The sequence below is a fragment of the Xenopus laevis genome, chromosome 3L (genome assembly GCF_017654675.1).
Source record: "Xenopus laevis strain J_2021 chromosome 3L, Xenopus_laevis_v10.1, whole genome shotgun sequence".
NCBI lineage: Eukaryota > Metazoa > Chordata > Amphibia > Anura > Pipidae > Xenopus > Xenopus laevis.
Window position 1 is genome coordinate 104,245,608 of NC_054375.1, and position 238,105 is coordinate 104,483,712.

Sequence of the window (238,105 nt, forward strand, 5' to 3'; positions counted from 1 at the left end):
CACATTTGGGGGAATGTAATAAAAGTCGCAAAGAGCAAAACAATTTGCACAAATAATAAGAATACAAATTTGTATTTCGCAGTGTAATACTCTTCCTTAAACTGTTATTGCATTGCGAATTTTAATTGCGCATTGCCCACTTTTAAGAAGTGCTTGAAGGTGTGGTAATCTTTTGGAGCGAACATAACTTTTTCAGTGAGAAGTTTTTATTACATTTACGGGTGCACTGGCACAAACTATAAAATTCGTGAACCTTCTTCCCCTGTCGGAAGTGGTCGCTAAACAGTTTCCGGGTTCGCAAAGGCTATATTAAATTTGCACAAAGGCAAATTTGTTCGCACAAAGGCATAACTTTTCGCATTGCAAATATTTGTTCCGTTACCAACTTTTATTACATTCCCCCAATAGTCCCTTTATTAAAACCTTAAAACAAAATTGGGGTATGGGATCCCCAGCTAAATATTAGGTAACAAGAGACGAAATTACCAAACACATTTTTGGTTGATAATTGTTGGCATAAATATATCCATATGTTCTACAGTTAAACTCATTTATCACTACAGAGTATTCAATCAAATATTCATGTGGGTCTCCTTGGGTTGGGCAGGTCTGCACGTTTGATAAGTGTTTATTGTTCAGAAATTATAAGTAACAGGGAAAATCAAGTTTGGCATGTAAGCCTTTTACAATAGATCCATTGCTAATGGTGACTTGTTTTAGGTCAGGACTGTCCAACTGGCGGCCCGTGGGCCGCCCCCCCCCCCTCATGTGGCCCTCCACATCAAAATCTGCCTGCTGTGTCTGATTACCATATGTAAGATTTAAAAAGTATCACTACAGAGATTAACTGGCCCCTGCATTGCCTAAACCTCAAATTCAGACTAATCCCCTGTATTGTTCACACCTGTGATCCCCCTGTATTGTTCACACTTGTGACACCTCTATTGTTCACACCCCTAAAGCCCTGTACTGTTCACACCTGAGAGCCAGACTGAAACTGCCAACATTGTTCACCTGTTCACACTTTATACAAAATGCTAATAAGCACCAGCACTGTGTCACTGTATGTAGTACATATTAGACTGGTCCTGATTCCTGTCTCCTGCTCTGTTCTGCCTTCTATATGCTCCTGTGTGTGTCATACTTTGGTATTTGTTCTGGGGGTTTGTTAGCATTTGAAATTATTGTTAGTGGCCCCTAAGGTGTTTAATCATATGCTGGGGTACTGTATTATACACAGGGGAGGAGGAGACATATGGATTTATGGGTATGTCTTAATATGACTTAGCTTTTTTCACATATGAGTGACATCCTTGCCAGGGCAGACACAAGGTAGTTTGGCACCCTAGGCAAGAGCTTTAATCAGTGCCCCCCTTTCCTGCATTACCATTTCCCTCCTTACCATGATAAAATAAAATAAAGAGAAATAAAGAGAGCAAGAAAGTGTACAACACTTTTTCATTTATATTACTGCCCCCTGTACCTGTGCAAGCAAGCTCAGCAGCCATCCATCATACAGCCCTCCTGCAACCATCATATTGCCCCAATCTTTACCTGTGTCAGCAGCAGACAAAAATAAATCTGATCACATCATAAAGTTATTTGACCCCAGACAATTTATGTATTTGATTTAATCTGGTTTATTCTGCACCATGAGATGAACTTAATCAGTGATTAAGTAACTCATGGTCTGAGTCATATTATTCCTTTATAAGAAAACATTTTCGGCTATGTATGGATTGGTTGGAGTCAAGTATTTAGAGGTTTGCTTACTGGCATGGCTCTGCTCCAACATTCAAAAGGAGGAGGAAGCCTGGCAGACAATGGATATGTGTGATGTGAGGATAGATCGGTGGTGCTGGGTATCCAGGGATGTTGAGTCAGGGCTCTTCATGGGCTGTAGTACCAAGCAACAGAGAACAAGAGTAAGTTTAGTTTATTTCCTGTATTTTGTAAAAATATATTAAGAAATGTGATGCGAAGAGGAAAAGATCTTCCTTCCTTATTCTTAGAAAAAAGAATTACTGTTAGATTAGTTCTGGTTACACCCTGTACTGAAGAAGGTGGTTAATATCACAAATGAGGCAGTGTCAATTGCTATTTATAATATGCCATTTTTTCTTCTCTTTTTCCTGTGTAAAATATTTTCACACACACAGTGCTAAATATGCTCTAAAAGTGTAGAATTACCAGTAAAGAAAATACGTAAATTCTGCTGTAAAAGTTAACAGGTGAGGGTTTTTGCTGTTTATGGTAAAGTGATGCTAAAATAAAAGGTTTATACCTTTCCTCCTGACAGAACTGCCCTGCTTTTGTCCTTATCTGGGTCTTCTTGTCCTTCAGTTCACATACAATGAATATTACATTCTCAAGTAACATGTTTAAACAAACCAGTACAGAACTAAATATGGTCTGTTATGTCAGCTAGTCTGCTACTACATTACTAACTTTGATTTTTCAGTTTGGTCCATATATCAATGCACTTGCTAATCTGTTACAGCTCTTGGTCAAATGTATTAGCTATATATATATATATATTTCCCCCCATTGAATTCTTGATAACTCTTTTAGATTTAATGCTATCATACTACTTCACGTTTGCAGATGAGTACTTCCTGCAAGTGTCCGGGACCGCGATGGGGTCTAATGTTGCCCCAGCTTTTGCTAACATCTTCATCGAGCAGTAAGAGAAGGAGTTCTTAATACCATTGGGGCGGGGAACATTGTCCTGTACAAACGGTACATTGATGACTTACTGTTAGTGTGGACGGGGACAGAGAATGAGCTTTTAGAGTTCTATAAGACGTTGAATGTACTAGACTCCCCCATTAGGTTGACACTGACATATGATGAACAGAAGATCGATTACTTGGATATCACTATTTTTAAGACAGGGAAGAGACTAGGAACTACCTTATATAGAAAGCCAACTGATAATAATAGCTTGATCCAAGCTCCGTCACACCATCCCCCTCACATGTCCCGAGGGGTTTTGTACTCACAGTTCCTGAGAGTAATTCGCAACAACTCGGATAGGTCGACGGCGGAACTAAAGCTCTCTACCCTAAACCAAAAGATTATCAATACTGACCTCAACTTACCTTTCGCTAAAAAGGAGAGACCTATGATGGCTTACAGGAGGGGAAGAAACCTTGGTGATATATTAGTAGTGAAGGATATAACAAATGCCCCAAAGAGGGGGGCCACCTGGTTGGATATTCCTTTGAAAAATGGCTGTTTTAATTGTACTGGCTTACCTGTAGTGGGATGCTACAGAGTTCTTTCTTCACACACCCGAGGACAGGTAAAAAATGTCAGATTCGACACAAGGTCACGTGTATGTCTGACCATGTTGTTCATATGGCATGGTGCCCCTGTGGACTTTACTATGTGGGCAAAGTTGCCACGACATATAGAGAAAGAATGAACAATCACAGGAGTGCCATTAGGACTGCCCTGTCCTCCGGCAAAGCAGACCAACCGGTTGTGAGGCATTGGTTACAAGCTAAGCATACCTTACCTCAATTTCGTAATGATGATGATGATCGATCATGTGCCCCCTCCCAGAAGAGGGGGCAATAGGGAACTTATTCAAATATGTAGGGGGTCGGGTTGGATTTACAAACTTGATACCCTTGCTCCGAAAGGGCTTAATGAGACACTTCCCATGTCTCCCTTTTACTAGGATGACTGCTATAAATGGAGGGTTTGGCCTGGAACTTTAGGGGGACATGAGCCTGTGTGTGTGGGGGGGGGTTCCTCAATACCTACCATCCTAGAATGAACACTTGTGGGGATATGTGTACTCTAAGTAATAGACTGATGTGTCCCACGTGTACCACGGAAGTGCGGAGCCTCTGTGTTGATCCTTGATAGAAACACAGATATGTATCTAGATATGATTTACTATATCAGGTGTTGATGTGTGTTTGTTTTTAATTTATTCTTGTTCACTTTGCTCTCTACGGACGTATACCCCAGGAGAGAATATGGAGTTAATGTAGTCATAGGATCCCCAGGCATAATGGCTTGTCAATACTATCCGATTAGAGCAATGAAGGACATCATGGTCGAACGTGCAGCTACCAGGATGAGACACCTAGAGGAGCATATCGCCATGGCGTTAAGTGACAAGTGGCCGTAGGAGAGAGTGACAGACTCCAGGTAGATGGTGGTATTGGGCTGAGACTCAGTGCATGCCTACTGCATGGAGAAAGTCTCCTCCTATAGCCAAGGGGAAATACCAGATGAATGGCTGGCGTGACAGGCGTATAGCTTGTGCTCACGCTCAGCCTTACACTGGGACTTGAATGTGTAGCGTCGCTGTTGCCATGGTGAAGTGGGTGGAGCTCCCCAGATGATGCGCACGGGTAGATGATTAGCACGGAAGGGAGTGAAAGGAGTCGGAAGGCTAGATCTATGATCCGTGATAGTTTCATACTGCTCTGCCAGTGCCGACATGGGGCGACATGGTGTTATTGAAACTCTGAAACTCGCTCTCGCAGTGGGGGTAAGTGAATGGGCAGTTCCATTACATGGCCAGTACTATGAGCTGTGTACATGATAAGCACTGTTTTATTGTCACGGGCACTAGAACAAACACTATAACACCTTTTTATGGTTGTTAGCACCATGAAGTCGTGCACTGTAAATAACACATTGTGATGTATCATGATTTATGCACAGATTTGTCTAATGCACGTATGGTATGTACAGCAATTGCACTTAGCTGCATGACACATGTTGATGACGTCATCCAATTGAGTTTTGGCGCCATTTTTACACTTTAAACTTGCTCACTGTGTGTGTGTGTGAATTCACTCTCCTGAAGATGGCCTCAGTTGGAGCGCCGAAACGAGAGAGAGAGAGAGAGAGAGAGATCCAAGATCCTCACACACACCTTCAAACATCCTCTTTTCAGGGATCCAATCACCTGTGTTCTCAGCTCCGGTGTCAACCCCAAACTAATCGTTGGAGTTTACACCTCCAAGAGATCATCGTATGGAATTCAATGCTACGGCTCATTAGCCCATGTGTAGCTTGCAAAAGATATAGATATACATATATATATATATATATATATATATATATATATATATATATCAAAAATCTTCTGACCAGCACTCCCTTTAAAAACGTTGGATATTACAGAATGACAATAAAATTATTAAGCTTTTAAAGGGAGTGCTGGTCAGAAGTTTTTGGATATATAAATAATTACCGTGCACCCCGCCATTGATAACAGCTTTGGAGTGTGGATACTCATTGGAAAACATATATACATATATATATATATATATATATATATATATATATATATATATATATATATATATAAATAGAAATATATAGAGTCAATGGAGGAGTCGGCACTCTTGTCAAACGGTTCAACCTTGCCTGGGTGCAGTGTCCAAAATTTTTGAAATATTCTTCCCACAAAGAAGGTCCGCACTCTCAGGATTTAAATTGAAATCAAAATGTTTTATTAACTAAATGACTAACGTTTCGGCCTCTCCGAGGGAAACTGCTGCCACCATTCAGCCCACCCTCCAGAGTGCCTCCTCCCCACCCTTAAGGTGGCCATACACGGATAGATCCGCTCGTTTGGCGATGTCGCCAAACGAGCGGATCTCCCTCCGATATGCCCACCTTGAGGTGGGCAATATCGGGCTGATCCGATCGTGGGCCCTAGGGCCCAACGATCGGATCCTAGCGTTCGCCAAACGGGCGGTCGGATCGCGGGACCGCATCAACGAACAGATGCGGCCGCGATCCGACGGGATTTTTAATCCCATCCGATCGAGATCTGCCCGACTTTCGGCCAGATCTCGATCGGGGAAGCCCGTCGGGGGCCCCCATACACGGGCCAATAAGCTGCCGACACGGTCTGTCGGCAGCTTTTATCGGCCCGTGTATGGCCACCTTTAGAACGCTCGATAGAGCAAACGCCTGACGTACGTTTCGCCTGTATAGGCTTTCTCAAAGGAGGCACTCTGGAGGGTGGGCTGAATGGTGGCAGCAGTTTCCCTCTAATAACGGAGGTAGCATTGGACAGACCGGTGATGTTCTTACCAGCACTCTCACAGACTTAATTTTGGGCTTTGCCCGTTTCCAATTTTTGGTGTTGCATTGGCACTAGCGATAGGGAATAGGCCACACTTACTTAGGTGCCTCTGAGAGGACAAAACACCAGTTACTATATGTCTGTATAATACTGCAAGGTACAGTACACTGGGTCTGTCCTCCGTTTGTATGCACTACCTTTGGTTATTTAACCTATTGTGTTCATGTCCAAACTTTTGGTGTTGCTTTAACACAAGACATAGGGAATAGGCCATACCTACTTAGGTGCCTTTGAGAGGACAAAGTGTCAGTTTACTCTCCTTGCACACCATTTTGGAATTAACACTTGTGCAATACTTCAAGGCCCAGCATACAAGGTGTTGGTTTGTCCGTTGTTTTTCCCACAATGGGGGCTACCTAATTTCTTTTACTATAGACACCCTCCTGCTCCCCATCCCCAACTCATACTACTATCAGAGGGCATATAGGCTGATGTAATGATCTAGATGGGACCAGTATTTTCATTACTCAGATATACTGCAATCCTTATAACTGTGAAACCAGATTGGGATACATCATAATTTTAAGTGTTTTTATATTTCATTAAATCCCTCTTTTGATTTTAAATGAACTATTAAATGTTATGTTTATTCAGTGATTCCTTCTTCTACAGACTAGTGGAATGTGAACTGTTGCTTACTTTATTAGCACCCCTTACACTATTGCACTTTATTAACTCTTTATTGTTTATCACAAGATATAATAATGACAACACATCAAAGTGTGGACACAATGCATTTATTTTGAATGAATTTATTTGCACTCATCAAAAACATCCTTTAACCCTTTAACCGCCAAGCACGTACGGCGTACGTGCTGGCGGTTCAGGGCTCAGGCTGCCAAGAACGTACCTCGTACGTTCTATTGCAGCTGAGCCCTTCTCTCTGCATCGGCGGCTTTTGCCGCCTCTGCAGAGAGTCAGGAGGGTAGACAGCCCCCTGGGCAACGTGGCTGGGGGGCTGTCAAGTCGGATCTGCGACGCGATTGTCGCAGATCCGACTTCAAAGTAGCAGAAGCGCAATGTAAGCGCTGCTGCTGCTGGCTTACCTCCTCCTCGTCGCACCACCCGCCCACTCACTTCCTGCTGCGCAGTAACTCTGCAGACACGCTGCCAGGAGTCCTCCTTCGGTTCCAGCGATCCTCCTGCTACAAAAATGGTAAGTGCACGTTTTTTTACACACTTACCTGCACTTACACATACCTACAGTACATTTATACACTTACATAAACATTTTAGTAAAAATTTGTATTTTTTATTTTTTTATTTTAGCACACTTGGTCGATTTTGTACACTTATTTACACTTAATTACATGTATTTGCACACTCAGACAACTTTTATTAGTGCACAAATATGTATACACAAAAACTCACAAACAGGTGTTTTTTTTTTTTTTTACTTATTCATTGTACTGTTTGTTTTGCCTAAAAGCATGTTATTTTGACAGCGTGACTATTGGATAATCGATTTCGGCCACTAATTACGCTGTCGGATCAATTATTTTGTTATTTCATTGATTTACGCTATTTTTGTGGTTTTATTGCAATTTTATCCATGCATTATTGTTCCTTATGTATCTTTAGTATAGTTTTGCTGTTTGGTGCTTTGGTATAGAAAGATTTATTTTACTTAGTTTGATTCGCCAGAATATATGCTTTCCAAAAATATATGGGTTTTTGGGGGTCTTTTTACAGTTTTGGGGTCTTATGGCACATAACGCACAGTTGGGGCTCTCTTTTCTGCTGCTTAGTTGGCTAGCGTGAAAATTCATAGGCATGTTTTTCATTTGGGGTCCGTACACGCCACATACTTTGGTAAATCTATGCATATTGGGCATCAAACTATTTAGTAGACCTCTGACGTCCATATTTAGGGTGATTTTTCTTATTACGTAAAACATTGTGTGCGATAAATGCGGCAAACTGCAACAATTTTAGGCGATTTTCAGAAATGTAAAAACCTCTGCGTTTAGAAAAGCTTTGCAGTTTGGTGTAGAAAGACGTCTTTATCTTTTTTGGATTCGTCAGAATGTGTACTTTCCAAAAATATATGGTTTTGGGGGGGTCTTTGCTGTAAGGAGGGTCTTGAGGCACATAATATGAAGTCAAGGGTCTATGTTCATAGAAGGCGAATCGGCAGCGGAGAAAAATCATATGCACTATTTTCATTTGGGGTCCGCACATGCCAGCTGCCTTGGTATATCAATGCATATTGGGCATCAAACGGTTCAGTTGACCCTTGGCATCAGTATTTATGGTGTTTTAGAATTGTATGTAAGAAATTGGGTGAGATAAATACGGCCAATTGCAATATTTTTAGGCAATTTTAAAAAATGTAAAAACGGTTGCTTTTATCGCCAAATTTAGGAAAGGCTTGCGGCTTGGTACTTTGGAGTACAAAGACATGCATACCCAATTTAGATTCGTGGGAATGTGTACTTTCCGAAAATATATGGTTTTCTGGGGTGAACTTACTTTTTTCTACATTTGCCCCCCTCAAAACAATGTAAATGTGTTGATTTTGCAGTACCTGAAATCACAGACCATATGGGGGTCTTCGTTTTGGGGCCCCTATACGCCACGTGCTTGGGTACACCTATACATATTGGGCATCAAACTGTTCAGAGGACCCCAGGCTTTCATATTTGGGGTGATTTGTCTTGATACCTAAAAGTATGTGGGTAATACGATGCTGCAGGCTAGAAATTTTGAAGTCATTTTTGGAAATGTCCCCAAAATCACCAAATTTAGGAATGGTTTGCGGCTTGGTACTTTGTAGTAGAAAGACATGCATACCTAATTTAGAATCGTGGGAATGTGTACTTTCCGAAAATATATGGTTTTTTGGGGTGAACTTACTTTTTTCTACCTTTGCCCCCCCAAAACGATGTAAATGTGTTGATTTTGCAGTACCTGAAATGACAGAACATACAAGGGGGGGTCTTCATTTTAGGGCCCCTATATGCCACGTGCTTGGGTACACCTATACATATTGGGCATCAAACTGTTCAGAGGACCCTAGGCTTTCATATTTGGGGTGATTTCTCTTGATACCTAAAAGTATGTGGCTAATACGATGCTGCAGGGTAGATATTTTGAGGTGATTTTTGGAAATGTCACCAAAATCACCAAATTTAGGAATGGTTTGCGGCTTGGTACTTTGGTGTAGAAAGACATGCATACCCAATTTGGATTCGTGGGAATGTGTTCTTTCCGAAAATATATGGTTTTCTGGGGTGAACTTACTGTTTTCTACTTTTGCCCCCCCCCCAAAATGATGTAAATGTGTTGATTTTGCAGTACCTGAAATGACAGAATATATGGGGGTCTTCCTTTTGGGGCCCCTGTATGCCACGTGCTTGGGTACACCTATACATATTGGGCATCAAACTGTTCAGAGGACCCTAGGCTTTCATATTTGGGGTGATTTCTCTTGATACCTAAAAGTATGTGGCTAATACGATGCTGCAGGGTAGATATTTTGAGGTGATTTTTGGAAATGTCACCAAAATCACCAAATTTAGGAATGATTTGCGGCTTGGTACTTTGGCGTAGAAAGACATGCATACCCAATTTGGATTCGTTGGAATTTGTACTTTCCGAAAATATATGGTTTTCTGGGGTGAACTTACTGTTTTCTACTTTTGCCCCCCCAAAACGATGTAAATGTGTTGATTTTGCAGTACCTGAAATGACAGACTATATGGGGGTCTTCCTTTTGGGGCCCCTGTATGCCACGTGCTTGGGTACACCTATACATATTGGGCATCAAACTGTTCAGAGGACCCTAGGCTTTCATATTTGGGGTGATTTCTCTTGATACCTAAAAGTATGTGGCTAATACGATGCTGCAGGGTAGATATTTTGAGGTGATTTTTGGAAATGTCACCAAAATCACCAAATTTAGGAATGATTTGCGGCTTGGTACTTTGGCGTAGAAAGACATGCATACCCAATTTGGATTCGTGGGAATGTGTACTTTCCGAAAATATATGGTTTTCTGGGGTGAACTTACTGTTTTCTACTTTTGCCCCCCCCAAAACAATGTAAATGTGTTGATTTTGCAGTACCTGAAATGACAGACTATATGGGGGTCTTCCTTTTAGGGCCCCTGTATGCCCCGTGCTTGGGTACACCTATACATATTGGGCATCAAACTGTTCAGAGGACCCTAGGCTTTCATATTTGGGGTGATTTCTCTTGATACCTAAAAGTATGTGGGTAATACGATGCTGCAGGGTAGATATTTTGAGGTGATTTTTGGAAATGTCACCAAAATCACCAAATTTAGGAATGATTTGCGGCTTGGTACTTTGGCGTAGAAAGACATGCATACCCAATTTGGATTCGTGGGAATGTGTACTTTCCGAAAATATATGGTTTTCTGGGGTGAACTTACTGTTTTCTACTTTTGCCCCCCCCAAAACAATGTAAATGTGTTGATTTTGCAGTACCTGAAATGACAGACTATATGGGGGTCTTCCTTTTAGGGCCCCTGTATGCCCCGTGCTTGGGTACACCTATACATATTGGGCATCAAACTGTTCAGAGGACCCTAGGCTTTCATATTTGGGGTGATTTCTCTTGATACCTAAAAGTATGTGGGTAATACGATGCTGCAGGGTAGATATTTTGAGGTGATTTTTGGAAATGTCACCAAAATCACCAAATTTAGGAATGGTTTGCGGCTTGGTACTTTGGTGTAGAAAGACATCCATACCCAATTTGGATTCGTGGGAATGTGTACTTTCCGAAAATATATGGTTTTCTGGGGTGAACTTACTGTTTTCTACTTTTGCCCCCCCCCCCCAAAACGATGTAAATGTGTTGATTTTGCAGTACCTGAAATGACAGACCATATGGGGGTCTTCCTTTTGGGGCCCCTGTATGCCACGTGCTTGGGTACACCTATACATATTGGGCATCAAACTGTTCAGAGGACCCTAGGCTTTCATATTTGGGGTGATTTCTCTTGATACCTAAAAGTATGTGGCTAATACGATGCTGCAGGGTAGACATTTTTAAGTGATCTTTGGAAATGTCACCAAAATCACCAGATTTAGGAATGATTTGCGGCTTGGTACTTTGGAGTACAAAGACATACATACCCAATTTAGATTCGTGGCAATGTGTACTTTCCGAAAATATATGGTTTTCTGGGGTGAACTTACTTTTTTCTATATTTGCCCCCCTCAAAATGATGTAAATGTGTTGATTTTGCAGTACCGGAAATGACAGACCATAGGGGGGTCTTCCTTTTGGGGCCCCTATATGCCCCGTGCTTGGGTACACCTATATATATTGGGCATCAAACTGTTCAGAGGACCCTAGGCTTTCATATTTGGGGTGATTTCTCTTGATACCTAAAAGTATGTGGGAAATACGATGCTGCAGGGTAGACATTTTTAAGTGATTTTTGGAAATGTCACCAAAGTCACCAAATTTAGGAATGATTTGCGGCTTGGTACTTTGGAGTACAAAGACATGCATACCCAATTTGGATTCGTGGCAATGTGTACTTTCCGAAAATATATGGTTTTCTGGGGTGAACTTACTTTTTTCTACATTTGCCGCCCCCCAAAACTATGTAAATGTGTTGATTTTGCAGTATCTGAAATGACAGAACAAACGGGGGGTCTTCCTTTTGGGGCCCCCTATGCCACGTGCTTGGGTACACCTATTCATATTGGGCATCAAACTGTTCAGTGGACCCAGGATTTTATATTTGGGGTGTTTTACATTGATACCTAATGATGTGTGGGAGATATGTTGCTGTAGAGTGGAAGCTTTGAGGTCATTTTTCAAAAAATTCACCAATTTCTATAAAACATTATAACTTTAGGAAACAATTGCAACTTGGTAGTTTGGAGTACAAAGATATTTCTACCCATTTTTGATTCACCAGAATCTGTTCTTTCTAGTAATGGGTAGTTTTCTAGGGTAAACCTACTGTTAGCGGAATGTTTGGCCTTGAAATCAAAAGTATACCGTTTGGGGAGCGTTGCTTTGGAAATTTGGTTGTGTACTGCTTGTAGATTTTGAGCTATACAAGTGAGAAATCTCCATAAAACTATATATATTTGGTATTGTCGCGTTCAGGAGACATAGACCTTTCTAAATCGGCTGTGTTCTCGTACATAAAATGAATGATGTTTCTGATATATGTGATTGTTCTTCGTGAAACATGATTTTTTTCATTTTATTTGACACTTAGAATCCAATATTTTTTTTACAGAAGTAGAATTACACCAAAATTCTTGCATATTGTGAAAGTTCAGGTTGTCCTGAAAAAAACAATATATTGTTTTCCTGGGTTAACTAAAAGATCACCCCAGGAAAGGCCCTTAAAGTGAAAGAGTGCAAAATGTCTAAAAACTGCTTGGCAGTAGATGTTCGCATCTAGGACAAAACGGCTGGCAGGGAAAGGGTTAAAGCAATAATTATTCCTTTCATGGTTTCCAAGTTATACACACAATATAATTATATTATTACTAAGGCTGTGCAACCTTGTTAGCTCTTCTTTCTTTTTGGTACAAATTCATGTTCATTTTTAAGAGCTCTCTGCACGTCTAATATTAAAGGACTTCTAAACAGTGGTGATGGGTGGTTAGAAGGTGCGGAAAAACCAAGAAAACCAATTTGTAATTGTTCTTAGATCTACCAGGCAGCTGTTATCTTGTGTTAGGGAGCTGCTATCTGGTTACCTTCCCATTGTTCTTTTGTTTGGCTGTTGGGGGGGGGGAAGAGAGGGGTGATATCACTCCAACTTGCAGTACAGCAGTAAAGAGTGATTGAAGTTTATCAGAGCACAAGTCACATGACTTGGGGCAGCTGGGAAATTGACAATATGTCTAGCCCCATGTCAGATTTCAAAATTGAATATAAAAAAATCAGTTTGCTCATTTGAGAAATGGATTTCAGTGCAGAATTCTGCTGGAGCAGCATTATTAACTGATTCATTTTGTATTTTCCCATGACAGTATCCCTTTAAGTAATGTATTTTGTGCTGTAATCATATATATATTGCAGTTAGTGTAGCATGTAATCCATAAAAATTAGCAGTGGAGAACGCCGTTACAGTGGGGTAGATGTAGCTTCCGGTCGCTGAAACTGAGTGCCGGTCTGGTGCGGCATTAGGCAACACATCTCCTGAGGTACAGGTGAAGGGGTGGCAACCAGGAAAAAATCTTCCAGAGTGGAACCAAATATAGAGTAAAAGGTCGTCTTTATTAATCCATATTAAAACAATGTGTACAAGTGTACAATGTGTACAATGTGTGCAGGGAAGGACGTGTCACTTCATCAGAAGCTTAAGCGTCTCCCTTCAAAGAGCACATTTATAACCACCACCAAAAACTTTTTTTTTCTACACTTAAAAGACAAGGGACACTCCTTTGAAGACAGCAAGGTCCAAATCTTGGATAAAGAAGACCGCTGGTTTGAACGAGGCGTGAAAGAGGCGATCCATGTCAAGGTGGAGAGACCATCTCTGAACAGAGGTGGGGGCCTTCGACACCACCTGTCTGCTACATACAATGCTGTTCTAACATCTGTACCCCGGCGGATTCAGAACACTTCACACATCCATTCATGCAACTCTCACAAGTAACACCTGTATCTAGGAGTTGCATGACACATTGGATAATCCTATCACAACTACACAGAATCTACACCTCTGTGAATTTCTTCAGATGTCACCTCTTTGAAGAGTTACAATGTGCCATTGTGATTGGATTAGTGGAAGAGTTTATATGCCGAGAACTTCCCACACCAGTCAGTTGAACTGAAGAAGCTGCTCGGATGAGTAGTGAAACGTCTTCATTGATTACTCAGCAAGTCCAGTTGTTTTTAGATTGACCTATACTAGATATACCATGACCTGGATGAATGAAAATCTTCATAGTCACACCACCAAGGGAAAAATGCCTGATATGATACAATGTATACCAATATTGTAATTGCAATTGGTTTAAGTGACAATTTATGAATGTAACAAACAAGTTGAAATATTGTTTGTATCAATTTAAATGTCAATTCAAGGAAGGCAAGTACTGGCAAATAGGATCTATAATGAAAAAGAACACTTACTATTATAGTAAGAAAAAAATTATTCAATGAATATTAAATATTAATTATTGAATACATGTGGAATACTAAAAACAGTGTATTAAATATTATTGATTATTAAATATTAAAGACCTGATTGATCAATAGATAAACAGATCTTAAAACGTCTGGGGCTGTGAAACATGGTTGTGGGGGCAATATATCTTTGAGGTTAGGATCCTGTTCCAGGATTTTCCAATATTTTAGAACAGTTTTACGAACAAAATGGCACGAGAGTCTTCACGACTAGTGAAGGTCTTCACGACTAGTCCCCACGGCTCTATCATAAGCCCTCTTGATATCCCAGTAAACCGATCCCATAATAACATGGCTTCATGATTAAAGGAGTCCCATGAGGTACAGATCCTGCGGGAAAAAAATGAAAATATAGGCAAAATGCCAGTTTCCTGCGTCTCTGCAGGATCTGTACCTCATGGGACTCCTTTAACCTTTTGAAAGTTAAGAGCACCCATAAAAATAAAAATGTTAATAGAAATAGCCAGAGAAAACAGTCACTGTTTTTAGTATTCCACATGTATTCAATAATTAATATTTAATATTCCTTGAATCATTTTTTTCTTACTATAATAGTAAGTGTTCTTTTTCATTATAGATTATATTTGCCAGTACTTGCCTTCCTTGAATTGACATTTAAATTGATACAAACAATATTTCAACTTGTTTGTTACATTCATAAATTGTCACTTAAACCATTTGCAATTACAATATTGGGATACATTGTATCATATCAGGCAGTGCGCTGCGGCAAAATTTTGACCACGCCCATTTTGCCCACTCCCTTTGGACTCCACCCACTTTCCCATGTGCTTTAACTAAATTTTCAGGAAGATCAAACCATAGCAGTGGGGGCAAAATTTGCTTAAAGTCTGGCACTGCAGGCAGGGGATATTAACATCACATGTACAATTTTAACTGTGAGCTGTGAATGCTGCACTACAAGCACGTTATGGGGAGAAGGGGGAAAAAGATTCTGGCACCTAAAGTACATTAAATGCAGAGACTGTGAGGTACTCCAAAGACATAAAAAAGAGCAGAAGGTACTGATCTCCCAATAATATATAGAAAAGGCACCACAAGCACTGTAAAGAACATTATATAGTAAGAAATACATAGATAGCAATGGACAATGGCACCACAAGCAGTACGATATAGAGAATACTGGCAGGCCGAGCACAATATAGAATAAAACAAAGTGGGTATAAGTACAAGAATGCATTATATAGTAAGAATCAGTGAGCACAGTCACTCCAAGCCTATAAGTTCTAGCACCTCTCAATGCACTGCCTCACTCTATTGCTCTGCCAAAGGTATGAGGAGCTGTAGGCCTGGAGCCCTGTTTTACCTGTATTAGGGAAAGCTAGGGATGTAGCGAACCGCCGAGTATGTGTTCGCGAACGCCGTTCGCGAACACCGGCAAAAAATGCGAACAGTTCGCGAACTTCGAACATCCGAAAATCGTTCGATTCGAACGATCGAAGGATTTTAATCGTTCGATCGAACGATTTTCGTTCGAATCGAACGATCGAAGCCATTCGATCGAATGATTTCATTCAATCCAATGGCTTCGATCGTTCGATTCGAATGGTCGAATGGTCGAACGATTTTGACGCAAACGCCTATTGGCGAACGTCGCGCGACGTTCGCGAACTTGCGGCGGGCGCGAACAGTCGAAGTTCGCGCGAACTAGTTCGCAGCAGAACAGTTCGCTACATCCCTAGGGAAAGCCGTGCAGTGACTGCATTAGTAATGTGAAAAATTCAAATATTTCTCACTACATGATCCCTTTTCTGCTAGTTAGATAGCAGTCATATTATTATGGGGCAGTTGTATAAATTCTCCAATCCCACTGCAATAGTATAATAGTAATTTAGGTTGAAAAAACACACGTCTAGCCTTTTGTCTTAAATTGAACTTCTATCTGATACAAAGGAAGAGAACAACCCCTTCTAAAGCTTCTCCAACTTGCTTCAAAATATTTTTTTCTGACTCCAAGATTGGACCATTTTCTGTATTAACTTTGTACTATAATCTTTAACCCTGTTTTTTTCTGTAACCCCCCCCCCCCCCAGAAAGTAGGATGGATGGCACAGGAGAAATCCCATGTATAAATACCCCAGACTAATAGCCGAATGGCACAGAGGGAATTCCATGTATAAATACCCCAGACTAATAGCCGAATGGCACAGAGGGAATTCCATGTATAAATACCCCAGACTAATAGCCGAATGGCACAGAGGGAATTCCATGTATAAATACCCCCAGACTAATAGGCGAAAGGCACAGAGGGAATCCCATGTATAAATACCCCAGACTAATAGCCGAATGGCACAGAGGGAATTCCATGTATAAATACCCCCAGACTAATAGGCGAAAGGCACAGAGGGAATCCCATGTATAAATACCCCCAGACTAATAGCCGAAAGGCACAGAGGGAATCCCATGTATAAATACCCCCAGACTAATAGCCGAAAGGCACAGAGGGAATCCCATGTATAAATACCCCCAGACTAATAGCCGAAAGGCACAGAGGGAATCCCATGTATAAATACCCCCAGACTAATACCTGAAAGCCACAGAGGGAATTCCATGTATAAATACCCCCAGACTAAAAGCTGAATGGCACAGAGGGAATTCCATGTATAAATACCCCCAGACTAATAGCCGAAAGGCACAGAGGACATTTCATGTATAAATACCCCCAGACTAATAGTCGAAAGGCACAGAGGGAATCCCATGTATAAATACCCCCAGACTAAAGGCCGAAAGGCACAGAGGGAATCCCATGTATAAATACCCCCAGACTAATAGCCTAAAGGCACAGAGGACATTTCATGTATAAACACCCCTACAAGACTAATAACTTTTGGCACCCCACCATTTATATTATTGAATTCCAATGATTATATAAATATGTAGAATACCCCCCAGAACACAAATGCTACCCACTGAAAAGTTATTTTTGTGTACTACAGCCTCAGCACATTTATACAAATACACATACATTACATTTTCAGAGGTAGTGGCAGATGACAACAAGGAAAGTGTTAAGGCTGGAATTCTTACCAGTCTTCTCCTTCCTGAGGGGGGGGGGAGAGAATATGTAAAGTAGACAGTCATAAATTACTGCAAAGCCCAGAATGAAAATTCTTCCCAACACTGCCTGTTTGTGGGCGGGAAGTTTGAATGAGTGAATTGGTAATACCAGCTGCAGCTCTTTAGCTCTTCTTCCTGCTGCAGTTCTGTCTACTTGCTTTTTCCAGAGTCACCATCAGGCTCATCTTCTCATTCTCCTCTTTACTCAGCTTTTTGATAAGCTCGTCTTTGCTCAGCTCCTCATCCGAAATAGTGCTGATGTACTTACTAGGCACAAGGGGGCAAATTCACTAAGATTCGTAGTTGTGCCAGGCGCAACTTCGCCGCGCTTCGTCGCACTTCGCCACACTTCGCCAGGCGTCGTTTCGCCAGCGCTCCGCAAATTCACTAAAATCCGAAGTTGGGCACAGGGGTAGCGTAAGATTGCGAAGTTGCGCTAGCGTTGATTCTCTAAGTGAAGCGAAGTTACGCTAGCGAAGGTTAATTTGCATACGGCGCCAAATTCAAATTTCAATGGAGGAATACGTATCAGCACTACAAATGCCTAGAAAACCTTCAAAACATCAAATAAAAATTTTTTTGCCCTACACATGTGCCCACTGTATAGGTAAGTTGCCATGAAATGTAGGGGGAAGGAGGGGAGCCCCAAAAAAACTTTTCGATCTTTTTCAGCCTATCACCCATAATGTAGAAAACACGCCAGCGTTTTTTGGGACTTAGAAAAAATGTTGACTTTTTTTGAAGCAATCCCTATCTACTCTATTGCGCTTCGCCTGGTCTAAGGTGGCGAAGGAAGTCTAGCGTAAAAGGTAGCGTTCAGTACACTGCGCACGTTAGTGAATTTGCGTAGTTACGTCCGCAGCAAAAATTCGCCAGGCGTAAGAGTGCGAAGTAACACTAGCGAATCTACGCCAGCGTTCGTTAGTGAATTTGCGCAGTAACGAAAATGCCAAACGCTAGCGAAGTAGCACTAGCGTTCGGCGCTTCAGCGCTTTGTGAATTTGCCTCAATGTGTGTGTCTCTTGCAGTCCCGAGTGCTCTTATCAGGTTGCAGGCTCCAGCCGCATCCACTTGCTCTGTAAGGGGGAGACATGCAGGGATTACTGTATCACATTTAACCCTCTCCCCCTTATCTCTTTCTTCTTCCAGTGGGGAAGCTCCTGCTCTGTCACTTCCAGCAGCCCATAGCCTGGACGAGCAGGAGGAAACATAATCCTGCTGTTCACTCATATTGTCACAAGCAGCTTCTTCCTTCTGGGGGGGACTGTGTCTTGACAAGACGCACCACCAGACTGTGCATACATGGGGCAAAAGCAGTGAAGAAAGGAATTCGGTTACCAGTTACATACGGGGAAAATTTTTGTTTCGGACTGTGCCAAGGGGGGGCTCCAAGGGGGGGTGGGATTACTTAGGGAGTGATCCTTAGTTTAGAAGTTACTGACCCATTGTGTTCCGTACCTACACTGATGACTACATAGGATTAATGTACATACAGATCCTATTACACTAACAGTGCCCGATAAGCAATTGCCTGCTAAGGTCCCTCCCCTTCCCATGCGAAATGTTCACTTCCGTGGCAAAGTGATACAAATCAACTCGAGCCGTAGGCAGCTGCCAGGGGAAGCCTTTCATGGGGGGAGGTAGAAGCTGGAGTACCTCTCTGCACTTGTACCCCCACCCCCTCAGTCTGACAGTCTCAGTCTGCAGCAGCACAGTTGGACAATTAAAAAAAAAAAAACGAAATTGACCAAAAAAAAAAAAAAATACAAAAAAATTTGCCTGCAGCTTACAAAAACGAGTGTGGCAATTCTCGGGGGGCTACAGCCTCCCTAGACCCCCCCGGTTCTGATGCCTATGCTTTGAAGGGAGGTGCTTAAGCTTCTGATGAAGTGATGCATCAAGCTATTCTCCCTGCCCGCTTGTACACATTGTTTTAATATGGATTAATAAAGAGGAACTTTTACTCTATATTTGGTTCCACTCTGGAAGATTTTTTCCGGGTTGCCACCCCTTCACCTGTACCTCATGAGATGTGAATCCTTAAAAATTACAATGTAAAAAAATGCCAAAGGCTCAGAAAAATACAAGTATTATAAAAAATGCTACAATATGCAAAAAACTATGTTAAAGTATATAAAGACAAAGGTACTTTACATACATGCATCTATACAACACCCTAGTGCATTTTCATAGCAACCATCCTAGACACCTATTAAATTCCCTCCCCAAATCACAGATGTTGCGAGTGGTGAGAATAGATAGTAATTTGGATAAAAGAAAGGAGGATCTGGCCACTATGCAACAAAATTTTATAGAAAGGGGGTACCCCGAGAGATTACTGATAGATACCAAAAACTGGGTGCTCTCTCTTGATTGTAGAGAAGTCATGGGCGAACAATTAAGGGCAAGGTAAAAACGGAAATGCAGCCGACGAGAGTGACCTGTCTTATGTCAGCCAATACGATGCAGACAGTATGTCTGTTAAAAAGAGTGTAATGAAACATTGGCCCATAATAACTTCAGACGAAACAATTGCCAAAAAAGTACCAGAGAAGCCTAGGTTTAGTTACAAAAGGGGCAGGAATCTAAAGGAACTTCTAAGCCCCTCAGACCCAGACCCAGCATTTTCTAGCAGAATGGCCAGGAGTTTACAAATGTCAGGGATGTATAATGTGTGGGACTTTAATATTGGGCACACATTTCACACATCCACATAGCGACAAAAGATACTGTAACACCCGCCACTGGTTTTGAGCGCCGGCGCATAAGCGCAGGAACCCGTCAACTTGGGCGGCGGCGTCGAGGCGCCCGCGCACGTCAAATCGGACGCCTGCGCAGGAATGGATGTTCGCATACTTAGGAGCAATGACCTCTAATTTGGGCGCCTGGCTTCCTATTGGTCCCTGATGTGTCTGTCTTCCTCAGCCTGCTCCTGATTGGCTCCTGTTCCCTTAAATACCTATTGGTCCCTGATGTGTCTGTCTTCCTCAGCCTGCTCCTGATTGGTTCCTGTTCCCTTAAATACCTTCCTCTTCCTCTTCACATTGCCCAAGCTGGCTTCAGTTCCTACTGTTCCTGCTAAAGCCCTGGTTGTTCAAGTTTCCTGGTTTTGACCCTCTGCCTGTTTTCCTGACCTCCGAACCTTCGCTGCCTGAATCCGACCTCTGCCTGCATTTAACTACACCTTAGCCTGACCCCTTGGTACTTCGCTTCTTTGAAACCCGTCTTCTGGAAACGACCTTTGCCTGCACTTGACTACGCCTTGCCTGATCCCTTGTTACTTCGCTCCTGGTAACTCGCTTGGTTTTCTACCACCTCCGCAGCAGAAAGCCCGGGGCGTCGGTGAATACCGGAGCCGTAGAGAGGTTCCTGTTACCATCAGTTCTCCTGGATCAGCTACCTTCCTCCGGGATCCGAGGTAAACAGATTGTTATAGATGCACCTCGATGGTGGTGTATAGAATCAAGTGCCCCTGTGGACTTGTATACTGTGGGAAGACCATCAAGGAACGCATAGCAATGCATAGGTCCAGTATAAGAGCAGCCCTAGATCCTGAAAGGGCAGAAAAAGGTAAACATAAAAAACAGGACATCTCCCAACAACTAGTGGCCAAACACTGGGCAGAGACCAAGCACAGCCCTGCGGCATTTAGGTGTATGCCTATAGAGCAGATCCCTAATAGGGAGACTTTGTTTTTTGCATATTTTATGCATTTTTTATATTACTTGTATTTTTTAGAGCCTTTGGCATTTTTTCACATTGTAATTTTTATAGATTACATGCTACACTAACTGTACTATATATATATATATATATATATATATATGATTACAGCACAAAATACATTACTTAAACATAGTGTGGCACCAGTGACACCTAGAGGTAAATTTAGAGTATGACACCCATTCATGCAATCATTGCATAGAGGATTGCACTAATTGTATTAATTGATTGTTTTTGACGTCATCTTGGCGCCTTTTTTTGTATGTATTTATACACCGCCTTCATCACTTGCACTTTATCCTTGATAAAGGCCCCAATGTGGGCCGAAACGTTGGACACTGGATTGCTGGTCTATTGTGACGGATACATATTATTATTGACCATAGCACCCACACCGAATCGTGGAAGGAAGAGTGCAGGTACTTAAACAATAGACTATAGGCCGAGGTCAGGGCAAGTGACATGCAGCATGCAGAAAGTGGTCAACAATTAGTTCAAGGTCTGGACAGGTAAAGGTATAGTGAATGAGTAGGCTAAAGTCTGGGAAGGAAACACAAATTCACATAGTCAAAAAGTAGGACGAGGTCTGGACAGGGTGCAAGAAGAATAGTCAACAGACATATTGAGGTTGGGCAGGTGGCAAGGTGCATGGTCAGAACCCTCAGTAACACTAGACTGTAATTAAGCAGCAACATATACTGCAGCACCGTACAATAAATAGGAGTGTACAATGAACATAGATTAATAAATGGTAATTGTTTCTAGACTTGTGTCAATAAGGCTGATGCTGCAGTATTCATGTATCAATTCACACCTGCAGAAAAATGCACATAACAATGCATAGACAAACACAATTCTATACTTTGCAAAATTGCACAGCCCTTGATAGATGGATGAGTGGAGTAATGACACACACTTAAAGTACATGAGTGTAGCATATCCAACAATGGGGAAAGACCAAGAACAGAGCAAAATTCTAACATTAACATTAAACTAACATTAATGGCACAATCTTAAGGAGGCCAACTGGTGAGGTGAATAGTAGTATGACAGCTAAAAAATGTTATGTTGTTTTTGGCTGACCAAAAGTCATGCTGCCCCCCCAGCACCACCATTATTAAGAATGCTAAAGAGTCAGGCATACATGTAGACAAGCAACCATGTTTGCCTTAACAGCAATAAAAGCACATTCAAATCAATTAAATGTAATCAACAAAATAATTATACAGATAAAAAGTGATTTACTTATTGATTTATCTTTTGTTTTCGATTAACCACAGAATATGCAGCACATAAATCAGCTCCTGTGGGAGTAATGTCCACCTCGGAATAGTCTGCTTCTGGTGCCCATTTGGGCTTAGTCACCACTGAATAGGCAGTCTGGATTCTCCTCCATGTCTTTTCTATCACATATTGCATAAGGTGTACCTATGGCAAAGCAATTTAAGAAAATATAAACATTTGTGAGGATTCCTACATGGGCAGGTATCTAGCTAGGCTAGGTAGCTTGCAGTGGAAGAAATACATATGGAGAAACGCATGTATCTTAAATGACAATGGAGGGGTTTGTTTGTTCAGAGATCCTTATATCCCTTTAAACAAATTACCCTATTAATGGGGGGAGAGGCGCAAGTGAGTTCAGTAAAAAGCAATCCAATATTCTATTAGTGCTTTAAAATAGCAGATCATCAGGAAAATATGGATTTTTTTAACCAAAAGGAAAGATAGTCCAATTTATTGTGTTCATTTTAGTTTTGTATATAGTGAATAATGTACTCCCTGATGTAAAATATGAGTATATTTATTATAAATCAGGCCAAGGCTAAATGCTGAGGGCTTTTGTACAAGTCATGGAACTCTAAGGTGATGTCACGGCCGGCACCCGATACCAGAACAAATGCCAAGCACCCTGGTCTCAGCTCGGCTTCACCAGTAGTGTGACCACCGTTGGGCTTGGGGAGGAGCCCTCAGCTTACTTGGGTGCCACCTGGACTTAACGAGGGGTGCAAGGCAAGATGTTCTGGCTGGCGAAGGGGCACGGCTGTTTAGGAGTCTTTAGGCCGAAGGTCATGGTACAAAAGGTCAAGGCAAGTGGATGGTCAGACAGGCTGGATCGAGGCAGGCTTATATCAGAATCGTCAGGAAGGCAAAGGGTCAAAACCGGGTAGTCAATCAGAAGCGTTTAGGCAGATTTGGAGACAAATAACAGGCATAGGTCAAACCAGAACGTCAAACAGCAGAATCAAGGTCGGTTTCAGGCAAAAGGTCGGGTTCCAGAGATCAGAGTAGTCAAACAGCCAGGCAGAGGTCAATCACAGGAATCAAAACATACAAGAAGCTTTTCAGCACAAGGTACAAGGCACCAGGAAGCAAATCCTATCACGGGCACTGTGTACAACCTGAAATCCCTTTAAATACATTTTTGAATCTCGCGCCACTGCGCGCTGACGTCATCACGTCAGCGCACATGCGCACAAAATCCAGGAAGAGGTGCGCGCACCCTAGAGCAACGCACTGAAGAACCGAAAGACGCGGCGGGCGTCCCTGCAGTCCCCCCACTATACCACCAGGGTAAGATTCCCTTACAGGTGACTTTCAAACATCTTTAAATTTTCAACAGGGGGGTACATTTGTTATTATAATATACAAGTGTCGGTGAGCCTTGTGACAAAAATGTTATCACTATGCACCTACTGATGCCACTAAGTACAGTTATGGGACTTCTTATCCAGAATGCTTGGCACCTGGGGTTTTCCAGATAAAGGAACTTTCTGTCATTTCCTTAAATCTACTAAAAAATCATGTTAACATAAATTAAACTCAATATGATTATTTTGACTCCAAAAAGGATTTATTATATTTTAGGATTAAATATAAGGTACTGTTTTATTATTACAGAGATAAGGGATAATTTTTAAAAGTTGTATTATTTGATTAAAATGCTGTGTATGGGAAATGGCCATCAGAGTGTTCTGATAACAGATCCCATACCTGTAAGGATGTATACTGTCCCTTTAAAGCTCCTACCATAAAATAAGACAACAATCTAATCTTCACTGATATTAATATTTTGTTTCCTCTTACAAATAAATAATGTGCATATATAAATGTTACAAATACAACTTAATAATGTAGTAGTATATAAGGTTTATTAATATGATGAGCTAATCAAAAATATTGCTTACTTACATTCATAATCCACAGTATCTGGATTTCTGATTCTGAAAAATCAGAGAAGAAGAAGAATTCTAAAGTTTTTTATAGTTTCTGAATTATTTGCCTTTTTCGTCTTACTCTTTCGTCTGGCTTTCATATGGGGTCCCTGACCCCCATCTAGTGAACAAATGCTCTGTAAGACTACACATGTATGGTTATTGCTACTTTTTATTACACATATTCCTATTCAGGCCTCTCCTATTCATATTCCTGTCTTTTATTCAAATCAAGGCATGGTTTCTAGGGTAATTTAAACCTCTGTTTACCGAGCATGTGGGCAGCAGTTTGGGGATGTATTAGTAGTTGGTTATGTCTGTGTCCATATAGGTTGCTGTGTACTTACATATGTGACTTACAAAGTCTATATCCCTTTACAGGAAGCACACCCAAATTGCACGTTATTTGTCACATGGAAACACAGTTTTAAAATAAACAGGAACTAAACTTTCTTTTTGTTTTTATTATAATACTATATAACTGTGTAATACTTTCTAGAGGTTGTGAAGGCAAATCAAAAATTTGGCATAATAAAAGAAAATGTAATTTCAAGAAACCTTCCGATTTAAATGAATTAAAACAATTTTATTTGGAAATTTAATTGATATTGAAAGTAGCAATGTCTTTTTGTTTGTATTCTCTGCTGCTCTTGACTACTAGTTCTGACACCTAAAACTGTATGTTGCTTGCTCATTATTGATTTGAAAATTCCCCCAAAGAAGAGCACTGAGCAGGGGCGGATTAATGAGCAGGCTACCCTAGGCTATAGCCAAGGGGCCCATCTAGCTTTTTCAAATACTAATTTTATTTTCTTTAAAAAAAATCTATGCTGTGCTTGGCCTGGGTCTAAGGTGCATTGGGTTTAGTGTGTGCCAGTGATGTCATATTCATAAACATGGTATTATCAGTAAGCAATTTAAAGTAATGTTATACCTTTGTTGTTTCATCTTGTTTTCTAGAAAGGATGAATGATGGGACACATTAGAAAATGCATTCAGCCATTTAAATATAAAAAAAATGTTTCATTAGAAACTTACTTCTAGACTTTTTAATGTACAAAAACAGCAGTATAAGTGCACTCATAATAATAATTCCTCCTGCCATTCCAACACGTATGAATATATTCTGACCTGTACAACAAAAGAAATGATTTTGTTAATGTTTCCATGATACAGGACAATCCATAAATGAATACTTATAACTATTGGCTAGCAATAGTGAGTTATTAATGGAATGCAAGAACTGAAGTTTAAAAATCTTTATTATTAAGACTCAATATTAATGGAGAGACAAAATAGAAACTACAAAAAAAGTTCCATGTTTTTACCCACAATACATCTTCCTTTCCAAAGTCATTGAGCCTACCTCTGACAGATGTAGCTCCTGCACAACAGCTAAATAGTTGTATGTCTGGGACATGGGTGTGTCCTTGTGCACTTTTTACTTGAACGTCAATAATAGCATGAAATAAAATGTTAGGCACACCCAAGTGATTGGATTTGCTTACCCCAGGCTGGTGCTCCTGTTGCATGAAAACTACACCGGCCCAGTTACTTCTGTAAAGCAGAGTGTTGTGTTGGGTGCCCATGTGCAGTAGCGTGAAAAGTCAGACTTTAATCAAAAAGCTGGCAATTACGTGGTACTGTGCATGCATCGGCCCATGGGCACTGAAAAATGAAGAAGGAAGATCGCTCTTTGGTGCTCATACAAAAGTCACTGGGCCAGTGCAGTTTTAAGCTTAAAGCATTGGCCTCGGGTAAATCACTGGGGGCTGCCTAACATTTGGCAACTCCATTGGCTCTGACCACTAGAAATCATTTTCTGAAAATAACTGTATTAGATAGTGAATGTGTGCAATATTGATACTGACATTTGTATACATTTATATACATTTATATATATTTGTACAATTAGGCATAGATTTTTCATGGGAATTATACCTGCTTTTGAAACATTTTAATTAATTGCACTGTACAGGTTTTTCTGTGTTGTCTTATCTCACCCATCCTATTTTGAATATAAAAAGGGGCCCGATAATACCAGTGGCAAGTTCTATAGCTCATCTGCCATCTGCCATTTACACCCACAGTGCTAACACTCTAAAGGAGTAATGCAATAAATGGCCTGAAGCTGTGTTAAGGGTTTATGCCCCCTTTAACAGGATATATATATTATTGAATTAACATAGCTCACCAGATCTAGCAGTTGTCTCCTCAGTGCTGCGCATTTGATTTCTGTGTGAAGTTGTATACGTTGTATTATGGGATTTGGGCACTGTAGAACGTCTTCCAGCATCTTCAAGGAAAATAATGGAGCTTAGTTGAACTCTTCCTGACTACTCTGCAGTATCCCATGGGGTGCATATAACTTTTGTTTGTCTGTCCATTGATGATTATGAATATTATCAGCTACACTGTTAATTTAACTGGCATCATATACAGTGATTTCATTAAAATTAAACCTCACCCAAATAATTTTTAAAAGCCTCTAGTTACCTTTACAATATGTTAAAGGGGAACAATAGCTTTCAAACCAAAAAAAAAACACATTTGAAATACTGGTAAGGGAGGAGGGACAAAAACAATGTTACATATTGTAACAACTTGTCCGCAGCTTATAAACAGCATGTAGGAACTACAGATAACCCCATGAACCTCCATTTTTCCCAATGTTGCAGCAATCAGTTCTTCTTGAGTCAAGCCTCCAATTTTGTCACAATGTTTTGTAAATATAATACCTGAAAAAACATTATCAAAGACTAGGGTTGCCACCTGGCCGGCAATTATGGTCGATCGCAATGTTATTAATAGGGAAAAAAGATAAATATATAGGAAGGCTGGTATTTTTTTCCAGAAAAGGTGGCAACCCTATCAAAGTCGAATGCTTGGAGATTTAGGAATTGGAACCATGACTGTAGCTGCTTCACAATTTATATATACTGTATATATGTATTCAGGAAGATTGGAGGAGGGAATAGCAAGACACAGGCTGGCACTGGTCTTAAAAGCAATTACATTTACAAATTAATTTAATAGAATTGAAAATGTATAATTCATGTATTGTCAGTAGCAATAGGCAATATTTAAATGTGCTCAAGAAGATCCAAAAGCCAATCAATAATTGTGTACTGGAACTTTTTATGAAAGCTTCCTTAGCAGGAAGAAAGTATATATGTATATAATGTATAATAAAGTGACATAGTACCGCACTCAATGGAAATACGTGTAAAGAAAAAAGATTTATTGAAAAAATCTATCTTGATTTTTTCACAAGTATTTCCATTAAGTTCATCCTTGAAAAAGGCCCAAGAGGGACCGAAACATTGGAGCACTGTGATGTGTGAAAAATAAAATCACTTGATTTACTAAGGGAAGTGCTGGCCTGGGAATGCTTTATTCCAAATTGCGAGTATATGATTGATGTTTGGCCAGGCACCCCTGCGATTGCTTTGTTGGAGTGCGGATACTGAAGATATAATATATATATTCTCCTGTGTACAGAGAAGTAACTGTCTGTAGAGCTGCATACACAAGGCTTGCAACAAGTAACATTGCTTCATGGCAACTACAAATAAAAACAGTAAATGACAATGCTACAAGCCATATTTGTGACTTTATTACAAAATATTAAGGATATAAGGAAATTCAACAAAATAACTTACTGTCTGTTGGATCTTGTACTTCAAGAGATATGTTGCTTCCTAATTTCCACTCCAGTTTACCATTGTCCCAAATAAAATATAAGCATAAGTAGGTGCCACTATCAGATGATTTGGCTTTTCTGATTTCTAAATGTTGTTTCTGAATTGCATCATTAGGGTTGGTTAAAGTAAAAAAAATAATCCTATTTTGCCCCTCACCAACAACAGAATGGCAATAAACATTTTTATTAAAATCAGTAAAGTAGTTATCCACTGAGAATAAACAGTGATTGCCACGATTTGGATAGACAGCTACCCAAAATGAAATGAATACTAAATTGTTCCTGTTAAACTGACAGGAAAGATTAACATTGTTACTTATATTGATAATTTGTGATTTCTGGTTGTTGTGTGTTTCTTGGTCTGCAAAATAAATAAAAATAATGATATATTAACAGAGAGAGAAATATACAGTGAATCAATGTTTTGGCTGTTATAATGATGGGGAGAGGACCCTCTAAGAACTGATTTTGTCTGATCTCTAGGGCTAACCACAGAATGATTAAATGATAGTAATGGGATAATGGGACTGTTTATCACTGCAGATTTGGGCATTAAAGATATTGTTGTGCAGCATCTTGGGCCAGATTCAGTTCAACGAGAATAATTTATACTTATATCATAATTCTATCCCTTGTTTAGCCATAGAATACTTTTGGTTAATTCATGGGCTATACCATGACATGTTGTTTTTGATTATTTTAATTGTGGTGTTTATACAAATGGCCTGTAGATGTCACTGTGCATAAAAGTGAAAGTTACTGTTATGTAATGGCTGTCTGACAAAACATAACAAATGGCAACAAGGATGTCTCTTCTACCTCTGAAGCAGCCTGCACCTTTTCTTCCAAACCCTGGTGAGCCTACCATACCTTTTACTGCTTGGATCTGTATGTTTGTAAATTACATTATTGCTGCTGACCAAGGGGAGATTTCTGCTTCTAGAAATACTTATTGACTGCCAGGGAGCAGACGGACATATGAATATATTCTATACATTACCATTACCTAATGATACTTATGAAACTTCTCTTACTGCTATAAAGAACTTTTTCGTGCCAATGTGGACAGCGTAATGGCGAATCCACAGAACAATTTGTAGCAGCATTGAGAGAGCTGGTTGTTACCTGTGAGTTTGGAAATCTAACAGATGAAATGCTAAGAGACCAAATAGTGGAAAAAACAAACTCACCTCGCATTAGAGAGAGATTGCTCCTAGAGCAGGATTTAACCCTTGCAAAGGCTATTACAGTTGCTAGCCAAATTGAAACAGCAGTGGCAGATGCTAAAACTCTCAGTCAGGGAACTGCTGGGAATGTACAGATTGTGAATTCAACACTGTGGCCTAATAATGCACAGTCACAGGCAAAATACAGTGCTAAGGAAAGGGATTCACCTACACTGCAAAACCGGGCAGCAAATACAAATAGAAAATACTGCTTTCGCTGTGGTTCAACACAACACACTGCAAATCATGTTACATGTCCTGCAAAAGCTAAACGACACAACATACTGCAAATCGTGTTACATGTCCTGCAAAAGCTAAACGGTGCAGCAACTGCACAAAAGTAGGACATTTTGCTAAGATCTGCCGTAGTTCTGCTAAAGATGTTCATGAAGTCACTACTACAAATGTTACAGTATTAAGTGTGGATAAAGCTGGTACATTTATTCCAGACAAGTTTATATACACTGTCAGTGTCAGTACTGCTTCTGCTGACAAGGGACACTCCATTAACCTGATGTTTGATACAGGTTCAGATGTTTCTATACTACCAAAGGATATTTTCTTGAAATACTTTGCAAAAGATCCGCTTGTTGCACCTGCCATGAAACTGGTCAGTTACTTAAAGGATCCAATCCCTGTGCTTGGTTGCTTGCCAGTGACTGTACAATTTGAATCAAATACTGTAAAATGTGACTTTTACATTGTGAATAAGGGTACTGCTATACTTGGAAGGGATCTCTTTGCTGCATTAAACCTACAATTAGTTGATGGTCTCATTACTACAGCACCAGTGCCTGCTACACAGCCAGTGTCTAAAATTTCACCACAAAGTAACACTTCACTGGGTTGTGCAAAGAACGTTGTACACAAAGTTAAGTTGAGACCAGATGTAAAACCAGTACCATTTCCTGATTCAACATGGGAAAAACTTGCTATTGATATTGTCGGTCCTTTTACAGATGCTCTTATAGACTGTAGATTTGCTATAACCTTGATGGACTATTACAGTCAATGGCCTGAAATTGCATTTGTTTCTCATATAACATCAACTACAGTGATAACATTTCTGTCTACAGTCGTCAGCAGAGAAGGTAATCCAAAGGAGTTAATATCAGACAACGGACCACAGTGTGTCTCATCCGAGTTTGAATCCTTTCTGAGACAGAGGAATATTGTGCATAGGAAATCTTCAGTGTATTACCCACAAGCAAATGGAGAAATCGAGCGATTCAACAGAAGTCTGAAAGAAGCACTACAGACAGCAAATCTTACTGGGAAATCTTGGAAAGTATTTACAACAGAGTTCCTACATAACTGCAGAGCAATACGCCATGCAATAACCCAATCATCTCCTGCTGAGTTATTACATGTCAGACAGATGCGCACTAAGTTATATGTTGCAGACGTCAAATTTCCACAAAATAGTGTGCCTACAAAATCATCTACTGCTGACATTGTGAAACATCAACAAGCCAAATGCAAGGCTTATACTGACAGAAAACGTGGTGCAAGAGAAGTGCACTTTCAGCCTGGATCTTTAGTCAGAATTAAGAAACCAGGAATACTGAATAGTTATGCTTTCCTACTATAGGGGGAATATGTGGTGTTTATACAAATGGCCTGTAGATGTCACTGTGCTCAGACTTATACTGTGCATACTTCCTGACAGCGTGAACGTGAAACTTACTGTTATGTAATGGCTGCCTGACTCTGCTAATAAAGCACAGTTATACTCTCCTCATCCTCGGCTACCCAAAACATAACATTAATCTAACTCTCTGTTTATCTAAATAGAGGAAAATTACGTACCTGAAACTGATGAAATGATAAAAGTACTGCGGGAATTGCTGGTTGTATTGTTATTACTTTGTAAACTAGAAAAAGTGTCTTTCATGTCTTCTTTTCTGCATTCAAATATTCCCCCATGTTTAGGAACCGTGAGACTGCAACCTTCACAGCTTATTTTTTCCTTATTGTAGTTGTACCAGCAAACAGACATATTTTGGTCATTACATAGATCACATTTTATGGTGAGGTTCTCTTTCTCATATTTATGAAAGTAATGGCATCCTGCAAGAGATCATTTAATGTATTACAGACTTTAAAAAGACACAAAGAAAAAAGAAACCTTTGTATTTACTGTGTAATTGTTTTATGAAGGAGCGCATGCATATTTCTTTGGGTCTGTCTGAATACTCAATACTGATGTAGGGACCCATAGATATAATGGCCCCTATGACTTCATTCCCTTACCAGTGCATCATTTACTTGTTGGTTTAACCCCATGTAGCCATTTGTACTTATTTACATACCAGTTCATTGGCCCTCAGGTTGATGACCATATCCTGCATCAATGTAACAAAGTGCTTTTAGGGGAGGGTCCTTCCTTTTTGGCCTGCAGTTGATATGGTTGGATGTCCATTGAACCTGGAGTCAACAAGGCCCCAGAAGTGTAAAGGGACAACCCCTTTAGAGAACCTGTAAATGAGGTCAGCTAGTGTGCAGGGTAGCCACTGTTCTAGCACTCTCTATGAGGAGTGAGTCAGTGAGCATTAGCAAGCAAGAGCTGCTTCAAGCTCCACCAAGGAGGATAGAAGGGAGTAGCTCTCCCCCAAGCTCTGCTTGCATGTAGTGAAGGGACAGCAGTACTGACTAGGGAGACGGGTTATTGTTCTATGCCTGTTTTACTTCTATTGCAAGGGTCCAGACCACAACCTGTAAGGTGTATACTTTTAACTCCCCCTGCTATTCCTACTGTGGTGCCAACTGTACTGTATCTGCGACGTCTGTGATTGTACATGGGATTTATTTAAACTACCTCATGTTCTGTGAGTATTGCAAGCCCTGTGGTGCTTTATACTGAATAAAGCCTGTTTTGTTGTTGTTTGCAAAGAAGCTGTACAGAAGGTATCCCAAACCCAGAACTAACTCCGGTCACGACCCACTGTTCTGCCTATAGCAGCTACTTTTGGCTTTGGGTGGAGCCCTCCACTACTCAGATGCAGCCAGGTCTTATTGTAGGAGAACCAGGGAGAGAGTTCTGGGCAATCAAGGGAACCAAACGCAAGCAGATAGGACATGGGAGCAGTCAGCGTGACTTGAACAGGCCTGGTCAAACCAGACAGGCAATGTGGTACCAAATCAGATAACAGAAGCAAGGTTAGGGTCACAGGCCAGGGTCAGAACCAAAACGGTGGTGAGGTACACAATCGGAATCCAAGAATTGTCAAAACCAGTCAGGGGTAATTTTTTTTAAAAAAGTCTTTATTTTTGCATTTAACAATACAACAAATAATACAAATAATATTATTGGAAGAAAAATAAAAAGGGGGGGAAGTGGAGTGGTTGGTTGGGGGGGGTAGGGTGGTTGGGCCACTCATTGGCCAGTCCGGAATTTTATGCTACACCAGGTGAGTTAGTCCATCTCTGTGACACGTAATCCATAGGTCCCAAATTTCAGTAAATTTTTCTAGACATCCTCTACTCATGTAGGTCAGTCTATACATGGGAAGTGCCTTATTAATCAATTTTTTCCATAGTGTTACCGTAGGAGGGGCTCGGAGCTTCCACTTAAGTGCAATAACTTTCCTTGCATAGAAAAATAGTAAGCGAAACATTTGTCATTTAGATTGTTGTGGGATTAATTGGTCTATATGACCCAGCAAAAAACTTTCTGGAGATTTGACCGGAGAAAAGTCCAAGTAGGTTTGCAAATACATAGCCACATTCTCCCAATAGGCATTGATCACTGTACAGGACCAAAAGACATGCATAAAGGTACCTGGGTCTAGACCACATTTATTACACAAATTATCTAGGGTCAATCCCATATTATGCAAACGCATAGGCATGTAGTACAATCTATGTATCATTTTATGCTGTATAAGCCTATCCCCACTACTAATTACTGTAGGAACAAAGGTTTCTGTTATATCATCCCAGTCATCTAAGTCCAGAGCAGGGATGTCTTGGATCCATTTATTATAGTTCTTTGCGTATGGGTTACCTCTTCGAGAGTTTAGCAAGCTGTATACTTTGGACAATCTTTTCCTCTTTTCAGGTGCCTTAAGCAGAGTCTACAAGGCTGGTGTTTCCATTAAGGGTACACATGGGAATTGGGCATTCAGGGCATGCCGGACCTGGAGGTACCGGTAAAACATGGTACGCGGTAATTGAAACTCCTGGGATAATTCTGTAAATTACTTCAATGTCTGGTTGTTGTATAGCTGGCCCAAATATTTGATTTCATATGTTGCCCTTAACTGTGGGTCTGGTATTGTTTGTAAATGTGGCAGGGATGGATTTAGCCACAGTGGTATATTGGGCGATAATTGGGGGGTGCTAGGTTTGTTTAAAGCCAAAGCTTTTTTCCAGGCGAGTGTGCCTGTACGAAAGGTGGAGAGTGGCCACCCGTTTTGGGTGGTGCCACAAAATGGCAAATTAGCTAGTGATTCAAAAGATCCCGCCACTGCGGCAGCAGTTATGCTGACAGTGTCTTCTGCCAAGGGGTTGAGCCACCCTGCCACATGGGTGATTTGAGATGCTAAGTATTATATGAAGAAATGTGGCAGGGCTAGGCCCCAAAGCACTTTGGGTGCAGTTAGTATTGCTAGTTTAATTCAAGGCTGTTTGCCCATACAAATGATGACACCATGGAATCCAGCCTAGAAAACAGTGCCGCCGGCATTACATTAGGTGCATTCTGAAACACATACAACAGTTCAGGCAAGATAATCATCAGATAATCTCTGGAAATGCAGAGATTGCCGCCTTTACCTTTTCTACAGAAATTGGACTGTCCAGAAATTGTTGTTCAAGTGTTAGAGGTTAGGGAGCTCTCTAGAGAGATACGCTAAGAGCTTGCCCGCCTTATTACCTTACTCAAATATAATCTGTGAGGTACACAACAGCTTTTTTTTTTTTTTTTTCAAGAATGTGAAGTTGTAGATATCTCTGTGCCTGTAGGACCTTTGCATAAATTGCGGGGGATAGGTCTGCCGTGAACTGGTTTTGTGCCCTTAGGACCTCTGCGTTCAGATTATTTAGCTCTGTAACCAACTGACGTCTATATGTCGCTATACTGCCAATAAAGGACCTTCTAAGGCAAGCCTTCGAGGCATCCCAGACAATTAAAGGGTCGGCTGATTCAGCATTCTCTCCTGTTCCTGTGTCATCCTTTCACTCACCTCAGTTACAGTGAGCCACTTAGGGTTGAGACGCCACATGGGTGTAGTACAGTCTAGATTTGTTCTTATGGATAAGGGAAGCGGGGCATGATCTGATATACCCCCAGGGAGGTACCGGGCATTAGTGATTTTAGGTTGCAATAGTGGTGTTGCCAGCACTAGATCTATACGTGACGCCGTCCTATGGGTGGCCGAATAACAGGCATACACTTGCCCTGATGGATGGGTCTGTCTCCAAATGATTAGGCAAAGGAGTCGCACACGCACACCTGGCCTCTCCCAATACCTGACGAAGGGGCACGCCCCCGAAACGTTGTATTGTTGGATTGACATTAAACACGGGAGCATTCCCTTGAGCATGCTACGTGTGCTGGAGTTATTCTATGCTCTGTCTCCAAATGTCAACAAAGTTATAAGTGTGGCACCAGTTAAGTAAGAGGGTGGGGCCCGGGTTTCCTGGGGGGCAACTGTCTAGTTCTGGTTTTAAAACCATGTTAAGATCACCCATAAGCAGCGTGGCGGCTGGATCCATATTCAATATTCTCCCCATAACCTCATCTAGTACAGTAATATCAGCCGGTGGTGGCAAATACACACACACCAGGTTAAGTAATTGTTGCCTCACTGAACATTGCATAACAATATATAAGCCGAGACGATCATTATGGATCTCTAGTATAGTGAAATTTGCTTTTTTGCTTACTAGTATCGCCACCCCTCTAGAGTAATTTGAGAGTTCAGCGTGGTACACTCTTGCAACCCATGCTTTTTTCAAGGCTAGAATGCGGCCACCTGTGAGGTGTGTCTCCTGAAGGAGAACCAGGTGTGGTTTGTATTTTTTTGAGGTATTGGAATGCCAGGTCCCTTTTAATCTTGGAATTGAGGCCTCTGGTATTCCAAGAAATTATATCCACGGACTCCATATTTTAAATTTAGTAAAGCAAGTGGGCATAATCATTTATGGTGTAATGGTCTTAAACCAAGGCGGCCCAATGGGTGGCGGTGTGGGTGGGGAAAAAAAGGTTAACCATCCATATCTAATACGGTACAGTAGCATTATATAACAACATACACATTAAACATTAGCCCCTCCTCCCTGTCTATCCTTAGAACTAGGTAGACCTATTACCCTTAAATACAAACTGTGTGGTGTAGTCCAAGCCCCGAAAGTCTCCGCTGGTTTGAGCAGTACTAGGAGCCCAGATGTATCACAACTGCTCATTGAGTGGTGTTGGAATAACACCAAGACAGATCCAGATGTGTAGGAACAAACCTTCAGTGGTTAACACCTGGGGCTATTGTGTGGGTCTGGATGGTGTCTGCCATCAAGCCAGGATGCAGCTTCTGGAGTATTAAAAAAATGCGACTGGGTGCCTTCTACAATCTTGAGCTTGGCCGGGTATAGGACAGCATACTTATACTGTAGATTTCTCAGCCGTCTCTTTACCGCAACAAAGGTGCTTCTTTTCTTTTGTAGAGCCGTGAAGTAATCCGGGAATAGCATAATTTTAGCACCTTCATGTTGTAGCTCAGCTTTATTTCTTGCCGCGTGTATGGCATCCCTGTCCCGGTAGTTTAATAGGTGCAGCAAAAAGGGCCTCGGTGGGGCACCAGGCCTAGGGGGTCTCCCAGGCACTCTGTGCGCTCACTCCACAACAAAGTACTGCGAGAGGATTTCTTGGTTAGCACGTATTATTCAGTCGCCATGCAGGACATGCCCCCCCCCCAGGCAGGGATCAATTTTAGGCAGAAGACAGACAGGTCAGGGACAGGCAAAGATCAAAACCAGAATAAACAACTAGAATTAGCAGTGAGGAACTCAGGAAAGACCTTTTACGTTGGGCAATGAACATGGGACCTTAGGCTCTTATATTATTTGAATTTCCTGGCGATTGAACCCGGAAGAGGCGTTCGGGTGTGGCGACCAGGAGATCCAGGCGGGCGTCCCTGCTGTGAGCACGGCAGGCTTCCCCACAAACCAAAAATTCAAGACAAAACAAAGTATACTGGTAGAATAATGCTAATTGTTGTGGGTAGTAAAGAAACTGAGAGCTGCAGAATACCGCCTTTCTACCGAATAATTGTGCTTACCACTAATTTCTAAACCATTAAGTGGGTGCAATGAGGCTGTGACCTCTCCATTATCAATATACTTTATTAAGGACACTGAGTCATTTTTTAAAAAATGCCCTCCCTTTCAACAAAACAGGGATTGTTTGTCCATATATTGCAATATATTTAAGATGGCCAACTACGTCATCCTTGGTCTTGCCAGTCCTGCACTCAACTTTCATCTGATTCATTAAGAATTCTATTACTTCATTAAAGTGTTGGGCTGGGGTGCCAGGGGCCCACCTCAAAACCTTAGGCTGAGGGCCCACTTTCCAAACTACTATACCTCCTCTCCTCACTCAATCTCTTTATTCTCCTAGTCTCTTTTGTCTACATAATATACTCTATTCTTCCATTATTAAGCCTCTTTGTTCCCATAAAGAAATAGGGAATGACCATGAAATAGGCCAAATTGTCAGAAGCAGGAGGTCCACTGACACCTGGGCCCACCGGGAGTTTTCCCTGGTATCTTAGTGGGCCAGTCCAACACTGCTTCATTATACATTTTATACAGGGACCAAGTTTTACCTGCAACTTACTTACTGCTTTCAAGGTTAGAACTCCCAAACTTAGTTATTTAAAGGGTAAGACATTTTTTAGTAGCTTAAAGGGATACTGTCATGGGAAAAAAATGTTTTTTTCAAAATGCACCAGTTAATAGTGTTGCTCCAGCAGACTTCTGCACTAAAATCAGTTTCTCAAAAGAGCAAACAGATTTTTTTTATATTTAATTTTGAAATCTGACATGAGGCTAGACATATTGTCAGTTTCCCAGCTGTTTACAGTCATGTGACTTGTGCTCTGATAAACTTCAGTCACTCTTTACTGCTGTACTGCAAGTTGTAGTGATAACAGCTCCCTGGAATATATAAGGACAGCACTTTATAGTAAAATCCAGGTCCCACTGCAACATATTCAGTTACATTGAGTAAGAGAAACAACAGCCTGCCAGAAAGCAGTATCATCTTAAAGTTCTGGCTCTTTCTGAAAGCACATGACCAGGCAAAATAGCCTGAGATGGCTGCCTACACATCAATATTACAACTAAAAAAAATACACTTGCTGGTTCAGGAATTACATTTTATATTGTAGAGTGAAATATTGTAGAGGGAATTATTTGCAGTGTAAACAATGTAATTTAGAAATAAAAACTACATCATAAAATCATGAGAGAATCCCTTTAAGGCACAAAATGCCTCTATATCCTTAATATATTGGCAATGGGGGAAAGCAGAGGACCTCTTGTCCAGTCCAGGTCCCTGCACTCCCTCCCTGAACCCGTTTGTGATGACACGCTGGAAAGGGGTACAAGTGTGCACACGCACACTCCAGGGGGTGGGACGGGGACAGTGCAAAGAGGACTTTTCGACTGAGGGGTCCTGAGGATGGTGTGAGGGGCCCCTGAGGCTGCAGACCATGTGGGCCCTGGGTCCCCCAGTCTGATGCTGTCTGCAACCAAGAAATAAACATCTTATAACAACTGTTGCCTATGGAGCACTAGCTGGTCACATCCCTATTATCAGTTTAACCACATATCAGTTAATCACATATACACAATTTGCACACTCCGACAGTTTGTTTCAATATGGGACACACTATAACAGGAAGCCATTGCTTTAACCAAATCTCTCTCTGTGGTTTTTTTTGTAGGTAGGGTTGTACGCACAGAGAATTTAGTTTTAAAAAAACTATAAAATAAAAACATTTGCTTACATGACCAAAAAGAAATTAGATATAACTTTGGTCTTAATCCTTTAAATGCTATGCAGTAACCACCTCTATCTACTGCAGGATTACTATCACTTAATAGCACATGGTATGTTTTGTGGTCCACGCTTAATCTGCTTCAGCATGCGTAAGAAAACTGCGGAAAACACAGTGTGGATCGCCACTGGTAAAACATTTTAGTCGCACATTTAGTCACCAGAAGTTGCCTTCTCCTTCTTATGCTGTTCCAAAGTTTTCATTTACACCAACACCAATGCGAAGGTTTTAATTACATTTTGCAGCCTGCACTAATGGAGATTAAGGGGCACATTTGCTAAGCTGGAGTGAAGGATTCGAAGTTAAAAAACGTCGAATTTCAAAGTATTTTTTTGGGTACTTCGACCATCGAATAGGCTACTACGACCGTACGAAGTTTTAAAAAAACTTTGACTACCGTATATACTTCGGTAGTTTAAACCTACCGAGGTACAATGTTAGCCTATGGGGACCTTCCCTATTACTTTTCTAAGGTTTTTTTGATCGAAAGAAAATCCTTAGATCGATGGATTAAAATCCTTTGATCGTTCGATCGTAGGATTTGCGGTAAATCTTTCAAATTCGATATTCGAATTCAAAGTATTTTACTTCGAGGGTCGAATTTCGAGGGTTTATTAACCCTTAGTAAATGTGCCCCTAAATGTGGGTGACAAAACATACCGTGTGCCATTGCCCTAAGAATTTGAATAATTGAAGCCAAGAAGTTATTAGACAGAATCTCCTCATTTAATCTGCTTGGTTTTGAAATTGCTCATGTAAATCCAAGCAATCTGATTATGGTGTTCACCTACAGTACCAATACTGTAAAATTCCCTTCACAGAGATACCCATGTATAATAAACGTAAATAAATACACTCAGATTCTAAACTGAGAACTTTTGGTTTCATTAAAATATATTTTAGCTTTAAAAATTGTTGTGCATTATACAGTAAATATTCTGTACGTTTAATAAAATAAGAAGCTTACCTGCACCTTCAACCAGTAATAAATAGCATAATGTCATGGCCACTACATTAAAAAGAATTATTTTCACAAAATCCATGATGACTTTCATTCTAGTGCAAAAAATGGAATTAAGAGCCAGGAGTTCTTAGTGAGATGTTTTTTCCTTATGAAGCACAAGAAAACTGGTTAGCCTGTGCAACACTGCCAGCAGTCTGACGTCTGAAAACATTTACTTCCTTTTTTCTCTCTTTCATGCAAATAGCAACTTCCAAAATATTACAGAAGACAAATTTGTTCATAATATTCTCCTCGCTATAGTCTTACATTTGAAGGGTTATTTACTAATACTAATAAATAATCTTTTTTTTTCATATCATTAATTTCGAAATGTATTCATGTGTTTTTGACACCCTACGATAATTTTGGATTTTTCTCAAATTTATAGTGTTTTCAGAGGGTTTTCCCTAAAAATAGGGGGGGGGGGGGTTGTAAAAGATCGTGAATTTGGAAAACATATCAATATTTATTAATTTTAAGGAGGATTTTATTCCAAACAAGAAAATACACCAGGTTTGACCTGGCAAGTACTATTAAGTCCTATGGAGGACTTTTCTATTTTTTCAAGTTTAAAGGAGAAGGATAGATTAGCTGCAATAGTGAATAGTTTTCTAGAATGCTATATTTATTCTGTAAAATGTTTTACCAAACCGGAGTAAAAAGCTTTAGAAGCTCTCTGTTTGTTTAGGATAGCAGCTACAGTATTAGCTTGTGTAAGGAATCCTTACCCTGGTGGTCCAGTGGTGGTGCGGCGGGGACGCCTGCCGCGCCATCGGCGGGGACGCCCACCACACCGTCATCCTTCTCTGCCAGCTTCCTAATGCGCACCGCGCGCACACTTCCGGTTTATATAGGCGCATGCTCGCTGGCGTGATGAAGTCAGCGCGCAATGGCGCGAAATTCAAATGGATTTAAAGAGACATTTTCTTTTATGCATTGCCCGTGATAGGATTTGTTCCTGGTGCTATTGGCTGTTGCTATTCTGTTTGAATCTGATCCTGATTGTCTGTTTTGACCCCTGCCTGCCTGTTTGACTACTCTGATCTCTGGAACCTGACCCTTGCCTGAAACCAACCTTGACTCTGCTTAACCCTCCTGTTTGACGTTCTGGTTTGACCTCTGCCTGTTATTTGACTCCGATTCTGCCTCAGCCCATCTGATTGATTACCCGGTTTGACCCTTGCCTGCCTGACGGCTCTAGCTATCTGCCTGCCTCGACCCGGCCTGTCTGACCACGAATCTGTCTTACGTTATTGTACCACGACCTTCGGCCTAACTGACTTTAACAACAGTCGTGCCCCTTCGCTTGCCAGAACTCCTCGCCTTGCTCCTCTCGAAAAGTTCAGGTGACATCTGAGTACGCTGAGGGCTCCTCCCGAAGCCAAAGGCGGTCACACTACTGGTGAAACCAAGCCGAGACCAGGGAGCTTGGCATTAGTTCTGGTTTAGGGTGCCGACCGTGACAGCTTGGTATGACATCACTTCCTGCCCGAGTCTCTCCCTGCTCACTTATAGCTCTGGGCTCAGATTACAGCAGAGAAGGGAAGGGGGGGAAGCAAACTGAGCATGTTCATGCCAGGGGCAAGGAGGAAGGCAGGAAGTCTGATACAGAAGTACATGTGTACACAATAGAAGGAAAGAAACGCTGTGTTTCTTTTACATAGTTACATAGTTAAATTGGGTTGAAAAAAGACAAAGTCCATCAAGTTCAACCCCTCCAAATGAAAACCCAGCATCCATACATACACCCCTCCCTACTTTCACATAAATGATATATACCCATACCTATACTAACTATAGAGCTTAGTATCACAATAGCCTTTGATATTATGTCTGTCCAAAAAATCATCCAAGCCATTCTTAAAGGCATTAACTGAATCAGCCATCACAACATCACCCGGCAGTGCATTCCACAACCTCACTGTCCTGACTGTGAAGAACCCCCTACGTTGCTTCAAATTAAATTTCTTTTCTTCTAGTCTAAAGGGGTGGCCTCTGGTACGGTGATCCACTTTATGGGTAAAAAGGTCCCCTGCCATTTGTCTATAATGTCCTCTAATGTACTTGTAAAGTGTAATCATGTCCCCTCGAAAGCGCCTTTTTTCCAGAGAAAACACCCCCAACCTTGACAGTCTACCCTCATAATTTAAGTCTTCCGTCCCTCTAACCAATTTAGTTGCACGTCTCTGCACTCTCTCCAGCTCATTTATATCTCTCTTAAGGACTGGAGTCCAAAACTGAACTGCATACTCCAGATTGGACGAACATACTGATATTTTACGTGAATTATAATAAATAACCCAAAAATCGTGGATTTTTACGAACATTAAAAAAATCTACTTCATTCAGATTTGAAAATGCGAAAAAAACGAGTTTTAGTAAATAACACCCTTGATGTACTGTAAATCCATAAAGAGAACACAATGCAGTGTGTTAAGGAAGAGGGTAGCAGCCCTTGAAACTTTTCCATGCTGTTCCACTAAGGCAGGGGTAGGCAACCCGTGGCTCCAAAGCCTCATGTTGCTCTTTATCCTGCTTGCTGTGGCTTGGACGTCTATACACAGTTTCTTGAGTGTGGGACTGCGTTAAGCTAATGGTTAGCTTACTGTGGTCACACACTCAGGAAGCCGCCAGCAGGTGGGAGGGCTGTATAGACGTCCCAGGAGTTACAGGCAAGACCGAGCTGCAGCAAGATGATACATCATAGACCACGGTCACACACTCAAGACAAGAGAGAAGCCTCTAGAGTCCAGCTGCAGTGGTGCGAGGGCTATAGATGTGGATGTGACGCATATTTTAATCTCAGAACAAGGGAAACAAACCTATTATGCCCACAGTTGCTTTTATTTGAGCTGGAATAGCTCTCTAAACAATGTGCATAAAAAGCATTTTATGTAGAGCTAAGAGATTCGCTTTTTTTTTTTCAAAATATTAACACCATGTAAAACACATTTGGGGAAATGTAATAAAAGTCGCAAAGAGCAAAACAATTTGCACAAATAATAAGAATACAAATTTGTATTTCGCCGTGTAATACTCTTCCTTAAACTGTTATTGCATTGCGAATTTCAATTGCACATTGCCCACTTTTAAGAAGTGCTTGAAGGTGTGGTAATCTTTTGGAGCGAACATAACTTTTTCAGTGAGAAGTTTTTATTACATTTACGGGTGCACTGGCACAAACTATAAAATTCGTGAACCTTCTTCCCCTGTCGGAAGTGGTCGCTAAACAGTTTCCGGGTTCGCAAAGGCTATATTAAATTTGCACAAAGGCAAATTTGTTCGCACAAAGGCATAACTTTTCGCATTGCAAATATTTGTTCCGTTACCGACTTTTATTACATTCCCCCAATAGTCCCTTTATTAAAACCTTAAAACAGAATTGGGGTATGGGATCCCCAGCTAAATATTAGGTAACAAGAGACGAAATTACTAAACACATTTTTGGTTGATAATTGTTGGCATAAATATATCCATATGTTCTACAGTTATACTCATTTATCACTACAGAGTATTCAATCAAATATTCATGTGGGTCTCCTTGGGTTGGGCAGGTCTGCACGTTTGATAAGTGTTTATTGTTCAGAAAGTATAAGTAACAGGGAAAATCAAGTTTGGCATGTAAGCCTTTTACAATAGAACCATTGCTAATGGTGACTTGTTTTAGGTCAGGACTGTCCAACTGGTGGCCCGCGGGCCGCCCCCCCCCCCTCATGTGGCCCTCCACATCAAAATCTGCCTGCTGTGTCTGATTACCATATGTAAAATTTAAAAAGTATCACTACAGAGATTAACTGGCCCCTGCATTGCCTAAACCTCAAATTCAAACTAATCCCCTGTATTGTTCACACTTGTGACACCTCTATTGTTCACATCCAAAAGCCCTGTACTGTTCACACCTGAGAGCCAGACTCAAACTGCCAACATTGTTCACCTGTTCACACTTTATACAAAATGTTAATGGGGCACCAGCACTGTGTCACTGTATGTAGTACATATTAGACTGGTCCTGATTCCTGTCTCCTGCTCTGTTCTGCCTTCTATATGCTCCTGTGTGTGTCATACTTTGGTATTTGTTCTGGGGGTTTGTTAGCATTTGAAATTATTGTTAGTGGCCCCTAAGGTGTTTAATCATATGCTGGGGTACTGTATTATACACAGGGGAGGAGGAGGCATATGGATTTATAGGTATGTCTTAATATGATTTAGCTTTTTTCACATATGAGTGACATCCTTGCCAGGGCAGACACAAGGTAGTTTGGCACCCTAGGCAAGAGCTTTAATCAGTGCCCCCCTTTCCTGCATTACCATTTCCCTCCTTACCATGATAAAATAAAATAAAGAGAAATAAAGAGAGCAAGAAAGTGTACAACACTTTTTCATTTATATTACTGCCCCCTGTACCTGTGCAAGCAAGCTCAGCAGCCATCCATCATACAGCCCTCCTGCAACCATCATATTGCCCCAATCTTTACCTGTGTCAGCAGCAGACAAAAATAAATCTGATCACATCATATTGCCCCCAAGTATTTATGTACCTGTGCCAACGCCCAGCCCAGCAGCAACAGCAAACATATGGGCCCCAAATCTGTACCTGGCTGTGCCAGCAGGAAGCTTCACACTTTACAGTAATAGAAAGAAAGTCTTCAGTTCAGTGCAACTGTGCAAGGCTGAGAGCAGCGAGAGCCACACCAAGCAGGCCTCCAGCTCTCTGCCACCCAACCGCATCAGTGATGTCATTGGCGCATGTACGCACATCGCGGTGCACCGCACAGAAGGAGTTATTACTTGGCGGCAAGAGGGAGAAGGGGAAGGAGATGGATTCCACCCAACTGTATGATGAGATCCTTTTCGTTATAATGTGGGGTTCAACTTCAGAGTTTAGGCACCGCAAGACCTGCAGACTTTCACAATTCAAAAATAGGACTCTGGAGAACCAAATTTGCTGATTCAGTGATTCATTTATTCAAAAGGTGCATGACATGTTTCGAGCCCAGTGGCTCTTCCTCAGGTGCTTATACCCAACTGGGTGACCATGATTACTGAAACAAATTATTAAATAAACGCTTGAAAAAAGTGCACCCCTCAATGATGGCACCCTAGACAGCCGCCTACTCTGCCTACCCCTAGTTCCAGCCCTGATCCCTGCAGTGAGCACCAACCATTTGGTTTTTTGGTGTGCTATTAATGTGGACATGGTCTTGCAGTAACATGGGTTTGGTTTAAAGTGGGTGTGGTCTAAAAACAGGGAGTGGCTAACACTGGCTTCCGTCATCGGCCCTCCACCATGTAGATTGGAAAAATTCCGGCCCTCGGTACCATAGAAGTTGGACAGCACTGACCTAGATGAAATGAGTCTTCTTGGTCCCATGGGTTAAGAAAAGCCCAAGGTCCCTGTCAGATGCCTCTAACAAGCGAATAAAAAAAAACACCTATCACAGTCAACAGCGAGAGGTGGGACTGTGTTAATACGTATGTGTTTATATCTTTTAGATGAAAAATATAATGTATGGTAAGTTACAAAATATATTTTAAAGTTATTTTTAACCGATATGGGGACTCTATGTTTGCCTGCACAAAAAATATGGCCCAATAAATCCCTGTTTCCATATTACAAATAAGTGTAAGGCTTAAAGTTTGGATGTAGTGAAAGAAAAATTATTCGAATAAGTATATGTTTGTTTATAGCATGGATGCAGTGTAATTCCATATTCAGTTTTACACTGGGAGGAATTATATATAATTATATATATATATATATATAGAGAGAGAGAGAGAGAGAGAGAGAGAGAGAGAGAGAGAGAGAGAGAGAGAGAGAGAGAGAGAGAGAGAGAGAGAGAGAGAGAGAGAGAGAGCAAAGAACCGGCACTCACGAAATTGAGGTCAAGTGTGCCTGGGTGCAGTCCTCGATCGGTAACATCAAATGGAAATAGTAGGGATCGCACTCGCAGGTCTTAAATATAGAAAGAAGAATTTTATTTTGGACAATCGCTGACGTTTCGGCTGATACAACAGCCTTTCTCAAAGTGAAAAATGTGTCAAACAAACGGAAATAAATACACAGTGTGGCGGGAACAGAATCAAAATCAAAATGAAATACCGGGGGCAGAGGAAACGGTAACAACATAGGTGAAAATAAACAAATGCGTAAAGGCACAAACAAATGAATAAAAACTAGAATAAAGTAAGAAAAAACTAAAAATTAAAAATTAATCACAAACAAATGAATGAAAACTAGAATAAAGTAAGCCAAAACAAAAAATTAATCAAATGAGGCTGCAGTGGTGAGCTTAAGTAAAACAAGAAATAAATGATAATTAACACTCAAAAAATTCAGAATCACGCAACCCTATGTAAGGTACTTGGTAGGACGCAAAAGCTATATTACAAAGTGTCAAACGAGACACTGTGTCCAGATTGGACAAAAAATTACCAGCTCATATGTCATTAGCACTAGAAGCAATGTATCAAGCGGAGGAAACAGCTGCATGTATAGAGAGACCTAATGTAGATATGTGTAAATGCCGGAACGAACCTGAACCGGAAGGGTTGGGGAAGGACCATTGCTGTAATGCAGAATACTGTACTAAGGCAAGTAAAGAAAGAGGAACAGGTAGAAAAGATTGAGATAGAAAATAGAAAAATGGGAACGTAGATCCAAAAAATATACAGAACTACGAAAAATAAATTCAAAAGGGCTGAAAAAACAAATGAGCAAACGAAAAAGTGAAAAAAAAATGAAAGAATGACCAGAAGAAAAAATAATAATAAAAAATATAAAAAATAAAACATAAAAAAGAAAAAAGAAATATAAAAAGAAAAAGAAAAAGAAAGGACCAGCTGAACAGACTGAGGCGTATTACAGTACAAAATAAACGAAAATTAACGAAAATTCACGATAATGAGTTATGGAGCGAAGACACTAAATTAGCACAAAAAAAGATAAAATTAAATGTGTATAATCACTGCGGGGTCCGCCATCAATGCTAATCAAATCCGTGGTAAAGCAACCGGTCTGACAGGACACATAGTCACACTGATCCGTACGGATCATGCAAGCATAATGTGTTGATCCATTTCCATAAATCGATGTCCCGTGCTTCACTGTGGGCCATATGTAATGTCCTGTGTCGTTTGAAGTGTCACAGCCCCTGGATCGAGTTCCCATAAGAGGAGGCTTGAATGTCCCGTAGATCTAGCGTCACTTGATCAATTAGGTGTGAATTCCGCATCGCTGAAAAGGACATTACAAAAAAGCCAGACTATTCTTTAATGGCTATCAAATTGGGATGCGATGGCAAGTGGGTGACAGGTAAGGACACTCATGGACTATGCCAAATCCGGAGCTGGCCCAAACATCATCTCTAGCTAAAGGTAATGTCAGTCGCCTACATCAGTGCCTTAAACATTACAATCGTATTAAATAGGCATTTACGGCGAAACTGTACAATTATTCACAATGATGATGGAAGAGCTGTGAATTGGGCTGGTGATGTGAAGTCTTCCTCGATCCATTGTACCGACCAGCATTCAGCGATCCAATCAAGACGGACCCAGGGCTGTACTGGTGAGTACAGTGCGGTGTGGATACGGTGGCTTAATTGTCCAATGTTGTGCTACTGAGGTAGCTTAGAAGAACCAGTGTCTCTGTTAGGTCCGGATAGGTGCCCCCGAATTAAATCAAGTAGAACTTCCAACAATAGAGATGGGTGTTCTAAACTTGACGTGAAGAAGTCGACCTGGGGAAGTAGAGATCAATCGATACTCCGCTAATAGGACCGGACGGGACCCACCGGGGTTCCACTGCACCAAGCACAGTTAAGTCAAGGAGTCTGGGATGTAAGTCAATAAGCTGTAAAGAGAGCTAGAAAGTTGTTGCTCCTTTACAGTAATATAAAACTGTGACGACTATTGCCAACTAGATCTTTAATTGCACTCCACCTCCAAGAAGATGTAATTATCTGAGCTTTAGAAAGAGGAGTCAAAGCACAAAGTAAACCTGTTGTACAGCAACTTTCACTTCTGATGCATCTGTTTAAATATCTAACGCATAAACATTCTCTTCTTTCAGACATCAATACTAATTCAATGGTCCAGCAATTCACTGTCCTAAACAAGTGCTTTTTAACCAACTCATCTTTTTCCACAGCACAAATATAAAGCACTGAATTTATGTGCTCTTACATATTGTTCTGTGTTCTGTGTCTTTTATCCAAGACAGAAAAATCAACTCAGCCTCTACAGCTTTTATAGCATCCAATATTGCCATTTATTATGAGGGATTAACATCTGATTTAAAAGTAAGTGGAAAAACAACAAGATTAAATTATGTCATTTCACTGCAGGAGGGAAGGAGTAACAATATTTTAGGAATGGAACAATATAAAATAATTTTTACATGTTTCTAGATATGCGTGCCTGTCTTTTTAATCTTGACTTTATTTTATTTTGTTGATGCCTGGTTTCAAAAATATAATGCTAAATATTGCTTTACTGGAAGATCAATGTTTTTCAGCTTTATCTGAGCCACATTATTGAACACAATTATAGAAAATAACAGACAATCTAATAAAGTGGGGATGGTACACCCAATGGTGTCAGAACAACCTTCATATAAAAAAGCATGTTTTGACACTACTAGATTGATCAGATACAGGGGCATAACTATAGAGGAAGCAGACCCTGCGGCTGCAGGGGGGCCCAGGAGGTATAGGGGCCCCATGATGCTCTAGTTCATATACAATTTAAAAAAATATTGATAAAATAGTACAACCTCTGGATATGTTGGGGCCCTAAAATTAATTTGCTGTGGGGCCCAGTAACATCTAGTTATGCCACTGATCAGATATACACATAAAGCTTTGATTTTTGATTATTTGCTCTGTCTGGGTGTAACCGTATTTCTACATTTAATAAATCATGTAATTAAGCTGTAGTCAGACCACTGCACTATTCATTAGGCTGAGCAAGCAGTTCAAATGTGGATTGACCCTAATATGCTTAAATGTTATTGGGAAACTGAGTAAATATGTCCGTGCTATATAAAAATAAATACCAGTTTAATGTTACAGCAGGTTCACCAACAAAATATGAATAAACCAAATCTGTACAAAAACATACATTCAAATGGTAAATTACATTTTTCATAAAGAGATAGGTACTGATTTATTTGTATATCATTTTTCTGCATAGATTTTTAGGAAGTATAGAACTAGCATTGTCATTTGAGAAAACATGTAATAAATGTTGCAAAATTAAATCTGCTGTTTTAACTTGAATAAATCACCATTTTATTGGCTAATACCAATCCTCATCGTTCAATTTAAAACATTTGAAACATTTCTCTCCTCAACCTTAGCAAAATCATTTGTAATGAGCAAAACTCCAACAATCTGAACTGAATTGTTTAGCTTATTATTTCTACTATGTGGTAAATATTCTTATAAGGGTGATTGCCTCTGCACAATGCTTGAGAGTGACCTTCATGTTCTGCTCCCATTTCTTTTAGTTGATCCTTTACCCCGGGGTGGAGCAGGAGATGGAAGAAATATAAATCTACAGCAGCAGAAAGGAAACACATCATTAGTAACTCAAAACTGGGTTTAACAGGGTTATAAAAGATATCTCATAGTACAAGTTTATCCAGGGACTGGTCCGATTGCCATCCCCCTTTGAGGCAAAATGGAGAGGCTTCAAATGGGTTGTTTGCCTTCCTCTAGATCGACTAGTAGTTAGGCAGGTTATTAATAGACTTTAAAGGTTGAACTTAAAGGAGAAATCAACCTGTGGGGAATAAAACCCTTACCCTCCACCCTAGTTAGACCTCCCTCCCTCCTCCCCCCAGGCTAACTAACTCCCTGGGAAATGCCCCATACTCCATACATATCCCTTTGGCGCAGATTCTTCCATTGAAGTTCCACACGTCCATCTTCTGCGTCCTCTGTAAGCTGACTGCGAGATTGGTATTTCTGCGCATGCGCAGCTAGTGCATTTTTGCCGGTTATCGCAACTACGCATGCGCTAAATTATGAATTTAACAAGGACGCTGAAGATGGACTTGTGGAACTTCATTGGAAGAATCTGTGCCGAGCGGTAAGTATGGAGTATGGAGCATTTCCCTGGGGGGGGGGGTGTAGATAGCCTGGGGAAAGGAGGGAGGGACGTCTACCTGGGGTGGGGGGTAGGGTTTTTTTTCCCTGCAGGTTGATTTCTCCTTTAATGTGATGTATCTTTTTTCAACCTAACTTACTTTGTTACTATATAACTGTCTTCACTGACCACTTCTACCCAGTAAAAATAATGTCTGTATACTGTAATATATTCCGTTATTATATTCTGTACCCCTTCTAAATAGTGATGGGCGAATTTATTCGCCATGCGCGAATTCGCGGCGAATTTGCGCGATTCGCGCCGAGCGAATAAATTCGCGAAACGCCCGCGAAAATTCGCGGTAAAAATTCGCCGGCGTCAAAAAAAATTTTTTCGAAAAAAGTCGCCGGCGCCAAAAACGGGCGCCGGCGTCGGAAAAACGGGCGCCGGCGTCGGAAAAACGGGCGCCGGCGTCAAAAATGAGACGCCGGCGCCGTTTCGCGAATTTTTCGCCGTTTCGCGAATTTCGCGCGAAATTCGCGAATTTTTCGGCGAAGCGAAACGGCGCAAATTCGCCCATCACTACTTCTAAACCTACAAAATTAATTAACATAAACTCAGCACCTTTGCAATTTGCATTGGTTGTATTTTTAATAATTCAGACTGTTAGCACAAGGTATTTGCCTCAACAGCTCTCTCTGAAAGAGAGAATAATCAGCGAGAGTATAACTGATTATACATTGTGCATAGAAAGTACATAGATTGTTAGGGTCACCTACATTCTAACCTTCATAGAGAGCCATTGAGCCAAAAGCCTGATACTAGTAGTCTATGGATTTTTTTTAGTATGATGGGAAATAACCAAATCCAATGACATGCAAATTAGGAAACAGGTAGGTGTCTACATGATCATAAATACAGTATTGCCAAATGAAATCAGCACTATATTAATGAAGTGAACATGTTGAATTGCATCCCTTTTTGTACTTTGCTCCCAGTCCTGTAACAAATTACCTTTAATATGTAGATATTATTCACCTTGTATAGTAGTGCTAATAATGTTACCACAGTCATTGTATCTCTTCTTTAATGCCTCCATGGTTGCAGTCTTTGTGACAAGTTCCTTTCAGTGTGATCACTTCCAGATCTCTATTTCTATCTTTGGTTATGACTTTCAAAGGCAAATTTTTTTATTTATAAAATTGGACTTTTAAAAAATCACGAATTTTTCCGAATTTATTAAACTCAGAGGATGGAAAAATCAGAATCTGAAAATCCGGCATATCAGACCTGTCGAGGTTGCATATAAGTCAATGAGAGAAGTACCAAATTCCCAAAAATCTTTAAAATCTTTTTAAAAATCCGAAAAAATTGGGAAAATCTGATTTTTGATAAATAATCCCCATAGTTCTTATCTAAAACTGTTACAAAAGTATTTTAAGTATTTATTCTGGGCTCTCTGCCAAGAGCCAATTAAGTTAGAAACTTTGTATCTTTTTCTGGCTGTTCAGTGCAGGAGATGAAAGAGAAACTCGGGATTTATCAGTACAAATCCAGGGCTGCGGGTTCAGTTGTCAAAAGAGGGACTGTCCCACTCAAAACAGGAAAGTTGAGAGGTATGCATACCCCATTAACATTTTACTTATGGCCTGGTAAGAGGTGATAAGCAAAACTGAGTAGCTCAATGTGGTAGCTCAAGGGAAAAGATATAAAACTAAAATATTTATTAATATCATTTTTGAATCCACAATGTGGAACAGCACTAGAATAAATTAAAGTGACGTAAAACTGCCTTTATTTAGTAGGTGCATATTAGAGCAGTCTGCACAGCAATATTTCAGGCTGCTTCTGGCCTTCTCTCAAGTTGATGGCTAAGTTGTAGTCATGCCTTTCATCCATGTGTGTTAAGACAATTTCCACAAATAGATTGCTGTATGTCTCAAATAGGGATGTAGCGAACGTCGGAAAAAAAGTTCGCGAACATATTCGCGAACTTGCGTCAAAAATGCGAACGGTTCGCGAACGTCGCGAACCCCATAGACTTCAATGGGAAGGCGAATTTTAAAAGCTAGAAAAGACATTTCTGGCCAGAAAAATGATTTTAAAGTTGTTTAAAGGGTGCAACGACCTGGACAGTGCCATGCCAGAGGGGGATCAAGGGCAAAAATGTTTCTAAAAAATCCATTGTTGACACAGCGCTGCGTTTTGTGCTGTAAAGGGCAGAAATCACACTACGTCACTCAGGTGGTGTTTCTGGAGACGGTATTATTATTGATATTTAGACAGAATGTGAACAAGCTCACACAGCTAAGTGGCAGTGGTTTGAAAATGAAGAACACACTGGGCAAATAATGCCTACAAGGTCAACGTATACACTACAGCAGTGGTGGATACGGAATATATTATTGCTGCTTGAAAAACGTCACTCAGGTGGTGTTTCTGGAGACGGTATTATTATTGATATTTAGACAGAATGTGAACAAGCTCACACAGCTAGATGGCCACTGGGCAAATAATGCCTGCAAGTGCACTACTATTGGTGCACTACTATGAAGAACAGCAAACAGCACTGGACACCTTAAAGAACAGTAAGATAAGTAAAATAAAAAAAAAAATTATATGTATATTAAAAAAAAAAAATATTCTCGGGTTGGTGCTGCTGAACTACTAGGAGAAGCACAGTAGCACACCAGTCCCACTCCCCAACACTGCTAGACTAATAGCACTTGGCTGTTAAAGTAGCAAAGTAAAACAACAAAAAAGAAAATAAAAGCAGTCCTTACAAGGACTATTGGGTTATTACAGCAGTCAGCAGATGAGATCAGAAGAGATCAGTGCCCACAGCAGGCAGCTACATACAGAGCACTGCAGTAGAAGGTAGATTACTAGCCAGCAAAGCTACCCTAAAATGTCCCTCAAATCCCTGCAGACTTCTGTCCCTCCAATACAGAGCAGTATCAAGTAGATTACTAGCCAGCAAACTTACTATCTACTGTCCCTCAAATCAGTGAAATCACTAACAGCTCTCTCCCTACACTAGCTCTTCCAAGCACACACAGGCAGAATGAAAAAACGCTGCAGGGCTTCAGTTTATATATGGAAGGGGAGTGGTCCAGGGGGTGTGGGGGTGGTCCAGGAGGGAGAGCTTCCTGATTGGCTGCCATGTATCTGCTGGTCTGGGGTGAGAGGTCAAAAAAAAGCGCCAGGTAAGGCGAACCCAAAATGGCGAACGTCGTGCGACGTTCTCGAACTTGCGGCGGACACGAACAGCCGATGTTCGCGCGAACAAGTTCGCCGGCGAACAGTCCGCGACATCCCTAGTCTCAAATACCACAGGTCATCCATGTGTGTTAGTAGGTGCTATAAAAGCTAGGAAGAGAATACTTCTTTTAACAAAACTTGCCCATGTACCTGATTCTGAAATAACCATGCATTTTGGTTACTAGTTTGTAATCAACCAATCACTAGGGATGTAGCGAACGTCGGAAAAAAAGTTCGCGAACATATTCGCGAACTTGCGCAAAAATGCGAGCGGTTCGCGAACGGTTCGCGAACCCCATAGACTTCAATGGGAAGGCGAACTTTAACATCTAGAAAAGACATTTCTGGCCAGAAAAATGATTTTAAAGTTGTTTAAAGGGTGCAACGACCTGGACAGTGGCATGCCAGAGGGGGATCAAGGGCAAAAATGTATCTGAAAAATCTGCCTGTGTGTGCTTGGAAGAGATAGTGTAGAGGGAGAGCTGTTAGTGATTTCAGGGACAGATGATAGTAAGTTTGCTGGCTAGTAATCTGCTTGATACTGCTCTGTATTGGAGGGACAGAAGTCTGCAGGGATTTGAGGGACATTTTAGCTTAGGTAGCTTTGCTGGCTAGTAATCTACTGTTCTCTTTAAACAACTGCCATACGTTGACCTTGTAGGCATTGTTTGCCCAGTTTTTTTGGACGCAGCCACTGAAGCACAGTTGCCAGAAAAAATATGCCATATAAATGCTGAAAATAGTCATTTTTCGCCATATGTTGACCTTGTAGACATTGTTTGCCCAGTTTTTTTGGACGCAGCCACTGAAGCACAGTTGCCAGAAAAAATATGCCATATAAATGCTGAAAATAGTAATTTTTCGCCATACGTTGACCTTGTAGACATTGTTTGCCCAGTTTTTTTGGTTGCAGCCACTGAAGCACAGTTGCCAGAAAAAATATGCCACATAAATGCTGAAAATAGTCATTTTTTGCCATATACGTTGAGTCAACGTATGGCAAAAAATGACTATTTTCAGCATTTATATGGCATATTTTTTCTGGCCTCTGTGCTTCAGTGGCTGTGGCCAAAAAAACTGGGCAAACAATGCCTACAAGGTCAACGTCGTTGACCTTGTAGGCATTGTTTGCCCAGTTTTTTTGGCCACAGCCACTGAAGCACAGAGGCCAGAAAAAATATGCCATATAAATGCTGAAAATAGTCATTTTTTTGGTCGCAGCCACTGAAGCACAGTTGCCAGAAAAATTATGCCATATAAATGCTGAAAATATAAATTTTTTTGGTTGCAGCCACTGAAGCACAGAGGCCAGAAAAATTATGCCATATAAATGCAGAAAATATGCATTTTTTTGGTCGCAGCCACTGAAGCACAGTTGCCAGAAAAATTATGCCATATAAATGCTGAAAATAGTAATTTTTTTGGTTGCAGCCACTGAAGCACAGAGGCCAGAAAAATTATGCCATATAAATGCAGAAAATATGCATTTTTTTGGTCGCAGCCACTGAAGCACAGTTGACAGAAAAATTATGCCATATAAATGCTGAAAATATAAATTTTTTTGGTTGCAGCCACTGAAGCACAGAGGCCAGAAAAATTATGCCATATAAATGCAGAAAATATGCATTTTTTTGGTCGCAGCCACTGAAGCACAGTTGACAGAAAAATTATGCCATATAAATGCTGAAAATATAAATTTTTTTGGTTGCAGCCACTGAAGCACAGAGGCCAGAAAAAATTAAACCAGTAGGGTTTGCACCCTAGTTTGTAACGGTGGCGGAGGGAGGAGGAGGACGCTAAAGGACAGCTGTGTGTGGAGTCATGAGGCTTGAAGAGAAGGACAGCTGCATAGAAGTCAGAACAAGTCTTCCGGCGTGCAGTAACCCTCCGAGATCCACCCCTCATTCATTTTAATAAAGGTCAGGTAATCGACACTTTTGTGACCTAGGCGAGTTCTCTTCTCAGTTACAATCCCTCCTGCTGCACTGAAGGTCCTTTCTGAGAGCACACTTGAGGCTGGGCAAGACAAGAGGTTCATGGCAAATTGTGACAGCTCTGGCCACAGATCAAGCCTGCGCACCCAGTAGTCCAGGGGTTCATCGCTCCTCAGAGTGTCGATATCTGCAGTTAATGCCAGGTAGTCCGCTACCTGCCGGTCGAGGCGTTCTTTGAGGGTGGATCCAGAAGGGTTGTGGCGCTGCCTTGGACAGAAAAACATTTGCATGTCTGACGTTACAGACTGGCCAAAGGGCTTTGTCCTTGCAGGTGTGCTCGTGGCAGGATTACTGGCACCTCTGCCCCTGGAATGTTGATGAGTTCCTGAAGTGACATCACCCTTAAAAGCATTGTACAACATGTTTTGCAGGCTGGTTTGTAAATGCCCGCATCTTTTCGGACTTGTGGTATGTTGGTAACATTTCTGACACTTTATGCTTGTACCGAGGGTCTAGTAGCGTTGCGACCCAGTACAGGTCCTTCTCCTTAAGCCTCTTGATACGGGGGTCCTTCAACAGGCATGACAGCATGAAAGACCCCATTCTCACAAGGTTGGATGCAGAGCTATCCATCTCCGCTTCCTCATTATCAAGGACTGCATCATCCACGGTCTCCTCCCCCCAGCCACGTACAAGACCAGGGGTCCCCAAAAGGTCACCACTAGCCCCCTGGGAAGCCTGCTCCTGTTGGTCCTCCTCCTCCTCCTCCACAAAGCCACCTTCCTCCTCTGACTCCACTTCTGGCACCTCTCCCTGCGTTGCAGCAGGTGCCTGGGTTCGTTCTGGTGATTCCGACCAGAAATCGTGCGCTTCCAGCTCCTCGTCACGCTGGTCTACAGCCTCATCTGTCACTCGTCGCACGGCACGCTCCAGGAATAAAGCGAAGGGTATTAGGTCGCTGATGGTGCCTTCGGTGCGACTGACCATATTTGTCACCTCTTCAAAAGGTCGCATGAGCCTGCAGGCATCGCGCATAAGCACCCAGTAACGGGGGAAAAAAATCCCCAGCTGTGCAGATCCAGTCCTACCACCCAGTTCAAAAAGGTACTCGTTGACGGCCCTTTGTTGTTGCAGCAGACGTTCCAACATAAGGAGCGTTGAATTCCAGCGAGTCTGGCTGTCAGAAATCAAACGCCTGACTGGCATGTTGTAGCGCTGCTGAATGTCAGCAAGGCGTGCCATGGCTGTGTAGGAACGCCTGAAATGGGCCGACACCTTTCTGGACTGGGTGAGAACGTCCTGGAATCCTGGGTACTTGGAGACAAAACGTTGGACTATTAAATTTAACACATGTGCCATGCAGGGCACATGTGTTAAATTGCCTAGTCTCAACGCTGCCAACAGATTGCTTCCATTGTCACACACCACTTTTCCGATCTGCAGTTGGTGTGGGGTCAGCCACCGATCGGCCTGTGACTGCAGAGATGACAGGAGTACAGATCCGGTATGGTTTTTGCTTTCCAGGCACGTCATCCCCAAGACAGCGTGACAACGGCGTACCTGGCACGTCGAATAGCCTAGGGGGAGCTGGGGGTGCACAGGTGTGGAGGAGGAGAAGGAGGACCCAGCAGCAGAGTAAGAAGAAGAAGAAGACGAGGTAGAGAGCGATGGAGGAGTAGAGGTGGTGGCAGAACCGCGTGCAATCCGTGGCGGTGACACCAACTCCACTGTTGTTGTTGAGCTACCCATTCCATGCTTCCCAGCCATTACCAAGTTCACCCAGTGGGCAGTGTAGGTGACATACCTGCCCTGACCATGCTTGGAGGACCATGCGTCAGTAGTCATATGGACCTTTGGCCCAACACTAAGTGACAGAGATGCGGTAACTTGGCTCTGCACATGTTGGTACAGGTGTGGTATTCCCTTTTTAGAAAAAAAATTGCGGCTGGGTACCTTCCACTGCAGTGTCCCAATTGCTACAAATTTGCGGAAGGCCTCAGAGTCCACCAGCTGGTATGGTAAAAGCTGGCGGGCTAAGAGTGCAGACAAGCCAGCTGTCAGACGCCGGGCAAGGGGGTGACAGTCAGACATTGGCTTCTTACGCTCAAACATGGCCTTCACAGAAACTTGGCTGGTGGCAGATGACTGGGAATGGGAACAGGTGGTCAAGGTGGAAGGCGGAGTGGAGGGTGGTTCAGACGGGTCAAGGAGAGCAGAGGTAGAGCAGTAAGATGCTGGACCAGAAGGAGTGTGGCTTTTAGTTTGCCTGTTGCCTTTGAGGTGTTGCTCCCAAAGTGCTTTGTGCTTGCCGCTCATGTGCCTTCGCATAGAAGTTGTACCTATGTGGCTGTTGGGCTTACCAAGGCTCAGTTTCTGACTGCACTCATTGCAAATTACAATGCTTTTGTCAGAGGCACACACATTAAAAAAATCCCACACTGCTGACTTTTTGGAAGTGTGCGATCTGGCGGTAACAGTAGAAGTTGGCGGAGTTGGCGGTATTGGCGGCAATGGCGGGTGCGTTGGCCGGCTGAACACAGGTGCCGATACATGTTGTTGCCCTACTGATCCCTGCGGGCTGTCCTCCCTGCTTCTTCTAAGTCTTATTCTCCTACTGCCTCTCTGACTCTCCGTCTCTCCATCTGAACTACCCTCCTCTTGCTCTCTTCTACTAGGCACCCACAAAACATCAATCTCCTCATCATCATTCTCCTCAGATGCATCAATTTCTTCTGACACATCACAGAAGGAAGCAGCAGCGGGGACCTCCTCCTCATCACTCATTATGTCCATCTCTATCGTGTTCTCTGCCAGAATTAAATCTGGTGTAAGGTCCTCATCTCCTTCATCTTCTTCTGGCAATAATGGTTGCGCATTACTCAGTTCAAGAAACTCATTGGAAAATAACTCCTCTGACCCCAGTGAAGAAGGGGCACCGGTGGTGGAGGAAGTGTTACGTGGGGTGGCCATAGCAGTGGAGGATGAGGAGGATGTTGTGGTAAAGTTAGAAACGGTAGAGGATGGGGTGTGCTGTGTAAGCCAGTCAACTACCTCTTCAGCATTTTGGGACTTCAGGGTCATTGGCTTTTTAAAACTGGGCAATTTGCTAGGGCCACAGGATTGCATAGCAGCACGGCCCCTAGCACGGCCTCTGCGTGGCGGCCTGCCTTTGCCTGGCATTATTTTTAAAAAAACAACAACAACAACAAAAACTCAGTTGGTTTTTCTGGAAACGATAATACACACAGCTCGATGGCGGGTTGAAGAAAACAGTGTGCAAATAATGCCTACAAGGCCAACGTATACACTACTACAGCGGTGGGTACGGATTACGTAAAATATATGAATGCTGCTTGAAAAAAAGTAACTCAAGTGGTTTTTCTAGAGACGATAATATTATCAATATTTAGACAAAATGTGAACAAGCTCACACAGCTCGATGGCGGGTTGAAGAAAACAGTGTGCAAATAATGCCTACAAGGTCAACGTATACACTACTACAGCGGTGGATACGGATTACGTAAAATATATGAATGCTGCTTGAAAAAAAGTAACTCAAGTGGTTTTTCTAGAGACGATAATATTATCAATATTTAGACAAAATGTGAACAAGCTCACACAGCTCGATGGCGGGTTGAAGAAAACAGTGTGCAAATAATGCCTACAAGGCCAACGTATACACTACTACAGCGGTGGATACGGATTACGTAAAATATATGAATGCTGCTTGAAAAAAAGTAACTCAAGTGGTTTTTCTAGAGACGATAATATTATCAATATTTAGACAAAATGTGAACAAGCTCACACAGCTCGATGGCGGGTTGAAGAAAACAGTGTGCAAATAATGCCTACAAGGCCAACGTATACACTACTACAGCGGTGGATACGGATTACGTAAAATATATGAATGCTGCTTGAAAAAAAGTAACTCAAGTGGTTTTTCTAGAGACGATAATATTATCAATATTTAGACAAAATGTGAACAAGCTCACACAGCTCGATGGCGGGTTGAAGAAAACAGTGTGCAAATAATGCCTACAAGGCCAACGTATACACTACTACAGCGGTGGATACGGATTACGTAAAATATATTATGGCTGCTTGAAAAAAGTGACTCCGGTGTTTTTTCTGGAGACCGGTAATATTATGGATATTTAGACAGAATGTGAACAAGGTCACACAGCTCGATGGCGGGTTGAAGAAAACAGTGTGCAAATAATGCCTACAGGGCAAATAATGCCTAAAAGGTCAACTTATACACTACTACAGCGGTAGTAAAATAAAAAAAAGTAAAATAAAAAAAAAATGAATATTAAAAAAAAAAAATTAAAGTTGGTGCTGCTGAACTACTAGGAGCAGCAGATTAGCACACCAGTCCCACTCCCCAACACTGCTAGACTAATAGCACTGGGCTCTTATAGTAGTAGTAGTAGTAGTAGTAGTAAAACAACAAAAAAATAAATAAAAGCAGTCCTTACAAGGACTACTGTTATTGCAGCAGTCAGCAGATGAGATCAGAAGCAGGACAGCTGCCCACTGCAGCTACATACAGAGCACTGCAGTAGAAGGTAGATTACTAGCCAGCAAAGCTACCTAAGCTTAAATGTCCCTCAAACCCCTGCAGACTTCTGTCCCTCCAATAACAGAGCAGTATCAAAACGATTACTAGCCAGCAAACTTTCAACTGTCCCTGAAATCACTAACAGGCAGCAGCTCTCTCCCTACACTATCTCTTCAGCACACACAGGCAGAGTGAAAAAACGCTGCAGGGCTTCGGTTTTTATAGGGAAGGGGAGTGGTCCAGGGGAGAGCTTCCTGATTGGCTGCCATGTACCTGCTGGTCTGGGGTGAGAGGGCAAAAAAAAGCGCCAACAATGGCGAACCCAAAATGGCGAACGTCGCGCGACGTTCGCGAACTTCCGGCGAGCGCGAACACCCGATGTTCGCGCGAACAAGTTCGCCGGCGAACAGTTCGCGACATCTCTACCAATCACCTGTTTGCTTTCAAAGCGGTGACTAGTAAATGTTACCAGCTAAATGGTCAGTCTGGTATTAGACCTGGAGTAAGTTTACACATATACATTTCCACTTTCCCCCCAAGTGTCTTTGTGACTTTAGTAATTTGGCAAAGATTATCTTTAGTGGTTGTTTTCAGTTTTAAAGGAATTGTTCAGTGTAAAAATAAAAACTGGGTAAATAGATAGGCTGTGCAAAATAAAAAATGTTTCAAATATAGTTAGTTTGCCAAAAATGTAATATATAAAGGCTGGAGTGATTTGATATATAACTTGTCAGTCAGAACCCAACTTCCTGATTTTCAGCTCTCTTGGTTTACACTGACTGGTTACCCTGGCTACCAGGCAGTAACCAATCAGAGACTTGAGGGGAGGCCACATGGGTCATATATGTTGCTTTTGAATCTGAGCTAAATGCTGAGGATCAATTACAAACTTACTGAACAGAAATGTACCAAGTGGCCCCCCTTCAAGTCGCTGACTAGCTCAGAGTTATAGAGCAGAAAAGCAGGAAGTTGGATTCTGGCTGTTTTATTAGACAACTGTTCACTCCAGCCTTTATACATTACATTTTTGGCTAACTAACTATATTAGAAACATTTTTTATTTTGCACAGCCTATCTATTTACACAGTTTTTATTTTCACACTGAACTGTTCCTTTAAAGCCAGGAAAATAGGTCTTGGCACAGTAAGTCGCTATTACAACTGAAACGGTTTAGTTTAGTAAAGTTATTAGACCCCAGACAATTTATGTATTTGATTTAATCTGGTTTATTCTGCACCATGAGATGAACTTAATCAGTGAGTCATATTATTCCTTTATAAGAAAACATTTTCGGCTATGTATGGATTGGTTGGAGTCAAGTATTTAGAGGTTTGCTTACTGGCATGGCTCTGCTCCAACAATCAAAAGGAGGAGGAAGCCTGGCAGACGATGGATATGTGTGATGTGAGGATAGATCGGTGGTGCTGGGTATCCAGGGATGTTGAGTCAGGGCTCTTCATGGGCTGTAGTACCAAGCAACAGAGAACAAGAGTAAGTTTAGTTTATTTCCTGTATTTTGCAAAAATATATTAAGAAATGTGATGCTCAGAGGAAAAGATCTTCCTTCCTTATTCTTAGAAAAAAGAATTACTGTTAGATTAGTTCTGGTTGCACCCTGTACTGAAGAAGGTGGTTAATATCACAAATGAGGCAGTGTCAATTGCTATTTATAATGTGCCATTTTTTCTTATCTTTTTCCTGTGTAAAATATTTTCACACACACAGTGCTAAATATGCTCTAAAAGTGTAGAATTACCAGTAAAGAAAATACTTAAATTCTGCTGTAAAAGTTAACAGGTGAGGGTTGTTGCTGTTTATGGTAAAGTGATGCTTAAATAAAAGGTTTATACCTTTCCTCCTGACAGAACTGCCCTGCTTTTGTCCTTATCTGGGTCTTCTTGTCCTTCAGTTCACATACAATGAATATTACATTCTCAAGTAACATGTTTAAACAAACCAGCACAGAACTAAATATGGTCTGTTATGTCAGCTAGTCCGCTACTACATTACTAACTTTGATTTTTCAGTTTGGTCCATATATCAATGCACTTGCTAATCTGTTACAGCTCTTGGTCAAATGTATTAGCTATATATATATTTCCCCCCATTGAATTCTTGATAACTCTTTTAGATTTAATGCTATCGCACTACTTTACGTTTGCAGATGAGTACTTCCTGCAAGTGTCCGGGACCGCAATGGGGTCTAATGTTGCCCCAGCTTTTGCTAATATCTTCATCGGGCAGTATGAGAAGGAGTTCTTATTTGGATATCACTATTTTTAAGACAGGGAAGAGACTAGGAACTACCTTATATAGATAATAACTGATAATAATAGCTTGATCCAAGCTCCGTCACACCATCCCCCTCACATGTCCCGAAGGGTCTTGTACTCACAGTTCCTGAGAGTAATTCGCAACAACTCGGATAGGTCGACGGCGGAACTAAAGCTCTCTACCCTAGCAGTACAATTTGTTGCAAGGGGTTATGCGGAGGCATTGGTGATCGGACAACTAGAGAGGGGCCAAGCTCTTAAGACACAGCGAGTTCCTCCAGATTTGATTTTTTTGACAGAGTGGACAGACTCCAGCGTAATGCTGAAGAAGGTGATCACCAAAAGATTATCAATACTGACCTCAACTTACCTTTCGCTAAAAAGGAGAGAGCTATGATGGCTTACAGGAGGGGAAGAAACCTTGGTGATATATTAGTAGTGAAGGATATAACAAATGCCCCAAAGAGGGGGGCCACCTGGTTGGATATTCCTTTGAAATATGGCTGTTTTAAGTGTACTGGCTTACCTGTAGTGGGATGCTACAGAGTTCTTTCTTCACACACCCGAGGACAGGTAAAAAATGTCAGATTCGACACAAGGTCACGTGTATGTCCGACCATGTTGTTCATATGGCATGGTGCCCCTGTGGACTTTACTATGTGGGCAAAGTTGCCACGACATATAGAGAAAGAATGAACAATCACAGGAGTGCCATTAGGACTGCCCTGTCCTCCGGCAAAGCAGACCAACCGGTTGTGAGGCATTGGTTACAAGCTAAGCATACCTTACCTCTTTTGTAATGATGATGATGATCGATCATGTGCCCCCACCCAGAAGAGGGGGCAATAGGGAACTTATTCAAATATGTAGGGGGTCGGGTTGGATTTACAAACTTGATACCCTTGCTCCGAAAGGGCTTAATAAAACACTTCCCATGTCTCCCTTTTACTAGGATGACTGCTATAAATGGAGGGTTTGGCCTTGAACTTTAGGGGGACATGAGCCTGTGTGTGGGGGGGGGGGTTCCTCAATACCTACCATCCTAGAATGAACACTTGTGGGGATATGTGTACTCTAAGTAATAGACTGATGTGTCCCACGTGTACCACTGAAGTGCGGAGCCTCTGTGTTGATCCTTGATAGAGCAATGTAGTGTAGCCCGCTCGCACAACCCTGGCCTTCAGCAATTCAGCGCCTGGTGCACGGTGTTGGAGGGATCGGCACCCCCCTCAGCAAATTGTCCAAGAAGACACTGGCACACAAAGGCTAGTAACAGCAGGGTTATACCCTTGCGAACGCTGCACGTTTGCAGAATAAACACACAAGGGTATAACCCTGTTGTTACTAGCCTTTGTGTGCCAGTGTCTTCTTGGACAATTTGATCCTTGATAGAAACACAGATATGTATCTAGATATGATTTACTATATCAGGTGTTGATGTGTGTTTGTTTTTAATTTATTCTTGTTCACTTTGCTCTCTACGGACGTATACCCCAGGAGAGAATATGGAGTTAATGTAGTCATAGGATCCCCAGGCATAATGGCTTGTCAATACTATCCGATTAGAGCAATGAAGGACATCATGGTCGAACGTGCAGCTACCAGGACGAGACACCTAGAGGAGCATATCGCCATGGCGTTAAGTGACAAGTGGGCGTAGGAGAGAGTGGTAGACTCCAGGTAGCTGGTGGTATTGGGCTGAGACTAAGTGCATGCCTACTGCATGGAGAAAGTCTCCTCCTATAGCCAAAGGGAAATACCTGATGAATGGCTGGCGTGACAGGCGTATAGCTTGTGCTCACGCTCAGCCTTCACTGGGACTTGAATGTGTAGCGTCGCTGTTGCCATGGTGAAGTGGGTGGAGCTCCCCAGATGGTGCGCACGGGTAGATGATTAGCACGGAAGGGAGTGAAAGGAGTCGGAAGGCTAGATCTATGATCCGTGATAGTTTCATACTGTTCTGCCAGTGCCGACATGGGGCGACATGGTGTTATTGAAACTCTGAAACTCGCTCTCGCAGTGGGGGTAAGTGAATGGGCGGTTCCATTACATGGCCAGTACTATGAGCTGTGTACATGATAAGCACTGTTTTATTGTCAAGGGCACTAGAACAAACACTATAACACCTTTTTATGGTTGTTAGCACCATGAAGTCGTGCACTGTAAATAACACATTGTGATGTATTATGATTTATGCACAGATTTGTCTAGTGCACGTATGGTATGTACAGCAATTGCACTTAGCTGCATGACACATGTTGATGACGTCATCCAATTGAGTTTTGGCGCCATTTTTACACTTTAAACTTGCTCACTGTGTGTGTGTGTGAATTCACTCTCCTGAAGATGGCCTCAGTTGGAGCGCCGAAACGAGAGAGAGAGAGAGAGAAATCCTGAGAGTGCGGACCTTCTTTGTGGGAAGAACATTTCAAAAATTTTGGACACTGCACCCAGGCAAGGTTGAACCGTTTGACGAGAGTGCTGGCTCCTCCATTGACTCTATATATTTTTATATATATATATATATATTATATATATATATATATATATATATATATATATATATATATATATATCTATATATGTGTGTGTGTTTTCCAATGAGTATCCGCACTCCAAAGCTGTTATCAATGGCCGGGTGCACGGTAATTATTTATGTATCAAAAATCTTCTGACCAGCACTCCCTTTAAAAACGTTGGATATTACAGAATGACAATAAAATTATTAAGCTTTTAAAGGGAGTGCTGGTCAGAAGTTTTTTGATACATAAATAATTACCGTGCACCCCGCCATTGATAACAGCTTTGGAGTGCGGATACTCATTGGAAAACATATATATATATATATATATATATATATATATATATATATATATATATATATATATATATATATATATATATATATATATATATATATATATATATATATATAAAAATATAAATATATAGAGTCAATGGAGGAGCCAGCACTCTCGTCAAACGGTTCAACCTTGCCTGGGTGCAGTGTCCAAAATTTTTGAAATATTCTTCCCACAAAGAAGGTCCGCACTCTCAGGATTTAAATTGAAATCAAAATGTTTTATTAAATAAACGACTAACATTTCGGCCTCTCCGAGGGAAACTGCTGCCACCATTCAGCCCACCCTCCAGAGTGCCTCCTCCCCACCCTTAGAACGCTCGATAGAGCAAACGCCTGACGTACGTTTCGCCTGTATAGGCTTTCTCAAAGGAGGCACTCTGGAGGGTGGGCTGAATGGTGGCAGCAGTTTCCCTCTAATAACGGAGGTAGCATTGGACAGACCGGTGATGTTGTCACAGACTTAATTTTGGGCTTTGCCCGTTTCCAATTTTTGGTGTTGCATTTGCACTAGCGATAGGGAATAGGCCACACTTACTTAGGTGCCTCTGAGAGGACAAAGCACCAGTTACTCTATGCACACCGTATTGGAAACATATATGTCTGTATAATACTGCAAGGTACAGTACACTGGGTCTGTCCTCCGTTTGTATGCACTACCTTTGGTTATTTAAACTATTGTGTTCATGTCCAAACTTTTGGTGTTGCTTTAACACAAGACATAGGGAATAGGCCATACCTACTTAGGTGCCTTTGAGAGGACAAAGTGTCAGTTTACTCTCCTTGCACACCATTTTGGAATTAACACTTGTGCGATACTTCAAGGCCCAGCATACAAGGTGTTGGTTTGTCCTTTGTTTTTTCCCCACAATGTGAGCTACCTAATTTCTTTTACTATAGACACTATCAGAGGGCATATAGGCTGATGTAATGATCTAGGTGGGACCAGTATTTTCATTTCTCAGATATACTGCAATCCTTATAACTGTGAAACCAGATCGGGATACATCATGATTTTAAGTGTTTTTATATTTCATTAAATCCCTCTTTTGATTTTAAATGAACTATTAAATGTTATGTTTTATTGAGTGATTCCTTCTTCTACAGACTAGTGGAATGCGAACTGTTGCTTATGTAATTAGCACCCCTTACACTATTGCACTTTATTAACTCTTTATTGTTTATCACAAGATATAATAATGACAACAAATCAAAGTGTGGACACAATGCATTTATTTTGAATAAATTTATTTGCACTCATCAAAAACATCATTAAGGCAATAATTATTCCTTTCATGGTTTCCAAGTTATACACACAATATAATTATATTATTAATAAGGCTGTGCGACCTTGTTAGCTCTTCTTTCTTTTTGGTACAAATTCATGTTCATTTTTAAGAGCTGTCTGCACGTCTAATATTAAAGGACTTCTAAACAGTGGTGATGGGTGGTTAGAAGGTGCGGAAAAACCAAGAAACCCAATTTGTAATTGTTCTTAGATCTACCAGGCAGCTGTTATCTTGTGTTAGGGAGCTGCTATCTGGTTACCTTCCCATTGTTCTTTTGTTTGGCTGCTGGGGGGGGGAGGGGTGATATCACTCCAACTTGCAGTACAGCAGTAAAGAGTGATTGAAGTTTATCAGAGCACAAGTCACATGACTTGGGGCAGCTGGGAAATTGACAATATGTCTAGCCCCATGTCAGATTTCAAAATTGAATATAAAAAAATCAGTTTGCTCTTTTGAGAAATGGATTTTAGTGCAGAATTCTGCTGGAGCAGCATTATTAACTGATTCATTTTGTATTTTCCCATGACAGTATCCCTTTAAGTAATGTATTTTGTGCTGTAATCATATATATATTCCAGTTAGTGTAGCATGTAATCCATAAAAATTAGCAGTGGAGAACGCCGTTACAGTCAGGCACGTTTCAGGGGCTGCTGCCGCCTGAGGCAGCAGCCCCAATGCCGCCCCTCCTCCTGCTCCGCTCTTCTAACTACCAGCATCGGAGCGGGTGGAGGAGGGGACGCATAGCTATTGCAGTGAGCGCTATTGCGCTCGCTGCGCTAGAAGAGCCGAATTTCCCTTTTAAAAAATGGAAATTCGGCTCTTAAAGTTACCAGAGGCGGCTTTTTGCCGCCCCTGGTAACTGGCCGCTCCGTGCCGCCTGAGGCAAGATTCTCACCTTGCCTCATGGCCGGAGCGGCCCTGGTTACAGTGGGGTAGATGTAGCTTCCGGTCGCTGAAACTGAGTGTCGGTCTGGTGCGGCATTAGGCAACACATCTCCTGAGGTACAGGCAGGTCCGGACTGAGAATTAAAATAGGCCCTGGCATTTCAGGTACACAGAGGCCCAATCAGTCCACACAGAGGCCCAAACAGCCCCCACCAGCCCACTAAATACTGACTTTCTATGGGATCTTATAGCAGCCCCTCTGGCATTTGCCAGAACCCACAGATTGCCAGTCCGGGCCTGGGTGGAACCAAATATAGAGTAAAAGGTCGTCTTTATTAATCCATATTAAAACAATGTGTACAATGTGTACAATGTGTGCAGGGAGAGACGTGTCACTTCATTAGAAGCTTAAGCGTCTCCCTTCAAAGAGCACATTTATAACCACCACCAAGGGAAAAATGCCTGATATGATTAAATGTATACCAATATTGTAATTGCAATTGGTTTAAGTGACAATTTATGAATATAACAAACAAGTTGAAATATTGTTTGTATCAATTTAAATGTCAATTCAAGGAAGGCTAGTACTGGCAAATAGGATCTATAATGAAAAAGAACACTTAGGGCCGATTCATCAAGGGTCGAATATCGAGGGTTAATTAACCCTCGATATTCGACTAGGAACTAAAATCCTTCGACTTCGAATATCGAAGTCGAAGGATTTAGCGCAGAAAATTCGATCAACGATCGAAGGATTATTCCTTCGATCGAACGATAAAATCCTTCGAATTGAACGATTCGAAGGATTTTAATCCAACGATCGAAGGAATATCCTTCGATCAAAAAAACTTAGGCAAGCCTATGGGGACCTTCCCCATAGGCTAACATTGACTTCGGTATCTTTTAGCTGCCGAAGTAGGGGGTCGAAGTTTTTTTTAAAGAGGCAGTACTTCGACTATCGAATGGTCGAATAGTTGAACGATTTTTAGTTCGAATCCTTCGATTCGAAGTCGTAGTTGTAGTCGAAGGTTGAAGTAGCCCATTCGATGGTCGAAGTAGCCCAAAAAACATTTCGAAATTCGAAGTTTTTTTACTTCGAATCCTTCACTCGAACTTGATGAATCGGCCCCTTACTATTATAGTAACAAAAAAAATATTCAATGAATATTAAATATTAATTATTGAATACATGTGGAATACTAAAAACAGTGTATTAAATATTATTAATTATTAAATATTAAAGACCTGATTGATCAATAGATAAACAGATCTTAAAACGTCTGGGGCTGTTATTGCCCACAAATTCTTTAGAAGTATTCATAAATTTACAAGCACCACATCGGGAAACACCACATCTATGACAACTCTTAACATCCAAACAATGTGTTGGTCTATGGGACTTAGAGTCAGCAAATAAACTAGGGAATAAAATGGAACCTAAATTAGACCCTCTTTTAGATGTGAAACATGGTTGTGGGGGCAATATATCTTTGAGGTTAGGATCCTGTTCCAGGATTTTCCAATATTTTAGAACAGTCATGAGAGTAAGTGGTAATAATACGAGGAAAGTCATTATTCACATTATTCCTTCCTGTCGAAATTGTATTGGCCGACTGTGTTCTCTGACTATTTCTATTAACATTTTTATTTTTATGGGTGCTCTTAACTTTCAAAAGGTCTTCACGACTAGTCCCCACGGCTCTATCATAAGCCCTCTTGATATCCCAGTAAACCGATCCCATAATAACATGGCTTCATGATTAAAGGAGTCCCATGAGGTACAGATCCTGCGGGAAAAAAATGAAAATATAGGCAAAATGACAGTTTCCTGCGTCTCCGCAGGATCTGTACCTCATGGGACTCCTTTAACCTTTTGAAAGTTAAGAGCACCCATAAAAATAAAAATGTTTATAGAAATAGCCAGAGAAAACAGTCACTGTTTTTAGTATTCCACATGTATTCAATAATTAATATTTAATATTCCTTGAATCATTTTTTTCTTACTATAATAGTAAGTGTTCTTTTTCACTATAGATTATATTTGCCAGTACTTGCCTTCCTTGAATTGACATTTAAATTGATACAAACAATATTTCAACTTGTTTGTTACATTCATAAATTGTCACTTAAACCATTTGCAATTACAATATTGGGATACATTGTATCATATCAGGCAGTGCGCTGCGGCAAAATTTTGACCACGCCCATTTGGCCCACTCCCTTTGGACTCCACCCACTTTCCCATGTGCTTTAACTAAATTTTCAGGAAGATCAAACCATAGCAGTGGGGGCAAAATTTGCTTAAAGTCTGGAACTGCAGGCAGGGGATATTAACATCACATGTACAATTTTAACTGTGAGCTGTGAATGCTGCACTACAAGCACGTTATGGGGAAAAGGGGGAAAAAGATTCTGGCACCTAAAGTACATTAAATGCAGAGACTGTGAGATACTCAAAAGACATAAAAAAGAGCAGTAGGTACTGATCTCCCAATAATATATAGAAAAGGCACCACAAGCACTGTAAAGAACATTATATAGTAAGAAATACATAGATAGCAATGGACAATGGCAGCACAAGCAGTACGATATAGAGAATACTGGCAGGCCAAGCACAATATACAATAAAACAAAGTGGGTATAAGTACAAGAATGCATTATATAGTAAGAATCAGTGAGCACAAGCACTCCAAGCCTATAAATTCTAGCACCTCTCAATGCACTGCCTCACTCTATTGCTCTGCCAAAGGTATGAGGAGCTGTAGGCCTGGAGCCCTGTGTTACCTGTATTAGGGAAAGCCGTGCAGTGACTGCATTAGTAATGTGAAAAATTCAAATATTTCTCACTACATGATCCCTTTTCTGCTAGTTAGATAGCAGTCATATTATTATGGGGCAGTTGTATAAATTCTCCAATCCCACTGCAATAGTATAATAGTAATTTAGGTTGAAAAAACACACGTCTAGCCTTTTGGCTTAAATTGAACTTCTAGCTGATTCAAAGGAAGAGAACAACCCCTTCTAAAGCTTCTCCAACTTGCTTCAAAATATTTTTTTCTGACTCCAAGATTGGACCATTTTCTGTATTAACTTTGTACTATAATCTTTAACCCTGTTTTTTTCTGTAACCCCCCCCCCCCCAGAAAGCAGGATGGATGGCACAGGAGAAATCCCATGTATAAATACCCCAGACTAATAGCCGAATGGCACAGAGGGAATTCCATGTATAAATACCCCCAGACTAATTGCCGAAAGGCACCGAGGGAATTCCATGTATAAATACCCCCAGACTAATAGCCGAAAGGCACAGAGGACATTTCATGTATAAATACCCCCAGACTAATAGGCGAAAGGCACCGAGGGAATTCCATGTATAAATACCCCCAGACTAATAGCCGAAAGGCACAGAGGGAATCCCATGTATAAATACCCCCAGACTAATTGCCGAAAGGCACCGAGGGAATTCCATGTATAAATACCCCCAGACTAATAGCCGAAAGGCACAGAGGACATTTCATGTATAAATACCCCCAGACTAATAGCCGAATGGCACAGAGGGAATCCCATGTATAAATACCCCTAGACTAATAGCCGAAAGGCACAGAGGGAATCCCATGAATAAATACCCCTAGACTAATAGCCGAAAGGCACAGAGGGAATTCCATGTATAAATACCCATAGACTAATAGCTGAAAGCCACAGAGGGAATTCCATGTATAAATACCCCCAGACTAAAGGCCGAAAGGCACAGAGGACATTTCATGTATAAATACCCCTAGACTAATTGTCGAAAGGTACAGAGGGAATTCCATGTATAAATACCCCCAGACTAAAAGCCGAATGGCACAGAGGGAATTCCATGTATAAATACCCCCAGACTAATAGCCGAAAGGCACAGAGGACATTTCATGTATAAATACCCCTAGACTAATAGCCGAAAGGCACAGAGGGAATTCCATGTATAAATACCCATAGACTAATAGCTGAAAGCCACAGAGGGAATTCCATGTATAAATACCCCCAGACTAAAGGCCGAAAGGCACAGAGGACATTTCATGTATAAATACCCCTAGACTAATAGTCGAAAGGCACAGAGGGAATTCCATGTATAAATACCCCCAGACTAATAGCCGAAAGGCACAGAGGGAATTCCATGTATAAATACCCCCAGACTAATAGCCGAAAGGCACAGAGGGAATTCCATGTATCAATACCCCCAGACTAATAGCCGAAAGGCACAGAGGACATTTCATGTATAAATACCCCTAGACTAATAGTCGAAAGGCACAGAGGGAATCCCATGTATAAATACCCCCAGACTAATAGCCGAAAGGCACAGAGGGAATTCCATGTATCAATACCCCCATACTAATAGCCTAAAGGCACAGAGGACATTTCATGTATAAACACCCCTACTAGACTAATAACTTTTGGCACCCCACCATTTATATTAATGAATTCCAATGATTATATAAATATGTAGAATACCCCCCAGAACACAAATGATACCCACTGAAAAGTTATTTTTGTGTACTACAGCCTCAGCACATTTATACAAATACACATACATTACATTTTCAGAGGTAGTGGCAGATGACAACAAGGAAAGTGTTAAGGCTGGAATTCTTACCAGTCTTCTCCTTCCTGAGGGGGGGGGGGGGAGAGAATATGTAAAGTAGACAGTCATAAATTGCTGCAAAGCCCAGAATGAAAATTCTTCCCAACACTGCCTGTTTGTGGGCGGGAAGTTTGAATGAGTGAATTGGTAATACCAGCTGCAGCTCTTTAGCTCTTCTTCCTGCTGCAGTTCTGTCTACTTGCTTTTTCCAGAGTCACCATCAGGCTCATCTTCTCATTCTCCTCTTTACTCATCTTTTTGATAAGCTCGTCTTTGCTCAGCTCCTCATCCGAAATAGTGCTGATGTACTTACTAGGCACAAGGGGGCAAATTCACTAAGATTCGTAGTTGTGCCAGGCGCAACTTCGCCGCGCTTCGTCGCACTTCGCCACACTTCGCCAGGCGTCGTTTCGCCAGCGCTCCGCAAATTCACTAAAATCCGAAGTTGGGCACAGGGGTAGCGTAAGATTGCGAAGTTGCGCTAGCGTTGATTCTCTAAGTGAAGCGAAGTTACGCTAGCGATGGTTAATTTGCATACGGCGCCAAATTCAAATTTCAATGGAAGAATACGTATCAGCACTACAAATGCCTAGAAAACCTTCAAAACATCAAATAAAAATTTTATTTTGCCCTACACATGTGCCCACTGTATAGGTAAGTTGCCATGAAATGTAGGGGGAAGGAGGGGAGCCCCAAAAAAACTTTTTGATCTTTTTCAGCCTATCACCCATAATGTAGAAAACACGCCAGCGTTTTTTGGGACTTTTTTTGAAGCAATCCCTATCTACTCTATTGCGCTTCGCCTGGTCTAAGGTGGCGAAAGAAGTCTAGCGTAAAAGGTAGCGTTCAGTACACTGCGCACGTTAGTGAATTTGCGTAGTTACGTCCGCAGCGAAAATTCGCCAGGCGTAAGAGTGCGAAGTAACACTAGCGAATCTACGCCAGCGTTCGTTACTGAATTTGCGCAGTAACGAAAATGCCAAACGCTAGCGAAGTAACACTAGCGTTCGGCGCTTCAGCGCTTTGTGAATTTGCCTCAATGTGTGTGTCTCTTGCAGTCCCGAGTGCTCTTATCAGGTTGCAGGCTCCAGCCGCATCCACTTGCTCTGTGAGGGGGAGACATGCAGGGATTACTGTATCACATTTAACCCTCTCCCCCTTATCTCTTTCTTCTTCCAGTGGGGAAGCTCCTGCTCTGTCACTTCCAGCAGCCCATAGCCTGGACGAGCAGGAGGAAACATAATCCTGCTGTTCACTCATATTGTCACAAGCAGCTTCTTCCTTCTGGGGGGGACTGTGTCTTGACAAGACGCACCACCAGACTGTGCATACATGGGGCAAAAGCAGTGAATGAAGGGATCCGGTTACCAGTTACATACAGGGGGAAATTTTCGTTTCGGACTGTGCCAAGGGGGGGCTCCAACGGGGGGTGGGATTACTTAGGGAGTGATCCTTAGTTTAGAAGTTACTGAACCATTGTGTTCCGTACCTACACTGATGACTACATAGGATTAATGTACATACAGATCCTATTACACTAACAGTGCCCGATAAGCAATTGCCTGCTAAGGTCCCTCCCCTTCCCATGCGAAATGTTCACTTCCATGGCAAAGTGATACAAATCAACTCGAGCCGTAGGCAGCTGCCAGGGGAAGCCTTTCATGGGGGGAGGTAGCTGCTGGAGTACCTCTCTGCACTTGTACCCCCACCCCCTCAGTCTGACAGTCTCAGTCTGCAGCAGCACAGACGGACAATTAAAAAAAAAAACGAAATTGACCAAAAAATAAAAAAAATAAAAAATAATTTGCCTGCAGCTTACAAAAACAAGTGTGGCAATTCTGGGGGGGCTACAGCCTCCCTAGACCCCCCCCCCCGTTCTGACGCCTATGCTTTGAAGGGAGGTGCTTAAGCTTCTGATGAAGTGATGCATCAAGCTATTCTCCCTGCCCGCTTGTACACATTGTTTTAATATGGATTAATAAAGAGGAACTTTTACTCTATATTTGGTTCCACTCTGGAAGATTTTTTCCTGGTTGCCACCCCTTCGCCTGTACCTCATGAGATGTGAATCCATAAAAATTCCAATGTAAAAAAATGCCAAAGGCTCAGAAAAATACAAGTATAAAAAATGCTACAATATGCAAAAAATTATGTTAAAGTATATAAAGACAAAGGTACTTTACATACATGCATCTATACAACACCCTAGTGCATTTTCATAGCAACCATCCTAGACACCTATTAAATTCCCTCCCCAAATCACAGATGTTACGAGTGGTGAGAATAGATAGTAATTTGGATAAAAGAAAGGAGGATCTGGCCACTATGCAACAAAATTTTATAGAAAGGGGGTACCCCGAGAGATTACTGAAAGATACCAAAAACTGAGTGCTCTCTCTTGATTGTAGAGAAGTCATGGGCGAACAATTAAGGGCAAGGTAAAAACGGAAATGCAGCCGACGAGAGTGACCTGTCTTATGTCAGCCAATACGATGCAGACAGTTTGTCTGTTAAAAAGAGTGTAATGAAACATTGGCCCATAATAACTTCAGACGAAACAATTGCCAAAAAAGTACCAGAGAAGCCTAGGTTTAGTTACAAAAGAGGCAGGAATCTAAAGGAACTTCTAAGCCCCTCAGACCCAGTTGATAAATATCAAAAGCTAAGTGTTCAGCATTTTCTAGCAGAATGGCCAGGAGTTTACAAATGTCAGGGATGTATAATGTGTGGGACTTAAATATTGGGCACACATTTCACACATCCACATAGCGGCAAAAGATACTGTAACACCCGCCACTGGTTTTGAGCGCCAGCGCATAAGCGCAGGCATCCGTCAACTTGGGCGGCGGCGTCGAGGCACCCGCGCACGTCAAATCGGACGCCTGCGCAGGAATGGATGCTATGACCTCTAATTTGGGCGCCTGGCTTCCTATTGGTCCCTGATGTGTCTGTCTTCCTCAGCCTGCTCCTGATTGGTTCCTGTTCCCTTAAATACCTATTGGTCCCTGATGTGTCTGTCTTCCTCAGCCTGCTCCGGATTGGTTCCAGTTCCCTTAAATACCTTCCTCTTCCTCCTCACATTGCCCAAGCTGGCTTCCCACTGTTCCTGCTAAAGCCCTGGTTGTTCAAGTTTCCTGGTTTTGACCCTCTGCCTGTTTTCCTGACCTCCGAACCTTTGCTGCCTGAATCCGACCTCTGCCTGCATTTAACTACACCTTAGCCTGACCCCTTGGTACTTCGCTTCTTTGAAACCCGTCTTCTGGAAACGACCTTTGCCTGCACTTGACTACGCCTTGCCTGATCCCTTGTTACTTCGCTCCTGGTAACTCGCTTGGTTTTCTACCACCTCCGCAGCAGAAAGCCCAGGGCGTCGGTGAATACCGGAGCCGTAGAGAGGTTCCTGTTACCATCAGTTCTCCTGGATCAGCTACCTTCCTCCGGGATCCGAGGTAAACAGATTGTTATAGATGCACCTCGATGGTGGTGTATAGAATCAAGTGCCCCTGTGGACTTGTATACTGTGTCAAGACCATCAAGGAACGCATAGCAATGCATAGGTCCAGTATAAAAGCAGCCCTAGACCCTGAAAGGGCAGAAAAAGGTAAACATAAAAAACAGGACATCTCCCAACAACTAGTGGCCAAACACTGGGCAGAGGCCAAGCACAGCCCTGCGGCATTTAGGTGTATGCCTATAGAGCAGATCCCTAATAGGGAGACTTTGTTTTTTGCATATTTTATGCATTTTTTATAATACTTGTATTTTTTAGAGCCTTTGGCATTTTTTCACATTGTAATTTTTATAGATTACATGCTACACTAACTGTACTATATATATGATTACAGCACAAAATACATTACTTAAACATAGTGTGGCACCAGTGACACCTAGAGGTAAATTTAGAGTATGACACCCATTCATGCAATCATTGCATAGAGGATTGCACTAATTGTATTAATTGATTGTTTTTGACGTCATCTTGGCGCCTTTTTTTGTATGTATTTATACACCCCCTTCATCACTTGCACTTTATCCTTGATAAAGGCCCCAATGTGGGCCGAAACGTTGGACAGTGGATTGCTGGTCTATTGTGACGGATACATATTATTATTGACCATAGCACCCACACCGAATCGTGGAAGGAAGAGTGCAGGTACTTAAAGAATAGACTATAGGCCGAGGTCAGGGCAAGTGACAGGCAGCATGCAGAAAGTGGTCAACAATTAGTTCAAGGTCTGGACAGGTAAAGGTATAGTGAATGAGTAGGCTAAAGTCTGGGAAGGAAACACAAATTCACATAGTAAAAAAGTAGGACGAGGTCTGGACAGGGTGCAAGAAGAATAGTCAACAGACATATTGAGGTTGGGCAGGTGGCAAGGTGCATGGTCAGAACCCTCAGTAACACTAGACTGTAATTAAGCAGCAACATATACTGCAGCACCGTACAATAAATAGGAGTGTACAATGAACATAGATTAATAAATGGTAATTGTTTCTAGACTTGTGTCAATAAGGCTGATGCTGCAGTATTCATGTATCAATTCACACCTGCAGAAAAATGCACATAACAATGCATAGACAAACACAATTGCATACTTTGCAAAATTGCACAGCCCTTGATAGATGGATGGGTGGAGTAATGACACACACTTAAAGTACATGAGTGTAGCATATCCAACAATGGGGAAAGACCAAGGACAGAGCAAAATTCTAACATTAACATTAAACTAACATTAATGGCACAATCTTAAGGAGGCCAACTGGTGAGGTGCATAGTAGTATGACAGCTAAAAAATGTTATGTTGTTTTTGGCTGACCAAAAGTCATGCTGCCCCCCCAGCACCACCATTATTAAGAATGCTGAAGAGTCAGGCATACATGTAGACAAGCAACCATGTTTGCCTTAACAGCAATAAAAGCACATTCAAATCAATTAAATGTAATCAACAAAATAATTATACAGATAAAAAGTGATTTACTTATTGATTTATCTTTTGTTTTCGATTAACCACAGAATATGCAGCACATAAATCAGCTCCTGTGGGAGTAATGTCCACCTCGGAATATTCTGCTTCTGGTGCCCATTTGGGCTTAGTCACCACTGAATAGGCAGTCTGGATTCTCCTCCATGTCTTTTCTTTCACATATTGCATAAGGTGTACCTATGGCAAAGCAATTTAAGAAAATATAAACATTTGTGAGGATTCCTACATGGGCAGGTATCTAGCTAGGCTAGGTAGCTTGCAGTGGAAGAAATACATATGGAGAAACGCATGTATCTTAAATGACAATGGAGGGGTTTGTTTGTTCAGAGATCCTTATATCCCTTTAAACAAATTACCCTATTAATGGGGGGAGAGGCGCAAGTGAGTTCAGTAAAAAGCAATCCAATATTCTATTAGTGCTTTAAAATAGCAGATCATCAGGAAAATATGGATTTTTTTAACCAAAAGGAAAGATAGTCCAATTTATTGTGCTCATTTTAGTTTTGTATATAGTGAATAATGTACTCCCTGATGTAAAATATGAGTATATTTATTATAAATCAGGCCAAGGCTGAATGCTGAGGGCTTTTGTACAAGTCATGGAACTCTAAGGTGATGTCATGGCCGGCACCCGATACCAGAACAAATGCTAAGCACCCTGGTCTCAGCTCGGCTTCACCAGTAGTGTGACCACCGTTGGGCTTCGGGAGGAGCCCTCAGCTTACTTGGGTGCCACCTGGACTTAACGAGGGGTGCAAGGCAAGATGTCCTGGCTGGCGAAGGGGCACGGCTGTTTAGGAGTCTTTAGGCCGAAGGTCATGGTACAAAAGGTCAAGGCAAGTGGATGGTCAGACAGGTTGGATCGATACAGGCTTATATCAGAATCGTCAGGAAGGCAAAGGGTCAAAACCGGATAGTCAATCAGAGGGGTTGAGGCAGATTCGGAGACAAATAACAGGCAGAGGTCAAACCAGAACGTCAAACAGCAGAATCAAGGTCGGTTTCAGGCAAAAGGTCGGGTTCCAGAGATCAGAGTAGTCAAACAGCCAGGCAGAGGTCAATCACAGGAATCAAAACATACAAGAAGCTTTTCAGCACAAGGTACAAGGCACCAGGAAGCAAATCCTATCACGGGCACTGTGTACAACCTGAAATCCCTTTAAATACATTTTTGAATCTCGCGCCACTGCGCGCTGACGTCATCACGTCAGCGCACATGCGCACAAAATCCAGGAAGAGGTGCGCGCACACTAGAGCAGCGCACTGAAGAACCGAAAGACGCGGCGGGCGTCCCTGCAGTCCCCCCACTATACCACCAGGGTAAGATTCCCTTACAGGTGACTTTCAAACATCTTTAAATTTTCAACAGCGGGGTACATTTGTTATTATAATATACAAGTGTCGGTGAGCCTTGTGACAAAAATGTTATCACTATGCACCTACTGATGCCACTAAGTACAGTTATGGGACTTCTTATTGAGAATGCTTGGGACCTGGGGTTTTCCAGATAAAGGAACTTTCTGTCATTTCCTTAAATCTACTAAAAAATCATGGAAACATAAATTAAACTCAATATGATTATTTTGCCTCCAAAAAGGATTTATTATATTTTAGGATTAAATATAAGGTACTGTTTTATTATTACAGAGATAAGGGATAATTTTTAAAATTTGTATTATTTGATTAAAGTGCTGTGTATGGGAAATGCCCATCAGAGTGTTCTGATAACAGATCCCATACCTGTAAGGATGTATACTGTCCCTTTAAAGCTCCTACCATAAAATAAGACAACAATCTAATCTTCACTGATATTAATATTTTTTTTCCTCTTACTAATAAATAATGTGCATATATAAATGTTACAAATACAACTTAATAATGTAGTAGTATATAAAGTTTATTAAAATGATGAGCTAATCAAAAATATTGCTTACTTACATTCATAATCCACAGTATCTGGATTTCTGATTCTGAAAAATCAGAGAAGAAGAAGAATTCTAAAAAATTTTATAGTTTCTGAATTATTTGCCTTTTTCGTCTTACTCTTTCGTCTGGCTTTCAAATGGGGGTCACTGACCCCCATCTAATGAACAAATGCTCTGTAAGACTACACAAGTATGGTTATTGCTACTTTTTACTACGCATATTCCTATTCAGGCCTCTCCTATTCATATTCCTGTCTTTTATTCAATTCAAGGCATGGTTTCTAGGGTAATTTAAACCTCTGTTTACCGAGCATGTGGGCAGCAGTTTGGGGATGTATTAGTAGTTGGTTATGTCCGTGTCCATATAGGTTGCTGTGTACTTACATATGTGACCTACAAATTCTATATCCCTTTACAGGAAGCACACCCAAATTTCACGTTATTTGTCACATGGAAACACAGTTTTAAAATAAACAGGAACTAAACTTTCTTTTTGGTTTTATTATAATACTTTATAACTGTGTAATACTTTCTAGAGGTTGTGAAGGCAAATCAAAAATTTGGCATAATAAAAGAAAATGTAATTTCAAGAAACCTTCCGATTTAAATGAATTAAAACAATTTTATTTGGAAATTTAATTGATATTGAAAGTAGCAATGTCTTTTTGTTTGTATTCTCTGCTGCTCTTGACTACTAGTTCTGACACCTAAAACTGTATGTGGCTTGCTCATTATTGATTTGAAAATTCCCCCAAAGAAGACACTGAGCAGGGGCGGATTAATGAGCAGGCTACCCTAGGCTATAGCCAAGGGGCCCATCTAGCTTTTTCAAATACTAATTTTATTTTCTTTAAAAAAAATCTATGCTGTGGTTGGCCTGGGTCTAAGGTGCATTGGGTTTAGTGTGTGCCAGTGATGTCATATTCATAAACATGGTATTATCAGTAAGCAATTTAAAGTAATGTTATACCTTTGTTGTTTCATCTTGTTTTCTAGAAAGGATGAATGATGGGAAACATTAGAAAATGCATTCAGCCATTTAAATATATAAAAAATGTTTCATTAGAAACTTACTTCTAGACTTTTTAATGTACAAAAACAGCAGTATAAGTGCACTCATAATAATAATTCCTCCTGTCATTCCAACACGTATGAATATATTCTGACCTGTACAACGAAAGAAATGGTTTTGTTAATGTTTCCATGATACAGGACAATCCATAAATGAATACTTATAACTATTGACTAGCAATTTTGAGTTATTAATGGAATGCAAGAACTGAAGTTTAAAAATCTTTATTATTAAGACTCAATATTAATGGAGAGACAAAATAGAAACTACAAAAAAAGTTCCATGTTTTTACCCACAATACATCTTCCTTTCCAAAGTCATTGAGCCTACCTCTGACAGATGTAGCTCCTGCACAACAGCTAAATAGTTGTATGTCTGGGACATGGGTGTGTCCTTGTGCACCTTTTTACTTGAACGTCAATAATGGCATGAAATAAAATGTTAGGCACACCCAAGTGATTGGATTTGCTTACCCCAGGCTGGTGCTCCTGTTACATGAAAACTACACCGGCCCATTTACTTCTGTAAAGCAGAGTGTTGTGTTGGGTGCCCATGTGCAGTAGCGTGAAAAGTCAGACTTTAATCAAAAAGCTGGCAATTACGTGGTACTGTGCATGCATAGGCCCAGGGGCACTGAAAAATGAAGAAGGAAGATCGCTCTTTGGTGCTCATACAAAAGTAACTGGGTCAGTGCAGTTTTAAGCTTAAAGCATTGGCCTTAGGTAAATCACTGGGGGCTGCCCAACATTTGGCAACTCCATTGGCTCTGACCACTAGAAATAATTTTCTGAAAATAACTGTATTAGAATGTAGTGAATGTGTGCAATATTGATACTGACATTTGTATATATTTATATACATTTATATATATTTGTGCAATTGGGCATAGATTTTTCATGGGAATTATACCTGCTTTTGAAGCATTTTAATTAATTGCAATGTACAGGTTTTTCTGTGTTGTCTTGTCTCACCCATCCTATTTTGAATATAAAAAGGGGCCCGATAATACCAGTGGCAAGTTCTATAGCTCATCTGCCATCTGCCATTTACACCCACAGTGCTAACACTCTAAAGGAGTAATGCAATAAATGGCCTGAAGCTGTGTTAAGGGTTTATGCCCCTTTAACAGGATATATATATTATTGAATTAACATAGCTCACCAGATCTTGCATTGTAAGTTGTCTCCTCAGTGCTGCGCATTTGATTTCTGTGTGAAGTTGTATACGTTGTATTATGGGAATTGGGCACTGTAGAACATCTTCCAGCATCTTCAAGGAAAATAATGGAGCTTAGTTGAACTCTTCCTGACTACTCTGCAGTATCCCATGGGGTGCATATAACTTTTGTTTGTCTGTCCATTGATGATTATGAATATTATCAGCTACACTGTTAATTTAACTGGCATCATATACAGTGATTTCATTAAAATTAAACCTCACCCAAATTATTTTTAAAAGCCTCTTGTTACCTTTACAATATGTTAAAGGGGAACAATAGCTTTCAAACCAAAAAAAAAAGACACATTTGAAATACTGGTAAGGGAGGAGGGACAAAAACAATGTTACAAATTGTAACAACTTGTCCGCAGCTTATAAACAGCATGTAGGAACTACACAGCCCACAATGCATTGCATTGTAATATTTCACTTGTGCAGGGAATTGTGGGATTTGGGGAATGCAGGCTGAGGACAGTTGAGTACTGTTACATTTTTTTTTTTCTAATTACTCAGCCAGACCAGCAGGAGAACCAGGGGCTAAACTTAGGTTACTGTTCCAAACCATAGTATTAAATTAAAAATCATGAAATGCTGCATATTTTTTTAATTGATGTATATTGCTAATTTGCTTGATATAATGTTTTATAATGCTTTTCAAAAAACTTGAGCTTGGGCGGAATTCCCCTTAAAGATATTTGTAACTGTAACTGCTTTTTGAAACGTCTGTCGCTCTCTAGTTATTATCTTTACTGTTCATCCCACCTACTAGTGATGTGAGGGTGAAACATATTTGACCTGACCCTGACCATAATCCTCCCAGGCTCAGATTTGGCAGCCAGGCGCCAGAAAGCCAAGTCCCCTTTTCATGATGCACCCACCCCTTACACTACTGCCGCTTGCTCCCTCACTCCCTTCTGCTCCCCTCCCTCCATTTGAGAATGCACGCTTTTCAGTTCTGGGGACTTTAGCACGTGGGAGATTTAAGCAGTGAAATCTCCTGGGTGCCCATTTAAGAAGAAAACACCTTCATGTCGGCCAATAAAAAACACGGTCTGCTCCATTGCACCAATTTGTATACCCACAGCCGACCCACCTCTTCTCTGACATTATTGGAGGGAGCAGGGTGAGCAAGATTTTATAAACTAGCACTGCCCTGTCACATCCTGACACATGCGTGGCTTGGCACACCAAAGGGAGTTCATGGAAGTGACCAGGTGGCAGTGAATTCAGACCACCACTGCATCCACAACCCACCTCTGGAGGCAATTGTTTGGCCCAAACCAATCTGGCCTGCAGATAACCCCATGAACCTCCATTTTTCCCAATGTTGCAGCAATCAGTTCTTCTTGAGTCAAGCCTCCAATTTTGTCACAATGTTTTGTAAATATCATACCTGAAAAAGCATTATCAAAGACTAGGGTTGCCACCTGGCCGGCAATTATGGTCGATCGCAATGTTATTAATAGGGAAAAAAGATAAATATATAGGAAGGCCGGCAATTGGAGCCAAGATTGTAGCTGCTTCACAATTTATATATACTGTATATATGTATTCAGGAAGATTGGAGGAGGGAATAGCAGGACACAGGCTGGCACTGGTCTTAAAAGCAATAACATTTACAAATTAATTTAATATAATTAAAAATGTATAATTCATGTATTGTCAGTAGCAATAAGCAATATTTAAATGTGCTCAAGAAGATCCAAAAGCCAATCAATAATTGTGTACTGGAACTTTTTATGAAAGGTTCCTTAGCAGGAAGAAAGTATATATGTATATAATGTATATAGAAAGTGACATAGTACCGCACTCAATGGAGATATGTGTAAAGAAAACAGATTTATTGAAAAAATCTATCTTGATTTTTTCACAAGTTTTTCCATTGAGTTCATCCTTGAAAAAGGTCCCAAGAGGGACCGAAACGTTGGAGCACTGTGATGTGTGAAAAATAAAATCACTTGATTTACTAAGGGAAGTGCTGGCCTGGGAATGCTTAATTCCAAATTGCGAGTATATGATTGATGTTTGGCCAGGCACCCCTGCGATTGCTTTGTTGGAGTGCGGATACTGAAGATATAATATATATATTCTCCTGTGTACAGAGAAGTAACTGTCTGTAGAGCTGCATACACAAGGCTTGCAACAAGCAACATTGCTTCATGGCAACTACAAATAAAAACAGTAAATGACAATGCTACAAGCCATATTAGTGACTTTATTACAAAATATTAAGGTTATAAGGAAATTCAACAAAATAACTTACTGTCTGTTGGATCTTGTACTTCAAGAGATATGTTGCTTCCTAATTTCCACTCCAGTTTACCATTGTTCCAAATAAAATATAAGCATAAGTAGGTGCCACTATCAGATGATTTGGCTTTTTTGATTTCTAAATGTTGTTTCTGAATTGCATCATAATGGTTGGTTAAAGTAAAAAAATTAATCCTATTTTGCCCCTCACCAACAACAGAATGGTGATAAACATTTTTATTAAAATCAGTAAAGTAGTTATCCACTGAGAATAAACAGTGATTGCCACGATTTGGATAGACAGCTACCCAAAATGAAATGAATTGTAAATTGCTCCTGTCAAACTGACAGGAAAGATTAACATTGTCACTTATATTGATAATTTGTGATTTCTGATTGTTGTTTGTTTCTTGGTCTGCAAAATAAATAAAAATAATGATATATTAACAGAGAGAGAAATATACAGTGAATCAATGTTTTGGCTGTTATAATGATGGGGAGAGGACCCTCTAAGAACTGATTTTGTCTGATCTCTAGGGCTAACCACAGAATGATTAAATGATAGTAATGGGATAATGGGACTGTTTATCACTGCAGATTTGGGCATTAAAGATGTTGTTATGCAGCATCTTGGGCCAGATTCAGTTCAACGAGAATAATTTATTCTTATGTCCTAATTCTATCCCTTGTTTAACCATAGAATACTTTTGGTTAATTCATGGGCTATACCATGACATTGTGTTTTTTGATTATATTAATTGTGGTGTTTATAAAAATGGCCTGTAGATGTCACTGTGCATAAAAGTGAAAGTTACTGTTATGTAATGGCTGTCTGACTCTGCTCAGCTACACAAAACATAACAAATGGCAACAAAGATGGCTCTTCTACCTCTGCAGCAGCCTGTACCTTTTCTTCCAAACCCTGGTGAGCCTACCATACTTTTTACTGCTTGGATCCGTATGTTTGTAAATTACATTATTGCTGCTGACCAAGGGGAGATTTCTGCTTCTAGAAAGCGTGCTTTACTTATTCACTGCCTGGGAGCAGACGGACATATATATATATATTCTATACATTACCATTACCTGATGATACTTATGAAACTGCTCTTACTGCTATAAAGAACTTTTTTGTGCCAAGAGTAAATGTGGTTGCTGAAAGATATAAATTTTGCCAATGTGGACAGCGTAATGGCGAATCCACAGAACAATTTGTAGCAGCTTTGAGAGAGCTGGTTGTTACCTGTGACTTTGGAAATCTACCAGATGAAATGCTAAGAGACCAAATAGTGGAAAAAACAAACTCACCTCGCATTAGAGAGAGACTGCTCCTAGAGCAGGATTTAACCCTTGCAAAGGCTATTACAGTTGCTAGCCAAATTGAAACAGCAGTGGCAGAGGCTAAAACTCTGAGTCAGGGAACTGCTGGGAATGTACAGATTGTGAATTCAACACTGTGGCCTAATAATGCACAGTCACAGGCAAAATACAGTGCTAAGGAAAGGGATTCACCTACACTGCAAAACCATACAGCAAATACAAATAGAAAATACTATTTTTGTTGTGGTTCAACACAACACACTGCAAATCGTGTTACATGTCCTGCAAAAGCTAAACGGTGCGTAACTGCACAAAAGTAGGACATTTTGCTAAGATCTGCCGTAGTTCTGCTAAAGATGTTCATGAAGTCACTACTACAAATGTTACAGTATTAAGTGTGGATAAAGCTGGTACATTTATTCCAGACAAGTTTATATGCACTGTCAGTGTCAAAACTGCTTCTTCTGACAAGGGACACTCCATTAACCTGATGCTTGATACAGGTTCAGCTGTTTCTATACTACCAAAGGATATTTTCTTGAAATACTTTGCAAAAGATCCGCTTGTTGCACCTGCCCTGAAACTGGTCAGTTACTTAAAGGATCCAATCCCTGTGCTTGGTTGCTTGCCAGTGACTGTACAATTTGAATCAAATACTGCAAAATGTGACTTTTACATTGTGAATAAGGGCACTGCTATACTTGGAAGGGATCTCTTTGCTGCATTAAACCTACAATTAGTTGACTGTCTCATTACTACAGCACCAGTGCCTGCCACACAGCCAGTGCCTAGAATTTCACCACAAAGCAACACTTCACTGGGTTGTGCAAAGAACGTTGTACACAAAGTTAAGTTGAGACCAGATGTAAAACCAGTACCATTCCCTGATTCAGCATGGGAAAAACTTGCTATTGATATTGTCGGTGCTCTTATAGACTGTAGATTTGCTATAACCTTGATGGACTATTACAGTAAATGACCTGAAATTGCATTTGTTTCTCATATAACATTAACTACAGTGATAACATTTCTGTCTACAGTCTTCAGCAGAGAAGGTAATCCAAAGGAGTTAATATCAGACAATGGACCACAGTTTGTCTCATCTGAGTTTGAATCCTTTCTGAGACAGAGGAATATTGTGCATAGGAAATCTTCAGTGTATTACCCACAAGCAAATGGAGAAATCGAGCGATTCAACAGAAGTTTGAAAGATCCACTACAGACAGCAAATCTTACTGGGAAATCTTGGAAAGTATTTACAACAGAGTTCCTACATAACTACAGAGCAACGTGCCATGCAACAACCCAATCATCTCCTGCTGAATTATTACATGGCAGACAGATGCGCACTAAGTTACATGTTGCAGACATCAAATTTCCACAAAATACTACAAAATCATCTACTGCTGACAATGTGAAACATCAACAAGCCAAATGCAAGGCTTATACTGACAGAAAATGTGGTGCAAGAGAAGTGCACTTTCAGCCTGGATCTTTAGTCAGAATTAAGAAACCAGGAATACTGAATAGTTGTCCAAATGCTTTCCTACTATAGGGGGAATATGTGGTGTTTATACAAATGGCCTGTAGATGTCACTGTGCTCAGACTTATACTGTTACTGTTATGTAATGGCTGCCTGACTCTGCTAATAAAGCGCTGTTATACTCTCCTCATCCTCGGCTACCCAAAACATAACATTAATCTAACTCTCTGTTTATCTAAATAGAGGAAAATTACGTACCTGAAACTGATGAAATGATAAAAGTACTGCGGGAATTGCAGGTTGTATTGTTATTACTTTGTAAACTAAAAGAAGTGTCTTTCATGTCTTCTTTTCTGCATTCAAATATTCCCCCGTGTTTAGGAACCGTGAGACTGCAACCTTCACAGCTTATGTTTTCCTTATTGTAGTTGTACCAGCAAACAGACATATTTTGGTCAATACATAGATCACATTTTATGGTGAGGTTCTCTTTCTCATATTTATGAAAGTAATGGCATCCTGCAAGAGATAATTTAATGTATTACAGTCTACAGACTTTAAAATGACACAAAGAAAAAAGAAACCTTTGCATTTATTATGTAATTGTTTTATGAAGGAGCGCATGCATATTTCTTTGGGTTTGTCTGAATACTCAATATTGATGTAGGGACCCATAGATATAATGGCCCCTATGGCTTCATTCCCTTACTAGTGCATCATTTACTTGTTGGTTTAACCCCATGTAGCCATTTGTACTTATTTACATACCCAGTTCATTGGCCCTCAGGTTGATGACCATATCCTGCATCACTGTAACAAAGTGCTTTGCGGTGGGGGAGTCCTTCCTTTTTGGCCTGCAGTTGATATGGTTGGATGTCCATTGAACCTGGAGTCAACAAGGCCCCAGAAGTATAAGGCTCTAAAGGGACAACTGATTCGATGCTCAAAGAGAGAGACAAAAAGCGGAGTACGTGGCGTCTATTGGTAACCTTGTGTTGATAATTGTGTCTTCCAAAATGAAGTGATCAACTATTCATCACGATTATACAAAATAAATTCTGTAAATTTTGTGAGCGTCTACTTTGTAGTCATTGAGTAGAATAAATAAAGTGAAAATCTTGTGAATTCATGGTGAATTAAAATTATTAAAGTGCATGGTGCTTGTTGTGAACATAGAAACGTACTTGAACCCACGACTTGGACTCCAATTAAGAAACCAGATAAAATATAACTTTTATTTACTCCTTAAAATTCATAGACTGTGAGAGGGAATTAATTGATGAAACCACTAAAAACAATTAAAAGAAAGGGTGGAGATTCGATCTAGTATGTGAATGAATAGGGGTGGCAGCGTAATTGATTGTTCGCATATAGATCTTACATCACCCAGTTTCCCTATAATAACTGAATGGTGATTGAGGGGTACACTGAGGACTTTGTGGGCAATTATGGCAGTGATATCTGTTAGAAAACAGAAGCAAGGTCAGAGTCACAGGCCAGGGTCAAAACCAAAACGGTGGTGAGGTACACAATCGGAATCCAAGAATAGTCAACACTCCAGGATTGAGTGAAAATTGCCTTTATTTACACACAGCAGGGCAGCATAGCAACGTTTCGAGCCTCGCACGGCTCTTTGTCAAGATAGCATATCATTATACAGATTCTCCTTTTTATACACTGTTATCATAGCTCCCTCTAGTGGGGCTGCACCAAAGTAACAAAAAATACAAAACATTGTTTCACTTATCTGACACTTTTTAGCACAGGTTGTTGAGGAGCCTACCAGAAAAAATGCTATTCTTGATTTAGTGATCTCAAATGACCCAGAACTTATAGCAAATGTGCAAGTCATTGAACCCCTGGGTAATAGTGACCATAATGTTATATCATTTAATGTCTGGTGCAAAAAACAAAAATATACTGGGGCAACAAAAACCATGAATTTTGCAAAAGCTAATTTTAGTGCCTTGAGGGCGGCCCTACAGAGCATTGATTGGGGCATTAGGTTTTCAGCTAAAAACACAGAACAGAAATGGTTGTCCTTTAAAATGATATTAAATCATTACTGTTATCAATTTATTCCCTTAAGGACTAAACGTAGAAGCTCTAAGAATCATCCTGTGTGGCTTAATACAGAAGTAAAGAAGTTAATGGGAAAGAAGAGAAAGGCATTTAAAAACTACAAATCTGTAGGGACAGAAGCTGCATTTAATGAATATAAACACTGTAATAAATGTTGTAAATCAGCAATCCGGAAGGCTAAGAAAAGAAATGAAGAGTTAATTGCGGTGGAGGTGAAAACTAACCCTAAAAAGTTTTTTAAATATATTAATAGTAAAAAGATGCAGGTTGAGAGTGTTGCTCCATTAAATAATGGTACCAGTATGGTTGTAACAGATACAGATAAGGCAAATGTGTTAAATCAGTTCTTTTCATCAGTGTATACAATAGAGGAGTCTGGGTTCACAGGCTCACTTAATAACTGCACGAATGGTTCAGCTCAATCTAGTCAGTGGCTGACTCAGGATATGATTCAAAAAGCTTTAATACAAATTAATGTAAACAAGGCTCCAGGGCCTGATGGCATACACCCCCGGGTTCTAAGAGAGCTTAGTTCAGTCTTAGACCAGCCCTTATTTCTGATTTTCTCAGATTCACTGTCATCTGGTATGGTGCCTATGGATTGGAGAAAAGCTGATGTTATTCCAATATTTAAGAAGGGATTACGATCTCAGCCTGGCAATTATAGGCCAGTAAGTTTGACATCTGTGGTGGGCAAATTATTTGAAGGCTTGTTAAGGGATCACATTCAAAATTTTGTCCTAATGAATGGCATTATGAGCAACAATCAGCATGGCTTTATGAAGGATAGGTCATGCCAGACGAATTTGATTGAATTTCATGATGAGGTAAGTAAGATTCTGGATAGTGGGGGGGCAGTAGATGTGATCTATTTGGATTTTGCCAAAGCGTTTGATACTGTGCCCCACAAACGACTGCTTTCTAAACTAAGGTATGTTGGCTTAATGAAGTCGTTTGCACATGGATAGGAAACTGGCTACAGGATCGGGTACAGAGGGTGGTTGTTAATGGGACATTCTCTACTTGGAGTAAGGTTCTTAGTGGGGTCCCCCAGGGCTCAGTATTGGGTCCACTTTTATTTAACTTGTTCATTAATGACTTAGGGGAGGGTGTTGTAAGTAATGTATCAGTGTTTGCAGATGACACAAATTATCCAGCCCAATTAATTCCATCCAGGATGTGGCATCCTTGCAACAGGATCTTGACAAACTGGCAATCTGGGCAGCTAAGTGGCAAATGAGATTCAATGTTGATAAATGTAAAGTCATGCACCTGGGATGTAAAAATATCCAAGCCACTTATACCCTTAATCGAACTGCACTAGGCAAATCCATTATGGAAAAGGACCTTGGAGTCCTTGTAGATGATAAACTTGGCTGTAGCAAGCAATGCCAGTCAGCAGCATCAAGGGCAAATAAGGTCTTGAGCTGTATTAAAAGGGGCATAGAGTCAAGGGAGGAGGGGGTCATTCTTCCACTGTATAGAGCACTTGTAAGGCCCCATCTAGAATATGCCGTACAGTTTTGGTCTCCATCACTCAAACAGGACATTATTGTATTAGAGAGGGTACAGAGAAGGGCAACTAAGCTGGTAAAAGGTATTGAAAATCTTAGCTATGAGGAAAGACTGGCCAAATTGGGGATGTTCACGCTGGAGAAGAGGCGCTTAAGGGGTGATATGATGACTATGTATAAATATATAAGGGGATCATATAATAATCTCTCTAATGCTTTATTTACCAGTAGGTCTTTCCAGCTGACACGAGGCCATCCATTCCGATTAGAAGAAAAGAGGTTCCGCCTAAATATTCGGAAGGGGTTTTTTACAGTGAGAGCTGTGAAGATGTGGAATTCTCTCCCTGAATCAGTTGTACAGGCTGATACATTAGATAGCTTTAAGAAGGGGTTGGATGGCTTTTTAGCAAGTGAGGGAATACAGGGTTATGGGAGATAGCTCATAGTACAAGTTGATCCAGGGACTAGTCCGATTGCCATTTTGGAGTCAGGAAGGAATTTTTCCCCCTCTAAGGCAAATTGGAGAGACTTCAGATGGGTTTTTTTGCCTTCCTCTGGACCAACTGGCAGATAGGTAGTTAATAAAAAAAAAAAAAAAGGTTGAACTCGATGGACATGTGTCTTTTTTCAACCTTACTTACTATGTTACTATGTTACTATGTTACTATGTCAATTAGTAGTCCCATTTCAGAGAAAGTAGCAAAATGTATCCTCAGATAGACTGTAAAAAAGGAGAACATTAAAACCATATTAAAATATTATATAAATTATCTAAAAACAGGAGATAAGTCATATTCCAGATTAAGCCCATTCGGTGCTAAAGTGTCCAATTTTCTAATCCACCATGCCTCTTTATATAATAGTTTTTTTACCCTATTGCCTCCTCTTCTCAACTTCGGGACAGCATCCAAAATCTGGACAGGCTGATCCATCCTTTTACACTTTATGGCTGATTTATGTTCCCTAATCCTATCTGTGGCCATACGTGAGGTTTGTCCCACATAGGCTAAGCCACAAGGGCACTTTATGGCATAAACCACAAATGTGGTAGTGCATGAATGGTGGCCAGAGATAGGAATGGGGATACCACTTCTCGGGTGGTGAATAACCTCTCCCTTTTGTATGTTGCTACAGCAATTACACGAGCAACAGGCAAATGTGCCCTTCTTTACCGGTTGCAGCACTGTCTGTCTGTTCTCTTTCCCTGAACCCATGTCCGCCTTAACTAACATGGAGCCTATAGTGCGGGCCTTTTTATACGACATGACAGGTGGATTCTGAAAAGCAGGGATTTCTCCCAAATTGGTTTTTAAGATACCCCAATGTTTTCTAATGATTTTACCAATATTGTCACTCAATGTATTATAAACCGAAATAAAAGGTATTCTGGCATGATTTTCTTTCTCTCTTTTCTTTAAAAGCTGCTCTCTGTCAACCTTCTCCACTTCCCCTCTTTGTCCATCCACCACAGTCCTAGGATAATGTCTAGAAAGAAATTTCTCAGACATTTCATCCATTCTTACTTTTGATAGTTTCTCATCCGAGACTATCCGTTTCACCCGTGTGAACTGTGATTTAGGTAGAGATCTTTTGATCTGTGGTGGATGGAAAGAAGAGAAATGAAGCAGAGTATTTTTATCTGTTTCTTTAATGAATAAATCTGTATGTAATTTACTATCTCCCATATATACTCTGGTGTCAAGGAAAGCAATCTCCTGTGGATCTATATGTACAGTAAACTTGATATGTGAGCATGCAGAGTTAATTTCCCTATGAAATTGTTCTAAGGACAAACGTGGCCCCTCCCATATTATGAATACGTCATCTATGTAGCGTAGCCATTTTATACAGTGTTTTTTGAACAACTGATTGGCATAGATGAACTTTTATTCAAATTTACCCATAAATATATTCGCATATGAAGGAGCCACGTTTGATCCCATGGCCGTCCCTTTCAGTTGCAAAAAGAATTCATCTCTAAACATAAAGTAGTTCCATTTTAGTACCATTTCCAGACAACTTAAGGTAAATCTTTTTTGAGCCCCATCCAGGGTTTCATCTTGTTCCAAACAGAGGCAGACTGCCTCCACACCCCCATCATGTGGGATGGAGGTGTAGAGGCTTTCCACATCCATTGTAACCAGCCAAACGTCTTTCTTACAATACATGCCACTTTATTTAAGAAGTCACCTGTATCTTGAATATAAGAGCACTGAGAGGTAACATATGGTCTGATAATAGTGTCTACAAATCTCGCCAGCGGGGTAAAGACCGAATGAATCCCAGCCACTATTGGCCTCCCAGGAGGTTGTTTTACATTTTTGTGGATTTTCGGCAGTATATAAAACACAGGGGTCATAGGATTCCCCTGTGTCAAATATTCCGCCAACCCCTCATCAATCACCTGTAAATCTCTAGCATTTTGTAACAGTGTCCCAATTTTTCTTTGTATATCCGTCAATGGGTCCCCACTCAGCTTAATATATGTAGTATCATCAGACAATAACCGTTTAATTTCTCCAATATAATCAGTTGTTCAAAAAACACTGTATAAAATGGCTATGCTACATAGATGACGTATTCATAATATGGGAAGGGCCACGTTTGTCCTTAGAACAATTTCATAGGGAAATTAACTCTGCATGCTCACATATCAAGTTTACTGTACATATAGATCCACAGGAGATTGCTTTCCTTGACACCAGAGTATATATGGGAGATAGTAAATTACATACAGATTTATTCACTAAAGAAACAGATAAAAATACTCTGCTTCATTTCTCTTCTTTCCATCCACCACAGATCAAAAGATCTCTACCTAAATCACAGTTCACACGGGTGAAACGGATAGTCTCGGATGAGAAACTGTCAAAAGTAAGAATGGATGAAATGTCTGAGAAATTTCTTTCTAGACATTATCCTAGGACTGTGGTGGATGGACAAAGAGGGGAATTGGAGAAGGTTGACAGGGAGCAGCTTTTAAAGAAAAGAGAGAAAGAAAATCATGCCAGAATACCTTTTATTTCGGTTTATAATACATTGAGTGACAATATTGGTAAAATCATTAGAAAACATTGGGGTATCTTAAAAACCAATTTGGGAGAAATCCCTGCTTTTCAGAATCCACCTGTCATGTCGTATAAAAAGGCCCGCACTATAGGCTCCATGTTAGTTAAGGCGGACATGGGTTCAGGGAAAGAGAACAGACAGACAGTGCTGCATCCAGTAAAGAAGGGCACATTTGCCTGTTGCTCGTGTAATTGCTGTAGCAACATACAAAAGGGAGAGGTTATTCACCACCCGAGAAGTGGTATCCCCATTCCTATCTCTGGCCACCATTCATGCACTACCACATTTGTGGTTTATGCCATAAAGTGCCCTTGTGGCTTAGCCTATGTGGGACAAACCTCACGTATGGCCAGAGATAGGATTAGGGAACATAAATCAGCCATAAAGTGTAAAAGGATGGATCAGCCTGTCGCCAAACATTTTACGGAATTGGGGCATACGGTATCACAACTAAAATTCCAGATTTTGGATGCTGTCCCGAAGTTGAGAAGAGGAGGCAATAGGGTAAAAAAACTATTATATAAAGAGGCATGGTGGATTAGAAAATTGGACACCTTAGCACCGAATGGGCTTAATCTGGAATTTGATTTATCTCCTGTTTTTAGATAATTTATATAATATTTTAATATGGTTTTAATGTTCTCCTTTTTTACAGTCTATCTGAGGATACATTTTGCTACTTTCTCTGAAATGGGACTACTAATTGACATATTGTCAGATAAGTGAAACAATGTTTTGTATTTTTTGTTACTTTGGTGCAGCCCCACTAGAGGGAGCTATGATAACAGTGTATAAAAAGGAGAATCTGTATAATGATATGCTATCTTGACAAAGAGCCGTGCGAGGCTCGAAACGTTGCTATGCTGCCCTGCTGTGTGTAAATAAAGGCAATTTTTACTCAATCCTGGAGTGCTGCCCATCTCTTCTCTGATTCCTGTGGCTCAGTGTGGAAGGACACTGCGGGAGGTGCACCCAATCAACTGAGAAAATTAACCAGGTGTGTGCCCCTCAAACCCTCTTGGAACTCCAAGAATAGTCAAAACCAGTCAGGGGTCTTTTTTTAAAAAAAAAAAAAGTCTTTATTTTTGCATTTAACAATACAACAAATAATACAAATAATATTATTGGAAGAAAAATAAAAAGGGGGAGGGGGTGGAGTGGTTGGTTGGGGGGTAGGGTGGTTGGGCCACCCATTGGCCAGTCCGGAATTTTATGCTACACCAGGTGAGTTAGTCCATCTCTTTGACACGTAGACCATAGGTCCCAAATTTTAGTAAATTTTTCTGGACATCCTCTACTTATGTAGGTCAGTCTATACATGGGAAGTGCCTTATTAATCAATTTTTTCCATAGTGTTACCGTAGGAGGGTCTCGGAGCTTCCACTTAAGTGCAATAACTTTCCTTGCATAAAAAAATAGTAAGCGAAACATTTGTTGTGGGATTAATTGGTCTATATGACCCAGCAAAAAACTTTCTGGCAATTTGACCGGAGGAAAGCCACATTCTCCCAATAGGCATTGATCACCGTACAGGACCAAAAGACATGCATAAAGGTACCTGGGTCTAGACCACATTTATTACACAAATTATCTAGGGTCAATCCCATATTATGCAAACGTACTGGCGTGTAGTACAATCTATGTATCATCTTATGCTGTATAAGCCTATCCCCACTATTAATTACTGATTACTGTAGGAACAAAGTTTTCTGTTATATCATCCCAGTCATCTAAGTCCAGAGCAGGGATGTCTTGGATCCATTTATTATAGTTCTTTGCGTATGGGTTACCTCTTTGAGAGTTTAGCAAGCTGTATACTTTGGACAATCTTTTCCTCTTTTCAGGTGCCTTAAGCAGAGTCTCCAAGGCTGGTGTTTCCATTAAGGGTACACATGGGAATTGGGCATTCAGGGCATGCCGGACCTGGAGGTACCGGTAAAACATGGTACGCGGTAATTGAAACTCCTGGGATAATTCTGTAAATGACTTCAATGTCTGGTTGTTGTATAGCTGGCCCAAATATTTGATTTCATATGTTGCCCTTAACTGTGGGTCTGGTATTGATTGTAAATGTGGTAGGGATGGATTTAGCCACAGTGGTATATTAGGCGATAATTGGGGGGTGCTAGGTTTGTTTAAAGCCAAAGCTTTTTTCCAGGCGAGTATACCTGCACCACAGGTAGAGAGTGGCCACCCGTTTTGGGTGGTGCCACGAAATGGCAAATTAGCTAGTGATTCAAAAGATCCCACAACTGCGGCAGCAGTTATGCTGACAGTGTCTTCTGCCAAGGGATTGAGCCACCCTGCCACATGCGTGAGTTGAGATGCTAAGTATTATATGAAGAAATGTGGTAGGGCTAGGCCCCAAAGCACTTTGGGTGCAGTTAGTATTGCTAGTTTAATTCAAGGCTGTTTGTTTGCCCATACAAATGATGACACCATGGAATCCAGCCAAGAAAACAGTGCCGCCGGCATTACATTAGGTGCATTCTGAAACATATACAACAGTTTAGGCAAGATAATAATTTTTATCATATTAACTTGCCTATTAGGTTGAGTGGGAGTGGGGACCACAGTGAAAACTTATGGCAGATGTCAGCTATTACTGGATCTATATTTAAGGCCGTATATTGGGAGAAATCTGGGTGGATGACTATTCCCAGGTACTTAAATTGGTCCACCTGCGATATTGCCTGTGTTTGACTTAACGGTCTTTGCAAGGATGTGCCATATGCAAAAGTGTGGATTTGGACCAGTTAACTGTGAGACCTGATGTTTTTCCAAATAGATTGAAAACCTGCAGCATTTTATTAAGTGACTGGTGGGTATCTTTAAGATAGATTAGGGTATTATCTGCGTAGAGGGAAATTTTCTCCTCTAGTGCATCCACTTTCCAGCCAAGGATGTCTGGGTCATTACAAATCAGGCTGGCTAATAGTTCTATGGCTACAGCAAATAAATATAGGGACAAGGGACAACCCTGCCTCGTTCCTCTGCTCAGCGTAAAGGAGGGGGATATCTTACGGTTAGTTTGAATTCTAGCTGTGGGATTTGTATACAATAGTTTGATCCATTTGATAAAGTTGGGCCCAAAGCCCATGTGCTTCATAGTTGCCCATAAGAATTCCCAGTGAAGGGAGTCGAAAGCCTTTCTAATATCTAGGGCGTCTATCGCTCCATGATTTTTGGTTAGTGATAAGTATTCGATATTAGTATAGAGCCTACATTTGTTGATGGATGTGGCTTTCCCAGGCATAAACCCAGTTTGTTCTGGGTGGATCAATGTGTCTATCACTTGTACTAATCTTAGTGCTAACATTTTTGCCAATATCTTGTTGTCACACGTGAGTAGGGAGATAGGCCTATATGCAGCACAGTCCTCTATATCCCCCCCCCAGGTTTAGGGATTAAAACAATTAACGCTTCATGGGCAGACGGTGGGAGGTGACCTTTGAGCCTCTTGGTACATATTTAGCAATCTGGGTGCCATGTTATCCTGCTGCATTTTATATAGTTCTATTGGGATCCCATCTAGACCTGGGGTTTTCCCTGATGGAAATGCAGAGATTGTCGTCTTTACCTCTTCTACAGAAATGGGACTGTCCAGAAATTGTTGCTCAGGTGTTGAGAGGTTAGGGAGCTTAGCATTGCTAAAAATTTGTATTGGCCGAGTAGTTTGTGTAGGGGGTGTTGGGTTATAGAGTTGAGTGTAATATTCTCTAAAAGCATCATTGATACCTGTAGGAGAGTCAACAATGGTGCCATTGGCTTGTCTAACCCTGGCGATAATTGTTATCGGATTTTGTTCTCTAGAGAGATACGCTAAGAGCTTGCCCGCCTTATTACCTTTCTCAAATATAATCTGTGAGGTACACAACATTTTTTTGTTTTTTTCAAGAATGTGAAGTTGTAGATATCTCTGTGCCTGTGCGACCTTTGCATAAATGGCGGGGGATAGGTCTGCTGTGAACTAGGTTTGTGCCCTTAGGACCTCTACGTTCAGATTATTTAGCTCTGTATCCAACTGATGTCTATATGTCGCTATACTGCCAATAAAGGACCCTCTAAGGCAGGGGTCCCCAACCTTTTGAACCCATGAGCGACATTTAGAAGAAAAAGAAGTTGGGGAGCAACACAAGCATGAAAAATGTCCTTGGGGTGGCAAATAAGTATTGTGATTGGCCATTTGGTACATTTGGTATCGCCTATGTGGATTGTCAACCTACATTGAGGCTCTGTTTGGCAATGCACCTGGTTTTTATGCAGCCAAAACTTGCCTTCAAGCCAGGAATTTAAAAATAAGCACCTACTTTGAGGCCACTGGGAGCAACATCCAAGGGGTTGGAGATCAACATGTTGCTCACGAGCTACTGGTTGGGGATCACTGCTCTAAGGCAAGCCTTAGAGGCATCCCAGACAATTAAAGGGTCGGCTGATTCAGCATTCTCTGACCAATAGCTCTCCTGTTCCTGTGTCATTCTTTCACTCACCTCAGTTACAGTGAGCCACTTAGGGTTGAGACGCCACATGGGTGTAGTACAGTCTTGATTTGTTCTTATGGATAAGGAAAGCAGGGCATGATCTGATATACCCCCAGGGAGGTTTTGGGCATTAGTGATTTTAGGTTGCAATAGTGGTGTTGCCAGCGCTAGATCTATACGTGACGCCGTCCTATGGGTGACCAAATAGCAAAGAATACACTTGCCCTGATGGATTGGTCTGTCTCCAAATGTCAACAAAGTTATAAGTGTGGCACCAGTTAAGTAAGGGGGTTGGGCCCGGGTTTCCTGGGGGGCAGCGGTCTAGTTCTGGTTTTAAAACCATGTTAAGATCACCCATAAGCAGCGTGGGGGCTGGATCCATATTCAATATTCTCCCCATAACCTCATCTAGTACAGTAATATCAGCTGGTGGTGGCAAATACACACACACCAGGTTAAGTAATTGTTGCCTCACTGAACATTGCATAACAATATATCTGCTGAGATGATCCGTATGTATCTCTAGTATAGTGAAACTTGCTTTTTTGCTTACTAGTATCGCCACCCCTCTAGAGTAATTTGAGAGTTCAGCGTGGTACACTCTTGCAACCCATGCTTTTTTCAAGGCTAGAATGCGGCCACCTGTGAGGTGTGTCTCCTGAAGGAGAACCAGGTGTGGTTTGTATTTTTTGAGGTATTGGAATGCCAGGTCCCTTTTAATCTTGGAATTGAGGCCTCTGGTATTCCAAGAAATTATAGACTCCATATTTTAAATTTGGTAAAGCAAGTAGGCATAATCATGTAATGGTCTTAAACCAAGGCGGCCCAATGGGTGGGGGTGGGGGTGGGGAAAATAAGGTTAACATTCCATTTCTCCCTCCCTGTCTATCCTTAGAACTAGGTAGACCTATTACCCTTAAATACCAACTGTTGGGTGTAGTCCAAGCCCCGAAAGTCTGCGCTGGTTTGAGCAGTACTAGGAGCTCAGATGTATCACAACTGCTCATTGACTGGTGTTGGAATAACACCAAGACAGTTCCAGATGTTTGGGAACAAACCTTCAGTGGTTAACGCCTGGGGCTATTGCGTGGGTCTGGTTGGTGTCTGCCGTCAAGCCAGGATGCAGCTTCTTCTGGAGTATTGCGAAAATGCGACTGGGTGCCTTCTACAATCTTGAGCTTGGCCGGGTATAGGACAGCATACTTATACTGTAGATCTCTCAGCCGTCTCTTTACCGCAACAAAGGTGCTTCTTTTCTTTTGTAGAGCCGTGGAGTAATCTGGGAATAGCATGATTTTAGCACCATCATGTTGTAGCTCAGCTTTATTTCTCGCTGCGTTCAGTATGGCATCCCTGTCCCGGTAGTTTAATAGGCGCAGCAAAAAGGGCCTCGGTGGGGCACCTGGCCTAGGGCGTCTCCCAGGCACTCTGTGCACTCATTCCACAACAAAGTGCTGTGAGAGGATTTCTGGCCCAAACTGGCCGCGAAGCCATGTTTCAATAATAATTACCGGGTTATCCCCCTCAGCGTGTTCATGCAGCCCAACAATTCAGATATTATTCTGGCGCTGCCTGTTTTCATAGTCCTTGAGTAATTCTGCTTGCTGTGTCAGACTACTGAGTTGGTCTGGAACCAGGCCTTGCAGATCTTCTAGGTTGGAGATCCTGCCATCCATTTCCCTTTGCCTTTCGCGGATCGTTTGGACATCCACCTGCAGCAGCAAGAAGTCTACCTTCAGCTCCTCAATTTGTGTAGTGCTGCACAGGATTTGGCAATTGCCGCCAGGAGTATTTGGAGCCTAGTCTAGTCTAATCTAGTTGCTGTAATTCGGGCGGATCTGTGTCGCCATCATCATTAGTAAGCTGTGGTGCCGCTGGGCTGATCACTTTTTTTAGCAAAGTGCTCCATGGTTTTCTGCCTCGGTCCGTATTTCCCTATTCTAGGAGTATTTAAGAATCCAAAAGTGTTCTTATATTGTCTATTTATAAGGGCTCAGGAGGTTTTCAAGATGCAATTATAGCGGAGCTCTTGGTTAGCACGTCTTACTCCGTCGCCATGCAGGACACGCCCCCCCCCAGGCAGAAGACAGACAGGTCAGGGACAGGCAAAGATCAAAACCAGAATAAACAACTAGAATTAACAGCGAGGAACTCAGGAAAGAACTTTTACATTGGGCAATGAACATGGGACCTTAGGCTCTTATATTATTTGAATTTCCTGGCGATTGAACCCGGAAGAGGCGTTCGGGAGTGGCGACCAGGAGATCCAGGCGGGCGTCCCTGCTGTGAGCGCGGCAGGCTTCCCCACAAAGCAAAAATTCAAGACAAAACAAAGTATACTGGTAGAATAATACTAATTGTTGTGGGTAGTAAAGAAACTGAGAGCAAACAGATTTTTTTTCATATTTAATTTTGAAATCTGACATGAAGCTAGACATATTGTCAGTGACTTGTGCTTTGATAAACTTCAGTCACTCTTTACTGCTGTACTCCAAGTTGTAGTGATAACAGCTCCCTGGAATATATAAGGACAGCACTTTATAGTAAAATCCAGGTCCCACTGCGACATATTCAGTTACATTGAGTAAGAGAAACAACAGCCTGCCAGAAAGCAGTATCATCCTAAAGTTCTGGCTCTTTCTGAAAGCACATGACTAGGCAAAATGACCTGAGATGGCTGCCTTCACATTAATATTACAACTAAAAAAATACACTTGCTGGTTCAGGAATGACATTTTATATTGTAGAGTGAAATATTGTAGAGTGAATTATTTGCAGTGTAAACAGTGTAATTTAGAAATAAAAACTACATCATAAAATCATGACAGAATCCCTTTAAGGCACAAAATGTCTCTATATCCTTAATATATTGGCAACGGGTGGAAAGCAGAGGACCTCTTGTCCAGTCCAGGTCCCTGCACTCCCTCCCTGAACCCGGTTGTGATGACACGCTGGAAAGGGGTACGACTGTGCACACGCACACTCCTAGGGGTGGGATGGGGACAGTGCAAAGAGGACTTTTCGACTGAGGGGTCCTGAGGATGGTGTGAGGGGCCCCTGAAGCTGCAGACCATGCGGGCCCTGGGTCCCCCAGTCTGACGCTGTCAGCAACCAAGAAATAAACATCTTATAACAACTGTTGCCTATGGAGCACTAGCTGGTCACATCCCTATTATCAGTTTAACCGCTATATTTTAAATGCTAATCACATATACACAATTTGCACACTCCGACAGTTCGTTTCAATATGGGACACTCGATAACAGGAAGCCATTGCTTTAACCAATTCTCTCTGTGTTTTGTTTTTTTTGTAGGAAGGGTTGTACGCACAGAGAATTTCGTTTTAAAAAAAATTATAAAATAAAAACATTTGCTTTCATGACCAAAAAGAAATTAGATATAACTTTGGACTTAACCCTTTAAATGCTATGCAGTAACCACCTCTATCTACTGCAGGATTACTATCACTTAATAGCACATGGTATGTTTTGTGGTCCACGCTTAATCTGCTTCAGCATGTGTAAGAAAACTTCAGAAAACAAAATGTGGATCGCCACTGGTAAAACATTTTAGTCACACATAAGCGCCAGAACTTGCCTTCTCCTTCTTAAGCTGTTTCAAAGTTTTAATTTACACTAACACCAATGCGAAGGTTTTAATTACATTTTGTAGCCTGCACTAAGGGAGATTAAAGGGCACATTTGCTAATCTCGAGTGAAGGATTCAAAGTAAAAAAACTTAGAATTTCCAAGTATTTTTTGGGGTACTTCGACCATCGAATAGGCTACTACGACCTTCGACTACGACTTGGATTCAAACGATTCAAACTAAAAATCGTTCGACTATTCGACCATTCCATAGTCAAAGTACTGTCTCTTTAAAAAAAAATTCGACTACTTACTTCGGTAGTTTAAACCTACCGAGGTACAATGTTAGCCTATGGGGACCTTCCCCATTACTAAGGTTTTTTTGATCGAAGGAAAATCCTTCGATCGATGGATTTAAATCCTTTGAATCGTACGAATTGAAGGATTTCCTCGTTCGATCTAACGATTTTTCCTTTGATCGTAGGATTTGCGGCAAATCCTTCGATATCCGAATTTCAAGGAGTTTACTTCGAGGGTCGAATTCGAGGGTTTATCAACCCTCAATATTCGACCCTTAGTAAATGTGCCCCTAAATGTGGGTGACAAAACATACCCTGTGCCATTGCCCTAAGAATTTGTGTCATTGAAGACTATGGGGGGAATTCACAAAAGTTCAGGGAACGAAAAAATGTCTTTAAAATGTCGTAGAAAGTGTCGTAGCAACAGCCGACAAATTCACAGAGCATTTCTCCGCCAATTTTCCGACATGTGCGACACTTTTGAATTAGTGTCGTTAAAAGTGGGCGTGGTTTTTTCGGCACCACTTTTCCCACCATTTTTATGAATTACTCGTAAACTCATTTTTTTTACCGACAATTCTTCAGACACTTTAGGCTCTCCAAAATGAAAATGTCAGACAAATTGTCGTTTAAAAAGTCTTGGTAAATGTCGTTTGTACGATGAAAAGATATACGACATTTTAGAAAATTGTCAGACTTACGAGACATTCAGAGATGGTAACATCTGCCTTTGTGAATTTGCCGTTCATACGACATTTTACAAATTTGTCGACCGCCACTTCTGGGTTACTTTTTTAACCGACACTTTTGTGAATTCCCGCCTATAAGTTATTAGACAGAATCTCCTCATTTAATCTTCTTGGTTTTGAAACTGCTCATGTAAATCCAAGCAATCTGATTATGGTGTTCACCTACAGTACCAATATTGTAAAATTCCCTTCACAGAGATACCCATGTATAATAAACGTAAATAAATACACTCAGATTCTAAACTGAGAACTTTTGGCTTCATTAAAATATTTTTTAGCTTTAAAAATTGTTGTGCATTATACAGTAAATATTCTGTAGGTGTAATAAAATAAGAAGCTTACCTGCACCTTCAACCAGTAATAAATAGCATAATGTCATGGCCACTACATTAAAAAGTATTTTCACAAAATCCATGATGACTTTCATTCTAGTGCAAAAAATGGAATTAAGAGCCACGAGTTCTTAGTGAGATGTTTTTTCCTTATGAAGCACAAAAAACTGGTTAGCCTGTGCAACACTGCCAGCAGTCTGACGTCTGAAAACATTTACTTCCTTTTTTTCTCTCTTTCATGCAAATAGCAACTTCCGAAATATTACAGAAGACAAATTTGTTCATAATATTCTCCTCGCTATAGTCTTACATTTGAAGGGTTATTTACCAATACTAATAAATAATCTTTTTTTTTCATATCATTAATTTCGAAATGTATTCATGTGTTTTTGACACCCTACGATAATTTTGGATTTTTCTCGAATTTATTGTGTTTTCAGAGGGTTTTCCCAAAAAATGGGGTTTGTTTTTTTTTGGAAAAAATCGTGAATTTGGAAAACATATCAAGATTTATTAATTTTAAGAAGGATTTTATTCCAAACTAGAAAATACACCAGGTTTGACCTGGCAAGTACTATTAAGTCCTATGGAGGACTTTTCTATTTTTTCAAGTTTAAAGGAGAAGGAAAGCTACCGTGGCATTTTATTGCCAATAGATTAGCTGCAATAGTCCAAACTAGAATGCTATATTTATTCTTTAGAATGTTTTACCATACCGGAGTAAAAAGCTTTCGAAGCTCTCTGTTTGTTTAGGATAGCAGCTGCAGTATTAGCTTGGTATGACATCACTTCCTGCCTGAGTCTCTCCCTGCTCACTTATAGCTCTGGGCTTAGATTACAGCAGAGAAGGGAAGGGGGGAAGCAAACTGAGCATGCTCATGCCAGGGGCAAGGAGGAAGGCAGGAAGTCTGATACAGAAGCCCATGTGTACACAATAGAAGGAAAGAAACGCAGTGTTTCTTTTGAGGACTTAGAGCAGCACTACTTTGAGGGTTTACTGGTATATTTACATTTCTGATAAAGCTTACTTTGTTTCAACCTTTCCTTCTCCTTTAAACTTAAAATACACGAAATTTGGGAAAAATCTATATCAGCCTGTCTTTTACACACATTTACTAGGGGTCCTAGGTACAAATTCTACACCGTCAATTTAAAGGAGACGTGATGGCAATATGCAGTACCTTTTTAAGGGGTAAGGGGAAGTAATGGAATATGTCGGACCCCACATTTTAAAGGGGAAGTGATCGCAATATGTCAGGCTCCATTTTTTAAATGGGAAGTGATGGCAATGTTTGACCCCTCCCAATTTAAAGGGGAAGTGACTCTTGCCCAGTGAGTGTGAGATCCCTTTACCTGTGTTCCCTCCATAGTTGCATAGTTAGTAACATATTTAAATTAGGTTGAAAAAAGACAAAGTCCATTAAGTTTAACCTTTTAACTCTATTTTAACCTCCAATTTCTTCCTGACTCCAAGATCGGACTAGTCCCTGGATCAACTTGTACAATGAACTATCTTTCATAGGGCATAGTAATAATAAACATATGGCATTTCAAAGCAGATATTTGTTTCTTCTGCACATTAGATTGTAAAGTAGAGGAAATGAAGTCGATGGCCCTTTAAGTTAGTCATAGAACAATAAATGAGAAGGAGCAATGTTTCTTTGGCATGTCAGTACTGTGCCGTTTAACAATACTGTGCCTTTTAACACACAATTTGCCCTTTAAGGGCACCTGTTGGGCAAAAATAATATCCCCAACCAAAGGTGCAGGCTAATAGAGTGCGTACTCCGGTTGTGGGTAACAGTAGTTTTTTTTAAAAAAAATTGCTCCACGCCAGAGCTAAGGAGGGAGCTCCTGGTGCGAGAGGCCATGTTGTACATAGCGCATGCAAATTCTCAATTTTTTTAGTTGAAACCACAAATAATCCTCGATTTTTTTCATGGAAAGCTTTCCGTTGTAGTCGTACAATTCGTCTCGTCAAAAATCGGATTTTTCGCTAAACAAATACAAAAATATTGGACGAACATACTGATATTTTTCATGAATTCTAATAAATAACCCAAAAATCGTGGATTTTTACAAACACTAAAAAAAATCGAGTTTATTCAGATTTGAGAATGAGAAAAAATGAGTTTTAGTAAATAACACCCTTGATGTACTGTAAATCCATAAAGAGAACACAATGCAGTGTGTTAAGGAAGAGGGTAGCAGCCCTTGATACTTTTCCATGCTGTTCCACTAAGGCAGGGGTAGGCAACCCACGGCTCTTCATCCTGCTTGCTGTGCCTTGGTCTTTGTCAGGTCGTCTATACACGGCTTCTTGAGTGTGGGACCGCGGCAAGCTAATGGTTAGCTTACCGCAGTCACACACTCAGGAAGCCGCCAGCAGGTGGGAGGGCTGTATAGACGTCCCAGGAGTTACAGGCAAGACTGAGCCGCAGCAAGATGATACATCATAGACCACGGTCACACACTCAAGACAAGAGAGAAGCCTCCAGTGTCCAGCTGCAGCAGGTGCGAGGGCTATAGACGTGGATATTTTAATGACGTCTATAGCCCTCACTTTTAAACAGATGACAATGCTAATGTAGGGATGTGAAAATCTTAGACACCCTTACACATTACAGACAGGCACACCCCTAGTAATATGGACACCTCAGTGGGTCCTTATGGGGACCTTGTGCTTATGTCATCCCTGCAGTTCTCACAGTAAATGCTAGATGGCACTGTGGTATAATATAAAAGGGCTTGAAAGCCATGAGGTAGAGGCCATTGCTGCTGAACCTTCCCTCTGTTAGGCCACAGAGGTTAGGGGTGGTGGAACTCAGCCTGAGTATAGTGAAGTTATAGTTATACCCTTTAATAGATCACTCTAGGAGTGATAGATAGGGTATGTAGTTGAGCAGCTCAAAGCTCCGACGAGGATATTAGAGGGATTAAGATCCCGGGTATTACTGACCCCATAGTAGGGCCTAAGTGTTAAGCTCAGGGAAGTATGAGTTTCTGAGTTCCACTTAAAGTAATCCTGAAGATTGGGGAAATACCTTCCAACAAGCTGCATTGTTTTCTACATGTACTCTTTACTCTTCAGAGAGTTGTTCTATATTAATACAGTGAGTATGCCTTGTTACCTTGATTAATCTCTGTTTTATTCTATGTTCCATGCTCCATGGTGAACTCTGGTTTTGTTTAATAAACTCCATTCATTGTTCAAGCAAATAAAACTACTGGCGCCCAATTTCTTTTGCATCGCACACTGTTACAGTTACACTACACCCTGCCTCCACCCCGCTACGAGGGCTTACCTCTGAGAAAGAGAGCTCATCCGTGGTCTCAGCCCACAAAGGAAAGTAGCGTAAACTGCCCTCTCATAAAGCAGTTTACTCTAGCGCTACACTAGTATTTAATAGGGCTAAACATGCACACTGCACTTCTGTTTGTTGTATTCTGTTGTTATAACAGTTAAAATTAAAAAAGGTTAAAACTTTTAAAAGTTTATAAGCTGTGTTATGTTTTGCAGCTCCAGACTATTTTTCTTTAGTGGAAGAGGGGGCAAAATGGCTCTTTTGATAGTAAAGGTTGCGGACCCCTGCACTAAGGCTTCAAATAAACCAATGGGCTGCAGCACTTGCTTCTTTTTTCAATTTGTTTAGAGAGAACACTGGAATTGGCACTGTTCTGGTAGGTATTTTACATTTAGTCAAATAATTCACATTATTAATTAATTTCCCCTTTTTCTCTATAATAATAAAACAGTATCCTATACTTGAGCCAAACAAAGATATAATTAATCCTTATAGGAGGAAAAACAATCCTATCTGGGTTTAATTCATGTTTAAATGATTTTTTAGCAGACTTAAGGTATTGTAATCCAAATTATGAAAAACGGAAAAACCCAAAATTCAGAGAATTCTGGATTACAGGTCCCGTCCTTGTAATAACATTGGTATCAAGCATAATTTTTACCGCTTAGTCTGGTAAAAAAAACCTGCCAGATGGCAGCCCAACATGTATCTTAGCTGAGAAAGTCATTATATCAGTGATTCGCTTTTTTTTTCCGAAATATCACCACCATGTAAAACACATTTGGGGGAATGTAATAAAAGTCGCAAAGAGAAAACAAATTTGCATTTCGCAGTGTAATACTCTTCCTTAAACTGTTGTTGCATTGCGAATTTTAATTGCGCATTGCCCACTTTTAAGAAGTGCTTGAAGGTGTGGTAATCTTTTGGAGCAAACATAACTTTTTCAGTGAGAAGTTTTATTACATTTACGGGTGCACTGGCGCAAATTCGCAAACCTTCTTCCCCTGTCGGAAGTGGTCGCTAAACAGTTTCCGGGTTCGCAAAGGCTATATTAAATTCGCACAAAGGCAAATTTGTTCACACAAAGGCATAACTTTTCGCATTGCAAATATTTGTTCCGTTACTGACTTTTATTACATTCCCCCAATAGTCCCTTTATTAAAACCTTAAAACAAAACTGGGGTATGGGATCCCCAGCTGAATATTAGGTAACAAGAGACAAAATTACCAAACACATTTTTGGTTGATAATTGTTGGCATAAATATATCCATATGTTCTACAGTTATACTCATTTATCACTACAGAGTATTCAATCAAATATTCATGTGGGTCTCCTTAGGTTGAGCAGGTCTGCACGTTTGATAAGTGTTCATTGTTCTATCCCAGGGTGAGATACAGAAAGTAAAAGTAACAGGCAAAATCAAGTTTGGCATGTAAGCCTTTTACAATAGATCCATTGCTAATGGTGACTTGTTTTAGGTTAAATGGTGTGTGCCAATACACGCCTCCCAACATTTGTAAAACAGAAAGAGGGATAAAAATATTTGCCGCATGTTTTTTTGGACCACATTTTATGGCCACACCCTCTTAATACCACATATTATTTACAAAATTTGGCAGGTTTTGGAAAGTTTGAACACATGGAGGTTTTTGGGTTCAGGTTTTATGTGTTATTACAGTTTTAGTAATAAAAGTGAATTGCCATTTAAGCTGCAAGTCACAGTTTCCCAAAGAGACCTACTTATCTTAAATAGTTATAATTGTTTCTTTGCTTATCTTAAATTGTTACAAATGTATCTAAGTGCACCTGACATTCTGGACTTTTTGCTAAAAGCCTCTGTTTTAGAAACTTTGTATCTTTTTCTGGCTGTTCAGTGAAGGAGATCAAAGGGAAAGTTGGGACATTTCAGTAATAACCTGGGACTGCGGGTTGAGTTGTCAAAATTGGGACTGTCCCGCTAAAAACAGGATAGTTGGGAGGTATGCCAATAGGATGTATTAGCCCTGGAATGCAAACAGCACAATGATAGCTGGATCTATAGGATGACTTTTAATATTAAATTCAACCATAGCATTCAAAAGTGTCTCAATAATGCAGTAATTTTCATTTGGTGGAAAGGGTGCAAGTTCAGTGTTGGCTTGTGCCATCTGAAACTTTTTATGTGGCCATGGTCGCAAACTAGAACTTTTTTGTACTATGGTTGTTGCAAATCACAAGTCAATTTAACTCCATGTGACCACATTTTTTAATGGTTAGTAAAAACAAGGAAAAACATAAATGGGGTTTCTATATGTGTGTGTGTCACTCAAATTATCAGGATTGTGTGGTACTTAAGGTTCTGGTATCTCCAGGATGGAAAAGGTTTTCACTGTAAAAGAAATCAACTTTTCTGATAAATCAGTCACTGTGTGAACCAGTAACTATTTGTGTAGAGGAGTTTCCAAATAAGGCTTATTCCTCTTTTTTTACTGATAATGTTATAAGCTTTGTTGCATAACAGTCTTCTTCCTTTATGTAACTGCTATGTAAAAACCAGCATTTCCTTTGTAAAGCTACTGCAGATGCAAGAAATAATACTGCATACTGTGTGTGAAAGTTAAAATGTACAGTTTTTATATAGGGTTGCTGCCACACTGAGCATATGACAGTTTATGTCCCTAAAAGAAGCTGTTTGAAGTGAGCGCTGAAAATAAAATCCCATGCCTAGTGCCTCTTTTCCTTTTGTTTCTTATAATGAAAAAGTCAGGGCCAACATAAAGGAATAAAGTGTTGGTGTTTTCCATTGTTTAATAAACAAATCATTGCTATTTTTATGTTAGAGGGAAAGTTATTCTGATATTGTTTTCCAAAATAAACCTGCCAGTGACAGGAGAGACAGAAAATGGATGCTTCAAACTTACTTTACTTGTCTTCTATACAATATTTGTCTTTATCTTAAGCTGGCCATAGATGCAAAGATCCGATCGTACGAATCATCGTACGATCGGACTTTCCCATCTCCCGACCCGCCACTAACCATTCAGATCAAAGTCTTACCAGTCAGATTAGTTAAAGAACAGATCAGCAATGTTCTGCCCCTGACAGCAATCGTACGATATCTATGTCCAACCAAAGCTAGTGACAGTCTCCCACTGAAAATCGTACGATCGGCAATACATGCAGAGATATTATCGGCAGCCGACTGAAATTTTCTAACCTGTCCGATCGACCAAACAACTGATCTCCGCCGAACGAAAAATGTCGGGACTCTCCACACACGGTTCGAAAATCGTACGCTTCGATTCGTACGATCAGATCTTTGCGTCTATGGCCAGCTTTAGAGAAAAGAGAGCTTGAGAACAGAGATTTATGTCCACACGTGCAGTGAGCAATGCATGCAGTGAGCAAATTCCATTTTACTTTCTTTAATGAAAAAGAAACCTATCTCCAATATACTTTAATAAAAAAATGTGTACCGTTTTTATAAGAAACACAGGACCCAGTGTATCTGTATATTCTGATTATTAATCAGTCTTGCTGTATCTGCTTCTGGCAGTTATTATTTGACTTGAGCTGTTTTAACAATTTATAACGATCCCTAAGCAGCCCAGACCACACTGAGCATGTGCACAGTCTTGGTCTTGCAAAGATGTTTAACAATTTTACAAGATGATGACCCCCTGTGGCCAACTTTGAAAGCATAAATCATATGTTTGATTAGGCTTGTGGTGCAGTAAGTTCATATTCATGTTTAGTATACAAAATACAGCATTTCTAGCCAAATTCTGTTTTAGACTTTACTTCCCTTTTAAGCTGCAAAGTAAAAGATTTATAAGAGGAACTCTGAAAAAGTGACCCTATCAGGGGTGTATTTACAGAGTAAGCAGACTCTATGGCTGAAGGGGGGTCCCAGGAGGTATAGGGGCACCATAAGGCCCTAATTAATATATAGTTTCAATAAATATTGGTAAAACAGGGAAACCTCTGGATATTTTGGGGGCCCTGAAATTAATTTGCTATGGGGCCCAGTAACATGTAGTTATGCCAATGGACCCTATATAGATATAAAAAGTGTGTTATGCCACTAAATTCTATGTGCAGCAAATTAACATTGTAAAAGCTGGGATTGTGCAATTGTTTTTATTCTTTCCTGATAACTTTTAAAGAAATGCTGTTACATAATTGATTTGCATAGTGAATTTCATAGTAATGTTTGATTAGTACTGTTAACTGTTCACCTTGAAAATATCTTGTGAATATTTGAATAAACCTGGGAATTGACTTTTAGGGGCCGATTCACTAACTTTGAGTGAAGGATTCGAAGTAAAAAAACTTCGAATTTCGAAGTGTTTTTTGGGCTACTTCGACCATCAAATGGGCTACTACGACCTTCGACTACGACTTCGAATCGAAGGATTCAAACTAAAAATCGTTCAACTATTCGAACGTTCGATAGTCGAAGTACTGTCTCTTAAAGAAAAATCTTCGACCCCCTAGTTCGCCATCTAAAAGCTACCGAACTCAATGTTAGCCTATGGGGAAGGTCCCGATAGGCTTTCCTAAGTTTTTTTGATTGAAGGATATTCCTTCGATTTTTGGATTTAAATCCCTCGAATCGTATTTCATCGTTCGATCTAAGGAACTATTTGTGCTAAAATCCTTCGACTTCGATATTCGAAGTCAAAGGATTTTAATTCCCCTTTGTGAATCGGCCCCCTATTATAAGTGGTGTTCTCATATAAAAGGATCGCTAATCTGGTAAATTGAATTTGTCAGTATCACTGATTAATCGTATATAGTTTAGCATGGATTGGGTAAAAATCAGATTTCTCAGGAGTGCAAGCAAATGTGATGGTTCTGAGGAATCCAAACTTGTTTTGGCAGTAAAACTAAGTTCAATTTGATGGTCTGTTTGTACTTGTAGATTCTGTTCATAATACTTAAAACAGATGGAGTCATTTACTAAAATTGGGCAAATATGCAATAAATCATGGCAACCAAACAATATCATATTCACAGGAATTTGTAAGTAAAAGGTGAATGTTCCTAATTCAGTCTTCAAGTGAATGTTATATTTATCAGCTTGGGAGTGGAGTCTAATGAACATTATGGTAGCATGCTGGAGTCCTCTAGTGACCAAACAGAGGTACAACCACATATACTTAAAGGGATCCTGTCATCGGAAAACATGCTTTTTTCAAAACACATCAGTTGATAGTGCTACTCCAGCAGAATTCTGCACTGAAATCCATTTCTCAAAAGAGCAAACAGATTTTTTATATTCAATTTTAAAGACATTTTGTCAATTTCCCAGCTGCCCCAGGTCATGTGCCTGCACTTTAGGAGAGAAATGCTTTCTGGCAGGCTGCTGTTTTTCCTTCTCAATGTAACTGACTGTGTCTCAGTGGGACATGGGTTTTTACTATTGAGTGCTGTTCTTAGATCTACCAGGCAGCTGTTATCTTGTTTTAGGGAGCTGTTATTTGGTTACCTTCCCATTGTTCTTTTGTTTGGCTGCTGGGGGGGGGGAAGGGAGGGGGTTTGATATCACTCCAACTTGCAGTATAGCAGTAAAGATTGATTGAAATTTATCAGAGCACAAGTCACATGACTTGGGGCAGCTGGGAAATTGACAATATGTCTAGCCCCATGTCAGATTTCAAAATTGAATATAAAAAAATCTGTATACTCTTTCGAGAAATGGATTTCAGTGCAGAATTCTGCTGGAGCAGCTCTATTAACTGATTCATTTTGGGGGAAAAATTTTTTTTCCCATGACAGTATCCCTTTAAATAATTTCCCAAAGCATGCTAGTAAGTAAAAAGTTTCGTTTATTACATCAATATAATAAAAAGCATTATTCAAAAAATCCCCTTATAGCGCCTAACGCGTTTCATGCTTACCTAGCACTTAGTCATAGGCAATATCTGTCTAGTCAGTTCTTTTTTGTTCCTTAAATACTAGCTCTCATAGTCCCTCCCCACAATAAAACCAATCACAATCTTACACATGTGGTACAAATGCCATATATTATATACAGGGCTAATGGCTTTATTAATCCTTGAACAATTGATATATTGTTTAATCTTATATGTATTTTTTGTCACAGTTGAGCTAAATTCTTTTAAGGTTTTTAAATATTTGCATGTAATGCAGTGGTTATGACCACACTTAAAGCAGCCGCTGAATCTCAAAAAATCCTCTTGCTTTTTATTTTTGTTTTCCCTATACAGACTCGGAGACAATAAGTCGCCAAGAGTATAGGCTTGTCTTGCCACATCGTTTATCCCTGGACCTAAAGCAGTGCAGAAGTCACCTTCCGCATACAGAATTGGCAGAAATTGTTTCACTACTTTGACTATCCTCTTATATTGCCTGCTATATCTCGTAATAATAGATATTTTATGATAGATAGATAAGATAGATAGATAGATAGATAGATAGATAGATAGATAGATAGATAGATTATTAAAACTTAACAAAGTCTAGAGAGCCAAATTGTTCTCAAATATATCATCTCCTGTTGAACTAATAAATATATTGACAATGTTCATTCTATATATGTTTTATATATGTTCATTCAAGCTTTTACCTGGCCACATGAATAGAAGTATTTGAATTATTTATTTGGAAGATGTTTTATGAATTGGTTTGAATTGGTATGAGATTTATTGCTATAGTTCATATGAATTATTTATTGGGAATTATTTCCTGAGTTGGTTTGCACTTAATGATTCACCTTTTGTTTGGACACTTAGGAAGTAATATTATGGTATGCCCGTATTTGGGCTATCACGGGGTGAGGTATATTTATTATGATTTTCTGTAGCACCTGTTGTAATATCTGCTTCTAGTTGTTTGTTTGTTTTATTGTTTGGAGGTCCTTTTTTGTGTGCCCTTATCCTAAAAGGCACAGGTTAAATAGTGGATAACATATAAGCTCTTTAGAACACCATTATAGTCTACCGATCTGCCATGTAACTTTAGCCTTTCCTCCTTTGAACAGCTTCCCCAATGGCTACACAGCAGCTCATTTATATGCTAACTACAGTAGTGTTTCTGATGAAAACACACCAGTGTGGGGGAAAAGTACATTATATTTTAATACATTTTAAAGATTTTAATTTTTTTTATGTTACCGTTCATTTAATACTTCCTCACTTTCAGCTCCTTATCTTTGGAATTCCATCATAAATTCCCCTCTAATTCTTGATCACTAGAATGGTATGTGATTCAGTCTGGCACTTATAGTCCAATGCTCCAACCATCATGAACAGCAGCAGTACAGGTTAGAGATACCTGTAAATGTATAGCACTGTGTGGGTCCAGCTGGGCAGGGCCAAGCACAATCTCTTTGTTCTTACTTTAGATAGTACAAGTGATCAATCGCTTCACAGATACTTCAGACAATGTTATCATCACTTGATGATGTTATACAGGCATATAATTGGCAACACACAGAGGTAGTACAAAATTCTAGAGGCTGCTCACAGAGGCGTATTACTCCAGGAATCTCCCTAAACCTGACCATTTGGGTCCCTATACTGGCTGGGGACACCCAGGGTACTAACCCTTCTGTCCTCATAATTGGAGCCTCAAGCTGCTCAAATAGCCACCCTTATTCAGTCTCTCAATCTCCAATACAGTATCCTGTGCAACAGGTTGATAGGTAATAAATGTGCATGTAAGTGTCAAAGGATCTGATATATTCTGTAATCAATTTCAAAGCAATTTTCTTGAAAGATAGAAATTAATTTTGATGTTCCCAAGTCAAAATGAAAAAGGGGTGATAGGGATAATTTACGATGATTTATGATCTAACTAAAATTGAGCAGCAGGCATGTGCGCAGGGCCGCCATCAGAAATCGCAGGGCCCCAAATGAACACATTTCCTGGGCCCCCTGGGCTGCACCCACCACAAGCACAGCCTCCCCACCCCACAGTTCCACCCCACCAGACAGTAAAAAAAAAACATTGGTGGTTAGGGTTCCCACATGTTAATAAAAAATAACAAAATATTGGTGGTCAGGGCCCCCATAAAAAAACATTTGTGGTCAGGGCCCCCATAAAAAAAATTTGTTGTCAAGGCCCCCATAAAAAACACATTTGTGGTCAGGGCCCCCCATTAAAAAACATTTGTGGTCAGGGCCCCCCATTAAAAAGGTGTTTAATCATGTGTTGGGGGGAAGAGTTGTTTTATTATCCACAGGGGAGGATGAGGCATATGGATTTAAGGGTATGTTTTAACATAACTTAAATTTTTCACATATGATTGATGAGGGATTTCCCTGCAGTGAGCACCAACCATTTGGTTTTTTGGTGTGCTACCACCGTTAATGTGAATATGATCTTAAAAGTTCTTGTGGTAACATGGATGTGGTTTACAGTGGGTGTAGTTTAAAAGGGGCGTGGCCAACACTGACTTCTATTATCGGCCCTCCACCACATAGGCCAGTACCCTCGGTACCACAGAAGTTGGACAGCACTGTAGTAGAGGATAATGGACAAGCGGGAAGGAGCTGAGGGATAAGTGGGAGCAAAGAAGGAACTGATAGAAGGGAGGGAGTAAGTATAGACTGAACACACAAGCAGGAGGACTTGGTCTTGGGGCCTGTGAGTAATTTATAGGGAGAATGACCAGACTGCAGGAAGTAAAGGTGGAACAAATAGGAAGCAGAAGGTTGGAGTGGAGGTTGTTTTCTTTTACTGAAGATACAATGTCATTGAAAGTATAATAACCCAAAGCAAGTAGATACGATAACTTGTAATATTCAGTGATACGTGAAAGAATCTGACGATGCTGCTGTGTATTGACATACAGTCAATTAGCCTTTAACGGCACATTATCTCTGTACGCTATACCATCCAGTTTCCATATTCTTTTGTGATTGTTTTTTTTTTTGCCAGAAACATGAAATATAATGCCTATTGCAAAACTTTCAAAAGCCTTTATAGCAGATGAGCCTTTGACAAACTCAGTTTGCCAGTCTGTTTACACAGCTTGGCAGAAAAAAAACACATGATAAAGCTGTCTTGATGCCATGAGTACAATGTTAATAAAAATATGGCTTTATTATACATTACACTCTCAGAACTATACAAAAGTTTCAGATGTTTTTGCTAGTTGGTAAAGTATATTTGCTAGTAAAGGCATCCAAGATATGTAGCAAATCTACTTCTGAACATGCTACAATAGCACTGTCATCTGCAGAATTCTTATAAAAGCTGTTCAGTTGGTTACAAGCCTTTATAGGTTGCCATTATTTCTGTAAAGGAATTGCAATGATGTTTATGGGTTTTGGAGATGAAAACTCTCTACAATAAGGGGCCTATTTATTAAAAATCTATTTTTTTCTGGTTGAGTTTTTTAATGGGAAAACTTTAATTTTTAGAGGAAAATAAAAAACTCAAATTTTTAGTGATTAATTATACTCCAAAGCTACAAAAAATCAGAATCCAAAAATTCTCCAGATCAAATCTATCAAAGTCATGTAGAAGTCAATGGCAGGTGTCCTTGAAGATGTTTCTTGACCTGCACTGGTATTCATATGATAATCCAAAAAAGTCTGGGTTTTCGGGCAACAACTCAAAAAAATAGAGCCATTCAGGCTTTGAACTCAAAAAATTCTTAAAACTGGCTCCATACTTGTTTTTAACCCCTGATTTCAGCATTGAATGGTCACTACTTTCATAGCATCATGCACTGCTTACCATATGCATATAATTAAATGTATCAGTCGGCTTTTCCATTAGATGCCAGAAGCATGCAAGTTTATGGGCTTATCGGTTAAATCAATATATAACATATAAGGCAGGGGTGCCCAGGATGTCGAACATGGTCTACTAGTAGATTCTGGTACTGTTCTTGGTAGAAGCGACCTGTCTCTCACTCTAAACACCTTTCTGTGGACACGAAACATTGTTGTAGTTTCACAACATTATAACAGTTGCTGCAACCTCCAGTAATGAAGAGTATCAATAAATGCAGCAGCGTACTTGCACCTAAAGAATTGTGTGCGTATATGATTTTGACAGAAAACTTCAGAAGAGACACCATTAGGACATAGAATTTTTTCAATGCAAATGTATCAGTACAATAAAAGCGCCCATATATGAGCAGATCCCATTTGACTCATCCATGTCTTCATTTGAGGTTAATATAACACCTGGCATTTTCTCAGCCAGCATTAGTTGTAGAGCAAAAGGAGCATGTAAATACGTTTATCCATGTCAAAGACATGGCTTTAAACATACTTGAATGAGTTAGTTTAGCCTATGAGTAAGTGCTCAACTTTGGCACGAAATGCGTCAGGCTACAGTATGTTCTCATAAAGTTTTTTCATTTTTATAATATTTGGGCTCCGTCTTCATTAAACAGTAAGTCTTTCGCAATTTTCATATTTTAGCTAAACACACACAATAGGATCCAAGGTTGTCAAATAAGCAAATATCTGCCCAGAGAGAAGACTGCATGAATAAATGTGTTCCTCACCCAATGAGATTTCCAAACCTGGAGAATCCCAGTTCAGATAATAGTTGGTCTCAAGTTTTGACCCTATACAGTAGTCCATAAATTGCTAATTTATTCAGGAGTAGCGAAGTCATCAGACAATATTGGAATGTGCATTTGTAAGGAGGGTCACTGTTTGTTGGACACACACTGCCACCACATAGGACACAAACTCCAAGTGAGCAGATAACCAGGAGCTTTATTACATCAACCGTCTTCACCAGAACCACATGCATACAACATTACACAGGAACATACATTCAAACTTGCTAAATCTTTACACAGGCTTGTTCAAGTTTAACCCTTTATTCAGAGGATTGATACTTGGGATGGCTAGGTTGGGTACTCAGACTTGTCTCCAGTCACCGGGAATCTCTGTTCCCTACTTGTCACTACCTGCATTGCCTCTTTACATCCAGGCATTTTCTACCGGCAGACCACTAGCCCAAAGCCCATCAAACCCTACTACTGGCCTTAACCCTTTCCTCTCGGGTCCCTATTCTGTTAAAAATCCACTGGGGCACTATCCCACTACACTCCATGTTGGGGCATTAGGCAGCCCAGGCTCACTATCCTAGCTCATCTTGTGCATGCTATACTCCCTCTTCCAGTCTTCCATTCTCTGCCACTCCCTCCAGGCTAAAGCCATAAAACCAGGGCGTGGCCCCCTTTTTATACCTCTAGACTCACCATCTCCCTCTAGTGATGGGGGAGTATATTGCATCCACACTTCTATTACCATTGTGCACTCCCTAGTGGCCAATTTATCAAGTTACACTTAACCCCGTATTGCAAACACACTCAAACATAAATGAACCCACTTTTACATATCACACAGTTTCAAACAGCAATGTGCACACAGTATTTTTCACTCACCATAACATACACCCCCCACTCTACCCCCTTACACGTTGCTAGCTTTTCAGAGGCCGTAGAAAGCTACACTGATTTTTCCCAGCTTTAGATTAAAGGGGAGTTAGTCAATGATCATTTAGTGTGCAGTATATGATGCCTTTGTGGCAGATAGTTCTGCAATTATTTAAGATATAATAATTTTCTCTGTAGTCTTCTTGATATTCAACCTATTGTCACATATTCTTTGGAGGACATTTCTATGGGCAGTAGAGTGTGCCTTTTAAAAATGTTGGAATTTAAATGATTTTTGATGAATTCAGTTTAATTTAGAATCAATGGGACGATGACATCTAATTAAAGGTGCTGAGGATACAAGACATGGTATATTGTGCATAATACCAATATTCTTCTCAGGTGCCCACAGCAAAATCAATTTAAGACCCCCTTACACTTAACTTTTCAACATGCTGAAAACTAAAATGCTTCCAGGTGTTCTTCTGTTATTAACCCAGCATGTGCCAGCCATTGTAGTTATAGCACTAGCATTGTCATCATTATAATCCAGAATAATCTTTTGGATGGAAATATGCACAGTAAAAAAAGAATTTTATATGAGGTGGCAACTGCTGTCACCAAATGGTTCACTTACCTTAATGAAAGAGGGATTCTGATAATGACAACTACACCAAAAAAAAAATCATTTTTGTAACCGTCACACTCCATAAAATATTGCTTACTTTAGCTGAATACATATTTATTGGCTAAAATAATTACATGATCATTTTTAATTATTGGCTTTAATATAGATCTGTCCTGTTTATTATGCCTATTGCAAAACTTTATGCCAAACACGATTGTGCTGGATCACTTCATATAAAATATGTGTATTATTATTATTAAATATGTGCTTAGGATTTAGGATTTTGCTGACATTGACCCTAGAAGACTTTTCCAACATTGGCATCCTCACGTCCAGTTCATACTTTGGCAGGCAGTTATGATGTCTGCACTGCAAAGCCAAGGAAAAAATGTAAAAACTGAAAAAAGGTTGAAAGATATGAGATGGGATAAAAGGCATATATACTAGGATTTGGTTTCATTAAAAACAAAGAGAATTAAGTTATTTTAGAGTATTGTCATTGCAGTGTTTTACCTTATTATTTTACTTCACTTATAAAGCCCCTTAACATCTTGCTACAATGTGTATATGTATATGGATTCTGACTCTTGTCAAACACAATATGAAATTGTTTGGAGTCATGTCACAACAATTAAATGAGTTAAAGGGGCTGTAAACCTAAATAAATGTTCCAGTGGCAGAAAATGTAACGTTAAACAACTTCTCAAAACAAATGTAATTGCTTTTTGGAAAGTACCATCTATTGTCCTTTGCTGTTATCTGCACTGCTGGTTCTGACTATATGTGCCATTAAAACGATAGCAATAATATTCAATCATAATAGTCAGCTCTCCTTCAATCAAGAAGTCATGTTCTGGGATTAACAACCCTGTAAAAAAAACAAGAGACTCGCAGAAGTATTCAAAGAATTTTGGAAATTAGTGTTTTGGCTGGAGAGGATTTGACTTCTGCAACATTGTTTCAGTAGCACGTGTAGTCTGAAACCAGCAGTTAGGTATCTAAACAATGAACCTTTCTTTTCTTTTTTACTCAGAAACCTGACACATTAAAATGCCATGCATAAACATGAGAGAGAGAGGCCAATGCCTGATCTTCACCAGTCAGTAAGGGCTAGGGTTGGGGCACTTTCCATTACTGCTTTTACAATTACATATTTCACTTCTGAATACCATGGTATCTATGTTTATCAGTACAAAGTGTTTTAAATAACAAGCATTCAACTTTAATACAGTTAATTTTACTAGAGTATACGTCTACTTTCATCTATACATTATGTATTCTTCTCTAAGATAATATATATTTTGATCTCTTTAGTTTTTTATAGAAGCACATTTACAGTACATACAAATTGCATAAAATGTATCAATTAATGTTATCGTAACTACTAATAATATTAAGTTAAAAGTAATATACATAGATACAATGTATATATATATATATATATGTGTGTGTGTGTGTTTGGTACGGACCAGCAGTCACTTGCATTGGGTTATAAACAACAAAATCTCTTTATTTCATGTACCACTTGTGCCCAATATTTCAGTCCACAGTGGGACCATTATCAAGGTAACCGAAACATTGGACACATGTGGTATGTGAAATACAGAGATGTTGTTGTTTTTAATAGGGATGCACCAAATGCCTATTTGGTTTCTGACTACACATGATTTGGCCAAGATTTGAACTTTTTTAATTGGATTCGGATTTGGCTGAATCTAATTGCCTGGCTGAACCAAATCTGAATCCAAAAAATCACGTGACTTTTCGTCACACAAATAAGAAATTCAAAGTTTTCTTTACCACACTTTACATGCGGGGTTCCCTTTCCCCCTTTTCCCCCCCTAATTTACATATGCAAATTAGGGTTCCGATACAGTTCAGGATTCAGCCAAATCTTTCTCAAAGGATTTGGGATTCGGCTAAATTCTAAAATATTGGATTCACTGCATTTCAAGTTTTAAATCCAATGCAAGAGAGTGCTGGTCCTTACCAAACATTTGCATTTTTAATTTGCACGTCAACAGTGTGGGCATATATATATATATATACATAACTGTTCCAGCAGACTGCTGCTTGCCTGGTGCTATGGTTTGGCATTGCCTCTGATTTATATATATATATATTTTACATAATTTACTTGTGCTACGAGCAACAGTAAGAAAACAGCGGGAGCTTAGGGAGATTGGTATAGGGAGGAGGGTTTTGGATTTTTAGAGAACTGGACTTATTTCTCAATCGGCTACAGGCTCTTAGCAAGAAATGGGCTGCACCTCATTGATGATGGTGCAGCAGTTTTGAGAGAGTAGATGGTTAGAAGGTCGGAGGAGATTTTAAACTAGGCATTGGGGGGAGTTCAGTAAAGGATTCCTTGGAAGACAGGTTAGATGAGGTAGTGGGCAAAGGAGGGAAAATGGGGGAGGAGAATTGGTTGGTTGTTAAGGATAGGGAGGACCACATGTGTTATATTACATATGGTACCAGTATTAAATATATGTTTGCAAATGCAAGGAGTCTGACTGGTAAAATGGGAGAGCTGGAGGTGCTGGTGCTGGAGGGAAAATATGATGTGATTGGTGAAACATGGCTGAATGAGTCACATAACTGGGCAGTTAATGTCAGCGGCTACAGGCCCGGATTTGTGAAAAGGTCACCTAGGCCCGGGCCTAGGGTGGCAGGATTATAGGGGGGCGGCATGCTGCCCAACCACACCCACATTGGTTCAAAAACACTGGGGATGTGCTGGAGATACAATCATTTTTTAAATTTCCCGTGCACCAATTCCCATTGCTCCAGTCCAGATGATGAAAATTTGCACGAATAAAGGTTAGGGAACAGGGGCGATGAAAGGCAGTGGGCGTAGGGGCGCTCACTATGTAAATTCAGCTCTGAGCGGCTATACTTTGTTTCGGAGAGACAGAGGCAATAAAAAAGGAGGACAGGTATGTCTGTTTGCTAGGCAGTATTTAAAAGATAATATAAAAGAGGAGGTGATGTTAGAAAATGAGGGAGCAGAAGTCTTATGGGTGGAGTTCTTCACCTATTGTAAAGAGTCCAGCAAATTAATTGTAGGAGTGTGCTATAAACCCCCTAATGTAAGTGGGGAGGAGGAGGCTAAGCTCCGGATGCAAATATAAAAAGCTGCTAGCTTGGGGAAAATAATGATAATGGGAGATTTTAATTACCCAGATATTGACTGGAGCAACACTACCACCAGGACAGTTAATGGGAACAAGTTTATAAACTTGTTGCATGACAATTTTATGGCACAAGTTGTTGAGGAGCCAACCAGAAAAAATGCTATACTGGATCTAGTGATCACTAATGACCCAATGATGCAAGACAATGAACCCCTGGGTAATAGTGACCGTAATGTTATATCATTAAATGTCTGGTGCAAAAAACAAATATACACTGCTAAAAGCTAATTTTAGTGCCTTGAGGGTTGCCCTTCAGAACATAGATTGAGGCATTAAGTTTTCAGCTAAAAACACAGAGCAGAATGGTTGTCATTTAAAATTATATTAAATCTTTACTGTTCTTTTATTATTATTCCCTTAAGGAGTAAATGTAGAAGCACTTAGAATCACCCTATGTAGCTTGATATAAAAGTAAAGTAGTTAATAGGAAAGATGAGAAAGGCATTTAGAAATTGCAAGTCTGTGGGGACAGAAGTTGCATTTAATGAAAATAAACACTAATAAATGTTCTAAAACAGCAATCCAGAAGGTAAAGATAGGAAATGAGGAGTGCATTGCGACTGAGGCTAAGACTAACCCCAAAAACTTTTTTAAGTACAGTGAAACCTCAATTTTACACCCCCTGATCTTAAGTTTTCCCTTATTTTACATTGTTGTTTTGTGGTCCCACCTATATATCATGCATAATACTTTTCCCCGATTTTGCATTCTCCTAGATTTTACACCATTTTTTTTGGTCCCCTGAAAAACGTAAAATGGGGGTTCTACTGTATAATAATGGTAAAAAGATATGAGTTGCTCTTTTAAGACTGCAGGAAAGCTGATGTCATTCCAATATTTAAAAAGGGATTACGATATTAGTCTGGCAATTATAGGCCAGTAAGTTTGACATCTGTAGTGGGCAAATTATTTTAAGGCTTGTTAATCATTCAAAATGTTGTCCTAGTGAATAGCATTATAAGCAGCAATTGTCAGGGCCCGAAGGCTCTGTTGTAGTGTGGACCAAGGAGGAGACAACAACACCAAGTTCGCGGTACAAGAGGATTTATCAGGAGAATAGTCGTAAGCAGGCAAATGGTCAATACAGGCAGCAAGGATCAGAATCGTTTAACAGGCAAGAAGTCGGTACACGGATAATCAGAATAGCAAGAAATCACACCCAGGAACTATACAAGATAGACCTATAATTGGGCAAAGACAGAAAGGGCAATTGGGAATAAATAGTCCAAGGTTGGCGCCAAAACTTGACGCGGTGACGTCATGACGCCAACGCCGGCGTCCTCACGTTGGCGTCCTGACGCCGACGCACATTCTGACGCCGGCGTCCATTCCGTCGCCGGCGACCAATCCTGAGGCGACACGTTTCTGACGCAGTCATATTACGACCAGGAAGAGCCGCATGGTGGAGCAGGAGGTTGCCATCTTGGATGTCCCGTGGGGTAAGTTCTATACTTTCCATTACAGCAATCAACATGGCTTTATGAAGGATAGGTCATGTCAGACGACTTTTTGGCTGCTTATTATGATGAGGTAAGTAAGATGCTGGACAGCAGGGGAGCAATAGGTTTTCCAAAGCATTTGATACCGTGCGCCACAAACTACTGCTTTCTAAACTAAGGTCTGTTGTGCTTAATGATGCTGTCATGGGAAACCGGCTACAGGATTAGCTACAGAGGGTGGTTGTTAATGGTACATTCTCTACTTGGAGTAGGGTTCTTAGTGGGGTCCCTTAGGGCTCGGTATTGGGTCCACTTTTATTTAACTTGTTCATTGATGACTTAGGGGAGGGTATTGTAAGTAATGTATCAGTGTTTGCAGATGACACTAAACTATCCAGCCCAATAAATCCAGGATGTGGCATCTTTGCAACAGGATCTTGACAGATCACTGGTAAGGACCCATCTAGAATATGCCATACAGTTTTGGTCTCCAGCACTCAAAGATGACATTATTGAATTACAGAGAAGGGCAACTAAGCTGGTAAAAGGTATGGAAAATCTCAGCTATGAGGAAAGACTGGCCAAATTGGGGATGTTCATGCTGGAGAAGAGGTGCTTTAGGGGTGATATGATAACTATGTACAAATATATAAGGGGATCATACAATAACCTCTCTAATGCTTTATTTACCAGTATGTCTTTCCTGCTGACACAAGGTCATCCATTCCCATCAGAAAAAAGGAAGTTTTGCCTAAGTATTCGGAAAGGGTTTATTTTACAGTGAGAGCTGTGAAGATGTGGAATTCTCTCCCTGAATCAGTGGTACAGGCTGATACATTAGATAGCTTTAAGAAGGGGTTGGATGGCTTTTTAGCAAGTGAGGGAATACAGGGTTATGGGAGATAGCTCATAGTACAAGTTGATCCAGGGACTAGTCCAATTGCCATCTTGGAGTCAGGAAGGAAAATTTTCCCCCTCTGAGGCAAATTAGAGAGGCTTCAGATGTTTTTTTTTTTTGCCTTCCTCTGGATCAACTAGCAGTTAGGCAGGTTAAAATATAGTTAAAAAGGTTGAACTTTATGGACTTGTGTCTTTTTTTCAAATCTGGTCAGGTTGTTGTCTTTTTTATGACAGCTGGAATATTGACCATAGAGGGAAATAAGAGCAGCATAGCTTAAAATACACTACAATAGGCCCAGAACAATACTGGAATCTGGCCATTTGAGACAATCATATCCATCCAATTCAAGCTGCGTTAAAGCATGAGTCACTGCTATGCATATTAACCTTACCTTTTTGATTTGATGTGGTGCCAAATAAGAGCCACTGGCTGAGTGCCATGTCTGTGTTATAATGTGACTAATGACAAAGTCAACCCTGCGCTGATTAATACATCCACAGGATCAAAATTCAGGAAATTACCATGTAAGGTCAAGATTGCTCATGACATCTGTAGGAAGCAATGGAACTTCACAAAAACAAAGCTAAGCAGAACAGAAGGAAACTGAAAATCTCCTCATTCTAAGCAAGCTTGGCACAATTAGATTGCAAGACTATGTCCAGAGGTTCACAGATACCAGTTGATGAATGTATGGCCACTTTAAGTCTTGAAATTTCCTATCTGGTTTTTTTTTTTACTGTTTTGTTATTAAAAATGTAGCAGCTCAGTCAGGATGCCAACTCTCTAATCAATTGGCTACACTAGTTGATACATTTCTTAGCAGCATCAGAGGAATGTCCGCAGCTTGAAAACAGTTGTAAGGCCAGTGGGGCACACAGGGTTTTGATGTAGATACACCACTGGAGAAAAAGGTAAATTTGCTCCCATCTTGAAAACACATTAAGCAGGAATAACACTGCTAATTTTAATTGTGCATATTGCACTTTTAAGCTTGCTTAAAGATGGCTTTCTGTGCAAAAATACCTTTTTAGCATGAGTTTAGTTACAAACACTGTGCACAGACAGACAATATACAATTTGAGAATAGATTCCAGGTTTGCAAAAGCTATATTAATTTTACACAAGATACATTTGTATGTGCAAAAAAATAAATTTTTCATCATAGATATTTTTTCCATTAAAGAACAATAAACCAATGGCTGTAATTACTGACAGGGAGCATGTGCAGCATGGGTGCCACTGTGATTTGCTTCCACTGTCCGTGCTCCTTCTTCGCAATCACAGTTAGGGAGCCAGAAACTGGAACTGATGTGGCCACATAGAGTGGCTTCCAGCCCTGCAGCACACCTCTGCTTTTGATCTGATAAAGAGAAGCAAAACCGGGAGTCCTTTTGGTGCAATGTGAGAGAAGACAGGGGCTGGGGTGCTTCTCTCACACTTTGCTAGAATCACTACTGCCCAATCTCCCCTTCGAGCTCTTTCATACCATACCTCTCAAACTTCCTTTCTCCTAGTTATGCCCTAAGGTCCTCTGGACAAATCTACTGGTGAATTAGGAACCATGGTATAGTATGGTTTCCTTTTATATTTATACACTGAAACTGGCACATTCCTATATTAGATAATATGAAGTGTCAGTATAGGAGTACCGAAATCCTTTCCGACACAGACCAATGTTTCTTCCAACCAAGCTTATCTTTGCAAAGGACAGAGATGGTAATGTCACTAATGCAGGGCTGGTGGCAGGACTAGCCCATAACAGGATCAGGTATTGTTTAGATATGTACAAGATAGCCCCAAATGTTAATACTATTATTATTTTTGAGATCAATCTAGGTAGGGCCTTACTATAGATAGAAACGATAGTTATGTGCATACTCACATGAATGCAAAGAAGATGAGAACCATAAATGATTACTGTGAGGATTCTGTGAGTCAGCACACATTATTCTATTAGTACAACCCATCCTAGGCCATTATGCTCATAAATGTTTGTTCTAATCTATGGTTTACTTCACGCAGCATGCCTCACCATACACTATTAAATCATCATCAATTAATATAAATATGGTATATCAAGTATAGTATAGTTTTCTAATAAAGAAAATTAACAATGCTACCATCGTCATATACTATAGTAATTGTACTACAACCATACTATTAGCTAATATAATTAATTGTTGAGCAACTAAAGGTGGTCATACATGGGCAGATGTAAGCTGTGGATTCGGCCCTTTATCTACCTGTGTATGGGGCCCTCCAATGGCCCAGATATTGATTGGGCAGATTTATAATCCCACTGGAGAGAGAACTGCATCATTTTTGATACAGTCCTTGTCCCAACGGCCTGCGTTTGCCATTGTTATGATCCAATCATAAGGAGAGCATATCAGGGAAAAAGCTGCCTATTTGGTGACCTTGCCAAACAAGAGGATCTTTTAGTGTATGGGTATGAGGCAAGAGAGAGAGAGAGGAGGGTTATATGTCCCCACATCCCACCCTTCATGAATACATTGCTGATGAATGCAGGCAGCATTGTATTCATGGGGCAGCCACACAGGGACGGACTGGGGCAGCCACACAGAGTGGGGCAGCCACACAGGGTCGGGACACTGGGAAAAAACCCTGTGGGCCCCTGGCTCTTGTAGGCCCACCGGCCCAGATCTGCACCCTGCTATTCTTCTTGCTGCGACCAGTAACGTAACTAGAGGGGGCGGGCCCTGGCACGGGGCGGGCCCTGGCACGGGGCGGGTGGGGCGCCACCCCCTCCATACGCTGTTTTCTGCATGTGTGCAGTGGCGCGCGAGCTGCCGGGGGGCCCTGAGGGGGGTGCTGGCCCTGGCCCAATCGCACCCCCTGCTCCCCCGGTAGTAACACCACTGGCTGCGACCAGGCAGTCATGGCTAAAACACAATGCGCATGCCCAATGGGGGTGCAGAGGGGGCCCTGAGGTAGCAGCCCTGGTTGGCCCTAAGCCCCCCAGCCCAACCCTACGTTTTTTTGTTCCAAAATGGAATGCAGGGGCCTGCAGCAAATCATTTAGGCTGCAAAGCAGAGTGCAAATTGCAAAATAATAAGCCCAGTTTTTGCACTTTGCACCAGCATTCCAGTTGATAACTGACCCCTAAAATATTAGGACTTGATCATCATCATCATCATCATCATCATTTATTTATATAGCGCTGTCAAGATACGCAGTGCTTTACTGCAGTTATAGCAAACAGGGAATAAATGGTGGCTAACAGACAAGGACTTGATCTATATTTGTAATATTTGCAAAGGATTTTCATGGTTTTTTTAAACTACTGTACACTGAGGCTAACTACAATCTCATCAGGAAAACATAATTCTAAGCAACTTTGAAATATACATTTATTACAAATTTTCTATGGTTTTTATATTATTTGTATATGTATAGCTATTGAAAGCAGTGTCTGTCCCTTTCTATTCTCTGCACTGGTGGCTCAGACTGTTGACACAATGTAAGACAAGCTGTTGATTAACAGACCTGTCTGTGCTGGAGAACTAAGACTTTTGCAAAATTATTTAAAAGTAACAATCAATGCTGCTTGCAAATTCTTACCCTTTAACCATTGCCATTAACACAATAAATAGCATATTTCTAAGTAAAACATACTCCTGTGCATAAAACCTTTCAGTACTTGAAGAATAAGTTTTCCTGATGTGACATTTTCCTGGCCCTTTGAAAAATATAAAATGGGGTTTGGCCCTTTACTGGCCCATGTGTTCAGTCACTGACATACATGAAATCAGAATGTCATTGTGCACACAAGGTGGATTTTATCCAAAAAAAACACACATTCTGACTTAAAAAAATCTGTGTGACCTCAGTCTAATATTAAAAAGGAATATTTATAGTTTCTCCTGATTTATTACATAACACATTTTACAAGAGGGGGTACTTTATTCACTATATAATAATAATAATAATATCTGCAGATACATCTCTAATACCTGAAACTCAGTAAATATTTTATCCAAAAAAAACACACATTCTGACTTAAAAAAATCTGTGTGACCTCAGTCTAATATTAAAAAGGAATATTTATAGTTTCTCCTGATTTATTACATAACACATTTTACAAGAGGGGGTACTTTATTCACTATATAATAATAATAATAATATCTGCAGATACATCTCTAATACCTGAAACTCAGTAAATCAGGTGGCAGTTGGATTGAAAAGTGTCTTTTCTTGTAACTATGGCAGATACACTATAGTTCCCTATATCTATTACTAGAAACATCCAAAAGGTCAAAATAACTGTAGTTTCCACGAGATTTATTATGAGAGTATATCGTTCTTTCTTAATACAAGCACTAAACGCCACCGCATCTCTGAGAATCGTAAAAAAAAAACTACATAACCCAAAGGCCTTTGCGGCCGCTGCTTCGCGCTGCTATCCTGTAGAATTCCTCTGGGGAATAGTGACGTGTAGCCGGAGGAGGTGATTGGTCGATGCAAAAGTGAATTTGCCTTTTATGGAAAGGGACAGCCCCGGTGTGGAACATTGCTTTTCATTGTGAGTCGTATGAGTGATCAGTGTAGGCTGAGCTGTGCAGCATCCCAGTGGAATAGGAGTCCCACGGCACAGCAGGCTGTTCCCCTTCCAGGAACTGAGAGTGTCTGGATCGTTCTACGCGCCGCCTGTCTGGATGTGGCCGGTACCTGCTGCTCTATCAGAGCGTGTGTGAGTCCCTTCATGCAGAGCCCGGCTTGGATACAAACTACTGCTAGAAACCTTCTGTCCCTCTGAGTGATCCCCTGACTGGACCGTGCACAATGGTACGTACCACACTAGTTGCATGGGGCGCCACAACTATTCCATGTATTGCTGGGGGGTCCGAGAGTTGTTCCCCACGTTCTTTTCTCCGGTGATCCTATATCCACATTGCTATTGCGTTACCTATGCTCCCGGTGACACGAATAGAGCTCTCTCTCTGTATAACAATCCTCCCTTCTTCGTATGGATATATGTCTTCTTTCTAGGCGCCTCTGTGCGGCTGCATTGTGTTTATAGCAACCTGTTGTACTTCCATGTTTGCCTTAGCGAGTATTCCCTTTTACCTGTCTTCTACATCTTCAACATGTAGCCTTTCTGTTGTTGGAGAACTGCAACTCTCATAAACCCCCTGGCAGCTTCCTAAGGATGCTAGTGAGAGTTCAAGTTCAGCTGTGTGAAACATCACAGAGTGAGCTCGGGTTGTTAGTTGCCTTCACTCTGGAGATAATGGGTAATGGATAAATAAAAAGGTAATAATATAATGGTACAGAATATTGGGGAATGCCCCATGGGGAGTGGAGTACAGTTAGTACAGCTGCTGTAGACAAGAGGTAATGTCCATGGGGCCCCATACATCACAGGGGCTTTATTATGGGCAAAGGATATATCAGATGTGTAATAATTATTTAAATTGGGATGTCAAACCTACAGCCATCAAGATTTACAACTGCAATTCTCAGCATTGATACTGATAACTAATGACTGTAAGACAGGTTGTAACTAGGGTTGCCACCTGACCGGTAAAAAATATTCTTTGATGCCAATGTTATTAAAAGGAAAAAAAACTGCAAGAATATAGGAAGGCCAGTATTTTTTTTCCAGAAAAGGTGGCAACCCTAGTTGCAAGAACAACTAGGCAGGTGCAAATTTGACATTGCTCCCCTGGATGTTTTTTTTCCCTTCTTCAATTGGGACCCCAGCCTTCCTGGATTGGAAGTGGCATTTGACAATAGGGAGCCCCTGCTGAGTTCTAGGCTTTGCACTAGAAGGGAGTGGTTGTGCTCTTGCCCCTTTTCTGTACAATACTGAGAAATGGAAAGTAATTTGGAGGCAAGAAGGTAGTGTGAAATCATGTGTGTATATGTGCTAAATATTATGCAAAACACGGGGTGATGTGACAATGGAGAAAGAGGCCACTGGGGAGAGACACAAGGACACCCCCCTCCTACTTGCACATCTGTTCCTGCACACAAACTGGCTGGGTGGCGGGTCCCTACAGCTTCACTGAGCACTGAGTGTGAAGATATTAAATGTCTACAGTATATTTGACTCATCCCTTGTCTAAACCCTCCCCATGAATGAGCCTTTTTTCCATTCACTGTGGTCCTAATAGAGTGTAAACTCAAGGGAGCAGAGCCTTTTTTTTAAATTTTGTTTTACTAACTCTTGTATTGTTCTTGCCTACTCGGTTATCATTTGACTGGCACTTGTATGAAGAAGCCTGTGCTCTATCGTGTATCATTGCACAATAACTCTCAGCATTTGCTGTCAGGAGGTGTTGGCATATGTAGCTTGTATGATGTAAATGGCAGGTACTCAGAATGACATCTCCCTTGACCAGGCTTGTCAAATGAAAATAATAGGCCTGCCTATAAGCCTAGGAGTAAGTTCTAGGAGAGCACGAAGCACATATACCTAAAGGTATTGGATATGCCTTGACTAATTTAAGTTATTTACATTTTATAAGACTGCTCCTGGGATATGTCTTTTTTTATTGTCTGACATTCAGTTTATCCTGTCCCCTAGTTTAAGATACAGGGCTGTGCACCTGGGCTCCCACTTATACTGGTACTGAGTTTACCCTTGGAAATATAGTTGGACCGTATTGCTAGGTTTAGCTTAATTTCCTCATAATTTCTCCATAGACAATGACAGAACCTTTACGATACCTATGGCTGCTGTTTGACCAAGGTATGTGGGAAAATACCTCTGTCCAGACAAGCAATATGACCACTCCCACCTACACTTATAAACAGCAGTATTTAGTTAGTGTTATATAGCTGGGCCAAAGAATATTTATTTTATTTCTACATGTAAATGCAAATATGCAGATTCTTGTCCCAAGAATCTGCCTTATAAGAGACTATTTCTTGTAAAGCCCACAAACAATTGGAAGTGCCGCTTTTAATATTTTATTTATCCGAGTGTTTAAGAATACTGTGTGCATTCTCCCAGGGACTCTGCTACATGGGCATATCTGTGTGCAAAGCTCCCTACCAGTTTTCTTACTTTACTGACAAATGTGTGGCACATGGGCAGTTTAATTTACCTTGGCAACATAGGCCATTGAGACTCCTGGCAGTGCCCAAATAGTGTACTTTTTCCAGGTTTTTGCCAAGCACAAGTTGCTAATATGTAATGCTCCCTAGTGACACCTTCCAAGCACCCATTAGAGTGACATTGGTAATAAAAAGGAGGCAAGTGGCAGGCAGAGCTTGTAGTGAAGGAGTTAAACGTGTTCCAGTTATAGAATTCTATAACTTTTCAACAAGGAGATAAGTCTTTGCTGGTGACAGAATTGTGAATCTGTATATAATAGACGTGCAAAAGAACAGGATTCAAAACTGTATTGCTTATTACAATAGGGCAAGACCTTTCTGTTTTATGTTCATTTCTTTCTTTTAGGATAAGAGAAATTAACCGTGGCTCACAGGCTGCAGTACCCTGTACTTTGTAGAGGGAGGTACCACTTTGTGTGGACTGTTAGGTCAGCGTGAATGCTGAACATTCCACTGTGTGTGAGACCTGGGACATGGGCCCTGAATGAGGGGGTAGACATATTGCATGTGTATTGGGGCCCATTAAAGAACTCTGGTGAATGGGGCCTAGGTGTTTAATCTGTCTGAGGTTTACTGCAACACTCGGCAATCCTCTGTAAGCTTGATTTTTACCATATTCCCTTTTTTTGCATATTCCTTTTTTTGCATATTATGTAGCAATAGGAGCTTTGTGCGTATGATTTTATTCTGCAACATATCAGACATTAGCAACAATACTCTTAATCAGAATATTTTCCTCTGCAATTTTTTTCTCTCTGATCATATATTTTCATGGTGTGCTAATTCAGTATTACTCTCTTTCCCGGAGATGACCTTTAAACCACTGGTTCTATCATAATAATAAAAAGAATATGATGGCTGTATACATTATAGCACAGATTAGCAACCTGCATTTTTTGCAGAATTACAGCTCCCTGCACCCATGACAGCCTTCATCCATCAGAAAGATATAGGGCAGCAACTACTGCAAGACATCAAATTCCCTAGCTGTGTTTTATAAAATAGATACCTTCATACTTTCTTTTTGTATTTATTTTTGTAGAATATGTGCAATCTGTTTCTTTTTATTGTTTTAGTCCTTAAATGGTTTATTAGTGTGCTCCCTCAAAGGAAGATAGTTTTTCCTGCTGCTGCAGACTAATCTGTCATGCTGTCTGGATACTCGGTATTTTAAATCCCTGGTGGTAATCAATTTTTGTAGGCTGACACTTGCTTAACAGTTCTGGTACAGGTATGGAATCGGTTATCCGGAAACCCATTAGCCAGAAATCACCAAATTACGGAAAGGCCATCTCCCATAGACTCCATTGTATCCAAAGAATCCAAACTTTTAAAAATGTCCTTTTCTCTGTAATAATAAAACAGTAACTTGTACTTGATCAAAACTAAGATATAAATAATCCTTATTAGAAGCATAAGCAGCCTGTTGGGTTTATTTAATGTTTACATGATTTTCGAGCAGACTTAAGGTATGAAGATCCATATTATGAAAGATCCCTTATCCAGAAAACTCCAGGTCCCGAGCATTCTGATTAACAGGTTCCATATCTGTTCCTGCTTAGTGAGTGGAACTTGCAGCATGAGCAAGTTGTTTGCTGCAGGAATAGTGCTGTGTTTGTTTTTTTTAATAAGGAAAAACATAACAAATGCCATAAAACGATTTTTGAAGCACTCACTGAAAGTTTAGGTCACAGTCACCACCCCTTGTTTAATGAATTCTGTTTTAGACCTTGCTTCCACTTTCCATACTTGTATCACTATGGGGGGTATTTACTAAAACTTGATTTAACCCATTTTTTTAATTAAAACAAAACGTCCGTCCACAAATTTAACTCATTTATGAAAAAAAAAAAAAATAAGCTCAATAAAGTCAGTGTTGGGAAAAGGTTCGACAAAATTGTGTGACAATTCAAATCACACAACTTTTTTTTTTTTTGGATTATCATACAAAAAAACAGCTTTGGGGTTTAATAAATCTCTAAAAATGTTAGGCTTTTTTTTTCTCCTCTAAAAATTGAGTTTTCCTCTAAAAAATCTCAACCAGAGAAAAACCAAGCCTTCATAAATAGGCCCAACGTGTTTTCTGCCAGCATGGAAGGGTCGGGCAGCAAAAGTAGCATTCGTGGATGACTGACTATGTGAGATGCTGTTAATGAAAGGGTTAAGACACCAGTTGCCACCCAGCAAGCAGAGAGGGGAGGATGACTGATCCAGGGACCCCTGCCTAAAGAAAAAGCCATCATTGTTTGCTCCACCTTCCACACTGAACATATTTACCATTTTTTTCAACTGGGTTCACCTACAAGGTGAATGGAATCAGTGTTTCAATAGAGCACAGTGTGTGCCTTAATCTTTGTACTTGTTCTACCCTTTGCTCGTACTACCCATCTATATAACTGTAGCTTTCATATCTAGGAGAGCCTGCAGGCTGTAACTATAGTTTTACTTGTAGGCTGATTATTAGTGTGGTGGGCTAACCCTGATGCTGTAGATCTGCAAGTATTTTCCATGAAGGCAACTGCAAAACTACTCGTCGAGCAGTTGTATAAATGAGCACACTGTGTCACTAAGGGAGGCTGCACATTATGGGGGTTATTTATTAAGGATCAAATTGTGTTTTCTATGAAAATTCAAGTTTTTCAAGGTTATTATTTTGGTCTAAAGTCACTTTTTCAGGTTTAAAATTTATTTTTTTTTTTTTTTTTTTTTTAGAAAAAAACTCAAATTTTTTAAGCCTAGAAATAGCTTGAATCTGAAAATATACAAGCCCCCTACAAGAAACCATTTGAGTTGTGAGTTCATTCAAGGTATAAAACCCGCTATATGATCAGTCGATGGAGTGCTGAAAATTGTGCATTTGTGACTGAGCAGAAAGACATTTCCCTCGCAGTGTTAAACTAATAAATAAAGTACCCCCTCTTGTAAATTATAAGGATATTATAAGTTACCAAGGAGTTTCATAATCATATAAAAACACGAGGCCGAATGTTTTTATACAGGGCATGAAACTCCGAGGTTACTTCTAATATCCTTATATTTTGCAACTGGGGGTACTTTATTTATTATAATACACAAGTTTCAGTGAGTCATGTGACAGAAATGACATCAGAACTCACCGTTTATAACTGATGACATCAGAACTCACCGTTTATAAGGATATAATTTATAAGATATTCATAGTTTTGTGTATTGTATTGATATACATCTTGTTTTGTAAAAGTCACAGGTTAGGGACATTTCTAAATTGTTAACAGTACAGAAATGGATGGGGTGATGCCATAGTCAAAGGCTTTAGAAGAGGAATTTTATTGGATTTCAGTGCTCCTAGTATCTTTATAGCTGTCTTTATCAATTAGGCAGGCTTCTCTTTATCAATTCTCTCAAGGCAAGCAATATATCCCCTTTCTACTTTATCTATAATTACAATGACGCAGACAAGGTGCATAATTCTGGTGCAATAAATGGGGTTTTAAATTAGAAATAGTTTCCCTTTAAGACTGTTGAAGGAAGTGAAACTTATTGATGTGAATTATTTATTAAAGTAGGGGGAAAAAAATCTCTCTTGGGCAGTGGCAGCTTTGTCATTGTGAGTCACCTTGCTGCTGCTTGAGACAGAGGCGGTGTATCCATTACAGTTTGCTACTGGTGTACGATGATCCCTAGAGAATCAGCAGCATGTATTAGCACAAGTTCTGTCTGGTGGAAATGAGTCTCTTTAGTATTAATTATAATAATAATTATATGCAAGATAATATTTCTGGAGCAGTATGGCCTTGCCTGCATATACAATCTACGTTTGGTGCCTAACCAGCCAGGAAAATGGCTTTTTGTGCTAAAAAAGCTTAGCAAGTCTTTACATCCTTTCCTTAGGGAGTATACTGTAAATCCAGATCCAAAGTCATCATGCCTTTATCAAATTCACCAAACCAGAAGTTTTGTGGTCTGGTTGGATCTTGGCCATGTACTGTTACACTCCTAATCAGCCTAATTGGATCAGGTCAAAAAGGCCCAAACAGGTCCAATAAATTGTGAATGTCTATGGCATTTTACAGCAACCCCTTTAGTGAGTCCCATGTGACTTGACGTGTGCTTTATGGATACAGAGAGTTAATCCCATAGCTGAATTTCTGTAAACATTTCACAACTTTCAGATTAGGTATAGGCAAATTTAGATCTTAAATGTTAGAACTTTTTTTTTTTTTAGCTGGCCAGGGATCCAGAATATCTTTGTGTTTTGTTTGGCCACTGCAAAGTGATATTTGATCAGGTTTTGGTTCTGGGACCTGAGAACTAGTTATTATTCTTAATCATTCTTGGTCATACCAGCTGGAGATGGTACAAAAATAACATTTATGAATCATTTTCATGCCAGTCAGTTTTAGAAAAGCCATGTTTTTTGCATGCCACTGCATCCTATTTAGTTTTAAAGAAATGGAAAGACAAGTAGTAAAATATATGGTAAGTTGCTGATACTGAAGAATATACTACCTTAGATGTTAGTTGTTTCTTTTTTTTACCTTCCTGTGGAGGTCCATGTATGTGGCCCAGGTATTTTTACATCCTCCGTCTGCTTATGTACTCTGTTGGTTGCTGTGTAGGACATCATCTTTTAAAGGAGTTGTTCACCTTCCAAACCCTTTTTTAAAGTTTTTTTTTTAGATTGACTAGAAGTGAAGACTTTTTTTCAATTGATTACCATATTATATTTTTCGCCTTTTTCCAAAAGGGGCAGTTCCCCTTTAAGTTAACTTATGTATGGAATGGAATTAACTTTTCAATTGGTCTTAATAATTTATTTTTATAATTTTTTTTAAAATATTTGCCTTTTTCTCCTGACTCTAATGGGGGTCACTGACCCCATCTAAAATATAAATGCTCTGTAAAGCAACGAATATATTGTTATTGCTACTTTTTATTATTCATCTTTATATCCAGGCCCTCTCCTATCCATATTTCAGTCTCTTATTCAAATCAAAGCATGGTTGCTAATTTAATTTGGACTGGAGAGCTGCTGAAAAAAAAGCTAAATAATAAAAAATAAAAATCAATTGCAAATTGTCTATCTACATAGATATACTAAAAGTTAACTTAAAGGTGAACAACCCCATTAAAGTTGAATGTAGAGTCCTGCAGCCGGTCGTGTACCCGCGGGTTATCCGCAAAAACCTGCGGTACCCTGCGAGTTGCAGATTCGCGTATAGACACGGGTCGGCGGTTTTGCGGGTCACGAGTCGGGCCGTGGGTCTTCTCAATAGCGATTTTTACTCCTTTTTTCTGATAATGCCTACTTCTGATGAGGTCACTTCTGGTTTACAATGACAGCACTTCCTGTTTTACTCCTTTTTTTCTGATCACACCTACTTCCAATTATGTCATTTCCAGTTTACAATGACAGCACTTCCTGATTCTTGATGGTCAGCGGGTCCAGGTTGTGTATAAGGTACTTGCGGGTCAGGTAGTGGGTCCAAGCGGGTAAGAATGCAGGTTGCGGGTCCGGGTTGCGGATTGCAGGTTGCCGGTATGGGTTCCGCGCAGGACTCTAGTCGAATGTTCCTGTCTCTGGTGTTTCAGTCTGTTTCCAAATAGAGTCTGAACTGTTTTTGCTACATTAGTAGATACATTTCTCAGGAGTATTAGCAACTATTATATAAATTCTAACAGTTACCTTTAATGAAACTCATGGATTCTGCTCAGCAGGGCCGAAGATACGAAATGTATCAACTTGTGTAACAATTTAGAACAGTTGCTTTAGAACTACTTTAGAAAGACATAAGCTGAAAAATGAAACTTTAAACTTTAGTATTAGAAAAATGGTCACAAATCGAAGAGAAAAAAAAAAGTAACTGAAATAAGTCTTTATTTCTGGTAAACTAGTGCTGGAATAAATTTTGAAGCGTGAACAACCCCTTTTAGATTATATGACCCTTGAACATGTAGTATACTGGGTAATAGACCCACAATATGAAAAGAGTGAAATAGCCCTCTAATGATATATATAGCACAAGGTCTCTTTTGGGAGACCAAACCTAAGTCAGTGGTTCCCAAACTGTAGCTTTGGGGTCCAGCCTGAAGGCCTGTAAAGTTGAAATTTGGGGAGAATGCCTATTTGCTCCCCTAGAAGCTAGAAGGTTAATTATGGTGAAATATGATCCACATATTGGCTTGCTGAAAAGCGCTTCTGTCGCCTTGAATAAGAAATGCCTGATTATCTTAATTATCTTAATCATCACGATTCCCATAGACTATAAAGGGAGGCAGTATTCAAAAAATATTCTGTAGTTTATCACCAAGGTTTACTGTTGGTTGGATATTCACCTAGGGGTAATGTCACACCTGGAGATTCAGGGAGATTTAGTCGCCCGGCAACTAATTGCCTCTTCTTTGGGGTGAATAATCTCCCCGAACTGCTTCCCCGTAGTTATCTGAAGTTTTGCCTCACGAGGAAAAAGAAGCGCCGCGAGTGCCATGCCGCAGATGTTTTTTCATTGTAGCCGGTGGAAGACGCAGGGAAGCAGTTTGGGGAGATTAGTCACCTGGTTACTTTCTGCCACATTGGGTGACCCGCATAGAATAAGCTTATTTGATAACCATGGAAGAACCAGTACACAGTTCTATTAATAAATCTGAGTTGGCAGGCTCCTTGTTGGGCAAACACACGCACTTCTCTTTTTATACATGACTAATGAATTCATGTTGCACATTAGGTGATTGCACTCAAAACGTTTCATTCCACTAAAAAAGCCTTGTGTTGCCATTATCTAGTCAGTTGTTATTACATTATTGCTAGCCTATTTATTATTTCTAACTATAAAATAATTGTTCAGGTTGGTTATACCTTCGCATATGGGCAGAAATATTTCACAGCAATTTTGCCTAGTGATGTGTGTGAATACAAGAGACATACCTGGCAATTTGTAAGTAAGCTTCACATCCCAAAAGGCATTTCTGGTTGCTCAGCCAAACCCCTAGGGTCACTGAACTGGTTTCTCATCACACCTTATTACATGCACAATGCTTACCATCCTTCTATGAATATCTGTTACACTCGGCTGCACAAACTACAAGAACAAATGGCTATTTCTGTAGAATCATGCAGAAAAATACAAAGATATGTTAAAGGTCAGAAAAAACAGACACTGGAGTTTAATGCATGGTCATGATTTTTTGTGTAGGGCATGAATTAGAAGTAATGTTTAAATACTAACCCTAGATGTATGGGTTTAGGTTCTGTATAGTGTTAAATTGAATGTACAGCCTTCAACACTAATTACCTAATGGGTTACTTTTATAAAGCAGAGAAAGTGGCATAATGGGGTTGAGCACATTGGAAGCTGTTGCCTTATCCAGTTTGATAAAATGTATCCACATTCTGTGCTAAACAGATTACTGCCACAAAATGTGTATTAATGACAGCAAACCTACAGTATCTCGGGATTCAGGTTTTCGTAAAGGTTCTTTTTTAAATGGCTCAAATTGCTGTCTTTCTCTTACATGGTATCTTGGGTGTCAATGGCATTGGAGAATGGATTTTAAAAGCAAGGAAGCGTGTTTCCCATTATAGATTGAGAGATCTTGTGGTGTTGGGTAAAGAGTCATTATTGTGACAGTCACCAAGCCCTTTTATAAAGGTAATTTGTACAGAATAATTGTTATACCACCACAATAAAAAAGCTGTAATAACAATATAAAATGATGGGAATCACATACCTTACTTCCACATTCAGTAACCACGCTGATCATGTGTTGGAAGCAAAAAAGATTAAATATATTTTCCATTGTTCAGTCATCTGTTCCTTTCAAAAATATTAGCACTGATCATTTTTGCACATATAATTATTAACAAGTTAATCATATTTACTGTGATTTGGTCAGTCACTGGGCACCATCGGCATTTTGTGTTGTAATACTGTGATTAATATAGTATTATTATTAGAAGATTGCCAAGCCCCCCTACCACATCAAGGTAAAACACCACATGGTGGTCCTATTTATCATAAATCTTATAGGCTGGCACCTCATTGCATGGTTGCTTTTTCTGTGGAAAATGTGTGTTTTACACAGCATGAAAAAGGTGCTTAAGACAAAGTGAATAGCTGGGTCACCATATGGGGTTTAGCACAATGTGGTCTGGTGGCTTGGCAATTTTAATTGACACAACTTGCTGTGGGAACCTTGGCTGTATGGCCAGGTCCAGGGTAGAGTTCAAGGGTTCCCCTCTGTCAGTAGGTGCAGTTGCACACTAGTAATCAGAAAGGAAGGATGGACGAATGGCAAAAAGGGGAAAGTGTTTGGACGCAAGTACCTTAAAGTGTACTCTCTACTGCGTCCATTTTAGACCAACAGCATTTGTGAGTGTGCTTGTATATGATCCCTTTAATATGATGAACTGTTGAAGGTCTGTTAGATGTACAGTAATCTGATAAGCCATTCAGAGGCATCATTATTGCTGGCATTTTTAGTTGCCATAGTGCCATAGCTCGCATATTTGTTTTGCCTTCACTTCTGGCTTAGCAGATGTCCAGTTGAATATGGACATAGGTTACTGCTTGAAATCCTTAACAGGCCAGTGGCACATTAGGCTTTTCCTAGCCCTCCTGCACAGGATCCCCTTCCAGCATTTACTTACTACTGCATTCGGCACAAAATCAAAATGAATATATTTAAGGCTTTTGAATCAAGGGTTAAAGATGCCGATGCTTGTTGAGGTGGTATGACATTCCAAAGTGTTTAACTGTAGATTTTTGGTGTAAAGAACATTCAGGGTTTTAGAACAAAAATGAGTTCCATGTGTCTGGTTATACAGTCTGCATTCTAGTGCTCTGCCTACTTTTTTCTGTGTGCATAGATTGAATTGGAAATATAGCCTGTTTTATAAGAAAGGAATACTTTTTTTCCTGTAAATATATATTAAATAATTGGGTTTGGTTGATATGCTCAGGAAACTTTATAAATCTGGATATGTGTGTGTATTCAGATCAGTGGGAACAGCCATGATGAGGTTATTTTATACTCCGATTTTATTAATGAAAACTGACCTCCAGTTGCCAAATCCTCTGGACTAATGGTAGCTTTCCGAGCAATAGTCTTGAAATGGAACTCTTAGATTACTCTTGTGTCAAACAGAGAAGAGGGCTGTTCAGCGTAAAGCCATAACTAGGTACTATAATTGTACACATTGCCCTTATATAATTGCACAGTTCTGTGTATTCGGGTGATGGCACACAGAGCAGTTAGGTGTTTTCCCGCTCAAGTCTTTTAACAAATTCCTTATAACTGCCCCCATCTATTTCTATGTTTATCATTTGCAGCTTTGGGGTGTACTTGCAGGTCTGGGCGAAAATGCATTAGCCAGTCAATTACCATACAAACAAATGGGGGGGGGGGCACGCATGTGCGTTTAGTTGCTCACCCTTGGAGTGGGGAAAATTCTTCAGGGATAAAACACATGGAATAGCCTCCTTTGCCATTACCCTAAATAGACTACAAGTTACTATTTATTTTTTTTTTGTTTGTTTGTTTGTTTGTTTTGTTTCCAGCACATGCCTGTAAAAAGTAAATCCATCAGAATGCCACAGAATCTGCATACCAGGTCTGGCATGTCACTGGTTGCTAGAAGAAAGCAGCAGTGACAGAACACTGAAGAGTTTGAAAAGGCTAATAAAATGCAAGAGCTCCTCATGCCAAACATGAATAAAGTACTTGTGTGTGTAATTCAACTGGTACTTCAAGGCTGTAACTTCCTGTTATTATTATATGATGTCAGAAAAGGAGAGTCCTTAGTGCAGACAATCATTGTGTAGCCAAATGGATTACAGGCACAGCTAAAACAAACCAGTCAGTCTGTGTTCCAGTTAAAGGAGAAGTCAGGCTGAACAAAGGTTTAGGCTAGAAATACTACGCCTTTCTTTTGGACCACCGCAGCCCTTTAGCAGTGAAGATCAGTGCTTCCCCATCTTCTTTTATGCTGATTCACAACACATGCTCTGGGCTGCTGTCTATATACAATAACAAAAACTCCTAAAATACAAGACTGATTCAGTTCAGATTCACATGGTAGCATATAAACCAGTGTATCCTTCATCAGAAATGATTAATAATCAGCCCTGTTTTGATGATATCTAAAGACCCCTAAATTAAGGAGTGCACCCCTTGGTGATTATCTAGGAAGCACTTTTGCCCCGGAGTCTGTTGCTGTCTGCAGGGAGTGCTGAATCAAAAACCCAGTGTTTGGTGCAGAGAGCACCGTCAGGAGGCACAGCAGCCCTGATACCCCCTAAATTGTGTGTCCAAATGATGTGCAAGTTTAGGGGTGGGGGGATGCTTACATGCCTTCCCACCCTCCCTTCTTGGTAAAAATGCTGCAAAACGCAGACAGCACTTCATTCAAGGGGCTCTGAAAAGGAGTGCAGAGGCCAGTGGCTAGTTACACAGTGCAGGCCACAGTGTGCAAAGTGCATACAGAATGGCAGATTGTGGCCTTTAACACCTTACATATGGTGTCCTGCATTGTAAATGCTGTGATGCTGAGCTGATGTTTTTTTGTTTTTTTAAAACTCACATTTTTGGAGATTCATTATACCCCACTGCTGGAAATAGATCAAATCCAAAACCTGTTGAGGTGCAGAGGTCCCTTCAACCATTTGAAGATATTTGTAGCCTTCATGATGTTGTGGGTTTCGCTCGAAAACTCGATTAATTCAAGTTTTCAGGTTGTTCAGGATTTTATTAAATCGGAAAACATTCGAGTTGTGAGTTCCATCGAGGTATATAAAAACCTCACAAACCTCTAAAACTCGACCTTTGGTTAAAAACCCCCCGTGTATACAAGGCCTAACAAGATCTAAGCTACAGCAGGCTGATTCTGTGAGCATGGATCATTACTGGTATAGGGCTGCTCTACCTTTGGGCTGGTACAGTAAGTTCAGTAAATACAGAATTTATAGCCATATTATTTTTTACTCTTTTTAGTTATGCTTCAATGAGCAATACTTTTCTCATACAACTGATGTGCCACATCCTCCAAACCTAGCTTTGAAAAATGGTATATTTATTTATATTCCTGTGTTCCAAGGTACAAATCCTCCCTCGACATACAGTTTAGCTGGAAGTGGTATTCTGAGTCCGCAAAAAGACTGACGTACTAATTTTTTCTTTCACAATGTGGCCTGGTGATTGTTATTTTAGCTAGCTGTCCTGATATTTATGCTGACAGAGCCAAGATAAATGTAATGATATCTAAAAATAGTTTTAGTCTGAATACAAGAATTTCCTAACTTTTGCTTTTCTCCAGTTTTTTTGTTCCGGTTGTTGATCACATGTATATAGGGACAAGCATGTGTAAAATTGCAAATGTAAATGTGCAGCTTATTTATTATATTGTAGATTGATTTTTTTTTTTTAAATGTTCCCGCGCATATACTTCCTAAAGGTGGGCCGATAAAAGCTGCCGACAGACTGAGTCGGCAACTTATTGGCCCCAGACGGGCTTCCCCGATCGAGATCTGCCCAAAAGTCGGGCAGATCTCAATCGGATGGGACAAAAAATCCCTTCGGATCGCGGTCGCATCTGTTCGTTGATGCGGTCCCGCGATCCGACCGCCCGTTCCCATTCGTTAGGATCCGATCGTTGGGCCCTAAGGTGGGCATATCGGAGAGATATCCACTCGTTTGGCGATGTGGAGAGAGATCCGCTCATTTGGCGCCAAACGAGCGGATCTCTCTGTGTATGGCCACCTTTAGTCTGGAAAGTCATGAGATTCGATCAAATTAATGCAGTTTTAAATGCTTTTCACTATGGTTTAACAACAAAAGTCAAGCTATGTTTGTCGTTGATATTTAAATGGAAAATGTACTGTTACTTGTATGGTTTGTATTTCAGTAATAGTTCATTCAGTAATAAGATATTAGAGCTTTGCCCAGAACATTACCCTTCCGTGTTTAATGGAATAACAGGCTTAAAGTTTGCTAGTAACCCATAGCAACCAATCAGATGTTTGCTTTCAAACCACAAGCCAGGAAAGGATGCCTGCCGGTAACTTGCTATGGAGCTAAAGATTTCTAGATTATAGGCGCCTTCATACTCATGAACTAGACCCATAATTCTTTTGGATTTGCCTGTACCTTTTCTGCAGAACAGCACTTATAGTGGTCACATATAGACTAAATGGTACCTATGTTAGTGTATGTTTAAATACAAAACAATTGGGTGTGTTCTCATGCTTGAAAATAACAATACCCAATACAATTACTGCCCTTCACATATTGCTATTTTGTGTTTGCAATGCCATGCATATACATCATTGAGCTGTGTCACAAGGCTACACTAAAACTGTGCAAGGACTTTCCCATTACCAATATAGGCTTGAGAGCAGTTTATATATCTGGAATATGGGAAGCCCAATTATCTTTACCACTCCCATATACTTATAACACATCTACTACTGCTGCCATAGAGCCTATTAAAGTGGTGTAAAAAAAGCAAACAAAAAATACATGGCCTCCTATTGGACAACCTGCTTCAGACTATAACCTGGGCCATGTACCCAATTTATGGCAGGGTGTGTTAATAGTCATTGGTGCCATATGCACATGGGTGAGGCTGAACAGGAGTTATTTATTTCACATCGATGTTCATAGATCTCACGAAGGTTCATCGTTTTAACATTAGTCTTTCCTGTAAGGGCTGATAAGGACACAACCCAGTATAGATAGGAAAACTGTGGTTCTGCAGAATATTCCATTGGCCCTCAGTCTCCACATAAAAACTGTGGTTTCCAAACTGTAGGGATGATCCTCCTAAGGGGGCCTGGAGCAGAGGTTGGGAGACCCAGCCTAAAGGCCAGGTAAGGTAACATTTGAGAACAGTGCCAGTTTGCCCTGCCAGATTTCAGTAGGGTTAATGGCGGTATATAGCCTTGTTATGGGCTACAGGGGGATCTAAATAAATGTTGTACCTTAAATCCTTAATGTTGGACCTTATAATAATAATAATAATAATAATAAATGTGTGGATGTGCCTACAACTTCTGTATATGACTGCATTCTTTATTCACAACATGCCTTCAAAATTAGTTGTAAGATATCCACCAACTTTCTTTCTTTCAAGACGGACGTGTAGCTAGCCACAAGCTGAACCAGTCCTGACAATGATCTGTACTGGGTGGGGCTGGGTAGTGTTTATTTATATAACAAAAAAGAAGACAAAATAACGACAATGACATCAGTGTATGTGACATGCAATATTCAGCATTAACTGGAGGTATAAGTTCTGTAATTTTCACCAGAATGCAGTATCACACCATGTAGTGTACTTGTATATAACATTGGGATTTTCACTAATCTATGCTCCTTGGTACGTTGTCTTTTTACAAGTTGCCAAGTGATGTGAGGCGATTTACTGTATTTAAAGGGCAACTAAAGTCCTAGGTTAAACATTATTTTAATAGTCACTGCTTTGGGGTGTTGTATAAATGATGCACCTAAAGGTGGCCATAGACTCAAAGATCCGCTCGTTTGGCGACATCGCCAAACGAGCGGATCTTTCCCCGATATGCCACTAAACTGCGTGGCTATATTGGGGTAATTCGAGCGTTCGGCCGTATGGCCGAACGATCGAATTACGATGCACCAAGCGGCTCCGACGGGTCGGTCGGGTAAAAATCCAACCTTCCCGAACGATATCGTGGCCAGATATCGATCGGGAAGACCCGTCGGAAGCCCCCATACACGGGCAGATAAGCTGTCAAATCGGTCCAAACGACCGATATTGGCAGCTTTATCTGCCCGTGTATGGCCACCATTAGTTCCAGTTCCTTTACCCTGCATACCTGAAAAGCACAGGTACATACTTAAACCCTAGTGGAGGCCAGGCTATAGAACTGCAGAAGGTTCGTTTAGGGAGCCCAGGGAGTTCTAATTTAATTGTGTTGCCAGCTTAGGAAACTGGTTCTATCCTATGACTATTCAATTCATGGTAATACAAAGCTTTAGTTTAGATACTTGAGCCAGGTCTAATTGAGATGGATCCTCACTCCATATACTGCCCCACCTTGCCATCAGCAGCTTTATCTGCACCTTTACAACCCCTGAAACATGAAGTAATAGCTTTGTTAAACCAGAAATGGGCAGCCAGTATGGAAAATGAGATGAAGAAGCCTATTTTGCAAGGAATAGAGTAAAATTATATATAAGACTCAACCAACAAATCACTGACTTGCTATCCTAAATTTACCTATCATCTACTACCCACATACTGTATATATGTTCCTGTGGATACCTAGCATGGGTCATGAGTGGCCATTTGGTAAAGGCCTGCTTATATAGTTAAGGTACAGGGACGTGTTACAGTAGCTTAAGTTTCAAAATAAATACTCTCCTTCCGTCTCTTTCCACACAACTGTTTCACAGTGGAAATCTGCTGCTACAGTCGATGAAGAGATTTTTATATGTGGGGGCATATTGTATTAATTATGACCACGTAAGCTCACTCCTTCTGAAAAGAGCGCTGTTTATCAGGAAGCCTGTGACTCTCCAGCTGCTTCCGAATTAAAATTATGGCAACCGTCACAGATGCTGCTGCGTTTTATATGGACTCAGAAATGGCCGTGTGCATGCGTATAATGATCTATACAAACCAAATTTCTGAAGGAAATCAGTCCTGAATTAAGAAATCCGTTGTCTTTAGTGCATTTGGATTTCATTGTTAGTAGGTTGTGTCTGCTTTAATGCAGCACTGTAGGCTTTATAAACAGGTCTAATAAACAAGTTAATGGTTGAACAAAAATTCGGTTAAATGAATAAACTGGTTTAAATTGATTTAAACCTATTGAGGAAGGCTTGTCTCAAGGGAAGATTAGCATCATGCTACTTGTATTGGGCGAGAAATATGTTTCATCATAAATGACTTGCTCTATAGTAAAACTACCACTACTCTTCTGCATACAGCTGCTCATGATTTCCTCTTGTGACATCATCCTCTGCTGCAAGGGTGTATAGCGTGTGTGAATGGGACATATTGGCATTGCTTAGCCAATTACGGTACATTAGTGGCATCAGATAAAATAACAGTAACCATTTTCTTTTTCCATTCATGGGTATATTGTTCTTTGTGCCATTTGCACAAACATCAGAATATATATATATATATATATATATATATATATATATATATATATATATATATATATACATACAATTACCCAGATTGGTTTCATATTGGGTTACATTTTGTTTTAAACCTCTATTAAAAAAAACCACATTAATCCTTAGTCATGTTTTCCAGTGTAATCTGGAGGCAAAACAAAGTGGTGTTCCAGTGTGAAATGAGAAATGATTGCAAGCCAAAAGCCATATGGTTAGGCAATTTTGCCTTTGATAGGATAAACATAAATGTGTGGAATGCTTCAAAGTATTGTTATAAGCTGGTGCATCAGGCAGTAGAAGCCAGAGCACAACTGGGAGAACTGTAATTACAAAACCGGAAGGCTTGTACATGTTGCACATTATCAGAGGAAAAGCGTTCACTGATTAATTTCCCAATGGAAATAGTTTGATGATTATTACCAGAAGGTACCATAAAAGAATCAAATGAAACCTGTTAAAGGGGGGAAATAGGAAAGGTTGAACGTGGGAAAAGGATTGTGTGAAAAGGATATGCATAGCATAAGGCAGATTGTTTTGTACTTCAAAATGGTATATATTTTGCTTGGTTTCTCTCCTGTATGTGTATATATATAATATACAAGAGCCATGAATATCCTGTAGATGATATCCTTATAAACGGTGACTAGTGATGTCATCCGTTATAAACGGTGAGTAGTGATGTCATTTTTGTCACACGACTCACTTAAACTTGTACATTATAATAAATAAAGTACCCCTTGTTGGAAAATATGAGGATATTAGAAGTAACACCTCGGAGTTCCATGTCCTGTATAAAAGCATTGTACTGTTGCCCTGCATTGGTAAAAGTTATGTGTGTGCTTTAGAAAGATTTCTATAGCTATTGGGGCAGCCATTCAAGGAACAGGTTACATAGAATATAACAGATGCACTCTGTAGAATATCATTGTATTCTATGAGCATATCTGTTATCTGCTAGGTCACCTGTGCCTTTTCTCCTTTTTCAGCTTGAATGGCAGTGCAGGTCAACCGTACATTATATTATAATTGCTTTAAAATGCTGTTATTTGTTTGTGTTACTGTTCCTTTAAATGATGTGGGGCATAAATGAGATCTTGCCACCGATTGAAATTTCACTGCTTACTATATAATTCTATAGGATTTTTAATGGTGTATTTATCAGAAAACGAACTCTCACTTTCATCCATTGATAAATATGCCCATGAAAAATCCCATAGATATTCATAGAGAGTGGTGGAATATTTATTTAAAAAGCTACACTTTTTAAATAAATATACCCTATTGTATCGGGCATTAATGGAATTGTCACAGACCTGAAAATACTATAATCAATGTTTTCCTTTCTTCTGGTCATCACTCCTGAACTTGCAGAGCGACAAGAATAAAACGAACGATAGTAAAGCTGCAAGTAAAATGTCCTTTATTAATGATAAAACTCTGGAGTTCTGACTGAATCAATATAAAGCCAACCAGACCCATTTATTTGTTGATGGTTTGAGAAGGAAGGTGGTTCTAGGAGGTTCTAGTAACAATAATACAATTAGACTTTTAGGCTGCAGTTCAAGCTAGGAATGTCAGCCCATGGGACCTCAACCATCTGAAGATAATGGGAATTATGAAAAAATCTAGAGTGTTGTGAGTTTAACATCCCTGTTGTAGAGAGGGGAATCAGGGGCTTATTCAGGTTACAGACATTCAAGCAAGGCATTCATAATTGTTTCTTCCTTTTCAATGCAGACTGGGCAGAGGGAACAGCTGTAATTTGGCAATAAGTTCTAGCAATCTTGGAAAAGCATTGTAAAAGCATCTCATTCACCAAAGCTCTGTTTCCAGTGGTAAAAACACATGTGCAAGAAATGCAGAGACATAAATCAAATAGAGGGATGCTTGTGTGGGATATTGGCTGTGGATTTCTGACTAAATCAAGGCTGGTTTTCTCATAGAAGGTGGGTCATCAGCATAATTTTTTGTAGTGTCCTGTCCATCTGCAACACTTTGTGCCCATTAAGTCAGATGTCACAGTAGTTTAGTGCAGTGCTGTGGTTATAGTTACATATCTAGTATAAGTAAATCTAAAGCAACTAGATTTGCTGAGTAATCATTGAAGACGTTTCACTTCTCATCCGAGCAGCTTCCTCAGTGCAACTGACTGGTATGGGAAGTCCTCGGCCTATAAACTCTTCCACTAATTCAAGAAACCCATACCAGTCAGTTGAACAGAAGAAGCTGTTGGGATGAGTAGTGAAACATCTTCAATGATTACTCAGCAAGTCCGGTTGTTTTAGATCTACCTATACTAGATATACCATGACCTGGATGAATGAAAATCTTCATAGTCTTATAGTTACATGCTTCCAACTTGGGCACCATTTGCAAGGAGTTCTACCACCTGTACTCCTCTGTAGAGGAATGTAGGAATCAGGAGATTGAGACGAACGATCATCTATTGGACATCAGGATAAAATCTGCATGTCTATGGCCAGCTTTAGATTATCTTTCTGCAAATCATTCTGTCAACCTTCACTCTAATCTGAAATTTTAGTTTCTAATTTTAATATTCTTTATTTTGTTAAATTTTAAATGGTATGTTTTAATAAAGGCCTATAAATATGTAAAGTTCAGGTTGAGCATTTCTTTATAAGGCATAACGAAAGTAGAATGCAGGCGTTATATTGTGACGTTTTTAACTTTTAAAATAGTTTGCTTTCGCCTTTCCTCCTCACCTATTTCTGACGCATTAACAATCCAATTTTAATATAGAGGAGTGTCGATTTTGTGATCTTCTCTGTTGCTGTAGTTAAAAATGTCTTTTAGTGAACTGCTTGCATTACTTTTACTTGTGCATGTCACGACCATTAGGCTGTGCTAGGATTCCGAATTCTTAGGTGGTGGAGACAATCCACATGGCTCAAATTAGTTGAAAAGAATCTGTGTGCATGTGTCTGTCGGGTGGTTTATATTTGCCAGTGTAAAATACATGGAAATATGCCTCAGCTATGCGGCTAGAGTTTTAGAAATCCACAGCATTTAACAATGCAGTCAACCATGATAAATACATTCTGAAATCTTTTTAATCATAGAGAATATATCTGCACTTTTGCAAGGAGGCTGCGAACAATGGAAAAATGGGGGGAAAAGTTTTCAGTCTGTGTAACCTCAAAACTAAAAATGCGTTTTTAGTTAAAGGGAAACTAACTTTTTAAAAATTGGGGTCGGTGCACATTAGTTGTAACTTAACTGAGGCTTGAGCAAGGGCAATGGCAGGCCTGACACCTTGCCTTTTTTGTGGCCTTAATAAATAATAGGGGGGTTATTTATCAAAGGTCGAGTTTTAGAGGTTTATGAGGTTTTTTTATACCTCGAATGAATTTTCTAATTTAAAAAAAAAAACTCAAAATGAAAAAACTTGAATCAGTGAATTTCGGGTTAAAAACCTGAAAACTCGAATTACTTCAGTTTAATGTGGGTAAAAAACTCGAATTGCTCGAATTAATCAAGTTTTCGAGCGAAACCCACAAAAAAAAAAATATCATGAAGGCTATTGACAACTTAAAAAAAAAACCAAATCAACCTTTTGTGTTCAAAAGTATTATTTTGCTCAACGTTTCGGTCCCCCACAGGGACCTTCGTTGGGAGTCAAACACACACACCTATTATATAATATCATCTGTTTTTTTTGTTTTTTTTTTACAAGAACTGCAGCTTTGATAATGATAATTATAGAATGGAGAAGTGATGGCACCCAGTAAGGTGAAACTTCTAAATCAATGTGCCTCATTTCAATCCCAGCAATTGAAACCCTCCAAAATCACTTAACCAACTAGTTCAGCTGAAAAAACTGCTTTTCAGCCAGAGACTTTAAAACCTCTCCCACCAAGCAGATTCATGTACTGCTGCATGATTTGTAAATTGCTCTATGATGGTTAAAAGAAGTTGCTTGTTGATGTCCTGATGTACCCTAAAGTTTAACCATAACATAAATGTGAATTATAGGATCATTGTTTGTTTTTCCTAGCCAGATGTTTTTCCCCTCTTTTCCATATGCATATATTGTATGTGCATGAAGTAAGCTACTATCACGAACAAGACCAATGCTTAAGCCCTGTACTTGCAGTCCTTTTCCCCCCTATTACTTCACCCATCTCCTTGGCATTTTACAGTTCTTGTTCATAGGTTGAGACTGGCTGCTGCTTTTCCTGTTTAGGAACTGGAGAAGGTACAAATGGCTGGGAATGTGCTGTATTTATATCAAAGGAGCCAGGGTGGAGATTTCCAAGCAGAAAGTGCTAATAGTTACAGCATGTTGGGTATTTTCATGCTGACTTCAGTGTTTGTTTTGAGAGCAAGAACTATTATTTTATGTTTTATTTATTTGACATACAAAGTCACGGCAATTGGTTGTTGTCAAGTTTGTTGATAATGCATTTTGTAAGCAGCACAACGGAGCAGTTTCAACAACATGCCTTATACTTTGTAATATCTAGCATTAATCTAGCACTAATGTCATATGGGGAGCTTCCATCTGGCTGAAAAGCATCTCTGCAGCCTTACAGTAGAATGTTCTTTGTTCGAGCTCACAATTCATTACTTTTACCACTTGCATTCATTTCATTTAATGCATTTGCCAGCTGTAGACAAAATCCTGGCAAGATCCACTTGCAGTGCACTCAGTGATCTCTAGAATCACTCTTTAGATGACCCTAGGGCCTATTTTGTGATTCTCCTTTAGCAGCTGGCTTTGCTTAGCTTTCATGTGGTCCTTCTGCCCAATTATGTAGTTCTTGACCTAGCAACCAATCTAAACTTTATTGTGACGCTCTCCAGCCAGAAGTGATGAATTGCATGTCCATCATAGAATGTTTCTCACCACCTCCCTATACCCATACTGGGCAGTCAGACTTAGTCCATTACCTCTTTTAAATATCTTATTATATATTTCATCACATCATCCGTTTTGACAACCAGACTGGCACCCATCCAAACAATAAATTGGGTTAATGGATCTTAATGCTTTTGTAGACCATTGATGTTAACTTTGGGTGATCAGTTGTAGTGTGGTAGCTGAAATTATTTACAGTAAAGGGACCTCTCACACTGTCAGTTGCCAGTGACCATCCCTATGTACATTATTACACACAAATGGAACGAGTATGGTAAATTCTTTATAGCTCAGAGCCTTGGCAATCATTTATGAATTAAAAACCAAGGAAATTGCAGCAGTGGAAACGCATTTCCTCGGTAAAGTGCCTCCTTAGAGCATAAACATCCATACATGAAGTGACTGCAAGCAGGGAAGAGCATATTAACTGCTGCCATTCTCTCTATGAGAAGACTGGGGTGTTGAATATGTGATGTGTGCCTTACAAGTATACACATATAAACGTTATGTAAATACGTTTAACAATTCAATGTGGGCAAAAATATACATTTTCATTGCCAGTATTGATGACATAAACACAAAAGACAACTGTAAATGGGGCCATAATGTTTTCAAAGCTGAAATGTATTCACCATGGCACCTGTGCATAACATATATCACAATTCTATAGATCCAAAGAACACGGAAATGAACTTCCTTCTCATCTATGCAAATCCTGAAATAAAGTGACTACATGAGTAAGGGTAATAAAGTTGCTCTAATTATTACTGGATTCTGTTTCATCTGGCAGGCTTTGAACCCGGTTATTCTGCGCTATGCTTGCATAGAACTACAAATTGTAGCTCAGGAAATGCACAACTCCCCTACTCTAGTGAATATTCTAGATTAATATCAAGTTTAGGCAGCAGGAGGTGGAAGGAAGTATATCTCATTCTTTATTCTTACAGTATATTCCCTGGAGCCTTTAAACATAAGCACAATGAAACCACAAATAGAACAAAATGTTAGCCATCTTGCTTAACCTGAAGAATTCAGTTCATACTGATAGTTGGGCAATATAGAGTGTATTGCTTGATTAATGGCATAGCTGTTATCTGTACCTTGCCCATAGAAGCAGCACTGTGCTGTGGAGGGATTACAGGAGGCCATAGCAGTTTAGATTTCTTCCCCCCCCCCCCATGTTTGGCTGGAAACTTGCTGTCAGAACAGTAAAAGGGGAAGTTAAATACAAAAGCTGTAATAAATATACAATGTTAATGAACTTTGACATATTTTATCAGAGATGTTTCTAATATATGAACCATCTGATGCTGATAATCGTTGTTCTATATAATTGCAGGTTGTCACAAACTCTGCTTTTTCAAAAGAGGGTTACACTCGGTGAAGGGGAATGAAAAACTATCTACACCACAATAAAAACTCCTAAAAAATTAAAACTTGTTTGATTGTATTAAATTTTGCACTTCAAATCCCACTTCTCAAAAAAAAACTGACCAATTCTAACTAGGGATGCACCGAATTCGGGATTCGGCCTTTTTCAGCAGGATTCGGGCGAATCCTTCTACCTGGCCGAACCAAATCCGAATCCTAATTTGCATATGCAAATTAGGGGTGGGGAGGGAAATTGTGTGACAAGGAAGTAAAAAATGTTTTCCCCCTTCCCGTCCCTAATTTGCATATGCAAATTAGGGTTCGGATTCGGGTTGGTCTTCGGCCGAATCTTTCAAGAAGGATTCGGGGGTTCGGCCGAATCCAAAAAAGTGGGTTCGGTGCATCCCTAATTCTAACACATGCCCAAGTGCTGTAAGTGCTGTCATCATGGAGGTAAGAGACAAGTTATATCCATTATCATTCACCGTTTTTTGTCAGTCTTTGGGGAATACCAATAGAATAACTTTATTGCATTTCGATTTGTTGAGAGGAATAAGAGTTTATTGTTATGCCACCCCCACATGTAAAATGATGGTATATACATCTATATCTCTCTCTTTTTGTTTATCTAGCATGGTCTTAGCTTCGTAGCAGTATACATAGATTGTTCATCATTCACAGTAGGCTGGTGGCTCAGTGGGTAGGACCACTACTGGCCTGGGTGCTGCTTGCAAACTGTTAGTTTATGATTTTGTTTTCATATCTTTGCCATGCATAGATACTAGAACGTGCATGCTTTAAGTGAAAGCTTTACAAAGCAGTATATCCCCGTGTTCAACATGAGCTCATGAAATAACAATAAATCTGTTTTTTGTTATTTCTTGACTTATACATGGCAAATGGAGAAACTGAAGCTTGCAAGGTAGATAATTAGATGTCAGTACCCATTATTGGCACTTCTGCAAGATAAGGTGTATTATGCACTGGGGGTATAATTATCTACCATTCAAGGACCCAACATGTAATAGCTGAAATTTTGTGAATAAAGCAATAGGCAAAAGTATGTTCAGCTCAAGCCCTAGACCTAGAATTCACGTTGACCAAGAGGTTACCGCCCCTTTAAGATCTCGACATTATTCTGTGTAAGGCTGAGCTGACCTTGGCTAGAATAATTAAAGTTGCAGTATCTACTATATTATCTAGAATGCTTTGGATCTTGGCGTTTTCCAGGTACGGGATCTTTTCAAAATTGATAGCACTTTATATTTTAGTCTGATAAAAATTGTTTAAACGTTATATAAACAAAATACATTTCAAAATCCCATACCTGTATACAACTTACCAAATCCTCTGCTCAGTTTTGGCCAGAGAACTTGTTAAAGTGAGGTGCATGCTACACGGATGCAAGCACACCAATTTGCTTTCATCTTGATATTTAATTGGATTAGACTGCAGCTATTTTAGGGCTTGCTTAACCGGTATGGTGCACATCAGTGTAATTAATTGACAAGAATATGACAACAGTCCATTTGCTGGAGGCAAATGCTACTTATAAAGGAGGAGAACATTTATGTTACACCCATTGCAAGCCTATGTGTGGCATACATGTAATGCAGGTCACTGACTCATCAAAGGGCAGGTTAGTTTGTTTCCTTTTAATACGTGATTACCATTTTTCCCATTGTTAGAAGAACTCAGCTAGAGATAGAAATGACTGATATGTTTGAATTGCTCAGAGCAAATAATTTATCTAACATATCAGAAACGATTGTCATCACACCCATCGACTGCTTATGTGACATGATGTCTGAAGATCTCAAATTGGTTACTGTGATGGGAATTGAGCGTGGGTGTGATGACAATAGTTTCTGCTTGTTGTTAGCTTATAACAGTCACCTTAGACCAGGGGTCCCCAACCTTTTTTACCCGTGAGCCAGATTTAAATGTAAAAAGAGTTGGGGAGCAACACAACCATGAAAAAGTCCCTTGTGGTGCCAAATAAGAGCTGTGATAGGCCATTTGGTAGCCCCTTATGTGGACTGGCAGCCTACACGAGACTCTACTTGGCAGTATACTTAGTTTTTATGCAATTAAAACTTGCTTCCAAGTCCGGAATTTCAAAACAAGCACATTCTTTGAGGCCACTGAGAGCAACATACAGTATAAGGGGTTGGAGAGCTCACAAGCTACTGGTTGGGGATCAATGCCTTAGACCTTGGGACTGACTGTGCTACTTCAGTACCGTCAGATTTTAAATGGATGTTTTGGTGCTCTCACACAAACCAGAAAAGGTGCCAAACCACAGCCATCCCTGAAATGGTTTTAATTACTCACAATTATAAATCCAATAAATAATTTGCTAAAAGCACTCCTCAAACTTGGTAAGATGACCGTGTTTATAAGGATCTAATTTACAAGATATTCATGGCTCTTGTTTATTATATCACGATATAGGGTAGGCACTCAAGGAGCAGTCCTCCAGGCAGTTGTAGTAAAAAAGGACTTTATTGAAGTACAAGTGTGGAATACAGCATAACGCGTTTCGTGTTCTCACAACACTTTGTCATAGCCTAATACACTTAGTATTTACTGGTCACCTGTTTACATACATCTTATTGGTTGCTATGGGTTACTGCTCCTGGGCAAACTTAGTGCCTTTTATTACATATGGGGGATATAATTGTATAGATTCCTACACATACACTTTTGGTAACAGAAGTGAATTAGGAGGTATAAGCACCCACAAAATTACGAATACTTCTGTATAAAATCTCCTGCACATCACTTGCACCGATCTCCCATGGTGCTTCAGTTCTCTGGGTTCCTGGCTAAAAGTCACCTGCAGTCACCTTTCAGGATATGTAGAGTTAGATTTCTTAGGCATTTTATGAATTTATTGCACCACAGAGTGTAGTAGATGCATGTTTCAGGGGTGCAACCCCTTTTTTTGTTAGGAGTCCTATCTTTTCTGCAAACTCACAAAACCAACTCCAATTAAAGGGGACCTGTCACCCCAAGAAATAATTCCAAATAATTTTTTTATCATGTTAGTTGAACAAAATAAAACTTGCTTACACTTCATTTATTTTTTAAATTGTGTTTCCTTCAGTCCTGGAATTACACAATCCCAGCACACAGGCAGGAGCCATTTTGTGAAAGCTGATATTAAGAAAAGTTGTGTATTACCCCAAAATCTTGTGTATGCACCCGAATGAGGTACCTAATGCCCATACACATTGCCCTACACAATTATAGAGTGTGAGGCGGAAAAGGGAATGTGGGGAGAGACATCTAGGAAGTGCTGAATAGAAAGTGAAAGTAATTGACTGCCCCACCTCTATGCCTCAGGCATAGAGGTGGGGCAGGTAATATCTGATTGACAACTTAGATATTTAAACACCTTTATAACAAGTATGGATGCTTTAATGAAGAAAATGATTTGGGTTCCATGTTTAATTTGCTAACAACTTTTGTTATAGAGCTTTTTATGTGTAAGTGACAAGTCCACTTTAACACATAGCACACTTGCCATTTCTTTAATTGTCAAATCAAGCATAGTGTATCCTATTGTTTTCCTATTTTTGCTCTTGTTTCTTGGTCTCAAATTGTTCTCTGGTTTTGTAATCTTTCCGGTTGATTTACCAGTCATGGGGAAAGGATATATATTCCGCGGCACATGATATGACTCATTCTTATTCTTACTGAAGAAAAATAAGAAGTGGACAAATGTAAAAAATTGCATTAATCAGCCACTGCTGGACAATGCAGATCTTGTTAATGCATTCATTTTTTTTTTTAGAATCCTTTAACACAGTATTTTTACTCAGCATCTCTGGGTGGTCCCTGAATTTTGAAATGCAGTTGAATGGTTTACAATACATACATTATATGTGTAGTCTGTGCCGAGCAACAGGGTTTTTATCTTTTGACCTCTTCTTAACTTTATCAGAGTAAGAGAATGACACACACACACACACACACGTAGCTCTTTAAGTAGTCCATACACATGGTGCTAAGAGGGTCGATCCTGGCCCCTCCTTCGCCTGAGGCAGCAGCAGTTGCTGACGCCCGTCCCCCGTGCGCTTACCTTTTTGCACCTGAGGGGGTCCACGAGGGCGGCAGAGAGGGCCAGTACGCTTGCGTAGAGTGCCTAACTGCACTCTCTGCGCTAGAAGAGCTGAATTTCAGATCTTAAAGTACCAGGAGCGGCATTTTTGCGGCCCCTTGTATCCAGTGGGGTGCTGCCGCCTGAGGCGACAGCCTCAACTCGCCTCATTGGCGAACGCCCCTGGGTGCTAAAGCACCAAAAACTGTACTACGGACTTTCATGTTAGTTGTCTGCAAGTGATTGTGCAAAGGGTTTTGCAGGCTGCATTCATTGTACCTGAAGTTGCTGCTAAAGGCAGACTAAAGGTGGCCATACACGGGCCGATAAAAGCTGCCGACAGACCGTGTCGGCAGCTTATTGGCCCGTGTATGGGGGCCCCCGACGGGCTTCCCCGATCGAGATCTGGCCGAAAGTCGGCCAGATCTCGATCGGATGGGATTAAAAATCCCGTCGGATCGCGGCCGCATCTGTTCGTTGATGCGGTCCCGCGATCCGACCGCCCGTTTGGCGAACGCTAGGATCCGATCGTTGGGCCCTAGGGCCCACGATCGGATCAGCCCGATATTGCCCACCTCAAGGTGGGCATATCGGAGGGAGATCCGCTCGTTTGGCGACATCGCCAAACGAGCGGATCTATCCGTGTATGGCCACCTTAAGTGTCCCAGTGACACGAAATGCGTGAGATGCTTATATAAATAACATTTTAATATTTTTACTTATTATTGGTCTGATCTGTGCGTGACCTATCGGAGTGCCTTGCTCCAACTTTTTGTTTATCTGTTCAACCCTGGAGCTACTGCCACCCTGGACCTGGCTGTAGCTCTAGGGTTTCAACAGCAGGTTGAGTTCCAGTGAATCAATGCAAAAGCTGTAACACAAATTACACTAGATCAAACTGCATAAGTCTTGGTGCATCATGTGCAAATATGGCAGATGGAGCTCAGTGCATGGGTGCATTTACACTGAAATTATGGGGGGGGGGAAACACTGCATTATTATTATTTGTATTTACCCTTCTTATTCAGTCAAGGTTTTAGTATCATGGGCCACAAATCTGTGTGTACAACAAAGGCTATCTCTGGTGAGGATCTGGCAATTCGCACAACTGAGGGGACAAACTTTTTTAAACCTTTATTTTTATTTACTTAAAGGGAAGAGAGGAGCAGTTTCATATAAGATCACCCCATGTGCCATAGGTTGGAGCATAATTTCAGTACGCAAGCTTCTTATCTTCTGTAGAGCTCTTGTTGTGTTTATAAGGCCATTACAAGAAGTCAAAAGGCAGTGAGGTCTAGTAATCCAGGGGCATGATGGAACATCCTTGGGACTTGGGCAGCCAAACTGGGACTTAAATGAAACTTGTCATAAAATAAATCATTGCCAGTGTTTCAGTGTTTTCTCATATCATTTACTAAGAGCTATAATAAAGGTTAAAAAAAGATATACAACACAATTCTGCTAACAATTGAGGGGAAATATGCAAGTGTTGCCACTAGATTTCAGTGTAGATACTCAAGTAAGTTAGATTTTAGAGGGCTAGTGAGGACATTTTGGACAATTGACTTTATACCTACAGGCCTTTACAGCTAAGCTCAAATAGCATGGTTATCATTTTTTTATACTGTATTATGTTACAGGAAAAATACCTAATGGATCATAATTTCTTGTCTGTACATGAACAGCTATCATGGCTTTACAGTGAATATACTGGGATTATGTAGTATGCAAACCAATGGCCTGTAAGAACACACATCAATAATATATTCTCAAGAGATGTGAGGGTAAATGAGTGGATTGATTTTATAAAAAAGCAGCATTCATAGCGCAAGCACAGTGTGACTGCCAATTTTCTTCTCACTGTCCACAACTCTTAAAGATAACGTCACTGTAATGAGTTCCACAGCAAAATAGTGTCTTCTTATGAATAGTTCTTTTTCCCCATTTGAGAATATGTATCGGGCTTTTTACGTGTGTGTATAGACTCCTCTAAACAGTAAACTGTAGTCATTTCCTGGCAAAATAAACGGATTCTTAAGTGTGCATTTGTCTTAGAGGGATTATCCCTCACAAACACACAAGGCTTCATTCAGTTACAGTAAAGGGTAGCTTTTCATTTCACTGTAAATTAGGTTAATGTGCTCGGTAGACCGCATTTCACTTTTTTCTGAGACAAATTTATATTTCTCAAACGCACAGCATGTATTATTGTCCTTGTATTCGCTAGAGCCTCTGCACCATGAGAATAGATTTGACACGTTCTTAAATTTTCAGCAGCATATAATATTACCCTTAAAGGCCTATATGATGTGTCATGCTTTTATAGTGTTATAATACAGGTGTAATTCTTGCTTCCTATGGTAGCTTAGGCTAGAGTCCTGTATCGGGTTTGGTAGTCGAATACCTCCAAAGTGGTTGGGTTTGGGCAGAAAGACCATTATTCTTTGAACATGCAGCTGGTTTGCGGGTAACCTGCCTGTGTAGTTGGGCCGATTGCAGGGTCATAGTGCCCCCTGAAGTTAAAAGCAACTTTCCCCCTGACCTGGTTGATCCACGTCTGGTAACGTCACTTCGATTTGTGAGGGGTCCTGTGTTGGGTTACTGTTTTGGGTAGGTTTGGCTAGCGGGGACAGGGCCCTTCATAGCGGGTCCAGGTGGGGCACAGGGCTGCTTATGCCAGCACAATAAATAAGGATGAATGTAGTTCATGGGTTACAGGTCCTTAGATGTACTTATAGCTACAGGCAATTAGAAGTGAACTTAACGTTTTCACCTTTTGAGTTAACTTTTAGTATGACGTAGAGAGTGATATTCTGAAACAATTCGCAGTCGGTTTTTATTATTTGTAGTTTTTGAGCTATTTCAATTTGTATTCAGCAACTCTTCATTTGGCAATTTCAGCAATATTTTGCTACGGTCCAAATTACCCTAGCAACCATGTATCCATTTGAATAAGAGACTGGAATATGAATAGGAGAGGGTCTGAATAGAAAGATGAGTGATTTGGTTTTTTTTTTTTAAAATGGGATCAGTGACCCCCATTTGAAAGCGGAAACTGTAAGAAGAAAAGTGCAAATAATTCAAAAACTATAAAAAAAATAAATAATGAAGACCAATTGAAAAGTTGCTTAGAATTGGCTACATACCTCAATATATAGGTACCTCCAATAACAATAATGTAAATATGTCTTCAGTAATTAAAAGCAATACATTTTTTTCACAAGGTGCGTTATTGGGCCCTACTGCTCCAATAAATAAATCGCAATGTTATTGGGGACCTGCAAGAATCTGCACATATTTTATCTTAAAGGAGCTGTTCACCTTCCAAACACTTTTTTGTATAGTTCAGTTGTTTTCAGATTGTTCACCAAAAATTAAGATTTTATGTTCATTTGCTTTATATTTTTTACAGTTTTTCCAAGTTTTTTTATTGTTGTTTCTCTGGCAACTCATTAATCCAGGTGCAGATTCTGAACTGTTACAATTTGCTACATTAATTGATACATTTTCAGCAATTTCTGTGGAACATTAGCAACTATTGTACCAATTATAAAAGTTCTCTAATGAAACTCATGGATTCTACTCAGCAGGGACAAAGATAAGAAATGTATCAACTAATGTATCAATTTAGAACAATTTACAGAGTCTCCAAAAAAAACTTGAATGCCAGGAAAGCTACAAGCATCTCCAAATTGGTCACTGGACCTCTCCCATTGACTTATACAGGAATTCGGCAGGTTTTAGGTGACGAATAGTCAAATTCGAATTCTTAAAGGGACAGAGTATGATAAATCTCGAAAATCAAATTCAAATTTTTGAAAAAAACTTGAATCGAGTTTGGATAATTTCCTAGTCATATTTGACAGTTTTGCCCATAAAAAAAATTCGAATTTTAAATTCAACCCTTAATAAATCTGCCCCTTATTTCATAAATCCCATTATGGTTAATCTGGACCTTCATTGTTACATGCTTATTTGTAATGGATAATCATCTAGAAGTACACCCATATGTGAACTTTCTAGCCCTCGAGCAGGCTTCTCAATCTAGACCATTCACTGGCTGCCTTCTAATTGGCACAAGCTCAATTTAGAGCACTTTACTGTATCAGGGTGTAAACCAGTCATTTGTGTGTGAGGCTCATTTAGTACTCCGGAGTGATTAGGCAATCAGAACATGACTTTAAAGCCAAAGTTCTAATGACTAATACTGCTTGTTTTACTCATCTATTTGGCCAGGTTCTTTTAGAAAGAAAAAAAAATCAGTGAGTAGATTTATTCTTTAGCAATGTGCCAGAAATACAGAAAAGGGGGTCCCAGAGCAGTGATGGATGTTGCTGTTCCATAAAGAAAATGTATAAACTGTTAAAGCAGAGAGACAGAAATCAGTTAACACATTTAGGGGGTTATTTATCAAACGTAGAGTTTGTGAGGCTTTTTACTCACAAGTCGAATATTTGCTTATTTATGAAAAAGTCCGCAATTGGAGTGAAAAACTCGAATACTCAAATTTATGGGGTTTTTTTTTTTTTTGGGCAAAAACCACAGAAATAAAGATGCATGGCGTGAAAGCAAATAAGCCTGTCAAATATATTGGTTGTGTATATATATATATATATATATACATACATATAATTTTAATTTTATTTTTTTCATTTATGGAGCACTACTTGTGTACATAGCACGTAACACTTCTTATAATACATTTTGTAGTACAGGTAGGCAGAATTAAAGTAAGTTGTCACTTGTACTTAAATGGAAGCTTTATATATATAGACTTAAGCATTCAAATATAGTAATAATAAGCACCCCTGCAGCTTCAATTTTTATGGAAGTCTAGCCTAGGAAAAAAAAGAAAATATCCCCTCCAGTGTGAGTTAGTTGGAAAAAAACAGCTTTTTGGCTGACAGGGGTTTAAAGTGTAGTTTTAATGAGATCTGCTGACTGCTATGAGTCAACATGGCTCGGTTTATTTGTCTTTAAACAGCCATTTACAGTATATAAGCATAACTGCTGATGTGAGACGAATCAGCTTAGGGCTGACTAGTACAGGACTGTAATACAAACATAGCCCGGGTTCAGGGCAGGTTGCAGAATGTATAACCGAGGCATCTGTATTTTTGACAGCTTTTGAACCTATTTAGGAGCCTCTAATTTAGGTATAGTGCTTAAAAAGTGAGAAATGTGATTGTGGTTGCATTTTGATTATTTTTATGTTACTGGCAGAACTGGTTTAACAATGGGCTGGATGGATCTGCAGCTCCAGGGCATTTTGCAACAAGAGTCTTATCATAAAAAATGAATTGATCTAGCTTTATGTGATTATACCAGTGTATAAAAAATGTCCATAGAAGCTGTAAAAGTGCTAGGAGGGTACATATAAAATCATTGTACTTCCTTGAAAATTGTTTCTGCAAATTCCTGTGCTTTAGGGATTAAAATATCACAGGTTACTCTGTAATATATTTTGTATGGGTCATTGTATCTGTTGAACTCCTCTGGGAAATAAGCCATTACAATGTTAAGCTCCAGGCCAGTGTGAGGCTCTTATTCCTGCATTGCTCTTCTAAAACAGTGTACAATACAGTGAACATACAATTAGATACAATTAGGAGTTCTGCTGGGAGTAGCTCAAAAGTCAAATATTTTCATAGTATCCAACCTGCCCAAAGACTGGACAGTAATTGCATAGCAGCCTGGTTTTTGTTATCTTCAGATACTGTGAGACCTTTATATTCAGTTCTGTAGGGCAGGAGTCGGTAATTCAACCTTTACTGTCTGTGCTCTGAAAAATATATCATAAAATACAGTATATGGTACAATGAGGCATTTTAATTCTTTATGCTTTGTTGTAAAGAAAAATCCAGTACCACATCATTTTGGGAGGAGACTTGTTCCAGTGAAAGCTCAGTTTGGTCAGTGGCAGTGCTATAAATTCCAGGGATTCCAAGGCTGTAGAAAGGCAGGAAACTGCAGTTAAAATAGGAAATGTATTGAGGAGTTGAATTACTTTAACTTCTTTCCTATTTTTGGTAAAAGTTCTTATTGGCATGAAATATTACGTTAGGCCACATCACCAAAGTAGACAAGCTATGTCCCAGAATATCGACAACATCTGTACTGCATTTGTGCTTCTGCTGTGTATAGCTGCCTTGCATACATTCCATGCCAATAAGCAGAGGCAGAAGGGACAAAAAGCAAGTCAATGTTGTGGCTGTGAATCAATGAATACTAACAATGTTATGTCTCTGGTATCTTTCATGCAGTAGGGATTACGTTGTAGAAGAACTTTAGCTCAGAGAATGCTTTTTTTTTCTTCTTCTATTTTTACGTTCTTATGCCATTACTTTTACAGCCACTTCCGGAAAGAGAATTAAACACATGTGAAAGGCAAAGCTCAGTTTCTCTACATTACAAACTGTTTTATTGTGGACACCGATTGATACTGTAGATAGATAGATACTGTAGATAGAAAGATACTGTAGATAGATACTGTGAATAGATACTGTAGATAGATAGACACTGTAGGTGGATACTGTAGGTGGATACTGTAGATCAGTGGTCCCCAACCAGTAGCTCGTGAGCAACATGTTGCTCTCCAACCCCTTGGATGTTGCTCCCAGTGGCCTCAAAGCAGGAGCTTATTTTTGAATTCCAGGCTTGGATACAAGTTTTGCTGCATAAAAACCAGGTGTACCGCCAAACAGACTCTCCTGTAGGCTGCCAGTTCACATAGGGGCTACGAAACAGCCAATCACAGCCATTATTTGGACTTTCTCATGCTTGTGTTGCTCCCCAGCTCTTTTTACAATTTAATGTGGCTCACGAGTAAAAAAGGTTGGGGACCCCTGCTGTAGATAGATAGATAGATACTGTGGATAGAAGAACGATTGATAGATCTAGATATGCACGGAATATGTAGTGCTATGTGCTATGAGATGAGAGCTCAATAAAACAAAATCCATGCTCATTTATTTAATAAGGAAACTTCTAACATGATAATTTAATAAATATAGATTATAAAGTTATGTGTGTGTGGCAGAAATATGTGAACCTGTGATTTGGCAGCAATAACTGAAACTACATATTTCCTGAACATCGGCTTAAAGGAATTTTGGCCCATTACTCTTTACAGAACAGCTTCAACTGAGAGATGTTGGTGGGCTTCCTGGCATGAATTGCCCGCTTCAGGTGCTTACACAAAATTTCAATAATGGCATTCATCCTGGTCCAGAGACAGCAAAACAGGCCCAAAACATGAGAATTTTAACACGGTGCTTCTCAGATGGATAAGATTCTGATGCTGTAATGTACTGTTTGCTTTTCACACTTTTCATTACAGCCAAACTGTTCTACTTTGGTCTTATCTGTCTACAGAACATTCGTCTAGTAGCCTTCTGACTTGTTTGAGGTCTTTAGCAAATTAAAGACATGCAGCAATGTTCTTTGTGGAAACCGTGGCTTTCTCCTTGCAACCCTGCCATTGTTCAGTGTTCAACTAGTGGAGGACTCCTTTAGTTCCTTATACATTAGCCTGGGTTCTATAAGGGCAGAGACACACGCTGCGATTTGGAAAGATTAGTCGCCCGGCGACCTCCTCTTCTTCGGGCCAACTAATCTCCTTGAACTGCCTCCCCCTGCTTTCCCACCAGCTAGAACCTAAATCTCCGGAGGGATGGCACTCGTATTGCTTTCTTTTCTGAAGTTGCCTCACGAGGAAACTTTGGGCAACTTCAGAAAACATAGCGCTCCAAGTGCCATCCTGCCGGGGATTTACATTCTAGCCGGCGGGGAGATTAGGCCCCCCCAAAGAAGAGATTTGTTGCCGGGCGATTTATCTCCCGAATCTCAGCGTGTGTCGCTGCCCTAAAAGTATTACAAGTCTTGGTGTGATCTTTGTTGATCAGCCACTCCTGTAGAGGATAACAATGGTTTCAGTTGCTTCTATTTGTACTAATGGTGGAGTCCTAAATAGTTTTGCAACTTTTTCCAGCCTGATGGGTCATTTACCTTTGCCATATGCAAATATGAATATTAGATAATTTTCCTTAATGAATAAATGACAAAGCAAGTTTTCGACTTGTTAGTTCATTTGGGTTACATTATCTGATTTTAGAACTTGCATGAAAAACAGCACACATTTTAGAGCATATTTATGCAAAAGTATTAAAAATGCAAAAGGGTTCTCAAACACCTATATAATATATTAGGCAATATTTGTATATAATCTGTATATTTTATGAACTTTGTTGTACAGAGCTTCAAATTATGTTGGTGCTTTATAAATATGTGTTGATAATAGAGATGCACTGAATCCTTTATTTAGGGATTTGGCAAAATCCCAAATCTTTCATGAAGGATTCGGCCCTAGGTAATATTACTAAGAGTCCCTAATACCAACCCCCTGTGTTCCATCACAAGATGAGCACACAAAATCTGAAAAGTTGCTAAAAAAGGAAAGCTTCTGTATTTCGGAAAAATAGACATGTGGGGAACACATTGCTGCATAATGGCTGTGTTGGCCACATCAGAAAGAGAACTATAACATTCAGGCAGCATGTGGTGAAAGTATTTCTTGTGCAATATTGACAGAAAGTTGTTCATTATTCTGTGGTAGTAAGCCACTGACATAGACCTTTAAAGGAGTTGTTCACCTTTGAATTAACTTTTAGTGTGATGTAGAGAGTGATATTCTGAGACCATTTGCAATTGCTTTTCATTTTTTATTATTTGTGATTTTTAAATTATTTAGCTTTTTATTCAGCAGCTCTCCAGTTTGCAATTTCAGCATTCTGGTTCCTAGGGTACAAATTACCCTAGCAATCATGCATTGATTTGAATAAATCAGGAATTTAGGGCCTGAATAGAAGAATTAGTAATAAAAAGTAGCAATACATTTGTAGCCGTACAGAACATTTGTTTTTAGATGGGGTCAGTGATGAAGAGTCTGAAGAAAAAGACAAATCATTCAAACTATTTAAATTAAAAAACTAAAACTGCCCATTCTATAACATACTAAAAATTAACTTATAGGTGAACCACCCATTTAAGACTTTAACTTTGAGTTAATGTCTTTCTGTATTGGCTAAATATCAACATATTTGGTGTCAGAATAAGAACCCAACTTCATTGTTCTTGTACCTTACAGAGGAGAGTTTGTTGACCACAAAGATCAATGGTCAGAACCTCTAACATGCTCTTGGAAATTAGCCAGGATTAAGATCAGGAATATGGATATTCCATAAATAATATAGCTTGCACTGCTTATGCCAACACAGTCATGGGTGATATTAAACAAGTGGGGCTCATTATCAACACTGGGCAAATTTGCCTATGGGCAGTAACCCATGGCAACCAATCAGATTGCTGTATTCATTGTTCTTCTTGCAGCTGGTTTCAAAAAGCTAGTCACTGATTGGATGCTAAAAGTAACTGCCCATGGGCAAATTTGCTCAGTGTTGATAAATGAGCCCCAGTGTCTTTTTTTTTTTTTTTTTTTTTTTTTTTTTTTTTGTGCATTTGTCATCTGGAGAATGAGTGAATGATACTTTAATGGCATTATTTTGTATTTGTGACATCTTGAAGGTTTTCTGATATAGTTATTGGTTCTCATAAGATAAGTAAATATTATTGTTAGGGATGCACCGAATCCACTATTTTGGATTCGGCCGAATACCAAACCGAATCCTAATTTAGATATGCAAATTAGGGCTGGGAAGGGGAAAACATTGTTTACTTCCTTGTTTTTTGACAAAATTCATGCAATTTCCCTCTCCACCCCTAATTTGCATGTGCAAATTAGGATTTGGATTGGGTTCATCCAGGCAGAAGGATTTGCCTGAATCCTGCTGAAAAAGGACGAATCCCGAACCGAATCCTGGATTCGGTGCATCCATAATTATTGGTAGCGACTAGATGGGTCAATCGAGGAAAACATATTTTCAAGGGAGAGTATTTGTTAAACACAGGATTTTAATGTGTTTAAGGAGATGTAACTGATCTTCATCTGAAATCCATGAAGCTGACTGTTCAGCCATTTAGACAGTGTGGGGGAAGCATTGGCAGTAACTGTTACAGCATAGCACAAAACTCATCAAATAGCCATACTATTTTTAATGCTTACTTTTGAGAGCAATTCCTATGGGAGTGTTGCATAACCTTGACATGCGTACATACTTGTCTTTCCCATAATGAACAGGTCTGAATAGTAATGAGACAATGTAACTGGGTTTTCACTGGTATACTTCCCCGCATCTCTCAGCTTCAGCAGGTTTAAGGTGGCGAATAGTTGAATTGTAATTCTTAAAGGGACCGTAGATGATACATTTCAAAACTTGAATTCAAAATTTTTTAAAAAAGCGTGCGTCAAATTTTAACTATTCTCTATTTGAATTTCACTAAAATAAGCTTGAATAATTCAAATTTCGAAATTTGTATTTTCACTTCGACCCCTGATAAATCTGCCCTGTAGGGGCAGATTTATCAAGGGTCGAATTTCAAAGTTAAAAATACTTCGAAATTCGACCATCGAATTGAAATACTTTGATTAAATCCTTCGAAACGAACGATTAGAAGGATTTCCGCAATCGATTGAACGATTTTACTTCGACTTCCAAAAACTTAGAAATGCTCTAGAAGGTCCCGTAGGCTAACATAGCACTTCGGCAGGTTTAATTTGGCGAAGTATTGAAGTCGAAGGTTTTTTAAAGAGACAGTACTTCAATTATCGAATGGTCAAATATTCGAACGATTTTACTTTGAATCGAAGTCGTAGTATCCTATTCGATGGTCAAAGTATCCAAAAAATTACTTCCAATTTCGAAATTTTTTGCTTAGAAAATTCCCTCTTATTCACTTCGACCCTTGATAAATCTGCCCCTAAGTGTCTGGGGAAGTTGCTAATATCTGCTACTCTTATGTGTCTTGTAGAATCCATCCGTGAATAGGCATTGGAACCAGGCACGCAAATTGTGGGTACAAAAATGGAACAAATAAAAGGGAAGGCGTTGAAACCTATCTATGTCAAATGATGAGTGTGACAACACTCCAAAACCTGTACATGCTTTAAAAAAATGTTCTGCAGTTGTTTTAGAAAAGTATACCCAAATACAGCATTATCCAGAATGCTCGGGACCTGGGGTTTTCCAGATAACAAATCTTTCCGTAATTTAGATCTTCATACGTTAAGTCTACTAAAAAATAATTGAAACATTTAGGGGGCTATTTATCAAAGGTCGAATGTTAGTGTTTTTGTTTTGTTTTTTAACCTCGAATGCACTCGAAACTCAGATGGTATCTTATTTAAGAAAAAACTCAATAGCAAAAACCCTAATATGTAAGTTTGAGTTCCGTAACCCGGAAACTCCAATTGATCTAATCACTCAAAACATTTGAGTTTTCGGGCAAAACCCTCTGAAAAAAATGTCTTCAAATGGTTCCAGTGACCTCTGCCATTGACTTCTACATGACCTGGACAGGTTTCAGGTGGTGTACTGTATTTTCGGATTCAAGCTATTTCCAGGGTCAAGGTATAATAAACCTCGAATATTCAAAACAAATTTTTTTTTTTTTTTTTAAAACTCAAATTTTTTGGAAAAGACAATTCAAACTTTAATAAATATTCCCCCTTAATAAACCTAATACGTTTGTTTTACCACCAATAAAGGTGAATTATATCTTAGTTTGGATCAAGTACAAAGTACAGCTTTATTGTTACAAAGAAACAGAAAATTATTTTTAAAAATTTGAATTAAGTGGATAAAATGAAGTCTATTGGAGATAGGGTTGCCTTCCTATATATTTATCCGTTTCCCTATTGACAACATTGGGGTCAACCATCATTTTTACCGGCCAGACCGGTGTAATACCGGCCAGGTGGCAACCTTAATTAGAGATGGCCTTCCCATAATTCGGAGCTTTCTGGATAATGGATCCCATACCAGTACACATATTTCCAGATGAAACTTTTAGCTTTGTACGTATTTTCTGACCAGCAATATGCTATACCCTTGTGTAGTTTACTGGGATCCCAACACCGTGTTTTAGGGAAACCCTTCTTTCAATAGCACTTGAAGGCAGAATACCCCTGAGAAGTTGTGTTGAGATGCACAAGTGATATCATTTAGTGGAGTGCTACTAAATTTGTGTTTGTGTGGCCAATCTGTAATGCTAAGCCACATCACTCAACTAAAATCACCCTGCGGTTATTAGTTTGAAATGCAATTAAGTACAAGATACTTAGACTGTAAGCTCTACAGGGCAGGGACCTCCTTCCTACTGTATCTCGTACCACATAGCACTTAAAAGCTCTGTGTCTAATTATTTTATTTATTGTCTGACTTGTCCTCCCTGTGTGTACTTTTATATATTGTACTTTTATTTATATTGTACTTTTATGCATTGTATGGCACTGCGGCTCCTTAACAACACTTTACTAATAAAGCTCTACATATATACATAATGTGATGTCCGTTTAGAATTTGTTTTACTGGTTAGATTTAAAATGTAACATTTCATTTTTGTTGATATGATGCTTATGGATCCTTTTTTTATAAGACTTGCATATACAAGGAATCACTTACTGTACTTAGCCCATATTCTGTAGTAAATTAAATCCAAACAATCAAATTTCAAATTAAAAAAACATACTTTTTTCCTCTGATGTAGGCTTCCATTTATCTAAGATCTAAAGACATCTAAAGATATCTGCCTGCTTTTTGATCTCTTATCATTTGAAGAAACCCTTAAATAACCCGCCAACCATCAGCCTTTTTTTAATTGCCTCGTATTTCAGTCCAACACTTAATCAATTCCTTACTGATAATGATCATTTCAAAGCTAGGTCTGCATCTTGCTCATCATGTTTCAAACACATGCTACAGACATTGTATTGCTATGTATTTTTGTTTTACCAGATAGAATTGCGTCTGCATATTAATCAGTCACACATTTGTACTTTTTAATCTAGATAGTTAAATGTTAATATCTAAAGGAAGGCTCTAAAATAAGTATAACCTACTGCATAACAGCGTTCAGTTCCATCAGGATCTACTATGTAAATGAGGTATAATAAAATGTTAGAAAAGCTGTGTATATGGACATCTTTCAAAAGTTACCAGACTCCAATATTTGCTTTGGTGTTACATGAGGAAAAGCAGCCCTTTAGTGTAGGGGTAGACAGGCAGATTCGGGGAGATTTAGTCGCCTGGCGACTAATCGCCTCTTCTGCGGGGCGACAATCTCCCCGAACTGCCTTCTGTCTGCCTGCTTTGATGAAGAATCGACAACGCTAATGCACTCGCAGCTCTTAGATTTCCGAAGTCGCTCGAAGTTCCCTCGGAAATCCAATCGCCGCGAGTGCATTAGCGCAGGCCCCAACCCTTAGGGTAATGGCAGATAGGGAGATATGTGGGTTATCTGCTCTAACCGCAGCCAACAATTCTCCTGAAATATCCTTAATGTGGGGATAATTGCATTTTAAACACCTTTGCGGCAATACAGGGGAATCTTTAAATGTAAGGAAGAAGGTATTTTCCAATGATTACGAAGGCTCTCTAAATTTACTATTTTTATTAAGCACAAGTAATACCAATGTTAGGTAATGGAAAGGTATTTTTTAGGAGCTTTGCCGTCTGCGGGTAGCTCAGATCCATCCAGGAAATATCATGGAAATAAAAACTTTACCTGTGTGGCCCTAAACACTGTAAGGTTAAATAAAACAGGGGCCCTAAAACTGTTTTGCTGTGAGCCAGTGACCTCGAGTGAGTCCACCATGTTCATGTAACTATCTGGCAGGCCCGGACTGGCAATCTGTGTGTTCTGGCAAATGTCAGAGGGGCTGCTATAAGGTGCCATAGAAAATCTGTATTTAGTGGGCTGGTGGGGGCTGTTTGGGCCTCTGTTTGGGCTGTTTGGGCCTCTGTGTACCTGAAATGGCAGGGCCTATTTTATTTCTCAGTCCAGACCTGCTATCTGGGCAGGTTAATATTCGATCATAGAAGGAGACAAGGCATTTGACAAGGAGCAGTGAGATTCCAAGACTGGTATTCTATTTTTCCGAAATGCATGGAACCTGGGTATTTCTTCTGGGCACGCTTGCTGTTTCCTGTTTCCAATGAAAATCATTCAAGCGTGTGCTGTAGACATTTTTTAACTGGCTCCCTGCTCAAATGAGATGGAGGACTCAGAATATTGAAGGGGTGGGGCTTTATGCTAGATAAATGACTCAACTGCAGTTTTCAGCTTCTGTATTAGAAAAGACATCTGATTCAATGTAGGGAGACAGGTGTCATTTTGGGGGCTGTTTAGAGTCTTTTTAAAGGGGTGGTTCACCTTCAAACAACTAGTGTTTTCAGATAGATCACCAGAAATAACGACTTTTTCCAATGACTTTCTGTTTTCTATTGCGACCATTTTTCTAATATTGAAGTGTAAAGTGTCATTTTTCACCTTCTGAAGCAGCTCTGGGAGGGGGGGGGTCGCCGACCCTGTAAACTGTTCTAAAATGATACATTTAGTTGCTACATTTCTCATGTTTGTCCCTGCAGAATCTCTGGGTTTCATTACAGGCAGCTGTTACAATACAATAGTTGCTAATACTCCAGAGACGCTACTGAGAAATGTCGTAAAATTGTAACAGTTGTGAGTCTGCACCTGAATTACTGAAACACCAGAGAAAGGAACATTCAACTTTAAACTGAGATTTTGGAAAAACAGTAAAAAATAAATAATGGAAAGTAATTGAAAAAAAGTCTTTATTTCTGGGGAACAATCTAAAAACAACTGAATTGAAAAAAGTATTTGGAAGGTTAACAACCCCTTTAAGGAATTTAAAATAAAAGGTTTGCTAAATTTTTGGAACCACTGTCTTGTCTTTGGATACATTTGAGCTCTGCTTAATTTAATGACTGTTTGTTGTTTTAATGTTCATTCATCTTTTTTTATTTCACAGGGCAGCAAAGGACATTATCGATACCACTGGCAAAGCCACAATGTGAAGCACAGCGGAGTGGATGATATGGTTCTTCTCTCCAAAATCACAGAAGATTCAATAGTAGACAATCTAAAGAAACGTTACATGGACGACTTCATCTTTGTATCCTTGGCTAACACGTTATATTGGCTAGATACTATAAGACTATAGAGAACTATACTTAAATGGTCTACGTTTTCTAGCACAATGGTTTAATTGATTGTCATGAAAGTTGAAGTAGTTTATATAAAAGAATGAAACATGCTAGTGATTTTCATTTGATGCAATGAGAATTGCTGTTTAAGGTTATATCACAGTCAGCAAGAACAAAGTGCTAACCAGAGCAGGAGGTGATATAAAAAGCCTGGTACCTCCACCTCTTGAGGGAAATTTAATAATAAATTATATAAAATGAATTCATATCCCTTTGGCAGCTTTTAGTTATTGGTTGGATGGTGGAAATTGTAGCTCCACATTTGTATGTAAAGCCTGCATATCAGTTGCTACACAGTATATCTGGTGGAAGATTTTCCTAGCATTTGCCCACATTGTTCAAGGAAGGGAAAGAAAAGCCATGGGAAGTGCTCCTTGATGTAAAGCCTGCATATACAGTTAGGTCCATAAATATTTGGACAGACAACTTTTTTTTTTTCTAATATTGGTTCTGTACATTACTCAATGAATTTTATGTGAAAAAACTCAGATGCAGTTGAACTGCAGACTTTCAGCTTTAATACAGTGGGTTGAACAAGAAGATTGCATAAAAATGTGAGGAACTGAAGCATTTTTTTTTTTTTTAAAACAATCACTTCATTTCAGGGGCTCAAAAGTAATGGACCAGGGGTTCAAAAGTAATTGGACAATTAACTCAAAGGCTATTTCATGGGCAGGTTTGTTAGGTCTATCAATGAAGCAGATGAAAGTCCTGGAGTTGATTTGAGGGGGGGGGGTGTTTGTATGTGGATATTTTTGCTGTGAACAGACAACATGCGGTCAAAGGAGCTCTCCATGCAGGTGAAACAAGCCATCCTTAAGCTGCAAAAACAAAAAAACCACTGGAGAAATTGCTACAATATTAGGAGTGGCAAAATCTACGGTTTGGTACAATCTGAGATAGAAAGAAAGAGAGCACCGGTGAACTCAGCAACACAAAAAGACCTGGAAGTCCACTGAAGACTACAGTGGTGGATGATCGCAGAATCATTTCCATGGTGAAGCGAAACCCCTTCACAACAGACAAACAAGTGAACAACACTCTCCAGGAGGTAGGCATATCATTATCCAAGTCTACCATAAAGAGAAGACTGCATGAAAGTAAATACAGAGGGTGCACTGCCAGGTGCAAGCCACGCCTAAGCATCAAGAATAGAAAGGCTACATTGGACTTTGCTAAAAAAAAACATCTAGAAAAGCCAGCAGAGTTCTGGAAAAACATTCTTTGGACAGATGAAACCAAGATCAACCTCTACCAGAATGATGGCAAGAAAAAATTATGGAGAAGGAGTGGAACAACTCATGATCCAAAGCATACCACATCATGTATAAAACATTTGGGAGGCAGTGTGATGGCTTGGGCGTGCATGGCTGCCAGTGGCACTGGGACACTAGTGTTTATCCATGATGTGACAGAAGCAGTCGAATGAATTCTGAAGTGTTTAGAGACACTGTCTGCTCAAATCCAGCTAAATGGAGTCATAATGACTCAAAACATACTGCCAAAGCCACCCAGGAGTTTATTAAAGCAAAGAAGTGGAATATTCTTGAATGGCCAAGTCAGTCACCTGATCTGAACCCAATTGAGCTGCATTTCACTTGTTGAAGACTGAACTTCGGACAGAAAGGCCCACAAACAAACAACAACTGAAAGCCACTGCAGTAAAGGCCTGGAAGAGCATTAAATAGCAGGAAACCCAGAATCTGGTGATGACCATGAGTTCAAGACTTCAGGCTGTCGTTGCCAGCAAAGGGTTTTCAACCAAACATTTGAAATAAACATTTTATTTTCTGTTTTTTTAATTTGTCCAATTACTTTTGAGCCCCTGAAATGAAGTGATTGTGTTAAAAAAAATTCTTTAGTTCCTCACATTTTTATGCAATCTTTTTATTCAACCCACTGAATTAAATCTGAAAGTCTGCAGTTCAGCTGCATCTGAGTTGTTTCATTTAAAATTCATTGTGGTAATAATGTACAGAACCAAAATTAGAAAAAAAGTCTGTCCAAATATTTAGGGACCTAACTGTATCAGTCGGTACACAGTATACCCAGTGGAAGATATTCCTAGCATTTGCCCACATTGTTCACCTATTAAATATTATATTTTAAGGAAATTTGGTTTTGCTGTCATAAGAAGAAAAAAAAAGCCATGGGAAGTGCCCCAGAGTTTATTTTATCAGCGACTTTCCCTGCAGAGAAGACTACGCAGCACAAACTAATATTGTTGTTTTTCCTGTACATCAAAGCAGCCTTTCATTTCTTTAGCTCCTAAAGAAACGCTTAGTAGGAGCATTTTCTGTGAGGTGGAACAATGATTTTGTTTCTCGCCCTTTTGGTTGCAAGGAAAAATTCAGTCGTCCTTAAAATACAGTTTCCTGTCATATACGCTTGCATATAATAAATAAATATATATATATATATATATATATATATATATATATATATATATATATATATATATATATATATATATATATATATATATATATATATATATATACACTTGCTATGTGCCTCAAAGGGCCTCTTCCTCACTCTGCAGTTCTTCTCACTTCCATTCAATTCTGCTTGCTATGGCCATCGCCTGTATGAGTTGTGCAAAGCCTGGCCAAAGTGGACAATATCCAACAGTTGACCTGTGTTTGGCTGCATTATTTTAGTGTAAATAATTCAGTAAGTGAAAAATAGTTGATAGTGGGGATAAACCACACCATTTCTCTATTTATTCTCCACTTTATTTAGCAACATACGTTATGCTGAAGTACATTTAACAAGACTTATCTCCCAAACATTAATCTCCATATAAGAAGCATACATTTGAGCACTTGAATAAGAATGAGTTGGAGAAACTTGCGTCAAAGGACATACAAGTGAATTGATATCTGCTGTTAGTTGTGTGCTGTCAATTCAAGTGGTGCTTCCTGGAGTGGTTAGAGTAGTGCTATTGGAATGCACTTCTTAGTGGGGAACATTTGAGTTTGAATGGTATTGGGTGGCAAGGAGCCTCCAGTGTTTGGATGCTTCACAGAAAGGAGGTGGGGTAGGGCAGGGTGGGGAACCTATGAGACAATCCTCAGCAGAAATTAGGGCATGTTTATAGGGGTAGTTTTGCAAAGTTCATTGACATACATGTGGAAAAAGCATACAAATGGCAGGTTACCAGGCAAAAAAAATGTGACCTTATAGCTCACGAATCATTAGGAAAAAACAGCAAGAGCTATTTCTTTATATGTTTGTGATTGGTGATATTAAAGAGATACTGTCATGAGAAAACATGTTTTTTTAAAAACACATCAGTTAATAGTGCTGCTCCAGCAGAATTCTGCACTGAAATCCATTTTTCAAAAGAGCAAACAGATTTTTTTATATTTAGTTTTGAAATCTGACATGGGGCTAGACATTTTGTCAATTTCCCAGCTGCCCCTGGTCACATGACTTGTGCTCTGATAAACTTCAATTACTCTTTACTGCTGTACTGCAAGTTAGAGTGATATCACTCCCTCTCTCCCCCCCCCCAGCATCTTAACAACAGAACAATGGGAAGGTAATGAGATAGCAGCTCCCTAACACAAGATAACAGCTGCATGGAAAATCAAAGAACATTACTTAATAGTAAAAGCCAAGTCCCACTGAGACACATTCAGTTACATTAAGTAGGAGAAATAACAGCCTGCCAGAAAGTAATTCCATCCTAAAGTGCAGGCACAAGTCACATGACTGGGGCAGCTGGGAAACTGACAAAATGTCTAGCCCCATGTCAGATTTCAAAACTGAATATAAAAAAATCTGTTTACTCTTTTGAGAAATGGATTTCAGTGCAGAATTCTGCTGGAGCAGCACTATTAACTGATGGGTTTTGGAAAAAAAACATGTTTTTCCATGACAGTATCCCTTTTAGTATCAGATTAAGGTCAGTGGTACATGGATAATTTTCTTCACTAATGCTGGTAACATGGTATAAAAGCTTGTTACCCTGTGTGGATCACTTCTATTAACATGAATGAGAATGTGATCACCAGCATTGCTACCTACAAATATTAGTAGTAAGGCAATAGCCATAAAGGTAGGAGAGATGTTTTTCATTAGCATTAATAAAAGTGTACATTATACTGTCCCAGATTATATATCTTATCTACCATTATACTCACCATAATAAATTCTTATACTAATGTTTCAGAAAAATGTGTAAAATATAATTGCATACCATCTACACACTTTGTGCCAAAGGGAAAGTCCTACGTCATTTTTAACTAGCATTTACTTTCGCTTGTTTTTCAAAAATGTTTAAACAAACATATGGCGGCATCTTAGAAATTTAACTGCACATTTGTTTTTTATAATGTGATCAGCAGATGTAATAAGGCATGCTTTGATCAGGTAAAATGAAATAGGTTCCAGTGGAAAAGAGCTGGTGGGCCGACCATTACAGGAAAACGCTGGCTTTACTTTAGTCCTGTGTCACACGGGGCAATTCTTGGGATTCTGCCTGCCACATTTTTCCTCGGCAAATGCATCGTCCAAATAACATAAATCAGCCTCTGCCTCAAATGGTCCAAATTCACCAGTACTGGGAATCTCACATCAGATTTGCACAGGGGCATTTTATGCAGGGTAAAACACTGAATATTAGATCTCACCGAGCAGTAACTGATGAAAATCTTCCTTATACGTGGAAGAATGTTTTGTTCTATTGAGACATAAGAGAAATTTGTTTTATAGAATTCATAATTGACTGTATTGTGTCCAAATGTATTAATGCAGCTATATGCAAAAAAAAAATATCTGTATTACAGGTATAGGATCTGTTATCCTGAAACCCATCCAGAAAGCTCAGAATTATGGAATGGCTATTTCCTATAGACTCCATTTTATCCAAATAATCCAAATTTTTTACAATGATTTCCTTTTTCTCTGTAGTTATAAAACAATACCTTATACTTCATCCCAACTAAGATATAATTAATCCTTATTGGAAGCAAAACCATTCTATTAGGTTTATTTAATTTTAAAATGATTTTGTAGTAGAATTTAGGAATGAAGATCTGTTATCCAGAAAACCCCAGGTCCTGAGTATTCTGTATAACAGGTCCTAAACCTGCACTTATTTACCCTAAAAGAATACAAGCTAGCAGCAGTTGTAATGGACACAGTAATGGAGCAGTAAAAACCCGGACTCCTGCCATGATGCTCAGCTGATTTTCTTTAAAGGACGTTCATATTTTGAGAAGTTTCTTCAGTACTTTGGTACTGCCCAAAATAATCCGTTGTATACGAGGTACGCAATGATCCGACTGCATTCAGCGGCATCCCACAGCGCTGATGCAAAGTTTGGCAGCATAGCTTCCTCACTCATTTATATAGTATTAATTGTGTTGGCTGCCAATATGTAAATGGATAAGAAAGAGATGCACGCACAAGAACGCTTGAAGCTAGCCTTACCCCAGCTCCTCCTGACTTCTTGTTGCTCGGTTCTATTACATCGCTGTGGGATGGCATTGAAACAGGCCAGCGTTTTCTTCAAATGCAAATATAGCGAAGAGGAGCGGATATTTTTTGTTAATTATTCCAAATTGCTTAAAGGCTTATTTTAGGAAGTACCCGGTACTAATGTATTATAACAACTTCATGAAGGTGTATTTCCTGTTTTACTGATCCGCTCATTTCAGCAGGAAACAAGAGGGAAAAGTTCTATCTTAGTTCCCCATGGCTGCAAACCTTAACGTGGTTTTTTTTGTTCTGATTTATTTCTTGGCCCCAGATTGCCTGAAATAAGCATTTTTAGTACAGAACAAGCACTGAAAGGACTGATTGTTTCTGTGGCTGGGGTTGAATGGGTGTTAATCTGTGCCACTTTAAGCAGGGATTATTGGACACGCGATCAAATACTGCTATTGTTTATCTACAAATAACTTGTGCATGTGAGATGTTCTAGTGAAAATTCACATATGCCATGTGGTCTATGTGCCCCTGTCAGAAAGGCAACAGATCAACATATTTATTTATGTTTAAATTACAGGTAAAGTTGCTGTACCGTGTTAGCCAGTAAAAATGTTAAAAAATAACAAAAGTGGTATAAAGGTGATACCTTTAACTAATATAATCATAACAAGCTTTCAGAACATTTTAGTTCCTTTTTCAAGCTGATTACAATGAAGCTGTGGTGTTCTCGTGTGTGTGTGTGTGTGTGTGTGTGTGTGTGTGTGTGTGTGTGTGTGTGTGTGTGTGTATATATATACACACACAACATGTTTAAAGCGATATCATCACGCACAAATGGGTTTTGTGTAGGTACACCACCAGTTTCGTTGTGTTTTATAGTTGAGATTCTAATTATACTTGTAATGAGTCAAGTCACGGGAGTCGTGGTTCTTTAGTCTGAAACCATAGCCAATTAGGATTATATGCAGGTAGTGTTTTGTTGGAACTTTCCTCCGGGAAAAGCTACACCTTGGCATCCAAATATAAGGTAAACTGCCTGAGCAAAACCCTCAGGATCTCTACATTTGGTTGCCTTTGCATGTGTACAGCTTTCCATTTGTATTTTACAGAGTTCATAGCATTACAGCAAATTAAGCCACACTTTATTAACCTTAACTAATTATAGACATACATCGGGCCAGTGCTCATCTCCATAAATCCCTTTAAACAGATGCCTTACTTTGGAGACAAGGAAATAGAAATGTACCAAGGAGCTGTAAGTATGTTGATCCATTGATGTAATTGTGCATGTTAAACATAAGATACTAGTGCCAAACATATCTAAGGATAAGTATCAAAGGATAAGGCATTTAAGATGTTTCCTTCTGGAAGTGAAGACTGCCCTATACTGAGAACTAAGCTTAAGATGCTTAAGATGGATAAATCGATTGTCCCTGATACCTGTCTGGGGCACATGATAAAGCTGCTTATACAGACACAACCTAATTGCTGACTCCGCTTTAACACACCCCACTGTTTCAGGTACCTGCTAGTGATGTGCAGGTTGCACCCTCCTGCTCCGAATCCGCACCCAACCCAAACCCGCCCAGCGCCTCCATTTACAGACCAATGCCTGCCCCACTCATCTCTGATGTGACAAAAGGGGGCAGGGTAGGCTTGCACCTATAAATGGAGGCTGTTGGAGTAAAAAGCTGGCAGAGTAAGGTCACGGTTGGGGAGAACAGAAGAAGAGCTCAACCCAAATCCGCCCAAGACCTGCAGAATGTGTGTGCCAGTCAGCCTGAACCCACCAGACCCACAGATAAACCTGCGAGTGTCAGGCCAACCCACACATCACTAATCTTCTTCAGCAACTTCAGCACTGAGAAATGCCAGCAACTGATGTATCCAGTGTCCGACTGGGCCGGCGGGACACCGGGAAAAAACCCGGTGGGCCCCGCCAGCCCAGATCCTTCCATTAGTGGAAGCTGCTTCCTCCCTCCCTGGTGCACAGCGCAGCAGAAAGGGGAAAAAAATGTAGGCGCGGGGGCCAGAGGGGGTCCAGGTTGCGGCTCGGGGAGGGGGGGCCTGGTTGCGGCTCAGGGAGAGGGCCAGAGCGAGTTTCTCATCTGGGGTGGGGGGCTCTGAGGCAGCAGCCCAGATGGGCCCAGGCCCCCCAGTCCCACGAGGGATGTATTGGAGTTGTAACAATTCAGTGAGCATGCTCAGTAGAAACTGAAAGCAGCAAATAATGTATCGGATTGCAACAGTAGAGAGTCAGCCACCTGATTTAGTGAACTGCTACTGGCAAATGTAGAAATGTAGGGGGTAAACTGATTCATTTTCAAAATGTAGGTTTTAGAAAACCACAAAAAATAGAAATCAGTTATGGAAAGTCATTAGTTATGGTGTTCTGCTTGCAATCAATACAGTTTTAATGATCAAGTACCCCTTTAACCCAAACCCTCTTTTTACAGGTAGTCCTCCAGATAAGCTTTTGCATTTATATAATAATATGATTTGATCTTCAAGTCTGTTTCCTTCATGGCAGACATATGTATTAAGTAATAGTCAGGGGCTCTGTATTAAAAAGGAAACAATTCCATAAAAAGAAGCAACCGTGAAAATAAAAGTCAGGATAATGAAAGCAATGAAATCCAGATGGGTACTTCCTTTCTTAAAATATCTAATCCAGACAGTTTGGTTCATATTCTGGCCATATGAATATTCGCATAGTGTACCACGCCTAACCCAGCTTGTTGCTTTTATCTCCGTTTTACAAGGACTCTGCATTAAACAAGGCAGGTGTAACCCATGTGACAAAGACTTTTTTCTGTCTTCTTCCTTCTACGGCGCTATATAGCATGCACCAACACATCTCTTTTTACAAAGGAAGTAAACTGTTGGCTTTCCAGTTGATGAGGACTACAACATTCAGAAGCAAATTAACTTTCAGTGGCTGGGAGCTGTAGTTCACCCCAACTGCAGTGTCGTTCTCTTCTTTAATATTCCTGTTGATATCTATAGTTTTTTGTTACTTGTTTGAGCAATATTCAATGTTTATTTTATCATAAGCTTTGATACATACAGTTAAGATGTTTTGCAAATGTAAACATAATATACTAGATTCAGTTATGTGTTTCCTTTGAGAGGCAAATTGCCATTATAAAATACTGGCTATCCCATCCTTGTTTGGTGATTTTTCAGAGCAGATGTACCACCATGAAGCCTGAAATTTTACATTTACATCTTTATTACAGTTTCAGTGATTTAAAGGGGCAGTATAACCGCTTTTTAGTACGGTTTGTCCTAAACATTGAAACATAGATAAAAAGTAAAGTCACATTCTGTTTCCTGATCCCGGTGAGCACAATTACATCAGCAGTACACTGAGAAGCCCTTTGTATAAGTAAACCCTTTCCTCACTTCCCACAGCTGCAGCATACTAGGCTGTGAGATAAGGAGCTGCACATTATATGGAGGTTTCTCAGTGTTGATATGAGTGCGGAAGTAAAATGTGACTTTCAACTTCAGAATTAGCCCTGTTTAGTGCAAAAGCCACATATTTCCTAATTAAGTCCTAAAAAAGTACTTGTTCAGCACAAGCCCTATTCATTGAACTAATGTTGAAAAATAGGGTATACTGCCCCTTTAACAACAGTTTTTGTTTTAATAACATTAGGTTAGGTAGTTACACTGTAATCTTGTCAATTCTCAGACGTGGTCCTGTTTAAAGTCATAAAGTTAGAATGTGCTGCTGGCTGTTTGGAAGACGGAACATTAATTTCTAGGTGAAAGGAATTTATTCAGCACCAGTAGGTGCTGGAGTTTGGTTGGATTAGATTGTAACAGGGCTTTTATATCTCTGCATTCACATTCTATATACTGTGATGAAACTAAAAGCACGGCTATAAATTTTTTTTTTTTTTTTTTTAATTCTTTGCTTTCTAGGCTCAGTATGAGAATCCTCCACACATCTACGCGTTGGCTGACAATATGTACAGAAACATGATCATAGACAGGGAAAACCAATGTGTTATTATAAGGTAAGGTGTATTTCCGGTTCTTCCTGAGCCTTTAGTCTTTTCACAAAGAAGTTGGTTATAGGCAGTTCCGATTTTCTAAAAAGTGTCGGGTTATTTCACATTGTGAAAGGATTTTTAACGAAAGGGTTGAAAGGAAACAGACCTTTAATTGACCCAAAAATAACCAATCGGTAATCTTGGTAGTTTTCTTACTTGAAGCTTTTCTGCAGAGCCACTGATCATTGCAGCACATGCTCTCTTTATATGTTTACTGGGGATCTATATTCTGTATAATAGGGTCACACTGCCTCCCCTGGGGGTGAATCTCAAGAATGAGGCAGGATGTATATCCATAATTATTATTTTACAGTTTTCCAGAACTATTTGACTAAATATTCAGATCTCTATTAGCACCTGCATGCGGGAAACATTTTGTTTGCTCTTTCTGCTTATTCTTATCTCCCCATTCAGACAAAAGATTAACCAATGTAAAGCCTGCGCCAGGCATTTCTAATGTTCTGTATGTAAAAGGATTAGAGTTTGGCTGCTGTCCATCTCCCATAATGTTCTTTGTATATACAGTATGTGAGTGTGTATTCCAGACTCTGCTGCAAGAAAACTTCTTTCCTATATCAAAAGAATGTCTTTTTAAACAACAGCATGATGTTATGTTGCTGTTTATTTGTCAAGTCTTGCCTCTTTACTGTGTACATAAACACAGAGGTCTGTGTCTGGAGGCATGTGTGATCTATTCCTTATGCCGTTGTGTTAAAGGGAAGATTGCCACAAAGTATAATGATATGTAGTATTTTATCTTCCATTTATTGTACACTATAAAAAGACACAGGGCTTATGGTAGATACAGAGTATTCCTGCTCTGATGATATTTAGGGGCCTATTTATTAAAGTTTAATGTTTTTCTGGTTGAGTTTTTAAAGGGGAAAACTCGAACTTTTAAAAGAAAAAAACTAAAATTTATAGAGATGTAATGCTCCAAAGCTGATAAAAATCCAAAAATACTTGAGGTCATCTATAAGTCAATGTCAAATGTCTCTGAAGATGTTTCTTGACATTGTGATCCGCGCCGATAAATTTGAGTTGTCGCAGCAGCAAACTGAGTCGAGTTTTCGGAACGCCAATTTGAAAACGTTTCATGATTAGAATTGACAAACGATTTTGTTGCAGCGGATTGGTCACACCAACTTTTTCAAGCTGATTTTTTTGATAAATGAGTTGAATTTGTGGATGGGAGTTAGTTCGACTTTGTTTTAATTACAAACTGAGATAAAAGCGAGTTTTAGTAAATACCACTCTTACTGTATTTCTAGTGATAGACCTTGTGTATACTTGGTAATCAAACCAACAGTTGCTTCCCTTTATTATATTTGTTTACCTGCCATAACAGAACCCATGTATAAATGTACAATAATCATTTAGAAAGCAGGTGGCTGGGAGTCTTTTGGGAGCTTCCATTTGTTTTTCCAGAATGCATCGTTTACTCATTGCAGGTTTGAGTTATGATATATTCCATTTCTAAGAAAGTGTTTTGGTGAATTAAGCCCCTAGGGTCACCTAGTAAATCTTCATTTGGCTTTTGCTGCTGAACTAAGGCCTCCTTACTTTCAAACTATAGAAACTAGCGTTATATTGATCTGAATGCTGCTTCTATGGACATGTATGTCTTTTTTTACAGTATTTAATTACTCCAAACAACATTGTTTTACTGTGGCTGATTGACTGTCAAGTAGCCCATTCACTAGGGAAGACTAAAGGCATAGTTTGCTGAGCAACACTTGCTAGTCATTTTAGGAGCACATTGGGCCTTCCTAGGCTGCCCTGATTTCACTTGGTTCCCTGATTTCAACCACTATATGCACCCAGCACAACAAAGTCAATAACTAGCTACATTCGATGGGCCTGTGTTACCAAGCAATTTTCTTTTTCATTTAGAGGCGAGCAGACAATCTTTTAATTTTTGCCAACTTTGATTCATGAACGATTGGAAACACTCCACCACAAATATAATAAATTACTAAACCATAAAGGATTAAGCTGCAAAACCATGGGCAAAATAAAGAGAAAGGAGTACAGTATATGACTAAATACAGATTTGTAGGTCTGTTTGCTGCATGCGTTAGTGCCATTTATTTTATATGTGGATATTGGTAACTCACAGTGCTGAAAAGTAAAACAAAATATGCTGTGATCTTCTAGTTTTTATATCCTTTGCAGATCTGAGGGTTTTCTCAGCAAACGTTGCAGAATTTTATGCTTGGATCGTCCAGTTTCTGCAATCCGGTGCCCATTTAGTGACTCATCCTGTTTTTCAATAGTAGCCACATTTCCCTCATGTCCTAAACTCAAGCTCCCACCTGGAAAGATGTTTTCTTGTTATTAGAATTGAGTTGCAGGAGGAGGTTCGTGTCACAGCTTATTTTTAGAGTAAATCTAATTAGATAACGGTGCCAGTTGTGTGTCCCCAGTGGAAAGTCCTTTGCGGTCTCTGTTGCTTTAATAAGAGCAATTAGTGATTTCAGAAACTTGACTTCAAACCACAGCTTCTGTTGCCTAGGTATCCATTAAGTACCGAACAAATTCTTTAAAAAAAAAAAAACAATAAGCTCAGAAGCTGTGTTATAGTTCTCCTTGTTGTTCAGGTCTATATTGCACTGAGGCGGTTTGTATGTAAATAATAAGGGTAATGGCCCACTGGAATATTTTGATCTTTCCGTGGTTGAGGTATTCTTGTTTGTGCCAGGTCAAATGGCTGGTATTTTAGTTTTCTTATTCCTGCTATGCATGGGATTATAGCCAGAGGCAGGTATGGACCTATGATAGAGGAGTGGAGACTGCTGCCTTGCTATTTAATAGGTGTGTCTGGAAAATGTTAAGGGTAAGGGCACACGCTAAGATTCAGGGGGGTTTTAGTCAACCAGCGACAAATTGCCACTTCTTTGGGAGACTAATCTCCCCGAAAAGCCTTCCCGCTGGCTAGAATCAAAACCGCTGGCGGTATGGCGCTTGGAGCACTTTGTTTTCTGAAGTCGACCAAAGTTGCCTCATGAGGCAACTTTGGGCGACTTCGGAAAACGATTTTAGCTGGTGGGAAGGCTTTTTGGGAGGAGATTAGTCACCCAAAGAAGAGGCAATTTTTCGATAGGTGACTAAACCCCCCCGAATCTTAGTGTATGCCCTTACCCTAAGAGATCAAGTTAGGGTCCAAATTACCCTAGCAACCAAGCATTGATTTTTAAAAGAGACTGGATTATGAATAGGAGCTGCCCAGAATAGAAATGAGAAATAAAAAGTAGCAATAACAATAAATTTGTACCTTTACAGGGCATTTGGTTTTTAGATGGGGGGGGGGGGTCAGTGATCCCCATTTGAAAGCTGGAAACAGTCAGACGAATGAAAGCAAATAATTCAAAAACTATAAAAAAAGAAAAAATTAAGGACAATTGAAAAGTTGCTTAAAATTTGCCGTTCTATAAAATCCTAAAAGTTAAATTAAAAGTGAACAACCCCTTTAAAAATGTATGCGCTAGTTATCCTCTTTTAACTTTCTTTTTTTAAGGAAATATTGTGTACAGTGCCACAATACAGATGTTTAGCAAAGAAATAGATAAAAAATCTAAATCATGCAATTTAATTACTCGATTTCTTTTTATATTTGCAGTGGTGAAAGTGGTGCAGGTAAAACAGTGGCTGCAAAATACATCATGAGCTATATCTCAAAGATTTCTGGAGGTGGCCCTAAAGTGCAGGTGAGCTGGCTTTTTATTTCTTTTTTTAGAGACCTTTATCTTAAAGGGGAATGAAGCCCTGTAACAGTCCCTAATAGAGCAACTAAAAGCCATGTATTAGTTTATGCTTTATTTGCTTTGTTTAGTGTAAGTGGCTGATCCCTTTTTTTTTATACCATCTGGTTGCTGTTAAGTACACAATTGTACATGCTGAACCAGACGCACATATAACATAATTGGAAATAGGCCAATGTTTAAATATGTTAAAGAGCGAGATACTTCATTAATTGTTCATTTTACCATAAGGATAGGCAGTGGAGTCTAAATATTAGATTAACATATTTGTGTTATTTACCAGACTGCAATAGACCTCTTCCCTGGTGCTGTGGGTCTCTGCTAAATCCTTTGGAAACCCTTTTAGATCACATTGGTATCAAGCAGAATCGAAAGGATGTCTAATTACATAGTAACTTCATGTCTGTATTTGTAAGGTTATAACATTATTTTCTATGATTCTAGCATGTTAAGGATATCATTCTGCAATCAAATCCTTTGCTTGAAGCCTTTGGAAATGCTAAGACCGTACGGAATAACAACTCAAGCAGATTTGTAAGTCTGTTGCACTTTTCTTTGTCTTCCCGTATGTGTGGAAAAAGTGTATGGTTGTAGTTGAACAAGCTCAGAAAATTGTGAGCAGGAAAAACATGCAGTACACAGGGCAGCACAGGATTATTGAGAGGCTAGAAGGCAATATATTCAAGATAGTTAGATATGGATGCAAAGTTCCACGGGGATTTATTAAAAAGGTTATGATTAAAATTATCTTTATATGATATTTTGTTTCTTTATAAGAAAATAACAGCAGCCGACCTTCTACATGAACTGGCTAAGTTACCTATCCATCCAACCATTTCTCCTTAAAGGGACCCTCCACCCAAAAATTGGCCATGGAATGTATTAACCTTGTGCAACATTTTTTTCAGGAGCCAGATCCAGGAGTGCAGAGCATGTAAATTAACTAGGGATGCACTGAATCCACTATTTGGGATTCAGCCAAATCCCCGAATTCTTCATGAAAGATTTGGCAGAATACCGAATGCTAATCCAAATCTTAATGTGCATATGCAAATTGGGGACAAGAAAGGAAAAAGTGGGGGAAAAAAAAATTTTTTACTTCCTTGTTTTGTGACAAAAAATTACATCATTTCCCTTCTCTCCACTAATTTGCATATAAGGATTTGGTTCTGCCGAATCCCGCTGAAAAAGGGTGAATCCCAAACCAAATCCTGGATTCTGTGCATCCCTAAAATTAACATGTATATACCGCTTTTAACAGCAATTATATTACCTTACAATTACAATCTAGCATACAAATTTGTGATGATTATATAGATTTTCTTTCATTATCCAAAAAAAGATAATTTTTTTTGGGGTGAATTTCCCCTTTAACATATGAATATTAACCATAAAAAAGTAAAACATATAAGGCTAAAGCTCAAAATAATGATTTCTAAATGTGCCAGCCAGGCAACTGTCATACTAGGGTTCAAATAACGATTCTAAAACTTGATGCTTTATATCGCTTGCAAAATTGCAGAAAATATTTCTGTTCATCCCTTTCTTTTCCTTTTTCCTTTCAAAAGGGAAAATACTTTGAAATACAATTTAGCCCAGGGGGAGAACCAGATGGCGGAAAGATCTCAAATTTTTTGCTGGAAAAATCTCGTGTGGTAATGAGAAATCCAGGGGAAAGAAGCTTTCATATTTTTTACCAGGTATGGGTAGCCTGAAATTATTTGTTAAATATTATTACTTTTTAAGATTTTAAGAAAAAAAATCAATCCTTATGAAGAATAGGAAAAAAAGTGTGAAAAATACTTGCATTACACACGAGCCAAACATGAACTTTGAATTAGATTGTAGACGTTCTGTCATTCCTGAATAGTGCTGAATAGTAGATGAAGCATAGAAAATGGCATAAAACATCTCTCCTATTTTCACTTGTTTCCTACTCTTTAAGCCAGCAAAAACAATTCACTAGCAAGCACTGTGTAGAAATGATGTTACTTGGAGAACTACATGCTTTTAATAATCAGCATTTTGTTTTTAGGGATTCGTAGTTAAAGAATGCATTTTTTAAAAAATACACTTAAACCCTTCAGTTTTGTACTAAAAGAAATGCAATTTCCAAAACACCAAAAGTGCATCATTTCCCAGAATTCCCGTGTAACTGTATATGACACAAAATATGTGTGATTTACCAATGCAGGTTTCAAATCACACACAAGTTGTTGTGGCATTCTGGCAGGATGGGTGTCATTTGTTTTATTTGCGAGCACAACACTAGCAGGCAATGCATTAGGGCAAATTGATCAGTGGGAATAATACCTGCTGAAGGCAGGGCTCTCTTGCATCCGTGAATCCAGTAATTGTTGCACTTTATTCAGCTAAGCAGATGCAACTGCCATTTTCGTGCAAAGTACAAACCTAGAGAAATGTGTATTGATTCAGGTGCCTTTGATGAATTGCAAAGAATAGACCTGATGGGGATCCTGACTGATGATTAACTTCACTATATTTGATAAAATGGATAATATTCCAGAAGGGTTTTTTGGGGGGATGGGAAATCTTAAATCATGTTGTTGTTCTGTTTACTCTACTGGGTATTTTTAAGTTATACTCTAAATATTTGAATAATATATTCAGGTATTATTATATTTCATTATTATTTAATAGAATTTGTACTGATGTACAAAGATGTATAGATAATTGACTAGCTAAGCTGTGGTGTCTTATTTGCATTAATATTAAGGGGCAGATTTATTAAGGTTCGAGTTGTGTTTTCCACGAAAATTCAAGTTGATTTTTTTGGGGGTCTTAACTCACATTTTCAGGTTAAAAAAAATAACTAATTTTTTGAAGTTTTTTATACCCAAACCCTGGAAATAGCTAGAATCCAAAAATACACCATCTAAAACCTGTCAAAGTCATGTAGGAGTCATGTAGGAGTAAATGGCGGAGGTCCCTTGAACCATTTAAAGCTGTTAATAGCCTTCATGATGTTTGAAGTTTTTTCGAAGGGTTTTGCCTGGAAACTCGATCAATTTTTTCAATTTTTTTTTCGCTGAATACTCGATCAATTGGAGTTTTCGAATTGTTAACCCCGCATTTTTTCCATTCCAGTTTTTTCTTAAATTAGAAATTGTTCCAGTTGTGAGTTCATGTAAGTTCATACAGGGTATATGACGTATGCCACCAACTGACATTAAAATAAATGAATTGACATTAATAAGTCCGCTTTATCGATGTTGGTCCAAAAGAGTGAGGTCTTTATGTTTCAGTGTGAAAGAAGGTATTCTAGTGAATACTAGAACTTGTTAAAACCAATAGTTGCTCCTAACTACAATGACAGTAACCTGATAATGTAATCGGCTGCCTCCAAGAGTTCATTAAATATATAGGTAGCAATGGATATTTTAAACATCCACACCTTGGGCGAACAACGGGCTTATTTAACCCCATTTGGATTATTTGAATGTTTTTTTATTGTTTTGTTTTTATTTGGTAAAGAAAAAGTCCCTCATTACTATCTCGCTTAGATAAATTTTAAAGTGTGAATGCCACTATTATTTTGTGAACAATTTCATATCTCATGCAATCCATACCATGTTGACATTTTTAAAGGAGAAGGAAAGTCTGTTAGCACTTGGGGGTGTGAAATGTTAGGCGCCCCCCCAGTTATTGTATTGACTTACCTGAAACTCCGGGCCGGTGCTCCTATCCGTAGAGAAATGCACCGGCCTGGGGTTATTCCAACAAGCACCAAATAGAGATCTTCCTGCTTCCTCTTTCTTCGCGCGGCCGCGCATGAGCAGTAGAACGGAAAGCTGAACTTCAACAAATTTGGCTATTTTGTTCTACTGTGCATGCGTTTGCCTGGGGAATTTTGAAGAAAGAAGACTCCCGAAGAAGATAACTCCGTGCTGCTCGCTAGAAAAACCCCAGGCCGGTGCAGTTTTCTGCTGATAGTAGCACCTGGGGTTTCACGTAAGTCAATTCAATCACTTGGGGTGCCTAACATTTGGCACCCCCGAGTGCGAACAGACTTTCTTTCTCCTTTAAATATTAGACATGTTGGAAAAGGGCTGATTATAAGGTTATAAGGGCCGATTGCTTCGAAGCCTAAATTGCAATTGCTTGTACTATTCTTCAGAAAGGGGCTCCCAAGATCCAGAGAAATGTTGCATATTATTTACCTGATTTCATCCCAACCCTCACAGTTACATTTTATCAGGTCTTTTGGCACTGACTGCTGCTTTGAAGTGGGTTTAGCAGCTTGACAATATTGCCTTACACATCAGCTGTTGCCCGATGGATGGCTTTGAGGAAGGAATAGGTGTAGGTTTCTGCCTGTTATAGGCTTTTCAGTCGACCAATTAAGCTGTAAAACTTTAAATGACTTTGAATGCCTATGTAGATCCCTTTTGGCATAGATTTGTATGTATAAAATATATTTTACATTATCCCTGTGCTAAAAGAATAGGTTATTATTATTATTAACCTGTATTTTTAGAGCACCGACATATTCCACAGCACTGTAAAATAAATGTGTTGATACAAAGAACATACAGAATTACATAGATAGAACATATAGAATTACATACATAGTGACCAGTATCCAATACAAAAGGTGAAGAGGCCGACACAATATGGCAAAAGATCTACAGTCACATTCTATAGCTTTGTGAAGTTAAGGCATATTGAGTGTCTGTATAAGGAAAGCACACTGAAATGTTAATATGTTTAAACCCTGTGCAAAAAAATATTCATTAGCTGCAGATGAAATATACATTGCTTTCATTTTATGCTGGCAGTGAAACAAACTATACAAAGCGAAATGTCTTTGCATGATGCCTCCATCCTGCTTTAATGTTTGTACTTCCTGCTTTATTTCTCTAGTTGATTGAAGGTGCATCAAAAGACCAAAAGGAGAGTCTGGGAATCACAAGCCTAGACTACTATAACTACCTTAACCAGTCCGGGTCCTACAAAGTAGATGATATTAATGATAAGAGAGACTTTCAAGAAACCATGGTAAGTTATGTTAATAGTTATATCAATATGTGTGTGTAAATGTTATATATATATATATATAACACATAGACATTCATAAATATGCAAAAGAATGCACTGGGACTGGATGTAGTCCTCATAAAAATAGATACCCATGTATTATAGGAAGTACACACTCACTCATTAATTTTAATGCAAAGCCAATGTTTCGACAGTCACACCAGTCTTTCTCAGGGTAAGAAAAGGCTGGTTTATGACCTATGAATGTGGGTTTCCTTCAATACATGTGATTATACACATGTATATATTTCTCTGTACCAAAGCAAAACATTAAAGAATGCCATTAAAGGCCATCATTTAGTAATGATACTTATTTTGATATGATGTATCTGTTTCTGCAGCTTACAGCCTTTGTCTGACAGAGGGCATTTGCTAGAATAACGTTATCTCAGAATGTGTTTTTTGGAGAATAAAAAGCCAAGTTGAGAAGATTGGCAGCCTTTTGTACTTATTTTCTCAGGCAGTGGGAACAGTTATTAACAGTGGCCATAAAATATGGTTTAATATAGATGCCCAATTATTTTTAGTCTATGGTATAGCAGGCTAAACACAAAAAAAAAAATAGAAGGAAAAAGATAAATGCATACAAATTAAATACATTTCAGTTGCCTTGTTGGTCTCTGTGCAGTCACCTTTGATATTTTGATATATCCCCTCAGCATGCAATGAATGTCATTGGAATCCCTACCGAAGGACAAGCCATGGTTATGCAGATAGTAGCGGGGGTCCTTCACTTGGGAAATATCGGCTTCAAAGAGAAAGGCAACTATGCAGCTGTAGAAAATGAAGAATGTAAGTACTTTCCTTGATGCACTAAATGTAAGAGACAACTTGTGCACTTTCGGAGTATTACTTTTTGATTTCCAAGTGACTGTAGACCACCTACTAATATAAAATGATCCTGACTGTTTCCCATTGCCCCCTTCTGCATGGGAAAACATGAGTTGCAACACTGCATGAGAATACATATAGAGTCATGTAAATCCACAGATGTTATATTGCATGTATTTACTTGTATTACATTATCTGACATTTTGGGGGTTTGTTGGCTCTCAACTTGGTTTGAGTTTTTATCTACAGCTGCAGTTAGGGTGGGCATTCTGTCCTACCTACGATACACTCTTTTTATTTGACTGTAATGGAGCCCTTGGATTTAGTCTGCCCCTTTCAGGACAAAGACATCCAGCATTATTGGGCAGACAGCCAGTCATTAGTCACACAAAGTATGGAGGTTTTGTTTCTGCATTCATTTATTGTTCTAGGAAGGATGATGTTGGTTTGATCATTTTAACAGAGAACTCGGTATGAAGCTCGTTAGTGGCATTAAAACAAAAAAAGAATTGTTGTCTAGCTTGTTAGTGGACATGATAATTGGACAAGGCACACAAATGAGCGGCTTAGACTATGAATACATGTCTACAGCACTTGTGACCACACAATAGCCATTGGGTCATTGGTTGTAAATTGAACTTGGGCTGAACATAGCCCTGAAAAAATTATAATACACAGCATTGGGGTGCTCTCGCTTCTACCTTCATTTGAATACAGTAACATTATATTGCATTAGCAATACCAAGGTGCTATTGCTTAATTGTTACAGTATACTTTGACTTTTGCATTATGTTTACTTAAATATGTTTAACACGGGAACAGAGAAGCCACCCCGTGTAGCCAAATGGGTCCCAGCTTTTTCACTTAGATCCGAGGCCCTTGGAAGTCCCACAGCTCCAAAAATACTATGAAGCTGCTCAGTTGATACAGATTCTAGCTTGGTCTACTTTCCCCCAGCTACTATTTGGAGTCAAATTGAATGTCTAAGGAACTAGGAATAAACTCCTACATTTTGTGTGGCAATTTAAGGACTAGTGACTTAAAAGATCTACTACCATCTACTACACTTACCCTGCAGTTGTGGAATTAGTTAAAACATAAACATAACTCTGCCCTGTCATTCACTCCTCATTCACTTATTAAATCATGTCACTTCCACCTAAAGAACATATCCAAAATACGATCATTTATCACCCAAGATGCTGCCAAAATTCTTATTCACTCTCTCATCATATCGCGTCTAGACTACTCTAACTCTCTTTTAATTGGCCTTCCACTCTAGAGACTGTCACCTCTCCAGTCCATAATGAACACTGCTGCGAGGCTCATACACCTCAGCAACCGCTTCTCCTCTGCCACGCCATTCTGTCAATCCCTGCACTGGCTTCCGTTACCTTTCAGAATCAAATTCAAATTAATGACGCTGACTTTCAAAGCACTTCATAACTCTGCCCCACCCTACATCTCTGAACTCATCTCTATATACTCACCCAATCGCTTACTACGCTCCTCTACTGACCTGCTACTCAACTCTTCTCTCATTACCTCCTCACATGCTCGCATTCAAGACTTTGCAAGGGCTGCACCCCTCCTCTGGAACTCTCTCCCACGGTCTGTCCGACTTTCTCCCAACCTTTCTGCTTTCAAGAAATCTCTTAAAACGCACTTCTTTCGAGAAGCCTACCCTCACTCTGCTTAACTACCAAACGCAACACCACATACAATACCACTTTTCTCACCCACTTAATTCGATCTTGCCCACTCCCACACCTTGTGTATTACTCGCTCCCCTTTAGAGTGTATGCTCCTTTGCATAGGGCCTTCCTCACCTTTTGTACCGGTATTGATTGTGATGTATGTAACTCCATATGTTCTATGTATATAATTCATGTGATTTAGTTGTATAATCACATTTACTTTACAGTGCTACGCAATATGTTGGCGCTATATAAATACATGTTAATAATAATAAAAATATTTCAATGGCTCAGTTCAGTTACATAGTTACATAAACATAGTTAAATTGGGTTGAAAAAAGACAAAGTCCATCAAGTTCAACCCCTCCAAATGAAAACCCATCATCCATACACACACCCCTCCCTACTTTTAATTAAAATTCTATATACCCATACCTATACTAACTATAGAGTTTAGTATCACAATAGCCTTGGATATTATGTCTGTCCAAAAAATCATCCAAGCCATTCTTAAAGACATTAACTGAATCAGCCATCACAACATCACCCGGCAGTGCATTCCACAACCTCACTGTCCTGACTGTGAAGAACCCCCTACGTTTCTTCAAATGAAAGTTCTTTTCTTCTAGTCTAAAGGGGTGGCCTCTGGTACGGTGATCCACTTTATGGGTAAAAAGGTCCCCTGCCATTTGTCTATAATGTCCTCTAATGTACTTGTAAAGTGTAATCATGTCCCCTCGCAAGCGCCTTTTTTCCAGAGAAAACAACCCCAACCTTGACAGTCTACCCTCATAATTTAAGTCTTCCGTCCCTCTAACCAATTTAGTTGCACGTCTCTGCACTCTCTCCAGCTCATTTATATCCCTCTTAAGGACTGGAGTCCAAAACTGAACTGTATACTCCAGATGAGGCCTTACCAGGGACCTATAAAGAGGCATAATTATGTTTTCATCCCTTGAGTTAATGCCCTTTTTTTATTGATACAGCTCTAGCTTGGTCTACTTTCCCCAGCTACTATTTGGAGTCAAATTGAATGTCTAAGGAAATAGGAATAAACTCCTACATTTTGTGTGCCAATTTAAGGACTAGTGACTTAAAAGATCTACTACCATCTACTGCACTTACCCTGCAGTTGTGGAATAAGTTAAAACATAAACATAACTTGCTATTTCAATGGCCTTTAAACACTAACTATCTTTGTAACCCTATCTTCCTTCCAGGAATGTCTCTCTCTTTTCAAAAAAGATGGGCATTAGCAGTCCTCTATACAGGGAGAGACTTCTTGGACATGAAAACTCACTTACCACTACCTTTTTTGACAGTAAAGAATAGGGCCCCTCAAACTAACCTTTATCTTTTTGAATATTTTCAGCTTCAAAATTTTCTAAAACTGTACATATGACATGTACAGCAATAGCAGCCAATTGGATGATTCCAAATACTCCTACTATACAGGAAATAATTAAAATAGTCGGTGCAGCACAGCTTTTGAAGCAAATCTAGCTATAAATATCTGGGGGATTTTCTGCCTTGCACCAAGAAGAAAAAAAATTAGACCAGTTTAACTTTCTAACTCCCTGTTAAAAATGAACCACTTCCTGGTTCTGCAGAGCACAGGAGAAGGTGACACACAGCAAATTACCAATCAACAGATAAGCTCTCTGTATAATGAGTAGCTCTTTATTGCAAAGACTTAACCTGTTTATATGGAGAAGTGAGATCAGTGAAAAACAAATCTGTTTTCCATTAGATCTTAAAGGGATACTGTCATGGGAAAAAAAAATTTTTTCAAAATGAATCAGTTAATAGTGCTGCTCCAGCAGAATTCTGAAATCCATTTCTCAAAAGAGCAAACAGATTTTTTTTATATTCAATTTTGAAATCTGACATGGGGCTAGACACATTGTCAATTTCCCAGCTGCCCCAAGTCATGTGACTTGTGCTCTGATAAACTTCAATCACTCTTTACTGCTGTACTGCAAGTTGGAGTGATATCACCGCCCTCCCTTTCCCCCCCCCCAGCAGCCAAACAAAAGAACAACGGGAAGGTAACCAGATAGCAGCTCCCTAACACAAGATAACAGCTGCCTGGTAGATCTAAGAACAACACTCAATAGTAAAAACCCATGTCCCACTGAGACACATTCAGTTACATTGAGAAGGAAAAACAGCAGCCTGCCAGAAAGCATTTCTCTCCTAAAGTGCAGGCACAAGTCACATGACTTGGGGCAGCTGGGAAATTGACAAAATGTCTAGCCCCATGTCAGATTTCAAAATTGAATATAAAAAAATCTGTTTGCTCTTTTGAGAAATGGATTTCAGTGCAGAATTCTGCTGGAGTAGCACTATTAACTGATGCAATTTGAAAAAAACATGTTTTCCGATGAAAGGATCCCTTTAATAACAGGCAACATATTTATTCAACCTTATTTAAAATGCATAACCTTATATTTATTTAATTTATGTACATTGCATCTGATCCGCCAATAAAGGTGGTTTATACATTCTGTTTTTTTTTTTACTGAACTGGCAGTTTGCCTGCTTATGCATGGAACAAAATCATTTTTTAGGATCAATATCTAATGAAGCTCATGCAGGTTTCTTATTGGGCCCAGATTCTTTTGCATTAAAATGTTTTCACATTAATTCTGCGCTGCAAGTATATTTGGATAGCAGTGTTCCTCGCTCTTAAAACTAAGCTGAATGCTGCTGCTGATATTTGTTAAAGAGAGCATACCATAGTCTAAAACAGAGCTAAATGTTACCCTCCAAGGGATCTTTATGGCCCCCACTCTGCAAAAGGGCTTCACAGAACTGTTTGAATGACAACATTATCATATTTATATAACTCAACCTCGAATATTGGGCATGAAATAAAAGTAAAATTTAAAAATCACTGGTCTTTAACACAATAAGCTAAACCCCAAATATTCCATAAAGCCAATGCTTTTTAAGTTTTTCTTTTTTTGTTTTGTTTTCTTTTTTACTTGTTTCATTGATGATTAGCAGAATGTGCAGTCATTGTACCATCTAATAGCTCTTCCAAATGACTTTATATTATGCTGATTGTTCCCAGGTTTTTCATTTGCTGAACATATGCAACATTTTTATAATTCTAGAGATCACTAAATATGAAATAATTACCTCTTGAGAACTGATCAATGTATAATCACCTAGATGTGTGTACTCCTATTTATACTTTCAAACCTTCAACCTGCTAATCATCTTTTCAATATTATTTTCATATATTTAATATTTTCTATAATTGGTTGCTCTTTTAATCATATTTGCCTACAGTTTTAGCCTTCCCTGCCTTTCTACTGGGGATAAACCAAAACCGTCTGAAGGACAAGCTAACCAGCAGACAGATGGACAGCAAATGGGGAGGGAAATCTGAATCTATACATGTGACACTAAATGTGGAGCAAGCCTGCTACACCAGAGATGCACTTTCCAAGGCACTCCATGCTCGTGTGTTTGATTACCTGGTTGATGTAAGTAAAGGAGCAGGATAGTGACCATAGAGCCCACTGAAAACTTATTTTACAGAAATCTTAATAGTACTGTATTGTCAAGTGTTAGGAACAAATGTGTTTTTTGCATGTTTTCAAGCAAAACATGTTTCTATGTGATTTTATAGTTTTGCACCTGCCTTTATCCTATTTTTTTCCATTTGGCTACAGAATCTCAAGAAATCATTGCACAGCTTCCTAATTATGTGACAACTTACAGTGAAATTAACATTGCCGTATAAAAAAAGAAATTTTTATAATTACACACCCACTAAAAACTTCATTGGGCGGTAGCTAACATTTTGGCAGCCTTCCGGTAAATTGGTTTTCCCTTGTTTTTTAAGATTTCCAGCTTGTAGATGGAATCAAATAGCGCTGACTTCCGAGTCATTAAATTTTATGAGGTTTGGGCCATAGGTAGACGCTAAAAAATCTGAATCGGCTTCAACACATACCATATAGCCAACATTTCATAGAGATTCTTCCACTATTATCATTACACTTCTGTTTTTTTCAGGAGACAAGGAAATAATTGTGTAAAATCCAGGAAAATGTAAAATCAGGGAAATGTGTATTTTCTTCAAGTACTCAAAGGATATAAGCACAGGGGTTATTTTTATTTAAAAATACAATATTTACTGTGTTACGGCAAGCGCAATAAAGCACCCGTTTTTGGGAACATCAGGACAAAATGATGTGATCAGTTATAATCAGTGCTCAGGGTTGTAATTTTTGTTAAATGAATCTTGTGTATTATAATAAATAATGTACCCTATTTTGTAAAAGGATATTAACCGCCACCTCGGAATTCCATCACCTGGATGCCTTCCTGTGTTCATGGAACTCCTCAGTGACTTATAATATCTTTATAATGGGGGGGGGTTACATTATTCACTATATAATACACAGTATGTTCTTCATTGTAATACACAGGTTTACTGTACTTTGGGTTTAACTAATGACCAAATGTATATTTTGTGCTATGTGTTTGCAAAAGTGGCTGTATCATGTAATGATACTGAATTATCGTAAAGCATGCGTGTGTATGTAAGCATGTGAAAAATATGTAGGGCGCTGGCAGAAATTGACAAAAACATACCTCTCTGGCCCAAGATAGTGAGGTTAGGGTAGAAAGTGCTGTAGAGTGTACTGGTGTATAAAGCACTGACAACTTGTAAAAGTCAAATTGAGGGCAGCAGATTACGGCACTGCTAAATCCAGTGAAGGGATGTCAATATAATATTATATTTGTCACAAGTTATTCTTTGTTTCACAATCACAGTCTATCAATAAAGCTGTGAAGAAAGATCATGAGGAATATAATATTGGAGTCCTGGATATCTATGGTTTTGAAATATTTCAGGTAAGATAGTTAGAAAATTTACTGGAAAAAACAATGATAACGCGACAATTCTCTTGAGTTTTTTATTTTTCTTTTTGCAGAAAAATGGATTTGAACAATTTTGCATCAATTTTGTGAATGAGAAACTGCAGCAGATTTTTATAGAACTGACTCTCAAGGCGGAACAGGTAAATTGTCCTATTTTTCTGCTGTAGTATAAACATTCAGGCTTTTATAAGTGATATGAAAATCCATACCCTAAAGCCTAAGTGAAACTGATAATGTGTTCTGGCCCAGATCACTAGGCTGCCTTTCTAGGTGGCCTAGTGGCAACTCCGGCATGATAGCCATTTTAACTAAATACAAAGGGGCCATTACAAAGAGATGATGATGTCCTAAACCAGGTGTGCCCAAACTTTTTGCAAGGAGGGCCAGATTTGGTGAGGTGAAAATGTGTGGGGGCCGACCATTCAGTCCAAAATTCTTTGAACCATTAACATTAAATTACAGGAATTGAGTAATCGTAGCAGTAATGTTTGGGCACATTACTGAAATGAATGTGTTAGCAATAGACACGTACTGGAACATAGTGACGCCATACTTCTTTCGTTTACTGTACTGGCACGTCGGTACGTCTATTGACACCTTCAGCCCTAAAGAAGTATGTGAAAACAGTGCGTCACTATGTGCCAGTACGTGTCTATTACTAACACCTTCAGCACAAAGGCAGCAGTATAGACCAAGTGGCAGATCATTTCACTAATGTGCCTTAATATTTCTGCTATGGGATTCCTGATCACACTGTGCTGGGGGGCTTCATTATTATTAATTTCATGATGGAGGCTGAGGGCTGTTGTAAATTTGAAAAAGGGCTGCAATTGGCCCCTGGGCCACACTTTGGAAATGCCTGGCCTATACTGTATCAAACAAAAACATTTCACAAACAGCTTGTATTTTGCCAGTCCCTCTTTTGTCTTGATTCTGTAGTTAGGGTTGCCACCCGGCCGGTATTTTACCGGCCTAGCCGGTAAAACACCTGCCAAGGACGGGGCCGGTATTACAAATTTACCGGCAATGTAGCTGCCGGTAAATTTGTAATACCCTTAAAAAGACCCCCTCGGCCCGCCCCCAATCCCCTGTAAACTTACCTTTTCCTTCACTTCTTGTTCTGGCCCGGCGTGGCCCCTCCCCTTTGCGACACAACCCCACCCCCTTTGACGGCACACCACGCCCCCTTTTTGTACCCGCCCCCACCAGCCGGTAGTCCATCCATTTTTGCATATCTTTCCCGGAGTCTATTTATTCATCCTTGCAAAGTCATTTATAGAATTTATAGAATCTCTCTTTGTTTTTTATACCTAATGCATCTGTCTGTATGAAGGTTTAAAGGTGAACTATCGCGAAAATGAAAATTTCATGTAAGCTTCCTCACACTGAACTAAGTATTTTTCTAAATACAATCAATTAAAAATTCTACATTGTTTCTGAAATAATCAAGTTTATCTTTATTATCCCTCTATCAGCATCTGTTTCTCTTCATTCAGGAGTTGGGTGTCAGATGAATGATCCAATATATCTTATAGGGGGGCTCCCTTTCCTAGCAGATGTATTAGAGCTCACTCAAATAACTGATTCCAGTACAAACAAAATCTAACAAAATAACTGCCGTTTGCACAAATTCTGCATGTAGAGAGAGACGTGATGTCTGGGGATTTTAATAGAGTGAGCTCTAATACATCTTCTAGGCAAAAGGAGCCCCCCTATAAGATGTATTGGATCTAACTGTCAATGATTATCTGACACCCAACTCCTGAATGAAGACAGAATGAGGAGAGAAGAATAGTGAAGATAAACTTGATTATTTCAGAAACGGTATTTAGAAAGTTTCTTACTTCAGCATTCTGAAGCTAATATTATACTTTCATTTTCACGATTCCACAAGGTTAAATATCACATCACTTCCCCATGTCTTTCAGGAAGAGTATGTTCAAGAAGGAATCCGATGGACTCCAATAGAGTACTTCAATAACAAAATTGTGTGTGATCTGATTGAGAACAAAGTGGTAAGTAAAGCTGGTTAAATGTTCAGGTTAATGAATGTTAGGGGGGACACCTCTAGAACAGATGAATGTATAAAGTGTTACAATTCTCATTCATAGTAATACGTATGACTGATGCAAAACACAACATTAATATATCTCTGCCCATAATGTTTTCAGAACCCTCCTGGTGTAATGAGTATTTTGGACGATGTCTGTGCCACGATGCATGCAGTGGGTGAAGGGGCAGATCAGACACTTCTCCAGAAACTACAGATGGCTGTCGGGACTCATGAACATTTTAATAGCTGGAACCAGGGCTTTATCATACACCATTATGCTGGAAAGGTAAGAGAACACCATACGCTAATGTATTCAATCTGACTTTTCAACTTTACAAATTGCTTCAGGCAGTTACAGCCATGTTTATAGTTGGTTAATACACTCCTGTATGTCAGATTTGAAGTCAGCCATGAATGTGCTTGGGAAAGATCTGATACGATCACTAGAATATTTTCCTCATAAACAATTAAGATTCTTTAAATGTTTGGAATTCAGATGATAAATCACTTGCATTCAGTGGCTGGCTGTGTCTTTATACTCAATGTTGCCTTTAAATACATTTAAAGGTGTGATCTTTACATGATATTGTACAAAATAGGGTGTCCACATTTGCAGCTGACTCTAATACCTAGTGCTGTAATCCATTTGGTATTTGCTCACTACCCAAAGAGCTGGACACTTTACTGGAGTGAGAAGGCAAATGCTGTTCAGTGGGGTCAAGGGCCAAGAAAAACACCCTTTACCACTCTTGAAAAAGTGACTGCCCTAAATACAATAGAAAGTCTATAGGAGAGGATAAGGAAGGTTGTGGCCAGCTATCCTGAGAGAATGGCAACTTGTGGAAGACCAAAACTGTAAGCTGACCCACTAATTCCTATATACAGTTTGTTTGCTGTTTATACTAGAAATGCAACCGTAGTTTTTGTATATTTATAAAATTGCTTTTAACACAGAATCAGATGACCTGAAATGATAGCTATAATAAAAGGGGAAATCTTGGGAATCAGAGCTCTCCATCCACAGTCCGTGTACAAAGTAATATAACTGCTGTGATTTATGCATAATTCTATATTAATTAAATGTATTATTATTCTCTGCATATTATATGTATTTATAATGACATTTGTAAATGGAATTAGGAGCAAAGTACATAATGGCATTTTCACAAAAAAGGGATAAAATGTGTCAAGAGCCAGGCAAAGCCATTATAATGAAAAAAAATGTAAGTACAGCTATAGGAGCTGTTATCCAGAATGCTCAGGGCCTGGGTTTTTCAAGGAAGGTTTGCTTCAATAAGGATTAATTATATCTTTAGTAGGATCCAGTACAATGTATTGTTTTCTCATTACAAAGCAAATGGAAATCATTTTTAAAAATGTGTATTATTGGATTAAATTGGAGTCTACGGGAGGTGGTCTTCCTGTAATTCAGAGCTTTCTGGATCAGGTTTCCAGATATGTTTCTTTTATTTGCATGATTGATGGCTAACCTTTAGATTTAGTGAAAGATTACACAGCCCAAACCACTCAGCCGAGATTCTTGTACAAAGCTTATTAATGCCATCCAGAAGCTAAGGAATGAATGCAGTATTGGTTAGTGGGAAATCTGGTTTGCAGTTGCACTTCTCTGAATGAGATTTCCAATATCTTCTTATTTTTATGAAGGGCGTTCAGATTCTCTGAAGTGCGTCTCATGTTTGTTTAATACTCCCTGCTCATATAATTTCTGTTCAGCAACGGAAGAATGTGCTGACTGGGTTTTCACACGTTGCTCAGACTTCTGATTTTTGTTACTGGATCTCGATTTAGGGCAATCAATCCTTTATGTAGGTTTCCATTTTTTATCAAATTCAGGCTCAAGAGGAAACTGTAAATCTAGGTAATCCTAGTATTTGGCTAGCTCAGAAGCTGGGAACATTTCTACTGTGTCTCACTTTTATTGCTTTTTTGCCTTACAGGCCTTTAGGATTTGCCTGCAAGATGCTTGCATTTTAATCCGGATTTTTTCATTATAGACATATAACAACATGATATTTTAGGGATGCAATGTGCCCTTCATCACGCCATATTGATTTCATCAAAAGCTACATTTCATACACCCCATTCTATGTTTTCCTTATAGTTATTGCAGTGAATTTAAATACATGTATAGATCATCATTTTTATTTTGTTAGTGCTGCTTAATTTTGCGGTATATTTTTGGAACATTAGGTGCTTCCCAGGTGGAGTTCAGTACTCGCTCCTAAGTTACAGGACAATGCTGTGTTTCATTAAATTATTGGCTGTTGTTTCTCTCTAGGAAACTTAGTGGTTGAGAAAGGGATGATAAAGAGGAAATGGAGCCCATGCCTTTTTTTCATAAAGAAAGCTAAAAATGAATGATGATGGCCCTACTGCTTCTTCCTGACTGTTGCTAGAAAACAGAAAAACAACAACTAGTGACTTCCCTTGGTTTTCAGTACCTTCCATGCCCTTCACTTCACTCTTCTCATTTCCCCATTACTTGACTGTGTTTTCTCTCTCTTATAAACACTGTTTTTATGTTCATTCACTCTTTAGTTCATGTGATCTTTTGATAACACCCTCAAACAGCAACAACGGGAATCCATAATAGGTTTTCATAAACCAAATAAACAATCATAATTGCAGGGTTGTTGTATGTTAAAAACACAGGTGCGTTGGCATATTACATGCCTGGAGATCTGCCTTATTGTTTTTGTAATTGTAACATTTGCATTTTAGGTGTCCTACGATGTCGAAGGATTCTGTGAGAGGAATCGAGATGTTCTATTTATGGATCTCATTGAACTAATGCAGAGTAGCCAGCAGTAAGTTTGCACCCTAACCCATATACATTGGACTGTAATCCGCAAATGTTTGGGAGTTTATGCAACCATATCCTATGTAATTCAGATTCTGGTAATATTCATGGTACAGGGAAGTCGGCTTCTTTAAATTGGCATTTGATACCCTTTATAGACTTAAAGGCACACTTGCATCCTACCGACACTGCATGATTCATGAACACGAGTCCACTTTATTGAGACATCAAGTTTAAGTCAACGTATAAACCCACACGGATGAAGCAAGCAGGGGGGAGCACTTCATCAGAAGCCAATTTAATACCCTTTATCCTTTCCTTATGTAGGCACTTCATACAAGCTCTATTTCCTGAAAATCTTCAAGCAGAAAAAAAAGGGCGTCCTACAACTGCAGGCAGTAAGATCAAGGTGAGACCTGGATTTGCATAGGTGGCAGCTCATTACATCTTTAGCATCGTTATAAACCAATCATAATGTATTGTACACTTAAAAAATTTTTTTAAAAAAAGTATAGGATGCATTTAGTCCTTTGCTGCCAAAATTACCCTTAACACAATATTGTGCAGTAAGGCAATGTTGACTGAGTAGCATACAATTTATTTGAAAAGGAATTAAATACAGTTATAGTATCTGTTATCCAGAGTGCTAAGGAACTGTGGCTTTGAAGGTAAAGGATCCTTCTGTAATTTGGATTACCGTACCTCCAGTCTACTAAAAATTATTAAATAAACATTAAAGGAGAACTAAACCCCCCCAATAAGAAAAGCCCTACCCTACTACTACTACTACCCTAGATAGTCCCCCTACCTCTCCCCCCCCCCCTGCATAGTTGATTACCCTTGAAGTGCCCCTAACACAGTACTCACATATCAGTGAAAAGTAAGCGCAGTGTAGCTCATAGGCTCCATTTTCCAGCTGTTTGTTTTTCATTGGGTTCTCTCCGTTGCCTTCTGCAATTTTCGGCACTTTTGTTGCATGCGCAGTTGCTATGAACCATAAGCTCCAATGTGGCGTTCACTTAAGGTAAATACCGAAGAGGCAGAAGATGGCGCCCATGAGCTCCACTGTGCTTACTCTGCACCAATAAGTGAGTACGGTGTTAGGGGCACTTTCAGGGGTAATTAACAATGAGGTCTATGGGAGTTGACCTTCCTGTAAAGTTTTCTGAATAACCATTTTCTGGATAAGGTATGCCATATTTTATACCATGTTAGTTATCACTACAATATGCAGTGCAGTGATCCTTCTTTTCTTTTTGCCTCCAAGAAACAAGCTAATGATCTAGTCAACACTCTAATGAAGTGCACTCCACACTACATTCGCTGCATCAAACCCAATGAAACCAAGAAACCCAGAGACTGGGAGGAGAGCAGGTATGTATGGAGGCCCCTGGGAGTTGCTTTAGGATGAACATGGGTCAGTATGTTTAAGCCAAGATCTGCTCCTCAGACGAGCCAAAGTGATATCAACCCTTTTGCTAAAGAGACTGAAAGGCCACTCAATCACCATGATATAAAAGACTAACTAGCAGAGAGCAGTATATCATAAAATAATATGTGCAGCTTGCAGTGGTCATTTTAGTGTGATGCCCTAATAGTCAGGTCAGAAATATAAAAAAAAGTATTTTATTAAAAGTATCTTTTAATAAGGTTTTTAGCAAAATGGACCATGTCTGGGGTGGATCAGGAGTGTGGTGTACATGCATAGGCCATTTGAGCCATCCTACTTGTTGACAGGGCCCTCCCTTCATATGACCAATGACTTAATAATTGGGGCCCCTGCAGTGGGGAGGGCTCTGCTATATTATTGGGCTCTGTGATTCCTGATGATAGCCCTGAGCTGTCATTAAATACAGGGATTACCTATACACTTTATTTTATTTATCTTTAGTGCCCCCAAGAAGCCCGACTAAAGCCTGGAATAATTGTGCCACTATGTGCAAAACCTTTCAGTGGGGACACTCTGATATTCTTGTATTGCTCACTGTCCCAATATTTTTTAAAGGGTCAAGCACCAGGTTGAATATCTAGGATTGAAGGAAAACATCCGTGTTCGTCGTGCTGGATATGCATACAGAAGGGTATTCAAGAAATTCTTACAAAGGTGAGATGATGGTTATTATACAATCATGAACATTTACAACAAAACCAATGCATAGTATACTACTGAGGTGAACCCTAACAATGTTTATTTGGAAAGCTCATGGGCGAGGGTTTGCTGCTCGTTGCGTAAAGGGATGACAATTCTAAGCAACTTTTCAATTGGGTTTTAATTATTTATTTTTCATTATTTGCCGCCTTCAGACTCTTTCCAGTTTTCTAATGGTGGGGTCACTGACCCCATCTAAAAAACAAATGCCCTGTAAGGCTACAATGTATTGTTATTGATACTTATTACTCATATTTCTATACAGGCCTCGCCTATTCATATTTCTGTCTCTTATTAAAATTAATGCAAGGTTGCTAGGGTAATTGCAAACTGGAAAACTATTGAATTAGAAATAACTCAAAAAGCACAAATAATAAAAAATCAAAAACCGTTGCAAATAGTCACAAAATATCACTCTCTACATCATACTAAAAGTTATCTCAAAGGTGAACAACCCCTTTAAAGGAGAACTAAAGCTTAAAGGACCAGTAACATCAAAAAAAAATGTTCAAAAATTCGTTAGAGCACAACAAAAAATGAACACAGAGACAAATGAAACTTTTAAATAGCAAAGACTTTATTAAGAAATAACTTACAGAAAATCCACTTCCTGTCCTCTTCAGAAACGGCGAAAAGGCGACCATCCACACTGCAGCAATCGATTTCTTCTCCCTGGATATTCACTGACATCCTCCTCTCGTTGTGTCCAACAGCAGCTGGTTTGTTCCTGTGCTGGCGGCGATGAACTGACAGCAGCGAGTCCTCTCGCTTCCCTTCCACTGGCCTGGCCGTCTACAGTCTCCCAACGGCACACTTGTTCCTGCACTTTCACTGTGCATCGGCTTCCCTGCTCCGCTCTCCTCACCTCCCTCTCCGTCTCCCCTCCTCCCCAAGCTGCTGCCTTATCAATGGGCTGCTATAGACATCACGCGTTACTGTGAATATAAAATGTCTGGACTAGCCGGCAGTGCAGCATGCATGTGTATATTTTCAGCAGCAGTAGAGCCGATCCTGCCCAGACCCTAGGGAAGCAACTTCATGTACAATCAGCGCGCCAAGCCGCGTACTTCCATTCCGACCTGGATCGAGTCTGGTTACTAGCTGCCCTTCTCTTCCTCCTCCCTCACTCACACCAGCGAGCGCCACGATCGGCTTTTGGGAAGGAAAGCTCAGGAGGCAGTGGCCGCGCTGTGGGAAATGCTGCCCCGGATTCCAATTCCAGCGCCGGGGAAGTGAAGGCAGAGCACGAGCAGAGATCCCAGACGCACAATCTGTCCCCTTCCCAGAGAGGAAGGGAAGCCGATGCACAGTGAAAGTGCAGGAACAAGTGTGCCGTTGGGAGACTGTAGACGGCCAGGCCAGTGGAAGGGAAGCGAGAGGACTCGCTGCTGTCAGTTCATCGCCGCCAGCACAGGAACAAACCAGCTGCTGTTGGACACAACGAGAGGAGGATGTCAGTGAATATCCAGGGAGAAGAAATCGATTGCTGCAGTGTGGATGGTCGCCTTTTCGCCGTTTCTGAAGAGGACAGGAAGTGGATTTTCTGTAAGTTATTTCTTAATAAAGTCTTTGCTATTTAAAAGTTTCATTTGTCTCTGTGTTCATTTTTTGTTGTGCTCTAACGAATTTTTGAACATTTTTTTTTGATGTTACTGGTCCTTTAAAGGAACAGTAACGTCATAAGTGTTTTAAAGTAATAAAAATATAATGTAGTATTGCCCTGCACTGTTAAAACTGGTGTTTGCTTCAGAAACAATACTATTGTTTCTATAAATAAGCTGCTGTGTAGCAATGGGGGCAGCCATTCAAAGAAGAAAAGGCACAGGTTACACAGCAGATAGCAGATAAGCTCTGTCTAATGGTGTTATCTGTTATCCATTAGTTAACCTGTGCCATATAGCCATTTTTCAATTTCCGCCATTGCTCCATAGCAGCTTGTTTATATGAACTATAGTAGAAGATCTGTGTCTCCAAAGATGCCCCAGTAGCTCCCCATCTTCTTTTCTGCTGATTCACTGCACATGCTCTGTGCTGCTGTCACTTACTGAGCTTAGGGACTGACTCAAAATACACAGCACACATAGAATATAAATGTCACAATATAAGGCTGATTAGTACGGATGGCATGCACTACATGGCAGCACAGAAGCCAGTGCAACTAGCATAAGAATTTAATAATCAGCCCTGTAGCATCATCTTATATTACAGGTCAATCTGGTTTTTTGCTTGATCATTTGTGACAACCCCTAAGCTTAGCTTCTCAACAGCTTCTCAGAGCCCACTGAATATATGAGTGTCACAGACCATTTCCAAGATGGTGACCCCCTGTGACAAGTTGGATCATTGCGTCTATTGAGAAGTCAATATTTTAGGCTGGTGCAATAAGTTCAGTATATGAAATATGGCATTTTTAGTTATATTTATTTTTAGGCTTTAGTTCTCCTTTAAGACTTTCTTTGTGGCTGTTGTATTGGCTAGATGTACAGTAGTTCTATAGCACTGACGTTTTCTACCACCAAGCTCCCTGCATTCATTGGGCAGCAGTCACCCTCTCCTGCATGTGCAAGTGAGGTAGGTTTGCAACAGGGTTGAAACTACAGGGACATTATGTTTAATACCACAGAGTAATTGAATGCACACACATCAGTACTGTGAGGAGCTTTTAACATGCTGGTGTGAGTCCATGACTTACTCGTGGCTCAGCAATATAATGAGACTTGGATACCTCCACAATACTTAATGGCCACAGCACTGTTATATCCCCTGACTTAAAGGGCTGGATCTTCTGGCTCCATAGCAGAACACCATGCCCTAAAATGGCAAGTAAAAAGTAACTGCACAGAACAGCCTGACAGCAATGCTATAATCGGTGATCCTTATGTAGAATCAATTGAAAAATGTGCAGAATCATTGTTAGCTCTAAGCATCTCAGCCACAAGGCTACACTTTTCTTTTCAGGCAGTAGTCTAACTAGGAAGACCAGAATGCCCAGTTGTATATAATCTTTTTATTGCCGTTTTCTTTTTTTTTTTAAAAAAGGCATGTTTTTGCCGTTGCATTTTTTAAATAGTTTTCACTATTGTAATCGCATTCTTGTCTTGTTTTTACATTTAAGTACCAATATAATTATGGAGTTATTGAACAAAACATTCTTTTGCTAATTACCAAAATAAAAGCTTCCCATGTCTAAGAGCTGCTTTCTTCAAACATTGAGGCTAGCGGCACACTGGGCGCACCCATGGGATGGATTTCAGTCGCAAGTATCCGCCATGTGAGACGTTTACTTTTAAACAGGGGACCAGTAAAGGCTGGCTGCTAAATGTGGCTAAACCTTTTATTACATATACCCCAAGCAACCAATAGGATATAAATGGTGATTCTATCTCATGTAAAGCCTGTTTTTAACACAAGTATAAATGCTGCCATTACTTTTTACTTATGAAATCCCTGTATCTCAGGTGCACTGACTTGACCTTTTAGTTTTTTTTTCATATAATCTTTTGGTCTCTCCCACTCTGCTTAAATATTATCCAGACTTGCCTGCCACATAAACTGTGAGAAACAGGAGATAGGGCAGATAAAAAAAAAAGCACTGTCTATTTCAAATAAAAACTGCTTTTTTCCTTTTTCGATTCGCATTAAAAAGTGTTTTTTCCCTGTGGCTGTTTATGCCAACCGTAACCCACATGGCAATGTCACTTTGGCCATCTATAATCATAGTATATGTTAGAGTCCTGTGCGGGTCCATTTTTTGGAACCAGTCCCGGACCTGTACCCGGAACCTGCAATCCTCATTCTTACCCGCTTGGACCCGCTACCCAACCCGCAAGTACCTTATCTGCAGCCTGGACCCATGACCCGCTGACCATCAAGAATCGGGAAATGCTGTCATTGTAAACCGGAAGTGACATCATCAGAAGTAGACGTGATCAGAAAAAAAGGAGTAGATATCGTTATTAAGAAGACCCGGGCCCGACCCATGACCACTTCTACCCACAACCCGCAGGGTACCGCAGGTTTTTGCGGGTATCCCGCGGTTACCCGACCCACTGCAGGACTCTAGTATATGTAACTTTAAAAGGGACTTTAAAGGGCATATTTATTATGCTGTGCAAAAAACAGCAAGATAATACACCACACATTACCAGGACTTGATATTGTAAAAAACAGTGTAATATTTTTACGCTTTTTTTTCTTAGAGTAACTTCTGCTGGAAGCAATGTAAAAAAATGGCGGCACATCTAGCATTTGCATGGGGTAAAATTAACACACCTTGATAAATTTGCCATTTATTTTACCGTACATAGCTTTTTTTCAACAGTTTTTTTTCTGTGATTTTCGTATTGCACAGCATATTACATATGCCCCCTAAAGCTTAACTTTAAAGGGGACCTGTCACCTTAAGAAATAATTCCAAATCTTATGATGTTAGGCAAGCAAAATAAATTAATTTACACTATAAAAATTATTAAAATCATTTTTTTTTTAATCTTGGTATTCACAAGCACGCAGGCTTGGACACTGCTATTGAGACAAGCTTTACATCATGCCAAAAGCTTGTTTATGCGCCTGAATGGGGCACCTGATACCCATGCCCATGCACTGGCTATACAATTAGATGGAGAGGAGAGAGGGGGGAATATGGAGAGTGCAATGACATCCAGGGAGTGCAGCGTGAAATTTAATGACTGAGGCATAGAGGAGTGGCAGGCAATATATGATTTACAGCTGAGACTTTTAAACCAGTTTATGACAGTAATGGATGTTTTATTTAAAAATCGAATTTGGGTTTCATGTTTAATTAGAAAAATTCTTTTATTATACAGCTTTTTATGTTTGGTGGCAGGTCACTTTTAAAATGTTTGCCTTGTTAGCTATGGGCTTAAATGGGTTGTTCACCTTTGAGTTAACTTTAAGTATAATGTAGAGAGTGATATTCTGAGACAATGTGCAATTGGTTTTCATTTTTTATTGTTTGTGGTTTTTGAGTTATTTAGGTTTTTTTTTTTTGCAGCTCTCCCATTTGCAATGTCAGCAAACTGGCTGCTAGAGCCCAAATTACCCTAGCAACCATGAATTGATTTGAATGAGAATATGGAATATTAATAAGGAAGGATCTGAATAGAATGAAGAGTAATAAAAAGTAGCAATAACAATAAATGTGTAGCCTAACAGAGCATTTGTTTTTAGATGGGGTCAGTGACCCCCATTTGAAAACTGGAAAGAGTCAGAAGAAGACGGCAAATAATTAAAAACTATACAAAATAAATTAATAAAGACCAATTCAAAAGTTGCTTAGCATGTGGGCATTCTATAACATACTAAGGGTCAGGGCACACAGGCAGATTCAGGGAGATTAGTTGCCCAGCGACAAATCTCCTCTTCTTCGGGGCAACTAATCTCCCCGAACTGCCTTCCTGTCGGCTAAAATGCAAATTGCTGGTGGGATAGCACTTGGCACGATTCGTTTTCCGAAGTTGCCCGAAGTTTAATCGTGAGATTAGTCGCCCCAAAGAAGAGGACATTTGTCACCGGCGATTAATCTCCCTGAATCTGCCTGTGTGCCCTGACCCTTAAAGTTAACTTGAAGGTGAACCACCCCTTTAGCATTTTAAGGTTGTTCCCCTGCTATTGAATTATTTATCAATAAAATTATTTCTCAAGAATAGGGATGGGTGAATTTGACCCATTTAGTTTCGCCAAAAATTCGCCGCTGCCGAAATGCAAGTCTATGGGCGTAATTTCTGCCGCGAAAAAAATCGCCCATCCCTACTCAAGAAGCACGGAATGGAAGCATTTTGTACTTCTATGACATCACAGGTATTTCAGTGTTTAGCAGTGAATCACTATGTGCTGTGGCGAGGTGCGTCCTTATTTGCATTCTGTGGCTGCACAAACAAACAAGTGATGCTCTTAATTAGATCCCTCCCTGTTCCAAATAGGTGCATTGTGCTCAGTGCTGTGTTATTCCAATTTAAGGTGTCCAGTCTCTACATCAGCCATTGCAGTTTGGTGGTCCATCGGTTAATAATGTTGTGGGTGGAAATGCTTGGGTTTAATTAGGAAGTTTGCAGATTTTCTATAATCTGGTCCCCTTTTATACAATTAGCTGTGATAATTCTAGAACACTAATGAATGTCTGCCTTGGTTTACCAGACTGGTGGCAAATTCGATCCATAAAGCAAATCAGTCCATGTCTGAAATGATTTTACTGGAAGTAAAGGTTTTTTGTCAGGACACTGGCTCAATGTTACAAACTCACTTTTACAGTAAATCCTGCGTTAATAGAAGTGAATAAGCAACTGGTTCCAAAAGCAAGTTCTTATCCTTATTTTAGTTACTGTTTTGATTTCCCCTTCATTCATATCTGCCTTCAGCAAAGGCAGGGTGCAGGAGGGCAGAACCCGTTCTGCTTAAATCTCTTCCTGGTGACGACATTTTGCTTTCTGAAAAGCATAGTAAAATAAGTAGGCTGTGTAAATAAAGCGACAGGGCTGGAACGGCCTGTTTCTCTAGTCTCCAGTTCTCATGTGACGGCTTCCTGGCAGCCCTGAGCTGAGCTTGTCAATAGACATTTCTGTGCAGTATTTTATATTTACATGCAAAGAACAAAAAGTGAATGAATGGTTTTGTTCTAGTGTGAAGCCAAGGGGAAGTGTGAGCAGACGTTCCATGTGGGAGATAAATGTGACTTTCTACAGTAGAGAAAAAGGGGATATGACTATCCAATATATGTCACATGTTGGGATTTATAAATAAAACCGTATAAAGTTATATACTTATGGTCTCCAGAACAAGCGAGGCTATAGGTTTATATGATTACAGTTGGTAAATCCGTTTTTGAAATGTAACAATATAAATATTGCCACCTTCTCCTTGTTCACCTGCACAGACTGTGCCATTTGTGAGTCTCTTTGCAGAATAATTTTAAGGACGTGTAACAATTTATACCAAAACAATTAAAGTCTAAAGGGGTTTCACATCAGTAACATACTTCTATTGGTCTGTTGTTGTTTTTAATTAATACTATGTATATAAACCATCCATTACAAAGAGCTAATGACTTTTTATACTGTTTGTGTAATATATTTTTATGGTGTTATTTTTCACCACCTCAGCCCTGGCTTATACCCTTCACAAGTCAATGGGACAAATTCAGGCAGCAAACATTCCCTCTGCTTTAAAGCCAGAATTTAACACCTGTTTTTTTATGCCAAACTTTTACATCTTGCTGCATACATACATGATAATACTATTTATTATATGTTTATTAATATACTATAATATTCCTTGCATGGATGTATAGCTATGCTGGATTTCCCACAGTCACCTGTTTGCTAGATAACCAGATAACCTGTTTAAGGACTTGTTAAAATTATGTTTAAAGGGGTTTGGCACCTTTTAGTTAACCTTTAGTATGATGTAGAGATTGATATTCTGAGACAAAATGCAATTGGTTTTCATTTTTTAATATTTGTCGTTATGGAGGTTTATAGATTATGCAGCAGCAATTTCAGAAAACTGGTTGCAAAATCTGGTTGCTAGGGTCCAAATTACCCTAGCAACCATGCACTGATTTAAATAATAGACTGGAATATGAATTGGAGAGGACTGAATAGAAAGAAGACTAATAAAAAAGTAGCAATAACAATAAAAGTGTAGCTTTACAGAGCCTTTGTGTTTTAGATGGGGTCAGTGATCCCCATTTGAAAGCTAGAAAGAGTCAGAAGAAGAAGGCAAATAATTAATAAACAATAAAAAATAAATAATGAAGACCAATCGAAAAGTTGCTTATACTTGGCCTTTCTATAACATACTTAAAGTTATCTTAAAGGTGAACCACCCCTTTAAGGTTGTGTTAAAATGATGATGTCATACAAAGATGTCTATCGATCCCAACTGGCTTTATTGATAAAAGGCTTTGAAGGACACATTTTTGGAAAGCTCATTCCCAGATCACCAGATCAGGTTGATGTAATAAAAGGTACAAAGTCTGCTACTGGTCTGGTAACCCATAGCAACTGCCCACTCTGGACTCAGACCCTGGACTCCAGTGCTAATATTTTATAAATGGTGCTCCAGTTTCAGAAACATGCCTGATCTAGAAACCCCCAGGCCGAAAGCATTCTGGATGTTGCCCGTATATAATATCTGTATTATGCCTGTATAACCATATATGAGCACAAACCTAATCAGGGAACCAACCCTAAAGAGCATAAGGAATATTTTTGGTTTAAATAACCCTATGTGTAGAAGTACATTGCTTATGTATGTTGTATGTATATCTAACTATTCTATTATAATAATAATAATAATAAACAGAGGGAAAATATTTGTTACACATTGATTTCAGTGAAATCATCCCCACTGTGCAAATATGAACAAAGCTTGGTTACTTGCCAATGAAGAATCCAATGTATAGGGCTTTCAAAAATCTTCTTGTCTGCTGCCTTTCCACTGGAATGTGTCTGCACTAGTCTGGCTCAGTAGCTTTGGAGATGCAGCACAGCTCTGTGTCCATTCATTCACTCAATAGGGTTAGGGCAAACACGAAGATTCAGGGAGATTTCGTCGCACAGGGATAAAACGACTCTTCTTTGGGGTGACTAATCTCCCCAAACTGCCTCCCGCCGGCTAGTATCTAAATCGCCAGCAGGATGGCATTTGGAGCGCTTCGTTTTCAGAAGTCTCCCGAAGTTGCCTCACGAGGGAGCATTTACACATTAATAAACATGCAGGGGTTCTTCCTGCTACAGTTGCCTTCATGTGCTCGGTGTTTCGTTGCATTATTAACAGGAGACCATTAACCTGCATGTATGTTTTAGAAACCCAAATAAGCACATGGAAAACATACAGACCTTGTGCTGATGCAGTGTCCTCTCCGTAACATTGAGTAATGTGTGCATGATGAGAAATGTCCAACAGTTCTAGGCAAGGTGTCAATCCGCATATTGTTTTGTTGTAAAGCCTGTAAATGGACACTTAGGGGGTTATTTAATGAACTCCGAATGCAAAAATCACTAAAAATGTGTGATTTTTTTAAATAAAATAATTTTTCTGAATTTAATAAACCCCGAGGATGGAAAAGTCCAAATCAAAAAATCTCAGACCTGTCAAAGTCAATATATGCTGGGTATTCGTGTAATACCCGAAGTTTTTGGGCAAAAATCTGAGTTTTCGGGTGAAAAATCCGAAAAAAGAAACGTAAAAATCAGATTTTTTTGGAAAATGGAATAATAAATAAACGCAAAAAAACAGAGGATTTGATTGGAGTTTGTAGCAGAAAATACGGAGTTAAAATTCAGGCTAGTTTTTTTGCTCAGAACATTCTTTGTCTGTATAAAGTATCGGAGTTAAAACATGAGTGGAATCTGCTGTAATGTTGCCTAGGCTGAGAGGTTTTCCATAGACTCTCAAATTGGGATCTCTTACCCAGGCAGCAATAAAAATTGCTTTTTATTACTTATATTTCTAATCAGGCTTCTCCTATTCATATTTTGTGCCCTCTTCATAAATTGTATCCTCTTCTTGTGTTACAGATATGCAATCCTTACCAAAGAGACCTGGCCATCATGGAGAGGAGATGAGAAGAAGGGAGTTCTCCACCTACTGCATTCTGTTAATATGGACTCCGATCAGTTTCAGCTTGGGAAAACCAAAATCTTTATTAAAGCCCCAGAGTCTGTGAGTATGAGCTTTTCACATGGTGTTTGGGTTGGGTTTAAACGCACTAGCTGTATTAGGCAGCATTACTGTAGCTAATGTCTCTGATGAAGTTATGTGAATAAAACTACTTATGAGATTCTAAAGAAAAGACCTGATCCCTTTTAAGTTTGGCTAACTGTAATTCAATTGAACTGGGGGAATCAGCCCTATGTCCTGTTAAATGACAACATGGTCATTGGGATGAAAATGTTGTTTGTCCACCAAGTTCAGTCATTTATTCACTTCTTCGTGTTGATCCAGAATTAGGGAAATGGGATTTCTTGTTGTAGAGAGAGCAACACAAAAAGGAATTTGATCAATGCACATTCCCTGGCACCATATTTTACCGGTAATTAATTCTGTGTAAGTGCATACATATTGACTCGGTCACACATTTATGATAATGAAATTGCTGAGCCAGTTGGGGTGTACTTTTGTTCTTGAATGTAACCAGAGGGGTTTTTTTTATAACATACATTTGTTAGTGTGGTCAGCAGCCCCTATTTGATTAAAGTTTGTCACATGACTGGGGGCAGCTGGGAAATTGACAAAATGTCTAGCCCCATGTCAGATTTCAAAATTGAATATAAAAAAATCTGTTTGCTCTTTTGAGAAATGGATTTCAGTGCAGAAGTCTGCTGGAGTAGCACTATTAACTGATGGGTTTTGAAAAAAACATGTTTTCCGATGACAGGATCCCTTTAAGTTTTATTGTAGGTCTATTTCTCTCCCTGCTTATCTTACACTTATACATCCACTATTCCCTTATGTCTTGCTATTCTGCTTTTATTCTCCCATCTTTCTCTGCTCCATCTTCATACCCCATTCTTGTTATATAAATAACAGATAATCCAGATCCCAGAGGTCCACGATTCCATCTGAAATCCACTCTTTACATCTATGCAATATATTAACCCTTAACAAGATAGTTTAACTTAAAATGATTCTGTCGTTATCTTTATGGAGTCGTTTTTATTTCTAAATTACATTGTTTACACTGCAAATAATTCACTCTGCAATATAAAATTTCATTCCTGAAACCAGCAAGTGTATTTTTTTGTTGTAATATTGGTGTGTAGGCAGCCATCTCAGGTCATTTTGCCTGGTCATTTGCTTTCAGAAAGAGCCAGCACTTTAGGATGGAACTGCTTTGTTGCAGTCTGTTGTTTCTCCTACTCAATGTAACTGAATGTGTCACAGTGGGACCTGGATTTTACTATTGAGTGCTGTTCTTAGATCTACCAGGGAGCTGTTATCTTGTGTCAGGGAGCTGTTATCTTGTTACATTCCCATTGTTCTGCTGATGGGCTGCTGGGGTAAAGAGTGACTAAAGTTTATCAGAGGACAAGTCACATGACTAAGGGCAGCTGGGAAACTGACAATATGTCTAGCCCCATGTCAGACATAGAACACATTACATATTAAGTAAGAGAAGGCTGCCCAGTACTAATCGCTTGCGTAACATGAGTGATAAATGAAAATATTTGATTACAATATATCATAATTAACTATAAACGTATGCAGTGGTTCCCGCTCAATGTATAATATACTGCTTTGTCCTGAATAGAATCAGCAGTGGTGACTGTGCTGTAGGCAGGCGACCTTTTGTTATTGACACATCCACGCCCCACCTGAATAAATAAGTCCATCTGTGTGTTCCTGATACAGATGTCGCATGAATATGTTTCACACAAACTCTCGCAATACAAACATTTTACACCACAGTTGTGTTGATCATCCCTTTTTTCACAGGGACGTCTCAGAATGTTTTATATGTTCTAAAGTAGTCTGCAAGGGTTTAGTGGATATGAAATTCTATGCTGCGGATAAAGATTGATTCTGGTTCATGAAATCCCAGGCTTTATGAACTGGATCCAGGATACAAGCACACCTAGCACAGCAATAGGAAGTGCAGGTGATTTGCTAGGAAAAATAGAGCTTTAAATATTACTGAATTGCTAATATGTTTGCCTCATTGGCTGGTAATCTGTCACGCAGAAGCTAAAGAATTAGGCCCTTCTCAATAGTCTCTATAAGATGTACTACTTATGCTTGTTGTCTGAAAGCATGCCTCTAGAAGGTCAGCCCCTACACTTCAACACTGACCATTTGGCCACCTAGGTCTCCCTCGCCACAAAGACTTCAGTCCACAATTTACTGGCATATTTTCCATACAACACACCACAATGATCAGATGTCCTTATTTGTGGGCTAGACTTCCCTTCCAAGTACACTGAACCATTATTTGTATGTGGTGTAACTGCACCGTTAAGTTCTGTGAAACCCAGATTTTCTTTCAGTAATATGTTTAAGTTGGAAAGCTCTCCTGTTTTGTATTTAAAGCCACAGAACACATAGCGAGATAAATGCTGGTGTGATTTTAAGGAGGCTACCAATAGATTCTTTCCATGGGAAATCATTTATATTGTAGATGCTTTGGGGAGGGGAATGTTTATTATTCTGTTTCAGTATTATCTGCATATGCTTTTGTCTAAAGCACCTTGAATCTACAAGGAATGCAACAGCAAGTCCCCCCCCATGAGATAAACAGAGTTTACTTGAACCTGTCTCATATGTCATATACTGTATCATAGAGCTGATTCACTTATTCATCGTCATTTGAGTTCATTATTGGTCATAGAAAATGAGATTTTAAATAGACACCTGATATTGAGTAAAGGAGTTGAGCAAAGGAATAAAACACATGCTTGTGAAAAATGGTAATACTGTTAATTCAAAGGCAGTGGTCACAAACCAGTGGCTCATGAGAAACTTGTTGCTCACCAACCCCTTGGATGTTGCTCTCAGTGGTCTCAAAGCAGGGGCTTATTTTTGAATTCCAGGCTTGGAGGCAAGTGTTGGTTACATAAAAACCAGGTTTACTGCCTAACAGACACTCCTGTAGACTGGCAGTCCACATAGGAGCTACCAAATAGCCAATCACAGGCAGTCCACATAGGAGCTACCAAATAGCCAATCACAGGCAGTCCACATAGGAGCTACCAAATAGCCAATCACAGCCCTTATGTGGCATTGGCAGGAACTTTTTCATGCTGGTGTTACTCCCCAACTCTTTTTACATTTGAATGTGGCTCACAAGTAAAAAAAAAAAAAAAAGTTGGGGACCCCTGCTTTAAGTTTATGTTCCTTTCCATCATGGGATCAGTATAGTAACTGCCACCATGCCCCATACAACAGTAGTTAGATTCAAACAATATAAAGTAAAGGGTTTGATTTTTCTGTTTTAAACATATCTTTCAATCATTTGTTAGAATTAATATTAAGTTGATCTTTTCTAGTATATATTCTGCCATGGGCCAAATGTTATATTGGTGCTTCTTTAGTGCCATTTCTGCTTTTGTTTTATATCGGTGACAGCATTTTCATTCATTTGATATTTTCTTGCTGCGTTTGTCTATTTATATATGCAAACTGCACAGGTAGATTCATTTGGTGCCTATTCCATAAAATATATGGCTTTTGGGTCGCTGAATACCATTAGTCATAATGTTGCACATGTTGCCAACAATGCTGCCAGCGTTCCAAAGTGCCCGTTCTTTATGAAGTTGAGTGTGTCCACTTTTTTCAATGAAAGAGAGGAGAGCACTCAAACGCAGATTAACTGCTGGTGATAAGTTGAGTGTGTGCCTGATGATTAGATGTTTTCTATTCATTCTAATGACAAACCTTGATGTTGTTGTACAGCTCTTTCTGCTGGAGGAGATGCGTGAGAGGAAATACGATGGCTATGCTCGCTCAATTCAGAAAGCCTGGAGGAAGTATGTTGCACGGAAGAAATACGTGCAGATGAGAGAGCAAGGTACAGAACATCTATTGTTTCATTTTTCATCTTTATGGACTTCCCTTTATTTTATAAGGTCCTTTGTCACTTGTCTCTTTCTCCATTGCGTTGTGTCAGTGATATTACTTCCCTCTGCCAAGTTACAGATGAGACCAGAAAGGATGAGTAGTAATAATAATGGTCCGTTAAATATTTGGGGCCATGTTGAAATATAATTATCCCACATCAATTTTTAACCCATGAATGTATTACACAATTGTGCCTTATTACTGTTCCAAAAATGGTACAACAAAATGACAGAAACTGCATGTGAGGATGTTGATCAGTTAAGATGACCTCACTAAATAGGTGGCCATAGACCTAGTGATCCACTCAGCGATGTCGACAAACAAGCTGATCTCTCCCCAATATGCCCACATTGAGGTGGGCGATATCGGGCTGATCTGATCGTGGGCCCTAGATCATAATGCATCCGGTACGGGAGGTTGGATTGCGGGACCGCATAAACGCATAGATTTTTAACCTGCCCGATCGAGATCTGGCCAACTTTCGGCCAGACATTGATCGGGGAAGCCAATTAGCAGATGGTCTGTCACCAGCTTTTATTAGACCGTATATGGGGGCCTTTACTCACGTTCAGACATTTTCAAGCAAAAATGGACAGTATCAGAGTGTGTGGCCCCTCAGGTTAATGCTGATGCTGCCAAAATTGCATGTTGGAGGCCAAGAGGAGGTCATCTCTTTCCAATATAACTTATTGGAAGCTGTCTGCTGGGACATAATTGAGTTTAGAATGTAGTGTGTGTCATTTAGCATTTAGTCTCAATAAAAGCTAACACTGGCAGCCACAAAGAATCATTTAGGGGATGTACTGGGCAACCCTGACAGCTAGATATGGCTTTGGTGGTCATCTGTGCTACAGGTCTCCATCTGAATAACCCTCTTGTACAGTTAATGCATATCCAGCACAGTAACTACTGTATAAACACTCGTGTTTGTGTTGACCTACCCAGAAACCAGGCACCAAAAAAATGGATTAGGAATCGAGTGGAACATATAATCTCTCTAATGCTTTATTTACCAGTAGGTCTCCAGGTGACACAAGGTCACCCATTCCCATTACAATAAAGGAAGTTCTGCCTAAATATTCGGAAGGGGTTTTGTACAGTGAGAGCTGTGAAGATGTGGAATTCTCTCCCTGAATCAGTTGTACAGGCTGATACATTAGATAGCTTTAAGAAGGGGTTGGATGGATTTTTAGCAAGTGAGGGAATACAGGGTTATGGAAGATAGCTCATAGTACAAGTCCGGTCCGGACTGGGATTCAAAATAGGCCCTGGCCCTTACAGCAGCCCCTCTGGCATTTTCCAGAACCCACAGATTGCCAGTCTGGGCCTGGTACAAGTTGATCCAGGGACTAGTCCGATTGCCATTTTGGAGCCAGGAAAGATTTTTCCCCCTCTGAGGCAAATTGGAGAGGCTTCAAATGAGTTTTTTTGCCTTCCTCTGGATCAACTAGCAGTTAGGTTAAAATAGAGTGAACAGGGTTGAACTTGATGGACGTGTGTCGTTTTTTTCAACCTAACTTACTATGTTACTAAGTAAAAATTTATGTCAATAATCTGCTGTAAAACTTACTTTAGTTGGATGAATTGTTTAATGTACTGTGTTTTTTTTCCAGCTTCTGACCTGTTCCTTAACAAAAAGGAAAGAAGACGGAATAGCATTAACAGAAATTTCATTGGTGACTACATTGGTATGGATGAGCACCCAGAGCTTCGCCAGTTTGTGGGAAAAAGAGAAAAAATAGATTTTGCGGACACCGTTACTAAATATGACAGAAGGTCTAAGGTATGTTAAATAAGGAAATCTTAATCACCATTTGTTGGATTTACATTGGTGCAAAGGCTTGTGTTGCACAACCAAATCTTGTCTCTGTCATTTTATACAACCTACAGTATGAACCTTACAGAACAGTTAAGGGCCTATTCATATCGCTGTGTACAATATGCTTAGAAATAAAACTCACGGTGCTGTTTGATTGCAAGGAATCACCCCCCATAAAATCCAGCCTATTTAGAAAGTGTCCTAATGATTTAAAGCACATGTCAAGCCCAGTGTAAATATCTGAATTTGTTTGGAAAATCGACAACTGACGTTTTTTATCCACTACTTCTTACAGTGGAACTTGTATTTGAAAGGAATTCCCTGTTTCTCTATATTACTATACTGTGTTATGATACACAGACATTGCTTTGCTTGTTTTTCAGGGTGTGAAACGGGATCTTATTTTAACCCCAAAGTCTGTGTACCTGATTGGGCGGGAAAAGATGAAACAAGGTCCAGAGAAGGGGCTGGTGAAAGAGGTTTTAAAGAAAAAGATAGATGTAGAACGGATCCTTTCAATCTCTTTAAGGTAAGTGACTACTTAGTAGGTGCATTGATATTCTTTGTATGTATATGTGCATAGGGTTACATGCGCTTTGTCACCTTTGGTTACAGTACTAACCTTAACATTTACATATGGAGTGTTTGTTAAGCCTACCCTGGGCTATCCAGGCAAGCAAAGTAAAGTACTGAATTTCATGGGAAAACATACGGTATTTAAACCTTCAAGGTTTTTTGTTTACCGAAGGTAGAGGGCAAGGGATCATGCAATTGGGGGTGCAAAATGTACTTGTACCTTACAGTGGGATGTACTCTGCGTATGGTGCAGAACACAGAGATGCCATGCAGGGGAGTCATGTACTTAAAGGGATACTGTCATGGGACAAAAACATTTTTTCAAAACGCATCAGTTAATAGTGCTACTCCAGCAGACTTCTGCACTGAAATTGATTTCTCAAAAGAGCAAACAGATTTTTTTTTATATTCAATTTTGAAATCTGACATGGGGCTAGACATATTGTCAGTTTCCCAGCTGTCCCCTGTCATGTGACTTGTGCTCTGATAAACTTCAGTCACTCTTTACTGCTGTATTGTAAGTTGGAGTGATATTGCGCCCCCCTTCTTCCCCCCCCCCCCCACCACCAGCAGCCTAACAGAACAATGGGAATTGAATAGTGAATGAAATTGTGATGTGCTGACCAGCTCGATACCCGTGGGACCAACTCCTGCACAAAATGTTCGACCCAGCAGCTCTGGCTTCCGTCCACCACATCAACCTTTTGTGATGTCACTGCGGTGCGGGTTGGGCGCGGGTCTATAAATAGAGGGCAGCAGCGTGCCCAGGCCAAGATCGGTTTTGAGAGAAATTCTCGACCCGCACATCACTAGAAGGTAACCAGACAGCAGCTCCCTAACACAAGATAACAACTCCCTGGTAGATATAAGAACACTTAATAGTAAATACAGGTCCCACTGCAACACATTCAGTTACATTGAGTCCTAAAGTGCTGGCTCTTTCTGAAAGCACATGACCAGGCAAAATGACCTGAGATCCCTGATGGCATACATACATAGGTTTACTGTTGACCCCTGACGTTCAAATACGACGTTCAACTATGACGCTCAAATATGATTTTTAAATTTGACGTTGAAATTGAAATATAGATTTAAGTCCCAATTACTACTCACTTCCCCCCATACACTAAAGTGCATGATGAACATCATCTTCATTCATAGAGAACATCTGAGGACAAGAATAATGCTTTCTGCCCAGTACTGTCTATTTGTCTGTTTCATATGTTTGGTTAAAAAAAAAAAAAAAAGAGTTAACAAACATACGCAATGTATCTTAAATTGACCTGTATTCAGTAAAGAAAATATGTGTCATGATTGTAAAATGGACCACGCTATATTGTATTACATGTGTTGCTGGAGTATACGTAAACTTGAAATGTGAACATATTTTGTTCTTATTGAATGCAAACAAATAAAATATAGAATTTAAAAAAATATGACCTGAGATGGCTGCCAATATAAAATGAAATTTTATATTGTAGAGTGAATAATTTGCAGTGTAATTCAGAAATAAAAACGACATAATACAAATCATGACAGAATCCCTTTAACTCCTGCACTAGGCTCTGCACATTTTTTTTTGCATTTTGTCCTGTAAATGAGGCCAGCAGTTTTCATTGTTGCCTCTCACTATGGGGCAGATTTATCAAGGGTCAAATTTCGAGGGTTAAAAAACCCTTGAATTCAACCCTCGAAGTAAAAAGGATTTTATCGCAAAAGCTTTGATCGAACGATCAAATAAAAATGATGAAATCATTCGAATCGAACGATTTTAAGCTATCGATCAAAGGATTTTTATTCGACCAAAAAAAACTTAGAAATATTGGACTTCGGTAGCTTTAATTTGGCAAAGTATGAAGTCAAAGTTTTTTGTAAAGAGACAGTACTTGGATTATCAAATGGTCGAACAATTTTTACTTTGAATCATTCTAATCATTCGATTCGATCAAATGTGACTAATTTGATGGTCGAAGTACCCAAAAAATTACTTCGAAATTCGAATATTTTTATGATTCGAACTATTCACTTGAGCTTAGTAAATCTGCCCCTAAGTAATTGGGCATTACATTTCCATTTATCTGTTATTGATCTAATACAATGTTAAATACGGTTGCCTCTTTCCCAGGTTTTAAAGAACATCTTAAAAAATTGATTGAATCCCATGTATGACCAAAAATAATCACCTCCTAGTGGTGACTCATTCAGATGTCCGTCCTGGAAAAGGGCAAAGGATAAACGCTTTGCTGTGGATGTGGTTTGTGAATGTGGGCTCTGCGTGGGCTGTCCCTGTGATGTGTAATATATATATAGATGGATAGATAGATAGATAGATCTGCAGGATTTAGGAGGGGAGAGATTGTGATACTATATAATAGGAGACCTGCCATCTTGGCCATTATATTTTGCCCCTGTACAAACAAACTATTAAAAGCCAACTCCTTCTGTGGTTGTGCCTCACGAGAAAAGTTCAGGCGACTTTGGTAAATGTAGCACTCTGAGTGCCATCCTGCTGGCGATTTACATTCTAGCCGGTGGGAGGCAGTTCGGGGAGATTAGTCTCCCCAAAGAACGGGAGATTTGTCGCTGGGCGACTAATCTCCGCCAAATCTGAGCATGTGCCCTGACCCTAAGTCTACAAGAGGGAGACTGCAAGAGAGAAATTGAATATGTACATTTAGAACAGACACTGTTATCACAATGACACATGAGCATGACTAACTGTGTGTGCTGTACTATAACTCTCCAACACAGTGTGTTAAAGTCCACAAGGTCTGCAGAAAAACGAACAGATTTTATTACAATTCCAATTGGCAGAGAACATTCTCAACATAAAAGCGAATAAAAGCTATGGAAAGGTGTTTGATCCCTTCAACCATGATAAACATCACATTCAGAGCATTTCAGTTTCTTTGTTTACCCAAATTCCAGTTGAGCACAGATGGGCATGTGATATTCTGGAGACAGATCTTGTAAAAATAATATGCAGAAGTAAAGGTAAAAAAGAGACAACCATATGGTCATTTTGTGTAGCTTTAAAGCTGCACTTTTGCTCTGATGCCTTTGGAAACCTGATGTGCAGCCGGGAACATCTGTAAAACATTGTAGCCCTGTCGTCATGAGTAAGTCAGTGTAAAGATCCAAGGAAAAGTCTGCATAGGAGCAAAAGAATCTATGAAACCATCTCATATTTTCTCACCCTTCTGGCATAGACTAGTGACATCTGCTCCTGCTTTGTACTTGTTGGGGATTCCATATTCAGCCTTTACTTAAAGTGCCCCCATACCATTTCTCTCTCTCTCAAGTGTATGGGTGTGAATGAAATCTGCCTTGTATTGTGGCTCATTAAAGAGAATGGCAAATCTGTGCTACAAAGGGAAAGGTCTTTTAGCTGTTTCATTATTCTCAGTTCCACTTTAATAGGTATAACACTGCTCTCCAAAAACTTTTTAGCATGAGCTGCATTACATCATCCGTGACTATATTTGATGCACAAATCTGCCTATAAAGGAATATTTCATTATCCACCTCTCTCTTATGACTTTCCAGTTTTTTGTCTTGGATGAGATCCAGCATTTTGACTTATTCTATTCATCTTCTAATAACCCTATAAATATTATGTCCCCGCTATTTTAATGCAGAGCTTCCCTGGTGCACACCGGGATTTGTTTATCCACCGTTCAGATCCTGGAAGCCAGAAGGCAGTCAATATGCTTCAAAGCAATACATCGTCCTTATTGGCATGACGTTATGTAACATTAATAAGGGGGTTTAGTGTGGGTAAAGTAAATGCTCTCAGTGATGATGGCAGCTTGCTTGGCCCTATAATCACGCTGCAGTTTAAGCAACTCGGGCACTTTTTCCTATGGAGTGCAGCTGTTTGTCTGTATTTCACATGTTGGTATTTCACTGGTGCGTAGGAGCTTTTAATTGCATTTTGGGTGCAGCAGTAATGGAATGCTGATACTGGACTGATGTATTTGATGGTACAAAGTACCACTTACTCCATCTGGTACAGACCTCCATCACTAGGAGCAACTATGCTGTTACTACTCCTCCGCTACTCCAGACAAATCACCACTTCAACTTAATAATGCCGGCATAATTTCTATATGGCTTAACTTAAATCTCCTTGTACCTTGCTCCATAAAGAACAATGGGCTTTATCTGTGGTGGGCTGCAAGCAGTTCAGCTTCACTTATAGTTTCAGCTACTCCTATGGTTTAGTATTGTGACATTTTAGAGGTGCAATGTATTGTGTGTATCAGACTAGTGATCTACACTGGGTCATTTCTTTACAGCACTCTGCAAGATGATTTCCTTATACTACATGAGCAAGAATATGACAGCCTGCTGGAATCACTCTTCAAGACAGAATTTGTAAGCCTTTTATCTAAGCACTTTGAGGAAAAGACTCAAAGAAAACTACCTCTAAAATTTAACAATATGTAAGTACATTTTTGTGTGTGTAGCCTATTGTAACTCAAAAAACTAAATTCTTATTAGATTTTGTGGGTTACAATTAAACTATACTCCTGTTTGGTAATTTCTCCCTTTGTCTTGGTGAAGCTAGGAAGAAACATAGATACAAGTTGCAAATACACTTGTTTAGAAGAGTAGTTTTATTTCTCATGCACTTGCCTTCCTAGCTGGCCTCAGTTTGCAGGTGTCAGGCAGTTTGGGATCAGATCTCCAAGGGCCCCAACAAAGAACCATCCTATTGGTGCCCAATAGGGGCCTGAGCCCTTTGAGAGATCATATGACACTCTGGTAGGCCAGTCCAATAGAGGAGTCTGGAAGCAGTGAATACAACTTCGATGGGGCAGTATTTATTATTGCATAGAATCTATAAACAAAAAGTGCTTTGTTTCTCTTCATTGGGTGTATCCCAAGGTGGCAGATATATCTACAGCAGACATTGGTTGACAACTTTTAATAATAATTAACAGTAACAATCATATCATTCCTATCTTGTACTCCATTTGGGTAGTTGACTCAAGCAAAGCGCTGCTGGTTGGCTAGATATCGGTGTATGGCTGATCAGAGAGCATTTTTGTTTGATTCCTTTAGGCAGCTCCTTTGGCTGCCTTTTAATAACAGTACATAACAACTTTATATAATGTGATCAAAAATGTAATAGGGAACTGCTGTATATTTCATGTAACTTTGGCAGAACTATTTGTTTTCCATTGCAGTTGTGTTGTATTTCATACCTAGCTTGTAATCATAGTAAAAGCACCAAAGCCTCACTAGAGGTTTCATTTCATATGAAAAAAAAATCCTTTTAAAATTAACAATTTTCTTTTAATATAACAGTCTTGATATGAAGTTAAAGAAGGAAAACTGGGGCCCGTGGAGCGGAGGGGCTGGCTCCCGCCAAGTGCAGTTTATTCAAGGACAGGGAGATTCAGCAGTGTTGAAACACAGTAGCAAGGTGCTCCAGGTCAGCATTGGACCCGGCCTGCCAAAGAACTCCCGTAAGCAGAGACATTTTGTTCTAGATCACCAACATCTCTATTTCCAAATTAATCCTTCTCAATCTTAACCGAGTGTCATCATTGCAGGCCCAACCAGACGGAACATTACAGATGGAAGAGGCAACGCTAGCAAATCTAAGTCTTATCCAAGCAGAGCTGCCCCACCACCACCAGGTAATGGATTCTCATGCCTTTGTGTGTTTTCTCTTACACACTAAATGTAAATATAAGCTGCACGCTCCACTTGCAGACAATAAAAAGATGTATATTAAAGAATTGTTGTTTAAAAAATATAAATTTTAATATATATGTATACAAAATATACACAAATGAAACTATTCCTAGTGTAATCCTATAAGCAGCATTTGAGTTTTGAAAATCGGCTGTGCTTCTTTTTTTTCTTGAAAACTGAGGGAAAGTCTCTTATTTTCCCTGTGTTAAATAAAGGAGGTCATCAGAATGGGATAATAATGAACCCTCCATTTGGGCATCACCCACCGAAAGCAGCCAGACCATATAACAACTCTCGGATGTCGTCTGTGGACCACCCAACTTTACCACGGCAAGTTACTGGATCCTCGAGCAGAAATCCACAGCAACCACAGAGCCTGGACTTCCTTAGAGTGCCTGACCAAGGGGTTGCTGGGTAAGGAATAATTTACATACATCTCAAACACTTACCATGCTGTTGGTGGCTGAAGCCAGTCTTACAAAGACAGACGTCACAGCCAATTCGGACAGGTTTGGAAATGAAACAATGCATCAAACCTCTCCCAAAGGGCTGCAAAATCACCTATTAGGACACAACCAATAGCCCAGGGGCCAAATAATCGGATTGGCTTAGTTTAGTCCATCACACAATGAGCGGTTATTTTTGTCATTATCAACCCAATTCGTTAATGTTAAAATGATCAGATTATGGCCACTCTGTGGAAATAAAGATAAGAGTGTACTTTGGTACTTAAAGGAACAGTAACACCAACAAATAAGTGACAAAATAAATGACAATATAATGTACTGTTGCTCTGGACTGGTAAAACTGGTGTGTGCTTTAGAAACAAAACTATAGTTTATATAAACAAGGTGCTGTGTAGCCATGGGGGCAGCCATTTAAGCACAGGATACACAGTAGATAAAAGATACATACTGAAGAATCCCACTGTATACTACAGAGTTTATCTGTTATCTGCTGCATATCCTGTGTCTCTTCTCCTTTTTCAGCTTTGAATGGCTGCCCCCTGGCTACATAGCAGCTTATTTATATAAACTATAGTAGTGTTTCTAAAGTAGACACACCAGATATTCGTATTACCTTGTATCTCTAAGGGCAGGACTCATTGGTGCGTTTTGACCCAACACTTGTTTTTTTCTGAGCAGTGATCCTGCTGTCCCCACCATGTCATTGGATTTTCCATGTATCCTTATGGGAAGCAATGGCAGGCGATTACAGGCTTTTAACTGCTGCAGTTTTCTGGCTGAGCATATTGACCGCCGTAGGCCTTATCTGTGACATATACTGATCTAAATAACAGAAAAAGCAGTAACCTCACATAAGTATGAAATTTAAAGGACATGTTTCCAGTGTTGCTGAAATCCTCTTGCAGCAGAAGAAAATGAAACGCAGGTAGTGAGGATGGGGAGGGGGAAACGAGAGCTCTCCGAGGCAGTAAAAGAAACATTCTGTTGAGCAGCTGTTTTTACCCAAGGCTGTGTGTTAGGACCAAGACCATGTTGATTTAGCTACAGCAGCGCTGCAGTGTAAAACCACAGGCCCCCATAAACTGCATCACCAAACCAGCATTTGCAGACATGAAGCAGTTAAAGAAAATAAATACACGCAGTTCGTAAAAAAAAAAAAAAAAAAAGGCTGATTGTCAGACTCTAGGAAAAATAAAGAAAATATCAAAGGAATTGGGCAGAAAATGACACGTTGCACAATTGGGAAACTGCTTTCCCGTCTCCAGTCCCTATGCAGTAGACATAGCAGAGACTTTGAAGCCATCGGCACTGGTTGGATTCCATGTTTTTGCTGTGTGAGGAAAGGATTAGGTGGAATTGTGTGAGCAACAGCCCCAGCAACCTAATGAAATGCAGACTTGTCACAAGATGGGAGGTCAGAGGTTTACTTAAATTTAAATATGTTTGGCCATATGTTCAAATTCCTGACTGTTGTGGAGCAATAACATTTTAAACAAAATGGGTCCCTGTTTAAAAACAGATTTGAAGTCTATTATCTTTGAGAGAGACATGTGCCAGGTTAGAGGGCTCAGTGATACTAGCACGTTGGTAATGTCTTTTCCTGCCAGTGATCCTAAAAAGCTTAAGACCAAGTGAACCTTGTTGTCTTATGATATTCATTTAGGGCAGTGGCCGACAGGGAGATTTGTTGGCCAGGATTATTTATGCACAGCTGCGAGCGACAAATCCCCGAAAATGGGTCTTCGTTGGAAATAACTAAAATTGCTGGCAGTAAAACTCTGGAGGAATCTTTGCGATATGCTGGTTTTACCTGTAAAGAGCTATGAATGGCATCTATGTAAGAAGTAAACTATAGTGGTTACTGCCTGCTTTGATTGTTTTTCTTCCATTTGTGCAGCACCCGTAGGCAGTCATCAAACCGGCCCCCTCCAGGCGGTGGAAGGCCTAAACCACAGCCAAAGCCCAAACCCCACGTACCACAATGCAAGGCTCTTTATGCATATGATGCGCAGGATACTGATGAGCTCAGCTTCAATGCCAATGACATCATTGAAATTATCAAAGAAGGTAAAACAATAAATCACTATATTCTTTATTAATTTTTTTCATTTTTACGCTTCACAAAATAGAAAAGAGTGGCCATAATGTTCCTCATGAGTAAATTCCTTAGGGGCTATTTACTACCCTAAGGACACAAGTGAAAGTGCACCCTCAGAGTTCACATAAACAGCGTTAGTGCCCCTGGGAATGCTGGTCTCCACGTTGAGCACCAGATCAAAAATCCGGCCTTATTGCATGTGGCAAGGACAAGGCCTCAATTCAGACTGCATCTTGTGACACTCCTAAACTTGGTTGGGGACCAACATGTCTCCCTCCACAGTCAGTGCTCATTCCATGGGCCACGCCACATATCTTTGTGCTCTGAAAAGGAGAACAAAGGCCTGCACCCATTCTTCACATGCCCTACACAGTGTGGAAAGTGTAAAAATAAATCGTGATTGTGGGCCTTTTTTTGCACTTTGCACACTGTGTAGGCCATTATAAATCTAAGTAATATTGGCTTATCAATTACCAGGGCTGCCATCAGAGGAGTTCAGGGTGTATCCAGTGTGAATTTTGGATCATGAAACGGTGTCAGGTTATGGGGTGTGGGTGAATCATAGGTAGGGGTTTGACATGGATAATCAGGATGTGTGTTCTGGATTTTTTCCCATTGGGCCTCATTTCTAGTTGGCAGGACCCACCACCCAGGGTCTCGGGTTACTAGTTAATAATTGGGAGGACCCTGCTAATTTAATTGCATGGGGTCTGGTGGCTCTAATAAATGCATTATTCTGAACTTCTTTAGCTGTGAGTAGGGTTGCCACCTTTTCTGGAAAAAAAAATACCGGCCTGGCCTTCATATATATTTATCTTTTTTCCCTATTAATAACATTGGGATCAACCATCATTTTTACCGGCCAGGCCGGGAAAATAATGGCCAGGTGGCAACCCTAGCTGTGAGTTAAAGGGATTCTGTCATGATTTTATGATGTATTTTTTATTTCTAAATGACATTGTTTACACTGCAAATAATTCACTCTACAATACAAAATTTAATTCCTGAACCAGCAAGTGTATTTTTTTAGTTGTAATATTGATGTGTAGGCAGCCATCTCAGGTCATTTTGCCTGGTCATGTGCTTTCAGAAAGAACCAGCACTTTAGGATGGAACTGCTTTCTGATAGGCTGTTGTTTCTTCTACTCAATGTAACTGAATGTGACACAGTGGGACTTGGATTTTATTATTTGTGCTGTTGTTAGATCTACCAGGCAGCTTTTATCTTGTGTTAGAGAATTTTATTGGAATTAAAACTATATACAGAATCAATCATTACAGAAAAATATCAAACAAAACTTATAGCATCAATTCTTCCTCCATCAGTTCCCCCAATGAAACCTTCCCCAGCACCGAGAACCTGTTGTCACTCTCAATTGTCAGTTTCCCACTGGGCTCCTTTTTCTTTTCTCTTGTCTCCTTACCCACCACCTTCCAGTCCTCTCCTCCTCTGCCTTTATCTCTAATGGGCATATAAACCTACCTTCTTGGCCTCTCCTGCCCCTCCGGGGGTAACACAAAACCTTCTGTAGAAGTGCTTGGGCCTGCCGTGTCCTGACTCACTCTCACCAAGGTCTCTGCTCATCAGCTCCTCTGTATTGGGGCAAGACTTTCTAATGTTCTTCCAAGCCTCAGGGCAGTTCTTATAGGCATGGCCTGCCTTCAGAAATAAATTGCACTGGATTTGTCACTCACACGCCTTACTCACATGGCCAGTCTCCCCACAAAAGGCACACCTCTGTACATTACATTTACCTGCAAGATGGAACTTGGAGCCACAGTTAAAGCACAACCGTTGCTGGCCAACGTAATAACAAACCCCCGTCTTTCCCTATGTAAAAGGAGTTGGGCAAATGTTTCTGCTCTGAGTGTAATTTCACCTGCACCTTTTAGCCTCCCACCTAGAAACCTTCCTCATCAATAATCCTGGTAAGGGATGACAAGACAGTGCACTGCCTCCTGAGCCAAATGAGAATGTCCTCTGGGTGCACCATTTCACTCTTCATAATGATAGTGACATTCTTGGTCTCAGGCCTAGAGACCGGTATCACTCGGGAGCCCTCCCACTCCTGTGCCTCCGCCAGAATTACTCCAGACCCTGTGCCAACTGAAAACTTACATCAAACTCTGCATCAGTGATACTTAATAATGCAAAGATATCTGGGGTAAAGCCCAAAGCCTCCTGCCGGGGCAATCTGCTCTTTCCTTAACCCACTTCATCTTAACCACATTCCGTCTCATCCCATATTCTTCCTCCATAGCTTCCTCCTGATTTCTCTCTTGCAGCCTCTGCCTTCCCCACACTCGTATCCCTACAGCAGCAGTAGAATCAGTGCCTGTAACTGCCCCCACCTGCCCCACATTCCTGTCCAAGTGGAAATGATTTTCAAAAAAAGGGAAAGCTTATCTCCCAGACCCGCAAGGGCCTGGGAGAAAACACAGAAAATAGAGCACACCCTCCACACAACCTATCTTGTGTTAGGGAGCTGCTATTTGGTTACCTTCCCATTGTTCTGTTGCTGGGGGAAAGGGAGGGGGTGATATGCCTCCAACTTGCAGTACAGCAGTAAAGAGTGACTGAAGTTTATCAGAGCACAAGTCACATTACTGGGGGCAGCTGGAAAACTGACAATATGTCTAGCCCATGTCAGATTTCAAAATTAAATATAAAAAAATCTGTTTGCTCTTTTGAGAAATGGATTTCACTGCAGAATTCTTCTGGAGCAGCACTATTAACTGATGCGTTTCGAAATTCTGTGTATAAACAAAGCCTGATTGTGTAGATTATTCCTCTTCCTTGTGTTGTACTAATTGGTTACTTGAAAGGTAATCACAGCAGTGCAATCTTTTAGCTTTCAGGAAAAAGCATGGGCATTGCAACAAATTTGAGAAAACTTTAAAAATGACCCCCAGTGTGCCTTTTTTATTATTATATTGCCCATAGTGAGTATAGGAGTTAGATGTTGTTAATATTGTTACAGGCTGAACTGAGCGTTTGTCTGTTTTACATGTGACATGTCATGCTAATCCTTCAATTCTCTTAACTTGTAGATGGCTCAGGTTGGTGGACAGGAAAACTACGAGGCAAACAGGGACTCTTCCCTAACAATTATGTTACCAAAATATAGGATAAACTGAAGCAAGAATAATGCAGAGTGGGATCTGTGACCCTCCCTACAGGAACACCTTACTCGTAGTATCTATACTTGAGACGTGGAATCCAAATAAGTGCTGCGTGTACTCATGGAGCCAACCTCATAGCTCAAGGCAACAATGGATCATTGAAGCACTGAACTACAAAAAAATATATATTTATTGTATTTTATCCTAAAGAGAACTTTTTTTGCCAGAGTGGTCCAGAATGCATTGCAGAGCAATGGGCTTCCGGCCTGTCCGCCGGTAGAAACCAATAGGCAGTGAAAGTTGGGTTGGGTTTCGTGTAGCGCAATGAAATGTTTGCTTGTGGCAGGGTTGTGTTAAGTGCCTTTTATTTTAATGTTCTTAACTTATATGAAGATGTTTATGCACAATTCTGTTCTCCATTTGCATAGGGATGAAGGAAACTATTTCATATGCTGCTAGAACCTTGCAATATATATTTTTATTGATGGCAGGAATGGCAAGTACTGTGCATAGCAATACTGGATGTTCCTCTGTGGCTGCAGTAGGAATAATCTTCTATTGAAATATGGCTGGACCATGTTATTGTTACCTGTTCCAGGGCGCATCTCTTAAAGCTGTACATTTTTAAAGCAAATCCTATATACTGTACATACATATAAATATAAAGTGACTCCATGTATGAATGTATAATGTAGTATTCCACTGTATTTATGGGAAATGTAGTTTTAATAACTGTACCAGGTACTTAGGAAAATACGCACTTAGGTTTGTTAATGCTTTTATCCTCACCTGCTGTTGCCTACGAAGGAAATACAATTGATAAGAGATATTTCCTGAAATCAAATGAATATAAAGCTGCCCCCATTGATACAGATTTGCTTTTTTTGCACCAGGCTGTGCCATGGCTGAAAGAAGCAGAGTCCTTTAGAAGGCTGTGTGTATGTGACAGTTAGGAGACTGGCATGGCATTGGCTCTTGGTAGGCGGATGACTAAGTGGTGTGCATGACCGTATTCTAGAGTGTAAATAGGAGAGGTAAGTAATGTGTATGCAAGAACAGTGCAACATAAATAGTGCTTTCACACTGATCCAAAACTGGATAGGTTGGGAAAACCTAGAAGTACTTAATAAACATATTTTGTCTCTACCAAGATTAAGGAGCCTGTATATTAAACCATAAATTGTTCTGGTCGGGTTTTTAAAGGGAAAAACTCTACTTTGTAGATAATTATTATACCCCAAAGCTGCTAAAAATCCAAAAATACACCATCTCAAACCTGTCGAGTTCATGTAAAAGTCAATGGCAGATGTCCCTGAAGATGTTTCTTGACATTGTGATCCGCACTGGTTTTCGTCCGATAAGACAAAATAAATAGGAGTTTTTCTGGCGACACTTCGGTAAAGTTGAGTTTTCAGAACATTAATCAGAGGATTTGAATTGATGCACAAATTTGTTGCAATGTTCTTTTGCTCCACATGTTTACAGAAGAATTATTTATAAATTAGCTAAATTTGTGGATGGAAGTTAGGTTTTAGTATATAACCCCCTAAATGTGTGTTCACTTTGAAACAGATTGTAGAAGCTCTGCTTTACGCAAGCAACTGGGGCGCCCTCTGCTGTTCTGTCCAGGGAGGGCTTAAACAGAACAACAAAAACTTAATTTTCACAATCCTAACACTTCTGTTTTTAGTTTTATTTCTCCTGTCATATTGGCTGGAACTCAACTGCGGTGCTGCTCAATACTGCTGGGTAGGAAGCATTAGAGCATGGATTATTCCCCATTTAATTGCCTGCCAGCATAGCACACAGCACTTTATTTGGTTATCGTCCATAATGATAAAAAATGGAGAGATGGTGTGGGAAAAGTAGAAAGCATTAGTGAAAAGTGAGAGAGAAATAAAAGGGTTGTTGAATAGAATCTGGTGACTGTTTTTAAAAGAAAAAGGGAATAGGAATAAAAGGGGAAAGCATCTAAGAAGGGGAGATGAGAATGGATGAGATGACAAAGAGCAGAAAGTAAAAATGTATGTAGATGTTTCGGCTCTCCCTTGATATCACCCCCATCCCCTTATAATTCCACAAAGAAAGAAGGCATCTCTGGTGGGTTAGAGGGTTCAACTTGGTCCCTGAACAAAAAAAGATGGAACTTCTGGTCTATGGCCACTGGTATAAGGTGCCATCTGGGGTCTTTTGCAACAAAAGGTTGAACAGTTTTGTGGGCAGGTGCTCCCACGTTAGTATAATGCTTGGACCCCAGTTATCACTGAAATCATTAGGAAGCAATTCTAGATACTTTTATGTAGAGAGGTGCATTGTTTGGATGGCAAAACCACAGAATAATGGCATGTGCTGTTTAAGAAGGGAGGAACACACTTAGGATCTAGTAGCACAGACTTTATGAGCTGATCCCAACAAAAGCCATTAACTGCTGCACAAACTACTAACAAGTCTTTTACAGTGAGACCTCTAGTGGCCAGTTGTAACATATTGCTACAAACTTTCTCTTTAAAGAACACAAAAAAATAGTGCATAACTTAAAATTGTATATTGTGGCCAGTCATACATAGTTCTTGAGTTGAGCTGGCTTTCTGCACATTCCATCAGCTCTTGACACACGTTTCTTTGGAAGAATGTGGCACTTCTGAGACATGCAAATCATTGTCTGTTGTGGGCTCTCCATTTTCATGCTCCCCACATATTTCATCCCCACATTTTCATCCTGCAGCAATGGTCTGTGTGGCTTCCAGTCATCAGGTTCTCCAGTCTTCTTTATATGCCTAAGATTTCGTCTCAACACATTTCCTTCCTCTGTTCTGAGTAGTTAGTGTAATATGCTAGGTTCTTTGTTTGTTGGTAGATCTCTTGCAGATTTGTTGTAGTACTTTGCCTGGTGATTTGATTTGGATTTGATGTTAACTGCAAATTTGGGGTACAGAAGATTTTTATGTTATTGGTAAGATAGTCTTTGTACTTCTGCTTGTTAGTCTCTGAACTGGACTACTCCCCAAGCATTGCGTGGGTGTATTTCTTAAAGGACAAGGAAAGTCTAAAATACAATAAAGCTGGAAATGCTGTATTTTGTATACTAAATATAAACATGAACTTACTGCACCACAAGCCTAATCAAACTAATTATTTATGCTTTCAAAGTTGGCCACGGGGTCATCAGCTTGTAACTTTGTTAAACATCTTTGCAAGATCAAGACTGTGCACATGCTCAATGTGGTCTGGGCTGCTTAGGGATCGTCATAAATTATCAAAACAGGAAAAGCTTTAGTTCTGCATGTCTGGGACTTAAGGCAGGGCTCCCCCTGCTGTTCATAAGTATGATTGTTTCCCTGCAGAGCAGTTAGGGATCGTCTGACAATTCCTAGCCACAGCAGTAAATGAAGGGAGAATATTCTTATAAAACTGGTACACATTTTTTAACTAAAGTATATTGGAGATAGGTTTCTTTTTCATTAAAGAAAGTAAAAATGGGATTTAATTTTTTTGCCTTTACATGCCCTTTAATCTAGTAACATTAGATGTACCTGCTTGTTTTGCCATTTTCACAGCAGATGCAGCTTTGCCATTGTTTTTTGGGTACCCTGGGGAGGAGGTATTGTGCTCAAATTCCCACTCCTTACTATATTGGCTGAATTCCTTTGATGTGAACTGAGCTGCATTATCAGAAAATCTGGAATGCCATGCCTTGAAAAGTGAGTTTTTAGCTTTTTGATTACTGTTTTTGAGCTGGTGTCTTGACTGGTAGTCTACTTCTCATAAACTGGAATAGTAATAAAACTCTTGTCATTCCAAGTGAACAGATCAGTACAAACTTTTGACCATGGGGTTGCAGTGTTTCCCTCGGCTGCTCATCTCCACAAGATTTCACATTGAGTTATGAACTTCCAAATTTGATCATTCATTTCGGGCCAGTACACATATTCCTGTGCCCTGCGTAGACAACCTTCTATGCCTATATGTGAGGTGTGAGCGGAAACCCTGTAGTGCTGTACAAAGGTATTAGGATTACTGCTCTGCAGATAAGATTCACAGATACTCTACAATTACAGCCCATAAAGTAGACCGGTCCTAGCAGAGTGAGCTATGATTTGAAACAGTGGAATGAGACTATCCTTGATGAATTCCATGACAGCCCATAAAGTAGACCAGTTCCTAGCAGAGTGAGCTATGATTTGAAACAGTGGAATGAGACTATCCTTGATGAATTCCATCCAAATGATCTATAGATCCACCATGACAAAGATGGTTTGGAGGATTTAAAACCTTTACTCTTCCCAGCAAGAACATATTTTCTGAAGTCTTTTGTGAGATCCACATGGACTCTCAAGATTCTTCTTACATCCAGAAGAGGACGTTGATTGTCTTCTTCCTGAACCTTTCTGTATAAGTATAATCTCCTGATTGATGTTAGAATTAGCAGCCACCTTAGGTCTGAAAAAAAGGTCTCAGAACTACACAATCCTTAAAAAAAAATTTGATAAGGGTCTTTGGAAGACAGTGCTTGTAATTATCCAGCTTCTGTAGCAGAAGTAATAGCTACTAGGAATAGAGTTTTTGAAGGCAAGACACTTGATGGAACACTCTTCCAAGGGTTCATATGGCGATTCACAAAGCTTCCTTAAGACAAGTAACAAATCATAAAAAGGGAAGGGTTCATAAACCTTAGGCCAAATCTTCAATATCACCTTCACAAACCTAAGAGGAAAATATGCAAGGAGCTATCCAAAAGGGCAGAAAGCAGAAATCAGTACCTTAATGGTGCCGATAGCTAATCCTTTGTCAAATTCCTCCTAAAGAAATTTTAGAATCCTTTCTAGATAGTGATAGAATGTTGATGACCTTGAGAGAAATCTCTTGGGATTCTAAAACTAACTGTCTCCCCAGCTTGATTGAGAAGCATCCATTGTCAGAACCAGCCAATTCACGAGAGAGAATTCTGAGAGAGGAGTGTGGCTGGACAACAATTTCTTGAACAGCGACCTTGAGCACCTTCTCTGGAGGTAGGTAAAGTTTCATGTTGGATGTTTTAATCTCCAACCCACAAACTGGATTGCCCTAGGGCAGTGATCCCCAACCAGTAGCTCGTGAGCAACATGTTGCTCTTCAACCCTTTGGGTGTTGCTCTCAGTGTCCTCAAAGCAGTTGCTTATTTTTGAATTCCAGGCTTGGAAGCAAGTTTTAATGGCATAAAAACTAAGTATAGTGCCAAGTAGAGCCTTCTGTAGCTGCCAGTCCACATAGGGCTACCAAATAGCCAATCACAGCCCTTATTTGGCACCCCAAGGGACTTTTTCATGCTTGTGTTGCTCCCCAACTCTTTTTGCATTAGAATTTGGCTCACGGGTAAAAAAAGATTGGGGACCCCTGCCCTAGGGCAATGGTTGGGACAAACAATGTTTTTTATTATCCATCCAAGATGTTGAAGAAGGAAGCTAACTCTATTCAAATGCTTCTGTAGAAGAGAGGCTGAAATCACTGTAATAAGCCAATTGTCTAGATAAGGGCTTATCGTAAGTACTTTTCTCCTGAAGACTGACACAATGCTGGTGCCCCTCCAATAGTTTGTATGAGGTGTGAACAATGTGGGCACTTTCAGTCTGGGTCTGAGGTGTGAACAATGCAGGAGTTTAGGGTCTGAATTTAAGTGTAAACAATACAGGGGCCAGTTAAAGGAGAAGGAAAGTTAAACTAAAGAAGTAGCTAGAAATGTTGTACATTATGTTTTGGGCTTGTGTACCAGCCCCAGGCAACCACAGCCCTTTAGCAGGGAAGATCTGTGCCTCCAAAGATGCCCCAGTAGCTCCCCATCTTCTTTTCTGCTGATTCACTGCACATGCTCTGTGCTGCTGTCACTTACTGAGCTTAGGGACCCACTCAATATACAGTACAAATCTAATATAAATGTCACAATATAAGGCTGATTAGTAATTAATACAGATAATTACTACATGGCAGCACAGAAACCAGTGCAACTAGCATCGGAATTTAATAATCATTTCTGTAGCATCAGCTTATATTACAGGCCAACCTAATTTTCTGCTTGTAAATTTGTGACGACCCCTAATCTTAGCTTCCTAACAGCTGCTCAGAGCCCACTAAGCATGTGAGTGTCGCAGACACTTTCCAAGATGGTGACCCCCTGTGTCAAGTTTGAAGTCCTTGAACATTGCTGCTATTGACAAGCTGAAACTTTATGTTGGTGCAGTAAGTTCAGTATATAAAACATGGCAGTTTTGGCCATATTCATTTTTTGGGTTTAGTTCTCCTTTAAGCTCAGTACTGATACTTATTAAAACTCACACAAGGTAAGCAGTCACAGAAGGCAGACTTATGTGGGAGGGCAGGGGCCGCCCGTTGGACAGCACTGTGCTACATAAAACTTACTTACCTCTTGTCTATTTGCAACCACTGTGCTACAATGGCTGGGGAAACAGACTTGCAGACAGGAAAGCCCATAAGAGTTTATACAGATCATGTTGGCCATGGAAATGTTCCTTCTTGATTTAAAGGTGGCAGATTAGAATTTGAGAAACCTTGAAACAGTCAGAATGCTTGTTGGTACCTCGCCGATGAAGACAAAGTTGAACAGACTGAATAGAATATGAAATGGAGTCTTCAGTTCTTCCTTGTATTTACATGCACCCATATGCCCACTACACTGATTATATTGATTGGTCATGTCAATTAAAACCAGCTCATAAATGTATTTGATTGCTGTTGTACTGGTTTGATGATGAAAACACTTCCGAACTAGTTTCCCACAACAAGGTCAGTATCTGTGGCTTCAGGTTGGTTGGCTACAAAGTCTGTTTGATTGGAATCTGCATTATTAGGGTGGTGGCTCTGCGGAGTATGAACCACTGCCAAGAGAGTTTGGACTGATAGTCAGTTGCAAGCCTAGGGAAGAATGGGTGCTAGAGGTCTAACAATGCCTGGTTAACCTTGTGAGGGATGACAAAATTTTTGTGCCAGTCTAGGTCTTTTAGATCTGGTCTTTGGTTGATTTAACCAGAAGGTCCATTTCAAAATAAGCTCCCGGAAACCACTATGAGCCACCATGCTCCTTGTCATTTTGGTTGTTGAAAGATCATGACTAAAAACACAGGAATGTGATATTCATTGGACTTCCCTTCTAGAGGCAGATCAAAATGAGAATCCGCAGAAGGCAGCACTTCAGAACAGAATTGATACCCACAACTGCACCAGGACCTACTAATCACTGTCTCCTTTAAGATCATGACCTTTGCACAGAGTGACCTTTTGGATATCAACCAGCATAGGGCAGGAAAACACTAAAGTTGGACTTACCAACTCAACAATAGTAGATTTCCTAACACAGGGTGCACTTCAGGCACAGCAATGCAACTGAAAACTAGTGTTGTGGTACATCCAAGTAGCAACTCCTACTCCTCTCTGGTTATGCTAAATATGTCGCGGTTATGTGCAGAGCATTAACAGTACCACTACCATTAAGCACAACTGTGCATGCACTGGTAACTGTCCACAACCCTACTGGTTAATTAGACCATAGCAAACTTTTGCCATTGATTGGATGTTCCCATCAAGATGTAATGTCAGAGACAGTTTGTTTCTGGAGCTGGAAAAGGCTATTGTTTAAACAAATTTTAACTCTTAATTACAGGTGCAAAAGTAAGCTCCTGTTGAATTCACCTTTAACAGTGCTAAAGCATTAATGTCATTGCTGTATAACATATTGGGCTTTGTGTCATTTTAGATTACTATTCTGGGTGTTGCAATACTGCAAAGGAACAGGCTTGTTTGTATTATCTCTCACAAGATTACCCAAAACCATTAAATTATGGATTGTGATACCTAGGATACAAGGCCTTGATTTAAAACTCAAAATCAAATCAAAACTCATGTTCATTCAAAAGCCTGCTTTACAGTCTTTAGAAACGAGACAAGTCTTCGTTTGCGGCCTTTATCCGAGAATTTTTGGGTG

The 238,105-nt window shown here is 39.8% G+C and overlaps 3 protein-coding genes across 4 annotated transcripts; 1 reads left to right on the forward strand and 2 right to left on the reverse strand.

The window, feature by feature from the left end:
* Positions 1-22,301: 22,301 nt before the first annotated feature.
* Positions 22,302-39,435, reverse strand: LOC108705629. Its single transcript, XM_041586759.1, has 8 exons — positions 39,235-39,435; positions 31,015-31,275; positions 27,939-28,340; positions 26,471-26,572; positions 25,315-25,407; positions 25,211-25,232; positions 24,254-24,285; positions 22,302-22,492 (listed from the first exon to the last, which is right to left on the reverse strand). The coding sequence occupies exons 1-8, from the start codon at positions 39,320-39,322 to the stop codon at positions 22,422-22,424; spliced, it is 1,071 nt and encodes a 356-aa protein (XP_041442693.1). The 5' UTR covers positions 39,323-39,435; the 3' UTR covers positions 22,302-22,421.
* A 36,576-nt stretch (positions 39,436-76,011) lies between these two features.
* On the reverse strand, positions 76,012-101,583 carry LOC108711358. 2 transcript variants are annotated; one of them, XM_018253017.2, is made up of 8 exons: positions 101,418-101,583; positions 85,553-85,813; positions 82,504-82,905; positions 80,184-80,291; positions 79,025-79,117; positions 78,921-78,942; positions 77,964-77,995; positions 76,012-76,202 (listed from the first exon to the last, which is right to left on the reverse strand). In XM_018253017.2, the coding sequence occupies exons 1-8, from the start codon at positions 101,500-101,502 to the stop codon at positions 76,132-76,134; spliced, it is 1,074 nt and encodes a 357-aa protein (XP_018108506.2). In that variant the 5' UTR covers positions 101,503-101,583; the 3' UTR covers positions 76,012-76,131. The 2 variants fall into 2 exon arrangements, with proteins under 2 accessions (XP_018108506.2, XP_041442692.1); XM_041586758.1 differs by lacking the exon at positions 80,184-80,291.
* Positions 101,584-126,760: 25,177 nt separating this feature from the next.
* myo1e.1.L (myosin IE, gene 1 L homeolog) lies at positions 126,761-231,279 on the forward strand. The gene is made up of 28 exons (XM_018253019.2): positions 126,761-127,042; positions 169,763-169,906; positions 176,602-176,691; positions 179,367-179,461; positions 183,117-183,204; positions 183,703-183,792; positions 184,827-184,958; positions 188,143-188,277; positions 188,976-189,108; positions 194,142-194,338; positions 195,639-195,719; positions 195,800-195,886; positions 197,675-197,761; positions 197,918-198,085; positions 200,542-200,627; positions 200,948-201,029; positions 201,888-201,994; positions 202,626-202,724; positions 212,309-212,453; positions 216,180-216,294; positions 217,958-218,127; positions 218,547-218,692; positions 223,038-223,184; positions 224,053-224,213; positions 224,301-224,387; positions 224,661-224,859; positions 226,810-226,979; positions 230,062-231,279. The coding sequence occupies exons 1-28, from the start codon at positions 127,040-127,042 to the stop codon at positions 230,136-230,138; spliced, it is 3,321 nt and encodes a 1,106-aa protein (XP_018108508.1). The 5' UTR covers positions 126,761-127,039; the 3' UTR covers positions 230,139-231,279.
* Positions 231,280-238,105: the final 6,826 nt, after the last annotated feature.

Coding starts and splice junctions, on each gene's coding strand:
- LOC108705629 (XM_041586759.1), bottom strand. CDS start 39,322: ATGAAAGTCATCATGGATTTTGTGAAAATAATTCTTTTTAATGTAGTG. Junction 28,341..31,014: donor TATCATTTCATCAGTTTCAG/GTACGTAATTTT, acceptor TTTATTTTGCAG/ACCAAGAAACACACAACAAC. Junction 25,233..25,314: donor GTACATTAAAAAGTCTAGAA/GTAAGTTTCTAA, acceptor CATCCTTTCTAG/AAAACAAGATGAAACAACAA.
- LOC108711358 (XM_018253017.2), bottom strand. CDS start 101,502: ATGAAAGTCATCATGGATTTTGTGAAAATACTTTTTAATGTAGTGGCC. Junction 79,118..80,183: donor AACTTACAATGCAAGATCTG/GTGAGCTATGTT, acceptor TTCGTTGTACAG/GTCAGAATATATTCATACGT. Junction 78,943..79,024: donor GTACATTAAAAAGTCTAGAA/GTAAGTTTCTAA, acceptor CATCCTTTCTAG/AAAACAAGATGAAACAACAA.
- myo1e.1.L (XM_018253019.2), top strand. Junction 223,185..224,052: donor CCTCTAAAATTTAACAATAT/GTAAGTACATTT, acceptor TTAATATAACAG/TCTTGATATGAAGTTAAAGA. Junction 224,860..226,809: donor CCTGACCAAGGGGTTGCTGG/GTAAGGAATAAT, acceptor CCATTTGTGCAG/CACCCGTAGGCAGTCATCAA.